At 42.5% G+C, this 288,358-nt stretch overlaps 5 protein-coding genes across 19 annotated transcripts in view; all 5 read left to right on the top strand.

The window, feature by feature from the left end:
* The window catches only part of plxnb1b (plexin b1b), a 263,290-nt gene extending 222,349 nt beyond the window's left edge, over positions 1–40,941 (top strand). Inside the window, exons 23-38 of the mRNA XM_055648119.1 lie at positions 668–816; positions 2,162–2,262; positions 2,573–2,790; positions 8,875–9,053; positions 11,245–11,311; positions 15,225–15,371; positions 16,026–16,185; positions 18,329–18,432; positions 20,162–20,246; positions 21,234–21,400; positions 22,468–22,628; positions 26,362–26,509; positions 30,796–30,860; positions 32,028–32,103; positions 32,322–32,396; positions 34,654–40,941. Coding sequence (XP_055504094.1) covers positions 668–816; positions 2,162–2,262; positions 2,573–2,790; positions 8,875–9,053; positions 11,245–11,311; positions 15,225–15,371; positions 16,026–16,185; positions 18,329–18,432; positions 20,162–20,246; positions 21,234–21,400; positions 22,468–22,628; positions 26,362–26,509; positions 30,796–30,860; positions 32,028–32,103; positions 32,322–32,396; positions 34,654–34,758 — 2,007 coding nt within the window. The 3' untranslated portion in view covers positions 34,759–40,941. The remainder of the gene's footprint in view (positions 1–667; positions 817–2,161; positions 2,263–2,572; positions 2,791–8,874; positions 9,054–11,244; positions 11,312–15,224; positions 15,372–16,025; positions 16,186–18,328; positions 18,433–20,161; positions 20,247–21,233; positions 21,401–22,467; positions 22,629–26,361; positions 26,510–30,795; positions 30,861–32,027; positions 32,104–32,321; positions 32,397–34,653) is intronic.
* An 8,746-nt stretch (positions 40,942–49,687) lies between these two features.
* Positions 49,688–67,558, top strand: LOC129704775 (poly [ADP-ribose] polymerase tankyrase-2-like). Of its 2 annotated transcripts, XM_055648117.1 has the most exons (6): positions 49,688–49,767; positions 50,798–50,902; positions 56,366–56,556; positions 58,430–58,623; positions 60,575–60,703; positions 61,934–67,558. In XM_055648117.1, exons 3-6 carry the CDS (start codon positions 56,376–56,378, stop codon positions 62,171–62,173), a joined length of 744 nt encoding a protein of 247 aa, XP_055504092.1. In that variant the 5' UTR covers positions 49,688–49,767; positions 50,798–50,902; positions 56,366–56,375; the 3' UTR covers positions 62,174–67,558. The 2 variants fall into 2 exon arrangements, with proteins under 2 accessions (XP_055504092.1, XP_055504093.1); XM_055648118.1 differs by lacking the exon at positions 49,688–49,767 and having other exon boundaries at positions 50,710–50,902.
* An 8,950-nt stretch (positions 67,559–76,508) lies between these two features.
* Positions 76,509–116,001, top strand: LOC129704774 (SRSF protein kinase 3-like). Of its 3 annotated transcripts, XM_055648114.1 has the most exons (12): positions 76,512–77,863; positions 85,287–85,501; positions 86,584–86,692; positions 87,880–87,967; positions 92,316–92,403; positions 94,641–94,747; positions 100,454–100,610; positions 102,716–102,816; positions 103,856–103,963; positions 107,327–107,396; positions 112,053–112,145; positions 115,170–116,001. In XM_055648114.1, exons 2-12 carry the CDS (start codon positions 85,447–85,449, stop codon positions 115,376–115,378), a joined length of 1,185 nt encoding a protein of 394 aa, XP_055504089.1. In that variant the 5' UTR covers positions 76,512–77,863; positions 85,287–85,446; the 3' UTR covers positions 115,379–116,001. The 3 variants fall into 3 exon arrangements, with proteins under 3 accessions (XP_055504091.1, XP_055504089.1, XP_055504090.1); XM_055648115.1 differs by lacking the exon at positions 76,512–77,863 and having other exon boundaries at positions 83,933–85,501; XM_055648116.1 differs by lacking the exons at positions 92,316–92,403; positions 94,641–94,747 and having other exon boundaries at positions 76,509–77,863.
* Positions 116,002–121,038: 5,037 nt separating this feature from the next.
* si:dkey-19e4.5 (UBA_like_SF and PTH2 domain-containing protein) lies at positions 121,039–138,246 on the top strand. The gene is made up of 7 exons (XM_055648113.1): positions 121,039–121,146; positions 126,612–126,704; positions 129,067–129,132; positions 132,504–132,596; positions 134,191–134,291; positions 136,074–136,188; positions 137,399–138,246. Exons 2-7 carry the CDS (start codon positions 126,627–126,629, stop codon positions 137,483–137,485), a joined length of 540 nt encoding a protein of 179 aa, XP_055504088.1. The 5' UTR covers positions 121,039–121,146; positions 126,612–126,626; the 3' UTR covers positions 137,486–138,246.
* A 5,170-nt stretch (positions 138,247–143,416) lies between these two features.
* On the top strand, positions 143,417–288,118 carry setd5 (SET domain containing 5). 12 transcript variants are annotated; one of them, XM_055648101.1, is made up of 25 exons: positions 143,417–143,945; positions 190,285–190,340; positions 195,098–195,276; positions 213,377–213,482; positions 221,220–221,431; positions 222,113–222,171; positions 226,090–226,277; positions 230,765–230,803; positions 232,549–232,791; positions 233,032–233,180; positions 235,379–235,496; positions 240,634–240,743; positions 242,084–242,333; positions 243,498–243,593; positions 251,377–251,631; positions 255,072–255,380; positions 257,889–258,131; positions 260,782–260,923; positions 263,337–263,587; positions 270,228–270,284; positions 275,472–276,026; positions 279,324–279,664; positions 281,277–281,452; positions 285,296–285,405; positions 286,301–288,118. In XM_055648101.1, the coding sequence occupies exons 3-25, from the start codon at positions 195,206–195,208 to the stop codon at positions 286,931–286,933; spliced, it is 4,713 nt and encodes a 1,570-aa protein (XP_055504076.1). In that variant the 5' UTR covers positions 143,417–143,945; positions 190,285–190,340; positions 195,098–195,205; the 3' UTR covers positions 286,934–288,118. The 12 variants fall into 12 exon arrangements, with proteins under 12 accessions (XP_055504076.1, XP_055504083.1, XP_055504086.1 ...); XM_055648103.1 differs by lacking the exon at positions 143,417–143,945 and adding an exon at positions 144,891–145,219; XM_055648107.1 differs by lacking the exon at positions 143,417–143,945 and adding an exon at positions 145,296–145,319.
* Positions 288,119–288,358: the final 240 nt, after the last annotated feature.

Genomic DNA, 288,358 nt, shown 5'->3' with positions numbered 1-288,358 from the left:
CTCTCAATTTTAACCTGTGACCTCTGCTTTTTGATTCCCTGACTCTGGGTAAAAGACTCTGTGCCTTCTATTCCCCTCATGATCTTATACACCTCAACCTCCTGCGCTCCAAGGAATTAAGTACTAGTCTGTCCAACCTCTCCCGATAACTCAGGCCCACAGGTCTAGCAACGTCCTTGATGTCCCTCAGTCTGGTGGGGCACACATTCAATCTTCTGTATCTTCTGTCCGATGGGAACAAGGAGAAGAAGCTATGACCAGGGTAGGGCAAGCCTTCGTTTGTGTCGGTAGCTCTTCCAAGACAAAATGAAGCGTAGATGGAGTCGATGATGAGAAGCCAGGTTAGTACGGGTGTCGGGGGTTATGGGGAGAAGGCAGGAGAATGGGGTTGGGAGGGAAAGATAGATCAACCAAGATTGAATGGGCAAGTAGATTTGATGGGCTGAATGGCCTAAATCTGCTCCGGTAACATGTGAATTTATGAACTTATGGCCGGTCTGTGTGATGGGCTGTGCTACACCCACAGCTCTATGTAGTTAGATGTCTTTCAAAACAGGAACAGAATGCATAGTTATCAGTTGACACTGAAGTCTCTCTTATGTACAGTCTTCTTTTCCTCTTTTGTCCTCGTTCCCATACCCTTCATTCCCATACCCTTGTCTCGCAGGTACATATGGGAAAACTGAGCTTCATGCTGGGAAAGATCCAGTATGATGCGGAGAGTCAGTCGAATTTTCCACTGGAAGCTCAGATTGGACTTGGAGTGGGAGCATCCATTGTTGCATTGATTGTTCTGATCATTGTCCTCATTTACAGGTAGGCTGTGGTTCACTGGTCTCCTCGCTGCAAGTTCAACCTTCCAACCCGGCTCCCATTCCGACATAATGTTATTGGAGCTCTATTTATGGTTCATACTCTTTAATTAAATCACAAAGTGCTTGATTAACCCAGCAGGTCTGACAGCATCTGTGGGGGAAATAGACAGTTGACATTTTGGGTCGGAACTCTTCTTCAGACCCTGTCTATCCATTCCATCCACAGATGCTCTCTGCCCCGTTGGATTACTCCAGCACTTGATGTGTTGCTCAAGATTCCAGCATCTGCAGTTCATTGTGACTCCATTTAAATGCTGTTTGATGATAATCTGATGATTGTTTCCTTGTCCTCGGCCTGAAAATGGTCCAGTCTGAAATAACTTGGGGGAAACTGGTGGAGAAAGGTGGCGCAGCAGTAGAGTTGCTGCCTTACAGTGCCAAAGACCCGGGTTCTGACTAGGGGTGCTGTCTCTATGCAGTTTGTATGTTCTCCCTGTGACCGTGTGGGTTTCCTCCGGGTTCTTCTCCCACATTGCAAAGACGTGCAGGTTTGTAGGTTAATTCTGTTCATTGCCCTTGGTGTGTACGGGGTGATCGATGGTCGGCGCGGGCTCGGTGGGCCGTCGGCCCCGTTTCCTTGCTGTATCTCTAAACTAAACTCCACTAAAATCCATTTTCCTTCCACGAGCCACCCCTTGTGTTTCACTGGCTCTCCAGGCTGGGAACTAAAGAGTTACCCCAAATGACACCTGAAACTGTGGAGATCAAAGCTTGGGGTTCTAACTGTTAGGGATCAACTGTAATATTATAACCTCCTGTGTTTTCTTTTAGCACTGGCATCCTTGCAGATTAGCCACTATCACAGTTAGTAAATCTAGCATCTTGACATGCCTTTTATTCATGATTGGCTCGATAGCAATGCCTGTGTTATCTCAGTTTGGCTCCTCCAGCCTGTCTCTGTGTTTAGTTTAGAGATCCAGCATAGAAACAGGCCCTTCGGCCCACCAAGTCCGCACTGACCAGCGATCCCCATACACTAATACTATCCTTCACACTCGGGACAATTTACAACTTGCTGAAGCCAAATTAATCTGCTGTGCGTCTTTGGAGTGCGGGAGGAAACTCGAGCTCCTAGGGAACACACACGCAATGACTGGGAGAACGTACAAACTCCGTATAGGCAGCACCCTTGGTCAGGATGGAACCCGGGTCTCTGGCGCTGTAAGGCAGCAACTCTACCACTGTGCCGCCCTGTGGATTGTACGTAGTGGGCCTGAGCTATAACTTGCTGGAGATGTCACAAATGTACCTGGTCAGAGTAACGTGGTCTTGTTCCTCACTGCTAGGCGGAAAAGTAAGCAGGCTCTGAGAGACTACAAGAAAGTACAAATCCAACTGGAGAATCTCGAAACCAGTGTCCGTGATCGATGCAAGAAAGAGTTCACAGGTAGCATTGCTTGTGTGCAAGTAGGTTGCATGTATCTGTTTCATGTACCTGCGTAAAACATGTCGGGGCTTAATTTCATTTGTTGTATTCCCCTGTAATGATGAATATCATTTGTGAATGTCTCTTGCTTATTATGCTTTCTACAGAGTACAATGTTTACTTATCTGTTGTGCTGCTGCAAGTAAGAATTTCCTTGTTCCGTTTTGGGACACATGACAGTAAAACTCTTTTGACTCTTCCTCTTGCTTCCAGCTCATTAACCAAATGTTTTTTGTCCTCTCCTGGGGTTCCCTTCATTAACTGTGAAAAGACCTCATGACTGAAATGATGGACCTCTCCAGTGACCTGGTGGGAACTGGAATTCCATTCCTGGATTACAAGACCTACGCCGAGCGCATCTTTTTCCCGGGACACAAGCAATCGCCTCTGCAGCGGGATCTGGACGTTCCCGAATCTCGGCGACAGACCGTGGAGCAGGGGCTCGTCCAGCTATCGAATCTGCTGAACAGCAAACTGTTCCTCACCAAGGTACAAGATAGTACTTCCCCATAGAATGTGTCTGGCAATAGTGCGATCGGCACAAAAAGCTGGAGTAACTCAGCGGGTCAGAGGAAAGGAATAGATGACGTTTCGGGTCGAGGCCCTTCTTTTGTATACATTGGGTATTCAAGCAAAGAATTTCACTGTGCCCCATCACATGTGACAATAAAGCATTCCATTCTTCAGACGAAGAGTCAAGGGAAAGGAAAGTGAGCGATATAGACGGTGATGTAGAACAAGATGTGCAAAAAAGTAACGATGATAAAGCAAACAGGCCAGAGTTAGCAGTGAGCTAGATGAAAACAAGTTATAGACAATGAAACTCACCAGGCCAACAGTGAAACATAGAAACATAGAAATTAGGTGCAGGAGTAGGCCATTCGGCCCTTCGAGCCTGCACCGCCATTCAATATGATCATGGCTGATCATCCAACTCAGTATCCCGTACCTGCCTTCTCTCCATAGCCCCTGATCCCCTTAGCCACAAGGGCCACATCTAACTCCCTCTTAAATATAGCCAATGATCTGGCCTCAACTACCCTCTGTGGCAGAGAGTTCCAGAGATTCACCACTCTCTGTGTGAAAAAAGTTCTTCTCATCTCGGTTTTAAAGGATTTCCCCCTTATCCTTAAGCTGTGACCCCTTGTCCTGGACTTCCCTAACATCGGGAACAATCTTCCTGCATCTAGCCTGTCCAACCCCTTAAGAATTTTGTAAGTTTCTATAAGATCCCCTCTCAATCTCCTAAATTCTAGAGAGTATAAACCAAGTCTATCCAGTCTTTCTTTCTTCATAAGACAGTCCTGACATCCCAGGAATCAGTCTGGTGAACCGTCTCTGCACTCCCTCTATGGCAATAATGTCCTTCCTCAGATTTGGAGACCAAAACTGCACGCAATACTCCAGGTGTGGTCTCACCAAGACCCTGTACAACTGCAGTAGAACCTCCCTGCTCCTATACTCAAATCCTTTTGCAATGAAAACTAACATACCATTCGCTTTCTTTACTGCCTGCTGCACCTGCATGCCTACCTTCAATGACTGGTGTACCATGACACCCAGGTCTCGCTGCATCTCCCCCTTTCCCAATCGGCCACCATTTAGATAATAGTCTGCTTTCCCGTTTTTGCCACCAAAATGGATAACCTCACATTTATCCACATTATACTGCATCTGCCAAACATTTGCCCACTCACCCAGCCTATCCAAGTCACCTTGCAGTCTCCTAGCATCCTCCTCACAGCTAACACTGCCCCCCAGCTTAGTGTCATCCGCAAACTTAGAGATATTGCCTTCAATTCCCTCATCCAGATCATTAATATATATTGTAAATAGCTGGGGTCCCAGCACTGAGCCTTGCGGTACCCCACTAGTCACTGCCTGCCATTGTGAAAAGGACCCGTTTACTCCTACTCTTTGCTTCCTGTTTGCTAGCCAGTTCTCTATCCACATCAATACTGAACCCCCAATGCCGTGTACTTTAAGTTTGTATACTAATCTCTTATGTGGGACCTTGTCGAAAGCCTTCTGGAAGTCCAGATACACCACATCCACTGGTTCTCCCCTATCCACGCTACTAGTTACATCCTCGAAAAATTCTATAAGATTCGTCAGACATGATTTACCTTTCGTAAATCCATGCTGACTTTGTCCAATGATTTCACCACTTTCCAAATGTGCTGCTATCCCATCTTTAATAACTGACTCTAGCAGTTTCCCCACTACCGATGTTAGACTAACTGGTCTGTAATTCCCCATTTTCTCTCCCTCCCTTCTTAAAAAGTGGGGTTACGTTTGCTACCCGCCAATCTTCAGGAACTACTCCAGAATCTAAAGAGTTTTGAAAGATTATTACTAATGCATCCACTATTTCTGGAGCTACTTCCTTAAGTACTCTGGGATGCAGCCTATCTGGCCCTGGGGATTTATCGGCCTTTAATCCATTCAATTTACCCAACACCACTTCCCGGCTAACCTGGATTTCACTCAATTCCTCCAACTCCTTTGACCCGCGGTCCCCTGCTATTTCTGGCAAATTATTTATGTCTTCCTTAGTGAAGACGGAACCAAAGTAGTTATTCAATTGGTCCGCCATATCCTTGTTCCCCATGATCAACTCACCTGTTTCTGACTGCAAGGGACCTACATTTGTTTTAACTAATCTCTTTCTTTTCACATATCTATAAAAACTTTTGCAGTCAGTTTTTATGTTCCCTGCCAGTTTTCTTTCATAATCTATTTTCCCTTTCCTAATTAAGCCCTTTGTCCTCCTCTGCTGGTCTTTGAATTTCTCCCAGTCCTCCGGTATGCTGCTTTTTCTGGCTAATTTGTACGCATCATCCTTCGCTTTGATACTATCCCTGATTTCCCTTGTTATCCATGGATGTACTACCTTCCCTGATTTATTCTTTTGCCAAACTGGGATGAACAATTTTTGTAGTTCATCCATGCAGTCTTTAAACGTCTTCCATTGCATATCCACCGTCAACCCTTTTAGAATTAATTGCCAGTCAATCTTGGCCAATTCACGTCTCATACCCTCAAAGTTACCTTTCTTTAAGTTCAGAACCATTGTTTCTGAATTAACAATGTCACTCTCCATCCTAATGAAGAACTCAACCATATTATGATCCCTCTTGCCCAAGGGGGCACGTACAACAAGATTGCTAACTAACCCTTCCTCATTACTCAATACCCAGTCTAAAATAGCCTGCTCTCTCGTTGGTTCCTCTACATGTTGATTTAGATAACTATCCCGCATACATTCCAAGAAATCCTCTTCCTCAGCACCCCTGCCAATTTGATTCACCCAATCTATATGTAGATTGAAGTCACCCATTATAACTGTTTTGCCTTTGTCGCACGCATTTCTAATTTCCTGTTTGATACCATCTCCAACTTCACTACTACTGTTAGGTGGCCTGTACACAACACCCACCAGCGTTTTCAGCCCCTTAGTGTTTTTCAGCTCTACCCATACCGATTCCACATCCTCCAAACTAATGTCCTTCCTTTCCATTGCATTAAACCCCTCCCTAATCAGTAACGCTACCCCACCTCCTTTTCCTTTCTGTCTATCCCTCCTGAATATTGAATATCCCTGGATGTTCAGCTCCCAGCCTTGGTTACCCTGGAGCCATGTCTCCGTGATCCCAACTATATCATAGTCATTAATAGCTATCTGCACATTCAACTCATCCACCTTATTACGAATGCTCCTTGCATTGAGACACAAAGCCTTCAGGCTTGTTTTTACAACACTCTTACCCCTTATACAATTATGTTGAAAAGTGGCCCTTTTTAATTTTTGCCCTGGTTTTGTCTGCCTGCCACTTTTACTTTTCACCTTGCTACCTATTTCTTCTACCCTCATTTTACACCCCTCTGTCTCTAAGCTCACACATTTAAGAAACCCTTTCCCTTTAACTCCATCCTCCACTATCCCATTCGACACCCCACCCCCCTTATTCAGTTTAAAGCCACCCGTGTAGCAGTGGCAAACCTGCCTGCCAGAATGCTGGTCCCACACCTGTTAAGATGCAATCCGTCCCTTTTGTACAGTTCCCCCTTACCCCAAAACAGATCCCAGTGATCTAAGAATCTAAATCCCTGCCCCGTGCACCAGTTCCTCAGCCACACGTTCAGGTCCCGTATCTCCCTGTTCCTGCTCTCGCCAGCACGGGGAACTGGAAGCAAACCGGAGATAACAACCCTGGAGGTCCCGCTTTTCAACATTTTTCCGAGCTCTCTAAAGTCACGCTGCAGAATATTCATCCCCTTTTTTCCGACATCGTTTGTGCCGACATGCACTACCACTTCCGGATGTTCACCTTCGACATTGAGGATTTTCTGCACTCTGTCCGTGACATCCTGGATCCTGGCACCGGGAAGGCAGCACACCATCCTCGCATCCCGTCTGATGCCGCAGAAACCCCTGTCCGTACCTCTCACGATGGAGTCTCCCACTACAATGGCCTTGCCTGCCTTAGGCCTTTTTGGTTTTGGCTCAACTAGTGTGAAACTAGTCTAATAACTCGGGCACATGCGTTTGACTGACTGCATGCAACAGGGAGACAACGCTCTAATCTTAATAGAACAATACAGCACAGGAACAGGCCCTTCGGCCCATAATGTCCGTACTAAACATGATGTCAACATATTGTAATCTCCTCTGCCTGCACATATCCATGTCTCTCCATTACCCGCATGTCCATGTGCCGATCCAAACGTCTCTTGGTTTAGGTTTAGTTTGGTTTGGAGATACAGCATGGAAACAGGGCCCCTCAGCCCAGCAAGTCCACGTTGACCACCATCTTCACAATGGATTCACTTCCACCTTCTCCAACTTCATCTACTGTACCTGTTCTTCTCGGGGTGGGCAACTAAGTTTCGACGAACCGAAGCGGAGACTGGCCGATCGTTTCGCTGAACACCTACACTCGCAGCTGCCAAACATTTTACCTCCCCTTCCCATTCCCACACTGACCTCTCTGTCCTGGGCCACCTCCACTGTCAGTGAGGCCACACACAAATTGGGGGAACAGCTCCTCATATTTTGCTTGGGCAGCTTACAGCCCAGCAGTATGAATGTTGATTTCTCTAGTTTCAAATAACTGCTGCATTCCCTCTCTCTCCCTGTCCCTCCCACACCCTGGTCATCCTGCCTGTTTTACAGTTCACATCCATATGCCCCTTTGTTATCACATCTTCCACAGCCACCTTTTTTGGTCATCGATGCCGGGTCTGATTTGTCCTGAACCTTTACATTCCTCTAGTTTCGCTCCCCACTGACTCTCACTCTGAAGAAGGGTCTCGACCCGAAACGTCACCTGTTCCTTTTCTCCTGAGACGCTGCCTGACCCGCTGAGTTACTTTTTGAGTCTATCTTTGGTGTAAACCAGCATCTGCAGTTCCTTCCTACACACTCTTGTCAGCTTCATGTTCATTTGCTTCTTGAGGGAGACCACATTTGGCCAAACTCTCTTCCAAATTGAGATAGTTCTGCAGAACTAGATAGAAAGTGACAAATGTTTCAGAAGGAACTGCAGATGCTGGAAAATCGAAGGTCGACAAAAATGCTGGAGAAACTCAGCGGGTGAGGCAGCATCTATGGAGCGAGGGAAATAGGCAACGTTTCGGGCCGAAACGTTGCCTATTTCCTTCGCTCCATAGATGCTGCCTCACCCGCTGAGTTTCTACAGCATTTTTTAAAACAAATTAATTTTAAAATGAGTGTGCATTACAATAATATATGTCAAGAATAGCATAATACATCTCTTGTACCACTTCTTATTTTAAACTTTGAAAAGAAGAAAAGTAAAGAAAATAAGATAGGATAGCAAGTGTGTGAAAGAGTGATCAAAATAAGACCCTTAAACACAAAGAGTTTGAAAAGAAGTTAGGAAGTAAGCCATAGGGAAAGAAAACGAGAAAAAGAAAACATAAGATATATTAACCATATAACCATATAACAATTACAGCACGGAAACAGGCCATCTCGGCCCTACAAGTCCATGCCGAACAAATTTTTTTTTTTTCCCCTTAGTCCCACCTGCCTGCACTCATACCATAACCCTCCATTCCCTTCTCATCCATATGCCTATCCAATTTATTTTTAAATGATACCAATGAACCTGCCTCCACCACTTCCACTGGGAGCTCATTCCACACCGCCACCACTCTCTGCGTAAAGAAGTTCCCCCTCATATTACCCCTAAACTTCTGTCCCTTAATTCTGAAGTAATGTCCTCTTGTTTGAATCTTCCCTATTCTCAAAGGGAAAAGCTTGTCCACATCAACTCTGTCTATCCCTCTATCCCTCTGTCTATCCCTCTATATATTAAAAGTAAAGAAACGAAATTAAAGGAATATACCAACTTCATATTTTTGCTCCCCCCTCACCAGGACCTGAAACCATTTACTTTCAGAATTCAGTTGCACCTTCCTCTCCAGCATTTTTGTCGACCTTAGAAAGTGACAAATGTTTGGGTGAGGGAAGAGACCCGTGGGTGGTGCATCAATTATTTTTGCCTTGGCTGGTTTAAGGATATCTTGTGTCTCTCCCTGTGTTAGTTCATTCACACACTGGAGAGCCAGCGGACATTTTCACCGCGGGACCGTGCTTACGTGGCTTCGCTCTTGACGGTTTCACTGCACGGGAAGCTGGAATATTACACCGACATCCTGAAAACGCTGCTGCACGACCTGGTGGAGCAGAATGTCGCCAAGAACCCCAAACTCATGCTACGCAGGTAAGGGCCAGCTCGGCCTCAGCATGGCTTTTACACAGAGTCACCTCTCGCAGCCTCAATGCCCAGTGATGCTGCCACATCAACAAACACAAAAGCAAATAGGAGGCAGGCACAGTCGCGCAGCTGCTACCTCACCGTGCCGCAGTGCTGGGTTCAATCCTGACCTCGGGTGCTGTCTGTGTGGAGTTTGTACTATTCGTTGGGGTCACAGTTTAAGGATAAAGGGGAAATCCTTAGGGACCGAGATGAGAAAAGCATTTTTCACACAGAGATTGGTGAATCTCTGGAACTCTCTGCCATAGAAGGTAGTTGAGGCCAGTTCATTGGCTATATTTAAGAAGGGAGTTAGATGTGGCCCTTGTGGCTTAAGGGATCAGGGGGTATGGAGAGAAGGCAGGTACAGGATACTGAGTTGGATGATCAGCCATGATCATATCGAAGGGCCGAATGGCCGACACCTGCACCTATTTTTCTATGTTTCTATGTTTTCCCACGCCTGCCACGTGGGTTTCTTCTGGGTGCTCCGGTTTCCTCCCACACTCCAAAGACGTGCAGGTTTGTAGGTTAATTGTCCTCTGTAAATTGTCCCTCGTGTGCAGGGAGTGGATGTGAGATTGGGATAAGATTGAACTCCTGTGAACGGGTGATCAGTGTTCAGCACAGCCTCGCTGGGCCAAAGAACCTGTTCCATGTTGTATCTCTAAACTCTCATTAAGCTATTGATTCCAGTTTGGAACTGAGCCATGCACAGCTGAAAGACCCAAAGCCTATGTTGATGTCAATGAGAATTACAGTCGGCTATTTAGTTTAGGTTATTGTCGCATGTAGTGAGGTACAGTAAAAAGGTTTTTGTTGCATTCTAAACAGTCAGTGGAAAGACTCTGCATGATTGCAATCGAGTCGTCCACAATGTACAGATGTATGATGAAGGGAATAATGTTTAATACAAGATAAAGTCAAGTAAAGTCCAATTAAAGGTCATTTGTTGCCCTTCTTTCAACTTTGCTTTAGACCTTAGATATACAGCATGGAAACAGGCCCTTCAGCCCAGACCAGCGATCACCTCGCACACTAATACTGTCCTACACACAGAACAATTTACAATTTTACCAAAGCCAGTTAACTTACAAATCTGCACGTGAGAGGGGAAACCGTAGCTCCCGGAGATTTAAATGACAATGATTCAAGGAATGTAAATAATTAGGTAACTTGTAGAATGAAAAGCTCATTAGCTCGTTAGGCTTTGTCAAACATCGATAGAAGCATTTTTTCTTGTGTTAATTCATATTTAATTTAGTTTAGACATGCAGCATGGAAATCGGCCCTTCAGTACAGACCCATTCACACTAGTTCTATGCTATCCCACTTTCTCATCCATTCCTTGCACACTAAGGGCAATTTTGAGGCCAATTCACCAACAAACCTGCACGTCCTTGGGATGTGGGAGAAAACCGAAGAACCTTGAGGTAACTTGGATAGCGTGCAAACTCCTCAAAGGAAGCACCCGAGGTCAGACACTGGCATTGTGAGGAAGCAGCTCTACTAGCTGCGTTACCTTGCTGCACCAATGCCACTGTGCTGCCTTTGAGTACTTGTAAGTTTTCCCACATTACCCCTGGGGTAGAGAGGTGAGGCAAGCAGAGTGCCCTGTTAGGCGTGGGTATGTGGAAGAATCAGGCCAGGTATCCAGCTCTCTCTCCCCCTCTCCGCTGAATCCACTTGCTGCGTGTGAAATCTCCTGAAGCTAATTTTGATGCAGTGGTAGAGTTGCGGCCTTACAGCGCCAGAAACCCGGGTTTGGTCCTGACCACGAGTGCTGTCTGTACGTAGTTTGTTCGTTCTCCCTGTGACCGTGTGGGGTTTCTCCGGGAGCTACGTTTTTTCTCCCACATTCCAAAGACGTACAGGTTTGTAGCTTAATTGGCTTTGCCAAATTTGTAAATTGTCCTTGGTGTGTGTAGGATAGTGCTAGTGTAAGGGGTGAGGGTTGATCGTCACGGACTCGGTGGGCCGAAGGGCCTGTTTCCGTGCTGCATCGCTGAACTAAATGTGGCGTCTCCGCCGGGCTCTCTGACGGGTTCTGTTTTAACAGCTGACCTCTTCCCGTGTTGCAACGTGACATATTCATTGGTTTAAAAAAAAAAAATCAATATTGAAGCAAAGTGCAAAAATAATTTTCCTGTGCTTTCAGGACTGAAACTGTGGTGGAAAAACTGCTGACAAATTGGATGTCGATCTGTCTGTACACGTTCCTCAGGGTAAGTCTTTAGTTAAGAGTGTGATCAATGTGTCTGACATCGGACACGGTAACCTGTGCAGTCGACACAACCAGTGGAATGCATTGGAATGCAAAGTGGATATTATTTTGTCCTCGAGTGAATACTATACTGCCCTAGCACAGTCTAGGGTCCTTCTGCTGTTGGGCATTGGGGGGCAGGGTGGGGTGGAGACACCTCTTAAATAAGGGAAGGGATATCATAGAAACATAGAAAATAGGTGCTGGAGTAGGCCATTCGGCCCTTCGAGCCTGCACTGCCATTCAATATGATGACGGCTGATCATCCAACTCAGTATCCTGTACCTGCCTTCTCTCCATACCCCCTGATCCCTCTAGCCACAAGGGCCACATCTAACTCCCTCTTAAATATAGCCAATGAACTGGCCTCAACTACCTTCTGTGGCAGAGAATTCCAGAGATTCACCACTCTCTGTGTGAAAAATGTTTTTCTTATCTCGGTCCTAAAATATTTCCCCCTTATCCTTAAACTGTGACCCCTTGTTCTGGACTTCCCCAACATATCACCCCAAGGGGCCACATGGTGGACATGGTGTCAGATAAAACTTGTAAACACTATGTTACAATGAATTTTATGTGTAGCCTCTGGGAATATATTGTGTATATTTATATATACTGTATTGTATATATAGATTTTTTGCCTTGAATAAAGTTTACATTGAATAAAACAAAATACTGCACTGCACTAAACTTGGGAAGTGGTCTGCTGAAAGATGTGTTGTTCCACGGGATTATAGCCATAACATTGGTTTTGGCTTCCTAAAGGAGAGTAATGTGCGCGCACACACACACACACACACAACACACACCAAGGCCCAACCTTCCTATTCTTGGCTGCCTCCACTGCTGAGGCACAAGGAAGCTGGTTAAAGTTACAAACGCACATGGTTCCAATCCTTAAAAGAAAAACTTCCAATAAACCCACTTGCAAAGCAAGAATTCCTCCCTGGCCTCGGATACAAGGCTCCAAGCCGTGGCGTTAAGCACTGAAACAGTGGCCAGGTGGAAATGGGAAGTGTGAATAACTGGGACTCGGCTGCCACAATAAACTGAGGAAGTTGACATTGTCTGAAATATTGTTAGCGCAAAATGAGGAGAAGGGGATCGAGACCCCGACAGTCCTTTCCGGTGAGGCAGAGGTTTATCTGCACCTCCACTAACCTCAACTACTGTATCCGATGTTCTCTGTGTAGCCCCCGAAATACGGTGAGACCAAGCATAGACTTGCCAATCGTTACGCTGAACACCTCTGCTCAGTCCACCTTGGCTACACGATCTCCTGGTTGACAAACATTTTAAATCTCCTGCCCATTCCCACACTGACCTTTCTGTCCTGGGCCACCTCCACTGTCAGAGTGAGGCCACACGCAAATTGGAGGATTTAACACCTCATATTTTGCTTGGGCAACTTACAGCCCAGCGGTATGAATATTGATTTCACCAACTTCAATTGACTCCTGCATTCCCTCTCCCCCGCCATAGTCATTCTACCTATTCCACAATTCGTATCCTGTTATCCCTCTTGTTATCACACCTTCCCCAGCCAACAATGGGCTCCACCCTTCCTGAGATCATCTGTTGCTGGCCCAGATTTGTTCCGGCTTTTCCTCACCTCCAGTTTATTCTCACCCCCCCCCCCCCCCCCCACACCCCAAATTTGAAGAAGGGTTCCAACCCGAAACGTCATCTACTCCTTTTCTCTAGTGATGCTGCCTGACCCGCTGGGTTTCTCCAGCATTTTGTATCTAAGGCGAAGAAGAAATATTGTTGTGAGTCAATGAACCTAGGTGCTTCAAGACTTGCAGATGTAAATCTGGGGAACCTGCAGTGGAATTTGTACTTGAATTCACTAGGAGTTTAATCACTGAGTCCACCTTGATAATAATAATAATAATAAATTTTATTTATGGGCGCCTTTCAAGAGTCTCAAGGACACCTTACAAAAATTTAGCAGGTAGAGGAAAAACATGTAAGGGGAATGAAATAAATAGTAGAGACATGACTAGTACACAAAGTAAAGACAGAATTCAATACAAAACACAATATGAGGCAATTAATGCACAGATGAAAAGGGAGGGGGACGTGGGGCTAAGGATAGGCAGAGGTGAAGAGATGGGTCTTGAGGCGGGACTGGAAGATGGTGAGGGACACGGAATTGCGGATCAGTTGGGGGAGGGTGTTCCAGAGCCTGGGAGCTGCCCTGGAGAAGGCTCTGGCCCCAAAACTGCGGAGGTTGGACTTGTGGATGGAGAGGAGACCGGCTGATGTGGATCTGAGGGACCGTGAGGGTTGGTAGGGGGAGAGGAGGTCAGTGAGATATGGGGGGGGCCAGATGGTGGAGGGCTTTGTAGGTGAGGATCAGGATTTTGTAGTTGATCCGGTGGGAGATGGGAAGCCAGTGAAGTTGTTTGAGGACTGGAGTGATGTGATGCCAGGATTTGGTGTAGGATGTGATGCCAGGATCTTCCGGATGTTCCCATCATGGGATATGGCATGGCATGAAAGATGCACTTTCTAAGATTTTGCCGTGCTTTCTCTATCGTAGTGTGGGTTTAGTTGCCAATCTTTGTCTACTTGGCTCTGTGAATCATAAGATGGCGTAGTCAAGCCACACTCCAGGTGATGAGCTTGCTTAGTCCGACACTCAGCAACTGCTAAAAAGCCAGAGGTTGTGTTTTATTTGAAATCCCATACATTCAAATGGACATAGAAGCACTGCCCACTTGTTTTGAAATTGGAAGGTAATGTCTTGACCAACTTTAAACCATTTGAAGAAGGGGCCTGACCTGAAGCGTCACCCATCCATGTTTTCCAGAGATGCTGCCTGACCTGCTGAGTTACTCCATCACTTTGTGTCCTTTTGTTTAAACCAGCATCTGAAGTTCCTTTTTTCTCCATTTCAACTTTTATTTAATTGCTGGCTTTCCTTGCTGCTTTTCTGCATAACAGCAAAAATTAATAATTTTTGACTGAATTGCTGTGGGGCATCTTGAGGTTGGGCGATGCACTATGTAAATTCTCGTTTATTCATATCATCTGTTTATGTTGGCAGAATGTAGTTTTTGTTGCTGATTAAGTTAATTGCAAGTTCTCTGCAGTCCAAACTAATTGCTGCTCCTTTGACAATGGTAATTTGCCTCTGGTATCTGTTGTTTATAAGGTGTGTGTTTAGAATCTGCGGTTTAACTAATTTTCCAATTAAAACCCGAAGATTTATTCCCAGCCCTGGGAGCTGGAAGGTTAAGAGTGCACAAGAAAATAGGAGTCAGCGTAAGCCACTCGACCCATCAAGCCTTCCCCGTGTGATTCAGGGTGATCACGGCTGATCTCATCCAGGCTTCGTCTCCTCAAGGCTGGTGAATTAGGCTGGGCACTGTGGAGGCACGGTGGCGCAGCGATAAAGTTGCTACCTTAACGCCTGTGATCCAGGTTCAATCCAGACTATGGGTGCTGTGCGTACGGAGTTTGTACATTCTCCCCGTGACTGTGTGGGTTATCTCTGGGTGCTCCAGTTTCCACATTTCAAAGATGTACAAAATTGTAGATTAATTGGCTTGGTAAAAATCGTAAAGTGTCGTTGATGTGTAGGATAGTGCCAGTGTACGGGGGTCGCTAGTTGGCGCGGACTCGGTATGCCAAGGGGCCGGTTTCCGTGCGGTATCTCTAAAAAAAAACCTCTAAAATTGTAATGAGCACCTCTGAAGATCCACTATTGTTAGATATAGTTCAGATGAGAGATTGCTGCAGGACAAAACTGTTTATTGTAGATCTTTTTCTGCCCTCGTGGGGAGCTCTGTGTGGTGTTTATACCTTTGTCCATTTGCCCCAGATGCCGTCCAACGTTGAAATAAAACCAAGCCTCCTCTTGCCCCTAGGACTCGGCGGGAGAATCGCTGTACATGCTGTTCCGTGCGATCAAACACCAGGTGGACAAAGGCCCAGTGGATGCCGTGTCGGGGAAGGCCAAGTACACCCTCAATGACAACAGACTGCTCCGGGAGGACGTGGAGTATCGGACACTGGTAAATCTCCTAATCACGTGGAACAGTTAACGTGGAGTCAAATGCAATACCACAGCTATTTGACTCGATGCTTGAATTTGACAGTTCCACTCTGGCATTGCCCAGATGTCAGTTTGCAAGGAGATTATTCTGTCGGCAGTTTCCACGGTGAACCGCCAGCCCCAATAATAACTGTGGTACATACCTGCATTATGCCCTTCAACCTTTTCCCTGAGGTTTGCTATGATTGACAGCTATTCAGGATGAGGCATTGGAATTCATACGTTTTTGGAGCAGAATCAAGCTATTTGGCCCATCAAATCTATTCTCCCATTCAATCATGGCCCATCTATCTTCCCCACTCAACACCATTCTCCTGCCTTCTCTCAAAAACCCCTGACACCCGAACTAATCAAGAATCTAACAAATCTCCTCCTTAAAAATATCCATTGACTTGGCCCCCACTGTGGTAATTAATTCCACAGGTTCACCACTTAAAGAAATTGCTCTTCATCTATGTAAAGGTACGTCCTTTTATTCTGAGGCTGTGGCCTCTGGTCTTCGACTCTCCCACGAGTGGAAACATCCTGTCCAGATCCACTCCATCCTGGCTGCTGATGGGCCTGTGCAATTATGTCATGCTGCTCACTAACTTGTGTTGTGCTTTCCCTGCAGGCACTCAATGTGTTGGTACAGGGCGGGGAAGATGGGCAGCCCTCACCGGTCAAAGTATTGGACTGTGACACCATCACCCAAGTCAAAGAGAAAATCATTGATCAGATCTACAAAGGCGTGACCTACTCATTTCGACCTCACGTGGAAACGCTAGACCTTGGTAAGAAAGGAGGGATAGGTTTTGTAACATGGTCAACTCTGATTTCACTTGGGGAAATATTCCACCAGAAGCAAACAATTGCCCTGAGGCCTGGAAACCCTCTACAGGAGAGCAATATAAAAAGGTCCATGAAAGGACACATTGTCTGGAAACTATTTCATGCTTTTATTTGCCATTAACACCATGTGGGTAGATCTGGAAAATCATTAATGTAGTGTAGTTTAGTTTAGAAATACAGCGCGGACACAGGCCCTTCAGCCCACCGAGTCCCAGCTGACCAGCGACACTAACACTATCCTACACACACGCTGGGGACAATTTACAATCTTTACCAAAGCCAATTAGCCTTCAAACCTGTACGTCTTGGGAATGTGGGAGCTCGCGGAGAAAACCCACACGGTTACTGGGAGAACGCACAAACTCCATATAGACAGCACCCGTAGTCAGGATTGAATCTGGCAGAGTAAGGCAGCAACTTGAGCGCTCTGGAGAGAAAAAGACTACAAAAAGTAGTAAACACTGCCCAGTTCATCATCGGCTCTGACCTTCCTTCCATCGAGGGGATTTATCGCAGTCGCTGCCTCAAAAAGGCTGGCAGTATCATCAAAGACCCACACCATCCTGGCCACACACTCATCTCCCTGCTACCTTCAGGTGGAAGGTACAGGAGCCTGAAGACTGCAACAACCAGGTACAGGAATAGCTACTTCCCCACAGCCATCAGGCTATTAAACCTGGCTCGGACAAAACTCCGAACATTAATAACCCATTATCTGTTATTTGCACTTCATCAGTTTATTTATTCATGTGTGTATATATTTATATAATGGTATATGGACACACTGATCTGTTTTGTAGTCAATGCCTACTATGTTCTGGTGTGCTGAAGCAAAGCAAAAATTTAATTGTCCTATCAGGGACACATGACAATAAACTCACTTGAACTTGATGTTAAGGCATTGGCCTCTTGAGTTTAAGCTGATGCTGCATTGTCAAATTGAAAGGCAAACTATCTGCTGGTCACTGGAAATTGGAAGGTCAGTCACTTTGAACATGAGCGAGGTAATCGGAGAGATGCTTGATGTAACATTTTTCAACAGTAGAAGTGTACTTTATTCAATGCTACTATATTTGTCACATACAGTGAAATTCATTTTGTATACAGTATGATCTAATAAGTATCACTATAAATAAGAACATCCTAGAAAAGCATCTCTGGTGCAGCACAAGTGTATAGTATTAGTACTACATTGAGACAGAGTACAGAGTCGCCAGATTTGGCGCCATTTTCAAGTCCCAGTTGTTGAAGGTTCAGAGATCTGACCATGAAGGACCGTTGTCCTGGCAGCATTGCCGGGTCGGCCTGGCCAAGCGTGGTTGTGGGTGTCCTCCACCGCTGCTACACCACACTGTGCCGCTGCAGGCCGCATCTGGTCCACGCACCAGGCCTCTTGGAGCCAGGCCTGGTCCAGCCGAGCCCCAGGCTGCTGCAGGGCCTCCCGCGGCCAACTCCACCATTGAAGTTCACTGCTCTGCCTCTCGCAGAAAATGCTGCCCAAGAGAAATATACCCCAGATTGGAATGGATTTGACCACTTCACGACTGTCACTCTTTCAGCCCATTAGCTCATCACAACATCGTTTTTCTGGAGGTACACAAAAAAGCTGGAGAAACTCAGAGGGTGCAGCAGCATCTATGGAGCGAAGGAAATAGGCAACGTTTCGGGTCGAAACGTTGCCTTTTTCCTTCGCTCCATAGATGCTGCTGCACCTGCTGAGTTTCTCCAGCTTTTTTGTGTACCTTCGATTTTCCAGCATCTGCAGTTCCTTTTTAAATAGTTTTTCTGGATGTGCAGATGCTGGTTTACACTGAAGATAGACATAAAATGCTGGGGGAACTCAGCGGGTCAGGCAGCCTCTCTGGAGAAAAGGAATAGCTGAAGAAAGGCCATGCTGAAGAATGGTCTCAACCCAAAACATCTCGACCCAAAACATCATCCATTCCTTCTCTCCAGCGATGCTGCCTGTCCCGCTGAACTACTCCAGCATTTTGTGTCTTAAAATTCATGAAATGCCTGGAATTCAAGAACGTTTGTTTATACATATTCTGATGCAAGTTTCCTGATTGCGTTACTTTAACTCAGAATGGCGATCGGGGTTGGCGGGACATCTCATCCTATCAGATGAAGATCTGACTTCTGTTCTGCAGGGCAACTGGAAACGTCTCAACACCTTGCAGCACTATAAGGTAGGCCCTCCAGTTTCATTGGAAAATGATTGAAGTGGTTTGAATTGAAGTGGTTGCAATGTTCTGGTTAAACCTGGACTCGGACAGATGCAGGAGCTGAAGCCAAGTACAGCATTCAAGTTCCGCAGTGCTACTTGACTTTGGAATAATAGGACACAGTTTGTGTCTTTTTTTTTGTAAACCAGCATCTGCAGTTCCTTATGTCTCAGCAAACAAAGAGATTGGGAAAGAACGTTTGTTGGTCATCGGGATCATGATTGAAATTCTTCATGTACAAGGTCATCATGTTGGCCAATGAAGTTACTTAAGCTAGTTCCATTACCCCAACCCTCCATCCTTGCCCTTGTCTGTGGTACATAGTTTTGTAGGTTATCGGACTTCAAGGGCGTAGTCAAGAACTTTTTGAATGGGTTTCTGTTGAAGCCTCCATGGTCCTTTGATGCAGAGGCTTCCAGGCTTTTGCACAAACAAAAAATCGATAGTTCTCAACACCTCACTAATCCTTAAATCCGTGTCCCCAACTTATTGTCTAGTTATCTATCAAAGTTACTGGATGTGGGCATCTCTGGCAAGACCGGTCCTTATTACCTGTCTCTAGCCAGTGGATACAGTATAACCCAGAGAACATTGGTTTAAGTTGAGGGGGGAAAGATTTACTAGGAACCTGAGGGGTATGGAACAAGCTAGCGGAGGAGGTAGTTTAGCCAGGTAGTATGATAACGTTGAACAGACATTTGGACAGGTATATGAATAGGATAGATTTAGAGGGTTATGGGCCATACACAGGCAGGTGGGACTAGTGCAGTGGGACATGTTGGTCGGCATAGGTAAGTTGGGCCGAAGGGCCTGTTTCCGCCCAGTATGAGTTGACTTTATAATTATCTGTCAAGAAGATGTTGTGAGTTGCCAGCTGCGTCAACCACTGCAGTCCTTTTGCTGACGATGCTCATTACTGTTGTTGGAGAGAGTGTTAGTTGTAGCTCCCACTCCCTCTTGAGGAATCCCTCGTTCGTGGTGCCTTTCTTTCCCCTCCGCACCCCCCCTGGGAAACCTTATTCGTGACGTCTCCCCTGTCCAAGGGATCCCTCGTTGATACTGAGCCACCCCTTGTTGAGGTGTCCCGCACCCTCCCCATGGTCCCTCCACTGTGGTGACCACCCTCCCCTGGAGAATCACAGGACGACACGGGCTCGGTGGACCGCAGGCCTATTTCCTCGAAACTGAACCAAAAATCAAACTAAACAATGTATAGGAAGGGATTGCAGATGCATGGTTTACACAGAAGATAGATACAAAATGCTGGAGTAACTCAGTGGGCCAGGTAGCGTCTCTGGAGAAAAGGAATGGGTGACGGTTTGGGTAGGAACTCTTCTTCGGGGGGGAGGGGAGGAGAGGGGGGACTGGAGATGACAAAGGACCAGAACAATTCAGGGCCGGCACCAGATGACCTCAGGATGGATGGAGTCCATAATGGCCCATTATTGACTGGGGAAGATGTGCTAACGAGAGGGATACAAGGATGTGAACAGTGGAACTGGTAGGACAAACATGGATGAGAACAGTGGAACTAGTTGGGCAATAACTTCCCACTTTTATTATCTGGATGACATAATAATCATTTGTTGTGTGCCTTTTGGTCACATTGTGAATGCTGCTCTGTTGCCGAGCTTTGGTTTCTGATGTGAGCGTTGACCTGATTGTCTATCGTTGTGTTTTATCACCACATTAGGTGACTGATGGAGCCACGGTTGCCCTCGTTCCACGTCTCAGCAAGCACATCCAGCATGAAAACCATGACTACATTGCAGGGGAGAGTGAGTGGTGATCTACATCTATGTTGCCCCTTTTCGTCTTGCCGCTAGAATGAAAAATTCTGAGGCACACTTCGGAGAACCGATTCGACCCAATCCCAATGTCTTTTGCAGACGTTCTCTACTGCGATTAGAATTTAATGATTAGAACTTAATAATTCAGAAGCTTTGAATTTGACATGGGAAGCTTCAATATTTCTCTATACGAACCAAACTTGATTACTAAGCAGAGAAGCACACTGGAGACATTTAAATTTAAAAGCATCTTTGAAAACGACTTAAGATATTGTATTCATTGTGGAGTCATAGAGCTGTCTCACCCAGGAACAGGCCATTCAACCCACCTTGTCCATGCTGACCAAGTTGCCATACTGGGCCAGTCCCATTTGCCTGCATTTGGCCCATAAGCCCTTCCTATCCATAACTCTGTCCAAGCGTCTTTCAAAAGTTGTCATTAAAAGTCATAATTGCATCCACTTCTATAGGTTCCCCTCCAGCTCGTTCCCCCTCGTCCCCTCTCCCATCAGACAAGAGATACAGAAGTTTGGAAACACATACCTCCAGATAATCAATGGAGCACTTTTTGAAATGTGGTTATATTCCTAAAGTAAAAACGTTATAGCCAATTAATCACTGCAGGATCTCGAGTGATAATGTCCAGAACAAAATCTGTTCCTTGAAATAGCGCTATAGAATTTCTTCCATCCACCCAAGAGGGAAGGTTAGCACTGGGTGTAATCAAACGATAGCTCTGCCAGCCTGTGGCCAGCTCCTCAAAGCCCCACAATATACCTTAACCTAAACTATCTAGGGGAGAAATCCTTATCGGGTGCACTGCTTAAATATGGTCTTGTGTGCAACACCCATGTTAGTTTTAGCTCCTTGGAAGTATGTTGTCAGAAGTATATGTGGTCATTTTATTTGTTTTTGGTGACACTTGGGGACCTATCTTCTCCTCTTCTCCTGCCCGGCCATCCTTTCCCATCCTAGAGACACCAATGCTGGAAGATGCCGATGAAGGAGGGGTCAAAGTCTGGCACCTGGTCAAAGCCAGCGAGGAGCCTGAACTGCCCAAACACAGACGAGGCAGCCTGAAGGAGCGAGAGCGAGCCAAGGCCATCCCCGAGATATACTTAACGCGCTTGCTGTCCATGAAGGTAGGAGCCAGAGTCAAAACAAGGGGATGTTTGAAACCAGAGTTGCAGAGCATGTGCCTGCTATGATTTCCATAGCTGGGTATAACAGGAGTAACTATTTATAATACTCCAGCCTCAGATTCACCCTGTGAGTTTGAACCCACCTGTAAAGGTGGTTACAGGTAACTGGGATTGAAGCATATACGCAAATATAACAGAGACGCAAGAGACTGCCGATTCTGTAATCAAAAGGAAAGAAACAAAGTGCTGGAGGACTGAAGAAGTGTCCCGATCCAAAACATCACTAATGGTGCTTATCACTTATGAGGAAGCAGCAGAGGAGTTGCGACCTTACAGCACCAGAGACCTGGATTAGATCCTGACTACGGGCGCTGTCTCTACGGAGATTGTACGTTCTCCCCATGACCTGCGTGGGTTTTCTCCGGGTGCTCCCGTTTCTTCCCACACTCCAAATACATACAGGTTTTTGTAGGCAAATTGGCTCGGTAAAATAGTGAATTGTCCCTAGTGTGTGTAGGATAGTGTTAGTGTGCGGGGATCGCTGGTCGGCACGGACTCGTGTCGAAGGGCCTGTTACCGCATTGTATCACAAAACTAAACTATTAGTCTGAAGAAGGGTTCCCACCTGAGACGTCACCCGTCCATTTTCTCCAGGGATGTTGCTTGACCCGCTGAGTGATTCCAGCACTTTGTTCAAGAAGGAATTGCAGATGCTGGAAGATCGAAGGTACACAAAATTGCTGGAGAAACTCAGCGGGTGCAGCAGCATCTATGGAGCGAAGGAAATGGGCGACGTTTGGGCGACGTTTCGGCTCGAAACGTCGCCCATTTCCTTCGCTCCATAGATGCTGCTGCACCCAGTGATTCCAGCACTTTGTTTGTTTTGCTTTGTAAACCAGTATCGGCAGTTCCCTGTTTCTCCTCCCAGAGGAACTCATTGGGTCAGGGAAAGGGACAGCTAACGTTTGTTTCAGGATACGTCCGTGAATCGGAGGTGAGAGTGCAGAGAAGATAAACCAATTGCAATGGAGACCATTTTGAGCCTTGTGCATTGCTGTGTCTTGCAGGGCACTCTGCAGAAGTTTGTGGATGACTTGTTTCAGGTGATTCTCAGCACCAGCCGGCCTGTTCCTCTTGCTGTGAAATATTTCTTTGATCTCCTGGATGAACAAGCAGTGAACCATGGGATAGCTGATGCAGAAACGATTCACATCTGGAAAACAAACAGGTAAACGCAAGTTGTTCAAACAGTTCACTCACCTGTCGTATGTATATCTTTTTGTTTATCCATGTCTCTATTGGAGTGCTGTGAACAACTTTGGGCCCTGTATCTGAGGAAGGATGGGCTGGCTCTGGAGAGGGTCTTGGAGGTTTACTAGAATGATTCCAGGAATGAATGGGTTAGCATATGATGAGCGTTTAACAGCACTGGGCCTGTGCTCACCCAGTTGGAGCGCTGGGCCTATACTCGCCCACCTAGAGTTTAGAAGGTTGAGGGGTGATCTCATTGAAACTTACAGAATAATGAAAGGCTTGGATAGAGTGGATGTGGAAAGGATGTTTCCACTGGTGGGAGAGTGAAGGACCAGAGGTCACAGCCTCAGAATTAAAGGGCGCTCTTTTAGAAAGGTGAGGAGAAACTACTTTAGTCAGAGTGTAGTTAATCAGTGGAACTCATTGCCACAAAGGGCTGTGGAGGCCAAGTTGGTGGATATTTTTAAGGCAGAGATATGCAAATTCTTGATCAGAACGGGCGTCAATGATTAAGGGGAAAAGGCAGGAAAATGGGATTTGGAGGCAGAGATCAGTGGTGGAGTAGACTCGATGGGCCGAATGGCCTAATTCTACTCCTACAACTTGTGAACTTATATGTTGCTTGTTCCAACCTGAATTTATATAGCATCCTCACGTACGCGCTTCAAAAACATATTTGGATACAAACGGACACCAAACCATTTGCTTGATCAAAGTAGAAACTTGAGGTATCGGGGAGACAAAGCAGTTTAAGGTTAGGAATTTCGGGAGATGAGTTGTGTTGATGAAAGCCCCACTAACAGTGGGGAAGATGGAAATCAGAGTTACACAAAACGGCAAAAACAATGGCGCAGCAGGTCAGCCGCAGGCCACTCCAAGTGTTGTCTGTATAGAGTTTGTATGGTCTCCCTGTGACCACGTGGGTTTTCTTTGGGTGCTCCGGTTTCCTCCCAAATTCCAAAGACGTGCAGGCTTTGTAGCTTAATTGGTTTCTGTACATTGTCCCCAGTGTGTATATAGAACTAGTGTACGGTGATTGTCGGTCAGCGTGGGCCAAAGGGCCTGTTCCCATGCTGTATCTCCAAATTAAACTATCATTGCAGCTGCTGAAATCTTGAGCAAAAAAACAAACTGCTGGAGGAACCCAGCAGGTCAGGCAGCATCTGCGGAGGGAAACACCGTCTGGTATATTACCCTTCACAGATGCTGGCTGGCCTGCGAAGTTCCTTCAACAGTTTTCTTTCTACACAATAGAAAGAGTGCTTGTAAGGTTAGATGGCCAGGGAGGGGGCAGAGGTGAGTCCATAGAGAGATATGAACACGAGGGTGCCAGTGTAAAGTACGGGTGTTGGGAGATTGAGAGCCTGTGGGTTCAATTCATTTTGTAAAAATGGGTTGTTTTTTTTTTAAAAAGTCAGCACAGTAGCACAACTGGTGGAACTGCTGCCTCTCAGCACCTGAGACACCGGTTCGATCCTGACCTTGGGTGCAGTCTGCGCGGAGTTTGCATGTTCTCCCTGTGACTGTGTGGGTTTCCTCACACATCCCAGAGACATGCGGGTTTGTAGGTTCATGGTTCCCTGCAAATTACTGCTCGTCTTTAGTCAGAGGATGGTGAATCTGTGGTATTCTTTGCCACAGAAGCCTGTGGAGGCCAAGTCAGTGGATAGATATATTTAAGGCAGAGGTAGATAGACTCTTGATTAGTACGGGTGTCAGAGGTTATGGGGAGAAGGCAGGAGAACGGGGTTAGGATGGAGAGATAGATCAGCCGTGATTGAATGGTGGAGTAGACTTGATGGTCTGAGTAATCTAATCCTGCTCCTATCACTTGATCTTATGATCTTAGTGCGGGGGGAGTGGGTGAGAAAGTGGGATTATATAGAACTCGTGTGAAGGGGTCAACATGGACTCTGTGGGCTGAAGGGCCTGTTGTCATTCTGGATCTCTAAACTACAAATGGCAGGAGACTGGGTGGCAGAGGGCTTGAACTGAAAGTAGCTGCCTCTCTGTATTGAAACAGCCACAAGTCAGCATACACCAGGTGGATGTAAATCTTATCAGGGTCACATGTTATTAACCTTTGCTGCATAAAACAGACTGCGCATGAAATGACTAGTGCTATGATTTATTTTTTCCTTCATATTTGATCTCAATCCATATTCTTTGCATATATCTTCCACATTTATACATCTGCTTTACTGCATTTTTAATCCTAATATAGCCTATAAATTATACATGCCTTTTTTTATTAAGCTAAATCATTTAGCACTAATGCAAAGAATGAAAGTCGTGTTCAAAACCAAACTAAGGTGGTTTATACCCTGAAATGTATACAAAAACGGGGCCTTTGTGATTCTGGATGGGGCCGACTGGTCATTGACAGCTAGTCCAGCAGCATTTTGAGTTGCACCCTGCACCTTAATGTTACAAATTGTTGCTATATGCCAATGGGTGCTGTATGCCAATGTCAGTCCATCTACGATAAATAAGATGGCTGAGTTTCATTACTTAGCCTAATATAATATCATTAATAGGCTGATATTAGTCTAGTTTTATAGATCCACACGTTATAAACCTTTATTAGAGAATTATGTGGAATATTATGGACATCAGGCGGGAAACAGGCCCTTCAGCCCAACTTGCCCACGCCAACCAACATGTCCCACCTGCCTGCATTTGGGCCACATCCCTCTAAACCTGTCCTATCCATGTACCTGTCTAAAGTTTCCTAAACATTGCAATAGTGCCTGCTGCAACTACCTTCTCTGGCAGCTCCTCCCATACTATTACCACCCTCTGTGTAAAAAAATGTTGCCCCTCAGGTTCTACCCGATCTATTATTCCTCTCATGATTCTGTACACCCTCTATAAGATCAGCCCTCATCCTCCTGTGCTCCAATGAATAAAGCCCCAGCCTGCTCAACCTCTCCCTTTAGCTCAATCCCTCGAGTTCTGGTAACAACCTGGTAAATCTTCTCTCAACCCTTTCCAGCTTGACAACATCTTTCCCAGAACACGGTGAGCAAAACTGAACACAATACTCTAAATGTGGCCTCAAAGAGCTTCTCCTGATAGCATTGGAGAGAATTGTGGAAAAGACAATAAAGGGCCTGTCCCACTAGCCGATTTTTTTCAGAGACTGCCGGCATCACTGACTGACGTAACACGTCACCGCAAAAGATGCGGTGTGACGCGGCGTGATGACGTTTGACATTTTTTCAAGTCTCGCGACATTTTTTTTGTCGCCGCTGTATTTTGAAATGTTCAAAATCTTTTGGCGACACTGATATGACGCCGGCAGTCGCCAAAAAATCGCCAAGTGGGACAGGCCCTTAAGATTCCAGGATGTAAATATTTAAGCTAGGAGTTAAATTTAACTATTTAAGAAGATGTTTTAAAAGAAGTCTGTGATTTGGGTCCTTGATCTCACCTGAAAGAAATGCAAAAATGAGGCCCTTGTGATTCTGGATAGAGCCTTAACCGATTATTAACAGCTGTTCCAGCCACATTTGGAGGTGCAGCCTGCACCTTAACGCTGCATGCCAATGGGTCAAACATTTCTCAGTCCAATAAGTAAGATGGCTGAGTTTCATTCCTTAGATGAATATAATCTCATTAATAGGCTGATTCAACTTGAGAGGTGTAAATATGTGTAAAGCTAACCTCATAGTTTTAACACCATAGCGTTTCCTTCTCTGTTCCAGCCTGCCTCTCCGTTTCTGGATAAACATCATAAAAAACCCGCAATTCACGTTCGACGTACAGGTGTCGGATAATGTGGACGCCATGCTATCAGTCATTGCCCAGACCTTCATGGACTCTTGTACTATAGCGGAGCACAAGCTGGGACGGGTGAGTTTCTCCATCGAGTAACGAGAGAGAGAGAGAAAGACAACTTTAGGGAAATGTCACCTCACCAAACTGCAATGCCAACGATGAAACTCGCAACAGGGAATGCATGTTATAGCAAAGCACTTCCTTTTATATAGCATCTTTACTATAGCCAAGTAACATCAAAAATCAAATTAAGTATGTAATTAAAAAGGTTTTTAATGATTGCTAGACCAAGTGCAGACCCGTTGGGTCGGTTCCCCCAACGCATGGTTCTAGGGGGGTGGGGGGTCCCACAAAAGATCCCACGCAGGTCCCACAAAAGATCATTGAGAGGATGTTTCCAATGGGAGAGTCCTGGAGCAGACGGCACAGCCTCAGAATAGAATGGTGTACCTTTGGAATGGAGATGAGGAGGAATTTCTTTAGCCAGAGCATGGTGAATCTGTAGAATTCATTGCCACAGTTAGCAGTGGAAGCCAAGCCGTTGGCTATTTTTAAAGTGGAGATTGATAGGTTCTTGATTAGTAAGAGTGCCAAAGGTTACATGGAGAAGGCAGGAGAATGGGGTTTAGAAGGAAAAACAGATCTCACATGATTGACTGGTGCAGCAGAGATTCAATGTGCCGAATAGCCTAATTCTGCTCCCATGGTCTTACGGAGGTAATAGCAAATGTTATCTTTAGTAACAGAGGCACAAGGAACTGTAGATATTGAGATCTTGAGCAAAATGCAAAGTGCTGGAGTCCGCTTCCCAACCTGAAATGTCGACTGTCCATTCCCGCCACAGATGCTGCCTGACATGCTGAGTTACTCCAACATTTTGTGTTTTGCTTATGTGTTAGTGATGTTGGAATTAGGGATAAATATTGAACAGTGCACTCCTGCTTTTCAAAAGAGTGGCATATAATGTTTGATATTAGAGTCAGACAGGGCCTGAGTTTGGAATCCCATCTGAAGGTGAACACCTCCCACTTGGACAAAACCAAAATATTAGTTTAGTCTCTACCCGACCACATGCGACTTGAACCTGAAAAGTACTGTATTTAGCAGAAGTACTTCCATCTGAACTCTATCCTCCAGAGACTTGTAGGTGCTGAATCAGTGAGCAGATTCAAGGCCAAAATTGATTTTTTTTCAACTGCAGAGGAATTTCAGGTAATTGGTCACTCAAAAGTTCTGTACAAGCCGCAGATCAAGTAAACCACTCCCACCTCCTGAATTACCTGCCTGCCCCTCCTTGCCATCTCTCCTGCTCTGACTGTGGCAAATCTGAAGTCCCATATTGACTTCTTCAGAGACAAATGCAAGCAAATGGGACTAGCTTAGATAGGGCATCTTTGTCTCCACGGATGAGTTAGGCCGAAGGGCCTGATTCTGTGCTGTTTGCCTCTGAATCGTGAAGAATAGGTACACAATAAAACAGGCACAAATGGGTTTCCTGTAATCTGATCTCTAGAGCGTTTAGATTTGTAGGAAGGAGCAAAACCAAGATACACCATGAAAGACAATAACCAAAAAAATCAAGTAAATCCAACATCTGCAGGCACTTTAGTTAAAAGGGAAAGGAGATGACATCTTATACTAAATGGCATCATATCGAGGAGAAGGAGGCCTGCATATGCTTGCGGGCAAATGTTATAAAAGCAGCAGGACAAGTTATCAAAGCGGTTAATAATACAGATGTGATCTTGGGCTTTATTTCAAGTCATATGTACTATATGACAGGAAGCCAGAACTAAATAAACAGTAATTTGGTCCCAGCTGGATTATTGGTAAATTCCAGCTGTTGTTCAGGACTGGTGTGCCACTGTGTTTGCTGTTCCCTCAGTGATTGTGCAAGTTCTGCAGTGAATCTTGTACATTTGTTTTCAAAGGAAATAATATAAAGGCTCTCAGTCAATCAATAAATTAAAGATTTACAATTCTAATTGAGATTCTACTTTTGAGATTACATATCTAAATTAAATGAGTGTCATCTTTTGTCGATTAATATGTAGTCGGGCAGCACAGTGGTGCAGCAGTAGAGCTGTTGTCTCACAGAGCCAGAGACCCGGGTTCGATCCTGACCTCAGCTGCTGTATGGGTGGAGTTTGCACGTTCTCCCTGTGACTGCGTGGGTTTTCTCCAGGTGCTCCGGTTTCCTCCCACATCACAAAGACGTGCGGGTTTCTTGGTTAATTAACTCCTGTAAATTTCCCCTTTGTGCGTGTGTGCGTGTGTGTGTGTGATAGAACTAGTGAACGAGTGATTATTGGTCAGCACGGGCTCAGTGGGCTGAAAGTCCTGCTGTTACGCTGTATCTCCAAACTAAACAACTCTAAATGTAATATTGAATCATTGTTTAAAGTTGGGAACTGTAAACTTGCAAAAGCCAATGGTGTCGGAAGGAATAGCAGATGCTGGTTCAAACTGAAGATAGACACAAAAAGCTGGAGTAACTCAGCGGGTCAGGCAGCATCTCTGGAGAAAAGGACACTTTGGGTCGAGACCCTTCTTCAGACTGAGAGGCAGGGGAAAGGGAAATGAGAGAAATAGACGGTGATTTCGAGAGATATAGAACAAATGAATGCACAGAGGGGGAGCAGCGAGAGAGACTGTTGCAGAACTTCTTCAAAGTAGACGTTCCTTGAGGCACTGGATTGCGCTCCTATGCATCCAGTGGTTGATTACAGAGCAGCAATGGTGTAAATTCAGGAGCAGGTTATCATCTTGGCTGTGAAGTAGTGTATGATGCAAGTAGCTGCAACAAAAATGCTTGAAAAAACTCTTCAAAAATAATAAGACAGAGGACTGTTCCCTGTAATAGATTTCCTGTGGGAATGGCGGCGTTTAATATTTACCCAAAGCTGTTCCTGCTTAGATAAGGCCTCAGCAATGTGTAGCATGGACCGTTCTATCTGCTTTTGAGGTCCTGGTTTAATTCTGCAAATGTGAGATAACACAGTATCCATTATAAACTCCACACTAAGTAAATTGCTGCAGAACACTTGGTGATGTTAATTTGCACATGTCATTGATCTGTTAGACGTAAATTGACATCCGAGGAATTCTGACACACAGCTATTTAATATCTATTCCTCTGAGTGTATCAATATAACATTGTTATCTTACAGGGTACTGAAAATGTGGACCGCTTAATGAAATGTGTCGCATTAGAGATGGCTATCTTTCACCTTAATTTAGTTTGACCAGATTTAGCCCAGGTTTGCTCCTCTGCAGCGGAACCATTCCATTAGTTGATTTTTAAACTTTGGAAGCGACAAACACTGCAAAATATTTTCCTTTAGTTGACAAAGTAGCGAATCTTCTCACTAAAAGAAGATAAAGTTCTGGAAGGAAGGTTTCCTACAACTCTTCTGAGTTTGTGCTACGTTAGCTGATTTTATTTAAATTATTATTATCTCTGTTTTGTGTTCCTGTGCTTGGTGGTACAAAAGTCAGCTAGACTTCTTTTTCCTGAATATCATCCCAGTCAGGTGTGTTATGTAAGATGCAGTCAACCTCTGATGGACTCCTTTGGTGAATAGCCTATTAATATGTATTTAAATAAGTAACCATGGAGAGGTGCCATTGTAATAGGTGGAGTAACCTTCAAAAGACAAACTTCCACCATTTTTGAACTTGCCCTCGCTGGGAGCTGGACAAGTAAGTTGCTCTGAAGCTGGAGTGGAGGCTCTGTGTTGTTCTGTTGTTGCATTAACTCATTGGTTCAATATTCTCACATGCGAAGTGCTAACACAGTGAAATTATTGTTCATACAAGCAGTCTAGTAGAGTATTGCCATACCGCCGATCCTCAATTCGTAAGGGTACAGAAATCTGCTCAACCCCCATGCAAAAGCCACCCTGATTCTGGCACCATTTTCAAAGTCCTCGGTCCAGTTCTTTTGAGCGGTGCCGGTTTCAGGCAAGTCCCAGGCTGTTGTGGGCCTCCAGCCATCTCCTTCCTCGGACACCACGCCCCTCTCCTCGCCTGCCCAGTCCACCCTTGTTCCTCGGGGGGTGGGAGCCTCCTGCAGCCGACCTCGAGGGTGCAGTTGGCTGGACCCCAAATTCCTCCCCTCTCCTACCGGCCTCGCCCATCGCATCCGTCGTCAGTGGATCCATCCTCCCAGCCGTTGGTCTTCAGGCTGGATAAGAACAATGGTCTATATGCTTTGCCGATTCACGCTATTTTTTTTTTTGAACCATGATCATGACCCAAAGTTTCATGGTGTTGAGAAGTTTCCAGGCAGAATTTGTTAGCATAAAATCTGTTTTCGCTCTGTGAAACTGATGTGATCCTGTTTGGTGTTCCCTTCATAGGATTCGCCAATTAACAAACTACTGTATGCCAGAGACATCCCTCGATATAAACAGTTGGTGGAGAGGTAAGACTTCCAAAACTTCCATTTAGCTCCCACTGTGTTGAGGGGCTTCCGTCCTGGTAACCAGACAGCAGCAAGAAGCTGAACACACTGCACAACATGGAATCTTTTAGGAGAAAACCCTTCTTAAAAACATAGAAAATAGGTGTAGGAGTAGGCCATTCGGCCCTTCGAGCCTGCACCGCCATTCAATATGATCATGGCTGATCATCCAACTCAGTATCCTGTACCTGCCTTCTCTCCATACCCCCTGATCCCTTTAGCCACAAGGGCCACATCTAACTCCCTCTTAAATATGGCCAATGAACTGGCCTCAACTACCTTCTGTGGCAGAGAATTCCACAGATTCACCACTCTCTGTGTAAAAAATGATTTTCTCATCTCGGTCCTAAAAGACTTGCCTCTTATCCTTAAACTGTGACCCCTTGTTCTGGACTTCCCCAACATCGGGAATAATCTTCCTGCATCTAGCCTGCCCAACCCCTTAAGAAATTTGTAAGTTTCTATGAGATCCCCCCTCAATCTTCTAAATTCCAGCGAGTACAAACCGAGTCTATCCAGTCTTTCTTCATATGAAAGTCCTGACATCCCAGGAATCAGTCTGGTGAGCCTTCTCTGTACTCCCTCTATGGCAAGAATGTCTTTCCTCAGATAAGGAGACCAAAACTGTATGCAATTCTTGAATAACTGTATTGGCTTTCTCGGCTTCCTTTCACCTCCCATTCTTGATAGATAATTACCAGTCTTCCTGGTAGCACAATTTAAGTCATGAGCACTTTTGACTGTAAACTAATGTGTCTAGTGTGAAATTTATCGGCACAGCTTACTGGGTCGAGACCCTTCTTCAGAATGAAGAAGGGTCTTGACCCAAAACGTCAACCATTCCTTCCATCCAGAGATGCTGCATGTCCCGCTGAGTTACTCCAGCATGTTGTAACTACCAATATCTAAATTCCCCCACTTTCATGGGGGTAGAGGTACATGTTTCCCCGTTTTATCTCTAAACTCGAAGTATCAACTCGGCATCAGAAAGTATTCCGACAAAGGTCTCCATTTAATAAAACCCTCCTGTCTGTGGATCTAATTGTTAATGTGTGGAACGTCACTTTTTTGGGAAGGTGTCTTGTCGTCATCAGCTGCAACTGACCCCAACTGTGTTGTGTCTGACAGGTACTACGCAGACATTCGACAAACCATCTCAGCGAGTGACCAAGAAATGAACTCTGCCTTAGCAGAGCTATCTCGGGTAAGTGCTTACGAGCAAAAAATATCCCGTCCAATACTGATATTTGGTAGCAGATGCAATCATGAATCATAATTAAATTCCTTGAGTAACTCCAGACCGTAAAGTGAATGAAGTGCGGTGTTTTGTGCACAGTGATGAGTCACAAAGCAACTTCAGAAACAGATGCCTTCTCTTTGATGATATATGTTCTGACAGCCAGTTTTCTTTTTCATTTACAGAATTACTCCAGTGATATGAACTCTCTTGTAGCTCTCCACGAGCTCTACAAATACATCAACAAGTACTATGACCAGGTATTTAAAGCAGGCGCATAGGTAGAGGCACAATTCTGTGCAGCCACTTGGGATCAGGAATGTTCCATTTTCTGTGGCACACTAAGCACTCAATTCCAATCAGTTTCTGATAAAATGTAATAACCATGAAATGAGCAGAATATTTTAAAAACTCAAGAGATGCAGGTTTGTAGGTTAAATTACTTTTGTACAATTGTCACTAGTGTGTGGGATAGAATTGGTGTATGGGTCATCGCTGGTTGGCGCAGACTTGGTGGGCCAAAGGGCCTGTTTCCTAAAGGGCTGTATCTCTTAAAAAAAAAAAACCTAAAAACCTGGTCTGCACAAACGCAACCCAAGACCCACAACAGTAGGTCGGTGAGATGTCGAAGTAAGCCACTCACTCATGGGGCTAGAAGTACCAGTCTTGCCAGCAGCATCTACAACCCATGAGCAAACTAATCAGACCTACTCAGAACAGGAAATGAACTTGGGGTGGCCCAGCTGCTAGACCTGCTGCCTCACAGCCAGAGACCCTGGTTGCGTGCTGTCTGTGTGGAGTTTGCACGCTCGCCCCGTCAGCACACTGGTTTCTACCGGGTGTTCTGATTTCCTCATGTGTCCCAAAGACTCGTAAATTTGTGGGTTAGTTGTCCACTGTAAATTACCCTTCATCTGCAGTGGGTGGATGTAAAAATGGGGTAACACAGAATGAGTGTGAATGGGTGATCGGTGGTTGGCGTGGACCAGGTGAACTGAATACGCTGTTTCCATGCTGTTTCCATGCTATATCTTTCAATCGATCAATCAAACTTCTTGTCCCAAAAGCTGCACAATATCTTAATCTGAGGAGAGAAAGCTGGTAACACTATCAAGGCTATCTTGGTGGCACAGCGGTAGAGTTGCTGCCTTACAGCGAATGCAGCGCCGGAGACCCGGGTTCGATCCTGACTACGGGTGCTGTCTATACAGAGTTTGTACATTTTCCCCATGACCTGCGTGGGTTTTCTCCGAGATCATCGGATTCCCCCCACACTCCAAAGAGGTACAGATTAGTAGGTTAATTGGTTTGGTAAATGTAAAAAATTGTCCCTAATGAATGTAGGATGGTGTTAATGTGCGGGGACTGCTGGTTGGTGTGGTCCAGGTGAGCCGGAGGGAAACTGTTTCTGCGCTGTATCTCTGAACTAAACTAATTCTGGATATTGTAAAAATCTATGTGCTGTGGAAGGATTGATTGGAGATTGTGGCTGGGTGCCAGGCTTGGTACCTTTGAAAGCTCTCTCTGGGTTGTGGAGATTCTGATTGATCAACCTGGCCCAAGTTGTTGCCATCAGGGAGAGGCAGTATTTCTCTGATGAGAGAAAAAATACTTGGATGGAACACATTAATCGCATCAGAAGGTTCACCGCTTGGAAAGTCGACCTGTCCTTGTGCTTTCTTTGTGAAGTGTCATAGGCACTGTCTGACGATATCTCGGCTCACAAGGTCTACAACATGAATCAATGGAAACATACTAATACCTGTTTTTTAAGGCATTGCCTGTCCTTTTGGCTGTGATGAGAGATGGGCCTGGGGGGGGGGGGGGGGGGGGGGGGGTCAAGATTAGCCTATGTTTAATATAGATTAATTTAGAGATACAGCATGGAAACTGCTCCTTCGGTCCAAGGAGTCCGCGCTAACTAATGTTCAGCCGTACGCTAGTTCTATCCAACACAGTGGGGACAATTTGCAGAGGCCAATTAACTTGGACGCCTTTGGAATGTGGGAGGAAACCCACGCGGTCACAGAGAGAACGTGTAAACTCAGTACAGACAGCACCCGTAGTCGGGATCGAACCTGGGTCCCTAGCGCTAAGGCAGTGCCACCCAATGTCAAAATAGACACAATAGCTGGAGTAATTCAGCAGGTCAGGCAGCATCTCTGGAGAAAAGCAGTAGGTGACGTTTCGGGTTAGAAACATAGAAACATAGAAAATAGGTGCAGGAGTAGGCCATTCGGCCCTTCGAGCCTGCACCGCCATTCAATATGATCATGGCTGATCATCCAACTCGGGTTGAGACGCATCTTTAGACCTGTTGAGTTACTCCAGCATTGTGTGTCTATCTTTGGTGTAAACCAGCATCTGCAGTTTCTTCCAAACATTTTGTTCAAGTCTGAGTAGACAAATTGTGCAAAGAATGAGCTTTGTATCACTTGCAGACACTGAAACAAAAGAGCACTGAACGACCCCAGTTTCTAAAAGACTGAATGACGGATTTCACTTCTTGCCTTGTAGATCATAACGGCACTAGAAGAGGACCCGACTGCACAGAAGATGCAGCTTGGCTACCGGTTACAGCAGATAGCCGCATCAGTGGAAAACAAGGTCACGGACTTGTGACAGGACAGACTATTGAGGATCTGCGGAGAGGAACAATAGAGGCATGAACGTAGAGAAGGCACATTGAGACACGGTGACTGATGGACAGAGCTTGCAGGGTGCCTCATGGGAAGATGCTTCATCTGTATCTCCAACGGTGGGAATGTAGGGGACCACACGGCTGTGAGGCACCAGGTTTCACATGACAGTGAAAGGAGTATCTTTCCCTCCTCCCACACCACTTCAACCTGCACAGGACTGTCTATGGAATGTGTTTATATTTTAGATTATTAAGCGACTTAGACACAGCAAAAACATAAACTAAAGAGTCAGTGCAGAGGTGGACAAATGATGTTAATATTTTTTTCCATAAGAGATTTTAAATGTTTTTTAAACTAATCCTAAAACCATGTATTGCAGTCATAAGTTGGCGCCTGCAAGATGAAATTGGAGAAGGGCAGAGATATTGAGGCAAAGACAGTCGTCGGGTAGAATGTTGTCAGGCCCAAGTTAATTCACAGTGACTGACTTCAATAAATACAGGTAGATGACAGGGAGCATTGTATGGCGATCTATTCAAGATCCAGTCAGGCACCCAGGAGGCAAGGGTCAAGTCCTTGGCTGGCCGTCTTAGTTAGTTTGAGGAGCTTTAAGAAATGAAGTTACCATTTGCCTTTCCAGCAGGGAATTCAGCCTTTGTTAAAGGGTTTATGGAACAGCCTGCCCATCAAGCTCTCAAAGCACCATGTTCTCCTGCATCATGAGAGGAAGAGAAATTTGGCCAAGTCAGCCTTCCTCCTCGGGCTCATGAATTGGTGCTTGTGTGTATCCACGGTGTGCTGTTGCCTGTTGACTGTCTAATGGTGGTGGTGCCTCCATCAAAGAGAAGAACGTACATACTGCTAATGTGACATCTCATTTTATGAAGCGTTGCCCTGCTGAGTTTTACTGGGTATTTTTCTACCTGCTGCCTTCCTTGTTTCAGCCATTGACGGAGTATCAAACCCTCTAACTTAAGATGATTGGATAAGCAAGGCTACTCAGCTGAGGTTGACAGCTTAAATGTTGAGATCACAGTGAGAGATGGTGGGGGGAATTACTGCACAGTTTTGTGGTTGGCATTTATTTCTTTTTGGAATCGCAACAAGATGGCTTGGCAATCTTTTAATTTTAAATGGAAAACTCACATCAGAAAGACTATGATAAAAAATGGTACCAACAATCATTCAAAATTTAAGCCGAGCAAAAGCTTGATTGAAATTTATCTCAAATCTCAGTTTACTAAAAGTTTCTTAAACTCCTGTTACGTTTTAGGTGTTTGCAACTTGTCACCATCCGTCGTGAAGTACTGTGTACATACTGAGATCCTAATGTATTTGTTGGAGTGCGTTACGCTAATATCATTGTTTCAAGTGACTGAGTCCACCTGAGTCACACCACCACCAGAAGTCAGACCACTTGTCATTTTATTCTCAATTCCTTATTTTAATTAAAATGTGTGATACCTTTTTTGGTCCCAAAATGCCACGGGCAGATTACCAGTGTTTGATTGGAGGTGTTTGAGGAGAAATATATCTGGGGGTAGCGATAAGGTTGTGTGTCGTGGGACATGGATTGAAGTTTTCAAAACTCTTCCATTTTCCATGACAGTGGATGTCTGTTTTGTTACTTTTGTTCAAAGTAGGTTTAATTATAGTTTTTATTTATGGTATTGTCTGAAATAGTATTCCATGCTCATCCAGTATTCTAACGGCAGTGTTCACCGCGAGGGGCAAAGAAAGAGTAAAGGGCCTGTCCCACTTTCACGACCTAATTCACAACCTTTTTTTACTCGTGGACATTTTTCATCATGCTGGAAAAAAAACGCCCCGACCTACTTGATGCCACAAGTACCTACGACTAGCATCACGGCCTGCTACGACCTACCTACGACCTCGTGACGACCATGCTGCGAGTACGAGTCAAGGGCAAACTCGGCATAGGTCGTGAAAGTGGGACAAGCCCTAAACATAGTGCGTTGCGCAGTTATTGTCCCTTGGAGTGCAGACTCCACAATTATTCCTCTACATTAGTGTGTATGGAGTCATGCCCTGTTAGTGTTGGACTTCACTTTCAACCTTGAAATTCAATCTTGAAATTCAGAATTGTATTGATATTTTTATATCATCTCAATTTATGGCAAGTACAGATGCTTTGGTTTAGATAAATGATCTTTAATAAAAAAATCTATGCAGATGTTTGTGGTAACTACTCATCAGAGTCTTTGATGTTGCCGGCACTACATTAATAAAGAAGTAACACTCTTCGTTGTGGCCACAGGGGTGGGTGTCTGCTTGGAGGATGTGTTTTTTTTAATTGGATAACATGGGGCGGATTCACAGCTTGTTTGCAGGAAACTAAATCACGCAAGTCCATCATTAGCTGAGTCACTTGGTTGACAATGAAGCAGCAATTCTATTACAAAACTTCTCCCAGTGGATCAATAGCCCACTCAAATGCAAAGTTGCATGAAGCATTCCTTCTGTGGTGGGAAAAATCATTGTCTTTGTGACTGTGTCAAGCAACTTTTCAAGGTTGTTACAGTGCTGTGTGGTAACGCTTAAGCCAGCTACCTACTGCCACCTTTAGTGGGCATGTATTGTGCAATTAAGTGACAGTGGTGAGATCATCAAATGTCTTGGTGAATTTTCCGTGCATAAGATTACAACAATTGTATCTTAACCACTAATATGTTTTTTTGTTTTTTTTTTAGCTTTTCAAAGTTGTTATAATTTTTGTTTAAATAGTGTATTAATTTATTTAGTGGGCAAGGCCTGGTTAGTTGTGAACACTGGCACGTTAGTGTATTATTTGAGTTTTAAAACATTCTTTGTTACATTGCAACGAACAAGCACTTATCTGCCTTCCACAGTATAAAAATCACACCACTGAGGGATCCATGACCACAGCAAACTGAACCTCTGCCGTTGACCTCTGCAATAGCTCAGTCAACAGCTTGGTAATCTTTCCAGTGAGGTGTTAAAATCTGTGACCCTCAGGGCAATGGCAGACCATACCTTGTAGCCCCCTAATAGGGCAGCACAGTGGCGCAGATGGTGGAGCCACTGCCTGACAAACTGGCACCGATTCCTCCGGCTGCTCCGGTTTCCTCCCACATCAGAAAGACGTGGCGGTTTGTAGGTTAATTGTCCTCTGTAAAAAGTGTGTCGTGAGTGGATGAGAACGTGTCGAAACCAAAAAAATTGTAGATGCTGGTTTATACCAAAGATAGACACAAAGTGCTGGAGTAACTCAGCGGGTCAGGCAGCATCCCTGGAGAAAAAGGATGGATGATGTTTTGGATCGGGACTCTTCTTTAGTCTAAAGGAGGGTCCCAACACAGATGATCATCCATCCTTTTTCTCCAGAGATGCTGCCTGACCCTCTGAGTTCTTCCAGCACTCTGTGTCTATCTATAATATCGAACTACTGTGAATGGGTAATCGATGATTGGTACGGACTTGATGGGCCGAAGGGCCTATTTCCATGCTGTATCTCTAAACTAAACTAATTTAGCAGTAGAAAATAGGAACTTCATATTAAATTCAAAAATGTCAAAAAGAATGATTATAATTTTTTAATTAATGACCATTCGAATATTTGATTCTCACATTGCTGCTGCTGGGTTAGTCATTTCAAAATTTACTTTGGAAGTTATTTAGTCCAGAGGTTGGCCCTCTTCAGTCTATATTGCTTCGAGATTAGAATATTTTTGTACCATCACCTATTCTGAGCATATTTATTGCAGAGTAGTTGACATTCAAGCCGGAATGCATCCTTACACCTACAAGGAGTGTAGACAATGCATAAATTTGACCATAATCGAGATTTTTGCCTCGAGTTAGCTATCATTTGCTGCGGCAGTCTTGAAATTGTGGAGAAAGAGCTTCTTTATTGTAAAGCTACAGACTATATCATGTTATGACGGCATGAATTCGGGCTTCGTCTACAGTATTGGTCGAGAGAGATGACGAATTGTGAATAAGATGTTCATGGGGACTAGACATGGTGAATGGATTTCTGTGACCTTTTTCTTCATCAACATTAGTGTGCCCTTGAGCATTGGTGCACCTAAAACTATAATTTGATAAAAATAATTAAGCAATAGTTCTCTCTGGAAGGCTGGTTCTTGTTTATATTGTCTAAATTAATGATATCCTGATTTATTCAACAAAATGGGGCTTGTTGTGGATTGTGTGTGGCATCATTTGAATGACCAGAATTTTACATGCTAGATGGCAGTTTTAAGAGTTTATTTGCATATTTGTTAGACAGTTGCTGTACGTAGATGTTAAGGAGTTATTCATAATGACAACTATGAATAATATTGCCCTAATTCTTGCCACTATTCCCTTTGGAGATTTAAAGTTCACTTCATAGGTTAATTGTATTTAATATTTGTAATAGTTCATAACTGATAGGAGCAATGGCTCATCAAGTCTACTACGCCATTCAATCATGGCTGATCTCTCTTGCCCTCTTAACCCCATTCTGCTGCCTTCTCTCCATAACCCCCGACACCTGTACTAATCAAGAATCTATCTATCTCTGCCTTAAAAATATCCATTGATGGCCTTCAGTGGCAACGAATTCCACAGATTCACCACCCTCCTATTAAAGAAATTCCTCCTCATCGCCTTCATAAAGGAACGTCCTTTAATTCTGAGGCTGTGATCTCTGGTCCTAAACTCTCCCACTAGTGGAAACATCCTCTCCACATCCACTCTCTCCAGGGCTATCATACATGCTTTTTAAGTCTTTACAGTTTACACATCATAATTAACCATTCCAGTATTCCCAATATTCCCAAACCAACCTAAAAATGGATTAACAATGTGATAGCTATGTCGAGGATGTGGGGTAAAATAATGTCTTTTAATTCTGGTTCTTCTCTCTGGGATGTAAAACAAATTGTTCTTCTGCCTGTGATGTAAAAAAAAATCTAGGATGTATCCAGTTCTCTTGCTTCATCAGAGAACCTATTTGTGCAAACAATTTGCATCACTTTGCTTTGCTGATGAAGCAGGGTTCAAACTCTAACCCCTTCAGTCTCACAACTACACACCCACGGGGAAGTTTACAGTGCTATCCATTTACATGAAACAATTTGTTCATTTTTTTTATAATTGGGATGCAATGTCCTGCTTCTTTAAATAAACTATTCTCTCCCTTAAACTTTCACAAACAATTAACTTTAAACATGTAAAAACGTTTCATTTTTAACTCTAATTCCACGAGCAAGCTTTACAAACCACGCTTCTGCCCGATAAACAGAATTCCAGTTATGAATCACGAGTACAAAGAATACTATTTTTTTTTTTTCAATTTCAAGTTCTTTATAAATCTGCAATACAAAGTTATTGTTTAAACTTTAAACAAGTTAAAATAACTTCTGATTCCTCCATTTGCTGCAGATACATTTCCCAAAACAATATCTGTTCTTCTGCCCCATATAAATATAAAGTTACTTTGCAGTTTATATCCTAAGTACATGATAAGCACACAGGCATTTTGATTACTTTTGGGGAATACAATGTTTTTTCACTGTGTATTTAAGAGGAAAACATCCAAAACCTACTAGCTATAGAAGCAAAAGAGATGTTTTGAATTATCTAGAATAAAAATTAAAATCTTTTTGAAACATCCAGTGGCTTAAAATGTGTTACTGTATTTGGCTTGTATGATTCCATAGAAACATTGGATGTAACAACAAAAGTTGATTAAAATAACTTCCTGGAAGCAATTATGAATAAGATAAAGTTTGGTGCCTTGCAGTTTTTTTTCTTGGTAATTTGTAAACTCAACAATGTTTAAAAAGTGGAATACCTTGTGTTTAATCTGAGAGAAAACATTTAATAAATGATTTGAGTGCAGCAGTTCAGGGGCTCAATGTAGGATTTGATATTACAAGGCTGACTACACGGCAATGTGGCATAGAAAACATTTTATTCCTATTAATAAAGGGAAAAATGACCCTGTCTTTGCAAATAAATGGAACAACATTCCGAACGATTGCCCCGTGACTCAAAGGTTTAAGGCCGGCACAGTGGCAGTGTGCTGCCTCACTGCGCCAACGATTTGGGTTTAATCCTGACCTGTCGTGTTGTTTGTGTGGAGTTTGCACGTTTTCCCTATGGGTTTCATGGGTTTCCTCCTGCTATTCAGGTCCATCCTGCATTCCATTCAGGTTCATCCTGCATTCCAGACATGCAGGCTATAGTTTGCATGGCCATGGTAAGTCAAGAGTGTTTTGTTGTCGTATGTCCCAGATAGAACAATGAAATTCTGACTTGCAGCACCACAATTTGCAATGATTATGTAAGTGAGCGCTACTAGAGTGTGGTGAGAATATAAAAGAGGATTTATGTAAGTTGAGCATAAAAGTGGGCTTGACTCCATAGGGCCAAAATACCTATTTCATTGCTATATCTCCCCATGAACCTGGCAGCATCTTCCCAAGTACATGCATACTCAGTTAAATGTGGAAACCCAAAAGCTGCAGTCTGTAGTTCTCTGTTACTCCAAAGGGTGCAGTTTTGCAACTTAGGCCAATGTCATTTCAGAAATCAGTGAATTGAGAATGCTGACTATTGCGAATTATATTCATTGTAAAATGTCCTAAAAATATACTTTCACATATGGGTTTGTGAATTGTCAATGCCCTGTTAAGCAACAATAGGCTTAGAAAGCACTGACCCTTAAATAATGAATTATTCCAAGATGCAATAAATATGAAAATAACTTTATTTTAATGTCAATTTATCATTCCTTCACCTTGCCCTTTAACTTGTGTGTCTGCACTGTCATGCTCTTAAAAACAAAAAGTAAATATTAGGGTGGCGCAGTGATAGAGTTGCTGCCTTACAGTGCCAGAGACCCAGTTCAATCCTGACTATGGGTGATGTCTGTACAGACTTTATACGTTTTCTCTGTGACTGCGTGGGTTTCTCTGGGTGCTCAGGTTTCCTTGCACACTGCAAAGACGTGCAGGTTTGTAGGTGAATTGGCTTCGATAAAATTAGTGTTAAGGGTAGTGTGAGTGTACGGCATGATCACTGGTCATTGTGGACTTGGTGGATCAAATGGCATGTTTCCACGCAGTATCTCTAAATTCTAAGGTCTACTAATTCTAAGTTGTGCTTTTTACCTCCTGGTTTTTCTGTCTGTGAGAATTTTCAACAGGATTGACTGCTCAACCCAGTTATGTGATGCCACTGTCGGTGGATGCCTAATAACCAATGATAATGGAAAAGGGCAAATGCATGCTGCAGAGATTACTGGATCCTTATAAATTTATTTCTTTGAGGTGAGCAATCAGCATTGTAACTGTGCCTCTGACTGCAGTATTTAACTTTACCCAAGGGAAATATACCCTAGATTGTGACTGATTTGACCATTTGAAGACTGTGACTCTTTCATCCCATTACTTGATCTCATCACCACATAGTTTTTAATGGATATGTAGGAAGGAACTACAGATGCTGGCTTACACCGAAGGTAGACACAAAATGTTGGGGTTATTCAGTGGATCAGGCAGCATCTCTGGAGAAAAGAAATAGGTGACGTTTTGGCTCATGCTGAAGAAGGGTCTCAACCCGAAATGACACCTATTCCTTTTCTCCAGAGATGTTGCCTGACCTGCTGAGTTACTCCATAGTTTTTTCTGGACACAATTAAAACTAAAAAAAGGGTCTGTTGAAGGGTCACCACCCGAAACGTCACCCATTCCTTCTATCCAAATATGCTGCCTGTTACTCCAGCATTTTGTGTCTCTCTTCAATGTAAACCTGCATCTGGAGTTCCTTCCTACACAAAAATGAATCACTGTTGTATACCACATGAAAGACAGGATGTGTGTTTTCTTATTTTTGGTGCGGAGAGCCCCACACCACTTATGCATTGTATTCTCTGGAGAATAATTAATGCATTATTAATTACATTAGAAAGCCATTTGGATAACTTCCGCAGAAACTTTCATTTACTGTATTAACGTCAGTGGATCCATTTTAACACCTGAATGTGGGCAGATTATAATGAAAGCCAGGCTTTACAGAGTAACCTTTTCCGCCAGCTCTGAATGGCCAGTAAAGAACAGGGGATGTACAACGTGAAAGATCGCACATTTGAGGGGTGCCTTCATGATTAATAAGCCAACAGCAGCAGTTTGTGTTAAGTTGTTTTAAGTTGTAATGACTGTATGGTCCTACCCAGGATATATTTTGTATTTAGTATTAGTTTGCAAACAGTAACCTCTACAACCATTACATATACTTGAGGCAAATGGACCATCAAAGTCAAATGGGCAGTATGCATGTGAATTTGGATCGCGTGCTGTAACTTGGGAGAACGTGTGCATATATACGAGGACGGTTGACATTTGGACCAAGATTTTGGGGGCTTTTTAAAAAATTAAATTAAAAAATCTACCATCACCACCACCACCATCATTAACAACAAAATCCTTGTCGATGTTTTGCTTTTCTTACTAGTGCAGTATCTGCACTGATATTTTCTTGGTATTGGCATGTCTGTCACCACTTGATCTCTGCAGGAAATATTGGTCGCTGATTCGCACTGACTTGCAGTTGTATATAGTACCAGTGATGTATTTATATACTGAAGGAGATTAAAATGTTTTACTGTCTAGTGTAAGATAATGTGTAGAGCTGGCTCTGCAATGAGCACAGATTTGTTAATTTTTAGAAAAATCATCAGCAATGTAATATCTGTAAATAACCAAATCGACTAGCTTCTTACTGTAATCTTTATTAAAGAAAAGATGACAAATTACAGATAATAAAATTTTCCAAAAAATAGTTTTGTTTCTTAAATTTCTCTCTTGGATAAACTGCTAAACTTTAAATCTTAGTTTGAATTTGTTGACATTAAGTCTTACAGCAACTTTTATATGAAATTTGTAGTGGCCCACCAAGTCTATGCCAGCTCTTAGAGCAATCTCACTCTGTCCCATTCCCCCATGGGCCCCCCCCCCCCCCCCCCCAGAACCAGCCCCGATTCTATGCCATCCATCCATAGAGATTTGCAGCCACAGAAACAGTCCATTCAGCCCAACTCATCCATGCTGACCAAGGTGCCTGACTGAACTTTTCCCATCTGCCTGTGCCTGCCCCATATCCCTTCAAACCTCTCTGTATACTTGTCCAAGTGTGTGTTACATTTACAAGACACTTGGACACGTATACTGTTTGCAAGAGTCATGTGGGGGCATTGTACCTGCTTCTACCACTTCTTGTTACTACACATTCCATATACACCTCTGTGTAGATGAAGTTGCCCCTCTCGCCCTTTTTAGGAATTTTGCTTCTCACCTTAAATCTATCCCTCCAGTTTTAAGCTGGAGAAAAGACTGTGACTATTCACTTTATCCACGGCCATCATTTCATCTGCCATTATGTACAATTTACAGGACCAAGCAGTGCAGCTTTGGGATGCTGGAGGAAACTGGATTGCTCAGGAAACTCACACAGCTTCATGGAAGTGCAAATTCCACAGAGAAAGCTCCCAGATCAAATCAAGTCAATTCAAGTCAAGTTTATTCGTCACATACACATACGAGATGTGCAGTGAAATGAAAGTGGCAATGCTCGTGGACTTTGTGCAAAAAGACAAACAAACAACCAACCAAACAAACTATAAACACAATCATAAACACACATATTATTTTACATATTAAATATTGGAAGGAAAAACGTTCAGCAAAGTTAGTCCCTGGTGAGATGGGAGTTTACAGTCCGAATGGCCTCTGGGAAGAAACTCCTTCTCAACCTCTCCGTTCTCACAGCATGGCAACAGAGGCGTTTGCCTGACCGTAGCAGCTGGAACAGTCCGTTGCATGGGTGGAAGGGGTCCCCCATGATTTTATTGGCTCTGGAGTTGCACCTCCTGATGTGTATGTCTTTATTACTAGCAGGCCAGATTATTGTAACGGTCTCCTTGCAGGTCTTCCGAAAAAAACTGTCAGGCAGCTACAGCTTGTTCAGAACGCTGTTGCTAGAGTTCTAACAAAGACCAAAAAATTTGAACACATTACACCAATTCTTAAATCCTTACATTGGCTCCCTGTATGTCAGAGAATTGATTTTAAAATCCTGCTGCTCACCTATAAATCACTACATGGTTTAGGACCAAAGTATATCACTGACATGCTTCCACTATATAAGCCTTCTAGACTGCTAAGATCTTCTGAAACCAATCTGTTAGTGATTCCCAGAGTAAATACAAAACATGGGAAAGCAGGATTTAGTTACTATGCAACAAATAGCTGGAATAAACTTCCTGAAGATTTAAGGCTTGCCTCAACTTTGACCACTTTTAAAACAAGACTGAAAACTTTTATGTTTACTTTAGCTTTCAGCTAAATCTTAACTACATTGCACTTTCAACTTTTGCACTTTTTATAATGCATTTTAAATTTTGCTTTTCTTTTCTTTTAGTTCTATTTTATTTCATTTTATTATTTCATTTTATTGTATGACATGTTTTTATGTGAAGCACTTTGAGTCTGCCTCGTGTATGAAATGTGTTATATAAATAAAGTTGCCTTCCCTTGCCTATAGTTCCTGCAGGAGGGCGAGTGAAGTTCCCATAGTGTGTTCGGCCGAACGCACTACTCTCTGCAGAGCCTTCTTGTCCTGGGCAGAGCAATTCCCAAACCAGATGGTAATGTTTCCGGACAAGATGCTTTCCACAGCCGCTGCGTAGAAGCACTGGAGGACCCTCGGAGACACTCTGAATTTCCTCAATTGCCTGAGGTGGTAAAGGCTCTGCCTTGCCTTACGAGTGCAGAGGCGTGTGATGTCCATGTCATATCCTCAGAGATGTGGACTCCCAGATATTTAAAACAGCTCACCCTATCCACAGGATCCCCATTTATCCTCAATGGAGTGTACGTCCTCAGATGATGTGCCCTCCTAAAGTCCACGATCGGCTCCTTAGTTTTTTTGATGTTCAAGAGGAGGCTGTTATCCTGGCACCAGAGTGCTAGATCAGCCACCTCCTCCCGGTAGGCCTTCTCATCGTTGTCTGAGATCAGGCCCACCACCACAGTGTAATCAGCAAACTTAATTATTGAGTTGGAGCTGAACCTAGCCACACAGTCATGTGTGTACAGGGAGTACAATAGGGGACTGAGGACGCAACCCTGGGGCGATCCTGTGCTCAGGATGAGGGACTTCGATGTATTCCCTCCCATCTTGACTACCTGGGGCCTGGCGGTGAGAAAGTCCAGGACCCAGGCACACAGGGAGGTGTTGAGCCCCAATTCCGGTCAGAATCAAATTCAGAATCAAATTGATCAGAATCAAACTCAGTCCATGCTGTGCATTTTTTAACAAATGTGGACATACAATAGGTTGGAAATGCTTCCGTGTTATGGATTTTATGAGGCTGTGTTCACCAGTCATTTATGACTATCACCAATCTTTGTCATATAATATCGCCAAAATGTAGAAATGTTAAGAGCAAAACATAAAGTGCTGGAGTAACTCAGTGGACCAGGCAGCATCTCCACAAGACATGGATAGGCACTGTCTCAGGTTGCACCCCTTCGTGAGAACATGGTCCAGTTTAGTTTATTGTCACGTGTACCGAGGTACAGTGAAAAGCTTTTGTTGCATGCTGTCCAGTCAGCAGAAAAACAATACATGACCCTTCAGAGTGAATTAGAGTCTGATGAAGGGTCCCAACACAAAGCATCACTTATTTTTGTCATGAATTATCTTGCCTGACCTTTTGTTATTCTAGCACTTTGTATTTTACTGAATATTTGTTTTGTCCATTGATTTTAAGAATTGGATTATCATTTCAGTTTCCAAAAACCTAGAACTGGAAATATTTCCACTGTTAGTTTCAGTTGCTTCTTCCATGACTTGCTGAGAGTAAAAATAATTTGATTAAAAACACAGAGATTATCGGGAAATGCCAAATGAATCTCACCGCACATCGCATATAGAGAAGCTGAAGGTCGATTATCTCTAATTACTGAATTTCAGAGAATTCATTTAATTTCCTCTGATCTGCTGTAATATCATTCATTACACTTTATATTAGGCACGAGTATGTTAAAAATAGAAAGACTGACAAGTACAGCTGTTGGCTCCTGATGGGCAAAGGCTGGAGAGTTTATAAAGGATCGAGAAATTAAACAATTACTTTGCTTCTGCCTTCACAGAAGATTTGTAAAACCTGGCAATTGAAGGAAGCAGGAATGCAGTGGCACGGTGGCACAGCGATAGAGTTGTGGCCTTACTGTGCCAGAGACCCTAGTTCGATCCTGACTACGGGTGCTGTCTGTACGGAGTTTGTACGTTCTCCCCGTGACCAGCGTAGATTTTATCCGCATGCTCTGGTTTTCTCCCAGACCCAGAGATGTACAGGTTTGTAGGTTAATTGGCTTGATAAAATTGTAAATTGTCCCTAGTCTGTTGGATAGTGTGGGGGTTGCTTGTCGGCACAGACTCTGATCTGAAGGGTCCGTTTCCATGCTTTATTTCTAAACTAAACTAAACAGTGAGAATGAGAAACTGAATTGAATGTGAAAAAATAGCATGAAACAAAGTGGCGAGATTGAAAACCAATAAATCCAAAGTAGTCCAATGAGTTGCATCCCAGAGTATTGAAAGAGTTTGGGTTAGAAATGGTGGATGCTCAGGTTTATCTTCTATGGATTTGTATGTTCTGGTGTTGATTCTGTGGATTGGAGTATAGCAAATGTGGTCCCACTACTGAAGAAAGGAGAGAGAGTTAAAATAAGGCCATTTAAAACAGGGAATTCTCTGCCTCAGAGGGCGGTGGAGGCCGGTTCTCTGGATACTTTCAAGGGAGAGCTAGATAGGGCTCTTAAAGATAGCGGAGTCCGGGGATATGGGGAGAAGGCAGGAACGGGGTACTGATTGTGGATGATCAGCCATGATCGCATTGACTGTTGCTGCTGGCTCGAAGGACCGAATGGCCTACTCCTGCACCTATTGTCTATTGTCTAAAGAAGGGTCCCAACCAAAAATATCACCCATCTCTGTTCTCAAGTGGTGCTGCCTGACCCACTGAGTTATTCCAGCACTTTCGGTCTATTATTTTATCATTTCTTAAAGATCCTTAGTTCAATATCATGTTATACATAATGCAGCAGTGAAGCTTTAGAATTGATTTCACTGATATTGAGACAAGGAGAGGAAAAATTGGCCAGAACTTCAGGAATATGAGTTGAAGCGATCTATGCTGAAAATGTGTGTGCACAAGTGTTACGTGAAGGTAGGTTTTGGCTTAGGACTGCAGCAATTGTGTCTTCTATCAAGCACCGGCTGTCCTTATACTGACTCCCTCCAGGTGACAGTCCTTTCAGGTGCCTCCCTACAACCTCTTCTACTGTATCCGCTGTTCTTGGTGTGGACTCCTATATATCGGTGGGACCAAGCACAGACGGGCCGATTGTTTTGCTGAACACCTATGCCATGGCCTATGCAATCTTGCTGTTTCCAAACATTTTAACTCCCCTTCCCATCCCCACACTGACCTTTCTATCCCGGGCCTCCTCTGAGTGAGGCCACATGCAAATTGGAGGAACAGCACCTCATATTTCACTTGGGCAGCTTACAACCCAGCGGTATGAATGTTGATTTCTCTCATTTTAAGTAACCCCTGCCTTCCCCCGTCTTCCCCACCCTAGTTGTCCTAGTTCCACTGTTCGCATCCCTGTACCCCTTTGTTATCACCACTTCCCCAGCCAACAATGGGCCAGTATGGGCTCCACCCTTATTCGCTTGTCTGTTTCTGGCCTTGCTTTGCTCTGGCCTTTCAAGACCAGACAAGAGAGAGTCAAGACAAGAGACATTTATTGTCACATGTACTGATTGGTACAGTGAAATTTGTGGTCACCATACAGCCATACGAATAAAAAAAAGCACAGAACTCGATAGTCTTTAACATAGACATCCCCACACAGCAGAATCAAAGTTTCCCACTGTGAGGGAAGGCACCAAAGTTCAGTCCTCCTCCTCTGTTGGCCTCTGTTGTTCACCCGTTCCTTACCTTCAGTTCCCTCACCTATACTTTCAGTCTAAAGAAGGGTCCCGACCCGAAATATCACCCATCCTTTCTCTCCAGAGATGCCGTCTGACCCGGCTGAGTTACTCCAGCACTTTGTCTATACCAGAATGTGCAGTTCCTTTCTACATTCAACGTTCATACCTTTGGATTGTGAGCTACCCAAGTGCAATTGGAGGTGCTGGTCCTCCAGTTTACATGTGGTCTCCCTCTGGTAATAGAGGAGGCCCAAGACAGAATGGTCACTATGGGAAGATGAGTTAAAATGGTCAGCAATCAGGAGACTCAGTTATCTGTTGTCTCTGGCCTTTGTCCCACCATCTACCCATCACCCCCTCCCTCCCCCTCACCCCTCCCTCACCTGTATTCACCTGTCGCTTTGTCCTGCCCCTTCTCACTTGCAGCTTTCTCCTCCAATCCTATAAAATCTGTCTGAAGAAGGATCCCAACCCAAAACATCACCTATCCATGTTCTCCAGAGATGCTCCCTGATCCAGTTACTCCAGCACTGTGCGTCTTTTTTCTTTGACCTCCTATGTTTTATTGCCTCCTATAGATCAGCACTGAAGCTTTAAAATTGATTTCACTGATATTGAGACAAGGAGGGGAAAAAAACCGTCTTGAGCTGCAGAAAATGGGTTTTGACCTGGGAGACTGCAGCAGTTGTGTCTTCTTTCAAGTTTCTATTTAGAGTCGGGTGCAATGTGCGGAATGTTTAAAAACAAATACAAAGTTTTGCTGTAAGGTAAGAGCAAAGATACTATCTTTGGGTAAGAGTTTGGAGCCTCGGGGACGCGCACGCATACAGCGGTGGTGGCTTTACGTGCGGGTTCAGGGCAGGGGACGTGAGCGCACCCCGGCAGCAAGGCTGAGAGACAGGACGGCGTTCAGCACCGCGGACAGCGCCGGCTGACTACTGACTACTGGCAGGTAGCACCGTGAGGGCAAGGGCTTGGGACCGGGGTGCGGGAGGGTCTGCTCGCTTCCCTCCCCGTCTCCCACCTCTGGGGGTCGAGTTAATGCACCAATTCCCGACGTGTGCACTGGGGTCGTGCTGGTTGCTGCAGAGAGAGGGGGCCGAAACCTCACCCCCCCTTCCCCCTGCTCTCTCTGCGTCTGTTCAATTTGTTGGGGGGGGTTAATGGATTCAAGTTCAGCTGTTTATTTTTAATTCCCATGTCAATGGAATTTCTGAATTTCCAAATGTAACCATAAATGTGGCATTTTGAGTCACCTCTGCTTGGAGGGCAAGTGTATGGTTACAAAGTGCAGATGGACCTCTTGGGAGGTCACTGGGGATGGAGACCCTGACAGCACAAATAGGCCACCAGAGGCCCTTAGGGTCACCTGATAACTCAGCAATTAAGCATAAACTTTTGTTAGTCAAAATTGCTTGGAGTCATTCAGTATCTACCTGCCATGGCTTGATTGCCATTGATGGGGCCATGCAGGTGAGCTTGGATCTGTGCAGCAGTGCTGGTCAATATCAGCCAGTGTGGTAGAGGAACCTCGTGAATTAGGTTCAGTCTTGTTGTATTTCAAAGAGGGGAATTATTATTCCCTGCTTATTGTTCCATGTTCCGCTGAAACCCCCAGGGTATGTTATGGCAATGCTGGGGGGTTGAGGGTGATTGTGACTCTAAAAACCAAATGCACTCTTGCCACTTGCAGCAAGTGTGAATGTAAGAGCAGCATTTTCAAATGTTCTTGATGTCATCAGAAGTAATGGCAAAAGATAAAATATGAAAATGTGTTTTCTCCTTATAAGAGGGTTATCCGTTGATTTTTTTAAAAATCTGGTGACATGAAAATATTTCAATATTCATGTTTTAATATCTAAAGTTATTGGGAAGAAGACTTCAACTGTTTTTCTTGGATGTCACAGGCATTTGGCGACTAGCTATCAAAGTAAGGAGTTTTAAGTTAAGCATTTTAAATGCATTTGTTACATTACATGCAGTGCATCCCAGTCTGGTCTTCAGGAACAACTCATCCAAGCGAGGTAAAACCTCTGTGAACCAGTAACACTACGGTCAGCTTTGAAGAAGGACATTCATGACTACTGGTAGGTATGTTTTGAAATCATTGCTGACGTGGGAATTGATACTAAATGCCTCCATCCTCTCAAATTGAAGAGTGGGGATTAGGATTAGTGGCCGTACAGTAGCAAGGCTTGCAAATACATTACTTTCTTACCATAGAAATTAATGCCTGCCTTTTAGAATTCCCAGGATTCTGGGACAAACCCACCAAATTGCTTTGTAACAAATATGGTCTCATAGTTCTTTTTCCATAAGAGAGGAAACAAAAACAATAAGAAGCCACAGACAAGTTAACCTAACAATAGTTTTCAGCAAATTGTTAGACACCAGCATAATGGACAAAGTAATAGTGTTAATAAAACAGTAGATAGGCACAAACTGCTGGAGTAACTCAGTGGGGCAGGCAGCATCTATGGAGAGAAGGAATAGGTGATGTTTCTGGTTGAGACCCTTCTTCAGACTGATGTCGGGGGAGAGGGAGATACATAAATAAAGAAGTGTAAGGTATGAAAACAGGGCAAAGGTAATGGAGTTCAAGGAAAATGTAGAATAGATCATTGTTAGCTGGGAGAAGGTAACAACTAAGTCAACAGGTAAAATGTAGTCGGAGACAGTAAGACTGGTCGGGGATCTGGGAAGGGGGAGGGGTGCAGAGAGAGGGATAACAAGGATAAGACAGGTTTACTTACAATTAGAGGTCAATGTTCATACCGCTGGGGTGTAAGCTGTTCAAGCGATACACGATGCATCAGTACTTTGATTCAGCAGAATCAATGTGATTTTATCAAGGGGAAGTCATGACAAACACATTGTTTGATAAAGATAACAGAGTTTTTGAGGGTGCAATCTGCATGGTAAGCAATGAGTAACCTATAGACGTAGCCTTTCTGGATTTTCAAAACAAAAGGTAATATTAACAGATATAAATTGCCACATAATATAAACGTTTGTGGGGATAGGAATAACATATTAGAATGGTGAGAGGGTTGGTTAGGGGACAGTAAAATGGGAGTAAATGGATATTTTTAAGATTGGCAAGTTGTGAATGGTGTGGGAACTTGCGGATCAGTACCAGACCTGATTTATATTAATGACTCGGGTGAAAATACACTGTAATGTATCCACACTTGCTGATGTTAGTTAATAAGCTATGAGGAAGATGCCAAAACATCTACAAAGGGAGATGGACAGAATAAGTGAATGGGAAAGCAAATAATAAATGTGGAAGACTGTGAAGTTGCACACTTTGACAGGAAGAATGGAAAAACTGTTTGTTTTAATGTTAAAGAGCTAGGAATTGAGGACAGAGCATGCACTTGTGTACGAGACGGAGAAAGTTTACATACAGTATGCAGTTAGCTGTGAAAAATGTATTTTGGCCTTTTACTACAATGGTACAGCACTCAAGAAATACAAAAGTAAGGAGATCTTGCTAAGATAGTGCAGACATTTGCTGTGGCCACAATTTGGTTTGTGTGTGCAGCTCTTCAGACTTCAGGAAAAACAAAACGGACATGGTACCACTGACACAGTGTAAATTCAGTTGGTTGGTTCCTAGAATTAAGAACTTCCCCTATGTTTGGTAAGGGGGTCGGGGATTATGAGGAGAAAGCAGGAGAATGGGGTTGAGAGGGTACTAAGATTGATCAGCCATGATTGAATGGTGGAGTAGACTTCATGGGCCGAATATCCTAATTCTACTCCTATAATTTATGAAGTTATAACAGAAACCAAGAAAGGTTGGTCCCACCCCGGACACTCTAGTGGAGTTGCCGTTCAGAGATCCACAAGACAAGTGATCCCTAACAGGTCATAAGAAAAGTTTGTGGCCGCCAGGAACGCTTCGACATAGTGACATGGTAACGGTGAAATCGACAGAAGGATGGAGGGTTGGGTGTGTATGCAGCCTTTTTTTATTGCTTTCCAGTTGATATTCGTCTAAAATGTGATATGTGAAACATTTTAAATTTCGTTGTACCAAATGTTATATGACAATAAGGCCATTTTCTATATTCTAAGCTGGGAAGGCAACACAGAAAGACCTTTGGTTCCACAGAAGGCTTTGGTGGCCAAGTCAATGGGTATTTTTAAGGCAAAGATAGATAGATTATGGGGAGAAGGCAGGAGAATGGAGTTAAGAGGGAAAGATCGATCAGCCATGATTGAATGACCAAGTAGAATTGAAGGTACAAATTGCCTAATACTACTCATATCATATATGAACATCACTTATGAGTGCAAATCTTTGGAAATCTCTATCTCAGAGGGCTTTGGAGGCATTGAATATATTTGGAGGGTATTGAATATATTCAATGCTGAGATCTTCAAACACCAAGAGAATCATTGTATATGAGACAAAGCAGGAAAGTTAACAAGATGCAGGATTAGTCATGAAAGTGAGGAAGATCCAGGAGGTCACATACTGCATTGCCACTTCTATCTGTTAAGTTTTCAAGTTTCTATAACATGCCATGCTCATTTCAGATCTAAATCAGTTGTGAGGCATCCAGTTCACTTCCACTCTTCCAAATGTACTCATGATTAGAGAAAAAGAAACATTGGAACCAACAAGCCTTTCAATAATCTTGAATTGATCTGAATTCTCCTCTTGGGAAGCTTCAAATGAATACACATAGGATCCAATAACTTGAACTCTTCTACTTTAACAGTAAGAACGTCCTACTTTAGAAAACTAAAAAGGGCAACAATAATATTAGCAGAAGCTCATAAACATATGTCATACTCGGTTGCATTTTCTACCAGAAAATATCTTTGTGCAACAGCATATTTCAGTTCAAATCAAGAAGGTTTTGATTTGATCGGGGATCATCAATGTTCAGGTTCATCAGTTTTAAAATGGAAGGACTCTTCTTCTGACTTCCAGACGCACCCACCATAAATCGAGATGAGGAACTTAGGATACAAATTAACTCAGAATCTTTTTGTACCACTATAATTTTCTTTGAACCTTGCTTTGCCTCAGCAACTGCTGATTACTGCATCTCTGTAGGCCAGCCTGTGATGTACTAACTAGGCAGCCTTATGTCCAGTGGAACGGAACCAAATGTCCTTTCCCCAATGCTACAACCAAATTTAACATGGCTTGAATATTTGTGAATAAAAGACTGAGTCTTACATTGGAAGCTCTTTCAGCTTGGAATGCCACCCCGTTAGCAGTCTTGAAAGCAAAATAAATAATAAGTTTTGGAAATAAATAGAAAAATATTTAAAGAAGTTTGGAGGGAGTGGGGGTCGGGGGACAGAGGATGAAAACAATAGAATTAAATTTAGTCCAGAAATACAGCACAGCTGCGACAGATCAAATGTCCTCAATCTATATTTAAAACTATTCTAAACTTGGCTTGGGTGTGATTTAGATGGTGCCTTTACTCAGTGAATGTAGCACTGATTTTGGTTGTTGGTTACAGAGCCTTGGGAATGCTCTGGATCGTCCTCGGGGAGGCTGAGATACCGGTCTCGGATGCCATCTATGGGAACAGGTCTGCCGGCTCCAGCCGAGCGGGAGTTCCGGGGCCCCGTCCACAGGGGTCAAATTCGTCCCGCTGATCGGCTGCGGAAGTCCCGATGAGGTTGAGATTGGCCGGCTTATCCAGCCAAGGTGCCATGTTTTCGGGGGGGGGGGGGGGACTTCCAGAGGGGTTTTCAAGTGCGCTCTCGTACCTATTTTGGGATTAAAGAAGGTGCCAGCCCACCAGTTGCCAGAAAATAAATGGTGGACCTGTATGTTGTATAGTTCTGGTCACTTTACTACAGGAAATATGTGGTAGCGTTCATGGATGATCATCCCCAATCAGTATCCCTGTTCCTGCCTTCTCTCCATATCCCCTGACTCCGCTATCTTTAAAAGCCCTATCTAGCTCTCTCTTGAAAGCATCCAGAGGACCTGCCTCCACCGTCCTCTGCGGCAGAGAATTCCACAAACTCACAACTCTCTGTGAGAAAAAGTGTTTCCTCGTCTCCGTACTAAATGGCTTACCCCTTTATTCTTAAACTGTGGCCCCTGGTTCTGGATTACCCCAACATCGGGAACATGTTTCCTGCCTCTAGCGTGTCCAAACCATTAACAATCTTATATGTTTCAATAAGAAACCCTCTCATCCTTCTAAACTCCAGAGTGTACAAGCCCAGCTGCTCCATTCTCTCAGCACATGACAGTCCCGCCATCCTGGGAATTAACCTTGTAAACCTACGCTTCACTCCCTCAATAGCAAGAATGTCCTTCCTCAAATTAGGGGACTAAAACTGCATACAATACTCCAGGTGTGGACTCGCTAGGGCTCTGTACAACTGCAAAAGGACCTCTTTGCTGCTATACTCAACTCTTCTTGTTATAAAGGCCAACATGCCATTCGCTTTCTTCACTGCCTGCTGTACCTGCATGCTTACTTTCATAGACTGATGAACAAGAACCCCCAGATCCTGTTGTACTTCCCCTTTTCCCAACTTTACACCATTTAGATAGTAATCTGCTTTCCTGTTTTTGAGGCCAGTGGATAACCTCACATTTATCCGCATTAAACTTCATCTGTCATGCATCTGCCCACTCCCCCAAACTGTCCAAGTCACCCTGCATTCTCATAGCATCATCCTCACAGTTCACACTGCCACCCAGTTTTGTGTCATCTGCAAATTTGCTAATGTTACTTTGAATCCCTTCATCCAAATCATTGATGTATATTGTAAATAGATGCGGTCCCAGCACCGAGCCTTACGGTACCCCACTAGTCACTGCCTGTCATTCTGAAAGGGACCCGTTAATCCCTACTCTTTGTTTCCTGTCTGCCAACCAATTTTCTATCCGTCAGCACTCTACCCCGAATACCATGTGCCCTAATTTTGCCCACTAATCTCCTATGTGGAGATTAATCTTGACTGATCAATTTTCCCCTCTCAACCCCATTCTCCTGCCATCTCCCCATACCCTTACTAATCAAGAATCTATCATTCTCTGGTTTAAAAATACCCAATGACTTAGCCACTGTTGTCTGTGAAAATGAATTCCACAGATTAACCATCTCTGGCTCATGAGGTTCCTCTTCATCTCCATTCTAAATGTACATCCTTTTATTCTGAGGCTGTGCCCTCTAGTCCTAGACTCTCACACAATTGCCCACTTGAGGGCGGCACGGTGGTGCAGAGGTAGAGCTGCTGCTTTACAGCGCCAGAGACTAGGGTTTCAGCCTGACTACAGGTGCTGTCAGTACGGAGACTGTACATTCTCCTTGTGACCGCGTGGGTTTTCTCTGGGTGCTCCGGTTTCCTCCCACATTCCAAAGACTTGCAGGTTTGCAGCTTAATTGGCTTCAGTAAAAATTGTAGATTGTCCCTAGTGTGTGTAGGATAGTGCCAGTGTGTGAGGATCGCCTGTTACTGCGCTGTATCTCTAAACTAAACTATACTACAATAAACATCCTCCACCTCCACTCGCTCTAGCCGGCCTTCACCCAGTTTCTTTTTCCCTGCAGAAGTACTACAATGGGATTTCATATTAGCTCCATGTCCGGAACGGAACTGAAAAACACCAGATTTCATCCAGGGGCAGGCGAGGAAAGACAATACCGAACAGCCCCCAATTACAACTACAAATGGACTGACCTACACTGTGAAGCAAGCCGAGGGAACTTTGAAAGGCTGCAGGCCTTGCTCCGTGTTGCAGGTACAACAGGCCGGCTCTTTCAATTTCATGAGATTTATCAGGGATAGTTACAGCACCAGTGGTAGAAACACTGTCCTGTCCCTTTAGAAGCTGCCTTGAGTCAATAGTATCGTGCATTTAGAAAGAGTCACGTTGCTTTACAACAAAGAGAAAGAATTCAAGCAATGGGGGATAGACACAAAATGCTGGAGTAACCCAGCTGATTGTCATCTTCTCCTAGCTAACAATGATCTATTCTACATTTTCCTTGATCTTTCCCCCCTTCCTTATCTCTGTGTCTCCCTCTCCCCCTGACTCTGTCTGAAGAAGGGTCTCGACCCAAAACATCACCCATTACATCTATCCAGAGATGCTGCCTGTCCCGCTGAGTTACTCCAGCTTTTTGTGTCTACTATCTTTGGTTTAAACCAGCATCTGCAGTTCCTTCCTACACAGTCCATCTGAGGTGCCTGGATTTGAGAGCAGAGTGAGCGGGGGAGGAAGCAAGATGTGCAAGGGGTATATTGAGTGCATCAAGGGCTGGAGTAGATTACAGACCTTGATCATTGCATGATTATGGAGGAATTAGTAAAGAGGGAGAGGGATTGGTAATCACTGTGTGGTCAATAGAAGTGTGATTCATCAAAGACAATGGGTGGCTGAAGGTCTAAAGCCTCATCTACAGAACCTCGGCTTAGCAGTAGAGATAGTGTTGGAGAAGTCCGTTTGAAGATTAGAAGCTATGCATGTATGTAACTTTTGTAGCATTGAGCTGAAAGACATAAGAATCTGCAATCTGGGATTTAGATTTTGTATTTTGCAGAACACATTAAAGTTCCCAAGCCGGTAGCTGGGGGAGGACGGGAGCTGTGGAACTTTTGGTGGGAATGAAGGAGAGTAACAGTGTTAATAGGAATCCTTTATGAATTATCCACATATTTCAGAGACGGCCTCCAGGGGAGCTTATACAACACAGTCCAGTGGAAATCAGTTCTTTCAACCTTGGGACTTGACCCTGATTGTTTTTGGTGTAGTTAGTATACAGTGAATGGTGTGCTTCACTTTATTGCACTTGCAGAGATTTGCAAGGATTCAAATCAAAGTTTATTAATACAGTGGTAGAGCAGCTGCCTCACAGCGCCAAAGACCCGAGATTGATCCTGACCTCAGGTGCTGTCTGTGTGGAGTTAGCATGTTCTCCCTGTAACATGTGGGTTTCTTCCGGGTGCCCCAGACTCAATAGACAATAGGTGCAGGAGTAGGCCATTCGGCCCTTCGAGCCAACACCACCATTCAATGTGATCATGGCTGATCATCCACAATCCTGCCTTCTCCCCATATCCCCTGACTCCGCTAACTTTAAGAGCCCTATCAAGCTCTCTCTTAAAAGTATCCAGAGAACCAGCCTCCACTGCCCTCTGAGACAAAGAATTCTACAGACTCACAATTCTCTGTGTGAAAAACTCCATCCACATTGCAAAGGCATGTGGGTTTGTAGGTTAATTGGTCTCAGTAAATGAATCCTCATGTGTGGGGATTGGACGCGTAAATGGGATAACATAGAACTACTGTAAATGGGTAATTGATGGAATTGACAGCATGGACATGGTGGGCTGAAGGGTCTGTTTCCATGCTGTTTCTCTAAACTAGGCTAAACTAACAAATAAATCAATATTGCATGGTTATTTCTCAGTGCTAAGCATCCGTATTATTACAGAACACAGGTACTGGTGTTTGTTACAGCAATAATCCTCCTCCTTATTTGTACATTGACAGGCAGTTGATAACAAGATCCATGTGTGTGATTATGTGAAAAGGCTTTGATGTAAAGTACTTTTGATGTGTCGGGTGTTGCACTTTGGTGTTAGTTTTTGATCTCAGCGTGTGGTTTCAGGTGAGGATCAGATCAACAAGAAGGATTACTATGGCAAGAGCCCCCTCTACTGGGCTGCCTACAAAGGGCAGCGAGCTTGCATCGAGTTACTGCTGGAATACGGTGCAGATGCCAACAGCCAGTGTAAACACGGGGCCACTCCACTCCATGCAGTGATCGGGCTATTTCCTGACTGTGCTCTGCTGCTCATACAGGTTAGTGCTGTGACACACTATCCGTTATGGCTACTTACTCATTCCATAATACCAAGGGATAATTGCCAGTGACAAATTGAATCAATAAGCATAAAGACTAGACCACTAGGATATCAGAACATAGCCTGAGGGTTATACAACACCCCCCAGATCCTTAGCATTTACTATGTAAGTCCTGCCTTGGTTTAGAGTCATAGAGTTATACAGTTTGGAAACAGACCCTTCGGCCCAACTTGCCCACACCGACCAACATATCCCATCTGCACCAGTCCAACCTGAAGAGACACAAAAATCTGGAGTAACTCAGCGGATCAGACAGCATCTCTGGAGAGAAGTAATAGGTGATATTTCGGGTCGAGACCCTTCATCATTGTCCCACCTGCCTGCCTTTGGCCCATAATCCCTCTAAACCTGTCCTATCCATGCACCTGTCTATACGCCTCTTAAACATTGTAATAGTACCTGCGTACATCTTACCAAAATGCATCGTCAGATTTATCTGCATTCCATCTGCCATTCCTTAGCTCACTATCTTAGTTGATCAGGATCACATTGTAATCTTAGATGGTTTCCACTATACCACTGATATTAATGTCATCCGCAAACCTACCAAACATGCCACCTACTCTTGTCCAAGTTGTTAATATAAGTAATGCACAACAGTGGACCGACCCTGTTGCACACCACATGTTGCAGACCTCCAGTCTGAAAGCAACTCTCCATCTCCGACCTTCAGATCAATTTTTAATCCAATTACCGAGCTCTCCCTGGATCGTTCAATCAGAAATAATTATGGTAAACAGTGGAGTATTCCGATCGACTGCAGGCTTGTTTTAATTTCCTTTAATTCGATTAAACGATATAATCTACTTTAACATTAAAATATTGCAGTCAAAAGCAATTTATTACATTTATCTTGATACAATGGAGTAATTTTAAACCACATGCCCGACACAGGCATGTGGTGGTAATGCTTAAAATTGCCTCTGCTCCATTCACTGCCCCCAATCATGGAGCCTTTGCTTTAGAAGACTTGGCTATAGGAAGAGCTTAGTTTATATATGCAAATAGAGCCCAATTATGTCCAGACCCTCATTTTGTTTCCATCGTTGACTGAATGTGGTTCCCATGGTGGCCACCCAATTGCTTCAAATCTAGTTCATGGGAAAGGGATTGTTGAACTTTATTGATCCTAGAGATTCCACCAGGAACACATTTATTACTCTTTGATGAAACATCAGCCAGAACGGATGGAGGGGAACCATGGAGCTATAGAGTTGTACTGCACGGAAACAGACCAAGATGCCCCAATTACGCTAGTCCCATCTGCCCACCTTTGGCCCATATCCCTCTAAACCTTTTCTATCCATGTACCTATCCAAGCGTCCTTTAAATGCTGCTATAGTACCTGCCTCCAATACCTCCTCTGGCAGCTCGTTCCATGTACCCTCCACCCTGTGATGGTAAACATTTGGATTTGTTTACAAGATGCCAAGTGGAAAATTATTTTGCAAAGTCAGATCTTGCAGTGTTGGAATTAATATATCAGAATGGGTAGAGGAAAAAAACACAAAGTGATGGAGTAAATTCAGCAGGGCAGGCAGCATTTCTGGAGAACATTTATCAGTGATGTTTTGGGTCGAGATGGAAGAGAAGAGGGTCGGGATAAAGCCTGGCAAGTAATAGGTGGATACAGGCGAGGAGGGGTTTTGATCGATAGATGGTTGGACACGGGTCAGAGATGAACAGACATCATATTGCATGCCCAAAGATTTGTCAAACCATCAAAGTGCAATGTGAAATATTTTGCAAAAAAAAATTAATTGTGAACAAAATATCTTTCCTTTTCTCTGAAACCCCAATCATCTTCCATCATGTAGTTCTGTTCCAGGGAAAATATGTTGCAATTACAGTTTAGAGTCAAGCATTTCCTTTTTCATTTCCATTTTAGCATGGAGCAGATGTAGACCTTCCTGACAACTGGGGCGTGACCCCCATGTACCTGGCTGCCTGCAGTGGACAACTTGATTGTTTGCGACTGCTGGTCCTCTCCGGAGCAAAAATCACATACCGGAACAAGGTACAGATGGACATAGACACACTGGAGTACAAACTGCTCCAGACACAATTGGTGATGTGTAGGAAGGAATGGCAGATGCTGGTGGGTCAGGCAGTATCTCTGGAGAAAAAGGATGGGTGGCATTTTGGGTTGAAACCCTTTAGTTGGTTATCAAGATGTGCTGGTTGGTAGGTTAATGCCGACTGTAAATTGCTGCCACTGTAGGTAAATGGCAGGAGAACAGGAGGATGGGTTGATTGGAGTGTGAGAGAAATATGTGGGATTTGTGTGATGGGGTGGGGGGGGGGGGGGCTTGATGGTTCGCGTGGATATGGAGGGGCTTATTTCTGTTCTATATGATTAGAATTCACTGCTCTATAAAGTTCTTTACAGTTCTATTTAAACAGTTAGTTTGTCGTTTCAAGCAACTAAAGATGGGCTTGCCGCTATTATTTTGCGACCTTTCCAGACATTAGGACGGAAAATAAGTTGAACTTATTTTATTATCAGACGTGAGACTCAAACCAAATGGGGTGCCTCTGATTAAGATGAGAGCTGCATGTTTGGGGAAAAAGAGATGTATCTTCAATAAGAGGATAATATTTTCGGTTGCTGTCATGGAAGTAAATGGAGCTGATTTTTAAAAAATGAAAACATATATTTTTGTTTTGATCAAACATCATCTAATTTAATTTAGGTTAATTTAGAAATACAGCGTGGAAGCTGACTTCGCACCAACCAATGAGCATCCATGCACTAGTTCTATGCTATCCTACTTTCTCATCCCACACACCAGGGGCAATTTACAGAAGCCAATTAACCTACAAACCTGTGCATCTTTGGAGTGTAGGAGGAAACCAGAGCGCCTGGAGAAAACCCACGTGGTCACAGGGAGAACTTACAAACTCCATACAGACAGCACCCGAGTTCAGGATCAAACCCGGGTCTCTGACACTGAGGCAGCAACTCTACCACTGTGCTACCCTTAACTCTTGAATGTTTAAAATTGATATTAAATTACTCTGTTTATTTTAGATTGGAGACCTCCCCCTCCCTCAGTGCAGAGTTTGATTTTTATGTTGTGAAATGGAGGGCACGGATCACATGCAGACGGAAGAGATTAGTTTAATGTAGCGGCATGTCTGGCTTGGACGCTGCAGGTCCTGTTCCTGCGCTATACAGTTGTCTGGTGTTACGTTTGAGCTGTCGTGATACTTGTTGAAGCTTTGAAGTGTGTTATTATTATTTCAGAACACTGGGGAGGCCCCCAAGCAGTTGGCTTCCATGACCAACTTCCTGTCCTGGATCGATGGATATCGGAGGAACCCGCCATCATTGAAGCAAACATGCAGGCTGAAAATCCGCGAGTTTGTCGGCTATCGGCGACTACAGGCCATCAGGACATTTCACATCCCCCAGTCTCTGAAGAAGTACCTTATGTTCAAGGACCTTGCATTGGAAGATTCTGCTTCAGCGGTTGGTTTGTTGTAACCATGTTTACACCCCATGTTTACTTTTCCATTACCTTACCATTAGGACACCCTGGCATTTGAAAGTGCCTGGACACTGCCCCTGCACCTCATCACTAGTGAGATTCCATGTTAAAGCACAACTGAGAATGCCCTGGCTCATTCACCTGATGGAATTTCAGTTTTATGAAGCAATTGTTCGTTTAAAAAATTGGCTGATTTAGGAGGATGCCAAGCACAAGTAGGGGTTCTTTGGGATGTGGAGTTTGGGAATTCTGCAATGGAAGTAAACACTGCAACTCAATATGAAGCAAAGAGTTTCAGCAACTGGAAGTGAGACTGACAGTAGTACATTGTGTTACTTCCTGTTGGTGCAGACACCTCTTTGCTTGCAACAGATAACGTCACCGCTCCCTGTTCAGAAGCAAGATATGTCACCATAGTTCCCACATGAATCTGCTTCAGCTATTATCTTCAGTACTTTATTAAAGTCCACCCTCATTATTACGGACCTCTTTATAACCGATTTTGGTTATAACGGACGGAGTGCCCCACGATAACCAGTGGTCTCTCTGAGAACACATGCTGCTAGTTACACTGCAGGAAGTCATTGAAGTGGACAAGCAATTGTTTCGATCGATCGACACCTGTGCAATGATACTCTATTAAACGATGCAACAAACAGCCTTTATAGTATTTGTAGGAAGAACCTACAGATGCTGGTTTAAACTGAAGACCGACACGGGGTAATGCTGAGGCTTTATAAGGTGCTGGTCAGGCCGCATTTAGCCATTGTGAGCCATTTTGGGCACCGTATCTGAGGAAGGATATGCTGGCCCTGGAGAGGGTCCAGATGAGGTGTACTGGAATGATCCCAGGAATGAGTGGGTCAACTAATGTTGAGCGTTTGAAGGCACTGGCCCTGTACTTGCTGAAGTTTAGAAGAATGAGGGGAGACTTCATTTGGAAACATACCGAAAAGTGAAAAGCTTGGATAGAGTGGATGTGGAGAGGATGTTTTCACTAGGACTAGAGGTCATAGCCACAGAATTAAAGGAATTTCCTTTAGGAAGGAGATGAGAAAAAACATTTTTAGTCAGAGGGTGGTGAATCTATGGAATTATTTGCCACAGGAAGCTGTGGAGGCCAAGTCAATGGATATTTTGAAAACAGAGATAGATAGATATTTGATTAGTATGGGTGTCAGGGGTTATGGGGAGATGGCAAGAGAATGGGGTTAGGAGGGAGATATAGATCAGCCATGATTGAATGACGGAGTTTGACTTGATGGGCCGAATGGCCTAATTCTGCTCCTACTATTTATGACCTTGTGTCACAAAACGCTGGAGTAACTCAGCAGGTCAGGCAGCATCTCTGGAGAAAAGGAATAGGCGATGTTTTGGGTTGAGACCCGAAATGTCACCTATTTCCTTTTCTCCAGAGATGTTGCCTGACCCCCTAAAGTTACTCCACCATTTTGTGTCTTCAGCCTTTGGTATTTATTAGTTTGCAGGAACAAAAACAAAACATTTTAGCTGTTAAGAGCTTTGCATTTTGAAAACAATTTGTTGTGTCACAAAGTGACTGCTAGGTGGTTGGAGTAAATCCCTCACTCGTTTAAAGTGGACAATCGGCAATAACAGACACCATTCCCCTCTATAGTCCCTTATCACAAGGGTTGTTTAATTTAATTTAATAATTTATCTTTACTGGCTGTTGGATTATATAAGATTATCTATTCCTCATCTTAAAGCAGATGCTCCTTTTAATCCTGCGTTAATATTCTTTTCACAATGAATATTGATGACAAAACGGCTAGATAGACTAAGTATAACACTAAGAGGGAATCAAACTGTCAATGAAGGCGAGGGTCTACATTTTACTTTGATATATTACCTTTTTGATTTACTTAGTAACGGCTTCCTTCTTCAACCTTATTTTGCACATTATTGAGTACCATTAGTTGTGATGGGCCATAAATATCCTGCTTGATAATGCTCATTAAAGGCACCCCTTATGCTGTTGCTGTTTTAGCTTTGCTCAAACTCAGCTACAACCTTGCCCTGAATTACTTTTTTGTTTAGTCAGGGTTTTGAGAATATTCGATCATTTTGCTGGAGGGTTGGATACATTCCTTCCCCTGACAGGCTTCATGCAGCTCACCCCTCCTGCTTTCAGCACGGTGGGAGAGAAATCCATCTTTGGTCAGCAGCACTTAATATGCACAAGAGCTTTATCCCTGCCCTTTCCACTGATATCAGTGGGACAGCTGGCGGCAGCGGTGAAGTTGCTGGCTGACAGCGCCAGAAACCCGCTTTACAGTTTTAGTTTATTGTCACGTGTACCGAGATACAGTGAAAAGCTCAATCCTGGGTTCGATCCTGACTACGGGTGCTGTTTGCTATGGGAGTCTGTACGTTCTCCCCGTGACTGCGTGGGTTTTCCCCGGGTGCTCTGGTTTCCTCCCACTCCAAAGAAGTACATGTTTGTAGCTTAATTTGCCTTTGGTAGAAATAGTAAATTGTCTTTAGTGCGTTGGATAGTCCTCGTGCACGGGGATTGCTGGTCGGCGTGGACTCGGTGGGCCGAAGGACCTGTATCTGCACTGTATCTCCAAACTAAACTAAACTGAATATGTCAAAGGTAAGTAAATACAGTGGCCAATGCTCTCGCATGTTCACCAGCAGCCACTGTGAAAATTTCACGACCTATATGTTTATGAAAATGTTGTGAAATAATTTAACTAGAATTAACAGAACTGAACAGGATGTGAAAAGTTAGACGGATGTTTTGATGATATGGTGGGAACAGGTGCTGAGTTGGCGCAATGCCAGCTAAGAATTACCCTGTTTAAAAATCTAAACCAACCACAAAATGTATTCCGCCCTTCCTGGAGGTGCTGACGGATACCAGCAGACTCAGTGCGGTAACAATTACAGAGAAATGTGGGCAGGTTCTGTACACTGTATAGCCAAAAGGTGGTGAATCTGTGTAATTCATTGTCGCAGGCAGTGGTGGTGGCCCAGTGGTAGAACAGCTGCTTCACAGCACCAGAGACCCGGGTTCGCTGCTGACGACGGGTACTGTCTGAACGGAGTTTGCACGTTCTCCCTGTGACCATGTGGATTTTCTCTGTGTGCTCCGGGTTCCTCCCACATTCCAAAGACGTGCATATTTGTAGGTGAATTGGCTTCTGTACAAAAAGTCCCTCGTGTGTAGGATAGAACTAGTGTACGGGTGATCTTTGGTAGGCGTGGATTTGATGGGCCGATGAGCCAGTTTTCACGCTGTATCACTATAAGCTAAACTAAAACTATAAGCTAAACTAAACTAAATTCATTAGGTGTTTTTAAAATGGAGATCAATTATTATTTATGTACAACCCCTGACAACCGAAAGATGGGCTTTTGCACAAATTGCAACTACTTGTGTCCAATGGTAAGAGGCAAAATGGCAGCCATATCTTCCTTTGAGATATGAATAACTTGCAGTGACTGCTGCAGCCTGTGCGTGTCCCTCAGTAGTGAGTCCAGGACCTATGATCGTGGTGGTTTGGAGTAATTAGCAATGGACAACACCTTGCTGTGGAAGACCAGGGAGTTTCAGGAAACTAGAGAGGGTCTTTGACTGAGTTGATGTTTTGACTGAGCTGATATTTGTCTCCGTGTGGGGCCTGGGAATAAACCATAAAACGCAGTGATGTTGTGCAACTGTCTATGACATGCAGGACAAATACCTCCCGGACTTTCCTGGCATAACCACATTCCAGAAGGGGCTGGGCCTCTAAACCAACCACAGTTCCCTCATGAAGGCAGCAAGTGTGGCCAATGTTCCAACCACATATGAAAGATCTGAGAGAAGGGCCTTGCTCACCACCAACCCAGCAGGATCTCAGTACTTGTTTGAAGCTTTGGGTAAGATGGCATTCTGCCACTTGGCTGTAATAGTCAATTCTGGGAAACCACACCACACACATCCACCGTCTCCTTTTGCTGCAGGGTTAAAGACTCATAGAGTCATACAGCATTTAACAGGCCCTTCAGCCCACTCGCCCATGCCAACCAAGATACCTACGTTAATCTCACCTGTCCAACATTTGACTAAACTTTTCCTGTCCAAGTACCTGTCCAAATGTCTTTTAAATGCTGTTATAGTACCTGCCTCAATTACGCCCTCTGGTTGCTCGTTCAATATGCCCACCACCCTCTGTGTGATAAAGTTGCCCCTCCGGTTCCCATATAATCTTTCCCCTCTCACCTTAAACCTATGTCCACTGGTTCCTGCCCTCTCTTGCTTTCTGAACATTCTTGATGATGTAAACCTTCACTCTGCCAGCCCACTGATCATGTTCATAAGTAAGTTTATGTTATGGGGGTGGAAATAGGCCATTTGGCCCATCAAGTCCACTTCGCCATTAAATCATGGCTGATCTATCTTTCCCTCTCAACCCCATTCTCCCGCCTTCTTCCCATAACCCCTGACACCCGTACTAATCAAGAATCTATCAATCACCACCTTAAAAATATCCACTGACTTGGCCTCCACAGCCTTCGGCGGCAATGAATTCCACAGATTCACCACCCTCCGACTAAAGAAATTCATCCTTTCTAGCGAGTGCTTCCTTTAATTCTGAGGCTGTGGCCTCTGGTCCTAGACTCTCCAACATACAATACAATACAATATGGTTTTATTCGTCACATTGCACATAGAGTGCAAGTGAAATGAATGTGCCAGCAGCGGTACAATGATAAAGAACTCACAATGCACAATAACATTTTCACACAAACATCCACCACAGTATTCATCACTGTGGTGGAAGGCACAGAAATTTGGCCAGTCCTCCTCCATTTCCCCCTGTGGTCGGGACCTCAACCCTCCACAGCTGTCGCTGCGGGCGTCCAGATGTGCAGGCAGGTAAACGTCCAGGTAACTCCAGAAACGGCTCTTCCATCCTCTCCACACCCACTCTATCCTGGTTCTTCTGTCAGCCAACGGGAAACAGTTGTCAGTGGAGGACGCGAGCTAAATTCCCGTGGGTTTAGTAGTGATATTTTGGATGTGAAATAGGAATGTATTCTGGACTGGATTCAAACCGGCCCATGTGGTTTCGACTGTCACAGAGTACACAGTTGCTGAACACAACACACAATCTTGCACCGTTTGCCACTCTAATCAAGATTTTGGACGTGGCATTGAGTTTGCCGAAGTCTCTTCCAGATATTCCAGCTGCGTCAATAGTGCGGTTGCAGACACGCCTTCAATGAGTGGTGCAATGGTCTCTTTATTGTCATGTGTTCCCAGGTACAGTGAAATACATAGCTCAACAAGACTATCACTGTACATAAACACAATCGCCCTGGTGAGAACAGAATGCACAGAACAGCCCACTGAGTCTATAGGTAAGTGGTGCCATCTTGGCACCATATTACAGTCCCAGCTGCAGTTGGCCACAAAGGCCCATTGCAGCCGCCGCCTCCATTGCAGTCGACCTGCGATCTGATGTCCCTCTCCACGCCTGGCCCTCTTCTGCCTTTGTTTCCCTGGGGAGGGGGGGGGCGCCTTCCGCAGCCGACCTTGAGGGCGCTGAGGTAAGAACCCACTCCCCCCCCCCCATTCATCTCACCGGGCCCCCTTGTCCAGTGTCCGCCACCATTGCCATCTCCCCCCCCCCCCCCCCCCCCACCTCCTCTCCGTTGACCGATCCACGAGGTGAGCATGGTCCGGGCTCGGTGGCCTTCCCTCACCCAGCGAGTCTGATGATGCAGCCGCTGCTCACAAGGCTGCTGGGCCAAGCATCAGCTGCTGAGATGCAGGGGGTACCACTCTGACCCGTGGTTTTCTGGGGTTGGGGAATTCCACCTTGGCCATCACTGTTTCCAGCAGTAGGGTGAGCCCTGCTCCTGGCGCTTAGCTTCCTGTTGCAACTCTGTTCGACCTGAGGCACGTTATCTAACTGGGTGGGTGCATGTCCACGGAGGATCACACCCCAAGTATTTCTATCCACAGCCCCCCTCATCCTCACACCACCCCATCCACGCAGTGGCCTCGCTAACATCCAGTTTCTCAAAGTCCGCCGGTAAGCTTTGAGAAAAGGCCAGCATCCAGCACAACCTAGTCTTAGCCTAAAATACAGCTGCTTGAAAACTTAATGGAGATGCCAAGAAAGTTATGTTATTCAGGGTCAACATTTATTCATGTCAAATTTGGAATGTCTATTATAGGCATGGTGCATACGGCACAGCGGCTCAGCCGGAGAGTGCCAGATTTGATCCTGACCTCGGGTGCTGTCTGAACAGAGTTTGTATGTTCTCCCCGTGATTGCAAGGATTTTCCACGGGTGTTCCAGTGTTCACCCACATTCCAAGGACATACAGCTTTGTAGGTTAAAAGTGCTTGGGGTAAAGATTGTAAATTGTCCCCAGTGTGTAGGATAGCATTAGTCTACAGTGTAATGGAATCGCTGGGCGGCATGGACTTTGCAGTATATTTAAACAACTAAACTAAAAGTTGAAAAAACATAAAAATAATTGATTAAAATAATTGATTAGTCACAGCAGCATAAAAAATCCCACGGAGGAAAACAAATGGACTCTTTTTTTTACTGCTGTTCTTAATGATTTCCAGTTTGCAATTCCACCCACACTGTGGTCAATTTTACAATAAATCTTTGGTGACCAAATTATTATCGCACCGAAAAGCATAAGAATCTGTCTGAAGAAGGGTCTCGACCCAAAGCGTCACCTATTCCTTTTCTCCAGAGATGCTGTCTGTTCCATTGAGTTACTCCAGCTATTTGTGTCTATCTTCAATTTAAATCAACATCTGCAGTTCCTTCCTACACATAAGATTCTATGAGCTGCTCATAGACTCCCGACCTTCCTGCCTGGAGGACATACACAATAGATTATTGGTAGACACAAAATGCTGGAGTAACTCAGCGGGACAGGCAGCTGCTCTGGGGAGAAGGAATGGGTAACGTTTCGGGTCGAGACCCTTCTTCAGTCTGTCTGTCCCACTGAGTTACTCCAGCATTTTGTGTCAACCTTCGATTTAATCCAGCATCTGCAGTTCTTTCCTACACAATAATCTATTATCATGTCCAAGGAATTTCTGCTTATTTACGTGTTTGAAACCTGCCACCATCTCCAGTATCTTGAGTATAGAAGTTGGGAGGACAGGTTGCAGTTGTATGAGATGTTGGTGAGACCGCATTTAGAGTATTGTGTTCAGTTCTGGGCACCATGTTATAGGAAAAATATTGTCAAGCTTGAAAGGGTTCAGAGAAGATTTACAAGAATGTTGCCAGGACTAGAGGGTCTGAGCTATAGGGAGAGGTTGAGTAGGCTGGGTATCTATTCCCTGGAGTGCAGGAGGATGAGGGGGTGATCTTATAGAGGTTTATAAAATCATGAGAGGAATAGATCGGGTAGATGCACAGAATCTCTTGCCCCGAGTTGGGGAATCGAGGACCAGAGGACATAGGTTTAAGGGGGGGGAAAGATTGAATAGGAATCTGAGGGGTAACTTTTTCCACACAAAGGGTGGTGGGTATATAGAACAAGCTGCCACAGGAGGTAGTTGAGGCTGGGATTCTCCCAAAATGTAAGAAACAGTTAGACAGGTACATGGATATAACAAGTTTGTAGGGATATGGACCAAACACAGGCAGGTGGGACTAGTGTAGCTGGGACATGTTGGCCGGTGTGGGCAAGTTGGGCCGAAGGGCCTGTTTCCACACTGTATCACTCTATGACTCCAATTGCTTCTTTGATTTACCTCTGTACACAAGGCTGGCTACCACCGACCAGTTGGCAAATTGGTCGTCAGACTGAGCAGATCGTGAATTGATGTTCCCAACCAACTGGAAACTGTAGGAGCAAAGAACTGCAGACGCTGGTTTACAAAAAGGGGCACCAAGTGTCAGAAAGTCAGACAGCATGGAAATAGGCCGTTCAGCCCAACTTGCCTACACCAACCAACAAGACACATCTACACTAGTTCCACCTGCCTGAGGTTGGCCCATATCCCTCCAAATCTTCCTACTAAATGGTTCCCCTCACCTTCACCTTCTGTCCCCTGGTTTAACTGGAGTCTTGAGTGCGGGAGTAATTAATTGCATCAGGCAACATCTCTGGAGAAAATGGATAGATAACGTTTCGGGTGGGGACCCTTTTTCAGAATCTGTGTGTCTACTTCAGCAACTGCACTTCCTTTATTTTTACATTAACTATTTTTGCTCGCTATATATAGATTTTCAAACAAAATTACTGGTGAACGTGCATTTCCAGCATTTTCTTTTTGTGTTTCAGAGTTTCAGCATCTCCAGGTTTTTGTTTCTATAGAGGTTAGTTTATCCGTTCCTCGGTACGAGTTGTCCCCAGGTTGTGGCAGGGTTCCATCCCCGTAGACTGTTCGTAACCTGAACTGGTCTCAAGTCTGAAATGTGGCCGCAAACTGAGTTCCCTCATGACTGAAGATGCCAGCACTCCCACAGCAGCTGCCAAACCCTTCCCACCCGTCTCCAAAATGCCTGTTCATAAGATCATAAGTGATAGGAGCAGAATGGGCAGCATTGCCACGACGGTTAGCAAGGTAACAAGTTCATAAGCGATAGGAGCGGCATTCGGCCCATCGAGTCTACTCCATCATTCAATCATGGCTGATCTTTCACTCCCTCCTAACCCCATCTTCCTACCTTCTCCCCATAACCTCTGACACCCGTACTAATCAGGAATCTATCTATCTCAGCCTTAAATAAAGTATATACACTGACTTGGCCTCCGCAGCCTTCTGTGGCAAAATAATTCCCTTAATTAACCACCCTCTGAATAAAGAAATTCCCTCTCATCTCTTTCCTAAAAGAACATCCTTTAATTCTGTTCATATGTATGGGCTGTACATAACTCAGGCGCCCATAAGCTGGGGAGCACCTGTACTCTCTTTACTCGTGTCATTAGTTGTCCACCTGGATTATATAAGCTCTGATTTGACCTTATCATTTTGATTAAAAAATAAGAGAATTTGAGAGCTTGAGCAATAAATAAAATGTAAGGTCAGAATGTGTAATCCGGTTACATTCTATTGTACATAGTGACATGTACATGTACGTAATGAAATTCCTTTTTTTGCATACACTTCAGTAAATATTTCAGTAAACCTTCTATAGAACTTCTAATGGCACTAATGAAGTTAATATACTGATCTACTTGCCTGCTGTTACTTTGCATGTAAGCCAGCACTCAGCAAAGATGCATGCTATTGATTTATGCAAACAATGTCACTTTGCTTACGACGAGGCCATAGAATGATTAGTTCTGAATGGAATTTAATTGATGTTCCTAACTCTTCCATTCTAACACATTAAACTAGCTCCCCGCTCTGATTTTTGTCATCTTTTCTATTTTTGTCCATTTAAGGTGATACAGTTGCCTTGTTACACTCTCTGTTATCCTGGCCAGGAGAGATACCATCTGTTCAAGTTGCAACCAGATAAAAATATCACAGGGGAGTGTAATTATCGCTGTCTGTATTCACCTTACAACAGCCTCGTCCTGTGATCCACTCTGCACTTTATGCAGCCGACTGACTGCTGTCTGTGGACTCGTTTTTTCACACAGCAGTTGGTGCAGAATGTGAATGTGAGTTCAGCCAAGTGCTTGCTATCAATGTGGTTCCATTCGTGTTACAATTCTGGGATTATGTAGAACGGTGGCACAGCGGTAAAGATGCTGCCTTACAGCGCCTGAGACCCGCGTTCGATCGTGACTACGAGTGCTGTCTGTGTGGAGTTTGCATGGTCTCCCTGTGATCACGTGGGTTTTCTCTGGGTGCTCCGGTTTCCTCCCACATTCCAAAAACCTACAGGTTTGTGGGTTAACTGGCTTTGGTAAGTTAGGAAACTGTCCCTCGTGTCTGTAGGTTGGTGCACGGGGTGACTACTAGTCGGTGCGGACTCGGTGGGCCGAATGGCATGTTTCCGCACTGTATCTGTAAAGTCTAAAACCCAAAACCTAGATACTTGCATGTATGAAAATAAAGTTGCAGTAAAATCATTTTGATTAAAAAATGCAATTGTTGACAGAATAAAAAACTTGCACTGTTTTTGCAATGTTTGCACTGACAGGACGTTGTTCTGCATTAGGTCACTTTAGTTACTTTAGTTTAGAGATGCAGCATGGTGAAGGCCCTTCGGCCCACCGAGTCCATGCCAACCAGCGATCACCCACACACTAGTCCTATCCTACACACTAGGGACAATTTATAGAAGCCAATTAACCTACAAAGCTGCGCATCTTTGGAGTGTGGGAGGAAACCAGGGCACCCGGAGAAAACCCACGTGGTCACAGGGTGAACGTACCAAACTCCGTACAGTCAGCATCCGTAGTCAGGATTGAACCCGGATCTCTGGTGCTGTAAGCCAGCAACTCTACCGCAGCACCACAGAGATGAATACATCGTCATTTTAGGGAGCTTCTTTGTTCTTAATATGATTACAGTGGTGGTATGTAGAGGCGCGATCTAAACAGATGGTAATTGCACAAAGTCGGGATCAATTCTATTTAGGGGATTGAGTTAATAAGCCAACATCATTATATTGATACTTTGAATGTTATGTAAAATATTAAAAAAACTAAACAACATGCTAGAAATACTCTGCAGGTTGCATTTATGGATGGAGAAACTGAGTTGAAGGTTAACATTTTAAGTTGATTTGTCATCACTCATCAGACACCCTTGTGGGCGAATGTTTTGGAGAACCTTTGAAAAGGGAAAGCGGTGTTGTGCATTGATGAATAATCCTTTGCAGCATCAAGCTGTGCCAAAGGGAAGCTCCTGGCAGGCACCAGGACAGAGCCATGCTAGAGCAGATCAGCGGCCAGCTGAGAACAAGGACGGGCATCACAGCAGTGTTTGGGAACAGCTACATCCAAGACCGCAAGAAATCGCAGCGAATTGTGGACGCAGCCCAGAACATTTACACAAACCAACCTCCCTTCCATTGACTCCATTTATACCTTATGCTGCCTCGGCAAGGCCAGCAGCATCATCAAAGACCAGTCACACCCTGGCCACTCCCTATTCTCCCCTCTCCCATTGGGCAAAAGGTATAGAAGTGTTAAAACGCACACCTCCAGATTCAGGGACAGTTTCTTCCCAGCTATAATCAGGTAACTGAACCATCCTACCACAACCAGAGAGCAATGCTGAACTACTACCTACCTCTCTGATGACCCTCAGACTATCCTTGATCGGACTTTGCTGGCTTTACCTTGCAATAAATGTTATTCCCCTATCATGTGGCTTTACACTGTAAATGGATCGATTGTAATCATGTATTGTCTTTCTCATGACTGGTTAGCACGCAACAAAAAGCTTTTCACTGTACCTCAGCACACGTGACAATAAACTAAACTGAACCCGGCAGCTGATGAGAACAAAGACCTGGTGGGCCGCTGCCTGCGGGGGGAAGCTCAGACGTCAATGAAGACCTGGTGACTACAAACCCGAGGAGTGGGCGGATGGGAGAGGGACCAGGGTATTGCCTCCAGTGCCTTCATGATCGGCTGCAGGAGGCATCCCCGGGACACAGAGGTGGCCGGGCGAGGAGGGGGACATTGGTTTGCGGGCCTACAGCAGCCTGTGGCTTACCTGGACTCATCTGGTTCGGGGGCACTCCAGCACATCCAGCATGTGGGCTAGACTTTGGACTTTTTCTTTGTAAATGGCACTAAAAATTGATAACTGTGCATTTGTGGGTTGGATAAAGAACCGTTGAACCATTAGGACATCACTGCCAGGCGATCACGTCTGAAGTATGGGCATGCTTGCGCTGGAAAGAAATGGAAGAGTCAGGCTCCTGACAGCAAGCACCCACAAACAACGACAAGGTTAATTATCACTGTCTGGGATTTGTTTCAAACCGACCTAGAGCTTTCGTTCACCTGAGTTAAGTAATCAGCTCTCTGAAGTGGGCCCATGAACTCATAATCTACTGATGGAAGGTGATGAGTGTTATCATTGCGCCAAGCCTTGTACTTAGCAGGCAGAAATAGACGGACAACATTCAGCACGGCAGCATATGCGACACATGTTGTACATGGATTTTCAACGTTAATCTGTATATTAAAACTGAGCTCACTTATTCCACATTTTCCTTTCCCAGTTCCCCAACTCACACCTAAAGGGCCTGTCCCACTTTCACGACCTAATTCACAACCTTTTTTACTCGTGGACATTTTTCATCAGGCTAGAAAAACGCCCCGACCTACTAGATGCCACGAGTACCTACGACTAGCCACACGACTTACCTACGACCTCGTGACGACCATGCTGCGAGTATGAGTCAAGGGCAAACTCGGCAGAGGTCATGAATTAGGTCATGAAAGTGGGACAGGCCCTTAATTTGTACTAAATTCCCCCAAAATATTTACTTATGACATATGGCTTACTGTGTAACTTCAATATTTACTTATTACTAGGCCTGGATAGAGTGGGTGTGGTGAGGATGTTTCCACCATTGTGGGAGAGACCAGGACTTCAGACTTCAAGGACGTTTCTTTAGGAGGAGGATGAGGAGGAATTTATTTCGTCAGACGGTGGTGAATCTGTGGAATTCATTGCCACAGATGGTTGTAGAGGCCAAGTCAGTGGATATTTTTCAGGCAGAGATAGATAGATTCTTGATTAGTATGGGCATCAGAGGTTAAGAGGAGAAGGCAGGCGAATGGGGTTGGGAGGGAGAGATGGATCAGCCATAATTGAATGGCGTAGTAGACTTAATGGACCGAATAGCCTAATTCTGCTCCGATCACTTATGAATTGTGAAGCTGCAATAAGCAGTTAGCTAAATGCTTGTATAAGTGATGCCTTTGTAATTCAACTTGTCCAGTATTGATGTCGATCGAGAGCAGAATGTTCTAAAGAAGAGTCCCAAAGGGAAATCTTGCCTATCCATTCCCTCCACAGATGCTGCCTGACCCACTGAGTTACTCCAGCACTATATCCGCTGGATATCAAGATTCCAGCATCTGCAGGTCCTGTTTATACAGTATATTGTTGCTTTGAACGTGGCGTTTTATTCACTCTGTGCCTGTACTTGGCAATGAAACAGAGATTAAGAAGTCAGGCTTATAATAACCTGTTGCAGTCACACCACTGTTCTGCTCCACCCTCTGTATTTATCGCCTTGCACCGTCTCTTGTTACTGGGACATGTGGCCACAGATGTGGCTCTAACTCGTATTTTCTACCAATTGATCACTGTCTGGTCCCTTCAACCTGAACACTTAATATGGGCCTTAAGATTTGGTGCTTACGTTGAGCTATTTTTAACTAATTTTCTGGCAATATTTTAAACTGTTTTATAATTGTTCAAGTCATTGTTTGCTGCATAGTGCCATCAACATGAGCTATTGTGAGGTCTTGCCATCTCCTGTTTTATAGAATTGCAATGTTTAAGTATCACCAACTCTAAACAAGGGTCAGAAATCTTTTAAACCTTTCTGTTCCCTGACAACATGGGAAGCCTTTATTATAGGGTGGCACAAAGTAGAGTTGCTGCCTTACAGCTCCAGAGTGCTGGGTTCGATCCTGACTACTGGTGCTGTCTGTACAGAGTTAGTACTTTCTCCCTATGACCATGTGGGTTTTCTCTGGGTGTTCCCTCGCACTCCAAAGGCTTACAGATTTGTAGGTTAATTGGCTTCTGTAAATTGTAAATTGTCTCTAGTGTGTAAGATAGTGCCAGTGTATAGGGCAGACTCAGTGGGCCGAAGGGCCAGTTTTCACGCTGTGTCACTGAAGTCGGAAGTATAATGTCTCAGACGCCATCCTCGGTACTATATTTACCTATCTTGTTACAGATAGATCTGCAGAATAGTAATACAAAAGATAGACACAAAAAGCTGGAGTAACTCAGCGGATCAGACAGCATCTTTGGAGAAAAGGATAGGTGGCCTGTCGGGTCGAGACCCTTCTTCAGACTCTTTATTAGACATCAGTCGATAGTCTATCACATGTGATTGAGATGGTGAGATCAAGAATGGGGAGGGAGGTGTCGGAGATGGTCCAAGTGAATTTGAGTGCAGGATGGAAATTGGTGGTGAAGTTAACGAAGTCCATGAGTTCTGCATGGGTGCAGGAAGTGGCACCGATGCATTTGTCAATGTAGCAAAGATAGAGTTTGGGGATAGGGCCAGTGTACGCCTGGAACAGGGATTGATCAACGTACCCTAAGAAGAGGCAGGCATAGCTGAGGCCCATGCGGGTGCCCATAGCTACGCCTTGGATTTCGAGGAAATGGGGGAAGTCGAGGGAGAACTTGTTAATAAGGGTGAGGACCAGCTCCGGTGGGCAGAGTAGAGGGAAATTGGCTGGTTCTGCGGTCGAGGAAGAAATGGAGGCCTTTAAGGCCTTTCTGGTGGGGGATAGAGGTGTAGAGATCTCCAGAGATGCTGTTTGATCCACTGAGTTACTCCATGCTTTTAGTGTCGATCTTCGGTTTAAACCAGTATCTGCAGTTCCTTCCTACACGAATAGTGATACAGATTGCACCAAGGACTTCAAGCTTTTCTGCAGTAGTACTGAGGGTATTAACTTGTTGAACTTTGGTTTATTATATTTTATCTATGTGAATTGTGTTTACAGACCTGTTCGGCTGCCACAAGTAAGAATTTAATTGTTCCATTGTCAGAACATTAGGCAATGGAACAAACGAGCTTGGCTTGATTCTTGAGAAGAGTTGTCATCTGGGAGATGGAAATGTCAGCTGGAGGGACCTCAGTTTGATCTGAGGTTGGCCCTCATGTTAATGCAACTTCCCATCTATGTATAAGCTCTGTGTCTCAGATTCCAGGTGACGACCAGCGATGCGAGATCATTGATGAGCAGTTCCCATCAAAATAACAACAATAGGGTGGCACGGTGGTGCAGCGCCAAAGACCCAGGTTCGATCCTGACTGCAGGTGCTCTCTGTGCGGCGTTTGTACCTTCTCCCCGTGACCGTGTGAGTTTTCTCTGGGTGCCTTGGTTTATCCCCACACCCCAAAGACGTGCAGGTTTGTAGGTTAAATGGCTTCTGTAGATTGTCCCCGGTGTATAGTGTACGGGTGATAGCAGGGTGGACACAGTGGATTGAAGGGCCTGTTTCCACGCTGTATCTCTGATCTAAACCACAAAATTCCTCAGCCATGCCTCTTCAGCCATGTTTTAAATCTGCCTTTGCAAGGGCCAAGGCCAATCAGAAATTCTGCTTTCCTCTCTCTCCCCTCCACTCACACGACCCAACCAGTTGTCATGTATAATATCTATATCTGTTAGTGCTGTGTCTGTGGCCTTACTGAGGTAACGACAGCTCCTCCCCCTTCGTTGAGCTATTTATTCTCTCCCAGCGCTTTGCCCTGCAGCATGGAATAGGCAGCTGCTGCCACGGACTGAGTCACCTCAACAATTTAAAACATACATTTGTACTCGGTCTAAATAGGGGTTCCCTGTTGACGTTTGTTTGTTTTCTTTGCAACATAATCTATAAAACTAGAATAGGGGGTTTGTAAGTGGATACTCCTGTAAATCGATCACAGTGGGACTTTATCTGTGGGGTTGTAGCCCTGGAATCCCTGGCTCCCAGAACCGGATTGTAACGGCCACTGACAGAAGTTCGCCAGTGGATGTTGGTTGCAGATGATTTATATATCCACACACACACCTGAAAAACCGTGAGTACAATGGGACAAGGATGTTGCTGGAAGTCTCCTGTAACTGCTAGCTTGGGATGAGGTGCCCCTTGTATGTCCTTGTCAGGTCAGTCTCTGACCTTCACTGTGTCACCACTGCTTGTTGCGCTCGGCATTGCCCTGCACTCATTTCAACCCTGGTTTCCACTTGTCACTTGTCACGTTGGCAGCAAAGAAGCCAAGCAGGTGATCCTGCCCTCGCTCTGGTCACCGACTGCTAGTGGGGATCAGGTCACCTCTAGGTGACTCTTGACAGGAATTTCCCGACCAATGTGTGTTCCACTCCTCAACATGATGTGACCAAAATTGGCAACTCATCCATGGGCCAACGGACTATTACCATTCCATGCTCTATGCTTTATTCTCAGCGGACTCTGCAGCACAGAGTATTGTTGTTGCCATATTTATCATTATATTTATAACTGCTGCCCCATTGCTTCCAAGTTCATTATTGTAATTAGACCGTTGTTCCCCAAACTACTGGTGCACTCACTCTCTACCCCTGCTTGAACATCCTCAAGAACTCGAGGATGAATGACTGGTCCAGATGGACATCACCGAGCCTTTACCAGGACAACATTGTACTGATGAAGAATGAGGGCTTCACACTGCAGTTAAGAGGATTTCAAGGGAGAAAAGCCAAGTGGTATTTGAGTGTGCAAAAATGTCACACAGTCTTGTGTTGGTGCAGTGGGAATTGGGGGATCTTTCACACCAGGTTAAATTCCTAAATTAAAAAATCCTTCCTTCCACTGATTCGACCATTCTGCGGTACCCAAATGTAATCTACACTACTTCCAGAGGGAGATATTTCCTCTCTTCCCCTCTTCCAAACCATCTCTTTTCCGACATTCATTCCAATGGTGTAGGTCAGATTACTTCCCAGACCCTCCATTTAGCTTCACCCAATGACTGAAAGACAGGCACGCTATGCAGGAGTAACTCAGCGGGTCAGGCAGCATCTCTGGAGATAAGGAATAGGTGATGTTTGGGGTCTAGACCCTTCTTCACACTGAGAATCAGGGGAGAGGTAACCGAGAGATTTGAGAAAGGTAAATAGAACAAATAGAATGAAAAGATATGCAAAAGGGGAAATCAAAACCAGCAATGCTGATCAAGGAAAGGTGGAGCCCACAATGGTCCATTGTTGGTTGTGGGCAAGGTGATAACGAGTGATACAAACAGTGAAACTCAGCAGGGCGACAATGTGGACGTTTTGCTGTTTAGCTCGACCTTCACTGGTCTAACCTTGTTGGCTTCACTGACCAGTCGCAGACTGTCCTAGACCCACTCTTGGGTCAATGTCCAAACATGCATCATTAACATGCAACCCGTCATCTCTACCGAGGGCATGTCACAGGGGCGTTATAAAAGACCTTGATAATGAGCTGCATAAGAAGGTGTTGGCCAAGAGCTGGGAAATGGAAGTGGTTTGGTTTGTTATTTCACGTGTTCCAAGACACAGTGAAGAGCTTTTGTTTGCGTGCTATCCAGTAAAATATCATAATAATAATATATTTTATTGTCATTGCACATATGTGCAACGAGATTTTGGTATGCAGCTTCCATCCAATGTCATAACTTAAATAACTAATAAAATTTAGGTTTAGATACCCCGAGAACATGGTTTGTAAAAAGAACATTAAAACAGTAAAACATTCAAAACAGACTAAAGTGCAGATGTGTGTGTGCGACGTGACCATCCGATGGAGACAGTCCATGGGGGTGGGGGCACTCAGCAGGGCCGGTTCAGAGCCGCTATAGCTCTGGGAATGAAGCTGTTCCTGAGTCTGGAGGTGCGGGCGTAGAGGGCCTCGTAACGTCTGCTGGAAGGAAGTCGTTCGAACAGTCCATTACAAGGGTGTGAGGAGACTTTGTGAATGCTGACGGCTTTCCTGAGGCACCGTGTGTGGTAGATGCCCTCCAAGGCTGGTGGCGGTGTCCCAATAATCTTCTGCGCTCTGTGTACGATGCGCTGAAGAGCTCTCCTCTCCACCTCCGTGCAGCTGAGATACCACACAGAGATGCCATACGTTAGTATGCTCTCTGTGGTGCAGCGGTAGAAGGTTGTCTGCAGATGTTGGGGCAGACTATACATGAACACCACCAGGCTATCCACAGTGCAAAGATGAAGGAGTGAGGGTACAACATTTAGGTGAAAGATATAACGTTGTAGTCCGATAAAGTCCAGCAGAAGAGGTTTTATGACCTTTGAAGATATCTTTTACCTTCCCGTATCTACCAGTGAGAAACATGCATTTGATTGTTTTGCATACCCAGCAGCTTGAAGTGCATCTGAAAAATTAATAAAGCAATTATTTCCATGGAAGGTGAGGTATGCTGACGGTACTATGGTACCTGGGATCCAATGGGCCCAATGCTCTTGTCCTGTACTGTAACTTTCATTCATTCTATGGGATTGGATTATCGTAACTTGATCCCCGCTCCGCTGCCCAGCTGGTGCACTCTGTGGACCCCGAGAAGGTGAGAGGACAACTGGTATGTGCTGGCTATCTTTTTCCTGTGGAGAGCCAGCCATGTAAAACGTAGAATCCATTAAAAGGAAAGAAGAGCTGCAGTGCAAGCTGTTCCTCGATCCCTTGTTGATCCTAAAATATTCAGACAGAGCACAAACCATGAAACTAGACACCTGGTATATCCACCTCTGGCCTTCGTTCTGTTGCTATCTTTGTCCATGAGATGACCAGTGTCCGGTGCAGGCTGGAGAACCCGCCACCCGATACGTGATCCAACACTCCTCCAGTCCCAAGAGTTTGACTAAGCACACAATTCGTGCAGTCACTCGGAGAGAGCAGGAGAACGTTTCTCTGGGTTTTCCTTGTACTTCATGCCTGTTCACAGCCACACAGAAGAGTAGAACAGGTGCATCTCTGTGTCCCCACCTGCTAGTGACTGGAGCCGCAGGTAGAGCTGCTGCCTCACAGCGCCAGAGACCCATGTTTGATCCTGACCCCGGGTACTGTTTGCACAGTGTGCAGTTTGCACGTTCCGCCTGTGACCAACCTACGTGTCCTCCGAGTGCTCCGGTTTCCTCCCACATCCCAAAGACGTACGGATTTGTAGGTTAATTGGCCTCCGTATATTATCCCTAGTGTGAAGGGAGTGGATGGGAAGGTGAAATAACATAGAACTAGTGTGAACAGGTGATTGATGGTTGGCATGGACTTGTTGGCTGGATGGGCATTTTCTATGCTGTATCTCGAAACTTAACTTAATTAAATAGCCCCATTGCAATCTCATTCAACTGTGATTTTGAAGTTTACTATTCTGCTAATGTTTACCCATTCGTTTTCTACTTTGAAGGCTTTGTTGCATTTATTTATTATCTGTGTCCTGCCTCTTGAAGCATTTTCGAGTGTAAAACCAAGAAAGGCATCCAGCTTTGCTGGAGGCAAGCCTCGGGCAAAAGGGAACAAAAAATATCTTCAAAGATCACAAATTCTCTCCAGCTCTCTTCTCGTATAATTTCTGCTCTTTAAGGTTATTCTTACCTACTTCCAAGTCCTTGTATGTGGCTCAGTGTCAAATCCTTTTGTAATGCCCCTGTGACATGTATTTAAGGTGCAATAGAAAGGTAAGTTGTCATTATTAGTTAGTCTGATACTACTTGCCTTGGTCTGTTTCTGTTTTCCCCTGCTGTTTCTGTAGCTGATATTTTAATCTAAAAAACATCCTTCCATCTTTTCTCGTGCACTGTAACTTTAGAATTTATACTTTAGAGATACAGCGTGGAAACAGGTCCTTCAGCTCACCAAGTCCATGCCGACCAGCAATCACTCCATACACTACACACTGGGGACAATTTACAATTCATGAAAGTCAATTAACCTACAAACCTGAGAGAGACATAAAATGCTGGAGTAACTCAGCATCTGCAGTTCCTTCCTACTGAGCTACTCCAACATTTTGTGTCTATCTTCGGTTTAATCCAGCATCTGCAGTTCTTTCCCACACATAACCAACCAAACCTGTACGTCTTTGGAGTGTGGGTGGAAACCTGAACACCCAAAGAAAACCCACATGGTCCTAGGGTCAAACTCCGTACAAACAGCACCTGCAGTCAGGATCGAACTTGGGTCTCTGGCACTGTAAGGCAACAACTGTACTGATGCGCCACTCTGCCACCCCACAGTGGTCAACATTAACGAAAAGGGTCAAATGAATGTGGGGAGATTGGCTGATCGCTTACCACTGGCCTGTGGGTTCTTACATGCAGTTCTGGTCACCCCATTACAGGGAAGATCTGGTAGCTTTGGAGAGGGTGCAGAGGAGATGTATCGGAATGCTGAATTAGAGAGTTTCAGCTACAGGAAGACTTTGGATAGACTTTGATTGTATCTCTGTTTTGTTGGAGGTTGAGGGAGACTTGATAGGTATATAAAATTAGGAGAGGCATAGACAGGATAAGGAGTCAGAACTTTTTTCCCAGGGTGGAAATGTCCAACACTAGTGGGCTGAGAGGGGGACAATTTAACAGAGGTGTGCGGGGCCAGCATTTTCTACACTGAGTAGTGGGGTCCTGGAACGCATTGCCTGGGGTGATAGTGGAGGCAGATACAACAGTGGTGTTTGAGAGGCTCTAAGATAGGCACATGCAATTGCAGGGAATAGCAGGATGTGGATCATGTAATGCAGGGGTGGAGATAGGAAGACGGATGGAGGGATCATGTTGGAGGTGACGAAAATAGCAGAGGATGATGTGCTGGATGCGGAGGCTGGTGGGGTGAAGGACCAGGGGAATTCTATCCTTGCTCCATCTGGAGGGAGCGAGAGCAGAAGTATTAGACACGAGGAGATATCAATGAGGGATCCATCTATGACAGCACGGGAGAGCCCAAGTCTAGTAAAGAGAGCGGACATCTCAGATGTCCTAGAATAGAAAGCCTCATCCTGGGTGCAGATGCGATAGAGACAGAGGAGGTGAGAGTTGGGAATAGCATCTTTGTAGGAGACAAAGGTGGGAGGAAGTGTAGTCGGAGAACAGTGGGAGTTGGTAGGTTTGTAGTAAACGCCAGTCAATAGTTTGTCTCCTGTGATGGAGGCAGGGAGATCAAGAGAGGTGTCGGAGATAGTCTAGGTGAATTGGAGGGCAGGATGGACATTAGCGGCGAAGTTGATGAAATCAATGAGTCCTGCACGTGCGGGAGGCAGCCCCAATGCAGTTGGCGGTGCAGCGGAGAAAGAGTTGGTGGACAAAATGGTAAGTATGGCTGGGGCCCACGTTTGTGCCCATGGCTACAACTGTAACTTGGGAAAAGTGGGAGGAGTCAAAAGAGAAGTTGTAGAGGGTGAGGACAAGTTCTGCCGGAGGGAGGAGAATGTTAGAAGAGGGAGATTAATTGGGTCTCTGAGGAAGAACTGGAGAGCAGTGAGACCTTCTGATGGGGGATGGAGGTATAACGGTTCTGGACTTCCATGGTAAAGATGAGGCAATGGGGGACTAGAAATTGAAAGTTATTGAAGACTGGAAGGATGTGTGAGGTGTCTCGGATGCAGGTGGGAAGGCGTTTCTTAATAATTCACCTACCAGCCACTTGAATCAAATTCCATAAATTGAGTTCTGCTACTACACTAACATATTAGAACCAGGTCTCAAAGATAAGATTACAAATATTGCTAAAACCACTGGGACCCAAATTTAAATGATGACTGGCTATTTGTTCAAAAATTCTATCTTAAGTTAACCTCGATAATTAAAACTTAATTTCTATATTCTTCCTTTCACAACACGCAATGACCCCTAATTATCCACAAGATGGCGATCCCACTCGGAGGCCATCTTGATGATGTTTTCAGTTTTCAACTGAAAATTGAATTTAATGAAATTGCCAAAAGAAATAACAGAAGTGCTTGAATCGGTTTCATTTATCAGCCATTTACATAAAAAATCAAAGCAAAAGTAAAAGGAACTAAGCCTGACTCTCAGTCTGAAGAAGGGTCTCAACCCGAAACGTCACCCATTCCCACTGAGTTACTCCAGCATTTGGTGTCTACCTTCTACCTAATCATATTCGATATGAAGACCCAGTTAAGTTGAGTTTGTGTTCAATTGAATTGAATTGAGTTTAGTTTATTGTCATGTGTACCAAGGTACAGTGAAAAGCTTTTTGACCAAAGGATTTTGTCATATATCAGAATCGAAACCTCACCTCTGATTATTACTGTATATTACATTCATTGTGACAGTAATTCAAAGAGCCCAGCTTCATTCAATTCCATTTCCAAGGCACTCCTTCAAAGATTCCATAGAATAAGCAAGTCCTTTAAAAGCTTTGCCATCACTGAAGAAAGGAAGGTTACCATGGAGACTGAACCATGATTTTGTTTCCAGTCACCAAGATAAAATTTGTTTCTGTAGCAACACGTTACTCGAGGGAAGAAAATACGACTGGTGCACTGAGTAATGTACTGTTGTGATAGTGCAGGGTTATTACAGAGTTCTTTGTACTGAATCTTAAGCTGTTTACTTTATTTCAATTTTGTTCTCAAACTTTCTCAATGAGCTTCTTTGCGCTGTGCATTCTCCTACTGTTGCTAAGAGAAATAATCATTTGAGCACCAGTTACAGGCAGAACATAAGTGTCAGAGCTTCACTACACTACACGCATAGGCATTGACATCCAGTGTATCTTGTGCCTTAGAACAGGGTTGTACTGGGATCCTTATCTCGGACGATCTTCTGCAGCAGATTAATCAAATGCATTCCTTTCATATGATCATAAGAGATAGGAACAGAATTAAGCCATTCAGCCCATCGAGGCTGCCTGCCATTCGATCATGGCTGATCTATTTTTCCCTCTCAACCTTGTTCTCCTGCCTTCTCCCTGTAACGCTTGATGCCATTACCAATCAAGAACCTATCAATATGTAGGAAAGAATTGGAGGTGCTGGTTTACACCGACGATTGACACAAAATGCTGGTGTAACTCAGGCAGCGACTCTTGTAGATCCCCTTGATGGTGGGAAGGTCTGTACCCGTGATGGACTGGGCAGTGGTCACCAGTTTTATGTATCTGTACACTGTGGATGTTTCAATTGTAATCATGTATTGTCTTTCCGCTGACTGTTTAGCAAGCAAATAAAGCTTTTTACTGTCCCACGGTACATGTGGCAACTAACTTGGCCAGTGAAGGAGGTGATGCTGGTGATCTGCTGGTAAGTGTGAGGATGACATGATGTCTTCCTGACAGGAATGGAATGGCTTAGGATATCTTATCATCTCAGGTTGTTACCCAGTGAATTAAGCATCCTTGGTGGAAGTAATAAATTGTTTGTTAATCCTGCACACTTATAAACCGTATAAGACCTGACTCTCACAATATTGTATTGTGTACACATTCAGCTAAAGATAAAGAACTGAATTTCTGTTCTGCTATGCTTGCAGCATCAATCATCAAGAATTCTGCACAGATATCACTGCCAGAATCCTGAACTAATTGCAGTGCAAGTTTCACCTCATGTGATCACTGAAGCATTTTCATTTGGAATTCCAAGAAAAGGAACAGGCGTTTCGTGACAAAGATTGCACCGGTCACATCCTGAAGATGTCAAGGCAGCTCATCGAGGAGGGGCAGGAGGACCCAGCGGAATACTGCAGCGGTGAGTCCCTTGTTACAGGTTGCAGACTTGAGTAACATTGACATCATCTTCACTTCATGTTGCCTGGGAAAAGCAGCCAACATAATCAGAGACTCGTCCCACCCTGATCATTCATTCTTCTCCCTGCTCCCGTCCAGAAGAAGGTACAAAAACCCAGTATGCACTCCAGACTTGTATAGCTCTGTTATCAGGCTTCTGAATCATCCTTCCATATGCTACAGTACTGTATGATTCACCTCTACCCCATTGTGGACATTGGCCTACGGAACTGGTTCACTACAATGCTGAGAACTATATCCTGCACACTGTATCTTTCACTTTACCTATTGTACTTGGGTTTGACTTGATTGTATTCATGTATGGTATATCTGATCTGTTTGGATAGAATGCAAACCAAAGCTTTTCTCTGTATCTCAATACACATGACAATGACAAACCTAAACATAACCCCCATTCTTTCAAAGATCACTTGTGGAAGAATTAAACCAATGGTAAACCAAATGTAAATCCAGCAGGACCTTCAGTATATCAAGTTATATTATATCATATTATATTTTATACTTTTGGCCCCCATGTATATGACAAAACTGCTTCCCAAAGTGGCATTTGAATGTCGCAGATTGGAGACTGCGTTCAGACATTTCAAAGATAGGGAGAGGGAAACCCATGGGGAAATTGGAAAATAAATGCAAGGATTTTTAAACTGGTGACGTGTTTAAATGGGAGCGTGTACAGGTCAGTAAATGCTGGAAGGGTTGGGAAACGGGTTAGTAAGTGTTCGGACATGAGCAGCAGAGCTTCTGAATGAGCTCAAATTTATAATGAGTAGAAGAACAAGGATTTCATCTGCCATTAAAGGACAAGGAAGATAGACACAAAATGCTGGAGTAACTCAGCATGATAGGCAGCATCTCTGGAGAGAAGGAACGGGTGATGTTTTGGGCCAATATGTTTCGAGGGATATGGGCCAAATGCAGGCAGGTGGGACTAGTGTAAATGGGACATGTTGGTCGGCGTGGGCAAGGGCCTGTTTCTATGCTGTATATGATTCCATGACTCTAATAAATAATTTGTCTTCACAGGAGGTTACCATCCAGTGAAATTAGGGGACATTTTTAACGGAAGATACCAAGTAATGAGGAAGTTGGGATGGGGCTTTTACTCCACGGTGTGGCTTTGTTGGGATCTGCTGTAAGTAACCAACCATGTTCATACTGGCTGTAATCATGCAGTCTCTACCCCAGATTCTTTTTCCAGATTAGAAAAAACAGATAAATAGTTAAGGCCCATTGTATAAGATGCTATGAAGGATCAAAATAATTACTAAATTGGATGCTGCCAAACATGGGCTTTAAACCTCTGTAGGTTCAAGAAGGGATGTAGGAAAGACTGAGGGGTTGGTCTTGATAGTGTTTAACAGTGTGACATTGCTTGGCTAGTTCCAGTAGATTACTGATCACACAGAATCTTTTGAAATTGATGGTTTCAGCCACTTGAGTATTACACTGATAAAACCGCCCAGCAAGGGAATCCCAGACTGTGACCAGCTCTGCTTCAATGGTTCGATGATACATTATTGTCACATGTACCTAGGTGCAGTGTAATTCTTTGTTTTTAAACACAGTCATACAGTAGACCTCACCTAGGCAGTACACGAAGAGTCCTCGCATTTCTGGTGGTGACAAAGTTATAAAAGTGCATTGAACAAATCTTCACTTCTCTCAGTGGTGATCCAGACCTTGGTCGCAGGCAGCCCGCCGGGTCCCTCTTCATTCTCGGCTGCTCTTGATCCCGATTTTCCTGGATATTGGTAATGTTAAGAGGGAGATATGACACAATACTCTGGCCCCAAAAGCAGAACAAAAATGTGGGGATCCTGCAATAAATTGACTCCAACCCCCACCCGAACCCCCACACCACCACCGAACAACACACCAACACCTTCCCACAATGCACAAGTCTGGTGCCAAATGGCCAACACCAAAGGACATGTGCCATCTACACTAGTCCCACCTGCCTGCGTTTGGCCCATATCCCTCTAAACCTGCCCTATCCATGTACCTATTTTAAATGCTTCTTAAACCTTGTGATAGTACTTGCCTCAACTACCTCTTCTGGCAGCTTGCTCCATACACCCACCACACTTTGTGTGGAAAAAGTTACCCCTCAGGTTCCTATTAAATCTTCCTCGCCTCACTTTAAACCTATGTCCTCTGGTCTTCGATTCCCCTACTCATGGCAAGAGACTCTGTGCATATAGAATGGACTGTATCATTGCACATGGAATGGCCTAAGCATACAACAAATAATTTTTGACATATTTTCTTGACATTGAAGACTCAAGATGAATGCAAATTATTTTGTGTTACATGTAACAGAAAAGATAAATATGTGGCAGTGAAGGTGGCGAAGAGTGGAAGAGGGTTCACCGAGGCTGCCCATGATGAGATCAGGCTTCTCAGATGTGTGAGTAACCTCCTGCAAAAGCACTAAACAGTGGACAATCATAGGTTCAAGTCCAACTCCAAAGACGTCAACACAGAATCAAACACTCTGCTACTGGAGTGGTGTCTTTATGATGTAGCATTAATCAGAAGCACCACCTTTCCTCTCGGATTGGTGTAAAAGATCCCAAACGTACTATTGGAAGTAGGGCACCCAAATCACATCTGGATCTAGGCCCAACAGGTTGTCTCATTTCAATTTGTAGGCTCTTGAAATGGACACATTGCTTATTTCTTACATTACAGTGATGTCTGTGCTGAATACATTTCATGGGCTGCATCTGACTTGACGATGTCCTGAAGTTATGATTGGTGCTGTTTAAGTGCAAGGTGTTCCATTTTTAAGATTGAAGCACTTAACAATTGAATGCCTCAGTGTGGTTTGTTGGATGGCAAACAAATCAAATGCCCTCCTTAACCTTACTACAGATCTCTGAGCCTGTGGGTCAGAGGTCTTGACAGTGTTGGGGGGGGGGGGGGGGGGGGGTAAATCGTTGTGGAAATGGTTCAATGGTGCCATTATTATCACATGTGTGAAGTGCAAATGCACAGTGAACAGTTCAGTAGAATGTTGCCATATCATCCGCGATTAGCAATTGTACAGAAAGGGTCTACTGAGCCCGTATGCAAGAGGTGCCATGTTTTGGCACCATTTTCCAAGTCCAGTGCATGTTCCAGTTCTTGTGAGTGGTGCCCGATCTAGGCGAGCCCCAGGCTGCTGCGGGCCTCCAGCTGTCGCCTTCTTTGCTCGATCAGCAACTGACGTCCCTCTCTTCACCCGTCTACTTTTGTGCCCTGGGGTCACCTCCTGCAGCTGACTGTGAGGGTGTGGTGGCCAGACCACTGACCAGTAGGCAAATGGAGTGTGTTGGAAACCCAGGAGGAATGCTACATCTCTTCCCAACCTCACCAAAATAAACACTAATGTGCCCAATTTTCCTTTGTACCCTCGTCTACACTGTTGGTCCCACCAATCATTGCCTGACGGTACAGATGGATAATACATCAATCTTTAGTTGTCCCCTAAAGCAGCAATGTCCCCCCGACTGCCTACAATGTCTGAATTTTCCCATTTACACATTTTAAACTGGAAAATGAAGCCAGGTAGCATTGACCCATTTCAATGGCACCTGCTAAGTCCTGGCGGAGGGAGGAGGTCACTTTCCAACTTTCACCTTTCCCAATGTTCTGCCACGAGAGAGGCAAGCGGCAGAGGGACATTCCACCTTGCCCATGGAGCCCCATGCATGGCAATGTAGACAGGGTGCTGGGTGGTGGATGGCACCTAATCCAGCAGCCAACTAGTTCACCAACAAGGCAGAAACTAAAGAGAGAAGAAGCAACTTGGTTATAGCATGTTTATATATTTCCATAAAGCATCTTTACAGTCCACATTTGCTTGGTAAGATGGGCTTTTTAAAATCTCAGAAAGGAAATCCCAACTCACTTGCTCTTTCATCAAGAGAAGAGTTTCAGTGATGTAAATCAGGAAGTTTAGAGTGCCTGGATGACGTATGATATTAATCTCCTCGGCCCCTTTCCAAGAGATAGCATCAGGGCATTATATAACAATTCATGTAACAATTGTGGTGGCACCGTGGTGGAGAGGTAGAGTTGCTAATTTACAGTGCCAGAGACCCAGGTTTGATCCTGCCTATGGGTGCTATCTGTAAGGAGTCTATACATTCCCATTTTGACACAGTGGGTTTTCTCCAGGTGCTCTGGTTTCCTTTCACGTTCCAAATACATGCAGTAAGCTAATTTGCTTCTGAAAAGTTGTCCTTGGAGTATAGGATAGAACTGGTATATGGGCAATTGTTAGTTGACATGGACTTGGTGAGCCACACTATCTCTAAACTACACTAAACTACATTGTCTTTTGCAGCACTTCATTGCAGCACAGCACTCCTTCTTTCAGTGCATAATTCCTTAAACCTTCATACGTTAACATGTGAAAAGCCTCCTCCAAAGCTGGCAGGAGATTCTTTCCAATGAGTTTATGAGTAAGCAAGGTGACATTCCCTTGAGATGGTGTTTTAGAGTTTTGGTTTTACATTGAGCAGCCACTCACTTTCCCAGAGAAGGAACAGAAACGGATGCATCCCCTATTGTGACACCATGCATCATAGAGTCCACACATCTCAAAGGGACCGCGGGAAGTCTATGGCCAGTTGCCAGAAAATGTTTATACCTGTTCACATTTATGATTCTGTGCAGTCAGGAGACAGCCTGAAATCATGTCTTTCACATCACCTGCTCCTCTAAATAAACTGTCTCGATATCTGAGCTAGCAAGAATTACAAGCAGCCCAATCAGCCCAATTCTCTTTCCTGTTATCTGTACCCAGCATATTGAACATAGAACCGTACAGCATAGAAATAGGCTTTACGATCCACAATGTCTGTGCCAGGCATAATGCCAAGACCAACTCTTATCTGCTTGCACATAATTCATATCCATCAATTCCCTGTATTTCCATGTGCCTTTCCACCAACTTAAAAACTTTTTTATAAAACTTCAATATAGACTTTATTCGAGAAATAAATATATATAATACATGATCCTTTCAAAACTCAATCTGACATTCTGCCACCACCACCAACAGCACGTCCCAAGCGCTCATCACTGTAAAAAAAACTTTCCCGGACATCTCCTTTAAACTTTGCCTCTCTCACCTTAAAGCTATTTTTAAAAACTTACTTACTGCCTATTATGCCTCCTGGCATGTAGGGCATCAACAAAGGTCCTCCAAAGGTTCTGGGTTCATCACGCCCAGCAGTGATGATTTCTTCAGTTGCTGTTTCCGTAACATATTTGTTTTATGAGACAGGGTTGTTAGCCCTGTGCTCAACCTCCAACCTGGAGGACCAGTGGATCGCTCTTCGTCTGGCCTCTACCCTTCGACCTGTCCAGCATGGGAGACCCTAAGAGGAGACAAATCTCCTGCTGGCATAACTCTAGGGGTCACTGAGACACACAAGCTCCCCGACCACGACAAGGTTGCAATCCAAATGTCCAAAGCTATGTCCTTTAGTATTTGACTGCAATGGAATTAATTCACCTCTTCCCGTTCAACAGGCTGGGTATAGATGGGTCAATTGTATCGGGATATCCAGCCAGCATCTGCTACAAAGATCAGTCCAATCTCAGCGCACTGGGAGCCAGTGAATAAAGTCCCGAATATTCCCTAATGCCTTTCCAAGTGCCTTTATTCCTTATTTCCTAGTGCCTTTACTCTTTTCTTCCATTCATTCCTGTCAACAATTCTGAGGAAACAAGTCTATTTCAATACCTAAGATAGATAGATACAAAAATGCCAGAGTAACTCAGCGGGACAGGCAGCATCACTGGAGAGAAAGAATGGATGACTTTTCAGGTAGATCCTTTCTTCAGACCCGACCCAAAACATCTAGACTCGAAACGTCACCCATTCCCTCTCCAGAAATTCTGCCAGTCCCGCTGAGTTACTCCAGCATTTTGTGTCTATCTTCGGTTTAAACCAGCATCTGCAGTTCCTTCCTACACTATTTCATGCCTTCCTGGTTTAGGATGCTTGAATGTCAGGCAGTATAGTAAGCATTAGAACATATTGATCATCAGCAAGATGTTTATGACTTTACACTTTAGAGACACAGCCTGGAAACAGGCCTTTCGGCCCATCGTGTACACTCTGACCAGTGATCACCCCCATACACTAGCACTATCCTACACACTAGGGATAATTTACAATTTACAGAATCCTATTAATCTACAAACCTGTACGTCTTTGGAGTATGGGAGGAAACCAGAGCACCTGGAGAAAACCCACGAGGTCACAGGGAGAACGTACAAACTGTGTACAGACAGCACCCGTAGTCAAGATCAAACCAGGGTCACTGACGTTGTAAGGCAGCAACTCTACCACAGCGGTACGTACAAACCATTTATATACCATTACATTCTGGGTTGCTTCGTGGTGCAGCAGTTAGTATCACTATTTCACCGCTACAGCAACCTGGGTTTAATCCTGACCCTGAGTGCTTGTCTGTGTGGACACATTATCCCTTTGACTTTGAGGATTTCCTTCAGGTGCTCTGGTTTCCACCCACATGCCAAAGGCATTCGGGTTGCTGTAGCGGTAACTTGCTCCTAGGATGTAGGTGAGTGGTAGAATCAGGATGAGAATGAGAGGAGAACACAAGGGAATAATGTAGGATTAGTGTAAATGGGTGGTTGATGTCAGTGTGGGCTCAATGGTCTGAAGGGATCGGTTTCCTTGCTGTATGGTGCCATAACTCACTATATTATTAACAAAAGATCTATTTTCTCAGGTGAGTTGGAAGAGCTCAAAGGATCCAGACAAGGAGCGAATTGTCCAGCTATTAGATGACTTTATGATAGTTGGTCTGAATGGTGTTCGTATCCTTTAAGACTATTTCACCACTGAGGTTTTTTTTACAAAACGGCATAATGTAAGACGATTTTGACTTATGTACCAGGAGTAACTATTATTGTGTAACTGGAACGGTGGTGCAGCAGTAGAGTTGCTGCCTTACAGGCCCAGAGACCTGGATTAGATTCTGACCATGTGTTCTGTCCATGTGGAGTTTGCACGTTCTCCCCGTGACCGTGTGGGTTTTCTCCGGGTGCTCCGCTCCGCTTTTCTCCCACACTCCAAAGGCGTGCAGTTTTGTAGGTTAATTGGCCAGTAATATTGTAAATTGTCCCTGGGGTGCAAGATAGTGCTAGTGTATGAAGATCATTGACCGGCACGAACTTGGTGGGCCGAAGGGCATGTTTCCATGCTGTGTCTCCAAACTAAACCAAACTAAAAAAGGAGAAAAGGAAAGTGCAGATGCTGGAGTTTTGAGGAAAACACAAACTGCTGGAGTAATGCGGTGGGTCAGGCAGCGTCTGTGGAGGGAATGGATAGGCCGACATTTCCGGACGGGACCCTTCTGCAGACTGATTGTGGTAAGGAGGGGAAAGCTGGACAAGCGGTGGGGGCGGGACAATCCGGGCAAGTGATAGGTGGATACGGGTGAGAGGGGTTTGTTTGGGAGATAGGTGGACAAAGGCTAGAGATAAAGAAGGAGACAATAGAATGTGAAAGTGGAGTGAAATGTGAAGCTGGAGGAATGAACATAGGTGTAAGGGAATGGGGGGGGAGGGAAAGGGGGAAGTGGGAGAAATGGAAGTGTGGCTGGGTGGGGCATAGGGAAGAGAAGGGTCAAAAAAGGGGGAGGGGTGTGGGTAACTGTACGGTGTATATATTTGATGACAGCAGCACAATGCCTGTATAAAGAATATGTTAGTCATCTATTTGGTGACCTCCTGGTCTCAGTTATGATACAGGTTTCCAAGCACAGTCCAGATATGTTTTCACGTGGAATGAAATAGGATAGGATAATCCAGGCAGCTCCAGTGACCTTTGCTGCAATTTTATTAAATGGCAGGATCCGGAAACAGCCACTTGTTGACTCTGGTAACACAGGATACATGATATCCAGATTTTTATGAATAAAAGTCTGTACACTACTTCTAATGTGATTACCTTAATAAGTGATTTGAGAATGATGTTATTTGAGATCAGGGGGTTTATGAATAAGATAAATGTCGAGGGCATTTGACAATGTTGAATTGTTTATGAGTTGGCTTGAGGATGACGACTTTGAGGATATAAATATTTCTTTATTCTACAAGACGTAGATTCAGATCAGATCAGTAAAGAATCTGGTAATCTATAGTTTTAAATAGGATTAAATAGATTCAGATTGGAATTAGCATTCTTGCTTACAGACTTTAAAGTTTGCAACGAAGATAGACGCAAAATGCTGGAGTAACTCAATGGGTCAGGCGGCATCTCTGGAGAAAAGGAATAGGTGATGTTTCTGGCCGCGGGACAATTGTTATCGCCCGCCGGGGGCTCTGACTTTGACTCTGACATCGGAGGGAGAGGGAAGTGCAGGGGAGAGATACGTTTTTTTTGCCTTCCATCACAGCGAGGTGGAGATGCGCTGTGAAATCCTTACAACTTTGCAGTTTTAGTCTCATGTATGTAGACTAATTTCATAAACAGATTCAAGTGTAAATTGATGGTGTACTGAATATTGTGGTCGAAATGAGCTGGCACGGACAGGGAAATGAGGTATGAATGGGTTCAGAACTCCTACAACCTCAGTTTTACCGTGCCTTTAAACAGATTCTCTGTGAACTGAATAAATTGCTCGAAATGAGCTGGCACGGACAGTGGGCTGAATGGCCTTATGACTCTACCGTGCCTTTATGATTCTCTTGAAGAAGTGTTGCATGTTTAAAGATATTATCCCGTAGATAACTGTTAAAACTGAAGTTCTGGCTGTTCAGATAATTGCAAACATAATGCAAGGAGGTGTAGCAGGTTTTGTGTCTCTTCCTTAATATTGCAAACACATTTTAATTTATTTGCTATTCAGCTCATTGGGGTTTATTGAATTTTACAGAGCACAACATATCTGCTGGCTATGACGCAGTGGTAGTCACTGCAATTCACAATGTACTTAAAGTAATCTGAGATGTTTTGAGGAGATGACATAAAAGCGTTCTGCATCTTTATAACTTCACTCATAATTGATCAGGTCCAGGCTTTCTGTAGCAACCCTTAACTCCCTCGCCAGATGTGTGCCTGGTCATTGAACTGCTGGGTAACCACCTTTATCACTGGATTATTAAATCCAATTGGCAAGGACTGCCCATGCCTTGTGTCAAAAGGATCATTCGACAGGTGAGATTACAGAGAGGTCAAGAACAACATTGAGCCAGTTTATTGGCACTGCTTTACTATTCACTAATCAAGAGGTGTGACGCTTGCTTGAAATTTGGGGATGGCACAGTGGCGCAGTGGTAGAGTTGCTGCCATACAGTGCCAGAAACCCCGGGTTCATTCCTGACTAAGGGTATTGTCTGCATGGAGTTTGTGACCGTGTGGGTTTTCTCCGGGTGCTCCAGTTTCCTCCCACATTCCAAAGACGTGCGGGTTTGTAGGTTAATCGGCTTCTGTAAATTGTCCCTGGAGCATGGGATAGAACATGTGTATGGGTGATCGCTAGTCAGTATGGACACGGTGAGCCGAAGGGCTTGTTTCCACTTTGTATCTCCACACGAAAGTAAACTTGGTTTTAAACGTGATATATATTTTCACTCTACTGGTGTGATTCAGAGTTCTGTGGAAAATCAACTTCTCCTGGCTCCACAAGAATGGATTTTGGAAAAGCCTCCCACTGTTGGCGTGGCAGCCAGCGACCGGTCCGTTCATTATTATCCACTGAAGTGTCAGCATAAATGTTATTGTGCTGGAGATGGTGCATAGGGTTCACCAGGATACTGCCTGGATTGGAAGACTTTAGTTATGGGGAGAGAAAATAGCCTGAGCTTGTTTTCCCTAGAGCAAAGGAGGATGAGGGGTGATCTGATAGGGGTCAAGAAAGTTTTGAAGGACATAGATATGGTAGGTCAACAAAATCTTTTTTTCCCATGGCAACTTTGCCAAAAATGAGAAGGCATTACTTTAAGGAGGGAGAGGGGAGATTTAAAGGGGATCTGAGGGAAGCATTTGATTTAACACAGAGAGTAGTTAATACATGTGGAACATACATCCAGAGGAAGTGGCACAGTTCTGTACACTCACCACCTTCAAGAAGCATTTTGCCAGGCACTTGAATAGTTATGGCCACTGAGGGATACAGACCTACTCTGGGTAAATGGGATTATTATCGATGGTTAAAATGTTGACATGGACATGTTGGGCTGAAGGGTCCATTTTTGCGTTGGCCAACTCTTTGACTACAAATTCTGGACGGGCTTGAAAGCAACAGGTACCAAAGGGCTTTTGCTGCTGTCAGGATATGAATAATGAAATGCTTATTGTTCATCCCTAGCTGTCTTTGTTTACCTTGATAAAAAAAGGTTTGCACCAACTCATTACATTTAAGAAGGAACTGCAGATGCTGGAAAATTGAAGGTACACAAAAAAGCTGGAGAAACTCAGCGGGTGCAGCAGCATCCATGGAGCAAAGGAAATAGGCAACGTTTTGTGCCGAACTGTTGCCTATTTCCTTCGCTCCATAGATGCTGCTGCACCCGCTGAGTTTCTCCAGCTTTTTTGTGTACCTGCACCAACTCATTATTTTTTTAGTTTTGTTCTGCTTATCTTTAGTTTAGTTTATTATGGTCACATGTACCGATGTACAGCGAAAAGCTTTTTTTATTGTGCGCTATCCAGTTAGCGGAAAGACTATAAGTGATTACAATCAAGCTGTACATAGTGTACAGATAGGATAGAAGAAATAACATTTGAGCAAAGTCCATTTAACGATAGTTCAAGGGTCTCTAATTATGTAGATGACAGGTCAGGACTGCTCTCTAGTTGGTGATAGGATGGGTTGGTTGCCTGATAACAACTGGAAAGAAACTGTCCTTGAATCTGGAGGTGTGTGCGTTTTCACACTTCTGTACCTCGTGCTGATGGGAGAGGAGAGAAGGGGAAGTGACTTGGGGTGAGGCTCATCCTTGACTATATGGAGTCAGTAGAAGGGAGGTTGGTTTGCATGATGGTCTGGGCTGCGTCCATAATTCTCTTTAAACAACTTATGAGGCACCATTGACCGGGATGGTGACTCAATCCCTGCCGACACTCCCTGGTGACAGTTTGTAAAGATTTCTTGGCCACACACGGAGGAAGAATCAACGTTGTGATTCTGAGGTTCAGTCTGTTCAAAGGGTCTTCCGTGACAGAAGAGGAAACAAATTATCAGCTGCATCAAACTCCTGACTTAGTCTGAGCTATCAAATCTTTTAGAAATATTCCTCAGCTATACAAACAAATTTTTTTTAAACTTACAAAGCTCCAAAAGTCTTTTCAAGGTTCTTACAAACCTTTGGACATTGAAATTTTTTGAAAACAAACCTAAACATTCAAAACATTTAAATTAACAAGTAAGTGAATCATTTCTTAGAAGGTCCTTGAATAGATTTAGTTACCTCTCCGAAAGTCCATTTAAATTTACAGTCTTGCCAGAGGCTCTCAGAGCTGTTATCTGCCATTCAAGTCGTGCAAAGATATCCTTCACACCTCCTCAGACCTGGCGTTGAACTCTTAGATAACATAAGGGCAAGCTATTAAGCCCAAATTCCTTCCACCATATGAACTCCTTGAAGTCCAGTGTCAGATCTCAATCTAAGCTGGAGCCTGGCCAATAATAAATCCTTTTCTCAAAACTACCGTTTTCCTGGCATCATGGCACAAAATCCGGAGTGAACTTTCATCTGGTGCCGTACATTATCAGGTTTAGTTTACGGATACAGCACAAAAACAGGCCCTTCGGCCCACCGAGTCCATGCCGACCAGCGATCTCCATGCACCATCCTACACACCAGGGCCAAACTTGTACGTCTTTGGAGTGTGGGAGGAGACTGAAGCACCCAGAGAAAACCCACGCGGTCATGTGGAGAATGTAAATACTCCATACACACAGCAGCCGTAGTCAGGATCGAACCCGGGTCTCTGTCGCTGTACGGCAGCAATTCTACCGCTGCGCCATTGTGGCATAGATATATTGAATTCAGTGTCACCTATCATGGCTGGAGTGAATCTCTTGAATTTTATTTGCCAGTCCAGTGCTATCTAGCCACCATCTAATAGTACTGCTTCACATTCAGCGGAAGCAAACAAAAGCATTTTCCCCGGTATTGTGACAAGGTTCTTCCCCCAATGCAGACCTTGTAGGGAGCGTATATTCTGCCGTGTTTCCCTTTAAAACAACAGAGACTACACTTCAAAAGTTATTCCTTGGATGTGGGGAGTTTTGGGACAATCTGATGATTTGGGAAGCAGATGCTTCCTCTTCTTTAACAGAGTTGTGTCTATATTTGCTGCCTCCTTCTCTTAGCCACAGTACAAGGAACAGAAGTCCGGCCCTCAAGATTGCTCCACCATTCAGGAGTATCATGGTTATCACAGTTTCACAGAACCACTACCCTGTCTGAAAGTACCAGGACTGCTTGCATCATGGCCTGGTCCAAGGGGCTGCAGGGTGTGGTGGACTCAGCCCGGTACATCGCAGGCACAGCCCGCTAATCCATCGATAGCATCGACGTGAGGCACTGCCTGAAGAAGGAGGCATCCATCATCAAGGATCCCCACCATCCACCCATGCCCTCTTCTCACTGCTACCATTGGGCAGGAGGCACAGAAGCATGCAGGTTCAGGAATAGCTACATTCCTACAATGACCAGGTTCCTGAACCAACCTGCACAGCCTTGATCCTACCTCAACAACAGAACACTACAGTCCATCTCTTGCACCTACTATCATGCACTCGATTTTTTTTTAATCGTGTCTTTGCACTAATGTCCTTTTGTTTTGAATACTCTTCTTCCTTTTAGAAATGTTATGTGTCATTTATGTACAATATGTTTTTGTGTGTTGTCTGAGTCCATGTGCCTGTGACGTTGCTGCAAGTAAGATTTACCATTCTACCTTTACTGCACAGTACTTGTGCAGATGACAATAAACTCAACTTGACTTGATTTCCATTTGCCCTTGAATCCTTCAATGTCCAAAAAACAATAGCTAACCATCAGCAGCTCTCCAAGGTAAAGAATTACAAAGGGTTGCGATTCTGAATGGAAACAATACTCTACTCAGTGCTAAATAGAACATAGAACAGTACAGCACATAAACAGGTCCTTCAGCCCACAATATTTGTTCTGAGCCTGATGCCAAGACCAACTCTTATCTTCCTGCATGTGATCCATATCTGTCTATTCCTGGCATATCGATGTGCCTATCCAAAAGTTTCCAAATGCCACTATTGTATCTGCCTCCGCTACTACAGCCGGTAGTGCGTTCCAGGGACTCACCACCCTCTGTGTAAAAAAAACTTGTCCTACACATCTCCTTTAAACTTTGTCTCTCTCATCTTAAAGCTATTCCTCTAGTATTTGATATTTAAATCCTGTGAAAATGTTCTGACAGGTCTCCCCTCAACCTCTGGCATTGTAGAGAAAACAATCCAAAACCGTCCAACATCAAGGTCTGACCGTCCAAGACCTTGCTGTAAATACCCCCCCTAGTCCAGGCATCACCGTGCTAATTCTCCTGTGTATCTTTTCCCAAAGCCTCCACATCCATCCTGTACTGGGGCGACCAGAACTGCGCACAATACTCCAAATGCTGCACGCACGCAACACTCCAAACACTGCACGCAACACTCCAAACACGCAACACTCCAAACACTGCACGCAACACTCCAAACACTGCACGCAACACTCCAAACACTGCACCGCACGCAACACTCCAAATACTGCACGCAACACTCCAAATACTGCATGCAACACTCCAAATACTGCACGCAACACTACTGCACGCCAAAACTACCGCACGCAACACTGCAAACTCCAAATACCGCACGCACGCAACACTCCAAACACTGCACGCACGCAACACTCCAAACACTGCACGCAAACTACATCTCCAAACACTGCACAGCAGTCATAAAACAGTTGTATCTGACCAAATACTACACGCAAAAGGCACACGGTCCAAATACCGCACGCAACACTCCAAACACTGCACGCAACACTCCAAACACTGCACGCAACACTCCAAATACCGCACGCAACACTCCAAATACCGCACGCAACACTCCAAATACCGCACGCAACACTCCAAATACCGCACGCAACACTCCAAATACCGCACGCAACACTCCAAATACTGCATGCAACACTCCAAATACTGCATGCAACACTCCAAATACTGCATGCAACACTCCAAATACAGCACGCAACATTCCAAATACTGCACGCAACACTCCAAATGCCTGACCTTTTACTTTGAGACCAGCCTCTCCTTAAACAATCCTTTGCATGATTCAGTGAACTACATCTATTTCTTCTAAACTCCAACTGCTGGAGATCAGTCCTCCCCAGTTTTACCATAAGACAGTTGTATCTGACAGAGGAAATCCAAAGATGAAGAATCTAACAACGGTGTTGTTAAATTTGATGACTGTAATCTTTGGAAAGACGGATCGGGTGGCACGGTGGCACAGCGGTAGAATTGCTGCCTTACAGCGCCAGAGACCCCGGTTAGATTCTGATGATGGGCGCTGTCTGTATGGAATTTGTCTGTTCTCTCAGTGACCGAGTGGGTTTTCTCCAGGTGCTCCGGTTTTCTCCCACATTCCAAAAACGCGCAGTTTTGGAGATGAATTGTCCCTGGAGTGTAGGACAGAACTAGTGTAGGGATGGTCAACATGGACTCGGTGGGCCATAGGGCTTGTTTCCACACACTATCTTTAAATTAAAATAAACTAAAACCAAGTGCCTCACATCTGGTCATAATTTGTTTGGCTGACCAACGTGTTCTAATTTTTGGATTGGTGTAAGTATCCTGTCTGATCAGCTGCTTTCTGTCCTCATGTAACAGGTTCTCCAAGGGCTGAACTATCTGCATACAAAGTGCAAGATTCTGCACATGGATATCAAGCCAGATAACATTCTACTATGTGTCAACCAGCAATATCTCAATCGATTAGCTGTTTCCATGCAGCAGGGACCAGGAGATGGAACACCAAGTCCAACAGGTAGTGAAAGGCATGGCAGAACATTACAATATTAAAATATTCTGGAGGCAATCTTCAGGCATTAGACCACAAAATGCTTCCTCAATATCCTTCACAGAGAGACTTGTAGTTATCCTTCCCTTGACTAAGATGACCTACAGGTTGGTCACTATCACATTGCTGTTGTAGGTGCTTACTGCATGCAATTCCCTGTCAGCCTGAAGAAGGGTCATGACCTGAAACATCGCCTATCCATGTTCTTCAGAGATGCTGGTTGACCTGCTGAGCTACTCCAGCACTTTGTGTTCGTAAGTAATAGGAGCAGAATTAGGCCATTCAGCCCATCAAGTCTACTCCGCCATTCAATCATGGCTGATCTATACTTCCCACTCAACCCCATTCTCTTGCCTTCTCCCCATAACCCCTGACACCCGTACTAATCAAGAATCTGTCAATCTCCACCTTAAAAAGAATATCCATTGACTTGGCCTCCACAGCCATCTCTGCCAATTAATTCTACAGATTCGCCGCCCTCTGACAAAATAAATTCCTCCCCATCTCCTTTCTAAAGATACATCCTTTTATTCTGAGGCTATGGCCTCTGGTGCTGGACTCTCCCACCAGTGGAAACACGTGTCTTTTTTTTATAAACCTCGAGAATCAGAGGACATAAGTTTAAGGTGAAGGGAGGTTGGGGGGGGGGGGGGAGAAGAGTTAATAGGAACCTGAGGAGCAACTTTTATTACACAAAGAGTGGTGGGTTATGGAATGAGCTGCCGGAGGAGCTAGTTGAGGCAGGTACTATCGCAGCGTTTAGGAAACATTTAGACAGGTACATGCATAGAATAGATTTAGAGAAATATAGGCCAAAAGCAGGCTGGTGGGACTGGTGTAGATGGGGCATGTTGGTTGGTTTGGGCAAGTTGGGCAGAAGGGCCCGTCTGCATGCTGTATGGCTATGAATCTAAATCAGCATCCTTGTTTCTCCCTATCATTCTTCCCTTCATTAAAGCAGACAGTACACATCAATAAAACACAACCGGTAACATCTGTAGTGGGGGGAAAGGCTGGAAGAAAGGTGGGTGCGGGACAAGGCCTCGCAAGTGATGGGTGGATACAGGTGAGGGAGGACTTGACTGGCAGATGGGTGGAGTACATAAGAGAGGCTAGAGATTGAAAGGACACAAGAGTGTCAGTCAAATGGGAAGAGGAGTGAAATTTAAAGCCAGAGAGAGGGATGTAGGTGCAGGAAGACAGGATGAGAAGAGCGACAGGATAGTTGGAGAAATTTGTGCACATCGGGGGTCGGGGGGGGGGGGGGGGGGGGGGGGGGGGGGGGGGGGGGCACAGGAAAGAGAGCAGGAAGGGGGTGTAACTTAAATTTGTCAATTTAATGTTCAAGGAGGAGCCGATCCTCCAGTTTGCACGTGGCTTCACTCTGGCAATAGATGAGGTCTAGGATAGAAAGGTTGGCATGAGCATGTGAAGGGGAGTTAAAATGGTCAGCAACTGCGAGATCCAGCAGGCCCAGCTGGACCGAGCGCAGGTGTTCAGTGGAACAGTTGCCGAGTCTACAGTTCATCTCGCCGATGTAAAGACGGCCTTATTGGGAGCACCCCTTGCAGCAGACAAGGCTTGAAATGGTGTATGTGAACCCCTGTCTGGGGTCCCTGCATGAGGATTGGGGAGGGGGAGTCGGGGCTGGTGTCACTTCTCCTGCGGTCATAGTGGAAAGTACCTCGGGAGGGGAAAGAACACTTCAGTGTATGTTTGTGGTTGTAAAGTGTTTTGGATGTCCTAGTGCCATTCAAGGGGGCACAAATTAGTCTTCTTTCCCCTCCCCCCCCCCCCCCCCCCCTCCCCCCCCCTCCATCCTTCCTTTGACCTCTGGCGTTCCTCAAATAAAGAATTTACAGCTTTTTTTCCCTACAATTGTTTATTTTTCTCAATACTGGCTCATTGGCCAAAATCCCAACTCCCCGATCTCACCATTCTCAAAACTCTTATTCCTAATTCTTCCCGGAGCCCAAGGGCATCATCACAATACTGGTAAGAAATGTGCTGAGCGTGAGCAGAGATTTTCTTTTCCTTATCTCCTTTGAGCTGATTTTTGTTATTATTCGCAGGGGAAATGAACACTGAACAATCACTCCCGAACCCTTTGGATCCTAAATATGCTGAAGAAATAAGCGTAAAGATCGCAGACCTAGGAAGTGGCTGCTGGACGGTGAGTGCCATTGAGTCATGGAAGGATGGCTGAGATGCTTTTCACGAGGATCCCTAGAATAATGGGTTTTGTAATTGAATGGGTACAAGTCTCAGCAAATAAATTCCTCTCCATCTGTTGTCTAAAATCACATTCTCCCCCTCACATCCAGCTCCCTGGAGGTTCATCCCCTTATTCCTACAATAAGTAATGTTTCTCTCCTCCATCGCTGATGGAGCGATCTGTACATCCCATTACAAAGTGGCTGAAAACCATTCAGTAATTTAGTGCGTCCCAAATGACATTACTGCGAGATGACTATTCGCGGGTCCAGGCAGCGGGCAGTCGAGGTTTCTGCCTGAGTCGACCGCCTGCCCCTCTTCCAGGCCTGCGTCCGTGCCCGTGTGTCCCTGGAGAGGGAGCACGCGGTGTCCACGGGGACTCTGGAGGCTTTCCGTGAACGCTGGTTGCCGCGGGGGGTGGGTCGAGTGTATTGTAGATAAAGTTAACTATTTTAATCTGATAACTGTTTAATTGTAAACTGCCAATGGCAGTCTTGATTTTGTTACTACTCTGCATTTGTGTATAATTGAATAGAAGCATTTTGGATTATTTAAAAAAAAAGACATTACTGGGGTCAAAGGTACACAAAATTGCTGGAGAAACTCAGCGGGTTCAGCAGCATCTATGGAGCGAAGGAAATAGGCAACGCCTATTTCCTTCGCTCCGTAGATGCTGCTGCACCCGCTGAGTTTCTCCAGCAATTTTGTGTACCTTCGATCTTCCAGCATCTGCAGTTCCTTCTTGAACATTACTGGGGTCAAAGTGAGTTTGGGGGAAGTTATCTTGTGGCTTCATATTAAGTGTCCATGCGATGTCTTTCCATTTGACCTACACATGTATGATGAAGCATAATCGTAGTCAGATATGTGTTAAGCTGCAAATCATGGCATTCATCATTCTGCGATGAATCTTCGCAATGATTTAGCACTTCACTGAAAACTTTGTTTAGAACTTGTCTCTCTGCTTATACACCCTTCCTCTCTGCCCTTGGCTCCAGTTCAAGCACGTCACTGAAGAGATCCAGACGAGACCATACCGAGCACTGGAGACCATCCTTGGAGCTGGTTATGGGCCTCCGGCGGACATATGGAGCACAGCCTGTATGGTAACAGATATAGGAAAGCTACGGATTGTACATTTCCCCATTGTTTATCTGATGTGGCAAGGTGGCGCAGCCTTACAGCGCCAGAGACCCTTGTTCCATCCTGACTACGGGTGCTGTCCGGGCACAGTTTGTATGTTCTCCCTGTGACCACGTGGGTTTTCTCCGGGTGTTTTGGTTTCGTCCCACATTCCAAACATGTGCAGGCTTGTAGGTTAATTGGCTTCTGTAAATTTTCCCTCGTGTGTGGGATAGAGCTAGTGCGTACGGGTGATCGCTGGTCGGCGCGGACTTGGTGGCTGAAGGGCCATTTCCACGCTATATCTCTAAACTAAACTAAATTACTTTGCAATTTAAATTAGATTATTGCAGTATGAATCATATGGATTGGCGATCTAATGTTGCCTGAGATTCTTCTCTGCGCTGATGTGTTCAATGAACCCACGGAGCAGCAGGTCAGCCTTGAGCAGCGCGACAGCCTGTGCAGAGAATGTGTGCAATGCTCATTAAAGCCTCATTGTTTATTTAAGTCGGGATGCTCCCGACAGCAACTGGTTTGCGAAATGCAATATCCCATTTGGAATGTGCACTGTGAGGTGCCACATCAATGCAAGGATGTAATGTCCTCGCATTCGGATGTGGACTGAAAGAGAGCCACTGAACGGTGGCAAAGCAGTTTCCCACAGGGCCCTTTGGAGTAACGTCTAGGGTGCAGGTCAAGTCACGCTGATTGCTTTCACCAAAAGCATCACGATGATTTCAGTGTCTTATCATGAGATTAGTGAGAGGAGGTTTCTCTTCGTGCCTTGGGGTGGAAAGGGACGTAATCAGTGCTAAGATTTAAAGTGAAGGGAGAATTAATGAAGAACGTTAGGCAAAGGGAAATAACACTGAAAAATATTGGAATGTTTACACTTAGTTTGCATGTGTAATATTTGGCGATAACTTTATTCAATTCATCATGTTTCTACAACCTGCAATGTAATAGTGGGCCGAATGCCACACAATGCCATGGAAAGCACGCGATTGGTATCCAGAGGTCGAGGCTATTGATCTAGAGATGTGAGGTTAAATCTCATTGTAGCAGCTGAGAGATTAAATAAATCTCACCATAAAACAACAGGATTTTAAACTGGAATTTGATTCACTTACATCTTTTAGGGGAAAAAATATGTCCTGGCAACCATGTCATAGTGATTCATAGTGAGATTCTGGCTACGAGTAGGTGGCCCCTCTCGGTCATGACTGACCATGGGTGATGCATCCTGGTCGGATGCAAGCCTGGGCGATGTCATATGGGGGACAGGCTGTTGCCCATGTAGCACGTCCCCCCTCTCCACGTCACTGATCGATCCAAAGGAACAGCAGGGCAGTTACAGTTTGGCACCAGCGCCGTCGCAGGAGCTGCCAGAGCGAGGTTCTAGACAACGACGAACTGCCTTAGGGGCTCCGACTCTGGATTTTCTTGAGGTTTACTCCTGGAGCCTTTTCCATGACTGGATATGGCCACAAGGCAGTGGAGGTTTTAAATCAGAGTTTCCCCTCTCCTAGATGGATTTGAGTATAAGAGCAGGGAGGTTCTACTGCTGTTGTACAGGGTCTTGGTGAGACCACACCTGCAGTATTACGTACAGTTTTAATCTCCTAATCTGAGGAAGGACATTCTTGCCTTAGAGGGAGTACAGAGAAGGTTCACCAGACTGATTCCTGGGAATGCAAAACTTTCATATGAAGAAAGACTGGATAGACTCGGTTTGTACACGCTAGAATTTAGAATATTGAGGGGCGATCTTATAGAAACTTACAAAATTCTTAAGGGGTTGGACAGGCTAGATGCAGGAAGATTATTCCCGATGTTGGGGAAGTCCAGAACAAGGGGTCACAGTTTAAGGATAAGAGGGAAGTCTTTTATGACCGAGATGAGAAAATATTTTTTTACACAGAGAGTGGTGAATCTGTGGAATTCTCTGCCACAGAAGGTAGTTGAGGCCAGTTCATTGGCTATATTTAAGAGGGAGTTAGATGTGGCCCTTGTGGCTAAAGGGATCAGGGGGTATGGAGAGAAGGCAGGTAATAATAATAATAATAATAATAATAATACATTTTATTTTTGGGCGCCTTTCAAGAGTCTCAAGGACACCTTACAAAAATTTAGCAGGTAGAGGAAAAATATGTAAGGGGAATTAAATAAATAGTAGAGACATGACTAGTACACAAAAGTAAATACAGAATTCAATACAAAACACAGTATGAGGCAATTAATGCACAGACGAAAAGGGACGGCACGTGGGGCTAAGGATAGGCAGAGGTACAGGATACTGAGTTGGATGATCAGCCATGATGATATTGAATGGCGGTGCAGGCTGGAAGGGCTGAAAGGCCTACACCTGCACCTATTTTCTATGTTTCTATGACTGCCTGCCCAGGCTGATGAGCCCCATCTGCCCAGCTATTAAGCCCACCAACTCCACACATACCATCAAGCACTCAATTTAACCCCAATCCTACCTTCATTCATTCTATTTTGCCAACTTCTCCAAAGTTTACCATTCATCAACACCCTGAGGGCAATTTACAGTGTCCAATTTACCAAACAATTTTTAGACCGTGACAGGGAGAAGCTGCTACCTCCATCATGGACAAGACCAGATATCGCAGAAGCTATGAGGCACCAGCACAACTGCTGTCTCCTCTTGTCCTTTAAATTATTCCATTGCTACTGAAACGTGGTTGATATTTAACTATCTAAAGTCAATTCATAAACATCAGGGACAATTAAAGATGAGAGGCAAGTGCTACCCTTATCTGCAACATCCAGATTCCGTGAACGAATATTTAGCTAAGTTTAGTTTAGTTTAGATTCATTTATGAACACCAGTACTGAGATAGAGTGAAAACCTGTTTTTGTCGCGTGCTATCCAGTCAGCGGAAAGACTATGCATGATTACAAGCTATGCATTAGTGATAAATGGACCCCTCTCAAACCAAGGCCATTCCTTAACTTTGCAATGCACTGTCCGTCTCAATTGCAGGTGAAAACAAGAAAATGTAAAGGGGAGCCACAGTTCCCCACGGTTATCTCCTCTCTTTGCAGTCTTCTGAACAAGCCCATGCCCAATGAGTACAGAACCATGCAGCGAGAATCACTCCACGATCAATAAGTCTCTGAAGTAGAATCCTCCAAAATTCATGAAAGATGAGAGATTCACTGACTTTGATCCTGCCAGCATTATGCTGTTGATATTTGTGTGCTGTGCTAGATACTGCAGACTTTAATTACCTTCAAAGTTTCACAGAATGTGATTGTTTCGTGTGCATTTCATGTTCTGTACTTCACAAGGTGCCTGCCTCTCTTTCCATACACAGGCACTTGAGTTGGCGACAGGTGAATACCTGTTTGACCCTCGACCCGGAAAGACCTTCTCCCAAGATGAGGGTAAGGGAGCATCTTTTAATCAAGATTAGATGGGAACATTGACCCAGTTAAGTATATTCTCTAATATATTCCCTTCCGCTAGGTCAATCGGCAAATGTTTATCCAATCATAAGGACAAAAGAATATCAGTAGACACGGAGCAATAAGGAACAGCATTGTTGCTTCCAGCCCGTTTCATCATTCCCTGTCCAAACCCTATATCCTCTGATTCCATGGTGTTTCAGACTAGGCCTCTAACGTGATTAGTGTTTAAGAATCCATGACCCTACTGGGATATAGAATTCAAAAGATTTGTAATTCCATAGGTATGGAACGTCCTTCTCATCCCAGTTCTCAATGCTGACCCCTTTTCCCCGGACTGTGCCCCACCCGTCCGTTTCCAGTCTCTCCATCTGGGGGGGATCAGGCTCTCTGTATAGAACAGTACAGCACAGGAACAGGCCGTTCAGCCCACGTGTCTGTGCCGAACATGATGCCATAACCAATCCATCCATTGCCTGCATATTATTTTAGTTTAGTTTGGTTTATTGTCACATGTACAGGGGTACAGTGAAAAAAACTGGCCTACCGCTCTTCACTGGAACCAGCTACTCACAACTGCCAGATTTTTCCCAGGTGATGGTATAGGTTCAGGATACCTGAGTGAAGTTAAGAGTCTGGAACTGCGCACATTTGATCAACCTTGACGCAACTGCACGCTTCCATCAGTGTACACCTAGGGCAGGGGAAGGATAAGTGGAATTCACTTGCGTTTGACCCAGATATCCCAGCATTTAGTTTTGGAGATCTCCCTGCAAAAACTACACCAAATATAGTCATTGACTTCAACAGAAAAATTAGCTAGAAAATGAGCCGTAGAAGCTGGGTTTTTTTAATTTGCCCCTTTTTTCTTTAATTGAGTTGATTTTAATGGATTATATGTGGATTTAATTGTTTCAAAGTGTTTTTTTCTTGAATATATTTTAAATTGTTCAGAATTGGTATAATTTTTTTATGGTATTTTAAATTATTTCTTTCTTTTCAAATTTTGGTCAATGTCAAAAGTACGCACAGAATTTCTATATTTTTTGACAGCAGGATGGGGCTTAGCTGTTTAACAGAGAAAGTAGATAAGTGTAGCATTGTAACAGGCCTTCAGCCTACATTGTTTATGCTGGACATAATACCAAGATAATTAAGCTCACCTGCCGACATGTGATCCATACTGCTCCATTCATAGCTTATCTAAAAACATCTTAAATGCCACTATCATGTCTGCCTGCTCTACCACCCCTGGAAGTGTGTTCCAGGTACCTACTACCCTCTTTGTTAAAAAACAACTTGCACTGCACATCTTTAAACACTTTCCCAAAGCAACTCTCGGGGTAGGTTCTGTCAGCTTCACACATTCATTAGTCAGAGGAGCAAAATTAGGCCATTCGGCCCATTGAGTCTGCTCCACCATCAATCATGGACCTTTCCCTCTCAACCCCTTGTCCTACCTTCTCTTAAGGGACATATAACTCACCTGTATAACTCATTATTACCTACCCCACAGCCAACAACGGACCATTGTGGGCTCCACCTTTCCTTGATTATCGTTGCTTTTTGCATATCTTTCATTCATTTGTTCCATGTACTGTCTGTATCTCTCATTTCCCTTTCCCCTGACTCTCAGTCTGAAGAAGGATCCGGACCCAAAACATCACTTATTCCTTTTCTCCAGAGATGCCGCCTGTCCAGCTGAGTTACTCCAGCTTTTTGTGTCTATCTTTAGTTTAAACCAGCATCTGCAGTTCCTTCCTACACATTGTAAATTGTCTTTGGTGTGTGTACGATTGTTTTAGTGTGCCGGGGATCACTGGTCGGCACAGACTCGGTGGGCCGAAGGGCCTGTTTCAACGCTGTATATCTAAACTAAACTAAATTTCCAGTTCATTCCAGATTGACATGAACTAAGCAGAAATATTAAGCCCTAGTCTCTGCCTGTCGATAGTTTGATGCTCCTTCACACGTCAAAGTGCCCTCCATAATGTTTGGGACAACGACCCATCATTTATTTATTTGCCTTTGAACTCTGCAAATTGAGATTTGTAATTGAAAAAAATCACATGTGGTTAAAGTGCACGTTGTCAGATTTTATTAAAGGATGTTTTTATACATTTTGGTTTCACCATGTAGAAATTACAGCCGTGTTTATACATAGTCCCCCCATTTCAGTCCCTCCCCCCCACCATAATGTTTGGGACACATGGCTTCACAGGCGTTTGTATTTTCTCAGGTGTGTTTAATTGCCTCCTTAATGCAGGTATAAGAGAGCTCTCAGCACCTAGTCTTTCCTCCAGTCTTTCCATCACCTTTGGAAACTTTTATTGCTGTTTATAGACATAGAAACATAGAAACATAGAAATTAGGTGCAGGAGTAGGCCATTCGGCCCTTCGAGCCTGCGCCGCTATTCAATATGATCATGGCTGATCATCCAACTCAGTATCCCGTACCTGCCTTCTCTCCATACCCCCTGATCCCCTTAGCCACAAGGGCCACATCTAACACCCTCTTAAATATAGCCAATGAACTGGCCTCAACTACCCTCTGCGGCAGAGAGTTCCAGAGATTCACCACTCTCTGTGTGAAAAAAGTTCTTCTCATCTCGGTTTTAAAGGATTTCCCCCTTATCCTTAAGCTGTGACCCCTTGTCCTGGACTTCCCCAACATCGGGAGCAATCTTCCTGCATCTAGCCTGTCCAACCCCTTAAGAATTTTGTAAGTTTCTATAAGATCCCCTCTCAATCTCCTAAATTCTAGAGAGTATAAACCAAGTCTATCCAGTCTTTCTTCATAAGACAGTCCTGACATCCCAGGAATCAGTCTGGTGAACCTTCTCTGCACTCCCTCTATGGCAATAATCTCCTTCCTCAGATTTGGAGACCAAAACTGTACGCAATACTCCAGGTGTGGTCTCACCAAGACCCTGTACAACTGCAGTAGAACCTCCCTGCTCCTATACTCAAATCCTTTTGCTATGAAAGCTAACATACCATTCGCTTTCTTCACTGCCTGCTGCACCTGCATGCCTACTTTCAATGACTGGTGTACCATGACACCCAGGTCTCGCTGCATCTCCCCTTTTCCTAGTCGGCCACCATGAACATTATCAACAGGAAGACCAAAGTTGTGCCAATGAAAGTCAAGGAAGCCATTATGAGGCTGAGAAATACGAATAAAACTGTTAGAGACATCAGCCAATCCCTAGGCTAACCGAAATCAACTGTTTGGAACATCATTAAGAAGAAAGAGAGCACTGGTGAGCTTACTAATCGCAAAGGGTCTGGCAGGCCAAGGAAGACCTCCACAGCTGATGACAGAAGAATTCTCTCTATAATAAACAAAAATAACCAAACATCTGTCTGACAGATCAGAAACACTCTTCGGGAGTCAGGTGTGGACTAGTCAATGACCACTGTCTGCAGAAGACTTCATGAACAGAAATACAGAGGCTACACTGCAAGATGCAAACCACAGGTTAGCCGCAAAAATAGGATAGCCAGGTTACAGTTTGCCAAGAAGTACTGAAAAGAGCAACCACGCTTCTAGAAAAAGTTCTTGTGGACAGATGAGACGAAGATTAACTTTTATCAGAGTGATGGCAAGAGCAAAGTATGGAGGAGAGAAGTAACTGCCCAAGATCCAAAGCTTACCACCTCATCTGTGAAACACGGTGGTGGGGGTGTTATGGCCTGGGCATGTATGGCGGCTGAAGGTACTGGCTCACTTATCTTCATTGATGATACAACTGCTGATGGTAGTAGCATAATGAATTCTGAAGTGTATAGACACATCCTCCCTGCTCAAGTTCAAACAAATGCCACAAAACTCATTGGCCGGCGGTTCATTCTACAGCAAAACAATGATCCCAAACATACTGCTGAAGCAACAAAGGAATTTTTCAAAGCTAAAAAAAGGTAAATTCTTGAGTGGCCAAGTCAATCAACCAATCTGAACCCAATTGAGCATGCATTTTATATGGTGAAGAGCAAACTGAAGGGGACTAGCCCCCAAAACATGCATATGCTAAAGATGGCTGCAATACAGGCCTGGCAGAGCAGCACCTGAGAAGTCACTCAGCAACTGGTGATGTCCATGAATCGCAGACTTCAAACAGTCATTGCATGCAAAGTATATGCAACAAAATACTAAACATGACTACTTTCATTTACATGACGTTTCAACACTGCTGTAATTTCAACATGGTGAAACCAAAATGTGTAAATTGGCCTTTATTAAAATCTGACAATGTGCACTTTAACTACATGTGATTTTTTTTCTATTACAAATCTCAAATTGTGGAGCACAGAGGCAAATAAATAAATAGATGAAGGGTCTTTGTCCCAAACATTATGGAGGGCACAGTATGTATCCCTAACACACATGGACACTCTTTGACATTCACACTCTATTTTCTGCTTGCGTTCAGGGTCAAGGCCCAGTACCATGATATGAGTCAAAGTAACTCTGGCAACATGGACTGGATTTTATTACATTGTGTCGCTCCAGGGGATCTAGTTGTGTTGGACTTATATAGAGAAGTTATCATTGGTTTCAGATTTGCAGTGATGGCAAAACAAGATGTCTTATCATTCTTTACTTATCCTTCCTCCTGCTCTTCTCCATAACAGACCACATTGCACATATTATTGAACTGCTCGGGAGAATCCCTTTGAAGTGTGCACTATCTGGAAAGAATTCCAAAGATTTCTTCAACCCACAAGGTAGGGTTAAAAATGGATATAAATCCTACACTATATCAATTGTGAATTGTTCTCAGCAGAGCCTGCACCGCAAGCCTTCAAAGTTGTCTTCAGTTAAAGCTTAATAGATAAGGGCAGCACTGTGGCGCACAGCTCTTGCAGTGCCAGAGACCCGCGTTCAATCCCGACCAAGGGTGCTGTCTATTCGGAGTTTGTACATTCTCCCTGTGACTGCATGTTTTTTCTCTGAGATTGAATTCTATATTGAATTCTACAGTATCAGATTAACTTACTTTCTCAGTCTGTAACAGGACTGCTCTCTCAATCATCTGTGATGGCGGCTTGGTTATTTTTCTCTCTATTGCACTGCCTGACCTGATGGTCCTGTCCCACAGACTGCATTTTGCAACATTTACATTCCTTTCCTAATACTCTCTATTTGACCTCATGAAAAAGCTTTAATAAGCAGACTATGATCTCCTTTCCTTACAATCCCCATTAACCCATCATCCAGGTGTGGGCACACCCTGTCAGAGATAATTCCTTTGTCTAATTCATCCCTTCCCACCCTTCCTTAAAAAATACAGGCCCACCACCGATTTACTGGCATCCTTGGTTCCAGAGCCTTTCTGGATTATCTGTTTTGCTGGACCAACAGAGGTCACGGCCTTGGGGGGGCCGAGATACTGGCCCGCAAAGTCAGCCTCAGATGTCTGCTATGGGAATGGATCTAACGGCTCCGGCTGTGCTGGAGTTCCAGAGCCCCGGCCGCAGGTGGCAAATTCGACCTGGCGATCGGCCGTGGAAGTCCCGATGAGGTAGAGATCGGTCGCCTCACCCGGCCTGGGTGCCACATTTTCTGGGGGATTGGATTATGTCCGGAATAAAGGGGGAGCCGGACCACCAGTTGCTGGAAAATCGTGGTGGACCTGTACTCATTTTCTTTCTTCCCAATCTAACAAAGGTTATTTAAGCTGTAATCCTCAAACATCTATATATTACTAAAAGTAAGATCCTGACTGCTTTTGATTCACTGCGATGTGGTTTCCGAGAGAACGCCATCATTTTTGGCCACCTTGCTCAGAGCCCCCCTCCGCCGGACTGGACCGGAGGATTTTTCCCATCAATGAAAAATCAGAGAGATATTAATGTTTTAAAAAATGTTGCCATTCTCTCTGCTCCCCCCGCTGGCGGCAGGGGGGAGGGACTATAAAACCCGGAAGTGTAGTGGCTCACTCAGAGGGTGACGTCAAGATGGCGCCGTTGAATAATTCAGGAGGGCTGCTCTGTCTATGGTGAGTGTGTTTGTTGGATGTTATTTAAAACATGTTTTTGCTTCAGCACCAGCAGCCTTAACAGGAGGCTTTAAACATTTGTTTTACACACTGTATATTCAACACGTTCTGAAGTTACTTGGCATTTTAGCATTGGGTGAGTGAATGAGTGTGTGTGTGTGTGTGAATGAGTCTGTGTGTGTGTGTGAATGAGTCTGTGTGTGTGTGTGTGTGTGTGTGTGTGTGTGTGTGTGTGTGTGTGTGTGTGTGTGTGTGTGTGTGTGTGTGTGAATGAGTGTGTGTGTGAATGTGTCTGTGTGTGTGTGTGTGTGTGTGTGTGTGTGTGTGTGTGTGTGTGTGTGAGTGTGTGTGTGTGTGTGTGTGTGTGTGTGAGTGAGTCTGTGTGTGTGTGTGTGTGTGTGTGTGTGTGTGTGTGAATGAGTCTGTGTGTGTGTGTGTGAATGAGTGTGTGTGTGTGTGTGTGTGTGTGTGTGTGTGTGTGTGTGTGTGAATGAGTCTGTGTGTGTGTGTGTGTGTGTGTGTGTGTGTGTGTGTGTGTGTGTATGAGTGTGTGTGTGTGTGTGTGTGTGTGTGTGTGTGTGTGTGAATGTGTGTGTGTGTGTGTGTGAATGACAAGGAGAATTGTCAGTGTACCAGTGCATGCCAGCGTACCAGGTGAGTGACTGCCAGCCTGCCAGCCCACGAGCCGTAAGTGACTGAACTGCCTGCCCAATAATCCATTCAGTCCACCCTCTCCCCCTTCTCTCTGACAGTCTGCCACCTGTTTTGGGCAGAGTTTCTGGCAGTTTCTCAGCTGCCAGCCTGCCAGGTCCGAGTGACTGTACTGCCAGGCCTCAGTGACTGAGCTGCCAGCCCAAGAATCCATTCGGCCCACAATGTCTATACTAGCCCTCTGGAAACCAGTACCTTTGGCCCACACTAGCGCAACAGAAAGCCCCCCCCCCCCCCCCCCCCCCCCCCCCCATTGGCGAGCAATATTGGAATTGGTGGAGAGGTGGAATATTGCACTGGGTGACCAGCCGTCCCGTGTGATGCTGGGACCCAACGGGTCCCACTTAGTCTAGTTAAATCTGTATTTCTCTTTCCACAGAGGCTGCATGTGTGTTTCTATCGAGTTCATTTTTATTTGGGAAGGAGATGTAGCGACTGAAGGGTTCATTTACACGAGCAATGCATGCTGGGGACAACTGTGCAAAATTAATTGAATTTGTTGATTGAAACCCAGGCAACCCGGTTTTCAGAGACACTTGAAGAGTTGGCAGATCATGGAGGGAATGCAATTCGGACACAATGGTTTTCAGAGGGAGCTGCAACTCTTCAACCAGAACATCTTTTCTTTCTGTGTAGAAAAGAACTGCAGATGCTGGTTAAAACCAGACACAGACACAAAATGCTGGAGTAACTCAGCAGGTCAGCAGGCAGCATCTCTTGAGAAAAGGAATATGTGACATTTTGGGTCAGAACCCTTCTTCAGACTGTTCTGACCCGAAACATCTCCAATTCCTTTTCTCCAGAGATGCTGCTGATCTCTGCGATGCTGCCAATCTCCTGAGTTACTCCGGCACTTACGTCCAACTTTTCGTTCCCCTCCCCCACAATCAGCCTGAAAGAGGGGACTGAGCCAAAGCATCATCTACCCATGTTCTCCAGAGATGCAGCCTGACCCGCTGTTACTCCAGCATTGTGTCTTTTTATTTTGTAAACCAGTTCAGTGTTCCTTCATTGAATTTGTTTCTGTCTCTACCTTCAGGTGAACTACGTCACATCAAGACACTACGACCTTGGGGTCTTTATGATGTTCTCATTGAGAAATATGACTTCCCGTTGAATGAAGCAGCTATTTTTTCAGACTTCCTTCAACAAATGCTTAGCTTTGCGCCAGAGAAACGAGCAACTGCCGAACAGTGTCTCCAACACCCTTGGCTGAACAATGAGATCTACAACGACTGCTTCAGTTAGATTTCTATTATCCATTACAATACATGGTAGTGGATAATGGTGATTGCAAGAGTCCCGGAATTTGGCTTGATGTGTTCTGTTCCGAAATATTTAAGGCAATGAAATAAAATCAAATACGAGAAATGCAAAATCAAAATCAAATATACATGTGAAATTTTTGCAAAAGATATACAAGGCAAATGTGATCATGCTGTGGAATAATTGGATTGTAGCTCAAACTGTTCCCCTTGAGCAGGAGTACAACTTTCATTCCTTACACCTGCTCCACCATTTTATAAGATCATGGCTATCTTTTATCTCACTTATGCCACTTTCCTGCACTTCAAGTGATTCCCTTGAAATCCAAAAATCGATCAACTTATATCTTGAACGTACTCAGCAATTCAGCAGGTGAACCCTCTTGGGCTGGGAAAGTCAAGGGTTGATTATCATCTGGATAAACTAAATCTAATCTAAACTAAACTAAATCCCATTCCCCCATTTACTTCCCTGTATTCTATTCTCTCCCTTGTACCCAATAACATTTCCTGATTCTCCTGTCAACCACCTGCTGGGGCAATTTACAATGGCCACTTAACCTATCCACCAATATGCCTTTGTAGTGTTGAAGAAACCAGGATCATCTCAATTTAATATATGTAGGAAAGAACTGCAGATGCTTGTTTAAATTGAAGATAGACACAAAATGCTGGAGTAACTCAGTGGGACAGTCAGCATCTCTGGAGAGAAGGAATGGGTGACGTTACAGATCGAGACCCTTCTTCAGACTTCCTTCTCTCCAGAGATGCTGCCTGTCCCGCTAAGTTACTCCAGTATTTTGTGTCTATCTTCAATTTACTATATGTTCTATGCCTTTCCAGATCAGGAGGATGAGAAAACGATGTATAGCTTCCCCTGTGAAGATAATGACCAGAACTGTGCAAGTACGAAGAAACCTGGGATAAATAGTTGGCATGACAGAATAAATTAGCAATCTGCTTGTCAAGGACATGAAATCTTTATTGGATAGTGTTAGTGGCAAGTAGAACAGGAAGGATCATGTGTGCCTTGGCAACACCTTAAATTATCCAGAGGACCTTTGCCAGTATTAATTAGCACGAGAGGTATCCAATGTCGTGATGTAGCATCCAGTACAGGCCCACCACCGATGTTCCGTCACCCTTGGTTCCAGAGCCTTTCTGGATTATCCGTTTTGCTGGAGCAACGGTCATGGTTTGCCGAGAGTTGTCAAATGGCATTGTGAACGGTCCATTCAAGCCCCCGAGGGATCGAAATACCAGCTCACAAAGTTGGCCTCGGAAGTTAGCTATGGGAACGGATCTACTGGCTGCGGCCGGGCCGGTGTTCCAGAGCCCCGGCCAAAGGAGACAAATTCAATCTGCCCATCATCCATGGAAGTCCTGATGAGGTCAAGATTGAATGTCTCCCCGGCATTTTTGTGGGGACTTCCGGGGGCAATTTGAAGTGCGCTCTTGTAATTTTAATCCAGGTTAAAAAAGGTGCTGGACCATCAGAAAATCGGTGGTGGACCTGTATTACAAATTACATTATTTTGGAAGAAAAAAAATGAAGATGGTGAAGATTCTGCTGATAAAATGACAGAGATTGCTACTTTTGTATTTGAATTGTCATCCAATAGTGACGTGTGGGGCAATAAAGCGATAGCAGGGTACAAGAACTATTGTCATACTTCCATCCAGGACCAGCATAGTGTATAGCTATTTTCTGCTCAACATTCTCCTTGTGAGTTTTTGACCCAGAATAATGCTCGCAGAATGTGTGAACATCGTGCAAGATAAGACAACATCAAAATCTCATCCAAATGGTTGGTAATTCAAAAACACCCCATGAGAGGAATTTCTTGCAATACAAGTACTTCCCTCTAAATGTACCTTCTTCTTTGACATGTGCTATGAAAAGCAGCTCTATTTATCTCTATGCAATTGCAACTCCGAGTTCAATAGACACAGCTTCACTCAGCTCACTGGGATTGTACGCACTCGCTTAAACACAGGTTTATTATTTTCACTGGAATTACAAAAACAGCTTCATTCACACTGATGCGTTTTCCCTCACTGTAATAGACAAAGCTCCATTCACTCCATTGGATTTGCCATCTGCGTGATTAATTTGTCTGTTAAAAAAAATATAACCATTGGCAATGGTTTGATCTTGGTTTGATCACCCCTTTGGCATGTTCTCAGCTCGACAGTGTTGGCCCATTCAAAGTTGTTGGACAATTGGTGGCAGCTGAGTAAATGAGAGGTGCAAAGGTCGCTCTATTACACAGAAAGAAAATGCCAACACAAACAGCAGATTCGGCAGTGGGGGACTGAAAAAGCCTAAGGTCTTACTTGTTGTGTCCCTTTGCCAGAAATTAGATGACGGAAGTCTGCAAAGTTTTTTTATTCTTTCACAGGATGCAGACATTGCCAAAGGTGGGCATTTGTTGCCCATCTCTGACTGCCACTGAACCGAGTGGCTTGACAGATCATTTTGGTGCCAACAATATCTCCACGGGTAGCAACAAGGTACTGCAGATGCTGGTTTACCAAGGAAAGTCAAAAAATGCTGGAGTAGCTTAGCAGGTCAGGCAGCATCTCTGGAGAACATGGATTGATGATGTTTCAGACCGGGACCCTTCTTCAAACTGAAATGTCACATATCCATGTCCTCCAGGGATGGTGCCAGACCAACTGAGTTACTCCAGCGTTTTGTGCCTTTCATTCTCTAATATTTCCATGGATATGAACCAACATATTGGCCAAAGTGGAGAGGGATGTCATATTTTCTACTTTAGCTGCCAGTAAGAGTCTGAAGAAGGTCTGAAGAAGGTTCCTGACTTGAAACATCGCCTGCCCATTTTCTCCAGAGATGCTGCCTGAACCACTGAGTTACTCCAGCACTTTCTGTTTAGCTGCAGCAATTGGCTATATTATGAGAGGTTTAGACTGATTTTCCAGAGACAAGATCAGCTTCTACCTTGGCAGTTCTGATTTTACTATTCCGTTAATTAAACAAATTAGGAGAAAAAATTAAGTATCTGATCTGAAGATGGTAAAAACTTATCCACTTCCCCCTGGTAATGGAGGGTGAGTAGTAAGCCAGTGCTTCCAGAAATGCGGAGGTATTATAGGTATGTTGCAAAGCCTACCTGAAGCGTCGCTGAAAATCTGTCGCTGCGGGTGTGCGCGATTTTGGCGCCGTTTAGAGGGGGCGGGTTTAAAACGCGATTTCCCCTAGGCTGTTCCAATCGAGGATGTTCAGCCTAGTTAATTATTTACGGAAAATCGCTTGAATATTACGTCGCTTTAGCTATTATTAGTTTTAAAGGCTTTATATAATTGTTGTAGTAGTTTAAAAATTAACCTCTAAACCCGCGACCACCAGCAACCGGCAGGGTCTCATACAGCAGACAACAGAAGGTAGGCTGTTTATTTTTACATTAAAAAGGGCTTCTTAAGATCCCTTTATACAAAGTTTAATGTTGCGAGTAGCTCATTTTGGCCCCATTATATCCCGCAGTATTTTTCTGGGCATTTGAGGGCACAAATCTACCGCAATGTGAACGTTCTAAACCAGCGCGTTCACAGGATCCCACTAGAAAGCTGATTTAAATGGACTTTAATTTACAGCAATTGAACACTAAATTCCTTCCATTTGGCCTATAAATTAATGTAAATGAGATTTAAAAATCATGTTTTATTGTGAATTATTTGTGAATATTATTTGGACACTTAGGCTATTTAAAAATGTTAATCATTTATTAAGAAATAGATAGATGTTTAGATCCAGTAATTGAAGTTTGAAATTAGCTCCAATTGGGTAACTAACTAATTATATGCTTTAATTTCAGGTCATCCAAGTAAGATTGATTTATATTTGTTTCAGAATGCTTCAATCTATGATAACTGAAAATTTCATTCAGTTCTCTTAATTTTTAAGAAAGTTATGGGCTTTTGACTGTCCATGATCACAGCTTTTTTTGTCATGTCCATAGAAAATCAAACAAGATGCTAATTTCCGAGTATGAAAATGGCCATAACTCTTTAAATACTTGAGATATGAAAGTGAATTAGGTGTCAAATTAAACTTCTTTTTATGCTTTATCTGATGGGATAAATTGCAGACTTGATTTTTAAAATCTCAAAATTTTGTAACATTGCTAGGTATTACAGTTTGGACCTGCATACAACAATTTTTTTTATAAACCAAGGATGAGGATAAGGGCGTCAAAGGATGAGAATACAGTAATACAATCCCAAGTGGAATATCTAGATTGTCTTACGGTGTAACATGCCAAAATTTATTAGGAGCCTTTATTATAACTGGTGCTTGTACTATAGATATGTATCTAACTGGAATCACCAACAAACCACAACCAAACATTTATACATAAAACACTCTCTCTTGATGTATTCAAGTGAGAGTTTGAATTGACTCTTAGGGTTAACGGAATCAAGGGATATGGGGAGAAAGCAGGAACGGGGTACTGATTCTGGATGATCAGTCATGATCATATTGAATGGCTCGAGGGGCCGAATGGCCTACTCCTGCACCTATTTTCTATGTTTCTAAGCACCATAGTAATGGGCACTGCGCTGATGAATTACAAGAGATGGGCACTCATTGGGTGCTGTATGTGCACTTTCTAAATTGTGGGCAAATATGTTGGTTGTAGTCTTTTGGCTCCTTTTCCAACTTTAAATATTCAGAAGAAACCCACTTGTTCACAGGAAGAGTTCCTCCAGTATTTTATGTTCTGCTCAATATTCCAGCATCTGCAGTGCATAAGTTATAGGAGCAGAATTAGGCCATTTGGCCCATCAAGTCTACTCTACCATTTCAACCCCATTCTCCTGCCTTCTCCCCATAACCCCTGACCAGTTTCTTGTGTCAATGTGTCTTTGGGACGTAGGAAGCAATCCATGTAGTCACAGGGAGAACAGACAAACTCCAGAAAGACAGAGTTGAAGATCATGTTGGATGTTGGAGTACAGCTGAGAAGCTGAGCACTAACCACTACAACACTGTGCTACTCTTTATCTGACACTTTACAAATTATTATCCATTATTAATCTTCCTCCAGGCCAAAACTATTACAAAATTTCAATTTCATATTGAATGATGCTCAATTAATTATCATGAAATATAACATACATTTTATTTTCTTGCGGTTAGATTTTCCCACCCCTTTACTCTATTTCTCTCCATAAGATATTCCGGTTTATGTAACAGTTTCTATTTCTTATAGCTTATAATTTTTTTTTGATTAATTTCAATATCTGTTCCAGATTCTCGGCATTTTGTATTGTCGTTTTAGTGACAGTTATCTATGAAAAGCTCAATATCAGAAGAATGAAAACATATTATGCAATGAAATCGGTGTCAAGTAATTATTTTACAAATTATATAACCTTTTGCCAATTGTTTGAATAATGAAAACAAGTAAAGTCGTGTATAAAACAATCAGTATGCAGGGTAGAGGAAACATACAGCGCGATGGAGAGACTCAGAGGGTGAAGCAGCATCTGTGGTGGGGATAGACACAAGATGCTGGAGTAACTCAGGCGGGACAGGCAGCATCTCTGGAGAGAAGGAATTGGGGACATTTCGGGTCGAGACCCTTCTTCAGACTGGAGGGGAGACGATGGGCAGGGAACGGGCGAAGGGAGGAACCAAGTGCACGGGTTGTGTTGCACCGCCGGACGGATTGGAGAGTCGGACAGGAAGCGGAGGTTGTCGTGGAGGCGCGTCCCCATTGTTAGGTGATGTACTGCCGGCGGCCGGGCCCGGGGACCGGGAATGTGTGGAACCGGGAATGTGTGGAACCGGGAATGTGTGGAGCCGGGGACCGGGAATGTGTGGAACCGGGACCGGGAATGTGTGGGGCCGGGGACCGGGAATGTGTGGGACCGGGAGTGTGTAGAACCGGGAATGTGTGGGACCGGGGACCGGGAATGTGTGGAACCGGGAGTGTGTGGGACCGGGAATGTGGGGAACCGGGAATGTGTGGAGCCGGGAATGTGTGGAGCCGGGAATGGGTGGGAGCCGGGAACCGGGAATGTGTGGGACCGGGGACCGGGAATGTGTGGAACCGGGAATGTGTGGGACCGGGAATGTGTGGGACCGGGGACCGGGAATGTGGGGACCGGGAATGTGTGGGACCGGGGGGGTGTGGGACCGGGGGCCGGGAATGTGTGGAACCGGGAATGTGTGTGTGGGACCGGGGGCCGGGAATGTGTGGAACCGGGAATGTGTGGAGCCGTAGGGGAGGGGAGGGGAGGGACCGGGAGTGTGTGGATAACACAATAGTGTTATCATTTCTTGGGCTGTCCCTTGGGATTAATAACAAATTACTTGCAGACCATTTTGGAGGAATGGAAGAAACTATTGCTTTACTGTGGGTGCCTAGTATGAACCAACAATTGTACTGTTTTGAAGAGTGAGGTTTTGCTCCGAAGCCAAGGATGTACTATGACTGTGCAGATCAATCCTTGCTGCATAGATTAAGCATATACATACACAGGACTGATGGCTAGGCACAGATATGGTATTGAACCATCACAGACACAAGTGTAAGGCACAAGAGGGAATGCACTTGTTCCATTATTTAAAGGTGCCTTCCGCATCATCCACTGATGTTTTATAGCCAATCTGCTGTGCTATTATCTGTGCTGTCACATGGAAAATACCTTCGGCAGTTTGCACGCAACCAGTTTCCACTAACAGCATTATGCCAATAATTAGATGAAGCTATTCTGTTGCTCATTAAGAGGGGAGGGGAGGGGGGAATCACACCCAGACCCTGACCCCTCCCCTCTGCTCTGCTGTTGTTTTGTTAAATGCAATGGGATATTATCTTTTCACCTGAAAAGGCAAGTGATACAAGATACAAGATACATTTAATTGTCATTTGGACCCCTTGAGGTCCAAACGAAATGCCGTTTCTGCAGCCATACATTACAAACAAATAGACCCAAGACACAACATAATTTACATAAACATCCATCACATTGCTGTGATGGAAGGCCAAATAAACTTATCTCTCCACTGCACTCTCCCCGCCCCCCCCCCCCCCCCCCGATGTCAGAGTCAAAGTCAAAGCCCCCGGCTGGCGATGGCAATTGTCCCGCGGCCATTAAAGCCATGCCGGGTGGTGCGAGGTCGCACACCGGGTCTTGGTGTTAGAGCCCCCGGCGTGCGCTCGCAGAGTCCCGCGGCCATTCCAAGCCGCGCGGGGCGGTGATGTCAGGCCCCGCTCCAGGAGCTCTTCGACCCCGCAACTCGGGCGGGAGAAGTCGCCGTTGCGAGAGCCCTGAAAAGCGGTCTCCCTCCAGGGACCCGCGGGCTCCCGGTGCCGCCGTCCGCAGACCCGCAGTAGCAGCCTCCGACTCTCCGGTCGGGCCGCAGCAGCAGCAGCGCTCCTCCACCGCTCCACCCGCTCCGGACTCGGCCAGCTCCGCGACGGTGACGGTGAGTCGTCGGCACCAGAGTCCCCGGTCTCTTCCTGTTGGAGGCCGCTCCTCATTGCAGCCCCAACGATAACGGAGACCCGACGAGAAAAGGTCGGGTCTCCCGTGCAGGGAGAGATTTAAAAGTTTCCCCCTCCCTCCCCCCCCCCCCCACACACACACCCCAACAAAAAATAACAAAAACTACATAAAAACATAGACAGAAAATAATAAAACGCGGACGGGCTGCAGAGGCCGCTGCTGACGAGAGTCGCGCCGCCCACAAGTGGTGTCACGATTTAATGTTTTGTTTGAAAGTCTGCATCTCCTGGCCTGAAACATCACGTATTCAATTTCTCCAGAGGCTGCTAACCCTCTGATTTGCTGCAGCACTTTGTCTCTTTTGTAAATCAGTATCTGCAGTTCCTTGTTTCTACTAGAATGTTAAGCTGGATTTTTGTGATCAAAACTCTTGTGTGGTGCCTTATGGTCTGAAACTATCAACTGAATCACAGTTTATTTTTTCTATTTTTAATATTTGATTACGGCTGTAACCCCAACAACAAATTATTGTGAGCAAAAAAAACAACCAACGAAAGGAGATCATAATACTCTGTAGATCAGGCATCTGTGAAGGAAAATGGATAGATGGTGTTTTGCGTTGGGACCTTTCCTCAGTCTGAAGATGAGCCCTGACCTGAAATGTCACCTGTTCATTTCCCTCCACTGATTCTGCCTGACCAGCTGAGTTCCTCTGGCAGTTTTTATTTGCTCAAGATTCCAGCATCTCCGTAAATTTATGTGGTGATCATAATGTTAACTTTTCAATACAGTGACTGCCTCAAAGCTCCTTAGTTATATTGTATCTTAATAAAATAAATTATAACAGCCCCCCAGGATATGATTATCAATATATCAGGCCCTGCTTCACCTTGATGCAGAGTTTCAAGCCAAAACATCAACTTGCATCCTATGCATCTATAAGTGCTGCTTAACCTGCTGAATTCTTTCAGCATCCTGTTTTCCAGATTCCAGCATCAGTACTCCTGTCTTTATGATTGAGAGAACATTGATACTATGAATGTAATCACACAATCACAATCGCAATAATACTTTATTAGCCAAGTATGTTTTGCAACATACGAGGAATTTCATTTCATACGGAATACACAAAATACATTTTAACATAAACATCCACCACAGTGACTCTTCCACATTCCTCGCTGTGATGAAAGACGAAAAAAAGTTCAAATATCTTCCCTTCTATGCTCTCCCTCGAGCCCTCCCTTGACGGGACGATCTTGACTCCCGTAGCCAGCGATCAGTTCCTGCATCGGGGGGATGTCATCTCCTCCGCGCCGGCGATCGGACGCCGGGTCGGGGCTGGTCGAGCCTCTGCATCGTTGGAGCTCCCGACTAGCCTCTCCGGAGACTGCGAGCTCTTGATGGTAAGTCCGCAGGCAGCGGTTGGAGCGATCCCAGGCAAGGGATTGGCTCCGATGTTAAGTCCATGCTACACGGTGGGGCACAAAGTAAGTCCGAGGAGGCTCCAGCTGCATCGATGGTAGGCTGCAGATTGGCCGGAGATGCGACCCAGAAAAACAATCGCATCTCCGGCAATGGCCGTAGGTACATAGAACATAGACCAGTAAAGCACAAGAACAAGCTCTTTGGCCCACAATATCTGTGCCAAACATGATGCCAAGACCATCATACCTGCACGTAACCCATATCCATAAACGGTATGTTTTAACCTCCTATATTGTGGAAGGTAAGATGGAGATACTGGACCTCCCACAGGCTGTAAGTTTGAATTAAGGAGTTGGTGACTGATTGCATTACATGTCCTCTTTTCTACAGCAACCTGCTTTACCTGCCGAGCCATTGTGTCAGTGTTTAAACTGTTATTTACCAGCATGGTATCCTGCCAAGGATATTCTGGCCACTGGTTGTCTACGAAGTCCCAATATCCACCGTAGAGAGATTGGAGAGGAAAGTCAGCAGCTTTCTCAGAAGGTGGCTGGGACTGCCCAGGAGCCTTAGCAGCATCGCCCTATACGAAATAACGCCAAGCTCCAGCTGCCCCTGAAGTCCCTGGAGGAGGAGTTCAAGGTGACTCGGGCCAGAGAGGTGATGCTGTACAGGGACTCCAGCGACCCCAAGGTGGCTCAAGCAGGTGTGGAGGTGAAAACTGGGAGGAAGTGGAGAGCCGGCGAAGCCGTGCTGCAAGCAGAGTCCCGGATATGCCACAGAGTCCTGGTGGGAGCAGTGACTCGGGGAAGAGCAGGCCTGGGAATCTTCCCATCTCCCCAGTTTGACAAGGCCAAGGGGAAGGAGAGGCGCAGGCTGGTCCAGGAGGAAGTGAGGGCAGTGGTGGAGGAGGAGAGGTGTACCAGAGCAGTTAGATTGAGGCAGCAGGGAGCCTGGACAAGGTGGGAGCAGGCCATGGACCGAAAAGTCACATGGACTGAGCTCTGGCAGGCTGAACCACAGCGCATCAAGTTCCTGGTCCAGGCAGTGTATGATGTCCTGCCCAGCCCATCGAACCTCTTCATCTGGGGCAAAGCGGAATCTCCAGATTGCCTGCAATGCTCAGGCAAGGGGACGTTGGAGCACATCCTGAGCTGTTGCCCAAAGGCTCTTGGGCATGGCCGGTACACATGGCATCACAACCAGGTTCTTAAACCCATTGCAGAAGCCATCAGCATGGGAATCAGCAGCTGCAGACGAGAACGCCCCACCAGCCAGATGATCACCTTCGTGAAGGCCGGAGTGCAGCTGCCAAGAACCACAGCAGCCAGGAATCCATCAGGAATCCTGGCGACTGCGCAGGACTGGCAGCTTTCCGTAGACCTGGTGAAACAGCTGAAGTTCCCACAGCACATTGCCACGACCACCCTGAGGCCAGATATCCTCCTGGTCTCAGAGGCGACCAAAAACATCGTCTTGTTGGAACTGTCAGTGCCGTGGGAGGACCGTCTGGAGGAGGCCCACGAGAGGAAGATGGTCAAATATGAAGAGCTGGTCATAGACTGCTGCAAGCAGGGCTGGAAGGCAAGGTGTATGCCCATCGAGGTTGGCTGCAGAGGTTTTGCAGGGCAATCGCTCTACAAAGCCTTGAGTGCACTGGGCATAAACGGAGTGGCGAGGAGAAAGGCCATCAAGAACACCACAGAGGCAGCGAAGAAGGCCTCGAGATGGCTCTGGATCAGGAGAGGAGGTCCATGGGGAGGAGCGAATGCCACCTGAACACAAGTCGTGGTCTGATCAACCATGGCTGGGTCGCCTGGGTGAGGGTGTCTGATGTTGAAAGACCCGAAAAACCCAATGACCCCAGTGATGTGTTCAGGACCATCTATCGATGTATTTGTATCAATAACCTCCTATATTGTGGAAGGTAAGATGGAGATACTGGACCTCCCACAGGCTGTAAGTTTAAGGATTAAGGAGTTGGTGACTGATTGCATTATTGTGTTCTTTTCTACAGCAACCTGCTTTACCTGCCAAGCCATTGCGTCAGTGTTTAAACTGTATGTTATCTCCTCAGTAAGCTGAATCCTCAAAACTGTCACTAATGCTCTGAGACTCATTTCCTGTACAATTTCTGCCTCCTTCTTGGTTTATGGATTATGTTGCAGGGGAACTGCTAATTTTAATTATGAAACGTGTTAATTTTGAAACAATGTACTGTAGTTTATAATCTGAGGAGGTTGGGATCGGTAGCAACACGTGATCTCTTTGCAAAGTATTTCATACGGTCTTTTTTTTTCTTTTTGAAGTTTCATGATTTAAAAATGGCAGAGACAGAAGTCAACACAGTGTTTCTGCAGCAACTGATGGAGTTGGGTATTTCTGAAGATAAAGCCAAGGAGGTTGGTGAAAGATTAATTGTATTCGCAGCAGAGAAAATTATAATTTGTTATCTTTTGTCTGTAGCTTCAAGATCTTCAATTTGATGTGTCCACTCTAATACTATTCTGCACTCCTTTTAATTTCTTCCTTTTCAATTACTTATTTGCTTCCAATTATCTTTTGTGGTTCTGCCTCACCGTTGCATTGTGTAGACAAAGTAAAAGTATTTTCAAGCGTGACCTTCATTCATGTTGTATCAATTGTGCGTCTATCTCATTTGGGCAGAAATCCATGCCTGCTTGCTTGTACTAATTACAAAGTACAAAAGCAGCAGTGGATTGTACTTGGCTTCTCATATTTGCTTCCATTTGGCATGTGACCAAGGGTGATTTTCTAAACTAAATCCAACTGTTCCTGATCCCTTACTTTTCTGGTTCCACTTGTCACCTACCAGCCTCTGGTCATGCTGCAGTTGTATAGGACATTGGTGAGGCCACATTTAGAGTTCAGTTTTGATCACCATGTTATAGGAAATATGTTGTGAAGCTTAAAAGGGTTCAGATAAAATTTAACAGGATATTGCCAGGACTTAAAGGACTGAGCTCTAGGTCGAGCTGGCTAGAGCTTTATTCCTTGGAGTGCAGGAGGATGCGGGGTGATCTTATAGAGGTGGACAAAATCATGAGAGGAAGAAATCGGGTAAACACACAGATTGTTTTGCCCAGAGGAGGGGAAAAGAACTAAGGACAGAAGGACAAAGAACAGAGGACAAAGGTTTATGGTGAGGGGAGAAAGATTTAATGGGAACCTGAGGGGTAAGTTTTTTACCCAAAGGGTGGTGGGTGTATGGAACAATATGCCTGAGGAGGTAGTTGAGGCAGGTACTATTGCAACTTTTAAGAGACCTTTAGACAGGTACATGGATAGGGTAGGTTTAGAGGGATATGGACCGAAAGCAGGTAGGTGGGACTAACATTGATGGGGCATGTTGGTAAGCATGGGCAAGTTGGGCCAAAGGGCCTGTTTCTACACTGTATGACATGATGACTATCTCTTCTCTCCACCTCCTTCCCCACCTGGTTTCATGTGTCTAATCTCCCTTCATGTCTTTTTTTACATGTTTGGTGTGCATTTCTTTTGGGGTGATCTTATTATCATGACTTCCAACATTTATAATAATGGTGGTTAGCATGGCTCCAAATGTATTTAACAAAGCCCTTTATTAATCATTCTTTCCTATTTAAAATTCAGTACTGAACGTGTAAATATATTTTAATTGCACACCAATGAGGAGATTTTCCGTTTATTCTTGACTGGCTTTTCCTTTCATTAAAATAAAGGAAAGGCTGTACTTGGATGAATGAAAATACTTAAACTGTATTAATCTTCGCTTTTGTTATACCAGTCAATTCGAATTATATTAACAATGTTTATTAACTTTTTATTCAAAATGCAGTAGCTAGTTGTAGTATAGAAATAGACCATTTGGCCTATTATGTGCATCGTGACCAAAAATTGATTGTTTAAATTAAGCTCAGTTTCCGATTCTTGGTCTTTGGTCTTTAAGCTATGGTTTTATAATCTTCTTTATGATTATGTCTACATTATTTTAATGTTTGGATTATTGTGTTGTCATAACTTAAACATTCAGGGGGAAAAAATCTTGCCTCTTCTTGGTCTGAATAGGTGTGATGACATGAGATCCAGGTTGGTTCTGTTCTGCTTTCTTGCATTATGAATTGGTGCACCTCCTGACTGAAGCATTATCCACACTGATGTTTCAGTGAAGCACCAAGGAAGGTTTGCCAAGTTGGAGTTCTGTTTCACATGCAAAGCATTAAGTTGAGGTCCATGATATTTGATTAAGTTGGGTATAAAAATCTAGTGGCTTTATTCATAGAAAACAATGGATGTTTTGCCACATCTTGGTCACATAATTCTGTAGTCAATGCCACAGTATAAATGGTTCTTCACTTTCAATTACTCTTTGAGAAATATACAGTGCAATTAGGTTGCCATTGATGATATTGACTGAGATTTAAAGATAATTCATTGGTTGGGATGTTCTTTGATTTGCTCTGTGATATAATAATGTACAACATAAATAACAGTTTCTTCCTTTAAAAGAAAATTGATCTCCCTGCTGCGCTTCCTTCCTGATCTGAGGTCATGTGTCTTTCTTTAGTGCCTCACCTAATTGTCTGAGTACATGTTTTAATAGTTTTAGAGGAAACTCTGACAGAGTGTTCCTGGTATTTCAAAAGTTTAAGTGTTTACTGCTGATCAAAGTGATTCTTTCTATGATCTCTCCCTACCATATATCATTGTATCATTTATGATGAGTCTTCAATTAACTAATCAATATATTTTGTCTGGTCACAGGCTCTGGTTAAAACTGGAAATCAATCCAGTGATTGTGCTGCTATGTTTTACTTCAGTGAGCTTGAAGTAAGTGTAATGTCTATGATGTCTCTCACAAGAAGTAGTGATTTCTTGATATATCTCTGCAATAACAGTGAATGTGATCTATTTTTTTTTTAAACGTACCGGTATGTGTTTTAATGTTTTACTGTCCAGCCAAGGCTTGGACAAAACGTGGTGGGTTTTGGCTTATTTTATTAACATGAACCATTTTCAGCAAGGGAGATGCATCTTGCAATCAAGTTTATACATTATCTAATTTGTCTGAGTTTCAGAGAAGCATTAACTCACAATTAGATTATAAAATAAATGCTTTATTGACATGCAAACTACACATTTTCATTTCTGTAAATTGGACAGAGCACTTTTAGTCATGATTTCCACAAGTAATGACAACAATGTGCCTGGTGCATCTTTCCTAATTGCTGACAAAAAAACTGCATCTAAAGGTTGTGACCTATTACCATTGTTGGTCACTCATAATTAAACAAGGAGCAGGTTGCACGGCATCAGAATCATTTATGATTTAGCAGTGCCTCCATTAGAATATCAGCTTTTATCTTTAGTTGTCCATATTGATTTTCATTTACTGCCCTATTGCACACAGCCAGCATCGAGAAGCTGCCGACTGAAAATGTGGTTCATGTCCTGGTGCTTGTAAAAGGGAGAAAAGCACAAGTGATTTCTTTAAATGAAATTGTTCTAGTTAGGCTGCTTTTTTTTTTTGTTTGTTTTCCTGGCCAATTTTGGGGGGTTTGTGCAAAATGTAACCCCCATTTATTGCACAGAAATCAGTGAAATATAATTTCAAGGCTATTGTTGCATTAACTCAGCTTTGAGAATTATTTGTGAAAATAGAGCAAAGGGGAAGCTATTGCACCAGCTTTCAGGATGTGTGAAAGTGTTCCTGCCACTAAATTGCAGGCAAGTCCAGAGGCAACGACGGATACAAAGTAGACATGTGCATATGCAATCTATAATGATCCTGAAATGAGGTTTAAATTAGTGCCCCAATCTGGAATGTAATGCACACCTTAGGACTGAAAACTATAGGGACGATCCCAATTAAAAACTTAATATTTTTAACAACTTTATGTGTTTTAGATTTTAAATAAAAATAAAATAATCCTTTAGAAATCCTCCATTTGCTCCTTGAACTGAAGATCCATTAAATATACTTTTCCTTGACACCATAATACTGCAGCATAACGCATGCAATTTATCATGTCATTGTTTATCTCATCGTGCCATGGCAGAAAATTAACTTGTGGTTTTTCGGTTGGCATTACTTAAGCATTATGAGCATACTTAAGCATTCTGAGACTGTTCATCCTGCTTGTATAAGCATGGGATGTACAGCATCTGCATCCCCTCTGATTGGCACTATTTTATCTTTGCATTTTGGATTTTGTTTCCTGTGTGTCACAGCTCTCTGGCATGTTCGAAATGCTATCTTTCCACACCTTAAAATTCCCATGGGATGAGTTTTGAGGGTTTATTTGCAGTACAGAATTGATCTTTTTATTCAGTTTTTTATTTTTAACTCAATTTTGTTATTGTTTCCTGTACCACACAATTGTGATAAACAATATTGGGCTTTGTAAGACAGGCACATCTTACGTTCAGAATCGATATCCAAGCTTTAGATATTCAGTAACCTTTGTCTTTGCTTTAAGTAAATCCCTACTGCGCAACACCCACACTTCGAAATATTCATAAGTTATTGTGAGTCATGTTCACATGTTCTATTTTGAGCCCAGGATGTTCCATCAAGTGTACCTTTGTTGCCTTATTTTTTAATTAAAATTAATTTAGCACTGTTGAGATGAGACCTGACGTGAATCATTCAGTTGCTCCACTTTCAGAACTGGCTTACCCACAGAAGACATGTGGTGGAAGGATGTTATTCTAGCTGGAAGTCTGTGACCAGTGGTATTCTGCAGCGATACATGTGGGAGGTTTTTTTACATCTATGTATATATATATATATATATATATATATATATGACGTGAACGCAAATTTAGATGGGTTAGTTAATGCGTTTGCACACTCCACAACAGTTGGAGTTGCAGACAGAAAAGAAAGCTGTCAAAAGATGCTGCAGATAGATCAGCAATGGATACGGGCAGAGAAATGGCAGATAGTTTAAACCGGGCAAGTAAGAGGTGTTGCTGTTTGAGAATTTGAATGTATGAGCAAAGTATAGAGTCAATGAGAGGATCCTTAAGAGCATTGTTGTACAAAAGAATCATGGGTCCAAGGTCATTGCTTCCTGAAATGGAAACACAAGTAGATGGAGTGATAAAGAAGTTGTATGGTATGCTTGGCTTCATCAGTTGGGGCATTGAATATGAGTCAGAAAGTCGTGTTGCAACTTTATAGGACTTTGGTTAGGCTGCATTGAGAGTATCGTGTGCAGTTCCAGATGCCCTGTTCGAGGAAGAATGTGCAGGTTTTGTAGAGGGTGCAGATGAGATTTACCAGGACGCTGGATGGATTAGATGTGAAGGGAGGTTGGACAAACAATTTGATCTCTTCAGAGTACTGGAGGCTGAGGGGAGACCTGTTGGAAGATCATATGCAGGCTGAAGATATTCGTTTAAATTGGCACCATGTTTGAGACTAGCATTCTGGGCTGAAGGGTCTATTCCTGTGCTGGACTGTTCCGTTGGCAGTCTACAAGTGAATGCACAAAGAAGCCCTTAGCTTTTATTAATAACAGTAATTGCTGCCAACTTTTAGTAAGTGACATATTATTCTTGCAGAGAAAACAGTTAATGTTTCAAGACTGTGATCTTTCTTATTTTTTTAGAATTTGTCTTTCCTAGCCTCAAAAGATATGCCATGCACTCATTAACAGTAAATGCTTTGCATCCTAGTAATCACTTTGACCAAAATTTGTATTTTTGAAATCACTATGCATTTTTCTTTAGCTTGTTGGTTATTAAATGTCCAAGAGAGGGCTTTTGAGATCTCCGGAGTGGACAGCCAGCTGTGAATCATCTTCCTGCTGGACTCCTGGTGATCTAGCTAGACCCCACCATGCTGTGAATCCTTCTCAGCACCTGATGTGTAAATACCTATCAGAAATGTGATAATTATACAACTTTTGTACCACATCGTTAAGGATTATAGCCCCAATAACTACCTCATTTTCTTTGAGACAGCTGATCCCCATCTCAAATAGCTCCAGCTGCTATTGGTTCTGTACCCATCCTGGTTTGTTGTTAAATCCCGAAAGATAACTGTTAACGTTTAGTGTTCAAACCAAATATACGTTCGTTCAGTGTCAAAAATCTTTAATTGCAATACTTCAATTGATTAATTGAATTCAAATGAAAAAATTAATTGCCAGAGTTAGAAATTAATCTGTTTTTTCCTATATTTTAATCTTTAGATGTTTCCTGGGCTTGAAGCTAATGAGTCCTTGAATGATGAGTACAAGATGGTACTTGTTGTGAACATGGAATTGACCATGGGAATCGGAAAGGTATTGTATTTATGACAGCTTTGTCACAGAGGAACAGCATGGACCAGATTAAAATAAACTTGCAATTAATTGAAATCATACTTGAGAATCTTAATTGTATATAGTAAACAATTTCAATTAAAATTGTGCATGGACCCTGAGATGGGATCTGGGGAATAAATACTGCGTTTGGTTCCTTGGAGTCTGTAATAGAAGTGGTGATGAATTCAGTAGGCTGGTCACAAGGTTGCCTTAGGAATAAGGGTTTAGATGCAAAATAAATTGAACCCTTATACTTTTCTCCTCCTCGTACAAAATAGTGGCTATTGTTGGTTAGAAGCATTACAGATTGGTTGAAATAATACATTTTATTTGCGATTATTAAACATGAAACATAGATTATCATAACACCAGTCTAATTTATTGTGTTACATTGTTTTTATTGCAACTATGATACAGAATTTCTTAACCTGAATATAAAAGTGATATATCCCATTAAAAAATGTGATGTTTACAGCCTTTAAAAAAAACACATGTAGATTTATTTTTCATTTATTTTATTCACCCATCGAAAATGATAAAAATACTTTGTGTGGAAATATAGAAACATTCAGAGAGATGATATGTTAATGATGATTACACAATGTTTAATTTCAACTTCTCAGCAAAAAAAAAGCAGCCCACATTTGCATGCAGCAAGACCAGACGATATTCAAGCATGGGCTGATAACATAGCAGATAAAATGTGTGCCAATAAAGTACCAGACAATGACTGTCTCCAATAACAGAGAATGTAACTCCTTGATGTTATGACATCTTCATTTGCAAGTCATTCACCAACAATATGCTAGGAGTCACATTGGGGTGCATCGTATTCAAATTAAGTACTGTACAGAATTAACGGTATTACACCTGCCTTTGCTCCCCCAACATTACAACACCCATTAGAAGACTGCTGTAATTTCATGAATGCAATCACCTTGTTTGGCTGCTTAGTTGCAGTGTTTTTGAGAAATACCTGGACCAAACTGCTTCAGTGCTGAAATTCAGAACTTTCCCGTTAAGATCTGTAATCTTGAAGATTGTTTGTAGGTTAATTGGCCTCTGTAAATTACTCCTAGTGTGGAGAGTGGGATAACATAGAACTAGTGTGAACGGCTGATCAGTGGTCAGCAAGGACTTGACTGGCTGAAGGGCCTGTTTCCATGCTGTATTTCTAAAATGGACAGGTGGAGTCTGTGACACGGTCACTTATCAAATAGCAGGGTTGTGAGGAAATTGAGAAAGGGGTCGTGAAAAGTACAACCTTGCATGCTTTATGTTGCATATTTACTTGACGTATTAGAATATCTTTGAATAGATAGTCATAGAGTCTTACCACGTGGCAACAGGCCCTTCGGCCGAACATATCCCATCTAAACTCATCCCACCTGCCTGCATTTAGCCCAGATCTCTCTAAACCTGTCCTAGCCATGAAACTGTCTAAATGTTTCTTTACATTTTCTTATGGTATTTAGAATGGTGTTGGATGTTTAAATATGAGCTGTACTGTGACACTGTTTACCAAAGATCCTAGAGGAGCTCTTTATAATCTTTGCTGTTTACAATGTTGCAGGTTGCAGCACAGGTGGCGCACGCTGCTTTGGGCTTGTATCAGATGATGATGGAGGAATCAGACAAATGGCAGACGACGCTGAGAATATGGGACGACGATGGGTGAGTTTTGCTGGGAAAGGCTGCATCATATGTACACTTGTATAGAAACAATTGTGCATAATACCGAGATGGGAAGACTGGAGATTGTTTCAATAAATGACCAATTAGGAATGTACTGTCAAATTGCTCAAGATTTGAATTGGGTCGTGACAAATAATATCTGTAAAATTAAATATATGCCAGGAGCTTGGGATGCACAAAATACTATTTAAATTATATTGCCTGGTTCACGATAAATCCAAATTGAGCACTCTTCCATTATTAATGCAGGCTTCCGCATCTGTCACTAGAGGGCTTTTTGAAATAATTGAAGCCAATAAAAGGAGAGGCAAATGGCAGGCATCAGTCTCAAATGTTGATGGGTTCCTGACTAAACTGTCAGACTTCCCATTTATTTTCTGCAAATTAGATTCATGTGACAATTCTATTTTTGGTATTGTTGCAGTTTGACTAAACTCTGCTACTTGTACATGATTGATTCCAAGGGACAATAAGCTGCTAACAACTACTGTATGTTGCATAACTCCACAGCTGCTGTGCCATATTCAAGTTGGAGAATTGTAGTTTCTCCCTTTCTAACTTATTACTCGAGTATGAACCCACTTGTATTCGGTGATCAGTTATTAACTCAAACTCATGGTGTCTTCATTTCCTTTCTGGAAAGGAATCTCTCGTGACAGGAGATGAGAGATGAACATGAGTTGCTTTGTAACAAGGTGATTGATGCTCGAAGGTCAAGGAAGAGAAATCGGGGACGCCGGCTATTTTCTATAGCTAATGACCATAATAAAAAATCTATTCCTTAACAGTATATATACCACAGCTTTGTATTCTGAAATGTTTACTTGCTGTTCACAAGAGAATTGACAGATTTCAGTTTTTAATTTGAGAGAAATTTGATCCCTCGTATTATTATAAATGCAGCTATCTGCTTCCACCACAGCACGGGCAGGTGTTCCAGGTACCCACCACTATGTTAAAAAAAAAACAAAAAACTTGCTACAAGTCTCCTTTAAATGTCCCCCCTCTCGTCTTAACCCGTGCCCTCTATTTGACATTTCCATCTGGGAAATAGATGCCGATTATCGACTCCATTGATATCTCGCAATTTAATATACTCCTGTCAGGTCTTCCCTCAACCTCCGACATGCCAGAGAAAACAATCTAGAGACTCGGACCCAGATATTCCTTTTGTACATCAATGCTGTTAAGGGCCTTGCCATTAATTCCTATACATCTCGTTCCTTATACATTCCTTTTGCATTTTACCCCCCAAAGTGCAATACATCACAGTTGCCATGGACAAAGTCAAGCTGGTCCCAAATTATCCTATCCTCTTGCAAATACAAGTAAATCTTGCACCGAAAAATCCTCTCCAGTAGCTTCTCTACCATTGTGGTGAGGCTCACTGGATAATAATTCCCTGGATTGGCATTCCTTAAACAAAGGAACACCATTGGCTACTCTCCCATCCTCCGGAACCTCTCCTGTGGCTAAAGATACAAAGATATTTGTCTTGGCCCTTATAATCTCTCTTGGATTTCTCAATAACCCAGAATATTTCAATCAGGCTCCGGGAATTTATCCACCTCAATCATTTTCAAGAGACTGAACGCAATCACCATCTTTATCTCACTGTCCAAGCAAATTAGTATTCCCTATACTGATCTTGCTGTCCACCATATCTTCCTTCTAGGTGAATGATGATACAAAGTGCTCATGTATACCTCGCCTACATCCCACTAACTTATAAATAAATTAGCTGAATATCTTTTGTTTTAGAGGCAAGAAGATTGTATTGAAGGGAATGAACACTGGGCATCTCCTGGAGTTACAAGATCTGGCATGTCGACAGAAGCTACCAAATTACTTGGTACAAGATGCAGGAAGGACACAGGTAAACTTTTGAGTATAAAATTAATGTTCGGCTATAAAAATTAAACGTTAGATTGAACACGCGCTTTTTAACGTGGCTATTGGTTGAAAACTGGATTGGTTCCACATTTGTGAATAACTCGTCTTGATGTATGAGATTCAATAGTGAGTGATAGATATTTGTGTCGCCAAACAATTCCTCGCAAGTCAGCCCTTGCCTAAAAAGTTGCATCCACCAGACAACACTGAACGAAAGGTTGTGGGTCGATGACACCTTGGATCCTCTAAAATGTAAAGACACTGAAAAATAATATAGTGCCATCTTGGCTAAAACCAACAATTTAATCTTTATAAATCAGGCATTGAAGTGCTAAACCTGCACTGTTACAAATTTTCACTCACTGTGATTGGCCTATGTTGGACGCGTTTTTCTAATTAGCAGAAATGACCGACACAAAACGGACACAAAAATCTAGAGTAACAGGCAGCATCTCTGGAGAGAAGGAATGGATGATGGTTTGGGTTGAGACGCTTTAATGAGTGAGGAATAATTCCTGTCAATTGTCTAGGTATGGAAGCAAGGAAGCAAAAGTTATACAATTGTACAAATATTAGTTGACATGGCTAGATAAATGTATGAAATCCTGGTTCCATTACAGGAAGGATGTGACAGCATCAGGAAGGGTTCAGAGAAAAATTGAAGATGTTGTCAGGGATTTGGAAATTTAAAAAATTGATACTAATAGTAGACCCGTGAGGCTTGAGATGTTCTATATACAATATGGGGACATTTATGCAGAGATATAAAGGTGGAGTGAATGGCAAAGAACATTTTCTTCACCAGCAAGGCCTGCAATTACAGAGCATTGATTAAGTTAATTGGAGGAACTTGGGGAAAATTTTCATCATCCATGGAAAGGTGGGGATTTGCGATGTTTTGCCAGAAAGGGTGATAGCAGCATGGATCTTCACATTTTAAATGTACCTGAAACTGCTGTCACCTGTAAGAACATAGAAAGCTGAAATGTTATCTTGCAACTAGATTAGACAAGGGCCAAATAGTTATTATCTATGCTTTAAACCTTTTTGTGTTTCTATATCCAAGGGTGATAAGGAACAATGTAATCTTACTCCAGTATTGCAATGGCTGTTTAAAAGGGAGAGGCATTTCTTAATCCAAATTGTTGTGGGTATGCTTTTATCGTGAATATTCCTTTTTTTTTTAACTTTAGATTGCAGCTGGATCCCGCACAGTCTTGGCAATCATGGGCGAGGAGAAGTTGGTCAATCAGATAACAGGGAGTCTCCCATTGTTGTGACATTAACAACTAACACTGGCTTCTACAGAAATGGTGACTGGAGGAATAAAGAAAAAGACATTGAATGATAATAGCTGGAAACCCTGCATGATGAACAGATACATTCTTGCTGCCATATAATTTGAATCTTAAATTTTAAGTATTATTGCTGTTGTGCTGATGTTTGAAGGTTAGTATTCGTCCTTCCAAACAAAATATCACCTTTTGGTTCAACGGTATTATGTTTGAAATACTGTCAATTTTCAAAATCATTTGGACTGAATGCTACATAGGACAAAGGACATTTGTGAAGGAAAAGAAACTGATATTCGGCAAGCAGCTGGAGTTGTCTTTCATTGATGCGGGCAATAATAGCAGATTAATGGTTAAGCTTCCGGATAGATGGTGATCAGTAATCCTGATCTTTTCATGCTGAATCAGAATGTTTCTGCTTAATGGTTCAGGATGTACGAAATTATGAATAACAAAATAATTCAAATGAATGTGAAGGAAATGTGCCGCCTGCAAAATTTGGGCATTGAACAAGCATTTATTGAATGGTCATGTACTAACTATGGTCCAGTTATACCACAACTTAGCTGGTACCTGTGATATTCTAGTTAAGTGTTTTTTTATAAATTATTCTGGTCCTGCTATGAGATTTCCAGCTGTCAGTGAGGTTGGTCAATCTCAGTGCACCAGGAATCATTACCATGTTAAGTGTGTTTTGGATTTTGTCATTTAAAATGTATTAATTATTTCAAATTAAAGTTTTTAAGTTATGTTCTTCTGATGGATATATTTTAACGCAATGTTGGTTCAGTTATTATCTCTCACCATACACACAACTCTTCACTGATTCCTCACTTCAAAAAATAGTATTTCTTTCTTGAAAGTTGATTTGGCCTTCTGTGGATGACATTGGCTCTACATTAGCTTAACCAAGGAATTGCTGAGTTACCAGTACCAATGGGCACACACAATAATTGTTATGGGCACTTGTGTAGTCAGCAACTGGTAATAAAGCTAATGTCATTTTCTGCCTTCTCTAAATATATACATGGTTCAGCACTAATTTGAACGACGAATAATAGCTTTCGCTTGGCTAGGTGTGCGCTTCTTCCAAAAGTGTCATTGAGAATATGCACCATTTGTGATGGTCTGTATTCCAGGCAAATGCTCCACTTACTTTGCTCCAGATGGCAATGTTACAGTGCACTTGGAATAGATTGCAACTTTGGGAAGAAGTACAGGTCCGTCTCTCGGCTAACTTGGTAACATAAAAAGCATTAGTTCTGAAAATAGCATTCAGAATTCCAACAGTCATATCGAACTAAGATGAAATGATCTTGTGTGGTCAAGTACTATGAAGCTGTGCATTTTAAAACTATGAATTGTATACATTATGGTTGCATGTATGACCCTTCCTGGAATGTTTAGCAGAGGCCTGCTTTATATCCAGCCTCATTTTTCAGAAAATGAATTAAATCTTCATTTGACATTTTACCACTTCCAAATGATTAGGCGTGCCCCATTTATTTAAATTGTGATATAGGAAATGTATCAATGAATTTGTAAAGCTCTACAATGTTCAATGAGATAAAATTATTATTTAATAAACAATGGCAAGTCATGCAAGTGTTTATGCCCATTTATGAAGGGACAAATATAATCCTGTCCAGACAACTTTGCGAATTTGTAGAAAGGCTTGAGCACACACCTTACTGATGCATGCGAGTGCCATCATTGAACCGACATTAAGAGCAAACCAAAACATTAATATCAGTTAACCAGCTTGCACTGTTTCCAGTTCATTATTGCTAAAATTAATTGTCTTGGTTAACCTGCTCAGCATTACTCGCAACTGTGCAATTAGTAGTGGAATACATTTCATATTTAGACACAACCAAAACACACTGTCATTGGGGATCTTGTACACTGCCACAGAATACTTTTCTGTCACATAGCCATGCAACTAAATGGCTAACTCCATTTCAATTGAGTGGCTCCTTATGCTGGCCCATGTTGTTACATCACTCATTTGCATCCTCTGGAATATGCAACATAATCATAAGCAACAGTAAATATATCCCATTGGGTGTTTAACATTAAACCAGCCTTTCTGCTGGGCAAAAAAAAGCCATTGTCTGTGCTGTGGATATGAATCTATGAACCATTTGGAAAAACTGGGCTGTTTCTAATGTAGGGAATAAATATTTCAGTATTGACTTAATTATCCCTGGTTTTAACTTCCATCTGTGCCAATGGACACCTCAACAGGTTGAATACCACGACTGTTCTGCTCCACAAATGAAATGTGCTTGGTGATACAAACTACAATTCTGGTCATAACTGTAGAGTCATGAAACATTATTAACTTGCTCATTGACTTCTGAGGCCAGGAGATACCCAAGTCTTTTCACTTGGCATTTCGAGAATTCTTGAATTAATCGACAGACTGCGCAGCAGTTTGTGAGTTTTTAATATAATGTGAAGTTACATCATAAACTGAATTAAGATATTTTATTAACTCGGCAGTCTCACAATGTAAAATATCAAGTTAATCCAATGAGTAAAGTGGTGACACTAATCAAACTGTTGTCAGCAGTGTGATGGTGGCATTTTAGCAGTTCCATGATCAAAATGTACTGTTTGGGCCAAATAAATTGTGCAGATTACATAAATCAGGCAAGGCAAACAAAAGAAAACGGGACAAGGGTAAAGATTGTGGTAAAACAATATTAATTAAATATGCAATAAGCACAAATGCTGTGGCCAATCAGAAAAACAGAATGATGAACAGTAATTCCTCATTCCCACAACTGTTTCTGCTTTTGTTCAAGGACATGTACTAACAAGAAATTAAAACCAGGACTAGCTGGTGTAAACTGGTTTTGCATCTAGAAGTCTCAACGTGTTTACTTCTATAGCAGAACACAGTATATTTCTGTTATTTATCTTGCTTTTTGTTTGTCATAAAAGGCAATAATTTTACTACATAACATCTGGAATAGAAACCTTAGTGTATGTATCTTCATGGAATGTCTGTTCATATTTGGGTGGCCAAGTGTGACTCACCCACAACTATGTAGCCTAGTTGCCATGACAGTATTGTGTTCAATCGCCTGGCTATTGTGCTTCACTATTATGCAAAGTGAAATAATGTAAAGCTGGAACAACTGCATCTGCAGTCAAAGAATATAATGCATTGTTGAACCATGTTTTTGAATTGCAATCATATATGGAGAGGCTAAGCAAGGAACCATTTGATTTTCCATCAATGCGATTGTTGTGGGAGTGATTGGACACAAATGCAGGCAACTATGTATTTCCAGAATCCTTGAGAGTAGATTCAAATATTTAAGGGAAACAGGGATTTATTATAATTTTTTAAATGAATAGAACTCAGTTACTATAGTTTTTCCAACTGGAAGACTACATTCCAATTGTGCCTTTCAGTTTAATTTTCAGACATACAATTTCAAAGAGAAATGAAATGACGGGCAAAATTCCAAGCAAATAGCATTGTTTAAAAAGCATTATCAAAAACTACCAAGTAAACAGTAAACAGAAAATGGGTAATTGTCACTATAGATTTAGGTTTTAATATATTTAAATCTGTATCCAATCCTTAAACTAATGGCTCGAAAATTACACAATGCTTCCATTAGAAAAAAAATGCCTAGTACATTACAAAACACTCACATCATCAGGGAGTGCCCAGCATCTAAGATTATAATTTTTCCAAACAACATTCATGTTTCAAAGGGCTCAATCAGATGGGTATGACACAGGGGTACACACAAGATGTAGACTGGTGTAAGATGTGTTGGACAAAGATTAGTTCATCATTTGTGGATGTTTAACATCAGCTGGGATTTTAAAAGGCCCTAGAATACAACAAAACATTTGACTTTAAGATGTTCACACTTGAATCAGCTCCCTTATACAAGCTTGCTGTAATATAAAATAAAATATGTTAAAGTCTTTATGATGCATCCCCTGCACCTAATATTTTATTATTACTGGAAATGGAATTTAACATTGGAATATTCCTCCTGTTGTGAAATACATCAGTGGAGATAACGAGCCTTTCTGATCATGGGCAAGACCAATTTTCTTCAAAACAAATAATTCCTCGTGAAAACCGGGCCAACTCATGGGAAATTCGACGTATCAACTAAATATACTGGTTCAAAAGCAAAATCGTTTGCACTTTGGCACTGCAGCTGGTGTACAGGAAGCCATTTCGCAGGCCTGCAATATGCACAAATGATTTAAATAAATTAATGTTCACGTTTGATCGGCCTGTTGGAACAAATTCGACGCAAAGGCAAATACATAATCCATTCTGCAACGGGCCATCTTCTTAAAGTGATCTATTCACAGAAAGGTAAACGTAAAACACTCAAGACTAGAGGCGACTGATAATTATCAATGCTCCAAGCTTTGAAAAAGGTTTGCCAAAAATAACTAATCCTAATCAACTGTACCTTAAACCACAGCAGAAAACCAGATCTCTCTCCCATTATTTTGTTCACAGACCCATTTTATAAATATCAATTTACCAATTCACCATGAATATAACAACGAGTGCTCTGCCAAGCCTATGGGGGGGCTGAGTAATCCTGTTGCTTATTCTACTTGGTGGGAGAAACTGAGTGGTATTCAGATACTGCTGATTCTCTCGTTCACACATCACCATCCCACATTTTTACTTTGGTGCATTGTGTCAAACATGAGACAATCGCGTCCCGGTCCGATTTCTATCTAGAGGGTTAATTGGGGGAGGGGAGTAGAGAGAAGGGAAGGGTGAAGGGGAGCAGGAGGCCGTGCCTGTGGGGTGGCCGACAACCCGAGTGGGTGTTGTCCGCCCATGAGATGACTCGTGTAACGAAGGGCGCCGGGGCAAGCGGACATGACGAGGCAGCTCCCGCATCCGTCCCGGACATCGGCAAACAAAACCTCAACACTTTTAAGTAGAAAGGAACAAAAACAAAAGGAAAGGGGTGAAATTAAGTCTTGGGACCAAAAGAATCCACCGTGAAAAACCGAAGAGATAACTTACATACCGGACAAAAGAACCGCGAGTGGTTGAACAGCGAGCAGCACCCGGGCTCCACCTTAGGTGGGGCGGGCTCCCGCCGGCGCCATTTTGTCCTGTAAATAAAGCCAACATTTCGCCTCGCAATGTTTTAAGTTTTATTGTTTTCGACGCCAAATCCAACACACTTTTAAACTGCAAGATTAACCGTACATTTTCTGTTTCTTAAAAAAATATGTACACAGAAATCCAACGAGCGCCTGGCTATCTGCGCTCCGCATTACCGAACCGGTCAGGCTTTTATTTTATTTTTCATTGGAAAAAAAAGGTGTTTGTTTTTTTTATAATCCACACCGGCAATGAACAATCCGTGAATAGCTGAGCAATAAAAAAAAAAAATAGGCGTCTTTTGATCCCGGTGTTTTTGTGGGTACTGAGAATCCACTGGACGTGTCTTTAACCATGTCCTCCCCGCACACTGCCTTGTGCCGTCTCACTCCCTCTCGCCTTCCACGCGAATCCGCCGATCAAACAAGCCCCGCCCATGCAGAGGAGGGTGGGGCGTGTGTGGACTGGCAGCCCCCTCGTCCGCTTGATTGGCATTTCCATCAGCCAGTCAGAGGCGGGGGAAGTTGAGACCGTGGTGGCGTTGCTTTGAGATTGTCCAATAGGCGAGTGGGGCGGGAGTTGGACTCGGCTGACCCGCGCGAAGCCTCCACTCGTCTCCCCGCCCCGGCTGGGTGAGGAGACGGTGGAGGAGGATCTTGTGGCCGTCTTCCCGGCCAGCCCCTGCACCTGGGCTCGGGGAAACCCCGTGTCTTTTGTCAGGGCGGCCCGCCATTTCCGAGCGAGTGGTGGGGGCGGGGGGGGGAGGAAGGGATGGGGAATGGATGGATGGGGGAGGGGCTGCGGAAGCAACGGCGGCTGCAGCTGCATCGGCTCACAGACCGAGGCCGGTGTCTGCAAAGCAAGAGTCGGCCCCCAGCTGCAAATAGACTGAATAGTCTCGTGATACGAATGGTTACCTGACGGGGGGAGGAGGAGGGGGGGGGGAAAGAAAGTCCCAAAAATAACAACAAACCCTATCCCGCCTGGACCAAGTTTTTATTTTCGTTTTAAGAAAAAAGCCTGTTTGAAAATTGAGAACTTTATCAACAACCTGCAAATTCCGCCCCCTCTTCCTCAGCAACCCCCATGTTCTTTTTTCCCCACCCCTAGAAACGTCAGAGAGAAGCTGTAAAAAGGTTCGGTCGGTGACCTCAGGAAAGCCCGAGGCTTGGCTTAAGGCCTGGTTGGATGAATCCTGAGCTTTTTTAACAATAACACAAAAAATAAACACACAAGGAAGGAAAGAGAGTGTGAGAGAGAGGAAAAACAGAACATTAGAAGAGGGGAGAAGGCAGTCCTATTCAGAAACGATTATTGAGAGAGAAATCGGTGAGTTTTCCTGTTTATAATTAGGTTGCCAAGAAATTTGATGGGTTTTATTGGTGTGGGTGTTGGTGCTTACACGATGAACACTGCGCACTTTGAAATATATATATATATGAAATCATTTTAAACCGATTTTCAAACTCCTTTTCCATTTTAGTCTTCGATAATTACGTTTAGAAGGATGAATGAGTAAGCAAATGTGTATTTTGGTGTATTTATTCCACCTCGTGCAACTTAATCTCTAGTATTTATTTCATTAGAAAACAAAATGAAAAGCCTCAGGGTAGCACTCAGTTAGGAGACATCCGATTCTGAGATCTGTTCAGGTATCTCTACCCCTCAATACATCATCTGCATTCAACCTGTTCAAGTATCATAATGATAAAAACGTTTAAGACGTTATCAAAATTATGGAAATATTAGAAGTAACTTGACGTTTTGAATACTTTGTATCATGAAACGTATTTGCAAGTTACATCAGAAAATAAAATAGATTTATTTGGTTTATTGTTATGTCAAATTCGATTGTGGCATCCAATTTTTCATCAATAGTATCCCAGTAAGAAACAATATCAGAATGGTAGGTAGGATTTCTGTTCCTTTTTTTCGTTGAACAACTATAAATAAATAGTTAGATTATTAGTAGCAGAAAAAGGAAACGCACTTTTTCTTGCATTATTATAGAGCATGGCTTCTTCGACCCACATGGTCTAGAAAGGTGTTCTGGCTGAAGATGACACAGATGTTTGTTTTAGTTTTGCCTGCCTTTAGATGGGTTTTATTGCAGACTTTCTAATAAATTTCAAAGTTCGTTTTCACCGGTGATGTTGAAATGAAGTGCAACTTTTGAAATTATTACCGTGCAGCAAGTGTAGATGCTTTTAGCTGTCTAGGTGAAAAGATGGTTCCTGTATCATAAATCCAAACCTTGTTATAAAATGTGTTAATACTGGCCATCAGTACATTTTTGTCACTGTTGTTTCTGAGACGCACGACGTTAATTTCTCAGTTGAACCTTTACCTTTTTAAATCGGGGTGGGGGGACTGGGTTGCAAGTCATAACAAACTATACAGTTTGTTGTAAAGCATAGTCAATTATGTTGTGGAGATTCTGCTCTCCTTTCGATGTTTCTCAGAGGCCTAACAATATATCGCTGTAAACGTTACCCCGCGTCACCAGGAAGCCAAATCCTATGTCTTAAAAAAAAGGTCTCCAGACCAAGAATGCCAACTTTGTATCTACGATATTCCTTTCAACGCAGATCCTCTTTTCGATAGTAAGCCGCATAACAACTTACATTTTCTTGGCGTGTAAAATCATCGTGATTATCCATAACCTAAACTCTGACCTAGTTATTTATCCTTAAATCTTCAGAGGTAACTTGTGCCGTGTGTGTATGTATGTATGGGTTTGTGTGTGTGTGTGTGTGTGTGTGTGAGGAGAGGGGGGGGGGGGGGGGGGGGTTGGGGAAGGGTTGGGTAGTCTGCTCTTACTGTGTGTTGGTTTTGTCTGAAGGTTTTTTTAAGGTTGGTCTTCGAGTGGTGATTTGAAAGTTATTTGGTTTTAATATCGAATTTCTTGGAAATTGCTTCTGTTGGTATTTAAAGGTAAGAATGGGCATTCACTTGAAGAGGTTAAATGTAGAACGATGGCTTATTATTTCACTGAAATTATTAAGATCTACAGAAGATATAGATTAATTGCAATGATGATATTTTTCGGTGTATTAACTTCCAAAGCTTAGATCTGATTTACTTTATTTAAAGTAATTTAATTCATATTAGTGGTCGAGAAAGCATAAAATCGATTATCAGGACCCCGCGTTGTAATTACAGAATTCAAAAAGAGAGAAATCACGTTGGTATTGTGTTCTATTAGTAGAACTGGTTATTGTGTGGACAGAGAATTCGGCTTTATGCTGTGCGAAGCTTGCTATATGCGGCGTTAGCTGAAATTGAGTCTGAGGCTTTGAAGTTAAGGCAAGGCCCGATATGTCTGGGAAGCAGGATTGCACTTCAGGAGCCTGACACAAATGTTTAGCGCTGAACAGTCGATGCAACACCTGTACAGGTCTTCAGCTTCCTTGGATACGGATGGTAAAAGTGGATTTGTTACGTTTATTTTGTTGTTTGTGGTCAGTAGTGAATTCTCCCATATTGTATTTTTAATAAAAAGGGGGAGGGGTAGTGCAACCACGTACTGGATACTGAAATAGAAATGTTATATATATTAACAGAATCATATATTGCCTGATTTCCTTCTGATAACTGCCTTATTAGTAAGTTTTGAGATTGCTATTTTGAAACTAATGATTAATTTTCTTCAGGAGAATGGAAGCATTTCTGTACAAGAATCAGAGTGGGGGAGGGGATTGATTTTAAATCTACTTCCATCAGTTCCAGCACTTCGACAGATCCAAGATGTAAAAATGAGTGTTCTTAAAAACATTTTTATTCGCTGATTTCAAAGTCTGTATAAGGGAAAAGTTAAAAACCATTACTCATATTTTGGGGTGTTTAGGATTTGTAGGTTGCACACTTGCAGCTTTTCAAATCTGTTTGTGAGAAGCTTGATATCGGAGCAAGAGTATGGGAATTACCAGGAAGATACTATTTGTTGCTAGCAAAAGTACATATTGTTCAGGAGTCCATATTTTTGTCACGTTCGATACCAGTCTTTGATCCAGGCGTTCCATTTTGTGTTTTAATGATCTCGCATCTTACTCAATGTCTTGTGTAGCTGGGAGATTTTAGACTGTTATGACCCTGTCCCAAGAAAAAATGAAGTTCGAAATCAAATGGGGTCTGTGTGACTCGTACATTCCATTAACCATACGTGTGTTCCAAAGCAATGGGTTACAAATGTTAAGATTGTTGCAGACAAACGAGCGTTCGTTTATTATTCATTGCCTTCATTTTTATTACCTTGATCAGTAAATACAAAAGAGAACGAAGTTGGTGGATTTGTGACTACGGAACAATCTTAACAGTTTAAAGATTGTGTTGCAGTTGAGGGTGTGGGGGAGGGGAAGGAGCGCCTGTGTAGAATGCCACTTCATTGATACACCAGTGAACGTTGTGATGCATTTCTTCAAGTCACGAGCCGAAATTGCTCCCGGGACTAAAATATATTTTGGATATTGGTTGAAGTTGTGCATTATTTTATGGTGTTAGGAAATCGATTTTCAAATACCTTTTTTGTCATTCTCAATGCTTCTGTTTACATTGCTTTTGTGGGTTGTTAAAGCTTACCCCGAACGATGACCTGTCAATGTACATGAAATAACGTTTAATATGTTCCGTTGAAAAGTCGCACACTATATGTGGCGTCGTGGAAGAAACTGGCTTTGGTGAAATTTGATATTGGATGAAGTTCTCCCGCATACTAATTAACAGGCAAATGGTCGTGGTGCGTTCGTCTTGAGTGGAGACTGTTTAAATTTTGGTCACGCTGATAAATTGTCAATCTCTCCGACAATCTTACCGAAGATAAACACATTCTTCACATTTTGCATTATCCCTGTTTCAATGTAGAACAATACGGTAAAATCTTTAAAGCAACTTGGCTTTTTGTGTTTTAGTAAGGAAACTGACTGATAGGAAGTGGATTCGTCGATTGTAGAGGATACGAGTGGATTAGCAAATTGATAAATAAAAGCATTGTTCAATAAATAAATATTATTCAGACTGCAACGTCCATATAATTAAGGCACAATGAACATAGAAGATTATAATTGATATTTTTTTTAAATAGGCAGTAACATTCAAACCTATGTTGGGCAATAAATGCCTATTGGTAGCGGCCCACATCAAGCCTGGAGCTGGAGTACTTGGTTATCCAGTTAGCGCACCGAAGACCTGGGCGGAAGGTGTTTCTATGATTGGCGCCAATGTTTACGGGACATAATTTATTCTATGTAGGGTTTTTAAGGATATAATTAAATTTAGAATACCGTCTTGGAAAACCCGTGAAAAGGGTTTTTATGTAGGCGTTTGAGTAATAGAATAACATGCATATTCAATCCTTGTGTTTTAAGCTCGAATAGGCCTTTCATGAAAATGGCTGCAGTTGCGTCTGAACTGGCTGCTTGGGTGGTTTCTGTCTTGTAGCCTTCGTTTCCATCTGTAGATTCCCGCGAAGAATGTTTAAGTTTTCTGCTATATTTACCAAATTTGAATGGTATTGACCAATTTTTGAAAAGAAGTGGGCAGATATCTCCGAGGAAAAAACTCACGACTGCAAACCTACTTTTTGTAGTACTCCAATGCCCCAACTACATTAGTTAATTGTGTTTTATTGGAAACTGAATGGGAGTTGAGGAATTAGGTTACAGGTGCGAAATCATTAATGTACCTCGTTACGAATATAATATGCAAATCCAAACAGTAGATGTTTGAGTTTGTTATTGAGAATCCTTTAGTATCCACGATTTATGTATACCATGCGCGAGGGGGAGAGAGGGGGGGGAGATGTAAAATTACATGCTATTTTTTGAAATATACTACGTTGTTGGCCTCCACGGCTGGCACGTGATTAATTGTACGTGAAAGGCTAACTAGATTTATTGCAAAAAGAATAATTACCATTGTGGATCTTTTCCTGTGTGCAGCATTTCCGATTGACTGATAATTTAATGTATAATGTCTGGGAAACATGGCTGCATTTTTAAAGATTAAAGCAATGTTTTTGAAGACATCGTCAGCACCTTGGTCACATTTTCCCAATTCTAATTCCCCCTCCACCATCCCCGATCTATTTGCCAAGTTTTATGGATGAGTTTATAAACATCGAGCAAATAATTCAAATTATAACTTTAAAGACAAGTAAGTCAAATCAGTCCACCCAGCGAGATAAATTATTTGTCGTTGTACGCAAGCTCCTTTAGAAATTAGTTTGCAATGGATTGTTTCCTATGAGTTTTGTATCATGGCGTGTTGACAGAACGCAGTTGATCTAAAGTTAGGTAATTGGTTCAAGTTGCGTTTCCCTTATCCTGCATTAGGATTTCTAGTGAGATATGCAAATTAAGTACATCGGCCCCATTTTCTTCAGGTGTTTGGAATGATTCCAAGAGGAATTTCACCGTATCAAGTGTTTGGTTTGTGATTGGCTGATTATTTTCTAATACAATTGTTACATTTAAAAAAAAAAATGTCTCGCGTGCAGATATTGTAGAATTACGCTTGTTTTGTAACTTATAAATTCTGGTGATATCAAAGATCGTGTTTTATTAAACACGGTTTCTACTTATCCTCAACCGGAAATCATTTTGGAATGGTGCGAGCCTTACTCCACGTATTCAAATAAGATCAGCAAACATCTCCTTTTTTGGAGAACGCTGCAGCCAAACGTTTGTTTCGACCCGACGTTTAATGTGTTACAAAGCGTAAGGCGAGCATCTTTAAAACTTTTTTTCTAACATTCTGCGACTGGTGTTTTCTATTTGGCTGGGTCATATTTTAACTTTTGTCGCTAGTGCTGTTGCCAATGGCGGACATCCCGCCTCCCACCTCTGACCATTCATAGGTGCAACTCCTTGCTCTAAAAGTATTTGACAGAATTTCCTTACCAAAGCTGGATTTGAATAGTCGGGAGGAGGGAAGGAAAGGAGAACGCGATGTTGCCGGTTCTATTTTGAGGGCTTACTGAATTTCTGTGTGATTTCTGAATTAAGGTGATCATTCGGACCAGTAACGCTCTCATATCTGACTAGGCAAGGGAGTACCGGGGGGGGGGGGGGGACGATAGATGGGAACTGCTGGGCAGCCATGAATTAGGGACGCCATTTTTTACAGGGCTATGAGCACGTAGATAATCCTTTAAATTTATTTTGCGAAATCGATTTGTTTTTAAACGAAAATAGACGTTGAGTGGGAAATGGCTACCCTCACTTTGGATTTTCCTGTGCAATTGTGAGTGTAATGTCACAACGAAACAGAGGAGAGGAATGCGAGGCGTGCGATTGCAGAAACAGCCGGTGCCTGGAGGTGGATTAATGTTCTCAGAGAGATTGCATCATCCTCGCTCCCACTGGGCCTCTAAAACCCTTCCAGCTGTAAAGTAGCCAAAAATAAACCAATTATGAAAGAGCACAAACATAGGCGGCTGATTTTTGCAGCATATGTATAAAGGAACTGCACTGAGGTGTGCCCTTATTCTCTCGATCCTAGCTCTTCGCAGAAAATGGATTACTTTATTTTTCTTGTTTTTAAAACGACCACGATACCCATCCACGCAAATAATAAGGAATGCATGAGAAATACTGCTTCCTGACATTTGTAATTCACCATGCAATTACTCCGACGACCCATTCAAGGGTTTTTTTCGAAAATGAAGGGAATGGCTCCAGTTTGCTTTGGGTTAATAGGGACATATTGGACCTATATTTCCCGAACGATTGATGGAAAGAAAGCGATTCGTTAATTTTGAGCCAGATTGTCTTTGCGTGCTGACGTTTAGAAGCATGCGCACAGACTCTAATTGTGTTGCCATTCTTATATCCTTCCTGCGAGGGGCAATCCTAGACGTAAAAAAAACGTTTATGGTTTCTTATCTACGTTTCCCATAGTTAGTTGTGGAGATTCATACAACCATGAATCCTCTTTAGACCTCTTTAGCACGGAAAACAACAAACTAGGAAACAGCCAGCCAGCAAAATTAACGGCTTTTATAGGGGGGGAGGGAGGAGAATATAAATTGGAACTCCGGAGACGATTGTGAATGCAACCCGACAATGCAATAAATCCAGAGCAGCGCCATAGAAATGAAGTTTTAAAACAAAATCTTATTGAAAGAAACAAAGACATATGGAGCAGGAGTAGTCCAATCAGCTTGATCCTTTGACATTTCTTGTGATCATGGCTGATTCTGTATTGGTACCACCATTTTCCTTCTCTCCACTTCCACTGCAGGCCTAACAGGGGATCTCTTGTCTTGTCATGAATATGTAGGAACAGCCTATGTTGACTGTGCTATACTTAAAAAAACAAACTTGCGTGCTGTATTCTCTTTTGATACTTCGTGATTTCAACAGTTGCTGCTGCTATGATTTGAAACGTTATATATTTGTACCTATGCAAGTACTCTTGCATTTTTATTCTTTATATTGAAAAAAAATGGACAAAGGTGACCACGGAGAAAATGGGCAAGAAAACATGAATCGTTTTGCAACATTGAACTTGTTTTGTGGAAGCTTGCAGGCTATTCTAATCAAAGCAAAATAATGGATTGTTTTAAGATAGGAGGATAGGATGTGAGAATTCAAAATTATGTTGGGTTGCATCTTGTTTGAAATGTGTTTGATGCAGGGAAGAAAAAGGAAAATTTGGCTTATTTGAAATTATCTCTCAAGGGAGAATGGTCATAGGAGATTTTATTAAAATGGATTATCACAGAAGGAGAAGGACGTTGGAGGCTGTAGGAATCTGCTTGTTTTCCCCATTTTCCTTTCTATGAGCACAAAATGAATGTTGGCATAGCTTCTCCCAGAAGTAGGTGCATGGGCTGTTGTATACTGAACATTTTCAGCCTGAAGGTATATCTGATTTTATTAAAGCTAGACATTTGGAAGAGATTATGTTGTATCCTCAAGGATCTTTTAATCTCAGTATATTGCAACTGGCTGCATGAGACATTTTTTTTAATCAATAATGGTTGTCTCACACAATTTAAAAGCAACTTCAGATTTTAGTCTATAGACTTAATGAAAAGACCTGCCTTTCAGAAGAATATTTTCCACTTGCAAAATTTAGTGAATTTGGCATTCTTCTTGTTGCTATCTGTGTTGAGGTCGGCTCATTAGGGACAAATCCTTCTGATGAACAGAGCAACGGGGTGTCAGGTTTTGCTGAATGTGTTACCACATGGACTTTCCATTCACATCACCACTGGTCTAAATTGAATTTTGCTGGGACCACTCAGTTCCACACTTCATCATAGCCTTGGCCCAAATGTAGCTCAATTTTAGAGTGAAATGAGTGGTATAACTGGAGTCAATGCACTTTAGGTGTAACCTCTCAATTGGTTGCAATCATAATTTGCAGAATGATTTGATGATTGTGGTTATTGAAGGTTGGTTTAGTTTAGAGATACAGCTGTGAAACAGGCCCACCAGGTACCTGCCGAATAGCGATCAACACTCCTACACACTAGGGACAACTTAAATTATACCAAGCCAATTAATCTACAAACCTGTATGTCTTTGGAATCTAGTCGGTTATCTCAGCCACGGGACCTATCTTTGAGAGTTCCTGAGAAATGTCAAGCAATATTCACAGCGCATAAGCACGAGGCAATCCATCCAAGCTCATCTCCAAACTTGGAGTCAGCACTCACCTCTGCAACTGGATACTTGACTTTCTGACCAACAAACTACAATCAGAGAGGATAGGTCAACCTCTACAATAATCCCCAACAATGGTTCCCTGCAAGGATGCATTCTAAGCCCCCTTTTGTACTCTTTATACACCCATGCTGCAGTCAAATGCAAATCCAACCCAATTTACAAAGTCGCAGATGACCCCACCAAACTGGGCTGGGTAGTAAATAATGACAAGACGGGAATGGGATTAAGAATCTCATAACCTGATGCCAAGATACCAACCTTTCCCTCAATGTTGGCAATACAAAGGAGATTGTGATCGACTTCAGAAAGCGAAGCAGCACATACACAGTGCCCTCCATAATGTTTGGGACAAAGACCCATCATTTATTTATTTGCCTCTGAACTCCATAATTTGAGATTTGTAATAGCACAATCACATGTGGTTAAAGTGCACATTGTCAGATTAAAGAAAAGGCCATTTTTATGCATTTTGGTTTCACTATGTAGAAATCACAGCTGTGTTTATACATCGTCCTTCCCCCCCCCCCCCCATTTCAGGGCACTGTAATGTTTGGGACACATGGCTTCACCAGCGTTTGTAATTGCGCAGGTGTGTTTAATTGCCTCCTTAATGCAGGTATAACAGAGCTCTCAGTACCTAGTCTTTCCTCCAGTGTTTCCATCACCTTTGGAAACATTTATTGCTGTTTATCATATCGGACTTCGGACACTGTTCTCCCCTCTCCCATTAAATAAGAGGTACAGAATTTGGAAAGTGCATGCCTCCAGATTCATCCCAGCTAGTATCGGGCAACTGAACCATCCTATCACCAATTGGAGAGGAGTTCTGACCTACCTTCTACGTCATTGGTGACCCTTGGGCTATCTTTAATCAGATTTTGCTGGACTTTATAATGCACTAAACATTTCCTTTATCATATATCTGTACACGGTGAATGGGTTGACTGTAATCGTGTATAGCCACTCCGCTGACTGGATAGCATGTAACAAAAACAAAAATGCTTTTCATTGTACCTCAGTACACGTGACAAACAAATCAACATATCCTTTTCCATGAAGAGAGTTTAATCACATAATCATGACATCGAATGGCAACACTGTCACTGAGTCTGTTACCATCAACACCCACAGGTTCATCATTAACTTGAAACTCAACTGGGCAGCCAAATAGATACTGTGACCAGACGTAATGGGTCAGAGGCTGGGTATTTAGCAAATCGGTCATCTTTTCTGCCATCATCAAAGCACAGTTCAGGACTGTGGTAGAATATTTTCCACTGCCGTAGAAGAGTGCTCTCCCAACAAATATAAGAAGAGTCTCGACCCGAACCGTCACCCATTCCTTCTCTCCAGAGATGCTGCCTATTCTGCTGAGTTACTCCAGCTTTTTGTCTATCTTCATATTAAACTTGATACTATCCACGATAAATAAGCCCACATGATTACAATCTTCAACATGAGTAAAGTGTGGAGATGCAAGGACTGCAGATGCTGGAATCTTGAACAAAGCGCAAAGTGCTGGAGGAACTCAGCCAGTCAGGCAGCATTTCAAAGCTTCTGACTCGTGTCTGAAGAAGGGCCTTGATTCGAAACTTGATTTAACCATTCCATCCAGAGATGCTGCCTGGCCCGTAAAGTTCCTTCATTACTTTTGTTTTACCAGTAAATTGGACAAAGATATTGCAATTACTTATCTGAGATACTCTAACAGCAACCCCTAAACCTGTAGGCACTTGCATCACAAACTAATAGGCACCTGTGAGCATTATCACTTAACGGCTCCTTTCCATGTCACATTACATCCTGACTTGGAAATATATTGCCATTCCTTTATCGCTGCATGGGTCAAAGCCTAAATTCCACACATAACAACATTGTAGGTGTACTCATAGTTATTCAACAAGGTGGCTCATCGCTGCTTTCTAATGAGAAATAAAGGCAGGCCTTGTCAGTGATGTCTGTGGTTGCAAATTTGATTCTAGGAGTTTTAGATAACAGGAAAACTGGAGAAATTATACAATGCAAATATTGTGTTGTCAATTTTCAGCAATTATTGAATCAGTAAATTGCCTGATCCATCAAAATGATCCATAATATGAACATTTTGAGATGGAAGATAGAATTTGGACAATACTAGTTCAAATAATTCAAATAGTTCAAAGTACAAAGTACACTGCTTCTAACATTTGAGTATAGGAGCAGGGAGGTTCTACTGCAGTTGTACAGGGTCTTGGTGAGACCACACCTGGAGTATTGCGTACAGTTTTGGTCTCCTAATCTGAGGAAAGACATTCTTGCCATAGAGGGAGTACAGAGAAGGTTCACCAGTCTGATTCCTGGGATGTCAGGACTTTCATATGAAGAAAGACTGGATAGACTTGGTTTGTACTCGCTAGAATTTAGAAGATTGAGGGGGGATCTTATAGAAACTTACAACATTCTTAAGGGGTTGGACAGGCTAGATGCAGGAAGATTGTTCCCGATGTTGGGGAAGTCCAGAACGAGGGGTCATAGTTTAAGAATAAGGGGGAAATCTTTTAGGACCAAGATGAGGAAAACTTTTTTTCACACAGAGAGCGGTGAATCTCTGGAATTCTCTGCCGCAGAAGGTAGTTGAGGCCAGTTCATTGGCTATATTTAAGAGGGAGTTAAATGTGGCCCTTGTGGCTAAAGGGATCGGGGGGTATGGAGAGAAGGCAGGAACAGGATACTGAGTTGGATGATCAGCCATGATCTTATTGAATGGTGGTGCAGGCTCGAAGGGCCGAATGGCCTACTCCTGCACCTATTTTCTATGTTTCTATAGGAATAGACCCTTCAGCCCACAATGTCAGTACTGACCATGATCCCAAACTAAATTATTCCCAAACTAAATTAATCCCACCTGCCTGCACAAAATCCATATAGATCTATTCCCTGCATGTTCATTTGTCTAACTGCTTTTTAAATGTGGTATCATATCTGCTTCTAACATTTGCCCTGCCTGCACCTATTGTCCACGTGTCGTGTGGTAGTAATAAAAGCATATTTTGTATATTCCCTTTAAACATTCCTCATCTTATTTGCCCACTCTCTAATACTTTGGTACTGGGAAAATAGGCTATGACCTTTATTTATGCCTCTATATACTTCTATCAGGTTGCTCCGCGACTTCCTACACTCTAGCGCAAATAATTCAAAGTTCTCCATCTTCTCTATAGCTGATTCTCTTCTGCACCCACTCCAACACCTTTACATCCTTCCTATAATGTGGTGACTAGAACTGCGAACAACACTCCAACTGTGGCCTAATCAGTTTTATAAATTTGCAAATGACTTGATAACCTTTGCACTCAATATCCTGACTGACATGTCAAGCATCTGTGCACCTTCTTTATCACTTATTCACTTGTGTTGTCCACTTTCAGGAAACTTCTTCCTTAAACATAATCCTCTATATCTCTCGTTTCCCTTATCTCTAACCAGTCTGAAGAAGGGTCTTGACCTGAAACGTCACCCATTCCCTCTCTCCAGATTCAATTTAATTGTCATTGTCAGTGTACAGTACAGAGACAACGAAATGCTGCTTGCCACACTTACTCCAGCTTTTTGTGTATTATCTTTGGTTTAAATCAGCATCTGCAGTTCCTTCCTTAAGATCCTTCTGTATATCATTGGTTCTAAGGGTCCTTTTAAATATTCTTTTTCTGATCCCCCCCTAAACCTTTATCTCTCACCTTAAACCAATATCCTTTATGAGGAAAGTAGACAAATCTACCCTATTTATCTCCGCCTCATAACTTTGTCACCCCTCAGCCTCCTCTGTTTGAGGGGGAACTAACCCAACCAATCCAACTCTAACCACAATGCAACAATCCAGGCAACACCCTGCTGAATCTCCTCTGTATGCTCCTGTAATGTAATCAGGTCTGCATACAATAATCCATATCTTCCGAACCAATTTTTTATAAAGTTGTAAAATGATGTCCCAGCTCCTATGTAGTACAGAACATGGAATTTGCTGACCGTGATAACATTTTATTTAGTTTAGGTTTGTCTGCCACATTTGCCACTATTCTTTTATCGTTTACTAAGCCAAGGAGATGCAGTAACCAGAAGTAACTTGTTGCCATTTTTTAAAAGGAGTGGATAACACATTGAAAAGTGAACAAATAAACTGAAGGTTAACAGCCAGCTCAATCTTGCCTACCTGGTAGCATTTGAAAGGAGCCGAATATTTTATGGATTTTGGGTCAGTACTTCTCTCAAAAAATCAAGCTTTCGTTCAATGGTAAATGTGAAAGTGCTTAGCCCAAATCAAAATAGCATTAAGGTGTGTGTGTGTGTATGTAAAATGCAAATGACTTAAGAGCTATAAAGCTTTTCAGTGCTTCAGGTATACCTTATTTTCCCTTTTGGAGACCTGACCCAGTAGTATGTACTCCCTTGAAAGGAGTATGTGAGCATTTCACAGAAGCCCTTATCTAAATGTCACCAGAATTTACTTTGCCAAACTCTCTCATTAGACCGGCTGTTGAATTGCTGCTGCAATGATAACTTCTAAAAATAGGGGCATATAAGTGGGAGAATGTTTTTGATTTCTTTTTTATTTTGCTATTAAATAGAAGCACTATTTGTGAAAATAAACTCCTCAGAATAAAATGTGAACAGATTGTGCACTGCATATAATCAAGAAGAAATCTTTAAATTATCTTATTTTTCTTTAAATAGTTAGAATTTAATGTGCTTTAAAGTCTACGGGGCGTCAGTATTGAAAATATGGTAAATGTTACACAATTAACACCTCCCACACACTGGAAAGTGCCCTAAAAATTTGCAGTGAGTTAGGGAAGCGGGTCACGGTGACCTCAGCACACGGAAGTGGAGGGACTGCTGTGGGAGATTCGTTGCAGTAGTCACAGGTTGTGGTGTTGGTGGAGATGGCCACTGGAGACCAAACAGCAGCTGTTGGGTGAGCAGATTGAGCACAGCTGCAAAGAGCGGCAGTGAAAGGAATCAATAGCATTGCGCGGGGCCAGACCGACCTGCACATCATTGATCCAGTGCCGCCAGGAAACGGGGCCTGAAAGTGAAAAATAAGATTGCTTATCTACTTAGGCCAAGATTAGACTTTTCAGAGACTTGAGAATTAGAAGTTGCATGATGGTGCTGGAATGAAGCGATTCTTTTGTGTGTTGTCCCAGAAGAGGATCTACTTACAATAATTTAGCTCTCTTACTTGTGAGTGATAGTACACATGATTAGGATGATTTGACTGGATAGCACACAGGGCAGCTTTTCATTGTATCTTGGTACACATGACAATAATAAACAAAACTAAACTAATCGCCTTTAGGGTGTAAACTAGAGAAAATGTATCATTTCCTAATTTCTCTCCACTCCTAGCATATATCATTTTCCAGAACCATTTTTCTCTGCAACAAAGTTTGTGGTCTGGAAAAAATGTGATTTATGCACAACTCCCTCCCTACTTTGACCCACCCTCTTGCATGACTAATCATTTTCCTCTTAAAAACTTTAATGTGGGATATATATTAATTTATATATTGGTTTATGATTGTTATGTGTACCGGCAAACAGTGAAAAACTTCTATTTTGCATGTGCAGTGGGTGCAAAAGAGAAAGTAAACAGAGTTCAGAATGTAGTATGACAGAGAGAGAAAGTGTGGATAAAAAAAAAGCACGTGTCAGAATGAGAAAGATTGGAAGGTCGAGAAATTCAACCCTAGCATACGAGAGGCCTGTTCAACTGTCTTAACAGTGGGGTAGAAGCTGAGTTTGTACTTGAGCTGATGCTCTGTACTTCCATGCTTTTGTTCCTTCTGTCCAACTGGAGTGGGGAGAAGAGAGAATGACTGAGGTGCATGGAACTTGATATGTCAGCTGCCTTCCTGAGGCAGTGTGGTGTAGGGAAGGGGGGGGGGCTGGTTTGTGCAATGGACTGGGCTGCATTTACAACACTGATTTCCTGCCGTCTTGGACCGAATAATTGCCACACCAAATGTGATGCATTGGGTTTGGATGCTTTCAGTGGCGCATCTGTAGAAATTGGTAAGAGTCAATGGAGACGTGCTGAATTTCCTTAACCTTCATAGGACATATGTGGCATTAGTGTGCTTTCTCGGCTGTGGCGTTGATGTTGTTGGACAAGGACAAATTATTGTTGATATTTACAGCAGGGAATTTGAAGCTCTCGATCATCTCCAGTTCAGTACCATTGATGCAGACTAGGATGTGTAACTCACCTTGCTTCCTGAAGACAATGACCAAGTCCTTTATTTCGCTGATATTGAGGGACAACCTCCCTCAGCTTCCATGTTCAGCTTTCCAATCTCACCACAGAATTGCTGGCTTGACACCATGCTATTAAACTCTCTGTATTCTTCCTGTACTCCTCATCATTGTTTGAAATTGGAACCACTGCAGTGGTGTCATCTGCAAACTTGCAAATGGATTTGGAGCAGAATTTTGGACGCTCAATTGTGAATATGTAGGGAATGTAGTATGGGGCTGAGAACACAGGCGTATGGGGTACTGATGTTGAGTATTATTGTGCAGGCTGTTTTGTTGCCGATCCTTACTGATTGCAGCCTATGGGTCAGGAAGTCACGGATCCCATTGCAGAGGGCAGAGAAGGAGGAGAGCTCATAGGGGGGAAAGGTGATGAAACTTAGTTCTAGGAGCCTGGGGATGAGTTTGGTTAGAATTATGGTGTTGAAGGCTGTGTCATAGTCAATAAATAGGAGTCAGACTTGGGTGTCCAGATGATCCAGGGTTGAGTATAGGGCTAGGGAGATGGCATCTACAATGAACCTGTTGTGATGGTAGACAAATTGCAGTGGATCAAGGCTGTCTGGGAGGCTGGAGTTGATGTGCACCATGGCCAGCCTCTCACAGCTCTTCACGATAAAGGATGTCAGAGTCACTGATTGGTAGTCACTAAAGCATGCTAGCTTGTCATTCTTTGGCATTGGGACAATTGCAGTCTTAAAGCAGGCGGGAACCTCAGAATAGAGTAGGGAGAGGGTAAAGATGCCTGCAAATAATTCTGCCAGCTGGTCCGCACACGTTCTAAGAGCACAGCTGGGGATTCCATCTGGTCCAGTTGTTTTCTATGGATTTGATCTTTGGTAGACTGATCTGACATCAGTTTGGTGGCTGTGGATGCAGGTGCTCTTAACGCTGTCAGACCAAAGGATGTCATTCCTTTAACATTATGAAAGCGAGCATAGAATGCATTGAGCTCTTTGGCAAAGGGTCCATTTCTGCTATTGATTCTGTCTGACTTTGCTTTGTAGCCTGTTATAGCATGCACTTATGTCTGTAGTTAGTTTGGAACTCTAGCTTGATCTGCAATTGTCTCTTGGCATCACTGATGACTTTGCAAAGATCATGCTGAGATTTCTAGTACAGATTGGGATCACCTGACAAGAACACCTCAGACTTGGTCATTACTAGGGAATGGATTTCATGGTTCGGTTGGGGAACGCTCAGATTTACACTTTGGCATGGAATCCTCTACACTTACTGTTGAAGTCTGTGATGACAGTGGTGGCCTCATTTAGTTAGTCAATTGAGTCCTTGAATATGGACCAGTCTGCTGACTCAAAGCAGCCATGTAGGAGTTTGCCTATTTCCTCAGACCAGCACTGTACAACTTGCTGTATCGGATCCTCATTAGCACCGGAATCTAAAAGGCTGAGATACAACTTCAATCAACTCACCTGGATCAGGAAAACGGCAGAAAACTGTTCCGTTTCAGACAAGCTGCTTGAGCACCTCAAGGCTCTCGTAATTACGCGATCTCCCGCAGTTGCGGGAGCCCCGGGCTGTAAAACTCCCGACCCGACTGAGGATCACAGGTACTGTACCGACTTTGAAGGAGCTGGAGCTGCCATCTGTGAAGGAATCCCCGTTCCAGCGCAGGTCCGCAGAAACAGCAGGTACAGTAAACTCAGTACCTGGAAACAAAGGGGAAGCCTCCATTGTGTCTGGAAACTTGGCCGACGGGCAGGACTTCAGGTCAGAATGAAGCGCATGGGTTTCGGCCCCCTCTCCCTACTATCCTACTGGCCAATGTACAGTCCCTTGAAAATGAAGTGGAGGACTTAAGGTCAAGGCTGCTTTATCAAAGGGAGCTGAGGGAATGCTCTGTGTTCTGTTTCACAGAGACATGGCTCACCCCCAGCTCCCCAGACTCGGCGATCCAGCCTGAAGGGTTCTCCATCCACCATATGGACCGTACACTGGCATCTGGGAAAGGGAGAGGAGGGGGCGTCTGCCTCATGGTCAACTCTGCGTGGTGCTCAGACGTGGAAGCCCTGTCCAACTCCTGCTCTCCACACCTCGAACATCTGGCGGTAAAGTGCCGTCCCTTCTACCTTCTGAGGGAATTCACCTCCATCCTGACCGCGGTCTACATCCCACCCCAGGCAGACGTCCGTCTGGCACTGGAGGAGCTGCACGGCGTGGTCAACAAACACCAGACGTCTTACCCCGAGGCATTTACCACCATTGCTGGGGACTTCAATAAGGCAAACCTAAAGAAATCGCTCCCTAACTTCCTCCAACATGTCTCCCGCTGCACCAGAGAACCAAACACCCTCGACCACTGCTACACCACCATCAAGGATGCCTATCGCTCTATCCCTCGCCCTCACTTCGGTAAATCCGACCATACCGCGCGGTGCTGCTTCTTCCTTTGAGATCCGCACTCTTCTGAAGACCAGACACCGGGCATTCATGTCAGATGATACAGTGGTCTACAAGAAGTCCAGATACGACCTTGGTAAGGCCATCAAAAAGGCCAAAAGGGACTTCTGCTCCAAGCTGGAGGATGAGAGATGTTCGGCAGCTGTGGCGGGGCCTGAATGCAATCACCCCCTACAAGGCGAAATCAGGAGGCAGCTCGAATGTCGGTGAAACATCACTCCCTGATGAGCTAAATGCGTTTTACGCACGCTTTGATAGGGAGAATAATGATGTGCCTTCCCGAGCCCCCATTCGCTGTGATGGTATTTCAGTCTCAGTCACAGAGGCTGACGTCAGGAAATCCTTCAGAGGGGTAAACCCTCGAAAAGCGCCTGGACCTGATGGTATACCCGGTCGTGTTCTAATATCCTGTGCGGACCAACTAGCTGGAGTTTTTACGGACATTTTCAACCTTTCACTACCGAGGCCTGAGGCTCCCACCTGCTTCAAAAGGGCATCAATTAGACCAGTGCCCAAGAAGAGTAAGGTGACGTGCCTCAATGACTATCGACCTGTGGCACTAACGCCTGTGGTGATGAAGTGCTTCGAGAGGTTGATCATGGCGCAAATCAACTCCTACCTCGACACAACAGATCAACGGTGGATGTGATCTCGCTGGCCCTCCACTCCGCTCTGGACCACATGGACAAGAAAAACGCATATGTCAGGCTGTTATTCATTGATTACAGCTCGGCATTTAATACTATCATCCCCTCCAAGCTGGTTATCAAACTCGCAGAACTGGGTCTCTGCGCATCCCTCTGCAATTGGATCCTCGACTTCCTCATCCACAGACCACAGTCTGTTCGTATTGGTGGAAATGTGTCAGACTCGATAACAACCAGCACAGGAGCACCTCAAGGCTGCGTGCTCAGCCCCTGCTGTACTCACTCTATACTCATGACTGCGTAGCCGGTCATAGTGCAACTCCATCATCAAGTTTGCTGACGACACCACTGTAATGGGACATATCACTGATGGAGATGATTCAGAGTAAAGAAGAGACATCGAGGAACTGTCCATATGGTGCTTACACAATAACCTGGCCCTCAACACCAGCAAAACCAAGGAACTGATTGTGGACTTTGGAAGGAGTAGGATGGGGACCCACAGTCCCATTTATATCAATGGGTCGATGGTTGAAAGGGTCAAGAGCTTCAAATTCCTGGGCGTGCACATCTCTGAAGATCTTTCCTGGTCCGAGAACACTGATGCAATTATCAAGAAAGCACATGAGCGCCTCTACTTCCTGAGACGATTACGGAGCGTCGGTTTGTCAAGGAGGACTCTCTCTAACTTCTACAGGTTCACAGTAGAGAGCATGCTGACCGGTTGCATCGTGGCTTGGTTCGGCAACTCGAGCGCCCTGGAGAGGAAGAGACTACAAAAAGTAGTAAACACTGCCCAGTCCATCATCAGCTCTGGCCTTCCTTCCATCGAGGGGATTTATCGCAGTCGCTGCCTCAAAAAGGCTGGCAGTATCATCGAAGACCCACACCATCCTGGCCACACACTCATCTCCCTGCTACCTTCAGGTAGAAGGTATAGGAGCCTGAAGACTGCAACGACCAGGTTCAGGAATAGCTACTTCCCCACAGCCATCAGGCTATTAAACCTGACTTGGACAAAACTCTGAACATTAATAACCCATTATCTGTTATTTGCACTTGATCAGTTTATTTATTCATGCGTTTTGTAGTCAATGCCCACTATGTTCTGTTGTGCTGAAGCAAAGCAAGAATGTCATTGTCCTATCAGGGACACATGACAATAAACTCACTTGAACTTGAGTTTCTGCTATTAAGTAAAGAGAAGTAGCTCAGGCTTCCAAAATGCAGGTGGGGGAATGTAGTAGTAGGTGCCTTTAACAGTTGCATAGCAGTGGTTGAGGGCCCCTGGTGGGAAAGAGACATATTGATAGTATTGTGGTAGCGCATTCTTGAGGTTGACCTGGTTAAAGTAACTGGCTATGATAAATAAGGCCTTGGAGTACTTGTTTCAAAGCTATTGTGAGTGGTGAAGAATATGCTTCACGTCCACATGGGGTGAGATATAAACTAAAGTCAGGATAGCTGAAGTCAATTCTCGCAGCAGGTAGTAGGGACAATATTTTACCTTTGGAGATGCCAGGTCTGGGGAGCAGGAGCTCACAGGACTGCTATGCCCGAGCACCACAAAGTGTTGATTAGGAAGTGGATCCCTCCGTCTCTTACCTTGCTCGAGTCATTATTTTAATTAGCATTGTCTGCTCTTTAGGATTAAATGTAAAATGTGACAAGGTGCCATATTGTCATATAGAGAAAATAGAATGTTTTTATTCAGCGGGTTGTTTTTACTCCAGCATTTTGTGTCTATCTTTGGTATAAACCAACATCTGCAGTTCCTTCCCACAAATGATGTTTTTATTGTTAGTACCAGGCTATTTTGGTGGAAATTTATCCGGAATGCTGCTGGAGAAATATTCTCAGTTCAGTGGAACATTTTGCCACCATACTTTATAAACACCCTTCTTCTAAAATGTATTATTCTATCCACACTGCAACAGAATATGTGGCAACAGGATTGGGTGTGCCTTTTGGTATTTTGATAATTCTGTATCTCTGCCACAGAAAGCAGTGGCCAATTCACTAAATGTTTTCAAGGGAGAGTTAGATTTAGCTCTTTGGGCTAAAGGAATCAAGGGATATGGGGGAAAAAGCAGGAACAGGGTGCTGATTTTAGATGATCAACCATGTTCATATTGAATGGCTCGAAGGGCAGAATGGCCTACTCCTGCACCTAATTTTCAGTTTCTATGACTAATAACAGCAGGAGTAGGTTTGGTAGAAAGTGACAAATTTAAGCATTGGCCTGGCATTTTGCTTTGTAGAACAATGATTAACCTCAGTTTAATCTCTTTATCAGGGATTGAAACATTCTAAGCAAAAAATTAACCATGAACATTATTTTCCAGTGCCTAATAATGTTGCTTTAAGCATTAAATACAGTGATAGCAATCTCCAGCTACTTGTGGCATGATTGGAATTTGTTGTAATGAATATGATTGGGCTTCTTTCATTGTCAATCCAGCATCACACACTTCCCATTCAAATGTTGTAATAAAAAGGTAGTGAATATCAACTTTATTCTTACCATTGCATTCAATAGACAGTTTTTAAATTGCACAAAAGTTTTTATGAAATTTGCATTTGGCCATTTATTGAACCAAATTCTGTGTTGTCAGAGATTTTACTTTGTTTTTTAGGTTATAATCTAGTTTTCACTTAATTGAATACCTACACTAGATTGAGAAGATGGAGAGGTGGACTGGAGCAAAACTCTGGTGCGCATTGGGGGGAGGGGTCACTGGCAGGTAGGGGAGCTGCCAAAGATAGCTGTAGAGTCGGGTACAATTACAACATTTAAAACATTTTGACAGGAACACAACCAATTACAATTTAGAAGGTTATGGGCCAAACACAGACTGATTGGACCAGCTCAGATTGGCATCTTGGTCAGCATTGACCCAGTTTGCTGAAGGGCATGTTTCCACGCTGTATAATGCTGATTAATTAAGGGCAAGGTGTTATTAAACTAGGGCTTTTAACTCAACTATTCAGAGATTTTCATGAACCAAGTTCGCACAATGCAGTGGATGCCTACTGCCACACAACAGCTGGTAAATCCATCCCGCCGGTCTCTTAAATGCATGTTTGTATATACGGGCTGTACGTAAGTCAGGCTTCCATAACCTGGGCAGGACCTGTATTCTAAATTCATCTACGTTTTTGTAGTTAGTAAATGAACTGTGATGGTTAATGTTTGTGCATAATTTCTTCTATATTTGAGATAAATCCCTGCCCTTGGAAGCAATTACGAAGCTGGTCGTTTGTCTACAACTTTTTAGTTGGTTTAATATGGGTGTGCCAAGGTAGTGTTGCGATACCTCTTAATTTGCTCAAAGTACGTCATCAAAGCTTTCATAAAATCAGTGTTAAGGCTTAGTTCTTCATTCTGCTCTTTCAGTATTAGATTTTGTAATCAAAGTTAATAATGGTTACATTTCCTTTTTGGTTGAAGTGAAAGTTCTGGCCTATTTAATCATTAATATGATACCAGATCATAAAATGTTCGACACACTAGTACCTCACTTGGCACAAAGAAACGTCTCCAGGAAAGAGAGTGTTAATGGAATCACCACTAAAAGGTATTATAGCACCGCACACAGAGAAAGGCAGACAGTGTTCCCGTGGTTGCTGGTTGTTGAGCTTGTTCCATAAAGAAATCTTGGCTAAGAAAAGCAATGCAGCCAAAAGTAGAGAAGAGAGAACGCAATTTCCATCATTATTTTTAACAGAAAGATTTCAGGATCCAGACGCAGCACACAGGGCAGCCACTGCTTGTCCCCAACAATGAGATGGACCTGCTGTGGCAGGTCAATGTTTAGTTCATCGTTTTATGTTTTATGTATCGAGGAAAAAATATTGACCACAAAAGCAGAAACTTCACATTTTTGCAATACTAATTAAACTTGAGCATCTACCCATGTACATCCTCTGTATGATGCCTTATCTGGAGTTTAGATCCCAAATACTACATTCTATCAAAACTGTGCTGAAAGATCAGGCTAGATAATGTGACCAAATTAAATAGGGAGAGAAAGAACAAAAATACAGCACCCCAGCTGTTACCTGTACGAGATAAACAAACTGACCACAATATAACCACAGGAATTTGAGGAAAGTGATACCGAGATTAAAAAATCAACCACAGTTTTACTGAATAGCAGCGTAGCAGGACCGAGTGAATGGTCTACACATGCTTCTATTTTTTTAAAATGTATTAGCAATCATCCATTAGTACAGGCGTCAGAGGTTATGGGGAGAAAGCAGGAGAATGGGGTTAGGAGGGAGAGATAGATGATTGAATGGTGGAGTAGACTTGATGGGATGAATGGACAAATTCCACTCCTATTCCTTATGCCCTTATAAGCAGATGTGCAATTATTCTGTTATGTTTCATGTAGTTGCTTATTTTCTGAACTAGCAGGTCAAATGTTAAAGATTGAAGCAAGCTGTCAGGGAGGGAAATGAATTTAAAAAGTACCCACCCCCTGCACAAGTCTTTCCAACTTCTGCCATCAGGCCGCCGATATAAAGTCCCCCTATCCAAGAAAAACATCCACAAAAACTCATTCATACCCATTGCCATAAACAACTTAAATAAAAAATGAACAATGGACAAATTAACCCTGACGCATTGTCACTTTACACGTATCCACAACTTTTATCTTGTCTATTTTTACAGTTTTTAATCTTAATATTTGCTTTTAAGGTCGATACACACTGTGTGTGCCCGCAGAAATCTGTGTTGTATGACTGCTTATCAGTACATTGTCCTGTCTGTATGTTGAGCCACGTCAAAGAAGATTTTCTGTTACGACAGACAATAAAGTTTTCTGAATCTGAATCTGAAAACGCCAATAATCCAGCACCTGCTGGACTTTAATTGTGTTGGAGTAGCATGTTCTCTTGACTGTTGGATATTGCTCCTATTAATACACCAAATGTTCCACAATGGTACAATAATTTTCCCAGTGAGCGAGGTGACTTTAAAGGGGGCAAGTAGCATAGCCCCCCCCCCCCCAGTGAGTTTAAAAGGAGCATGGGGATAAAGCCTCTTGAGTTTAAAAGGAGTGTGGGAAAAGGTCTCCAGTGATTGTAACGGGTGCTTGGGAATACAGATCCCAGTGTATTTAAAGGGATCCTTGGTAAACCAAATGTCAAACAGCAGATTTCCACACAGGATAGGTGTTATTGGAGTTTTGCTGTGGGATACATATTGTTGTTGTTTTGCTATAGGATAGGTATTGTTGGTGTTTTGCTGTAGGATAAGTATTGTTGGAGTTTTGTTGTGGTTGGGCATGATTAGAAATTAATCAAATCTCTCAATGTTGGACTCAAAACGGTCATCATACATAGGACTATTTTCTGGTGCTGAAGTATTCATTGAGAAGCTCTGTGTGTTTAGTCTCACCCATAATACAGTGGGAGAGTTTCACTTTCTGAATGAACTTAAATCACATTCTGCACTTATCAAATAGTAGACACAGACATAATGATCAATATGCATAATAACTATTCTTAAAGTTGATATATCACAGCTAAGAAGGCCAGCTGTATAAATTGAAGCTAACTTTCCAATGAGTTGCCATAGTATTCCTTGCATGATTCCGATGCAGCACCTTCTTATGCACTTTAGTTCAGAGATAGCGTGGAAACAGGCCCTTCAGCCCACTGAGTCCGCGCCAACCAGCGATCACTGTATATTAATATTAACCTACGCACACTAGGGACAATGTACATTTATATGAAGACAAATAACCTACAAACCTGTACATCTTTGGAGTGGTAAGAAACCAGAGCACCCAAAGAAAACCCATACAGGTCATGGGGAGAATGTACAAACTCCATACAGACAGCTCCCGTAGTCAGGATTGAACCCGGGTCTCTGACGCTGGGTTCTTGTATTGCAAAGTCAATTCCAAAGACTTGAACCTCAGAGGGAAAAAATGGTTTATTCTATATTATGCGTGGGTATTGTGTTTTTACAGGCCTGTGATTATTAATTTATTGATTTATTTATGAGTGTTTAATGGACGTATGTACTGACAACAAAACAATGACATTTTTACTTAGAGCAACATAACAGGCCTGAAAAACACAATACCCACACATAGAATAAACCAATAAAAAATCTATAAATTAATAATCACAATACTAATGCAAAATACTCATAGTCCTAAGTACAACAAAGGCAGTCCATAGAAATTCATAGTTGGGGTTGGTGCTGTATAGTATTCACGAGCCGGATCGGTGTTGGGAAGAAGCTATTCTTGAACCTGCTGGTAATGTTTATAGATTCCCATACCTTCTTTCCAATGGTAGGAGTGGCACGAGAGCATGGCCAGAGTGATGTGGGTCCTTGATTATATTGGTTAGCCTTTTGAACCAGCTCCTCCTATAGATAGCCTGGAAATCCTCTAAGTGCATATTGTGCAGGAGTCAAAGGTCTTTAGGCAGGGTGCTTCTTACAAGAAAATAGCAAAAAGCCAGTCATTTCTGTAATCGCATCAGAGAAATTCAAGCTCTAAGTGCATAGAAACAACATGGGAGGGCTTACTGGCAGTCAAAATGCTGGAGGTCTTTAGAGAGAAGGGGGTGCTTCCCCCCGTTCCCTGCAGAAGGTGGAGAGGTTGTTACCTGTGATGGACTGGGCAGTGTCTTCTGCAATTCTGCAACCAATATTCTTAACTCCAATATTCAACAGCAATTGTCTAGCAGCATTTGTAGAAAAATAAACTTGGTTGGCAGAAACCTTTGTGAACTTTTATCAGCACCTATCTATCAGAATTTTTTAAAGGAAAATATTATTCTCAGTTGCAAGATAGCTCCTATATTAAATTGTCTTCTTGTGGGAGAATCTCCATCTTCAGATCACTATTTAAAAAAGGAGGTAACAGATGAGTCTTTTTCCTCTGAGGTTCAAGTCTTTGGAATTGACTTCCTCAAAGAGTGATGAAATCAGTGTAAATATTTTTAAAGCAGAGATAGATGTTTGATAGGTGGATATAGGCGGAAAGGAATGTTGGAGTTACAATCAGATCAGTCTCGAAAAGTTTGTGAAGTAGAATGCCATCGCCTGATAATTTTATAAAGTTGGCAACTCTTCCAATCAGGAAACAGACCCTTCAGATCTCCAACCCTGTGTCAATCATAAAGCATCTGTAAATTGTGAATAAACTAATCCCAATTATTCCTGCAATCCTCCAATAAACACCCCAACTATTCCATCCTCCACCTAAACTCTAGGGCATTTTGCTGCAGCTTTTTGGGATCTGGAAGGAAAACCATGTGGTCACAAGGAGAATGCTCACGTATAGGACAGACAGCACCAGAGGTCAGGATTGAATATGTGAGGCAAAGGCTCAATTGGCTGTGCCATTGTGACATCCCATGATATAATATAAGAAAGTTATCATTGAGTTTTATAAGGTCAAGCAAGTTCTCAAAACAAATATCCTTGTTAGGAAGTTCAATGACAGTTTTATAGTTGAATTAGAGAAAATGATATTTTAATAATTCAAATGGAGGTAGGCAGGAGTGAGTGAGCACATAGTTGTGTGAAGTCATACTTTTTGTATTTATTTGGCTAATCTGCATGAATTTCCAGCCAATGGTGCTTCTCATGATATTGATGGTGAGGGGTTTAGTGATGGCAATGCCATTTAATCAAAATTAGGTGGTTAGCATTTATCTTGTGGGAAGTGGTAATTTCTGCCGCCATTTGGTCTGTTAATGTTATTTATCACTTATCAGCAGATGGTTAAATTTTGTCTTGCTCTTGCTGCATCCAGGCATTGACAGTTCCATTTGCTGAGTTGTTATGAATGGAATTGAACATTATGCAATCAATAGATATAACCATTTGTATGATGGAAGGAAGCAGCAGAAAATAGGTACCATAACTTGCTTCCGAAGTAATCTCCTGGATGAATGTGGAGTTATGCATTTTGGTAGTAAGAATTAAGGCATAGACTATTTTCAAATTGAGAGGAGAGAGTTCAGAAATCGGAGGTGCAAAAGGACTTTGGAGTGCTGGTGTAGGATTCCCCAAAAGTTAATTTGCAAGTTGAATTTGTAGTAAGGAAGGCAAATGTAATTATTTATTTCGGGAGGAATAGAATATAAAGAACAGGGATGTAAGGCTGAGGCTTTATAAGGCACTAGTCAGACTGCATTTGGAGTATTGTGAGCAGTTTTGGGCCCCATCTCTAGGGAAGTATGTACTGACATTGGAGATAGTTTATGAGGAGGTTTACAAGAATGATCCCAGGAATGATTGGGTTAACATATGATGAGTGTTTGACGACACTGGGCCTGTACCCACTGGAGTTTAGAAGGATGAAGGGGTACCTCATTGAAACTTACTGAATAGTAAAAGGCCTGGATAGAGTGGATGTGGAGAGGATGTTTCCACTAGTGGGAGAGTTTTGGCCCAGAGACCAGAGCCTAAGAATAAAAGGATGTACCTTTCGAAAAGGCTATGAGGAGACATTTTTTTTCTCAGAGGATGGTGAATCTGGAATTCATTGCCACTGTCGGCTGTGGAGGCCAAGTCAATGGATATTTTTAAGGTGCAGATTGACAGATTCTTGATTAGTAATTGTGTCGGGTGTTATGGGGAGAAGACAGTAGAATGGGGTTGAGATATCAGCCATGATTGAATGGTGAAGTAGACTTGATGGACCGAATATCCTAATTCTGCTCCTATAACATATGAGCTTATGATTGACTTCTGACAACCCCAACCATCTTAACATTTGTGAAAGTTGTGACTCCAACCCTTTTAGTACTTTATCTTTGGTGACCATTGATATTAGTTTTATCAGGGCTCCTTAATGTTGCATGGTCAGGTGATTATATTGATGGTTGACATGTCATTCTCAACTCCCTCTGGAATTCAGCTTATTGGTCCATGTTTGAATCATGGCTGTGATGCAGTCTATAACTAGGTAATCCTGCAAATCCTAAACTAGACAGTGGTAATCAGTTTAAGGTGAATGAATGTCGTCTGATTGCAACATTTATGACACCTATTACTTTTCTGATAATAGTAGACTAATTGGGTGGTAATTGATTGGATTGGATTTGTCTTGCATTTTACTTGGTAGGATATTTCTTACAATTTTCCACATTGTTGGGTAATTGCCAATAATGTAACTTGACAGAAATAGCTTTGTGGGAGGTGCAGCTTGTTTTGGAGTGCATATCTTCAGTACAGTATTGGGAATGTTTTCTGGGCACGTAGCCTTTGCTTTTTCCAAACTCAGTTTAGTTTATTTTAGATAGAGATACAGCGCGGAAACAAGCCCTGTGGCCCACCAAGTCCGCACCAACCAGCAATACCCGTACATTAACACTCTTCTGCACACACTGGGACAGTTTACACTTATACCAAGCCGTCTTTGGTGCGTGGGAGGAAACTGAAGATCCCGGAGAACACACATGCGGCTATGGGGAGAACGTACATACTCCGCACAGACAGCACCCTTAGTCGGGATCGACCTCGGGTCTCCGGCGCTGCAAGCGTTGTAAGGCATCAACTCTACCATTGTGCTACTGTGCTGCCCTAATATCCTTATAATATTAATATCCTGTGAAGTGATTTACATTAAGAACAGAAAATACTGGGAAAACTCATCAGTTTAGACAGCATCTGTGTAAAGAGAACCAGAGTAATATTTCAGGGCAAAGACTGTCAAAATTGGTAAGAAGAGAATGGAGGTTAATATTAACAAATAAAGGGGGATGGATAGGACAAATGGAATATCTCTGGAAAGGTGAGGCCATAGTCACCATGGGGATAGGTTCTAGAGGTCGTCCAGTTGATGGATAAATGTGATGCCTTTGGAAATAAAATGACTAAAAACTAAGAAACAAGGTCCTATTGCAAAGTGAGAATGCTTTTTTGTTTTATAGTTTTCCATCATCTTCAGTTTTTATTCGTTTTCATTTATGGCTGGATCAAGTTAAATGCAGATTGATTTTTGAAGTTATGTGGATCATCTGTACATAGGAAAACTCATAGACTAAGTCAGTGTAGAATAAGCTTGAAGAGTTAAGATTGAAATTCATTATAATCATGTTGTTGCCTTAGCTGATGACTTATTGATCTGCCATGAAAGAACAGCAAAAGATGTGATTGGAAGAGATGTATGGGTCAGAAAGTGAAAGGGGAAAAGTATTAAGAGTGTCGTCAGAATTCAAGTTGTCAAAGCATATGATTCTTAAGTAAACACAAGGTACTGGAAACAATCACCAGATCAGGCAGCATCTGTGGAAAGAAATACAGAATTAATTCCTGATTCTGAACATTCTTTTGGCTCCTCTCGCTTTTAACAGAGGACCACTAAAACAGCCTTGATTGCCATGGTGACTGAAAAGAGAAAGTTTTGCCCAAGTAAGATCATGGAAAGATTTAAATATTTTATAATTTGACTTTTATTGGAGTCATAGAGAGTATTAGAGTGATTCAGTGTAGAAACCGCCCCTTCGGCCCAACTTGTCCACACCGGCCAACATCTCCCAGCTACACTAGTTACACCTGCCTGCGCTTGATCCATCTCCCTCCAAACTTGTCCTGTCCATGTACCTGTCTAACTGTTTCTTAAACGTTAGTTTAGTCCCATCCTCAACTACCTCCTCTGGCAGCTTGTACCATACACCCACCACCCTTGGTATTACCCCTCAGATTCCTATTAAATCTTTTTCCCTTCACCTTGAACCTCTGGTCCTCGATTCCCCTACTCTGGGCAAGAGATTCTGCGCATCTACCTGATCTATTCCTCTCATAATTTGATACACTATTGTATTTACTAGGTGTTAATCTTGTATTTGTTTTTAAATGTTGAGTAATAATCAACACAAGATAATTAGTGTTTGTGTTTCTGAATGCCATGGGCCATTAACAGGAGCAGATGCTAGTGCAATAGAGGCAGTCAATTGAGGAATGCTAGTTTATATTGACTCTGGTTCTTAAAGGTCCATGAGGGAAAGTTGACAGCATCTAGGCTGATGCTCTGGTGCATTAGTGAGGAATGGCTACATTTACTCTAATGTGACTTGAAAAAAAAGTCCTATAATGTTTTGTTATCTCATTACGATTTGTGAGAACAACTTAGCGAATTGTTGATTTTCTGCATTACAATTACTGAGGTACTTCTGTACCAATATTGTAATGTAGTTTGGATCATGCAGGTTTTCTGAGTTTTGACAAAGCACGTGCAAAATCAAGTCATTAGCAGTTCATTGGACAATAATGTTTTTGAATTACTTGGTAACTCGAGAGATTTGGAGGAATGGTTGTTAATGAGAAGACTTTCAGATGCTATTACTGAAGAAGGCATCATAAGTGGCCTACATATTGGAATGATGTCGAACATACTTTGGGTGTATTCTACTTAATAGATAAACAACATATTTCAGATTAGCCCAAAGATCTGAACAGATTTTTAACCTTGATTCGATGAACAAAAGTTAAGTTTAGGGATTGATTTCTGACTGACTTAGGTGTGATTGTTTTTGGTTTCAGAAAGGACAGCTGAACCAAGTTTCTTAATTTCAGAAGTAGGCACTCACTGACATTCAGTACACTTTCACTCTTACCACTCTTACGTTTTAACAATTTGATTTATTTGTTTTAGACATAAAAATTGCTTCTTTAAATGGCACAATTTTATCATTCTTTCAGATGAGATAATATAATTAAAAATGTTTGGTTTGAAGAATTTGATAAATAATTGGTAAATGTTCTATGAGGGAATTGTTATAATTGATACGTTATGATCTGTACGTTGATTAAAGTTTATATGGTCAACATAATAGCAAATTCCCATCTGGGATTTGAACAGTTCGGATCAAGATAGACAGAAAAAGCTCAGAGGGACAGGCAGCTTCTCTGGAGGGAAGAAATGACATACACCCACTCCTTGTGCCGCTGAGTTACTCCAGCTTTATGTCCATCTTCGGTTTAAACCAGCATCTGCAGTTCCTTCATACACATAGTTCTGATCAAGGTAATGTTTAAATGATTTGATCATGTGTTTCCCAACATTCAAACAAATTACTTTGTTGCAGCTTATTTCAACAATAAAAATAGTGAACTTCATTGCTACCTTATTTATCTGGTTTAGCTTATTTAGCCTGTGTGTTGCTTTAGTCGTTAAAGAGTTAATTCATCACAGGAATTAACAACACTCAGCCTGACTTTGTTCTTTGGCAATCGGGTCTCTCAAAATGTTTTAAATTAAGCCACGAGGTTTGACGAGGTTGGGGTGGTGGACGTTCGTTATGTAGACTTTAATAAGATATTTGACAAAGTCCTACAAGGGAGGCTGGTCCAGAAGGTGAGAATACATGTGTTCCAGGGTGAGATAGAGAATTGGATACAAAAGTGGCTTGGTGGTAGGAAGCATTGAATGGTAGTTGAAAATTAATTTTCAGGTTGAAGATCTGTAACTGGTCGTCTTCCACAGGGATCAATACTGGAGGCTGAAGGGGCGATCTTATAGATGTTTATCAAAATATGAGGGGGGCATAGATAAGACATAGTCAGTTTCTTTGCGCAAGGGAGTCTCAAACTAAAACCCATAGCTGAGAGGGAAAGATGTAAAGGAGATTTGATGGAGTTTTTTCACACAGAGGGTGTCGGGTATTTGGAATTAACTGCCAGATGAGGTGGTGGAATAGGTGCTACAACATTGATTAACTTGGCATCATTTTCTGCACAAACATTGTGGGCCAAAGGGCCTGTTGGTGTACTGCACTGTTTTATGTTCTATATATTTACCATGGGGAAGGTCATGGAAGCTCAGAAATTCAAGGAAGATTTGTCGTGAAACATATCCATATTACAAAAGAGGAGATGTTGGCGGTGGATCAAGGTGGATAAATCCTTGTGAACTGACCGTCTATATCCTAGGACATTGTGGCAAGCTAGGGAAGAAATTGCTGGGGTCTTGACAGAGAAATGTGTATCATGGTTAGCCTCGGGTGAGATATCAGAAGGCTGAAGGGTAGCTAATGTTGTACCTTTATTTAAGAAGGGCTGCAAAGATAAACCAGGGAACTATAGGCCAATGAACCAGACATCAATGGTAGGAAAGTTTCTGGAGGGGATTCTGAGAGACAGAATCTACCAACATTTGGAAAGACGTGGAATGATTAGGGATAGCCATCAAAGCTTTGTGTCTCATGAATTTGAGTTTTTTGGAAGAAGTTCCAAAAGGATTGATGAAAACAGAGTGTAATGTTGTCAACGTGGACTTTGACAATGTCCTGCACGGTAGGCTGGTATAGGCGGTGAGATCACGTGGGGTCCAGGGTGGGCTAGCCATTTGAACACAGAATTGGCTTGGTTGTAGGAGTCAGCGGGCACTGGTAAATGGTTATTTGTCAAATTGAAGGGTTGTGACCAATAGTGTGCCGCAGCAATTGATTATTATTTGTCATCATTTCCATTAACTATTTGTTTGAGAATGTATTTGTTGGTAGGTTTGCATTTGACACCAACATTGGTGGTATAGCGGACTATGAGGAAGGTTATTCAAGATTACAACAGGATCTAGAACTGGAAAAGTGAGACAAAGATTGACACATGGAATTTAACTCACAAAAGTGTAAAGTCTTACACTTTGACAGGTTAAGCCAGGGCATGACTTGCACAGTAAATTGCAAGGCCCTGGAGAGTTGTATAGAACAGAGAGACCTCAGAGTACAAGTGCATAGGTCTCTGAAAATAGCAGCATAGGCTGACAGGGTGGTGAAGAACGGATGCTTTCATCAGTACAGTACTGAGTGTAAGAGTTGTGATGTCATATGGTAACTACAACACATTGGTAGACTGTACTGTATCAGATGTCGTCAGTGTTTGCAGATTTAGTTACCTAGCTGTCGGGATGCAGTCACTAAACTGGAGAGGGTGCAAAAAACATTCACAAGGATGTTACTGGGACTGGAGTGTTTGAGTTGTAAAGAGATACTGGATAGGCTGGGACTTTTTTCCTACAGCATTAGTGGCTGATGTCTGCCATTGTTGAGCATATAAAATCATAAGGGGCATAGATACGGTGAATCTTTTTCCCAGGGTGGGGGAGTCTAAATCGAGAAGGCCTAGTTTTAATGTAAAAAGATTAAGATTTGAAGGGGCTGCATTTTCACACAGAGGATGGTTGGTATGCGGACAAGCTTCCAGAGGAGTGGGAGATCCAGATACAATGGTAATGTTTAAAAGACATTTGGATAGATACATGGAGAGAAAATGTTTGGAGGGATATTTGCCTAATGCGGCCAAATTGGAAAAGCTGAGGTAGGCATCTTGGTTGGCATGGACAGGTTGGGCTGAAGGGCCATATTCTGTGCTGGATATTTTTGTCTCTACAGTTAAATCTGCTACTAAATCCCTGGCATGATGTTATGAACAGTATGGTGGCTGGAATATCAAAATCTGATCTCTGCAAAGCCTTCTAACACCCTGGAGATAGACAGCTGACCTAAATGTTGGTGTGGAAATTCTGAGTCTTCAGACTACTAGAAAGCATTAGTTTGGGACTGGGCAACGGACTACAAACCTGTATATCCAAGGTTGGATATACTACAATCCTGTATATTCCTGCCACGTTAGGGTTCAGGAGAGGATACCTTTTGATATCGGAACTCAGCTAATGTTGCAGAGATTGTCTTTTATAGTTTATACCAGTTCTTTGATCACAGTGATTAATTCATAAATTGTAAGTTAACCCACTGCTTACGAAAAGGTCTCAAATGCATACTTAATTGTAAAATGTCTGATTAGTAAATTAAGTATCTTTGGAGTGACCCACACTATACAAATGAATGCTTCTTCCCTGATAAGCTGCCAACTGACATTCAGCAAGCTCTGACAGGTTGGCCTGATGGATAACTGGCAAGCAAGAACTGAGACACAACATTGTAGAAACATCAGGTCCCTAAAAAATGAATAAATCCCAATGCCCAGTTTGTTTGATAATGGCATGAACAAATTTCTCAACAATTTTGACTGCAGGAGAATGTTAATATACCTAGTCCAGTTGTTGATTAGGGACTGATCTGTCTGACATTATCGGGACTTGCTATGCAAAATGAAGATTGTTTCTAATAGTTTAACCTAATAGGTATCGTAAACCAACTTAGATTAAGGGAGATTACTTGTATCTATGCAAGATCGATGACTGTGCACCTCTCCAAACATGATCATCCCTTGGCTGGGAATTTGGCAACCTCTGAACTTTCAGAGTGAGATATGTATCTAAAGGTACAGAATGTTCCCAAACTCTGTGTCATGAAAAAATAAATTGTACTTAGTGAGATTTGCACAAACTTGGTGTGAAAGTTAAGGATGTTCCCTGACTATCTATGTTGATAGAAAACGGATCCAAATAAGCAATGGAACTGTAGCAGATCCACAGTGATTGTATCCCTGCCAGAAGCAAGTTAATTCATTTAGTGTCTTAATTTAATTGGCTTGCTCAACTGTACTTGCACAAACTTGGTGGATCTGAAAGTTACACAAACAATCTTCCTGGATGTTCCCTGACTATCTGATGTTGATTAGAAGGAAATGGTGTTGGATCCACTGATGGGACTAAGCATAAATGGAACTGATTCCCAGGATACAGATCCTAGAAATTGTGATTGGTGAAAATCCCTGTTCTATATACTCAGATCATTCCTGTGGATTTAGTGTAGCTAATGTCAACTTTTTAATTGGCTTGCTGAATCGATGTGGGGAAGATGAAGTCAATTATAAAAGATGAGATAGCTATGGATAGCTGTCTTCACATGGATTTAGGGAGAAATCACACTTGGAATTTTTTGAAAAATTAGGAAAATGGACAAGGGATCATGGATGTTGAAGGACTGGAAAGCACTGTCCTTTCAAAGGGCACATGGTCTTGGGGGTAGATTTTATTGGATAGAGTAGTGTAGACAGCTATTTTTTTTCAGAATCAAACTTTGGGGTGATTCCTTTCTATACATCAATGATTTGGAACTTTCAAAGTACTTAGCCAGCCAAAGCTTTTGAACTTAGGAGGATGCTATGAGAATGCCAGGACAAGTTGGGGGAGCTGCAGCTGAAGCAGAGAGTTTATTGTAGTTCTATCCACTTTGGTAGGGGCGGATTACTATCTACAAAAAGTTGGTTATTTTTCCAATCTGCGATGAGGAACTATCTAAGGTTAAAACCAGGAGAAAAATAAGAAGCATTGTTGAGGTTTGGATACATTGGTTTTAAAAAGTGATCATTTTGAAGCTGGAAGACTGTCCTTTCAAAGTTCTTCTGCATTTTATTCAGTACAGCTATTTTTTTAGGTCAAACTTTTGATTCCTTTCTCAACTTTTATATTTTTGATTAAAGACGAGCTGTGCAGTCTTGTGCAATGGGGGGATTAACTTTTGTCCAAGACCTAAGGTACTCAAATCTTATTGGTAAATGTAGACATGGTTACCATACAAACACAAATTCCACACTTTTTGATCTTCTTTAAGCTAGCAGCAGTGAGGCTACTCCAAAGGCATGGTTCCCAAATTTCCCACTTTAAAAAGCTAGCAGCAGTGAGATATCATGGTCAGGACTTCCCCTTTAAATGCCAGATATCATGGTCAGACTAAGATGCCAATATTTCTGAAGAATTGAATTGGTATTTTATTGCTCAGTACCATGAGAGAATAGCTGCAACACAAAACATAAGTGTCATCACAATATGTTTTGCACACAATATAGTTAATGTAAACAAGCAAAAGGCGAATCAGATAACCAGACATCATAATACCTGAGCTTTTCTGATTGACTGTTCTATTTTATCTCCCTGCTCAGTGTGTCAGAAGCAGAATCAGAACAAGACCAGGCAATGCAAACCTCAAGTCTTGCCAGTGGTCACGAAGAGAATAGTTGATCTGAACTTGGCCTCAAGTTCACTTTAATGCCTATATACTTTCACCCTTTTCTCATCTATAATCCACAAGTCTGTCCATCTCAACACTGAATATATTTAATGACTATGTTCACATGTGTGGAAAGGAACTGCAGATGCAGGTTGATACCGAAGATAGACACAAAGTTGCTGGAGCAGCTCAGCTGGTCAGGCAGCATTTCCCCGGGGTGACGTTTCGGGTTGGAACCCTTCCTCCAGCACTGTGTGTCTATCTTCTGACTAGGTTTCATAGTTCTCCAGGGTGGTGAATTTGAAAGACATGAGACTCTTGATTTTAAGTTCTGTTTTTATTTGTTAAATGTTAGTACCCAGTAAGGGGAAACAACCTCCAAGCATCCATGCTATCAAATGCCATTACACATCTCTTTCTTCTAAACTCCAATGAGTACAGGCAACATGCTCAGTCATTTTCTTATTGGACAGCTCTTCATCCCTGGAATCAACGCAGCGAACCATCATTGAACTACATCTGTTGCTTGTGTTTTGCTCCTTAATAAATGAGCAAAGTAGCACATTGTACGGGTAATGTTAAACAATAATCTGGAAAGTTGGAAGGAGACTTATTTACTTTTATATTTTATCCCCCTTGGAATAAAGTCCAGTACTCCATTTGCATCTTCATGGTGTCCAGAATTCAGTCAATTGCATCATGCTGCACATGTAAATCCTGTTTACTCAAATTCATCAAATTTAAATTCCTGATTCCTAGATTTGTTTATGGTCTTGGCCTATCCCATCTTACATCCTCCCACAGGATAAGTGCTTTTCCCATTCAGCACTCTTATGAACATTTTCTCATCTCTACGCCATTTGTTTACACACTACCAATAGTAAAACTCTGGCCACCTGGATTTTGTGACACCTTACAAACCCCTCTGCATATTCACTGCACTTCTTATACCTAAAAAACCTTGTAAACTACAGTGCCCTCCATAATGTTTAGGACAAAGACCCATCATTTATTTATTTGCCTCTGTACTCCACAATTTGAGATTTGTAATAGGAAACAAATCACATGTGGTTAAAGTGCACATTGTCAGATTTTAATAAAGGCAATTTTGATACATTTTGGTTTCACCATGTTGAAATTACAACAGTGTTTATACATAGTCCCCCATTTCAGGGCACCATAATGTTTGGGACACCGCATTGAAAGTAGTCATGTTTAGTATTTTGTGGCATATCCTTTGCATGTAATGATTGCTTGAAATCTGTGATTCATGGACATCACCAGTTGCTGGGTGTCTTCTCTGGTGATGCTCTGCCAGGCCTGTATTGCAGCCATCTTTAGCGTATGCTTGTTTTGGGGGCTAGTCCCCTTCAGTTTTCACTTCAGCATATAAAATGCATGCTCAATTGGGTTCAGATCGGGTGATTGACTTGGCCACTCAAGAATTTACCTTTTTTTAGCTTTAAAAAACTCCTTTGTTGCTTTAGCAGTATGTTTGGGATCATTGTCTTGCTGTAGATTGAACCGCCGGCCAATGAGTTTTGAGGCATTTGTTTGAACTTGAGCAGATAGGATGTGTGTATACACTTCAGAATTCATTATGCTACTACCATCAGCAGTTGTATCATCAATGAAGATAAGTGAGCCAGTACCTTCAGCAGCCATACATGCCCAGGCCATAAGAATAGAATAGTTTCTTTATTGTCATTGTAACATGAACCATGTACAACGAAATTTAAAATGTCAGCCAGTCAGTGCAGCATAACACCCCCACCACTGGATTTCACAGATGAAGTGGTATGCTTTGGATCTTGGGCAGTTCCTTCTCTCCTCCACACTTTGCTCTCGCCATCATTCTGATATGTTAATCTTCATCTCATCTGTCCACAAGACCTTTTTCCAGAACTGTGGTTGCTCTTTTAAGTACTTCTTGACAAACTGTAACCTGGCCATTCTATTTTTGCGGCTAACCAGTGGTTTGCATCTTGCAGTGTAACCTCGGTATTATCCCATCAAAAATACCTAAGATCCTGAGCCATTCACAGATATTGATCAATTGTCATGCACTGTTCTTGACAAATTAATTATTACAATTTTTTATTGTCCTGCATCAGACTGTTTGCATCCTTTGCGTCATATTTAACTGAGATGTTTTCTAGATCCACCTCAAAATAACTTTGAACTCCTGGCTGAACTCATTTATCCATTCTTTTGTTACATGTAGACACAAATGTTCCCGTGGCAAATTTCCACCCTTGCACCTTTCACAGACTTGAGCTCCTCTAAACCTCTGCTGCCTCTAACCTAACACGCATCACATCACACCTGTGTTTGCTGACCTACATTGTATCTAGGTAAGATATTTGCTTAGTTTTAAAATTCAATTTTTTTTAATTTTCAAATACTTCCATAGTCTCAGCCAATCGATTTCTGCTGCTTCCTTCAACCCCACACTACTCTAATTCTAGGATCTAACACCTCCCTCAGGTCTTGGAATAATCGAGTTTGGTATTTCGATAAATGCAAGGAATCATGGGATTTGTCACAAGTCATTCGGGATTTAACAAAATGAACGCAACGCGGTATAAACTGTATAAATTGTTAAAATTGTTAACTAGATCTAGGAATTAATCTAGAAATCTGTTAACTCAATAGCTTCCTTTCTTGTTCTGCTGTTCACACACGACTTACACAGTACCAGTTCTTGTTCGGTTCATTAATCTGCAATTATGAGATATTCAAATAGTTAAAGAATTTATTATTTTAATTTAATCCTTAATGCATGTGCTGCTGGAATAAGAAAATATTATGTGTTTCAAACATTTTCTTATCTTTATTCAATCTGAGGCAAGCAGCGACTGTATCAGTGTGATGTAGGTTGATGCTTTACCTACAGGCGGTGTGAATGTACCGTTGAGGCAAAGCTTCATCTACGAGGAAAACTGTGTACAGGGTTGGCCCTGTGAAGGAACCGCCATTCCGATATAAGACAATTAATTGCGAAATGCCTGCCCTTTAATATTGGATAGATTGAGTGGAGGGTCTGTGCTGTTCCAAGTTGGTTACGGTGCGTTTCCCCCAGCCAACTCGCCCAGTGTACGTTGACCAGCATAGTTCGCCAGCCCTTGTAGCAGAGGCTCTTTGTGCAGGTGTTACCCGAAGCCCAAAAGTTTTGTGGAGGTTCTGCGTTAGGATCGGGTACGCAGCGAGCTAACGAGAGGGCTGTCAGATCAGATCAGCCCAGGTTGCCGAGTGGCCGAAGGGCGGATTTTCGTGGGTCGTTGTTAAACTGTTCTGTCTGTGCGGCATCACCAGCTCTCTCTCTCGCCCAGATCCCCCACCCCAACTGTCGACAATGCTCTCACTCGTATTACGGGTTGTCTCTGCTTTTGCCCACTCACTGGGGCAGGCGGCGCCTCCTTCAAAGAGAGCGAGAACAGATCCTGTCAGCTGGGGAGCTGTGACCTACACCTGAGTGAAGCCTCTAGTTTGGCTGCTGTTCAAATGGCTGCAAATTCTCATAATTAGCACAAGGACCCGGCTCACAACTTTGTGCCCTGACAAACTGGAACCAACCCCAGAGGAATAAAGCGACAGCATCTTTAGTTAAGCCACCCCACCTCAAAAGTTTAACCAGCTTGTTTGAATCCAATCTGAACTTTCCAACTTACCTCCCACAGAGCACATTCTCCTCGTTTCCTTCAATCCAGGAAGGTTGTTTAGATAGGAATGTAAGGACTGTCTCAAATTGGTTGACCACACAACTTGTAATTCGTGTAAATTAATATCGAGTTTGAATGGCTGTGACTCGGGCTAATGCCAGGGATTTGATAATTGAAAGGTTCGTTCCAGGCATTCTTGTGTTATCTAGGCTGGTGCTGAGTCAATAATTTAAATAGATACAATTGTGGATTTGTGCAGCCTGCAGTATGCTGTGGACAACTGCTGACATGTTTCACGGATACATTTATTTATAAATCTTATTGAAATTAATACACAGGTCCGTACACACACAGTAGCTCAGCTGGAGAGAATGTTTATCCCGAATGACCTATGACCTGTGCATGCGCAGTTGAAATACCGAACTCGCTTATTCTCGCCCCAAATCTCTTCTTTTTTTCATCTTTGCAATCCCCCTTTCCCCTCCAAGATGCTTCTTGGATCAAACCTTTGGCCTAGTATTTTGTTTTGTGGTTTGGTATTACATTTTATTTGATCAATTTCCTATCAAACTGTGTGGTCCATTGAACTATTATAAAGGAACTATATTTAAATGCAAATTGTTTGTGTTGATGTTTTGGTGGTGAGGTTGTGAGAAAAGGAGAAAATTAATGATGCTTCTGTCCCAGTGGAAGAAGAAAATGATGAGTTTTCATGGTTATAAATGTTCAAAATACCACATTAACAATCATAGGTTATAAGGATAGTTGAATCCACAAAGTTACTGCTAATTTATGCAATTGCGCCAAATAGTAAAATCAAGTTGCTTGGATAGTCCCTTTACTTACTCCGGTTGCATTCACGTTGTACTGTTACATTTACATTTCAAATGTATCTTTGTTTAGGATTTCTTCCTACTTGGACCATTAGTGGGTTTTCCCAGTCGGTATTATCCATTTTTTAACATCCTGACATTGCCCAAGATCATATTTTCCCATGCCAATACTTTTAAAGTGACTGAAAGGAAATTCAGCTCAATTCCAGCAGTTCATTTATCCGTATTACAGTTTGGGGCAGTTCAGCTTGAAGAAGCTGTATGCTAAAGTGGCATTTTGCTTATGTATTGCTGCTTGTATTAATTGGTTTAATTGCTGAGTGGCGACTATTTGTCTGTTTTGTCATATCTACAGCAATTCTAAATTTTGAATATTACATGTGGAGTTAGCTTGGAAACATTATTCCTACATATGTGATGCAGAACAACATTTAGATGCTGATTGATCAGGGTCTTGGTTTTTAAGATCAGTAAACACAGTACCATATTAGTCGTCGGAACATGAAGTTGCTGTCGTATTGTCACAAAGAGATATGATAAGCATAAAGCTTGTCAAGTTTATGATAAAAAATTGTCTATGTGTGGGCCAAAGAGATTTGCCTCAGGATAAGTTAGTGCTGGTTCAACGTATGCACATACTGTAATATCTAAATGTATGCGCATGTATTGAGAAACGTTGTGAAGTTGTGGGAAAACAGTAGGTGATGTCCTGATTAAGGGTCTTTGACATGAACCAATTGTTCTGTTTTCCCCCAAATTTGTTGCCTGAGCTGCTGAATGTATCCAGCATTTTCTGTTTATGTTTACGATTTCCAGTATCTATAGTTTTGATTTTCATTCACACGTGACACATGTTTATAATATAGATTCTAGCTTTTAACAGGCTGGAACGATAGCTCCAAATCATCTTTCTTTTGCAGTTTTGAAAAAAGCTGTGGGGATTCCTCTGCTTTTACACCCTCCTCTTTAAGTCGATCAGAACCATACTTGAAGCGTGACAGCAAAGATTTTTGCTGAAGCCTATTACTCGTGAAATTTCTGTCTGTCATCTGTTCAGTTAGTAATGCTCCACCTAGTGACATTTCCTGTTATGGTTTACACTTCCTGTGTCATATTTTGTCACTTAGTTCTTAATTTTTTTTTAAATCATAATGTTGCAGCCTTGATTCTTTAGTGCGATTTTAATTTACCGTTTAAATTAAATTTATACATGATATTTTGAGGAGTTAAACAAATGAAATAGTGAATCAAATTAATGTGTGTAAAAAAATATATATATGTTTTCCACCTTATTTGCAATAGAAGATCAAATTACACCTTCAATTCTTTATAATTTCCCTTCTTTTGAACTGCGTTTTTCCTATTACAGTTTCCCCAGTGGAAAAACTTAGGGCATTCAGTAGTTTGCTCTGTAGCTCAGGGGTGTGAATAAAAAGAATAAGATTAGGACATACCAAAGTGACTCATAACATTTGTGCATTGTACAAAATCCAGTAGCTGTTTTGTGCTTAGTAAACACCTACAAATAGCATTACAAATGTTAAAGACAGAATGCTCTGGTGATGATGATTGAAAAATGATTATCAATCAGAATATCAAGGTCTTATAATAGTGCAGTAAGATCCTTCATGTCCTTCTGAGAAAGGGTGAGATGTTGAACCAATACAGCAGCTTTGACAATGTACCACTTCTTCACTATATTGAGATGTCAGTCTAGTTTTTTATGTCTCTTGACCTCACTTGATGCATTTAATACTAAGATGCAGACTCTTAAGCTTCTGTACCTTTAAAATGCTACACTTATCTAGAATTTAAGTTAGGATCTTCCTGATGTCAACCGAAGTTGACGACAGAATTCCTCTCAACTATTTTTGAAAAATTGATCATCTTGCGACCAGTACGACCTGAAGTCCATTCTAGAGCGCTTTGTGTTGTCAGTGCATAAGAGGGTAATTTTAAGGACTGATTATATGCAAAATCTAGCCTGTGTGGTGCTCTTGAAAGCTTTTTATTAACACGTTATGATTTAGAAGGAAAATCTATGATATCCTCATCAGTTGAACAGAAGGATGAATAAAGGGGGCATTTAAGAACATGTTTGTAATATCCTTGCATATATTTAATTTACATCTTGTGGGTGCAGGGTATTGATATCCAGATACCAGGTCTCCCTAAAGTGCCACGTGGCATAAGTTATTGGTTATATTTGTTCAAAAAATGCTGCTTTGTGTATATGTCTTAAATTATCTGTAATAAATTTCTGAAACTATACAATGCCACAGATTAGAAATCTGAGATAAAAGACAAATCTGGAAACACTCAGAATGCCGGGCAACTTCTAAGGAACGAGAACCAAGAATTAATGTTTCAGGTCTAATTAGCTCATCAGAATCTGGAAAGTAAGAAATATGTTGTCATACGTGATAGGAGTAAAATTAGACCATTCGGCCCATCAAGTCTACTCTGCCATTCAATCATGGCTGATCTAACTCCTTCCTAACCCCATTCTCTTACCTTCTCCCCATAACCTCTGACACCTAATCAAAAATCTATCTATCTCTGCCTTTAAAAATATCCACTGACTTTACCTTTACAGCCTTTTGTAGCAAAGAATTCCACAGATTCACCACCTGTGAAACTTATCCTTCCTCTGGCATAGAAGAGATGGAGTGAGAGCAAAGACATAGGAAATAAATGAGATGTGATCAAGGACTCTTTCAACTTTGCCAGAGTTAAAGATAAAGAAAGACATCTTAATTTTTGTCATTGGACCAGATATGATGCAATGGAGGAACTGGAAGAAGAAATTGGTTCCTTATGTAAAGCAAAGTGGGAGGAAGTATCTTCAAGATAGGTGTGAGAGTCAGATCTTTTAACTGATGTTAAACTATCCTCACAAATGGAGACAGAAATCCAGAAAGAAAGGGGAGTTTGATGGACTTTGTGAAAATAATAGCAGGGTGGAAGTTAGTAGCAAAAATAACACAATTTTCAAGTTCTGTATGAGTGCAGCTAGAAAAATAATAGAGTGAGGACTAACACCAGGACTATTCAACATATCACAAAGAGTTAGGTTAAGCATGGACCCATCCGAGTTACACATTTCATTTGGAGAAAGTGAATGGAGTTGGAGAAGTTGATCAATATGAGACTTAGTTCAGCCAGACTAATAGGTGTGTTGATGATGAAATGGGTTGGGCCTCTATTCAAGCAAGAAGGGGCATCCTGATGTGCAAACTGCTTAAAATGGTGAAGATTATCAGAGGTGTTAGAGATTCCTGTGGGAAGGAAATGGACTAGGATGGGAAGGGGGGGTAGTAGGATGAAGTTAACATAGGAAGAAGGTATAACATAGATCAGTACTGCACAGGAACATATTAACCTTGCTGAGTACGATGCCAAGTTAAACTAATTTCTGCCTGCACATGATCCATGTTCCTCTATTCCCTGCAAAACTATGTTCTAACTAAAAGCCTTCTAAATGTCCCTGTCATATCAGCCTTCACCACCATTCCTGGCAGTGAGTTCTAGGCACTCACCACTCTCCATGTTTAAATAAAAAAATGTCCTGCATATCTATATTACTAAAACTCTGTTCTTGACCGGTTTTGGCGATCTGTGCTGCGATTTCCGAGAGAACGCCGCCACCTACGGCCGTCATTTTTGGCCACCTCGCTCAGAGCCCCCCTCCGCCATATGTGTGCCGAGGATTTTTCCCGTCGATGAAATATGACAGAGATATTAATGATTTTACAAAATTCTCCATTCTCTCTGCTGCCCCCGCTGGCAGCAGGGGGGAGGGACTATAAAACCAGGAAGTGGTGTGCCTCAATCAGTCTCTGCAAGTGGTGCCTCAATCAGTCTCTGCAAGTGGTGTGCCTCAATCAGAGCTTTGAATGACACTGACAAATGTCTGCAGCACTGTGAGTACCCTTAATTTGGTTTGAAAATGAAAATATGGTTAGAGGTAAAAAAAGCACTGCCTGCAAATGGTGGTTTGGGTTGAAGTAAAAAGACACTTGGTCTAGTCTTCTTTAAACTTGCCCCCTCTCATCTTCAAACTATGGTTTATAGAAGTAAGTTTGGTAGGGCTCAAGCATGCTGAAACAATATGTGTGCTGTTGCAATCCTGCCTGTGGATCTCTTGGAGTAAATAGAAGTGGGCTAATGACTGCCTGGGAGATGGTGGCCAGATATTCACTATTTCAGAGGGTGGTCTGTGTCTGTGAATGGACATTTAGCCTCTACAAGATAGTGGTGAGTTTGCTAAACCACAACAGCTCCACCATTGTAATCTGGTTTGATGATGATCTTGACGTTTTGCTCTTTGTGAGCAGAAAGATGCATGTTCAATTGGACGTAGGCTGAAGTAGGTAAGTGGGAGTGGAAACATTTAAATGGGCATAGATACATCAGCAATTCGTGATTACATTTCTGCCATTTTACAATATATGGAGACACAAAATCTGGAGTTTGTCGTAGACTTGTTTGACATAGCAGGTTTAGGTGAATAGTGTAATGAAAGAGACAATATCGAGACTTTTCAGAAATGTAATGTTATTAGAAATGGCTATTTTAAGAAGAACCACTGTGATAATGATTTTTTTCACCATGGTAGGATTGTAAATTATAATTTTTTGATTCTGCTTTTACTGGCTGTAGATATTCAAATGTATTGTGTTTCTTGTTTTTAAAACAACTATATATGAATTTTCTGAATGAAAAACTATTGAGTTTCCGTTCATGTATCTATAATAAGCTACCTGCAGCATGTGAAAGTAATACAGTCTGGATCATTTAGATGAGTTTCCTGAAATCAAGGAATAGTTTTATTAAGAATTATGGATGTGAATCTATATTTTGCCACTTGACAGTACTTAATGCATTGGTAAATAAAAACGTGTTCATAGAATATGTGTTCATTAATGCTTGTAACTTTGTGGTGACCAATCTTTTGGTTTAGATGCTTCCAATAAAAAGGATTGTGAGTTGATCCTTTGAAAGCACTTTCCAATCAGTCCTACTTCTGTTCGATCGGATATGCATTCTTGAATTGTCTTGTTTTAAACCTGTGTTACAATTTGAATCCACACAAAAAAAATTACTTGAGGATCAGGCATTGTCAGTGTTAATTTGAAACTTAGGACACATCCCAATTAATGACAAATGAGAGAAAAACATTACAGAATCATGATCATATTTCAGTTACTTGTGGGCTTGTTCTGCTCACCACGCCATGTTAATTTTAGAGGAGGTACATAATGGATTCAACTGCACTATCTGAATTCCAAAAGTTAAAGTGCAAGGAAAGATTACACAAATGAAGATTGCGTGGCCTCGAATTTAGATCTGGGGATGATTTATTTTGAAGTTTTCATCAGGCCAAGGGGAAGTGAGAGGGTAGATGGCAAATTTGATTTCACTACAATATTTACATATTCCAAATAAGGTGAAATCGCCTAAAAGTTCAAGCTTTCAGGAATGAAGGTAGAAAACACTTGTTCATGTAGAAGGTAGAAGAAATTTGGAATACTTTAAAAGAGGTCAATTTTTTTAAATTTTGAAATTGGTATATAACAGGAATATAAAATGAGGGAAATAATGTGCAAATGAAGTCAGGTCACAGATAAGCCATTTTCTTACAGGCTTGCAGAACGAAATGGCCTATTTTCTTTTATGTTTTTAGTTTATGCTTTAAATGTGTTTAAGGGGGGTGGGGTGTGACAGCAGGTGGAGAGATGGTGGGGAAAAACGGGAGCACACCGGGACAAGTTGAATCAGTTGTGATCTTAATGACAGTACTAGTTCAAGGGACCAATTGAGGTTACTCGCGCTGACACAGGAGTAAGCTTCACCGCCCGCTATCCTGTTATCCATCGGCCGCTGACCCGCTCCGCTCTATGATCTTTGCTCTTGAAGGACACGGGCAGTGAATGCCATGCAGTGTCACCCAGCGCAGCAAGTGAGGCCGTGTCCTGCTCCTGGCAGCAGTCGGAATTTAAGTATTTGCGGGAAGCGGCTGACATAGGCGAGGCCGGCGAGTGGCAGGAGAAAGGTGTTCAGATAGAGAGCACTGCCAGAGGTGAACGAGCCGGCAGAAGGCACTGAGGTGGTAGCCGGTTCCTCTGTCCGGTCCCGGCGGCCGCTCGCAGCAACCCGAGCTACTTCCCTCCCCGGCCACAATGCGGTGGCTCTGTGTCTGGAGCGCCGCGGCAGTGGTGAGTGAGTGAATTGCTGGCATGATCGCCGACCCCCTCCTTCTCAACGCTCCTGCCCATGCTGACCCGGGCGAGACTACCCACATGCTGTAAAAGGAACTCTCAGCTGCCAGTAATGAGGGATGGACTTGGCTATCCCTCAGTACAGCAACATCGTTCTTGGTAAATGTTTGTGCCTTATTTTTGGTTAAAAAATAGCGTCTTCATTGCCGGGAAATACAGTACTTTCCTCATTCCTTAGTTCCTCGTTGTCTTCGATTTCAGCTTGGTGCTGAATCCAGTGAGTTATTTCAATCCCAATAGCAACGTGAGGAGTCATTTTTCTGAACTTATTTGGAGAAAAGCTGTGGATAATTAAATTTTCTGGGTAATTGAGCAGAAGTTGGATAATGAATGCATCTGTGCATCCACAAAGGTGAAAAAGAAGCCTGCTGCTTACCAGTTTATGGCAAGAAGAGAAATTAAAAATAGAACTCATTTTAGATCTGATGGAGTGACACCTAACACTATAAAATAAATAGTATTTTGGCTCACAGCTGTTTAATGATAAGAGGCACCTATATTTGCAAAACGGAAACTTTCTACATAATGTTTTTTGACTAATCCTTTCATGGGCAGCATAATAGCACAGCTGTTGTGCTGCCCATGATTTCCTCAGAGTGCTCTGGTTTCCCCCCCACATCCCAAAGAGGTACGGGTTTGTAAGTCACTTGGCTCTGTAAATTGCCCCTTGTGTGTTGGGAATGAATGTGAAAATAGGATAACATGGAACAAGTGAACGAGTGATCGATTGTCGACGTGGACAGTGTACCAATGGGCCTGTTTCCATGTTGTATCTCCAAATTAAACCAATTAAAATAGAACTGTTTATAAAAGTGTGTGATATGTTTTGCCATTTTGCATTACAGAAGTTGTGGAAAAGCGACCTCATTTTGATTGAATTGCATCCTATTCTTTTTGAAGAGGATAAATTTACTTTGTTTATTTTGCCGTTTATAAGTGATTAGGTTAATGTCCTTTCTCAACTAGGCTGGTCTCGTTGGTCTCCATCCTTCCCCAGGACAGATACAGTGACAGATGTGCTGGTGAGTTGGTTGTGTTGGTTCCTAATTGTGTCGCCAAAGAGATTGGGTGTATGGGTGGAGTCTTTATACTAAACTGTTATAAACTAAAGTAAAATGGTAGATCTGGACTGGACTACAACTCGCATTGTAAGCATTTTGGTAACTCTTGAGCTCCATCCTTTACATTTTGATTCCTTGTAGGTTATATAAATCATTTCATAATCTGTTGTTGTTTAGATCTTCTAATGTTAAACTAGGGCTTTTGATATCTAAAATGGTGTTTGGTCAAACTGAATAAATGCTTCGCATAGTTGGTGTATTTTTATGCACTAAAACTTTGCTACTTGTATATTAGAAAGCAAAGAGGCTCTGCTCTATAATCTTTGTTAGAAAGGGTTGTTTCCATCCTATTTAACCTAGATGCTCCACTGCACCCTCCATCTATTCACACACACACACACACGCACACACACACACACACACACACACACACACACACACACACACACACACACACACACACACACACACACACACACACACACACACACACACACACACACACACACACACACACACACACACACACCCCCAATTGATATTACAACCTCCTCATGGCAGAAATATGTAACATCATATTTTACTTTGATTTACTCTGTTTTCTTCATATTTTTTTGGTTTATAAAGAACCTTGGCATATAAACCTTGGATGGTGAAATCTCAAATTCACAGTTTATGTATTTTTGTTATGTCTTCAAGCCTGTGCATATTCTTTTCAAAATAATAATAACTACATTTCAAAATACCTTGCTTATTGCAAAGCCCTTTGCAATGTTGGGAGGATGTGAGAGTAGTATAGTGTTAATGTGCAATCCTTAGACTGAAACCCCTCATGGAATCATCTTCACTCCTCTCCTGTTTTCCGTCTTGGCAAATTTATGTCCATACGTTATAGGAGCAGAATTAGGCCATTCGGCTCATAAAGTCTACTCCGTTATTCAATCATGGGTGATCTATCTTTCCCTCTCAAACCCATTCTCCTGCCTTCTTCCCATAATGCTTGGCACCCGTGCTAATCGATAATCTATCAATGTCCACCTTAAAAATATCCATGGCCTTCTGTGGCAATTAAATCCACTGTCACTAAAGAAATTCCACTACACCTCCTTTCTAAAGATGCAACCTTTTATTCTGGGGATGCGGCCTCTGGTCCCAGACACTCCCACTAGTGGAAACATCCTCTCCACTGCCACTCTGTGGATTTGTGAAATAATTTATATAAGCATAATCTCTAAGTTATGGGGTGGAAAATGCATGAATTAAGAGGAAAATAAATAATTTGCCTTTTATGGGTCATATTATCATATTTTCAGGACCTCAAGGGTTTAATGTCTAATTATTACTGAAATATTGCAACAGCAAGTGTGTTGACGGTAAACACACACATATGAAAATTGTCATTTTAAACTTTTTAAAAAATGGTATTGATGGAGGAAGATGTGCTATTCTGGATGTTCGGAGAATGTCTGATGTCTGTAATACCAAATGATATTTCAATGTAATCTATAAAGGGATATATAATTCTAAATTTTAAAATAGTTGAGAAATAAAACCTCTAATGTGTCTAAGAGTATCCATTTAGACATATATCGGGTCTGCATGTACTTGCAATGCCCTGTGACAGCAGGAGCTATCAAAACTCTATTGAATTATAGCGTCATACAGTATGGAATTAAATGCTTCTGCCCAGCTTGCCCATGCCGACCAACGTGCCCCATCTACACTAGTCCCACCTGCCCGTGTTTGGCCAATATCCCTCTAAACCGTTCCTATCCATGTATGTGGAGATATATTCCTAAAATAAATATTCAAAACATGAAATAAATTTCACATTATGCTGTTGGGATTAGAACATGGATATTGTTCTGATAGGATGATGGAGGCATGAGACAGACCCCTAAAATTAGAAAATTTAGATATTAGGGCATGGTGTTGACCACTGGTGACTTGAGAAAGGACAAATTACTTCAAAGATAAATGGAGGTGCAAATCAGTAGTCGTCAAACATAGCATTTATAGCATAAACTTAATAACTCTAAGTGTGGTTAACACATTCCCAGTTAGAGCCATGGAGAAAAGTATGTTTGAAGTTGTTAAACAATTGAATGTCAAGGAATCGAGCACACATTGAGTGGACCAAACGTTAGTAATTGGGGCTTAATTTGTCTTCAGGAGAAACATTGGAAAACTTTACATTCCGACAGATCACCATTGATCAATTGTATTCGGTCACCATCATTGCTTCCGATGCTTTTTAGAACAATTACTAAAACTCCATAATGCCTGGGACAAAGACCCATCATTTATTTATTTGCCTCTGTATTCCACAATTTGAGATTTGTAATAGAAAAAAAATCACATGTGATTAAAGTGCACATTGTCAGATTTTAATAAAGGCCAGTTTTATACATTTTGGTTTCACCATGTAGAAATTACAGCAGTGTTTATACATAGCCCCCCTATTTCAGGGCACCATAATGTTTGGGACACAGCAATGTCATGTAAATGAAAGTAGTCATGTTTACTGTTTTGTTGCGTATCGTTTGCATGGAATGACTGCTTGAAGTCTGCGATTCATGGACATCACCAGTTGCTGGGTGTCTTCTCTGGTGATACTCTGCCAGGCCTGTATTGCAGCCATCTTTAGCTTATGCTTGTTTTGGGGGCTAGTCCCCTTCAGTTTTCTCTTCAGCATATAAAATGCATGCTCAATTGGGTTCCGATAAGGTGATTGACTTGGCCATTCAAGAATTTACCATTTTTTAGCTTTGAAAAACTCCTTTGGTGCTTTAGCAGCGTGTTTGGGATCATTGTCTTGCTGTAGAATGAACCACCGGCCACTGAGTTGTGAGGCATGTGTTTGAACCCGAGCAGATAGGATGTGTCTATACACTTCAGAATTCATTATGCTACCACCATCAGCAATTGTATCATCAATGAAGGTAAGTGAGCCAGTACCTTCAGCAGCCATACATGCCCAGGCCATAACACCCCCACCACCGTGTTTCACAGATGAGGTGGCATGCTTTGGATCTTGGGCAGTTCCTTTTCTCCTCCATACTTTGCTCTTGCCGTCACTCTCATATAATCTTCCTCCAGAACTGTGGTTATTCTTTTCAGTACTTCTTGGCAAACTGTAACTTGACCATCCTATTTTTACGGCTAACCAGTGGTTTGCATCTTGCAGCGTAGCCTCTGTATTTCTGTTCATGAAGTCTTCTGCGGAGAGTGGTCATTGACAAATCCACACCTGACTCCTGAAGAGCGCTTATGATCTGTCGGACAGGTGTTTGGGGATTTTTCTTTATAATAGAGAGAATTCTTCTGTCATCAGCTGTGGAGATCTTCCTTGGCCTGCCAGTCCCTTTGCGATTAGGAAGCTCACCAGTGTTCTCTTTCTTAATGAAGTTCCAAACAGTGGATTTTGGTAAGCCTAGGGTTTGGCTGTTGTCTTGTTTCTCAGTCTCATAATGGCTTCTTTGACTTTCATTGGCACAACTTTGGTCTTCATGTTGATAAACAGCAATAAAAGTTTCTAAAGGTAATGGAAAGACGGTGCTGAGAACTCTGTTATACCTGCATTAAGGAGGCAATTTAACACACCTGAGCAATTACAAATGCCCATGAACCCATTTGTCCCAAACATTATGGTGCCCTGAAATGGGGGGGGGGCGACGACTATGTATAAACACAGTTGTAATTTCTGCATGATGAAACCAAAATGTATAAAAATACCCTTTAATAAAATCTGACAATGTGCACTTTAACCCCAAGTGATTTTTTTTCTATTACATATCTCAAATTGTGGAGTACAGAGGCAAATAAATAAATGAAGATCTTTGTCGCAAACATAATGGAGGGCACTGTTGGTAAAGCTTAAGAAATGCTACAGTGGTATCCTGAAGAAGTGGTCAGAAAAGAACTGTTTTGCAAAACTTGCATTAGATTATTCTTTGACTAAAAGTGGAATATCATAACTAATCTAAACACTTTTTTTCCCTTACATTTCATATAGTATAACACATTGTTTAGCATCACACGAAAAAATAAATGTTGTATGAAACACATCATAACCAACCCCACATGAAAAATGTAATTGATATGTATTGTTGTTGCTCTCCTTTTCTAATAGACACGGTATTGTAACATTGTTGTTCCCTTTGTTTGATGTGCTTTGATTGTGCAAGTTACAGCACAGTACACCTACTGTGTTGTCAACAAATGAAAAACTGGACAAATTGTCCTTAATGGTTCTTTACATGAGCAAGGATTTTCAAAAGGGTCTTTAATAATTTGGTAATAAGCTTCTCAGATGCCTGCTAAAAATGCAAATTTTTAATTGCTGTAACTCTTGGAGGACACAAAAAAAGCTATTGGTGGAACCTCAGCAGGTCAAGCAGCATCTGCAGAGGCAAAGAAAGGCATGGTTGGCATTTCATGTGTGGACCTTCCATAGATGCCACTTGACCTACTGAGTTCTTCCAGCAGTTTGTTTTTTGCTCCAGATTCCAGCATGTGATGTATTTTGTGGCTCTTGGAGAACATACTAGGCACAAACATTGAAGTAAGCGGTGTGACAATGTTATTGATTTTATTTTGCCTTGGAGTATTCACATTTTACTCCACGTTGCAAAGCCAGAGTAATATGGCTGAGAATAAGATCTGTGTAAAATGCTCAAGTTATTGATGTTTATTTTTTGATTTCCTCCTTTTTGCAGTTTCCCTCATGTCCATGATCTGCACACGACACTGCGGCTGTTCGGCCTCGGTGTGGTCAGGCATATTGCTTCGGACCCCGTGATAAACACAACTTGGTGTTGGACGTCATGAGCATAGTAATTCCACTTGGAGTTACCACACCGGATACTTCATACTCTGATATGGCTGCTGGTTCAGAGTGAGTACAATTCAGATCCTGGGGGAAGTGGGTGGAGAGGATGCAGAGATAAATCATTTAAAGTGGATGACTGAAGTGTTGGGTGATTATGGGGTGTTGTGTAAAGCAATGATTTATGGTGAGCTCTACAACAATGGTGTATTTTTAATATTTAAAATGTTTATCGTGGGATGCAATACTACCACCAATAATCCTGCTGTATCTCTATCTTAATTACATTCATTAATTTATCATCAAACATCGCTTCCCTTCTCCAAACAAACTATTTCCTTTTTCCAGAGAGCATCAATAGGTGATAGAAGAAGGGCCCCAAACCAAAACATCACCATTAAATGCTCACCAGAGATGCAGCCTGACTCGCTGAGTTACTTCAGAACTTTTTATTTTGTAAACCCGCATCTGCAGTTTCTTGTATCTATTTCCTTTTTCACCTTTCTCCCACTGCCAAATATTTAACCTCTGATTGCTAAAGTGTTTGTAATATTTATCTGAATGTACCTTTTTGGCTGCGTTAGTAGCTAAACTCTACAAGCATGCTCCATGGCTCTGACTTCTTGTAAACTAACACAACTAATTAGCTAGTATACAGGAAGTAATAATAGTGGAAACCGGCAAAAATATTATTGAACTCGCCTCATCAGCTTTCAGTCATGATCTCACTTCCCGGAGCTGTTTTGCTTGCTTCAGATGCAGGACTTGGCAGCTCCCCAGTCGTAGGAAGTTAAACTGTTCCATTCTTGCTTCAACCAGGCCATTTGCTTCCACTCAATCTCCAATATCATCCACGTGCTCTTTTCTATTCCTTGGCTGTATGCTTCAGTTAATTATATAAATCCTTTCCTCCTGCTCCATTCATCACCCACCAAATTTACATGATGGCCAATGTCATCAAAGCTTCTGAATCATTAACAACTAAGATCGATAGTATGTATTTCTTCAAAGCCAATTTAAGTGCAGCTCGATTTATTTTGCGGGCGTTTTCTTCCCAAAGGTTGTAGTTGGCATAAAGAATCAGCATGCTGTTCTCTTACAAACGTAGTTTGTTTCTGAACATCAGAAATTATATGAATGGTCAGTTCCTCATCTTGAGAGAGCACATAGCAAATTTAAAATTCCCATTTTTAATTGGTTAATCATTTTGAACCTCTGAAGGTGGAAAGTTAATAATCCCATATTAAAATAATTCATTATTCATAGCGGATTAAGGATTTAGTAGGAGGGAGGAACTGAAGGGAATCCACATTAGTTAGGAAATGGTGTTAGATAAACTGTTGAGATTGATGGCCAATAAATCCCCAGGGCCTGATGGTCTGCATACCAGAGTACTCAAGGAGGTGGCCCGTGGATGCATTTGTGATCATTTTTCAATGTTCTACAGACTTTGGATCAGTTTCTGTGGACTGGAGGGTAGTTAATGTAATTCCACTTTTTAAGAAAGGAGGAAGAAAGAAAACTGGGAATTATAGACCAATTTCCTGCCTTACATCGGTAGTGGGGAAAATGCTTAAGTTGATTATTAAAGATTTAATAGCAGCGCATTTGGAAAGCAGTGACAGGATCGGTCAAAGTCAGCATGGGTTTATGATGGGGGAAATCATGATTGACTAATCTTATCGAATTTTCTGAGAATGCTACCAGTAGAATGGATAAAGGAGGGTCAGTGGATATGGTGTATCTGGAGTTTCAAAAAGCCTTCGACAAGGTCCCACACAAGAGAAGTGTGCAAAATTAGAGCACATGGTATTGGGGGTAGGATATTGACATGGATAGAGAACTGTTTGGTAGACAGGAAGCATGGAGTAAGAATTAACGGGTCCTTTTCAGAATGGCTGGCAGTGACTAGTGGGGTGCTGCAAGGCTCAATGCTGGGACCCCAGTTATTGCAATATATATAAATGATTTAGACGAGGGAATTAAATGTAACATCTCCAAGTTTGCGGATAACACAAAACTAGGTGGCAATGTGAGCTGCGAGGATGATGCTATGAGGCTACATAGGTTGGATAGGTTGGGCGAGTTGGCAGATGCAGTATAATGTGGATAAATGTGGGTTTATTCACTTTGGTGGCAAGAACAGGAAGGCAGATTATTATCTGAATGGAAGGTAGACAAAAATGCTGGAGAAACTCAGCGGGTGAGGCAGCATCTATGGAGCGAAGAAATAGGTGACGTTTCCGGTCGATGCCCTTCTTCAGACTGATGTGGGGCTGGGTGGTGGGGGGGGGGTGGGAAGAAGAAAAGAAGAGGCGGAGACAGTGGGCTGCGGGAGAGCTGGGGATGGCAAGGTGGTAGAAAGCGAGGACTACCTGAAATTGGAGAAGTCAATGATTAGGAAAAGGGGCGGTGCAATGAGACCTGGGTGTGCTTGGTTGTCACTGAAAATAAACATGCAGGTACAACAGGCAGTGAAGAAAGTGAATGGCATGTTGGCCTTTATTGTAAGAGAATTTGAGTTTAGGAGCAAGGAGGTCCTACTGCAGTTGTACAGGGCCCCGGTGAGACCGCACCTGGAGTATTGTGTGCAGATTTGGTCTCCTAATTTGAGGAAGGACATGATTGCTTTTGAGGGAGTGCAGCATAGGTTCACCAGGTTAATTCCCAGGATGGTGGGATTGACATATGATGAAAGAATGGGTTGACTGGGTTTGTAATCACTGGAATTTAGATGGAGGAGTGGGGATCTTATAGAAACATATACAATTCTTAAGGGATTTGACAGGCTAGATGCAGGAAAAATGTTCCCAATGTTGGGGGGGTCGAGAACAAGGAGTAAGAGTTTAAGAATAAGGGGTAAGCCATTCAGGAATGAGATGAAGAAAAACGTTTTTACCCAGAGAGTTGTGAATCTGGAATTCTCTGCCACAGATAGCAGTGGAGGCCAATTCACTGGATGTGTTCAAGAGAGAGTTTGATTTGGCTCTTAGGGTTAAAGGAATCAAGGGATGTGGGGGAAAAGCAAGAATGAGGTACTGATTTTAGATGATCAGCCATGATCACATTGAATGGCGTTGTTGGCTCAAAGGGCCAAATGGCCTACTCCTGCACCTATTTTCTGTGTTTCTATGCTGCTTGAGATGGAAGAAGTCACGTGTGCTACAGTTAACCCTATGGTCGGTACTTTCCGCTGTATTCATGGTGGTGCACCCTGTACCTACAACATGGTAATTTTATCCCCTGTTATTAATAGTCCTATTCAAATGTATAATCTTGCTGCCTACTCTTAACCTCTAAAGAAGGGAATGAGTGTTCCAATTGCAGGATCATGTTTCAACTGGGGGGTGTACTGTAAACAGGAATTAGTACTAAATTTAGATTAGTTACTGTAAGGTATGGGCTCAGACCAGATTGGCACAGGCTATACAATTACAGTATTCAGTAGTATGTGTTGAGTTCATATTGTGAAAGGATTATCTGCATAAAATGTGTATGTGTCAAATAAGAAAAGAATGCATATTTATATTAATTAATCTTATAATTGCACTGTTCAGTGAAATGCACCAAATAAACTCACATTATTGTTTGAAATTTTAAATTTGGGGTATAAAGCAAACCAAAACAGTAACGGGCACAGTGGTGGAATACCTGAACGTGTCAAGGAGGCATCTCTGGAGAACATGGCTAGGTGATGTTTTGGGTTGGGACCCTTCTTCTGACTGATTGTGTGGGGGAAGGAGGGAGGGAGAAAAGTAGAGAGGCAAGGCAGGACAAAGTGAGGCAGGTGATAGCAAGACACAGGCTAGGAGGAGGGGGGGGGGTTTATCTGCAGGTGGTTGGAACAAAGGCCAGAGATTAAAACAGGAGGTGTGTGATGTAAGCGACTCATTGCAGTAACCACCAATTGTTAACCAACAATTTGGTGCAAATAAAAACCATTGGCAAAACCTCTGAGTATAAACAGGTGCCCTTTTATTTGGAGAGGAGAACTCAGAACATTAAAAGTGCAGCACAGCAACAGGCTCGTCAACCCACTTTGTCTACGCCGATTATAATTCCAGGTTAAACTAATCTCCTCTACCTGCACATCATCCATATCCCTCCATGCCCTGCATGCCCATGTTTCTGTCCAAAAGTCTCTTAAATCCCACCATTGGGTATGCCTTTGACTTAGTAGGTAGACAAAAGTGATGGAGAAACTCAGCGGGTGCAGCAGCATCTATGGAGAGATGGAAATAGGCAACGTTTCGAGCTGAAACCCTTCTTCAGACTGACCCTTTGACTTAGTATTTGGCTTCAATGTTTATGCAACCTCACAGGAAAATATTCTCTCATATTTGAAAAAACCTCACTTTGCTTCCTCCCCTTTCCCCACCACTTTTACAAGTTCAGTTTGAGAGAGATACATGTCTATGTGGTCAGTTGGCTGTGATCGTAAGCAGAATGCAGGGAAAAAATGGCATGATTGCGGACAATGTGAGGGAAAACGTGGACCTAAAATTAGATTTTGAATCTTTAGCTATAGCAAGGTTATGAAATTAATGAAAAATGAATGCAGACTCTTGACATAAAACAAATTAAGGAAACACCTGAAATAAAATTTCATGCCTATTGACAAAAATTAGATTCTTACATTTTGTGGATTACGCTGAGTTATTCAGAATGCATAACAATTTGGAGCAACATTTGGTACACAGTGCAGACTTTTAATGATGGTTTGTCAAATTTGAAAATGGTTATGAACAAATTTACTCCAGTGGTCTGGAGTGACTTATCATTTAAAATCTTCAACTTCAGTGGGATGCCACATACAGTACTTTTCTTTACCGTGCTTCCCACGAGTCATTCCTTCCCCTTGTGTTCCTTGCTCTAAAGGGCACGTCCAGTTGCTCTGCCCACTTCACACCCTTGTTACTGTACCTGCATATTAACTTGCTGCATATCATGAACCTGGACACTGAAGTTTATTAGTTTCCCACGATTTAAAAGATAAAATGTTTCTATCCTTATCAGCAAAGTGAATAATGTTTTACCGATGCTGTATTATTCATTCACCCACTCTCCAATTTTGGATTCTGCAGTCAAGGGGCTGTCCCACTGCAGCGACCTGACCTGTGAGTTTAGAAGAGTTTGCTGTCGACTCAAACTCGCAGCATGGTCGACACGTGGTCCTAGGAGGTCCTATGAGGTCACTGGAACTCTCCTTCATGCTCGAGGGAAGTTCCTGCATACTCGCGGCCTCAGTTTGGCCGAGGGAACATTTTCAGCATGGTTGGAATGGTTCTTTTGAACTCGTAGTGGAGTGGGGTCGCTATGTAGTTATAGGCAGTCGAGGTAGCCGTAGGAAATCTCCTTTGCTGACCAGGCATTTTAATTGGCTCATTGGAGTTTTCAGGACCTAGGAAAACCGACCGGTAAGTTAAATGGCCTCTAAACTTTATTAAAAGTTGTCTGACTTCTTAAAAGTGTCTCCCCCCCCCTTTCTCCCCCCCCTTCCCCCCCCCCCCTTTCTTTCCCCTCCCCCCCCTTTCTCCCTCCTCCCCCCCTTTCCCCCTCCCCCCCCTCCCTCCCCCCCCCCCCTCCTCTCCCCCCTCCTCCCTCCCCCCCTTCTCCCTCTCCCCTCCTCCCCCCTCCCTCCTCCCCCCTCCCCCTCCCCCCCCTTCTCCCTCCCCCCCCCCTCCCCCCCCCCCCCTTCTCCCTCCCCCCCCCCCCCCCCCCCCCCCCCCCCCCCCCCCCCCCCCCCCCTCTCCCCCTCCCCCCCCCCCCCCCCCCCCCCCCCCCCCCTCTTCCCTCCCCCCCCCCTCTCCCTCCCCCCCCCCCTTTCCCCCCCCCCCCCCCCCCCCCCCCCCTCCCCCCCCCCCCTCCCCCCCCCCCCCCCCCTCCCCTCCTCCCCCCCCCCCCCCCCCCCCTCCCCCCCCCCCCCCCCCCCCCCCCCCCCCCCCCCCCCTCCCCTCCCCCCCCCCTTCTCCCTCCCCCCCCCTTCTCCCTCCCCCCCCCCCCTTCTCTTCCCCTCCCCCCCCCTTCTCCCTCCCCCCCCCTTCTCCCCCCCCCTTCTCTCTCCCTCCTCCCCCCCCCCCCCTCTCTACCTCCCCCCCTTCTCTTCCCCCCCCTTCTCCCTCCCCCCCCTTCTCTCCCCCCTTCTCCTCCCCCCCCCCTTCTCCCTCCCCCCCTTCCCCCCCCCCCCCTCTCCTCCCCCCCCCCTCCCTCCCCCCCTCCCCCCCCCCCCCCCTCCCCCCCCCCCCTTCCCCCCCCCCCCCCCCCCCCCCCCCCCCCCCCTCTCCCCCTCCCCCTCCCCCCCCTTCTCCCCCCCCCCCCCCCTCCCCTCCCCCCCTCCCCCTCCCCCCCCCCCCCCCCTCCCCCCTCTCTTCCCCCCCCCCCCTACCCCCCCCGTCCCCTCTCCCTCCCTTCTCCCTCCCCCCCCCCCCCCCCCCCCCTTCCCCCCCCCCCCCCCTCCCTCCCCCCCCTTCTCCCTCCCCCCCCCCCTTTCCCTCCCCCCCCCCTTCTCCCTCCCCCGTCCCTCCCTCCCCCCCCCTTTCTCCCTCCCCCCCCCCTTCCCCCCTCCCCTTCTCCCCTTCCCCCCCTTCTCCCTCCCTTCTCCCCCCCCTTCTCCCTCCCCCCCTTCTCCCTCCCCCCCCTTCCCTCTTCCCCTCCCCCCCTTCTCCCCCCTTCTCTCCCCCCCTCTCTCCCCCCCCTTCTCTGTTTCCCCCCCCTTCTCTGTTCCCCCCCCCCCTCTCTGTTCCCCCCCCTTCTCTGTTCCCCCCCCTTCTCTGTTCCCCCCCCCCTTCCTGTTTCCCCCCCCCCCCCCCTTCTCTTTCCCCCCCCTTCTCTGTCCCTCTCCTCCCCCCTTCTCTTTTCCTCCCCTTCCCCCCCTTCTCTTCTCCCCCCCCCCCCTTCTCCCCCCCCCCTTCTCTGTTCCCCCCCCCCCCTTCTCTGTTCCCCCCCCCCTCCTGTCCCCCCCCCCTTCTCTGTTCCCCCCCCCCTTCTCTGTCCCCCCCCCTTCTCTGCTCCCCCCCCCCTTCTCTCCTGTTCCCCCCCCCTTCTCTGTCTCCTCTCTCCCCTTCTCTGTTCCCCCCCCCCTTCCTCTGTTCTCCCCCCCCCTCCCTTTCTCCTGTTCCCCCCCCCTTCTCTCCCCCCCCTTCTCTGTTCCCCCCCCTTCTCTGTTCCCCCCCCCTTCTCCCTCCCCCCCCCCTTCTCTGTCCCCCCCCTTCTCTGTTCCCCCCCCCTTCCCCCCCCCCCCCCTTCTTCTGTGTCCCCCCCCCCTTCTCTGTTCCCCCCCCCCTTCTCCCCCCCCCCCCCCCTTCTCTGTTCCCCCCCCCCCCCCCCCCCCCCTTCTCTCCCCCCCTCCCCCCCCCCCCCTTCTCTGTCCCCCCCCCCTTCTCCCCTCCCCCCCCCCTTCTCTGTCCCCCCCCCCCTTCTCTCTGTTCCCCCCCCCTCTCTGTTCCCCCCCCCCTTCTCTGTCCCCCCCCCCTTCTCCTTTCCTCCCCCCCCTTCCCCCCCCCCCCTTTCCTTCTCTGTCCCCCCCCCCTTCCTTCTGTTCCCCCCCCCTTCTCTGTCCCCCCCCCCTTCCCCCCCTTCTCTGTTCTCCCCCCTTCTCCTGTCCCCCCCCCCTTCTCTGTTCCCCCCCCCCCCCCCCTTCTCTGTCCCCCCCCCTTCCTGTCTCTTGGTCCCCCCCCCCCCCCCTCCTTCTCTGTCCCCCCCCCCCCTTCTCTCCCCCCCCCCTCCCCCCTTCTCTGTCCCCCCCCTTCTCTGTTTCCCCCCCCTTCCTGTTTCCCCCCCCCTTCTCCTCCCCCCCCCCCTCTGTCTCTGTTCCCCCCCCTTCTCTGTTTCCCCCCCCCTTCTTCTCTTCTCTGTTCCCCCCCCCCCCCCCTTCTCTGTTCCCCCCCCCCCCTTCCTTCCCTCTGCCCCCCCCCCCCCCTCTGTTCCCCCCCCCCTCCTCTGCCCCCCCCCCCTCCTCTGCCCCCCCCCCCTCCTCTGCCCCCCCCCCTCCTCTCTGCCTCTGCCCCCCCCCTCCTCTGCCCCCCCCCTCCTCTGTCCCCCCCTCCTCCCTCCTCTCCCCCCCCCCTCCTCTGTCCCCCCCCCTCTGTCCCTGTCTGTCCCCCCCCCCCTTCTCTGTCCCCCCCTTCTCTGTCCCCCCCTTCTCTGTTCCCCCCCTTCTCTGCTTCCCTCCCTTCTCTGCTTCCCTCCCTTCTCTGTTCCCCCCCCTTCTCTGTTCCCCCCCCCTTCTCGCCATCCCCATTCCCCTCCCCCCCCCTTCTCCTTCCCTCCCCCCCCCTTCTCCTTCCCCCCCCCCCCCCCTCTCCTTCCTCCCCCCCCCCTCTGCTTCCTCCCCCCCCCTCTGCTTCCTCCCCCTCTCCACAGTCTCTAAAGGACTCACCTTCTCTGTGCAGCCATCTTTTACCTTCCTCTTCATTACGGCTGTGAATTTCCCCCGCTTTCCCAGGCCCCCCGCCTTTGTGAAGTGTGTGTGCGTGTGCAGCCGGTCGATCCAGCTCGCGGTTTCATTGCTGGCGGTCAATCCAGCTCGAGGTTTTCCAGGCGAGTGCCCTCGAGCTTGAAGGTCGAAGGCACTTGCTGTAAAGTCTCGTCAGTGGGACAGGCCCTTTATGGAGAAAAAAATAATCGTGCAGTTAGGCAAAGACTCGGGGGAATTACTGACTCATAAAAGCAAACATGCACGCAAGTCTGAGAGTGCTTGGTGGCCCATAGTTTACTAATAGTTCCAGCATTCAATTTATATTATAAACTGGTTAGGTTATAGAGATTAGAAAACTGAAATGGAGCATTCGGCCTAATTACTGTTTGTTGTATTTATGCAGCAGATAAACCTCCTTCCACTGATTGCTTAATTCATTTCTAATCTTTTCTCTTGCTTATTTTATCAGCATGCTTTAAGCAAGGCCTTTTTTTTTTAATTTTTTATTTTTTTTAAATTATAAACAAGTTTCCCATTCTGATCTCTCTTGGGATAAGGAGTTTTTCTTGGGTGTCTGTTTTGATGTTATCAATGACCAATCTAGATTGATCTATTTATTTATTTCGAGCAGAATAAAATAATAAAAAGCAAGTGTGAAACAGCATACAAAAAACAAAACAAGAATATTTATAAAGTATCATAAACAATATCTATAAATAAATGAAATTGTATGTGTCCGAAAAGGAGCAGGAAGAAGCCAAAGCTTATTAATTCCCACCCCTTATTCAACTGCTTGTAATTATCTTATACAAATTTAGCAGCTATATGTACACCATATGTACACCAGCCACTATATGTACACCAAATTATTTACATTTATACACTAATCAAATATTTACAAAGCCATACAAAAAAGAAAAAAAGAAAAAGAAAAGAAAAAACCCTTATAGTATACAGTATCTTAGTCATATATACAACCCATCACTCTAAATCAACCTTCCCAATACAATCAGTATAACAAATATCCCTCTCACAATAACCTATCCTCATCCCAATATCCTTTTAAACAAGTGTTTTTGTACATCTTTTTAAACTGAATTATGCTTGTGCTAAGTTTTATCTCCTGTTCCAGACCATTCCACAAATTCACACCACAAATTGTTATGCACATACTTTTAAGAGTTGTTCTGACATTGAGTTTTTTTAAATTATGTTCCCCTCTCAAATTATACCCACCCTGTCTTTCCATAAACAGTTTTTGTATATTTCTTGGAAGTAAATTATTCCTTGCTCTGTACATGATTTGAGCAGTCTTAAATTTAACCAGATTGGTGAACTTCAGTGGATGTGACTTTAAGAATAATAAATTGGTATGTTCAAGATATCCAACGTTATTGATAATTCTTATTGCTCTTTTTTGTAAGCCCTAGTTTTGTTTTCCTCCACAAGTTAAAATATCTTCCATGTGTCAATACTATAAAATCCCTTTAGCAGCATAAAAATGGTAGGATACAAGATACAAGATAGATTTATTCATCACATGTGCCAGATGGCACAGTGAAATGAAATTCCCATACAGCCATACAATAAGAAAAGGGACACAACACACTATAGGGTTTGACATAAAACATCCCCACACAGCAGAATCAAAGTTTCCCACTGTGTGGGAAGGCACCAAAGTCAGTCTCTTCCTCCATTGTTCCCCGTGGTCAGGGTCCCCCCGTGCCCTCCGCAGTTGCCGCTACGGGCGGCCCGATGTCCAGGACGGGCGGCCCGATGTCCAGGACGGGCGGCCTGATGTCCAGGATTAGGGAAAAAGGGAAGCGTTTGTCAGACTCTGAAAGAATACCCCAGGAAGCTTGGAACAGTATTGAAAGTGTTGGAGTGCAATTGAAAGGAAAGCAAAGAAAGGGTAGGGGAGCTGCCTTGGGAAGATTAGGGTGATTGATGGGCTGCCAATTAAGCAAAGGCAGCTTTGTACTGGATGGTGTGAGCTTCTTGAGAGTTGTTGGTGCTGCACCTGTCCTGGCAAGTAGAGAAGTGGAGCATTTAACAGGTCACTGATAGTAGGCGAGTAGCAAAGTGTACAATTATGAGATTCCCCTTGAGAAAGGAATTACTGCAAGAAACATGTTTTTTTCACTGAAGCTGTTTAGGCTAAAGTTAAAGGCAATCTCAAAGAAATGTAATTACATCATTCATTCGCCATTGCACGCATGCACCTCTATGCTGCCTGGTTTACCTAGCAGCATTGAGATAACTTGAATTGCATGACAATGTTCTCCTCAATGCACATCCCTCAAAGCGATGTTACAAGCTGAAAAAGTTGAATTGTACAAACCTTTTATCATTTCTTCCTCTTGCCACCCGACCTGAAAATGAATTTTATGCCTGAAAGAAAGGTTTTCATGTGTTGCTTTGATGTTGACCTCTATTCTTCATTTGTCCCGCAATACCTTAGGGTTGTATTTTGGATTTTGAGAGTGAATGTTTTGCATCCCATTCACTTTACTTGAGCAGTAATGTGCTTAAAAATGATTGAAGCATAATCAGGCATGTTTCCATCACATATGTGTGTTATAGCGTTTTCATCTTTTGTCATCCTCGCATTTTGTGGCTGTATTTAAGGAGATCCACCTTGGGTATGTGCTGGATTATTATGCCAAAGAAAGAGTCTCAATTATATTCTCATTGCTCTGTCGATATCTGAAGTTCTATTTATTTCTTCACGTCACACTCCTCTTGCATCAGCACAGGAGCTTCAGTTAACTCCAGCTTGTGGTAAACCTTATGGAAGGAATTTAGGTTGAACCCGAAAATGAAGTTTTTTAAAGAACACCAGGTTTCTTTTTGAAACTCTCCAATAAAACGATACTTTCATCAATCTTAGAACAGCACAGGAACAGGCCTTTTGGCCAGCAATCAAAGCCAACCATGGTAAATGTACAAAAATAGACAATAGGTGCAGGAGTAGGCCATTCAACCCTTCGAGCCAGCACCGACCGCCATTCAATGTGATCATGGCGGATCATCCCCAATCAGTACCCCGTTCCTGCCTTCTCCCCATATTTCCTGACTTTAAGAGCTCTATCTAGCTCTCTCTTGAAAGTATCCAGAGAACTGGCCTCCACCGCCCTCTGAGGCAGAGAATTCCACAGACACAACTCTCTGTGAGGAAAAAGTGTTTCCTCGTCTCCGTTCTAAGTGGCTTACCCCTTATTCTTAAACTGTAGCCTCTGATTCTGGACTCTCCCAACATCGGGAACATGTTTCCTGCCTCCAGCGTGTCCAAACCCTTAACTATCTTATGTTTCAATAAGATTCCCTCTCATCCTTCTAAAATCCTGAGTGTACAAGCCCAGCCGCTCCATTCACTCAGCATATGACAGTCCAGCCATCCAGGGAATTAACCTTGTGAACCTACGCTGCACTCCCTCAATAGCAAAAATGGTTCTATTCGTATTGTGTGGAGGTGAATGACAGAACAAATGAGAATTCTGTAGTGATCATCCTGTGTAAGCAAGGGCTTGAATTTGTCAGCAAGTATCCTTTTGCAAATTATTTGAAACATGGGCTGATTTTGCTATTTAATCAAATGATGATTTTCTATGTCCACCATATGTTCTTGTATTTTTCTGAAAAGGTATAAATCTCTCCGAAAGAGTTCTTCTGTTCATTTTTCATTCTCCGGATATTCATTCCAAAACACAAACGCCATGTGCCGATGCCTCATTGAAGTCGATCGTATAGCCAAAACAACTTCTAACTGCTGCGATGAAGAAGAAATGATACCAATGGGCCTTAGAATATAAAGATTGGAACGTGAGGACAGGAGAAAGGTGTAATTCAGTGATGAGAGCCATTCCCTGGTTCAGGACCAACGTAGCCATGTTTGGCGAGCCGGTGAGAGATGCCATATCGACCAGTTTGTCAAACCGCCTGAAAAGATGACAGCTGGATTTACTCAACGGGTCAGGCAGCATCTCTGCAGAACGTGGACTGGTGACCTTTGGGGGTCAGGACCCTTCAAATTCCTGAAAAGAAGATATTCTGGGGTTGTTTCAGCGACTGTTGTGTTGTTTTGCTGCTCCCAATTGATGGACGATGACATTGCCGCAATATATCAAAGTGTTGCAGAGACGAGTAGTGCCAGAGATAGCGAAGACTTTTCCAGATCTGGGATATACCAACAAAACCTTGCATCAGCGGTGCATCAGTATTGGTGACCCAATTTTTCCAGCAAGGGGATACGTGTCTTGGACTGGACTGATAACTTGCCTGATCAAAATCGGATTGCAAATTTGTAGTCATTTATCAAGGAGAGACTGCAAGGAAAGGACTGTTCCATGAGGCAGAAGTTCATTGAGGCCATAATTTAGCTTTGGTATTGAGATGAAAAAATTCCTGCGGAATTGCAAACTCTCAGAATTTGGTCGATTCCATGCCAAATCGTGTCTAAGTTTTGATAAAAAACCGTGATGGACATATGATGTACTAAAGATATAATGGTGCGGTGATAATGAATAAACGGTAGCAATGCAACGTGTATTTTGGTGTGTTATTCTTCATTCAATTAATTTGCACAAATATATATATGAAGCCGAAATCTTTAGCAAGCTGAAAATTGATTAATCTTTAGCTGGAATTTGTTTCTGTGGATTATGTAGTGTTTTGCAGAAGAAATTATCTTTGCATTTGGCATGTGTGATGATGAAGTTTGTTATATCTCAACTGGTGTCTATCTGTTTCTGTGGTGAGCATTTATCCTTTGACAAATCCATTGTGCAGACAACCTGAAAGTTGTTACAAAACAATTTGGCTGGATAAAACCTAGATATCCCCGCTTACACTGTTCATACAAACAAGTCTTTTGGTGTCTATAATTACCTATGAGGTTTTTAAAGTGATTGGATATCTTGTAACTGGAACAACTTACTTTCCATCTTCTCACCATTACAAAAAATGGCTGCATTTAACATTTTGTGGTGACGTTATGGTACTTGCGACCTTTTTTACATAGCTGAACCAAATACTGCATTATTCTATCCATGCAGGGCATGTTAACAACTAAACCCATTAGATTATTTTGTTAATGGAATCAGAATTTCAAAGGATGTTGGTAATAGTAATGGATAACGCTCCTTGTGAATTTCATTAAATATTAACCGTTCATTGAATTGGTAAAGGTTGAGAGGCAGCTTGAAAGATTTGAGGGAGATAAGGCATGTTCCTAACTGATAATTTAAGGCATTAGTGCTTAAGTTATTTTTGTGACTGGTTGAGGAATTACTATCGTCCAAGACATGACTGCTCTGCTTTTCCTCTGCTTTTCGGAAGAGCCTTCCCATCTTTCATGCCAGCCTGAGAAAAAACCTTTCCACATCATTCTCATCTGAAATACTGCTTGCTCCTTTTATTTTAAATATGTACTTTGGAAGGTGTGTGTACATGATGGGCTTATGGGGTAAGTGGGAGGGGGAAAGAAACGGGTTATTGAAAAGAAGGGTGTGTGAGAGCAAGTGGGTGGATCAGAAGAGAGAGAAAGGATCAACAAAAGTAGGTTAGCTGAAATCAGAGGTGATATTCATGCCATTGGTTTGTAGACTACTCGGGCAGAATATGAGGTGTTGTTCCTCCAGTTTCCTCCAGTTTGCTTAGAATTAATTATTTTAATTGAACACACATGGAAATAAATTCATTTCACCTGGAAGAATGTGTTGATAACTGTATGCCTCTCTCATTCATGATTTATTAGATGTTTTCACTCATCAAGCTCCCCTGCCTTATAAAGTGCAGGTTACCAGATTACTTGCTGCCATCTACTGGTGGTTCATAATAAATCATGCAATTGAATGACCCAGAGGAAACAAGGAAAGGTTGGTTTACACAAAAAAGGACACAAAGTGTTGGTGTAGCTCAGAAGGGTGGGTGGAAGGAAGTTTAATAGTCACTTGTCAAAAGGGAATTGGATATATTTAAAAAGGGGAAAAAACACAAATTTATCAGGAACAAGGAAAGGGCTAGATTCTGAGATGAATACCTATGTCAGAAAGTCAACATGGTGGGTCAAACAGTGCACCTTTGATGACTTTACCATTACATAGGAATTGATAATACCCAGTTAGTAATATAATAGCACTTGTTATCTTGGGGAGTGATTGAAGTAAATAATAAAGATGCATCTAAGGCGAGGCTGGACAAGATACAGGAAAAAATGAAATAAAGGGTTTACGTTGGGTGAAAGGAAAGACTTTGCTCTGCAGAACTTAAACTAAGTGAGGCAGTACGTAGGTTTAATGCGATCAAGGCAGCTTGAAGACTTTTCAAGCAAAAGGAAATATTTTTTAAAAAAAGCATTTTTCTCAATTTTGAATTGTTTCCTGTGGAATTGCAAGCTTGGCATCGAGACAATCACTGCCAAATGGAGAAGTAAGGAGTGGGATGGGGGGTGGTAGGAGGGTCTGGCTCACAACAGTGGCATTTTAGACTGTGCTTGTGGGAAGTAAATTGTCCTTGGTGTGTCAGACAGTGCCAGTGTACGGGGGTCGGTGCAGACTCGGTGGGCCGAAGGGCCTGTTTCTGTGCTGTATCTCTAAAGTAAACTAAGCCTCCCTTTGCCAGAGAATCCCATAAAGGCATTAATTAAACTGTTGCATTGGCCTGAACTTGGAAAGTAGTGGTTCTGTAATGTTGTATACTTCCTTGCTTTGTATATATATTTATTCATTATGCTCGCAGATATTTTCCACATAGATAATGTCTTGATTCTGTAGCAGTAAGGCTATGAACACTTCAATACTGTGCATATTGCACAAGCAGGACTGCAAACAGTGGATGAAATTCCAATGAGTAATAGAATGGAAATGGTATGAAGCAATTTCAGTGATGGAAAAGATATTGTCTCCAAACTTCAGTTTAAATTTCTTGTGTAAATGTCGGAGAGCAGTTGGGTTTAGAATTAGACATTGATCATAAGATCACAAGACAGATACAAAATGTGGGAGTAACTCAGCGGGTCAGGCAGCATCTCTGGCGAGAAGGAATGGGTGTCGTTTCGGGTTGAGACCCTTCTTCAGACTGTTCCCTGAGTCACTCCAGCATTTTGTGTCTATCTTCATTTTAAACCAGAATCTGCAGTTCCTTTCTACACATAAGATCACAAGCCATTACGGCAGAATTAGGCCATTCGGCCCATCAAGTCTGCTCCGTAATTAGATTGTGGCTAATCTATTTTTCCCGCTCAACCCATTTCTGCTTTCTCCCTGTAACATTTGACACCCTTACTAATCAAGAAGCTATAATTTTCCAATAGTATTTGATAAAGAGTTTGGAACTGGTTGGTAAGATTTGGAAGATTTGATGTTTCTTGTGGAGGTTGAATAAATGGCTTCAGCTTTAACCGGTCTCCCTCCTCTCGGACTCTCCCTGGATGGCTCTCTACCCTCTTTGCACCTTTTTATTTCCAACTGTTGGCGGGACATCAACCGCCTTAAAAAAAAGAAGGGTCTCGATCCGAAACGTCACCCATTCCTTCTCTCCAGAGATGCTGCCTGTCCAGCTGAGTTACTACAGCATTTTGTGTCTACCTTCAATTTAAACCAGCATCTGCAGTTCTTTCCGACATGGCTTCAGCTTTAAGTTGAGTGGAAAAATGTCTTGCTCTCCCAGTAATGTGTTAGATTCAGATTCAAACTTTATTGTCATTGTGCAGTGTACAGTACAGAGACAACGAAATGCAGTTAGCATTTCCCTAGAAGAGCGACAGTCATTGTGACAGATTAGTGGCAGTGGAGTAATTGGCAGATGCGATGGTCAGGTGGAATTGGATATTCGTGTGGAATCTAACTGTCCAGACTATGCTGGTAAGTGCTTGAGTCCCGAACATTTACCTATTTAGACATCAGCAGTCTGGTGTCTTTAATGCACATCAATTCATTGCACCAGTCCCTTCTGCTGCTTGTTTTGATGTGGTACTAAGTCATGTAGATTAATCTTGCTGAGATTCCCCCAGCTTTTACTCTGAAGAATTGAACAGTTGGAATGCAAATAAGAAATAATGTTAAATTATTTATAAGCCATTAGGTGCTTTTAATTTTTTTTAAATATTGTAAAGCCATGCATATCATTTTTTAATATTTCTGAATGCCAGAAACATTGACCTTTGCAGAACCTGTTAGCTTTTACTGCCAGCAGTATTTTAAGGGGCACTTTGAGGCGCTGCCTCAGTGCACTGCTGAAGGTCCTACTGCTACTTAGGCCACAACCATGGATTCTAAGACACTCTGAGCCTGCCACATTTGGACTGGGTTGGGGCTCTGTGTGTGGGGGATGGTGGTGATGTTAGGGCAGCAGCAGAATGCAGGAAACATGACGATGATCACAGGGTATTCATCTATGAGGTCCTGAAATGGCAGCTTCTGAGAATTGCAGATCTGTACAGCCTAATCTTAAAATAGACCTCTACCCCTGCATGTATTGACACAAATGTGTTGTTGGTGGGTGACAGGCTGCAAGGTGAAGAAACCATTGAAATGGGATATTATGGCCAGTACGGAAAAGGGGGCATTTCTTTGTAACGTTATTGCCCTCTGGTGGTGTGATATAGAAATTGTTTTGGAAAGCAATGAAACGTTTCCTATTTTATCACTCTGTTCTTGCTGTACAGTATGCAGCAGAGGAAAATAATGTGTTATTTTGTATACCTTTTAATAATTGACCATTGTCATTCTGTGCTCTATAATCAATGCAATTCTGTGCCCTTTCATAATTTTATGTAATTCCACAAACAAATACTTTAAAATGTAGGCCCCATTGTAATATTCTCAAGCTCTTATCTCCAATGTGTGTGCAGTCAAGTCCAGATCATTTTTTATGGTTCCAATACATTGATAAATATTGGCCTGGACTAGTTTGAGTGGTTACATGGCTTTTGCCAAACTAAACTGATATATTACCCCCAAAGATAGACACAAAGTGCTGGAGTAACTCAGCTGGTCAGGCAACATCTCTGGAGAAAAAGGATCGGTGACGTTTCGGGTCAGGACCCTTCTTCAGACTGAAGCCAGAAATGTCACCCATCTTTTTTCCCCAGAGATGGTGTATGTTAATCAGTCGTTGTGACAGATTGGTGGCAGAGGAGTAATTGATAGATGTAATGGTCAGGTAGAGTTGGAAATCTTTGATATATGTGTGGAATCTAGTTGCCCAGACCATGTAGGCAAGTACTCGATTCCCAAACATTTGCCTGTTTGAACATCACCAGCCTGGGGTCTTTCACGCACATCAAATCATTATACCCGTCCCTTCTGCTGCTCGTTTTGATGGCACCAATTCATGTAGATGAATCTTGCTGAGATTTCCCCAGCATTTACTTCATTTTATATTATCCCATTTTTTTGTGTCAGTTCAAAGAGGATATTGTGATATGCTGCTAAAGTGCATGGATGTCTGATATTTAAACTGGAAACAAGGTACTAATACTGAATAAAGGCAAAAAAAATGCACATTAGTGTGACTTTGCAGGAAGATAGACACAAAATGCTGGAGTAACTCAGCAGGTCAGGCAGCATCTCTGGAGAAAAGGAATAGGTGATGTTTCGGATCGAGACCCTTGGTACAGTTTGATACTAAAAGGAAGAAGAGAACATTTGATTTGTAAAAGATCCACGAATCAGTAAACAAAACAGAACTTTAAAGCTACATCAGTAAAATGAGAGAACTAATTTTGTTTTGGCTTTGGCTTCATTTTTTTAGCCCAGAGTCAGTGGAAGCTAGTCCTGCGGTTGCTGAGAAGAACAGCTACGCAAATCACAACTATGGAAGTGCACAACATCATGGATACCGAGGTCTGCCATATGCAGTGAGTAATCAAGCCCTGTTTTACCAGCAACTATGCTATGTGTACATTCTGTTCTGACAGGTTTAAATCAAAATGGCATGCACCTGAAAGAGTAATTTCCTCCAAATAGCCATATTGGTCCTTGAGCCTACAACTATGATATAGTTAACCTTGTGTGAGATTACTGGAACGATTTACGGGTATGAACCAGCCATGTGAATTTAAGGCCAGCTTGTGGGCAGCAATATTTGGTAAGATACTATTTTAGTATCTTTGTCTGTTTCTGGTTTGCTATGTACTTTAACAATCTGAGAAGAGGCTTAAAAAGAATGCAAATTAAATTAGCTGATTCAGCTTAAATGGTAGACGTACCAAATAATTCTGAGATCATTAAGACATCAGATCAGAAATGGACAAAAATGTGGTGAAGCAATTTAATATCAGTTAATCACATTTGAAGGAATAAACAAAATGTGTAGGAAGGTCAATGGTTAATTTTATTTGTCATATACACCCGAAAGTGCAGTGAAATGAATTTGTCAGCAGCTGTACAATTAAAAAAGAACACACAATACACAATAAGATTTAACACAAACTTCCACCACAGCATTCTTCACTGTGGTGGAAGGCACAATGTTCAGTCAGTCCTCCCCCATTGTTCACCCGTGGTCGGGGCCATAAACCTCCGCAGTCGCCCCTATGGACGGCCGGATGTACAGGCCCTCTCATCGGGACGATGGAACACACTCCACGGCCTGGAGGTCCCGAATCGGCGCTTTCTTACCGGACACTGCGGCTTCAGGATGTTGTAGGCCGGCAGTCGGAGCTCTTCTCTGGCTATACCCGGCGAGGGATCCCGCTTCGGATGGCAAGTCCACGCAGCACCAGCGTCTAGGAGCTCTGCAGACCGCGGCTTCAGGATGTAACAGTCCGCGATAGGGGCATTCCCTTCTGGCGACCCCCCCAGCAAGGGCTCGCCTGCTCCGCAATGAAAAGTCCACGCTGCGCCCGCTGCTGAAACTCTGGGCCCGACTCCGGGAAAGACTGCTCCAATCCATGGTGTTAGGCCGCGAGGGAGGCGACATGGAAAAAATCGCCTCTCGGTGGAGGAGGCGACCAAAAGCGGTTCCCCCCTTCCCCCCCCTCACCACCCCCCACACAAGACACACCGAGAGACACTAAAACAAACATTTGGACACATTAAAAAAAAAAGTAGAAATAACGAACACGCTACTGGCAGGGCAACCGTCTCGCTGACCAAAGACTGCTGATGCTAGTTTAAATCGAAGGTAGACACAAATTGCTGGAGTAACTCAGCGGGACAGGCAGCATCTCTGGAGAAGGAGTGGGTGACGTTTCGTGTCGAGAACCTTCTGAGGAAGGGTCTCGACCAGAAACGTCACCCACTCCTCTCCAGAGATGCTGCCTGTCCCGCTGAGTTACTCCAGCAATTTGTGTCTACCTTTGGAGGAATAAAGCTAGCTAAATAGCTTGGAAACGTGGAGGAATTTGTAAATTCATATTCACAAGACATTAAAAATAATGCCTCAGTGTGGATTTTGTCGCAGATGAAAGCTGAAGGAATATTGTGATTTATGGTAAGTTATTTAATATTAAAGTTGATTTGTAACTATGTCAGTGTCAGTGTAAAACATAAATAAAACGTATAGTGAGTATTTTGTGCGACTTTGGGATATGAGCATATTGTACCTTTGTGGCGTCAGTTGAACCCTCGTCAGTGGTTACGAGAGCTGTCACGTGACGTCATGGGTTAAAGGGAGTGTCCTGCTACATAAGCAGATCTCACCTTGAGATCGGGAGTCGACAGGTAGCTGAGCTCGAGACAACACCCTCGCTCAGCAGCAGACCTGATGACTGCAGCCGACAGCCCAGCCCTGCTGAACGACGCTGCCGCCAACCCGGCCCTACCATAAGGTATGCCGCAGGCCGCCCGGATCTATAGGTGCGGTCCGGGCCTTGTTTGACAACCGCCAATCTTCCCTGCCCGGAGCCGACCACCAGAGCTGAAAGGCCGTGGCTGCCGTCGCTCCCCCACCAGCCACTGTTCCCCCACCAACTGCTGCAGGAGCTGCGAGTTTAGGAGCCCCCCACCCCCAGCATCAACGCCGCCCACCCCGGGAGCGGGGAGAGAGCGGGCCCGCCCATTACCCCGCCAGCTGTTGCTAGCCTCTAGATCGAGTGGGCCTACCTGCCCGAAGACTGCCTTCTGCTCCTCACCGGCACGGATTTCGAACATCCCCTGGCCGCCCATCCGGTCGGGCTGTGGTCGGCCCAGCATCGGGGTGGAGCCTCGGGCGGGTGTGAGCCGGCGCACCCGCGACGGATTCCCCTGCAGCTTCCAGTCTCCGCCGAGGGCGGGCGGCAGCGCAGCCGGTCTCCGGCGACACGGTAACGGTGGGTGGAGTCCCTATCTGCAGCGGTGGGTTTAGGCGCTTCGATGCCGGCCGCCTCAGCCTGCCGCCAAAATGGCCGCCACGGCCTACTACCACGTGGCCGCCGTAGTGAATGCAAAAGGCCGCCGTGGCCAGCCGGAAGCGACGCTAGATCTGCAGTCTGACCACCGTCAACGGCGCCACCTCGGATCGGATGGTGTCTCTACATCCTGACCGCTGGTAACAGTGCCACTTTAGGTCGGATGGTGTCACTGCAACCTCCTGTTTTCCAGCACAGCTTCTCATCGGACATTGGATTCCCGAGCCATCCTGCACCATGGACATTGGCCAATTTGCACTTTTAGTTTCCTACCACTATTGGACTTGTTTGCTCACTATAGTTTTTTTTCCTCTCTTCACTTTTTTTTACATAGTAATGACCTTGCCAGGTTTAGCTTTTAGTTTATTCTTATTTCCTGGTTGTATTTTATTTGGTTTGCTTTGTTGCCGACGTCTCCCAGCCATTGTTGAGTGCTGTATTTTTCGGGTCACTATCCACTGCTGGTCGATGAGATGCGACTGTGTCTCGTCCATCCTGCGGCTTTTGCATTGGTCTCCTCGCACCCCTCAGCATACGGCCGGGATGGCCCACAGCCGAAGAGTCGACTGCACCCGTGGGCCCCACCGTCCCGACCCACGGCCAGGGTGCCCCGACCCACAGCAGGAGCCGCCCTCGACCATGCTTTCACACCTTCTTGTAGAAGGTTAGCACGTTCTATTCATTTTCGCCTGTGCATTTACGAGTTTTGGCTACTGCGTTTTGTTGGCCTGCTCGTTTTCCTTCCTCCGGTTCTGGGGGGGGGGGGGGGGGGGGGGTCCTGTGGCGTCACCTGATGGTCAGACCACTTGTGGTCGAACTCTTGTCAGTGGTTATGAGGGCTGTCATGTGACGTCATGGGTTAAGGGGAGTGTCCTGCTACATAAGCAGATCTCACCTTGAGATCGCGAGTCGCCAGGTAGCTGAGCTCGAGACAACACCCTCGCTCAGCAGCAGCAACAATAACTGATATGTTAGAGGACCAAACTTGCATGTACACCAACCATGTAACGTCTAAATTACTCTGTTTGTTACTGCTACACCTTCAATGTAAAAGTGCAAAGGCATGTTGGTTAACTGATATTAAATCAGAAAATACTGCAGACACTCAGCAGGCCAGGCAGCATCTGTGAGAAAAGAGAGAGAGCTAATGTTTCAAGTCAAAGATTTTTTCCAGAGCTTAGAACGAGAAAATATATTGATTTTTGTATGGGGCTTGATTGAAAATGTTAACTACATTTTTACTTTCATAGATGCTGCCTGACTGGCTAAGTGTTTTATTTCAGACTTTATCTTGTTCAACTGAGGTTTCCATTCAAATTGTGGAGAAATATTTGGTATAAATGTTTAAAACAAAGGCATAGGAGAATTGATAGTTTCAAAATTTGTAAAGTTTAAGATGAATAGGAACGTGAAAGACTAAATGTGAAATCTTGAGAATGGGGAACTGGACAATTTTATTTGAACACAATGACACATGAAATAAACTTGCACCACCAATAAGTACCAATGCACATTGGATAGTTAAATGTTACAAGTTCTACGGATGCCTTCTGTTCGATGCGATTTCTAGATATTTTCTTGTATAACCAAACAAAACAATAACAGGAGCTCAAATGGATTTTTTTTTTAAGAGTAGGAGGAATTCCTTATCAAATATATTCATCATCCAGTATTCTGAATAATCTGGATCTATATCCCTAATTTTCTTCTGTTATTCAAATGTTATTTAGCAATACCATGCACATTTCCACTATTAGATGTACAAATCTGTTATTAGAATAAAAACATTCTATCCTTTATATTTTAAATGCACTAATAATTAAAATATCACTGAAGAGTTAAATTAATTAGCAATGGCATTTGAGTGAGTAGTTGAATGTTTTGGACCTCCGGAGTATGAGGTGGGGCTTTAATGTGTTGATACTGGTGCTGATCGGACAATATAAATCTGTAATTTGAGGACTGAAATCAATTTTTAAATAAATCTGGAAATAAAAAGCACTGTTTCTGTCCTGCATGTTACTGGGGTTCCTGTTTTATAACGGTTTTTGGAGAACAAAAATGAGGAGCAAAAGGAGATGTGTGGGGCAACTTTTTTTTGCACAGGGTGGCGAGTGACTGGAACACATTGCTGGAGTTTGTTGTTGAGGCAGATACAATAGTGGTATTTAAGAGGCTTTTGGATACGTATATGGTATATCCAAATGGATATATGGCAGGGAAAGGAGGGAAATGGATTATGCACAGATGATGGTTTTGGCATCATGTTTGGCACAGACATTGTGGACGAAGGTCGTGTTCTTTTGCTGCACTGTTCTTGTGCTGCATTGTTCTATGTTCAATAGCAGGACTCTTGCATTAAAAAGTGCAGTTTGGTTGTTGGGAAACTATACGAGCAAGAGAAGGTAATTGCCATAAGCAAATTAGTTAGTAAGGCATTCATTCACTGTCACAAATAAAATAACTATGTAAGCCATACAGACTAAAAGTAGAGTCTTAATTTAGACACCTTTCATTTTTATAAAATTTTATAAATTTTTACCGAAGCAAATTATTCTACAAACTGGTAAGTCTTTAGAATGTGGGAGGAAACCGGAGCACCCAGGGAAACCCCACGTGGTCACGGGGAGAATGTACAAACTCCGTACGGACAGCACCCGTAGTTAGGATTGAACCCGGGTCTCTGGTGCTGTAAGGCAACAACTTTAGTTTAGAGATACAACGTGGAAACGGGCCCTTCGGCCCACCTAGTCAGCGCCAACCGGCACTGTAATTCAGCAAATCTACCTCTGGGTCACCGTGCCGCCCTGTAAGCGTTTTTTTTGTATGTAACCTAATTAAAACTTGTTGAAACTTCATCAGATATAAATTATGTTTTCCACTGGAGATTTGCATTTACAAAAAGTTGTTTTGCAAAGATTTCTGCTCTGTACACAGATTTAGTTAGAATTGATCCTATGGGTTTTAGCAACTCACTACACCATAGCCTTTTGCAGTAAATAATTCACCCTGATTAAATTGGTGTACCATGCTCAAGTATACATTTTCCTTTCTCTTCCAATTTCCCTGTATCATAACCATCAATAATATTGTTAAAAACAATATTTTTTGTGCTAATTCAAAGCAATCAGTTATGTTACATTGGATTTAAGTGTGACTATGCCCAAAACATGCTTATTGTTCTTGGTAAATGCAGTTAAAATCCTTATGTAATGGTAGATATATACCACCACCACTGCAGGGGGGTAGTAATTTTTCTTCAAAAGGTTTTCTCTGCGCATGTTCAAACCGGAACAAAATTCATTTAATTTTCATCATATGTTTTGCATTCCTTTAAGTACTTACTGCCTGGTGAAAAATGCAGCCTTATTTGAACTTTTCTCTATTTTCTTTGCATTCTGGTTTGTTCTCTTATTCAGAAATGCATAGGATTTTCTGCACAGAAGGTTTGTCATGCTTATGACCATGCAGGGATTTCATCTCAACTTTCTTGTCGTAACTCCATATCTCTCGTCTTTCTGTTTTTTTTTGCCTTTTTACTCACTGATATTTGTGAAACACTATTCTCCAGATAATGTAATTAAGTTGACTTGGAGCTTTCTATTTGACTAAAAACACCATATTTAGCTTTTATGACGAATCGTCTGATAAACAAATGGTGTGTTATCTTTCTCCTGCTTTATTTCCATTTGTTAGGGGTTCTCAGTGCTTTGTGAGCTGAGATCTGCCATATTGTAATCACAAACATTTCAGTAGAAATTGAATAGTCATTAAATCCTTTTCTAAAATCCTTTTAACTGCTTGTGTCAGTGGCTTCTATTGTTGGTGCAGCAGCTCCATAATTCCATAACTAGCTGAGAGGATTCCTATACCTTTTGCCTTGTATCTTTTGGATCTATCCCCACGGGTAGTTTCCATAAGTACTAAATTAAGAGAATTGTTTGCTGGTGGAAAAAGACCCTACCCTGCAGGGTTTTAAAGAGCTGATTTCCTCAAAATTGTTTATACTTTTTAACCTGCATCTTACAATTAAGGTCAGATTTCTGAATTCTTGCACCTCTCTACAGTTTACGTATGTTTGGTCCGAGAGGTACTGTTGGCTATTAATTCTCTTCATTATGAGAAAAAAAAGCACGATTAAAATGAGATATTTTCTGGAAGGAAAATCCTCTTCTTGGGATATCATTTCAGTGCTGCATTCAAAGCACGGTTTAATAAGAAAACCTGGGTGGTTTCTTAGGTTTTGTAACCAGCCTTAATTTTAGTTAACAAATATGCTTAAAACTCTTGCCTCAGAATATAGTGTTCTCTTCATGGCGAGTTTGTGTCTTGGCTCCAATATTTCCTCATGTTTCTTGGCCCCCAATTGCATATAGTCTCTACCCTGGGAACATTGTCTACATTTAGGAAATGATGAGCAGTTATTGGCTATAAAACACTTTAAAAGGGAATTCCAAAGAAATTGGATCAAACTAAAATTAATGCATAAGTTAGATCAAAAGAAACATCTTGAGATAAAAGCATATTCAAATCTTGTAAATCTTAAAATTAATTTGCTCTAACTTCAAAATTTGCTGCAAAAAAACTTAGTTTATTACATTTAAGGTGTCTCCCTGGCCAACTCTTCTGATCACCAAGAAACTATACTCTTGTTATGTGTATTGGAACTATTATCTAAATTGATTGAATTGAAGGGAAAAAAATCAATCAAGTACATTTTTTCTTACAATTCTGTTCCTTTGTTTTGGCTTGCATAAAACCCATTTTCTTGATGAGATGGCTGATATTAGGAATGGTCCATGTGGGGAACCCATGCACCATACTTATTTCTGAAATAAGGAAGTGGGAAAACCTTTTTTTCTACCAATAATAAATGTTTGGAATATTTTGAAAGGAAATTGGTAACAATCATATATTGACTGTTACATGCAAATAAGGAGTTTGTTTGTACTGTTGTTGAAATTAGAATTTTTTATCGCTGGATTGAAAAGCCAAATGCTAACTCATTGATACTTTATTTTGTTGTTTTTTTAAACTTATTTCATTTCCTAAAGATTTTAATTGTTTATTCATTTGTGTGTGTGTGTGTGTGTGTGTGTGTGTATATGTGTATGTGTGTGTGTGTGTATGTATGTGTATGTGTGTGTGTATGTACGTGTGTGTGTGTGTGTGTATGTATGTACATGTGTGTGTGTATCTATCTATATATATATTTATTTATAATATTTGTTTAAAAGGGCCATAATGTTGTTGTTTTGTTTAAAGGACCATAACTATGGTGCTCCTCCTCCTCCAACACCCCCAGCTTCACCACCTGCACAGACAATAATCGCCCGAGTTGAGTTGAATCGATTGCGTTGCCCACGATATGATGACAATTCCGAGGATAGCGACAGTTCATCTGAGGACGAGAACCTTCCCTGGTGTCATTGCAGCTTAACCCAGGATGGTTTTATTATCACATGCGAGAACTGCAGGTACGAAATAAACTGAATGAACAGAATCATGTTTGTTGGCGCACCAATTTAGTAGCATTAAATGCCAAGGTCAGCAACAGTTTGGAAGTGGAATTCAGCATAATCCACAAGATGTGTTCATGATAACATTGAAAACAATTTCAAAATAATTCCTTTAATTTTATTATTTCCTCATGACGCAGAAGGAGGCTATTCAGCCCATTATCTATGCCAACTCTCAGACCTATTGTTTTTCACTAATTTTCCTTTTAACTTACCCCCAAATTCCCATCAACTGTACTCTCCTCCATAGGCCAATTAGACTCTTGGCTCACACGTCTTTGGGGTGTGGGAGGAAACCGGAGCACCCAGAGGAAAGTCCTGTGGTTACATTGCATGCGTTCAAATGTATCGCTGACAGCACAGGATGTTTGGATCGAACCCAGCTGCTTAAGCTGTGAGACGGCCGCTCTATTACACGCACTTATCGTATTATTCTATATTTCCCAATGAAGATTTTAGCAATATTTAACAATCCCATTTTATGCCTGATTTAGATTTTCAGAGTAACGCCTTAAAAATGTTTAAATGGTCTCTCATGATCCTTTCGCAGATGCTATATTTATGCTGGTTTTAAGATACTCTGTCACAACTTTGGTTGTCAGTTACTCATTGTGTTGCTGTCTGCATTGACAATCACAGGGGCCTAGACAGGCGAAAGGTTATCAGACTCCAGCGCAGGAAGCAGGAGAATGTGTCTGGTAAGTAGAAAAAAAGGTCATTTAGAAATTTCCTTTGGTTTTTATTTTATTGATACTAACTGACATCAAGGAAAATAATTATTTGACATAACTATTATTATGTTTTTCTGTTCCATTTGTATTTTGTACTTCATTCTGATTTATTTGAATTTTGTATTTTAAAGAACTATTAATCATTTCACTGACCAGCTTGGAGTTTTTCCCTGTATATCATTGTGAAAGTCAAACACATATTATGAATCGGTTAACATTCAGCTGAAGTGCATTTAAATTTCCCTGCACTATTGATGATTCCATTCTTTCATGATTGTACATGTATTTCTTATATTTTTAAAAAAGCACGACATTTCACAGAAATTTGAATCATTGACATTGTGATGCATTGTATAAATCAGCTGTTGAATATTTTAAAAGCTTGCAGTGCTGTTACAGTTTTTACAATTGTTTTATTGTTCTCAAACACAAGCTATTTAAAAAAAAATGTACTTATCCACTACCACACTGTGGCACCTTTTGCAGGTGAAAGTTGGACAAGCCTAGTGTTTAAAGGTTTGCTTGGTTCTGTGTTGTAGGTCCCATTTCGTTTAAGTTCATTATTATTGTCCTGTGGACCAAGGAAGAGTGAAAAAAGCCTCGTCTGACATGCTGTCTAAGCAAATTAGATAATAGTTAACATAAATCCAATCGAGCCAAACTCAAGTACAATAGGTAGAGTGAAAAATACAGAGTGTAGAATGTAGTTATCAACATTGTAGTGCAACAGTTCCTGAGACGGGTCTAATGTCCTCTCTGAGGCAGATGAGAATCAGACTGTGCCCTAGCCTATGGAAGGATGGTTCAGAGGCTTGATAATAGAGGAGAAGAACCTGTTCCTGAGTCTGGTGGTACGCGCTTTCAAGCTTCTGTATCTTCTGTCCGATGATTTTCCTGTGTTAAGAAAGCTAAGCACAATAATCAGTAATGTATTTTGTGCATAGGCTCTAATTTTTAAGTCCAACATAGATATTTGACGTTGGAAGTATAAAACTTCAGGAAAAAATCTAAATAGTATATCTCGCAACTTGATAGCATTCAGAGGCACTATGTACAGCACCAAAATATTGAAGTCTTACAATGTATACATTTTTGTACTGATACATTTTTGTTCGAGCAAATGGATTAAAAAAAAATTAAAAGTGGAAATAAAGTCAATTTTTTTGTAATACATCTAACGGAGCAGAAAAGGAAGTTGAAAGGTGTACTAGTGGCCAGAGGACATAGGGTTATGGAGGAACTGAAGGAAATTAACATTAAGCAGGGAATGGAGTTGGGTAGACTGATGTGACTGGAGGCTGATAAATCCCCAGGGCCTGATGGTCTGCATCCCAGGGTACTTAAGGAAGTGGCTCTAGTAATTGTGGACGCATTGGTGACCATTTTCCAATGTTCTTTAAATTCAGGATCAGTTCCTGTGGATTGGAGGGTAGCTAATGTTATCTCACTTTTTAAGAAAGGTGGCAGAGAGAAAACACGGAATTATAGAGCAGTTAGCCTGACATCAATGGTAGGGAAGATGCTGGAGTCAATAGTAAAACATGAAATAGTGGCACATTTGGATAGCAGTAGCAGGATCGGTCCGAGTCAGCATGGATTCACGAAGGGGAAATGCTTGACTAATCTTCTGGAATTTTTTGAGGATGTAACCAGGATAATGGACAAGGGAGAGCCAGTGGTTGCAGTGTACCTGGACTTTCGGAAAGCATTTGATAATGTCTAGCATAAGAGATTTGTGGGAAGAATTAGAGCACATGGTATTGGGGGTAGAGTGCTGACATGGATAGAAAATTGGTTGGCAGACAGGAAACAAAGGGTGGGAATTAACGGGTCCCTTTCAGAATAGCAGGCAGTGACTAGTGGGGTACCGCAAGGCACGGTGCTGGGACCACAGGTATTTACAATATCTATTAATGATTTGGATGAAGGGATTAAAAGTAACATTAGCAAATTTGTAGATGACACAAAGCTGGGTGGCAGTGTGAACTGTGAGGAGGATGCTATGAGGATTCAGGGTGACTTGGACAGGTTGGGTGAGTGGGCAGATGCAGTTTAATGTGGATAAATGTGAGGTTATTCACTTTGGAGTCTGGTGGGCAAAAAGCTTCTGTATCTTCTGAAGGCAGATTATTATCTAGGCTCTATTTTGGTGATCAAAACTTCAGGAAAAAATCTAAAAAGGGAAAGCATTCAGAGGCACTATGTACAACACCAAAATATGGATCTTACAATGTATACATTTTGGGGGTTTTGTTCAAGCTAATTCAAAAAATTTTTTTAAAGTGGAAATAAAGTCTTTTTTTTTTGTAGTAGAAAGGATGCAGGTTACAGCAGGCAGTGAAGAAAAGCGAGGGAATGGTGGCATGGGACTGGAGGGCTGATAAATCCCCAGGGCCTCATAAGGGTAGGAGTGTGGACGCATTGAGTGTAGGTTCAGGATCAAAGAGGTCCTTCTGCATTTGTAAAGGTGGCAGGGCCCCATCGATGGTAGGGAAGATGAGTGACATTTGGATAGCAGTAGCAGGATCGGTCCACAGCATGGATTCACGAAGGGGAAATGCTGCTAATCTTCTGGAATTTTTTGGTCCCAGGATAAGGGACAACAGTTGCAGTGTACCTGGAGGCATTTGACATTCTTGCTATGGTATGAGGGATAGAAAATTGGTTGGCAGCGGAAACAAAGGGTAATTTACGGGTCCCTTTCAGAATAGCAGGCAGTGACTAGTGGGGTACCGCAAGGCTCGGTGCTGGGACCGCAGGTATTTACCAGGTTTATTTGGATGACCGGGATTAAAAGTAACATTAGCAATTTGTAGACACAAAGCTTCATATGTTGATAGATTGGAGTGGCTGGGCTTGATACTCTGGAATTTAGAAGGATGAGAGGCAATCTTATTGAAACATAAGATTATTAAGGGTTTGAATATGCTTATTTTACCGGGATGGCGGGACTTTCATATGTTGATAGATTGGAGTGGCATGTTCCCAATGTTAGGGGAGTCCAGAACCAGGGGCAATAGTTTAAGAATAAGTGGTAAGCCATTTCAAATGGAGATGAGAAAAAACGTTTTCACACATAGTTGTGAGTGTGTGGAATTCTCTGTCTCAGGGCAGTGGAGGCTGGTTCTCTGGATGCTTTCAAGAGAGAGTTAGATAGAGCTCTTAGGGATAGCAGAGTTAAGGTATATGGAGAGAAGGCAGGAACGGGGTACTGATTGTGGATGATCAGTCATGATCACATTGAATGGCAGTGGTGGCTTGAAGGCTGAATGGCCTACTCCTGCACCTATTGTCTATTGAAATATATGTAATCCTATTGTATTCCTTAGCTCCAAAGAAAAAGAAGTGAAGTTTAAAATAGAGCGAGGAGCAAATTTGTTTTTTTCAGCCCTTGCTCATGAGGGGATGAATTTCGAAAAAGCAGAACATTGGATTAAATAGTTACAATGAAGAAACATAATCGGCTATTAACGTAAGGGACTAATGTCAGTCAGGGAAGTCAGGCGAAGTAATTTTGTTTGTGAACAAATGCTGCGCATTGGACATGCTGGCAATTTATTTCCTTGCATTTAGTTATTTTGGGTTCTAAATCCATGAACTACACGTTTAACCTATTTTAGGAAAAGTAATCTTTGTTATCAGAGGGAAAGTAAGTAATATAATGTATGTTTGGTGTTAAAATCTAAGTGGCAGGTACTCTTGCAATTAGATGATGCAACTAATTGATGCAACTTGTGGCTCTATTGCATGATTGAGTGCTGGTAAATTGTATTGACCTTCTGTCTCCAGCACTGTAGCACACCAAGTTTAAGGTAATTCTGCAGGCCAATCTAAGGAAATTAACTACTTTTTAAAAAAATATCATGTGATTCCTTTACCTTATAGTTGGAGATAGCAGTGCAACTGAGAGTGGGGATGAGGAGGTGTCACCATCAACTGTGTCATACACAGCAACGCAACACACACCGACTAGCATCACACTCACAGTCAACCGTGTGAAGAGAACCAAGGCAAAGAAGAGGAAGAGAAGTACAGAAAAATCAAAAAATGCCCCCAAAGCCAAAAAAATAAAGGTGGGTATTTCAAAAAAGCACGTGCACTTTTGTCAGTACCTATTATTTTTTTCCGGGATTGCACCCAGAATATCTGAAAAGTGGTGATTTATGAAGAAAATATCAAACATCTAATTTAATCAAATGAGCAGAGCCTGTATTGTCAGCAAGTAGTCAAATAAATAACCAATGCAAGGCTTGCCATCATGAGTTGTTTTTATATTTACTAGAGAGAAGGAGATAGTGCTTTTGGAAGACTTGCTCTATAATATGCAGTTATTGAAACAGTTGATGGAACAATCATATATGTGTAGAATACATAAGTTTCAGAAGCATAGTAGAAATAAAACTAAGATATATATCAGTGAATGGCAGTGCTGGCTCGAAGGGCCGAATGGCCTACTCCTGCACCTATTGTCTATTTGTCTGTAAAATGGAATTCAACTCAGACAAGTTCAAGATGTTGCATTTTGTTAAGTTATTGTGTCTCAAGAGTTTGAATACGTTTTTTGAAGAAGTGACGAAGAAGATTGAGGGCTATGCGGACTTTAGCAAGGACTTTAGCAAGGCCTTGTAACTGGTTTGGAAAGTTGTATCTCATGGGATTTGGGATAAGCTAGTCAATCGAATACAAAATTGGCTAGGTTGTAATCAGAGGGTGGAATTGAATATAGCAGTATGAACATTGACTTCTCTAACTTCAAGTAATCCTTGCTTTCCCTCTCTCTTTAGCCCTCCCCCTTCCCAGTTCTCTGACTGTCTCCAACTTTTTATCTGTTTGCTGTGATGTTACCTTCTCCCAGCTAACAATGATCCATTCTACATTTTCCTCGATCTCCATTTCCTTTGACCTGTTTTCGCACCATCACATTTCCTTATTCCCCCCCCCCCCCCCCCCCGTCAGTCTGAGTAAAGCGTCTCGACCCCAAACATCAACCATTCCTTCTCACTGCCTGTCCCACTGAGTTACTCCATCATTTTGTGCCTATATTTGGTGGCAGTGAATAGTTGTTTTTCAGATTAGTTGCTGTGACCAGTGGTATGCCGCAGGGATTGTTGCTGGATCCACTCTTGTTTGTCATTATGTTAATCATTTGGATGAGACTATAGACGGCATGCTTTCTCAGCATGCAGATGACACCGAAACTGGTATATTGGACAGAGAAAAATTTACAATAAGATCTAGAGCAGGGGTCAGCAACCTTGTTGTACATAGGGGCCGGATCCCATGTCTGTGAGCGGTTGGAGGGCCGCATCAAATAAAGTTTATTTAATAAATCTTGGCATTTATATATTTATTAATACAATGCGCTGTGAGGTTCAGGTCTGAGGGACGGGGACTTCCTGGCTCAGGGAGATCACATAACGGGGGGGAGAGAGAGAGAGCGCCTGGGACGGAGCAGTCTGTATTCTGCCCAGTAGCTACCCGCCAACCACATCCTCCACTGGAGGAACTCTTCACCCCCCCCCCAGCGGCACAGTCCTTTCACAGCCGCTTCCCATCTCACACAGTTGCAGGGTTGAAGGTGTGCCAGGTTCCGTGGAGCAGTCGCTACGAGAGTGGCATTGCTCGGCCAACTCCACTCCAGTGGACGGCCACTGTCCGTGCTGCCCCGGCGGAAAGCTGCTCCGTCTTCCCGCCCCGGGAACCGGACCTGAGTCCTGGTAGAATGTCGCCATCAGCAAACTGGACCTAGCCACCCAGCCAGAGAATGTAAATCATCTACCAGCAATTACGGATAGACTTGGCTATCCCTCAGTACAGCAACATCTTTCTTGATGTTACTGTACTGCGGGATAGCCAAGTCTATCTTTCTTGGCTAACAATCTAACCTTTGGCCTCCAAGACACTGATAAATAGGCACCAGACAGCCACACTAAGTGCAAAAACACCGATTTAATTTTGTACATCCTATTAATACAATTTAACATAAGCATCCACTACAGTGGAATCAACATGGCTCACTGACGACGGTCCGATGTTCAGGCTAAATGTAGTTTTGACGCACTCACAGTCTGCGCTTGTTCAAGGTCTGCCTTTTGCTGATACAAAAAAAATAGTGGAACCGCGCCCACCAAAGTAGGTGCGGGAGGAAAATACTCCTGCTGGCCGGAATGGTTCCGGGGCGCGCTAAACAGCAGGCACCGCAGCCGCTGCAAATGCAACTTCACTTTTAGATCATAGGTGCGGGGAAAAAAGTGTACGACCACGATGGCTGCCAAAAAAAAACCAACGCCTGCGGGCCGGATGATTTCCAGTTACGGGAAACATTTGGTCCGGAGGCCGTAGGTTGCCAACCCCTGATCTGGAGCAACTGTGAAATTGGGCCAAGGAATAGCAGATGGAATTTAACTCCAGCAAGTGCAAACTGTTGCATTTTAGTAAGATAAACCAGAGTAGGATTTGCACAATAAATGCAGTGCTCTGGGGAGCTTGTTCTAGTACATATAAGTATGTAGACCTCTGCAAGGGGCAACAAAGCCAAATGGTGGTGAAGATGGCATTTGACATGTTTGTCTTCATTGGTCAGGGCATTATGTATAAAAGTTGGGACGTCATGTTACAACTGAATATGTCATAGGTGAAAACAAACGTAGAATATCTTGTGCAGTACTGGTCACTGTTGGGAGGACGTCATTGAATTGGAAAGGTTGTAGGAAAGATTCACAAGGATGTTACTGGGACTAGAAGGCTTGGATTACTAGGATAGACAGGATATGAGGGGTATCGATAAATTGAATGGCCAGAGTCCCATTCCCAGTGTAGGGAAGACTAAAACGAGAGCCCATGAAGTTATGGTGAGAGGGGAAAATTTTAAAAGGAACGTGAGGAACTAATTTTTTTCACAAAGTGGGTGTGGGTATGAGGAACAAGCTGCCAGAGGAAGTCGTAGAGGCATTTCAGCAGGTACACAAGAAGGAAAGGGATATGGGCTAAGCACAGACAATGGAACGGTCAGGTAAGCATCTTTGTTCGCATGGATGAGTTTTTCATGCCATGTAGCACTTAACCAGTTCTTGCTTCAGCAGGATTACAGGTCCACTACTGTTCACATATTTAGCATGCCATTTTATACATCCCACTCAGATACCTATTTTACAGTGGATTGTAAACATTGGTTTGGAATATAAAGTTATTATGCTACTGAATACTGCCACAGCTACAGTGCCCACCATAATGTTTGGGACAAAGACCCATCATTTATTTATTACAAATCTCAATTGTGGAGTACAGAGGCAAATATATAAACAATGGGTATTTGTCCCAAACATTATGGAGGGCACTGTAATTCTCAATGGCAATCCTTTATATAAATGTTATACTCCCATCTCAGATGTAGTAGGCATCTATGCTTGTTGTTGCAGCAATACATTAAGCAATACATAGACTCTATTAAATTCCACCTGAATGTTTTAATGGTGCCCTGATAGGTGCTACAATTGCTAACATAAACAATAGTTTAGCAGAATATTAATTAAACTTTACACAGATACTGCCTGATCTGAATGTTTCCAATATTTTTTGCTTTTATTTCAATTGAAAGTAAATAATTATTGTGAAAGATTGAGATTGCCTATGGGACATAAACGCTTAGATAAGATAGGAATTGAGGCATAATTGTAGTCATGCAGCACGGAGACTCGTCCCAACTTGTCCATGTCAACAAAGATGCCCCATCTAAACGAGTCACATTTGAACGCATTTGGCTCTTAACCTTTCCTGTCCATGTTGCTATCCAACCACCTCCTCTAGCAGCTCGTACCTTATACCCGCCACCCTCTGCGTGAAACAGTTTCCCAATTCCGGTTCCTATTAAATCTTGCCCTTCTCACCTTAATCCTACGTCCTCTGGTAAGGCGACAGATAGCACAATGGGCTAAGAGTTCGGCTGGCGACCGGAAGGTAGCCGGTTCAAATCCCGCTTGGAGTGCATACTGTCGTTGTGTCCTTGGGCAAGACACTTCACCCACCTTTGCCTGTAATGGAATGTAATTACGGCGGCAGGCGCGGGCACACCGCGACGCCCTGTGTCTCCCTTTCAAGGGAGATGCTAAAAATGCATTTCGTTGTCTCTGTACTGTACACTGACAATGACAATAAATTGAATCATTTCATTTCATTTCATTTCATTTCTTGAATCCCGTACCATGTGCAAAAGAGTCTCTGCATTCATTCTATCTATTCCCCTCATGATTTTACACACATCTAGAAGATCACCCCTCAGTCTCTTGCGCTCCAAGGAGTAAAGTCCTAGCCTGCTCAACCTTTCCTGAAACCTCAGGCCCTCGAGTCTTGGCAACATCCTCGTAAATATTTTTACTCCAAAAGTGGCCTCACCAACATCTACAAGAAAACGCAATGAAGCCACAGTTTGTATTGTTAAAAGGTTTTTCAGCATTTCCAAAATTCCTGTGTGTGAGTAGATTAGATAGATAATTAATGAAGGATGATTGATTAATAAATCCACATTTCCACAATAACTACACTATGATTTTGTTGTTCATAGGCCTTTCGAGAAGGGTCCAGAAGATCTATGAGGATGAAGGTATGGCACGAGAGGTTTATAATGTTAATGTTAGTGAGCAATTTTAGCTAATTCCCAGATTTAGTTCTTGTTTCAGCAGGATTGCTGGTCCACTACTGTTCACATATTTAGCATGCCATTTTATACATCCCACTCAGATACCTATTTTACAGTGGATTTTAAACACTGGTTTGGAATATAAAGTTATTATGCCACTGAATACTGCCACAGCCACAGTGCCCTCCATAATGTTTGGGACAAAGACACGTCATTTATTTATTACAAATCTCAATTGTGGAGTACAGAGGCAAATATATAAACGATGGGTATTTGTCCCAAACATTATGGAGGGCACTGTAATTCTCAATGGCAATCCTTTATATAAATGCTATACTCCCATCTCAGATGTAGTAGGCATCTATGCTTGTTGTTGCAGCAATACATTAAGGAGAAGAAAGGCTAAGGAAATTAATTTGGCCTTTAAAGAATGGATAGCTTAATTACAAAGAATGATTTGAAGCCCAGAATTTTACATTTTATTTCAATGAATAAACATAGAAACATAGAAATTAGGTGTAGGAGTAGGCCATTCGGCCCTTCGAGCCTGCACCGCCATTCAGTATGATCATGGCTGATCATCCAACTCAGTATCCCGTACCTGCCTTCTCTCCATACCCCCTGATCCCCTTAGCCACAAGGGCCACATCTAACTCCCTCTTAAATATAGCCAATGAACTGGCCTCAACTAGCCTCTGTGGCAGAGAGTTCCAGAGATTCACCACTCTCTGTGTGAAAAAGTTCTTCTCATCTCGGTTTTAAAGGATTTCCCCCTTATCCTTAAGCTGTGACCCCTTGTCCTGGACTTCCCTAACATCGGGAACAATCTTCCTGCATCTAGCCTGTCCAACCCCTTAAGAATTTTGTAAGTTTCTATAAGATCCCCTCTCAATCTTCTAACTTCTAAACATTTAAAGAAGAGGAACATGCAAGTCCACTGAGAGGGATTTGGGCAGTTGCTTTAGTTAATGATGATCCGGCAAAGATAAAAGAGCCAAGTGTGTAGGTAGGAACTGCAGATGCTGGTTGAAGATAAAATGCTGGAGTAACTCAGTGGGTTGCTGAGTAGGACCTGTCTGAAGAAGGGTCTCGACCCGAAATATCACCTATTCCCTTTCTCCAGAAATGCTGTCTGACCCGCTGAGCTACGCCAGCATTCTGTGCCTATCTAAAAGAGTCAAGTGATCTTTCTATAATAATGCCCCTGTCCCACTTAGGAAACCTGAATGGAAACCTCTGGAGACTTTGCGCCCCACCCAAGGTTTCCGTGCAGTTCCCAGATGTTGCAGGTGGTTGCCGGAGGTTGCAGGTAGTGGAAGCAGGTAGGGAGACTGACAAAACCCTCCGGGAACCTCCAGGAACCGCACGGAAACCTTGGGTGGGGCACAAATTCTCCAGAGGTTTCCGTTCAGGTTTCCTAAGTGGGACAGGGATGCTCTGAACTATTTTGATTTGTTCCAACTCTTTCAATGAGCAAGAAGATTTAGTTGAAGCTTGTCAGCCTTTCAATAATGGAAGTCCTCAAATAATACCTTGTGCTCCATCGTATAATGAAAATAACTTTTGGTGGGGAAAATGTAAAGCATGATTTTACTGAGAAACTGCCACAATTCTGCAGATTAAAAGGACATATTCCAAAAGCAGCTATAAGATATTGGAAGAGTTTTAAAGCAGGTGATTGAGTTTAATCAATTTTCTTTTTAAATTAGAACTCACTGTCAGAAGCTCATGCATTGGATGAAAATACTGCAGAAGGTTGGGAGAACAGGATTCGACTCTGGACAGATCAATTTGAAGAATCTTTTGCAAATCAATACAGTGCAGATGTACAGAACCTCCTAGAACTGCATCGGTTAACCATGAAAGACTCTGTGGGTAAAAACGTTGTGTTGGACACTATTAATAAAACGGAACTAGCCTGTAACAACACAGTTCTTGGCTCTCAGATGCAGGTAAGAACAGAGAACTGACAAAGTTCATCAAGCAACTGCAACTAGTATATAATTCTGAGAGTATGTTTTCAATTTTAACATGTATTACTGCCTTGTATGCACTTTTTAAAAACTAAATGTAATTTACTTTAATTTATTTTCGTTCACATGCGTTTTGTGCTATTAAGCCATCAGACCTCCCAGTATAAACCGGAAAATAATAATGATGTGGCTTCAATGTTATGTTCCTCCTGTTGACAGCTACAACTTGGTAAAGTCACAAGAGTTCAGCGGCATCGCAAAATTTTGCGAGCAGCCAGAGACCTAACACCAGACATACTCATTATTGAATACCGCGGGAAGGTGATGCTGCGGCAACAGTTTGAAGTCAATGGCCATTTCTTTAAAAGGTAGGAGAGTGTTGAGTGTGAGTAACACGCTGCTAACATAATGGTAACTGTGGAGGCTTGACCTTCCTGACTTAGTCAGTTTGGAAGAAGGCTACATTAATTTATGCTAACTACTAAGTGTATTTCCAAGATCTAAATAGCTATATCCCCTCAATTTGCCAGTCAAATGATTACATTGTTGGGTTCGCGCATTGGCTGATATGATTTACTATCTGCTCTATGTCAAGTTAGTTTCTCAGTTTCAAATTTCCATCAAACAAAGAATAAAATTGATTCTACATCTTCGGTAGACAAAAATGCTGGAGAAACTCAGCGGGTGAGGCAGCATCTATGGAGAGAAGGAATAAGCGACGTTTCAAGTCGAGACCCTTCTCAAGACTGATGTGGGCGGGGAGGGGTGGAAAGAAAGGAAGAGGCGGAGACAGTAGGCTTGTGGGAGAGCTGGGGAGGGGAAGGAGGGAGAAAGCAAGGTCTACCTGAAATTGGAGAAGTCAATGTTCATGCCGCTGGGGTATAAACTACCCAAGCAAAATATTAGGCGCTGTTCCTCCAATTTGCACTGGGCCTCACTCTGGCAATGGCGAAAGTCCAGGACAGAAAGGTCGGATCGGAATGGGAGGAGGAGTTGAAGTGTTGAGCCACCGGGAAATTAGGTTGGTTATTGCGAACTGAGCGGAGATATTGGGCGAAGCGATTGCCAAGCCTGCGCCTGGTCTCGCCGATGTAGAGAAGTTGACACCTGGTACAGCGGATGCAGTAGATGAGGTTGGAGGAGGTGCAGGTGAACCTCTGCCTCACCTGGAAAGACTGCTTGGGTCCTTAGATGGAGTCGAGGAGGGAGGTAAAGTGACAAGTGTAGCATTTGCTGTGGTTACAAGGGAAAGTGCCAGGGTAGGGGGTGGTTTGGGTGGGAAGGGACGAATTGACCAGGGAGTTACGGAAGGAATGGTCTCTGCGGAAAGCAGAAAGGGGAGAAGATGGGAAGATGTGGCCAGTGGTGGAATCCCGTTGGAGGTGGCAAAAATGGCGGAGGATAATATGTTGTGGGGTGGAAGGTGAGGACAAGGGGGACTCTGTCCTTGTTATGAGTAGGGGGATGGGGAGTAAGAGCGGAGCTGCGGGATATAGAGGAGACCCTGGTGAGAGCCTCATCTATAATAGAAGAGGGGAACCCCCGTTCTCTTTGGAATGAGGACATCTCTGATGCCCTGGTCTGGAACACCTCATTCTGGGTGCAGATGCAGCGTGGACGGAGGAATTGGGAGTAGGGGATAGAGCCCTTACAGGAAGCAGGGTGGGAAGAAGTGTAGTCCAGATAGCCATGGGAGTCGGTAGGTTTGTAGTCTCCAATTTCAGATAGTCCTTGCTTTCTCCCTCCTTCCCCTCCCCTTTCCAGCTCTCCCATAAGCCTACTTTCTCTGCCTCTTCATTTCTCCTTCCCGCCCCTCCCCCCCCCGACATCAGTCTGAAGAAGAGTCTCGACCCGAAATATCGCCTATTCCTTCTTTCCAATGATGCTGCCTCACCCGCTGAGTATCTCCAACATTTTTACCTTAGATTTTTCCAGCATCTGCAGTTCTTTCTTAAACACTACATCTTACATAGTTTGGTTTAGTATCAGTTTCAGTTTAATTTATTGTCACATGTACCTCGATACAGTGAAAAGCTTTTGTTGCACCTATCCAGTCAGCAGAAAGACAATACATGATTACAATCGATCCATTTACAGTATAGATACATGTGAAGGGCACTGTTAAAGCATGATAGAGATTTGAGAGAACAGGCCCTTCGGCCCACCATGTCTGTGCCGACCAGCGATCCCTGTACACTAGCACTATCCTACACTGGGGACAAACCTGTACGTCTTTAGACTGTGGGAGGAAACCTGAGCACCCGAGGAAAACCCATGGAGAGAACGAACAAACTCTGTACAGACTGCACCCATAGTCGGGATCGAACCCGGGTCTCTGGCGCTGTAAGACAACCACCACTGTGCCACTTGTTCGGATCAATAACCAGGCCATATGTGATATTGGATGCTGGATCGGATTTGGATGTTTTAACTATTCCCTTCCCCTCTGATTGAATATACTATCGATATTCATTATGTGGTCTTGCATATAAAAAACAGTCTCTTAGATAAGTAGAGCTCTTATTGAGAGAATTAAGGGGATTGCATTTGTCACTTTGGTTTACAGACCCTATCCCTTTGTGCTCTTCTACTCAAAATTCAATGAGGTGGAGATGTGTGTTGATGCCCGGACGTTCGGGAATGATGCTCGGTTCATTAGAAGGTCGTGTGCCCCCAATGCAGAGGTTAGTCTTTTCTATTTATGTGTACATTTATTTACTTTAACTTTATACTTGTATGATTGGCAAAAAATCATTTTTGTGTAGTTAAAAATTATCCTTGGCCATTATCCATAATATATGGATCGCACTTCTATTCACGCATTGTATTAAATTTACAATGCATGAGATCTATTGCTGCTACTTCACATAAATCTTGTATTAATGTCGGGGTTTGACCCAAACAGTGATTCAGTCAATTAGTATTTATGATGGTACACAAAAAAGCTGGAGAAACTCAGCGGGTGCAGCAGCATCTATGGAGCGAAGGAAATAGGCAACGTTTCGGGCCGAAACCCTTCTTCAGACTATTTATGATGAGTTTACATAATTAAATTATGCACAACACAACCATTCTGTGGCAAAATTAAAATTATTCGCAAGTAATAATTTTAACAGTTAATGAATGTAGGTTCTGTTTACAATGAGCAAGCAGGAGGACTACCTCGAGTCTTAGGGTTTTGGCCCGAAACATTGCCTATTTCCTTCGCTCCATAGATGCTGCCTCACCCGCTGAGTTTCTCCAGCATTTTTGTCTACCGTCTTATTTATCAAGTTCAGAGACAGGTAGCAGCAACGTTTTGATAAGGGAACAGGATGAATTGACAAGAAACAAGGAACTGCAGATGCTGGTTTTCCAAAAATTAGACACAAAGTGTTGGAGTAACTCAGCAGGTCAGGTGGCATCTCTGGAGAACACGGATAGGTGATGTTTTCAGGTCGGGTCCTTATTCAGACTGATTGTAAGAAAGCTGCAAGAAAGTAGGGGCAGGACAAAGCCTGGCAAGTAATGTGGATACAGGTAAGGGGGTGTTATGATAGACAAATGGTTGGGCAAAGACCAGAGATGAAAAGACAGAAAGTGTGAGACGAAAGGTTTGAAGAGTTGCAAAATATGAATAGGAGTGGAAGGGGAGGGGGGAAATGGGTGTGTGTCCAGGTGGGGTTAGGGGGGTGGGAAGAATGGTGTTTTTTGTTGTTACCTAAAATGGGAGATTTCAATGTTCATACTGTTGGGGTGTAAGCTACCCAAGCAGAATATGAGGTGCATGTCCTCCAGTTTGCCTGTGGCCTCACTCTGGCAATGGAGGAGGCCCAGGAAAGAAAGGTCCGTATGAGAATTGGAGGAGCAGTTAACATTGTTAGCAACCGGGAGATCCCGTAGACCTTGGCGGGCCGTAGGCATGCGTTCAGTGAAACTGTCACTAAGTCTGCGCTTGGTCTCACTAATGTACAGGAGGCCACAACAGGAACTACATATGCAATAAATGAGGTTAAAGGAGGTGCTTGTGAATGTCTGTCTCATCTGTAAGGATTGCTATGGTCCCTGGATGGAGATGAGGGAGGAGGTACAGGGACAAGTGTTACATCTCCTGAAGTTGCAGTGGAATGTAGCTGAGGAGATGGTGGTTTGGGTGGGAAGGGGTGAGTGAACCAAGGAGTTGTAGAGGGAGCGGTCTCTGTGGAAGGTAGGGAGGGGTGTGACAGGAAGATATGGCTGGTGGTGGGATCACATTGGAGGTGACAGAAATGTTAGAGGATGATGTGTTGGATGCAGAGGCTGGTGAGGTAAAAGGTATATATCAGGGGAAATCTATCCTTGTTCCGTCTAGGAGGACGGGGAACAAGAGCAGAACTATGGGACACAGATAAAACACAGGTGAGAGATTCATCTACAAAGCAAGGGGAAGCCATGTTTACTAAAGAAAGACGACTTTGGATGTCCTAGAATGAAAGCCTCATCTTGAGAGCTGAAGTGATGGGAAAATTGAGAGTAGGGAATAGTATCTTTGTAAGAGGCAGAGTGGGAGGAGGTGTAGTTCAGGTAATTGTGGGAGTCGGTAGTAGATGTAATTCATTAGTCTGTCTCTTCTGATGGAGACAGAGAGATCAAGAAAGGGGAGAGAGGTGTCAAGAGATAGTCCACGTGATATTGCCGGCAGGATGGAAGTAAGTTGTAAAGTTAATTAAATCAATTACTTCTGCATGGGTGTTGAGAGTTGGGGGATGGTGCCAGTATACGTTTGGACAAGGACATTTCGACATAACCAACAAAAAGGCAGTCATCTGGGCCCCATGAGAGTGCCCATTGCTGCACTTTAGCTTGAAGAAAGTGAGAGGAGTCAAAAGATAAGTTGTTGAGGGTGAGGACAAGTTCCGCAAGGCGGAGAAAAGTGTTAGTAGACAGAAATTAATTGGGTCTCTGTTCTTAGAATGCATATAAAATGCTGCCAGTTTGCAGCCTAAGGTCTTTGTCGAAGATCACAATTGTAAATGAACTCTACAGGATCAGTCCACTGATTTCCACTGTTGAAAATCCATGCGCAAGGTTATTAGTAACAGCTCCTTATTTGCAGTGTTTTATAGTGTTTGCATGTTCACATGATCAATTATAGAGGCTAAGTACTATAAATAGACAACTTTGATAGTTACATAAAATTGGCACACTTAAATTTTTTTTTTTTGTGTTGTGGAGTGCATTTCCATTCTGAACTAAGTATTGTATTCTCTAGTTCAAAAATGAGAAAATATGAGACAATAGGCGCAGGAGTAGGCCATTCGGCCCTTCGAGCCAGCACCGCCATTCAATGTGATCATGACTGATCATCCACAATCAGTACCCCTCATCCACCATCAATATGGCAATGCCTTGCAGCTAAAAAAAAAATCCTCTTCCACCTGTTTCATTTTATTTCTTTGCTTAAGCAGTCCTTAAGCAACACCAATTTAATTGCTCAGAGATCCATAAGTATGTGTATAAACTTTGTCTTGATTTTAGTCTTCCTGAAGAGTTTAATTATTTTGGGCAGTTTGGCACAACCAGTTCTGTTTTCCAACTGCAGCCTCAGAAATGTAATGTAAATAAGTAAAACTATGCCTTTCAAGAGATTTAATTCAATTAGTCTTTTAAACGTCACGGACTCGAGGTTTAAAATTTGGCCTGCCTTAGGACAAGTTTCCTCCCCTACCTTGCCAGACAGCCAGCTGGCTGGCCGACTGACTTGCTCCAATCTTAAGTGTTCACAGGAAATGGAATGCAGCACCTATGATTGTTTTTTTGCCATGCGGCAGGCCAAACAATTACCCTGTCTTCCAAGAGTTGATTCTTGGCAAGGCACCACGTGTTGGGTTCATATCAATGCTTCTCTGCAGTTTTCTGGAGTCTCCACACTAAAATTCATCATGTAAAGAAGTCTGATTTCAACTCCTCATTTGGACTCCTGGATGTACTGAAGTTACGTATGTGGGGAAGAAGATGGAGCATAATTCAAGGAAATATGAGCTTCAATTTGCTTCAAATATTAGTTTCAATATTTTAGTTATAGCTGGTGGGCGGTAAACGTGTATGTGTAGAAGGCTCTTAGTCCATTGGTTCACGAAATACAAGTAAACGTATAGGAATATCAAGAAATTAGGATGTTAAATTGGTTTGTTTGCCTTAATTCCAGGAACAAATGTATAGAAAGACTCGCTGTAGTTATAAAGAAGTTTGCTGACAACAAAGGTTTTGTGTGCAGTTTTGGTCTTCATGTTTATATAATAATGTTTGGCTTGGAAGTGTTAATTGTTGGAATCACTGGATTGTGTCTTGACATGAGCTAGTTGAGTTGTTGAATAAGTTCGACCTATGCAAGGTATAATTTAGAAGAACGTGAGGTGACCGAGTTCCGACACAGTGGGATTTGAGAAAAGTTGGCAGGATGGATGCTGAGAGACAAGAGAGACTGCAGGTGCTGGAGCTTGGAGCAAAAAACAAATTACTGGAGGAACTCAATCAGCAGATTGAGGAAAATGGACAGTCAACGTTTCGGGATGTGGCCTGTAATTTGGACTTGGTCCATTTTCCTCCACAGATGCTGCCTGAACCCCCCCCCCCCCCCCCCCCCCCCCCCCCCCCCCCCCCCCCCCCCCCCCCCCCCCCCCCCCCCCCCCTTCCAGCAGTGTGCTAGATGCTCAGAAACTGTTTCCTGCAGCGAGATGTCATAACCTAGTTACTGGATTCAAAGTTTGAATTGAGAGATCTGAAATTAGGACTTTCTTTACTCGGTGTGTTGTGAGGCTTGGCATTCTCTACCCCGGAGAGTTGTTATGTTTAGTCTGAAGAAGGGTTTCGGCCCGAAACGTTGCCTATTTCCTTCTCTCCATAGATGCTGCTGCACCCGCTGAGTTTCTCCAGCTTTTTTGTGTAACCTGTTATGTTTAGTTGTTGAGTATATGCAAGTGTTCGATAGACTTTTAGACACTAATGCAATCTACTAATGTGGGATTCAGTAACAAATAAACAGGATTAATCAAAATCTTCTTGAAAAACAAAGGTAGATTGAGCAGTGACATGGCTTTCACCTTATTTGATTCTTACATTCTTATCTGAAACCTATGCTATATTTCATGCCCGCTGTTCTGTGAACTTAAACCTAGGAGATCCACATTGTTTTTAGTACGAAATATATTAAAGATCGTGTAGGTTAAAAGCCAAAAATCCACTTCCTCTCGGAAGAAGTATCTCTCATTAGTGTACAAACCAACCCGTGCTAACATTAAATTTTATCCTTAGTAAAAAGAAGACTGAGTGCCTTTCTGACTCTTTCCCAATGAGAAATAAGTTTAGTTGCGTGAGATCTCTCTTGATATTTAAGAAGCTGTAAGTTTTGAATTACTTTTATTCCTCTTTAGCTGTCAACTAATGTATTAGGGAAACATTCATACCAGCTTGTAAACCTTTTATGTTGAGTCATAGACATTAATTTCTTCAGTGGAATAAGAATTTTGGAATAAATAGTCTCTTCAGAAGTGACATTTCTCATTTGGGCTCATCTGCCCTTTAGTTTAGTTTCAAGCATGGAAACTGGCCTAGTTTAAATATAATTTAATCAAGTACTTTGTATGTTCCTTTGCTTTTACGTGCTGTTGTTAACAAGAATATGCATAGGTAATGTAGTCAGTTATGGTGCAGCCGCATACGTTTGATCACTGAAACCAAAAATTGCAGTGTGTTAGCACATAGTGTGGCTGAAACATCTGAACGGACGTGTAAAATACTTAAAATGCGTTTAACCTATTTAAGAATCTGAAAAGATAAAAGCTTACGTACTATATCCCCCAGGTACGGCACATGATTGCTGATGGAATGATTCACCTTTGTATATATGCCATCACAAACATCCCAAAGGACAATGAGGTGACGATTGGCTTTGACTATGAATACAGTAGCTGGTAAGTGTGATGAGGATATATAGGTTTATTAAAATGTTTAACAAAAAATTAGAAACAATATTATAGCAAAAAATATTATTGCAAGGACTGACACAAAATGCTGGAGATACTCATCAGGACAGGCAGCATCTCTGGAGAGAAAAAATGGGTGACGTTTCGGGTCGAGACCCTTCTTCAGACCTGAATCTTCAGATTCAGTCCCACTGAGTTAGTTATTGTAGCATTTTGTGTCTACCTTCGATTTAAACTACCATCTGCAGTTCTTTCCTACACATTATTGCAAGGACTTGCAGCCCAGAGACTGCAATGAGTATTTAATTCCCTCATCGCCACTCGCTCATAAACGGTGCAAATATAGAGTTAATGACAATATTTAAATCAAACGATGTTTGTGTGCAGAAGAGGTAGTGGACTGGGTGTGGGATGGAGTCGGGTGTCAGAGGCAAGGAAGATCAGAGGGAGGAACAAATCACATCCTGCATGTCCAAGGAAGAATAGTTTGCCTGCTGGAGAAGGAGGATAATGAGGAAACTGCAGATGCTGGTTTTCCCAAGTGAAAACAGAAAATGCTGGAGTAACTCAGCGGGTCAGGCAGTATCTCTGGAGAATATGGATAGGCCATGTTTTGCATCGGGACCGTTCTTCAAATTGAAGTCCATCAGTCTGAAGAAGGGTCCCGACCTGAAACGTCGCCTATCCATGTTCTCCAGGGATGCTGCCTGACCTGCTGAGTTAATCCAGCATTTAGTGCCTTTGTTGAGGATAATGAGGAATTACTTTTAAGCAACATATCTGACAAAAGGGCAACATTTCTAAATAGGTAGTAGAAGAAAATTTTGCAACTAGAATTCCAATAATCCAGCATCCATTTATCTGGAATTCTGATGGTTCCACATCTGGCTCACACTAAATCCCAGAATGCGAGCCAGAGGTCAACAGTGTAAGTTGGGTGTGTATCTAGAGCCAGGATCCAGCAAGGACCAGTGCAGAGATTTATGTGCCTTTGAAGTTCAGCCATGTTCTTATCAAATGGTGGAGCTGGCTAGAGGAGGCATGTGACCTACTCCAGCTACGTAGATGTGTAACTACTTGGCTGCTGGAATTCCTCAAACCTTTCTGTGGCTGTGAAGTCTTCCTGTTTTTGTGACACCTCTCTCAAACTTGTAACTTACTTAACATCCCTGATTAGTACAGAGAACTTATGCATCTTCATTGTAGTATAACTTTTATGTGAGATATGTGCAGGAAAAAATAGTTAAATATATTCAATTGTCAATGATTTGCACCTCAAAATGATAGATACATTTAATCATTTTTTAAATTCTTTTACTTCATAATAGTAAATATAAGGTTGACTGTGCCTGTCACAAGGGGAACCAGAATTGTCCTGTACAGAAACATAACCAAGGATCGATGGAGCCCCCATTAGGCGCAGAGACACGGCGGAGAAAAGCCAGGCGGAAAGAATGGGAGATGGAGTCTGAGCTCAATCAGGGCTCTGATGAAAATAGCAGTCAGCAACAGGAGGAAGCGGCAGAACCTAAAGACCAACAGGAGTTACCTGCACAAAATCCAGCAAGTGACAGTGAGGTATGGACACACATGCTAAGGAAAGTAACTGGTGCAGTAGAGTTTGTCCAGATATATGTGAAGTACATAAAACAGTGACAAACTACTTTTGTTTTTCTTTACTAATTTTGTGTAACAATTGAAAATGAAAAGTAAGATACCAACATAATTCCAGACTAAAAGAGGGGATAAGTATATCAAGGCAAAACATTTTTGAAGTATATTTGTGCAAAATTAGTCTAATGTAAAAACCACCGACTAATTTCTGTTGATTCAATTGCTGATCATCAAGTTAGACTTTTTAACTTTGTAAAATAGTTTGATTGTACAACCATTTTTTTCTCCCCTTTCCCCTGATGCACATGTCATAGGCAATGCTAGCATTATTGCCCATTCCTAATTGGACCTTAACTAAGGAAACTGTTATGAATCAGAATATTTGTCTTCTTTGCATGCAATCATCCAGCAATACAGATTCTGGCCGCTTGGTAAGGTTGAGTTATTAGCTCAGGGTCCATGACCTTAAAGTATAGGAGAGTAATAGTTAGTGGAGTTACACCCAGTATCCATGCCGATATTTATTCCTCGGTAAGTATTGGAAGTAAACGTGCTGATTTCTGTAATAACTTGATGTTTCTTGCTGCTACACCTTAAAAATCCTTAATAATTAGCATTTAGAGCAAGTTTTTTGTGACAAATATGATGTGTGTAGTTACACTACATTAACTTTATTAAGATTCCTCTAGATGAATAATAAAATTCTTCTGATTTCATGAATTAAATCGGTCGAATCAATAATTAATATCTATACTGTGCGTAAGATGCAGAAAGAGATAACTACGGTTGTATAGGTTTAACTAAATGGTTATAAAACAGTGACAACTTCAACTCAAGATGACTTCAACTCAAAACTAACAGGTTTATGAGTTGCTGCTTGTTTTTTAAAAAAATGTGAGGAGGAGAAAAAGGTAAATAATTCAAGCAAAAGCTAACAATTTAGTGGTTGGGTTCTTTTATGATGTCACAAGGCAAGGCTGTGACATAAGTAATATCATTATGGGAGTAAAATATTAGTTTATATTTTACTGATAGCGTTGAGAAACATCGCATTAGTTTTGCAATTGTGTTGCTGGCAGTTTTTAAGTGCAGCACAACTCACTGTGTCACCTAATCCTCTGTAAATAGGAAGGTCCTGGAGAAGGAGATCAAATAAAAGTTGAAGAAGAAAACGAAGAGTCAGAAATGGATGAACAACTCCGTGCCTTAGCACAGAATAAACTGGTAAGGGACATTCAGAGAAAAATAAATTTGAGATGAAGAATTTCTCAGCAACTGGAACTCTTGCAACCATATGATACATCTAGCAAGCAGTGCAATGGCACCTACAGGTGTAGGGAAAATAATTTGTTCATTTAGAAGGAATAATGTTTTCAAAAAACATAATGGTCATTTGATATGGAGAAAGAAAGATCACCTATGCAGGCTACTTACTGTATTTGGGAAAGTGAAAAGTATAAAAACAAGATGCTTTTGCATCGGACAAAATGTGTGACCGGAAAATAATAGCTTGTAAAATCATATACAGGTCCACCACCGATTTTCCGGCACCCTTTGTTCCAGAGCCTTTCTGGATTATCCATTTTGATGGACCAACAGAGGTTATGGCCTCCGTGAGGAGACCAACAATACTGGAACGGTCCTCCTAGGCTGCCGTGGGGCCAAGATACTGGCCCGCAAATTCTGCCTCGGGAAGTCAACTTTGGGAACAATCCGCTGGCTTCATCGGGCTGGAGTTCCAGAGCCCTGGCCACGGGGCAAATCGCCGATCGGCGTGGAAGTCCCAATGAGATTGAGATCGGCCGCCTTACCTGGCCAACGCGATAGATTTACAGGGGTCATCTGGGGGGAGGGGGGGGGGTTTCAATTGTGCTCTCATGATTTGTTGTGGACTAAAGGAGATTTTTGCACAGTTGCTGGTGAATCGGTGGTGGACCGGCTGTATAATGACTCCTAACATTACTGAAAACAGTCACTGCTGGCTGCACTGCTGTAGATGATGGGAGTGTTTTAACTCGGCCAAAACTATTTCAGTGACAAGGAAACTTGCACAGTGTTCTACAAATTAGGTGCTCATACATTTGAAGTACAGAGTGCTGACTATAACTTGAAGGTAGACAAAAATGCTGGAGAAAGTCAGTGGGTGAGGCAGCATCTGTGGAGCGAAGGAAATAGGGAATGTTTCGGATCGAGGCCCTTCAGACTCAAGGCTGACTATAACTTAATGTTTTCCTGTTTATATGTTAATATGGCATTACCAATCTGACTGCTGTTATAAATCAGGTTTCTTTGCTAGAAATGAGCAGTGATGTACAGTCCTCATGATACATTGATTTGCTATTTATAGATCAGTGTACGTGAATTTGGCCAAGTCTTTTGTCTCAAATCTTTTCATCAAAATATCTTTTATACAAATACAAATTGAGGAACCAATCAATGCCTGTATAAATATGATGATCAGTTTCTCAACTTTAGTGTCATTTGGTCTCCTGTTGAGTACACTTCTCTAACACCGCTCCACTTCTATGTTTCAAATGTTTACGCTACTTTTAGATTTCAATACAAATCAATTTTTCTATTGCTAGATATCTTTTCCATTTAGGTAGTTCCATACTTTAATGTTTAGTAATGCATTCTGATGATTTTAGGACATATTTATGTTTATATGCGGGAGTATATTACAGGGTACGGAGGAGAGGATCATAGTGACATGATCTTTCAGCAAGCTCTTTCTAATCCAGACCTACCTTCTACTTTTTGCAATAAAGGGAGCTGTTGCTATGGTCAGACTACATCAGTTGTATGTAACATTATCCAAACGCTTCTTGTGTTGGAATCCGTCTACATTGTATTCAGCCCATCTAGACCCTGGCAACAGAACCTTGCTGCACAGGTGTCAGCATGTGATGGCATTTCTTTCTGCTGATGAATACAAAAAAAAGTGCTGAAATTGTGATTGTACAAAACGAGGTACATCCTCACTTGTGTTGACATATCATTTCATTGCAATTATTGTGCATAGTGTGCTGTTATTAAACTTTCCAAGAGCTCATTCCAAATTAGTTTTAGCAGAATTAAACTGATTTGCAGGAAGGTAAAATGCCGTATATACTGAAAATATTTGAGGAAAAATAGCTATCTACATGAGTGACAACATCCATCACAAGACCACAGATTCCTATAGCTACCCTGACTATATCTCTTCCCACTCTTCCTACCACATGGACTCTATTCCATTTGCTCAATTCCCCTGTCTCTGTCATATCTGCTCCAATGATGAGTTTTGCCGCACAAATGCTTCTGCAGTGTTTTTCTTTGTCTTAATACATTGCTTCCATTCTGCCATAGTTGACTATGCCCTTGATCACATCTCTTCCATTTCCTGCACCTTGTCTTTCAAGGAGCAAAGAAACAATTCTCCTGGCCTTCAACCTCACCAGCTTCTGCATTTAACAAATCATGAAGTGTAATTTATACTGCCTTCAACAAGATTCTAGTACCAAATACACATTTTCTGTCCCACTCCGTTCCACATGCAGAAAGGATTTTTCTCTTTGCAACTCCCTGGTCTGCTCTTCCTTTTCCTCAAACCAGTCTCATCTCGCCTCACTTTTCCATACAACCATAGGAGATGGAATACCTGCCCTTTTACTTCTTCTCTTCCTATTGTCCAAGGACCCAAATACCCTTTCCAGGTGAGGCAACGATTTGTTTACACTTCCAGACTAGTGCATTGTATTTGATGTTCACTGAGTAGCCTTCTTTACATTAGAGAATCAAGCATAGTTTGGGTGACCACGATTTGGCGCACCTGCCTTCAATCTGCAGTGACAAACCAAGATCATATTCTCTGCCACTTTAAATCTATGAACTGATATATCAAGGTGCAATGTAAACTTGTGAAATAGCACATTATCTTCTGTCTGGCCACACTGCAGCCTTCCAGACTTAAAATTGAATTCTACTACTTCTAGGCTGTGGGCCGAGGAGCTTTATTCTGCAGTTTTGTGACCCAAGTCACCAAACTACACGAAATTTTCACATATTGTGTACATTTTTTTATATAAATCACCCCTGAAACTCGATATGAAGAAGACTTGCACATTTTTATTAAATTAGAGAAAAACAGGAAAATTTTCGGGTCATTTTTAGTGCAATCAAAGCACGTTTAACATTGATTTGTCTGCCAGTTGGCCAATCACACGCTTTGCTTCAGGCTAGCACACAAAATGGCTAAGGGGGCTTCACAGATGCCTGTTTTACTGGAGATTCAGATTTGTTGTTCTGTGGAATATATGTCGTGGAAACTTGCAGCAGGTTAATTGTATTTAGTGGGAAAAGCATTAAAAAGGCTGAAGAAAGTGCTGCAAAGTGGATTAAAGTGCAAGAAAGCCTTGAAAGCAAAGTCCCTGCTGAGGTCCTGGAACACAAAGATTTAGACAGCCAGGGACCAACTCTAACTAAAAAGGTAAGATCTAAAGTCTGAATTTATGAAAATCTATCTGTATGGAGTTTAATTAATTTAATTGCACCATTTTATAATGTGAATAAATTCATTCATTCATTCATTCATTCATGAAATTGAGGGCCTAAACTATATGTATCCATAAGACAGTCAATTAAACATTGTCACTAATGCCAGCCTGTTGTAGAGAAATAAGTCTTTAACAGCTAATCTCGGAGCTGCCTGCGAAAACTTACCTGGAAAAAGTGCTCGGACCGCGGGACATAGGTACTCGCGGTAAAGTGAAGCCGCGGTCTCGATTAATAAGCGGCCCTCAATTTCATGAATGAATGAAGTAAGTGAATGAATGAATGAATGAATGCTTCGCAATTAAATTAATTAAACTCCATACAGATAGATTTTCATAAATTCAGACTTTAAATCTTACCTTTTAGTTAGAGTTGGTCCCTGGCTGTCTAAATCTTTGTGTTCCAGGACCTCAGCAGGAACTTTGCTTTCAAGGCTTTCTTGCACTTTAATCCACCGCAGCACTTTCTTCAGCCTTTTATAATGCTTTTCCCACTAAATACAATTACCTGCTGCAAGTTTCCACGGCATTTATTTCACGGAACAACAAATCGGAATCTCCAGTAAAACAGGCATCTGTGAAGCCCTCTTAGCCATTTTGTGTGCTAGCCTGAAGCAATTCAATTCAATTCAACTTTAATGTCATCGCACAAATACAAGTATGAGTACAACGAAATGCAGTTTTGCGTGATTGGCCAACTGGCAGACAAATCAATGTTAAACGTGCTTTGATTGGACTAAAAAGTACCCGAAAAGTTTCAGGTTTTTCTCTAATTTAATAAAAATGTGCAAGTCTTCTTCATATGGAGTTTCAGGGGTGATTTATATAATTTTTTTTTACACAATATGTGAAAATTTCATGTAGTTTGGTGACTTGGGTCACGAAATCCCATTTCTAGACACATTTTTGATGCTCGGCCCACAGCCTATTCAGATAACTTCCACTATCTGTATTCTGTCTCTAAATTTCCCTCATCAACCTGTCAACCAGAAGACGCATAAACAGGGAAGCAGTGAAGCAGTGGACCTTCATTTCTTCTGTTTTTTCAATCTTTGAATCTTCTAGGTAAGAAACAATTGCTTTCAAACTATGAAATTATTTTTATTGTTCCTTTGTTAAAAGCTAAGATTATTTTGTTGTTTTTATTGCTTTATTATGCTTTGGTGAGTGGGACCGCTGGTGTCGTTGGTCCGGGGCTGTCGATTAGCCCAGCAGGAGTTGAGCTGGAGTTGGTGCTTCTTCTCCGCTCTGGCTGTGAGCCTGGGGCCGCTGGTGTCGTCGGTCACAACCAGCGCGGGGAAGAAGTGCCAACCTCAGCTCAACTCCCACCGAGCCAACCAACAGCCCCGGACCGACGACACCAGCGGCCCCAGGCCCACAGTCAGTGTAGAGAAGAAGCACCAACACCAGCCCAACCCCGCTCCCCGACAGGCCGGGGACCACCAGCGGTCAAACCCCCCCTCCCCCGGCGCCGGTGAAAGCCGAGCACCAGCCATACACACAAAACACTGCAGTAACTCAGCCTCCGCCCCGTGACGGCTGCAAGCCCGGCCCGGCACCTCCGGCCGCCCCCAGACAGGGACGAGACACCCGGGAGGGGGCGGAGACGGGACGGCCCAGCAGCAACTCAACAGTCCCGAGGCCGACACCGACCACGGACGAGCACGATCTCGCTCACTCACCAAAGCATAATAAAGCAATAAAAACGACAAAATAATCTTAGCTTTTAACAAAAGAACAATAAATATAACCATTTCATAGTTTGAAAGCAGTATTTTCTTACCTAGAAGAATCAAGGTTGGAAAAAACAGAAGAAATGAAGGTCCACTGCTTCACTGCTTTCCAGGAGGTGTTTATGCAGTGACCTTTGACCTGGGCACGCGCAGTCGGAATACCGAACTTGCTTATTGATTAATGAATTCCCATTCAAAACAGTAATTCTGTTTCTCTATCCACAATGCTACCTGAACTGCTGAATGTTTTGTTTTCTGATTTTACACCAGACTTCCAGAAATGCAGGTTTCTGATTTTCAGAACTTTTAGATTAGAAAGCTCTTTCCTTTGAAGAACACAAACCTAATAAATGATGTGGTACTGTGCAGGGCAGATAAAGCGACACCATTTCTCTTGATGTGACCAGAGGTCCGAAACAAAGATAATTGTCCACTTGCTATGTGAGATTTCAAACTTATTTTGCATTCCTTACAAATATGTTTATCCCTAGAATGAAGAAGTGGCTGAGTAAACTAATCTAAATTGTTTACTGATTACCTGCCCTTTAGTAAAGCATGGTTAAGATGTTCTTACTTGTGAGGGATTACTTCCATGCATTACTACTTCAAATGTTTGTGTTACAATGGTGATTTGCCTTGGGCAAGATGAATCTGCTGGATATTGCATATATTCAGTTATGTTGCACCTTTACTGCACTGTATTATTGCATAAATTATACAGGATGATATTACTTAAATTGAGTTTGACATGTACTCCTCCAACTAGTAATGTAGTAAATGTGTAAAATACTAATGGTTCTGTAAAACTCAAATTATTTCCTCATATTCTTGCAATTCGATACCAGCTCAGTTACGCCCCTGTCCCACTTAGGAAACCTGAACGGAAACCACTGGAGACTTTGCGCCCCACTCAAGGTTTCCGTGCGGTTCCCGGAGGTTTTTGTCAGTCTCCCTAATGGTCGAAAGTGGTTTCCGCTTCTTCTGTGTTCCGGCGATTATTTCAAAAAATTCAAAACCGGCCGCAACTAAAAATAGGTTGCCGTTTTAAAAAACGGTAATTTTTTAGTCGAAGCCGATTGCGATGCTAGTTGAAGGTGGTTGAGACCTTCCACTAGTTGCAACCTCCGGCAACCACCTGCAACCTCCGGCAACCAGTAAGACAGTGGTCTTACCTTCCACTACCTGCAACCACCTCAACCTCCGGCAACCACCTTCAACTAGCATCGCAACTGGCTTCGACTAAAAAATTACCGATTTTTAAAACGGCAACCTATTTTTATTCGTGGCCGGCTTTGAATTTTTTGAAATAATCGCCGGAACATAGAAGAAGCGGAAACCACTTTTGACCATTAGGTAGACTGACAAAAACCTCCGGGAACCGCACGCAAACCTTGGGTGGGGCGCAAAGTCTCTAGCGGTTTCCGTTCAGGTTTCCTAAGTGGGACAGGGGCATTAGGCAACTTGGTTGGTATGGACAATTTGGGATGGCTGGGGTCTTTCTGCGCCCCATAGCTCAGAGGAATCATGATGCAAAATGCCACTTCAAAATATGTATTTATGATATAGCACATTATATAGAAGAGATTGCAATTCTAATATAACTTGAAAATGCGCTGAAGGGTTTGGCCTCTTTGTAAAGTTTGGTCGTATCAACTTTATGAGAATTTAGGAGGACTTACAAGACTTTATAAGGACTTTCAAAAGTTTGTTCTGAGGTATAAATTTTAGCAAGGTTTATTTGAAACCTGTATACATTGCAGCTTTTTAACATCTCAACAATCACCTTTATATATGTAAAATACTTTAGATCAGGACCTTTGGGTAGGATCATTATATATGCCTACGAAGATTGTCCCATGTCTTTCCACACTTATTTTCCAAGCTCCCTCCATCCCGTCAACTCCAATAAAATCAATTCCAAGAGCACTGTTATTATATTACCTTTAGTCCACATATCAAATGGGAAACATTTCATTATTTGATCATTTATAATGTGCTACTAGACTCTTACGTACCTGTAATGAAAAATAATAGGGAGTGCCTTTGAATGCCTGGAATCCAGTGTTCAGTATACCCTTGAGGGATTGGGTGTTTCTCAATTTTAGTGTTAAAGTATTGGTGTGGAAAGATCAATTTACCAACTGCAAATGTCAACATGGACAAACACAGCGTGCTTGCAGCTTGGGAGCGCTGGTGTAGAGGGATCACAGTGTGTCTTCTTGGGAATGCCAGTGTGGACAGATATTGCTGTTAGTTATTTGTAGTGGAGAGACGCTAGAGCTTTCACTGTTTGGAGAGTTTGTTATACATCAATATTACCACAACTCGACTTATTGATGTCTAAAATGTGCTATTTTTCAGATAGCTGAACCATAATGACTGTGCAATGGATGGGCATGTTGCGTGTTAAGGGTTGCAATGTTTTTTTTAATCAGCTGTGAGCATATTTTGTTTTTGTTGCCGCCATGATAATTTGGTATTCATGTAGTGATTTATAAAAGCATAAGATAGAGAGTAACAACAAAAAAGAAATAGAAAGAACACTAAGAATTATAGTATTAATCCGACTTGCGTACAGTAGTTCTATCAAAACTAGTGACCCAGAAAAGCCACTCGCCCTTTAGGAAATGAGCAGTACGTTTGCACACCTTGAGCCATGAAAGAAAGTTGTTGAGGATAAGATTTTGATCCTGTAAGTGGATTGTTTATTGTTTTGTTTTCTTTGACGCTCATTGTTCACAGTCACGAGAGCAGCGGAAGATGGAAGCCATCATGCAGGTTTTTGAGAACTTAGAGAAGAGAAAGAAAAGGCGTGAACACGTGGTTGAGCGCAGTACTAGTCACCCAGGCGACGATGGCGATCCGGAGACTCCGACCACAGATGTGGAGGAGGTGAAACTGGAACCTGCAGCAGAAGAAGAACCACTGCCCAGTGAGGCAAGAACACCACAGCCTGTGCTTGCTGGCGTAAGCACACGGCAAACTTCACAGCTAGGGGTAAGCAGAGCATTTAATTGGCAAATGGGCCGGTGCAGCATGATAACAGATATTGGTGTCGGTGGCATAATTTGAGTAGTGAAGGTTTGGATTTTCCTGCTTATAGTCTTCTGTGCTTCATTGGGCTTGGATACTTTCAATTATCGGGCTGAGCAGGCCAACTTTTGTTCTGTAGTTTGTTGTTTGGGGTGTAAACAGTTCAAAAGCAAGATGGCATGTAAGATGATCAGAGGACCTCAAACCTCATCTCTTTACAAAATGTAAGACTAATTCCATCAATCTGTCCAACACTAAGAGGGAAAGAAACTCACAGTCGGGCTCTTGTGATTGGACATATTTTTGGCTCCATTGTTTGCTGGACAACCATAAAGGTAATGTGATTTGTGGGCAAAAGTTAAACTTGAGATTATGAAGCCCTGATGTCTTATATGTACTACTTATATGACTGGACATGGCTGAGAAGGTGTTCCATTTTCCCAGTTGAGAAATATCATCTCACACCCTCGACTGAACTAGCATTGGGTTGAAAAGCAACCTAGTGTCAGTACACTTTACACCTTGTGATCGGTGGATGTATGTTTGAAAAATTGCTGGTGAATCCAGAAGGCATGGTTATCTTTTGTATAAAACAAGTGCACAAAATTAGGAAAGACAATGCAGAACATAACGGTTATTTAGGGACATCCTTTTTCTCATACTTATGGTTCAGTTTTATCATTTTTCATAATAAATGATGTGTCTGCCTGCACTTGCCAAAAATATTCACAACGGTAAATCTGGGGGACCAATAACTTGGGCGTTGTGAAGCATCAAAATATATAACTAACTTGTGATAAATACATGGGAAACAAATCTGCTAGCACATCTTTTACCAACTCTCAAATCTATAGAATAAAAATAGAAAATGCTGGTAATTCTTCCCAACCTGAAATGTTAAGTATGATTTTCTTTCTCCACAAGTGTATTCTGATCTGTTGAGTATTTCCAGGGATTATTGATTTTATTTCAGATTTCTAACCTATGCCGTTTTCTTTTTTCCTTTTCATACAAATAAATATATGGGGTATTTCTAAGTGTATCTATTAAACATGTAACTTATTTTCTATGCTTTATATAGAATATTAAGATTTATTCCTCAAATAATTTCCAAGTAGTAAAAAGTTTGTACACTGCCTAACCAAATAACTAGTTAAATCTTTGTCTTAATTGTATTTGACACGATCTGGCATCCTTCAGATTTCAACCAAAAGTGAGAATAAACTAACCAACAGAAAAAAACAGCCTACAGTTTGTAATTGTTTAACAGATGACATTAAAAAATTCCATCCAACATAATGTCTTGTACAAACTAGGCATAACATTTATAAAACTTTCATCTAACTGTTGAATCACATACGCTTCTATTTTTTGATAACAATTGTATTTTTATTAGCTTTTATTCAGTACAATAATACTGTGATATTTAAATGGCAACTTTTTTTAAATTCTCCCTTCCACCCACTTTAGCTCCCCCTGCAGGCTTCAAAATCATTATTTTTGTTTAATTTCTCTCACTATTATGTGAATTTTCAAATGTACATGCAATTAGGAAGCTGAGTTGTCACTTGGCAGTCATAGGATTAGAGAATTTTACAGTATTAGGATTTCAACAATGTGATGGTGCTGCACAGTCATTAGTCCCAAGGAACAATTATTCTCCCTCAAAGGAAAATATCGAACGGTGCATTTTATTTGTGTATAAGAAAACCTCTTATTTTCAAGCCTCAAAGAAGCATAAATTGTAAGTGAATGCTGTGAGAAACTTGGCTATGTAAAATCATGTCTTGCCATCTTACAACATGCGGACAATTTCTTGTGATCTTCACAAGCATGCACCGTGCTTTTTTAGTGGAAGGAAAGTAAGATTGGTTGAGTGCTGGCAAAGGATAGTAATACCTGTATATACATCTGCTGGTAGACGGTTGCAGAATGGGATGTGTTACATGCCTTTTTTCATTTGAGTATATTTGTACTTTTGGAGAAGCAAAAACTTCACCTAATATTTACCATAAGAACTTGCTAGAACAACTAAAGTTAATTTTGAAATGAGCTAACTAGATAGTGTGTGAGGGTAAGGAAAAAAGATCCAGAATTACTTTCTTAAAGCAAAGTAATCATAAGGAGCCATGTGAATGTGATTTTTGTTTCAATCTGCAAAACAAACCACTGTTGAAGTGATTGTCAATGGCAATTTTCAACTAAAAATGTTCAGAATGTAATCTCCCTTCATGAATTATATGGAAAGCTTATGCAATATCGACTAACGAGCATTGGTTGTTGCTTCTTCGTGTTCCTAAAGAAAATATTAAGATAACTCTGATGGTCAAAGTACACAAAATAACCTCCAGAAATATGCTTAATTTCCAATACTGGCATAAACCAGAAAGGATAATTGGAGAGCATGGGTGAGATATAAATCATGCCATTTAGAATCAAATGACTGAGAATTTTAACTGAGGGTGTTCTCATCAGGTTTTATAGGTATGCTTGTGTATATAATGCCAAGTGACTGGTTCAGTTAAACACTTTGAGATTATCTGGCAAACAGGTCAACGGGAACGGACTGATCTTAAATTTGTATTTGTGTACCAATGAAGACCAGAAATGTAGGAAGACATTCTTGACAGTTTGTCTCCAGTTCAGTATTTTTATACACTAAATATGATTGGGGAGAATTATCTTGATTTTTTACAAAAGGATGATCAAAGGATCAATCCCAGTGATTCATTTGTTACTTAAGCGTTAAAAGAGGTTTAAAATAATTGAAGATTGCATCCTCATATTCTTCCGAACGAGAGATATATGTGCAGATGTAACCGATCGTGTCCATCTCTTATTATCTGATCCGAGATATTTCTTCCCATTATGCATCTGTTGCCTTTTGAACATGATAGTGCTTTAAAATAATAGGATTTGTGCATGCATGCAGGTGAAGTTCAGATATGCATATTTCTTTCTTAACCAAATTTAACTGTGCGGTGCGGAAATCTAAATTCCAGAAGTTACTATTTTCTGGTGGACGTACAAGACACTATTCTTTCAGCAGTATAGCAAAGTGCATTGAAACTTCTGGGACAACAACAATTTCCTATATCTTTCTGTGTTTCTCACTTGACGCACTGAAGAAAGAAATCAGGTAACTTTACAACAGTGCCCTTCATTAAAGAATGTGCGTAATATAAGGAAAAGCAATCAAAGGAAGAAAACAGAGAGGCCAATTTTCATTTCTTAGTTTTTGTTTAGTCTGATTATCACTGGGCCATAATCTCACATTTTTCAATGTGCCTTCTCTGTCTGTCTTTGACAAAGCATATACTGTATATGTTAAGTTTTTTAACTTTTGGAATGCATTTACTTGAAGATAATTTATTGTGGTTAATTATCTTACATCTTTAAAATAGGAGCAAGTTCAAGAGAAGCCTGCTAAGCCTCCTGCATCAAAACCAACCAAGCCCCGACCCAAAAATCGTTTCTCACGCTATCGCTCCAGTTCAGCTCAGCGGCTACGTAGACAGCGACAAGCCAGCTGTCAGTCAGAGCCAGCACCGGTGGTAGCAGTGGAAGAGGGAGCAACAGGGACTGTGGTGACAGAATCCATATCTACAGAAGGTGTACCCAGTGTAGGAGCCCCAGGAGTGGAGACCATATCAGAAACTACAATTGTCTCCCAACCAAACCGAACCAATGTCAAATATCCTAAAACCAAAAGAGTAAGTGGATGTGTGAATGTATCTGTCTCATTTGTCGATTGAGGAACTTCTTAATTATCGGACTGTTCACTAAATTTTGTACAAATTGATTAATTTAATATACATTTATATAAATACATTTATAAAACCTGGTGTATGATCTTGGCTGATCTATGTTGGCCTCAATAACTCTTCTGTGCCATTTTTCCATACCCCTCTATTCTTCAATATCTATCCCCTCCACTTGAATGATCTAGCTTTCACCACCTGCCAGGGCAAAGAATTCTAATGAATCACCATCCTCTGAGAAGAAGTTTCTATGCACTTCAGTTGCCCCATATTTTGTAGTTCTGTTGCCTTGTTTGAGACTCTCCCACTGTCCCTACCATCTACCCTGTAAAGCCCCCTTCAGGTCTTGTTTGTTTGAATGAGGTTACGTCTCTTTAAACTCTAAATTAAAAGTTTTTTTATTTGATCTTCCCTTGGATTATTGATGGACTCCTTCGAATACCAGATAATTCAAATACCAGAACTCCGGCAAAGGCGTTTGTGCAGAGCTCTCTGACATAGCACTGCAGCCAGCCAGCTTTATTACAATGATACAAAATTCATTGCTGGGTGGTCCTAGGCCTCTTGTTGATCTTTGCTTCCTCGTTCAAAAAGAACATTGATGTCACATATTTTTGTCTTTAAATGGAGTGGCTTTCAACTTGGGCCTTCATATTTGTAAGTTTCAACAGCCATTGCAGAGCCCTGCCAATTTAGTCACTTGGATATTTTACTGTTTCTCTTAGAAGGAAGGAAACAGAAAGAGTAAAAATAGTGATAGGATTCATTCCCGTTTGGAAAATCTTGTGCTTATTAGGGATAGTCAGCGTCACTTTATTCAAGGGAATGTTATTGAGTATGTTGAGGAGGTGACAAAGATCCCTCATGGTAGCCTGAACCACAGGATAAAGACACATGGATCCATGGGGACTTGGTAGATTGAATTTAAAATTGGCTTAGCCATAGATGACAAAGGGTAGTGCTAGAGGGATGTTATTCTGACTAAGTCTGTGACCAATGGTCTGCAGGGATCAGTGGTGGGACCTCTGTTGTTTGCAATATTTATAATTAATTTGGACAAAAATGTTGTCCGTTTATTAAATTGGCAGCTGACAGAAGTGGAGTGTTTGTATAGTGAAGAAGGTCATCAAACAATACAAATAGATAATCAAATGATGCAAATAGATCTGTTGGAAACATGGGCAGAGAAACGACAGCTGGAGTTTAATCCAGTCAAGCGCGAGCTTTGCACTTTAGGAGGTCAAATGTAAGAGGAAAGTATGCAGTAAATGGGTCTTAGGATTATTTGTGTACAGATGGATCTTGGAGTGCAAGCCCATAGATTCCCGAAAGTAGCATTGGAAATGGATAGTGGTAAAGGCGGCATTTGGCATGTCTGCCTTCATCGGCAGATGTATTGAATATAAAAGTTGGCAAGTCACTTTGCATCTTATGAAGCTTTGGTTAGGCTACATTTTGAGTACTGTGTACAGTTTTGGTTTCTGCATTACAGGAAGTTTGTGGAGATATTGGAGAGGGCGCATATGATGTTCACCAGGATATTGCCCGGAATAGAGAGTATTAGCTAGAAAGAGAGGTTGGACAAACCTGAATAGTTTTGGCTGGAGCATCGCAGATATTGAAATTAATGCATAGCTTTAAGGTGAAAGGTAATGGCGATTTACAAGCCATGGTTTTTTTTAATACGGAAAGTGGTTGGTGCCTGGGACATGTTGCCATGGGAGGAGATGGAAGCAGATGCAATAGTAATGTTTCAGAGGCATTTAGAGTAGTCCCAAGCAGGGTTAAAGACCATTTGCAGGCAGATGGGTTTAGTGTAATTTAGCATTATGGTTGCCACAGACATGGTAGGACGAAGGACCTGTTCCTACATCTTCTAAGTTTTCTGTGGATGTAACAAATAGCGTAGTTAAAGGGGGCACTAATGGATGAGGTGTCTTTGAATTTCCAAAAGTGCCACACATAGGATTGTTGCACAAAATAAGTGGGTTGTGGGTTATAATAATAACATGGATGTGAGATTAGCTAAGTAATAGAAAACAGCAATGAGGTAAATGTGTCATTTTCATATTGGCAGTCATTCACTCGTAGGATGCCAAAGGGTTCATTGCTTCAAAGAGGTCTCAATTGGTGGGCCGATGGGCTGGTGATGAGGACTTTTGTTTTATTTCACTGAGTTGCAAAAGTTTGGAATTCTGTAGCCCAGAGAGCTGTGGAGGCAATCATTGCCTATTTTCAAGAGACTGACTGCCAGCTACAAAGATCAATGGGCGTGGGAGTGAATAGGAAAGTGACGTTGAGGCCAAGATTGATTGGCAGAGCAGTCACAGGGAGCTGATGACCTACAAGTGTTTCTTCTTAAAATCCTAGATTCTTATTTTGTGATAGCTCACTGAATCAATTGGGAGCGGGGCTTTTAGTTATACCGAATGACTATATCATTTTTTCTTTTTGTTTTAGTATTTGGTTACGGAATGGTTGAATGACAAGGTAGAGCGATCTGACTGCCCATATGACCGTCCATTACGCATCACAACGGATCCTACGGTATTGGCAACAACACTGAACATGCTGCCAGGTCTGAGCCATAGTCCTCATATTTGCACAACCCCTAAACACTACATCCGCTTTGGCTCCCCCTTCACTCCTGAAAGAAGGAGGCAGAGAGTTGTGTGTGATGGCAGTTACGGATCCTGCAAGAAGGTAAGCATGTACTTTATCTCTTACAACAATTTGTGTTGCATAATATAGCCTCATGAATTTGGATTTAAGTTCAAATAGCAGATAAAAGATCTTTGAAAGCGATGATTTACAGCCAGTGTTATCTGCTATATTCAAGGATGTTCGTCAAACCCTCTTGGCAGAGAATACTCAATATGATATGGCTGCAAATATGATATTGATGTATGATATGGCTGCAAATATATCTGTGTCAGTTTTCGTAACATTCTTCAAACTGAGATGAAATTAAACCATGACTAAATTTAATTACCGTATTTCCCAGCAATGAAGATGCTACTTTTTACCCAAAAATGAGGCACGAAAATTTACCTGCGTCTTGTAGGCTGAAGATTAGGTTGTTATCAAAGAAAGATAGACTTGGCTATCCCTCAGTACAACAACATCAAGAATGACTTTCTTCCGTGCATGTGGGGAGCCTGGCCCGGGTCAGCACGGCCTGGGCTGCACAGATTGACTGGGCCGCCAGGGGTAAAGTTGCGGGGAGGGCAGGAGTGTTGTGAAGGAGGGGGTTGGGAATCATGCCAGCAGCTCACTCACTGCTGCCGCGGCGCATTGTGGCCGGGGAGGAAACCGTGCGGAACCGGCCGCCACCTCAGCTCTTTCTGCCAGCCCGTGCCAGCCACAGGCACAGGCGCAACCGGTGGAGCGCACTCTCTCTTTTTTTTCTCTATCTCTCTCTCTCTCTCTCTCTCTCTCCCCCCCCCCCCCCCCCCCCCCCCCCACCCTGGACTAAACCAAACCCTTGATCTTGTCCCGCCATCTTTTGTCAAAATTTGGCGACTTAAAGTGGGGGTGCGTCATCATTGCCGGGAAATACGGTAATCAAGTTGGACAAAATATGTAGTGCTTTTGTCAGTATCTGCTTGTACAGTAATTGAGTTTAGTGATCTCGCTTCAGACTCCTTTGCTTTAAAATGGCTTAACTCCTTCCAGCAGACAGTTGATAGGAATGTGGTCTACAGTAATTCTAAGGTGTTGGTATCTCCAGTGGCCATTTTTGATTGTTATCACTAGGTAAGATTTGTGCATTGACCCACTATCATCATCACCTTCATTTTTCCATGGTGCTCTTTTCAACAGGTCTTTAGGCTGATCCAATTTAATCAAAAGAGCTTGTACGTTATTTTATTGTTAACAGTTTGGATTTGCAAAGAATTAGGCAGTTTCATTACATATTTGTGCCTTTTTTGGGAAAATTGTATTTTGGTTCTGTCTGCCTAGACTGAGAATAGACAGGAAAAAAAATAGAGTAACTCAGTGGATCAGACAGCATCTCTATGTAAAAGAATAGGTGGCGATTCAGGTCGAGACCCTTCTTCAGAAGCAGGGTCACGACCTGAAACTTCGCCTATGGTATTACTTTTTTCTTCTTCTGAAGGGTCTCGACTTGAAACATCACCTACTTCTTTTCTCCAGAGATACCCGGTGAGGTATCTATCTTCGGTGTAAACCAGCATCTGCAGTTCCTTCCTACACACCTAGACTGAGAATATTTTGTTTGAAAGGGAAGGCTTGATAAACAACTAAACCCAATTTCAAGAAGAGTATTGTTTTTTTCCCCCCTGCTGCACCAGATGCTTCACATTTAATAGTAGGTTACTTTTAATATGCTCCTCTATTTCTCGGATAAATCAGTTGACAGTACCCTTGGTTCTTTTTTTTCCCCATGGATTCCACAAGTTTAATTACTTTACAGCAACAAAATCAAACGTTGAATAAATTAGTTTTTTCCCCTTTGTACTCAAACGCGCATCAGTGTAAATGATATTTTGAAAGAATGCATTTCTTGTTTCAAGCAGCTTCATAATCTAATTTGTTTGTTTGGTTACTAAGTCAACATGGGAGTTACTTCTCTTGAGTTTTATGTTATTGAACAATCCTTTGTGTGTTTAATCAAGTGTTACAATTAATTATTTTAAGGAATTAATTTAGTCATAATATAATGTATATGATGAGGTGAATGAGATTCCATAATTCTGTCTACAATCTTGAAGAAATTGTATTTTGTTCCATGATAGAGTTGCAAAATGCACTGTGTTGTTCAGTTTTGAATTAACATGGCTTGGGTGTTGGCTACAATGAATAAAAATCAACTGGAGCTTGAGAACTTCATAGATTTTTCTACCATCTGGTATTAAGTATGTCAGACTGTTATTGTTAATTCGACTTGAATTCTTATCACACAGGCATTCCATCTGGAACATCTTAGTGAAAATTACGTATTTGAATCTGGCTCGATATTTAAATGGGAACATTTCCTAGGATGCTGTTACAAATTAGATACAAATTCATGAGGCTGTGGAGTTAATGGAAATATCAAGATTCATGGTTCGTAGTAGACATTCTTGGTCTAGTTTAAATCCAAATTTGGCTCTATATCTTGCTTCAAAAGAAAACTTAACATTATCAAATTTTAAAATACGAGACTCGTGCATTTGTCACATAACATCTTTGATAGTCATTGCTTTTATAGTCAAATGTTTCACATTTATTTATAGTTCTGTGTACTGCATTTTCCTCAATGATGCCACTTTCACACAGATGTTAGACTGGTAGAAGTCTGCAGAATTGTGCTTAAACCATTTTGGATAATTAACCTGGTACTTTTCAGCGATGGATGAAACAGGCAATGGATGAGGCCATGGTGCAACTTCCGCTTACACCAGATATAGGACAAGAAACACCACCTATATACCACAGCAATGACAGCAGCAATGTGCCTGATGAATTGGATGACACCAATACCTCAACAGGTAAGTTTAAAAAGTAACATTTTTCATTATAATATGCAGTCAGCCTATCACTGCAGGCCGAGCTTCTGGGAGCCATTCGGCAAAATAAACAGCAATCTGAGGCAGACCGTTTAATGGTTGTTCCCTCAGCAAGTGGGTGAGATTAAGAAATGAATACAAGTGAAAGGTGTCATTGCATAGCCTTCCCACAACCAGCCAAGGAGTCATTCTTCATAAGCGAGCAAAATCATTAATATTTTCAAGGCCAATTGACCATAAGATGCAACAAAGCAAAGATGTTCTCATTACACATTAATCATAACAGTATTTCAATTATAGTAGTCCATTTCTGCTCATTGCAACAGCATCAAACAAGACTTTTGCAATGTATATTGGAAGCAGCTGCTACTGGATAAGTCTGCATTTAAAGTGGGAGTTGTTTGAAGGCCAGCTGGTCAAAATTCAAGACTGATGGTCGTCCTGTCAGGAAGGAAGACTGGTTCAGAATCCTTGATTGATGATATATGTTGGAATTGTAGTCAAAAAGAGAAAGGAAGCACATGCAAGGTTTAGGAAATTGGACCAGACCCTATAGGAAGCAGGAAAGAACTGAAGCAGGGAATCAGGAGAACTAAATGGGACCACAAAATATCCTTGAGTAGGATTAAGGAAAATTCCAAGGCAATTTGTGCATACATTAAAGTAAGAGGGTTGTTAGGGAAAGGATAGCTAGCTAAAGCGCAATGGAGGGAATTTATGCCTGGAAATATAGGAATTGGCGGAGGTACTAAATAAGTACATTGTGTTGGTATTTGCCAAGGAGAAAGACAAGGAGAATATTTAAATTAGGATGGGGGTACGTTGATGTTCTAAGGCATGCTGATATTATAAAGGAAGGGCTAGACACAAAAGGCTGGAGTAACTGAGAAGGACCCATTCTTTCCTTCCAGAGATGCTGCCTGTCCCGCTGAATTACTCCAGCTTTTAGTGTCTATCTGCGGTTTAAACCTACATCTGCAGTTCCTTCCAACACAATATAAAGGAGGGTGTTGGGTCTCTTGAACTTCTCAAGAGAGGAGTTTGCTAGAGCCGCCATTGAGATATCTCTATCCTCTCGAGACACAGGTAATGATCCAGGGATCTGAAAGATAGCCAGTGCAATTTTTTTTTTTTTAAGAAGGGCACTTAGGATAATACAACAAATTATAGGCCACTGAGCCTTCCATCAGTGGGAGAGAAATTATTGATGATTCTTAGGAATAGGATTTACTCAAGTTTGGAAAAGCATGGGAATATCAATGTGGCTGTGCGGGTGAGGTCAAGTCTTCAGAACATGATTGTTCAAGGAGGTGTCAGAGATGATTGATAAGAGTAGGATCGTGGATGCTGTCCACATTATCCATAAAACCTCTAAATGATTTGGACAAAAATGTTGGTGGGCTGATTGATAACTTTGCAGATGATGCATAGCTCCCTGAAAGTGGCAGCATGAGTGCATAGGGTGGCAAGTAAGGCATATGGCATGTTTGTCTTCATCGGTCAAGGAATTGAGTATAAAAGTTGGTATGTTGCTGCTGTATAAAACTTGGCTTAGGCCACATCTGGAGTTCTGTCTACAGTTCTGCTTTCGAGAAGATGCAAGGGAAATTCTCCGGGATTAGAGTATTTTTGATATAAGAAAAAGTTAGGCAAACTTGGATTGTTTTTTCTGGGCAACCGAACGGATGTGTATAAAATGATGTAGATTGTGTAGTAGGTTTATTGATAGGGTAGATAGTCAGCGACTATTTCCCAGGTGGAAATGTCTGCTGCCTCATAGTGCCAGAAACCCAGGTTCGACTCTGACCGTGGGACTTTCTGTGTGGAACGTTCTCCAGCATCCCAAAGATGTGTGTTTTTAGGTTAATGGGTCTCTGTAAATTGCCCCTAGTGTGTCTGGAGTGGATGAAAAAGTGGGATAGCATAGAATGGTTGGCATGGACTTGGTGGGCCAAAGCACCTGTTTCCATGCTGTATCTCTAAAACTAAAAAACTTGGCATCATAGTTGGCAGAGATGCCAAAGGGCCTGTTCTGTGCTGCACTGATCTGCGTGTATGTTCTATAAGGCATATTTATTTGTAGTGGGAATTACAACGCGGATCAGGATAAGGGATCCAGATGATTTTCTTTCATTAGTATTTCATTGCAACTATTGGCTGTTGTGTTCTTTTTACTTTTGAGTGTTTACAGGTTGTTTAGCAGATCACCATGATCCACCAGGGATCCGAGATACTGACCTGCAAAGTTGGTCTTGGAAGTCGGGCAAATGGGAGCATCTTGGTTGGCATGGTCAAGTTGAGCTGATAGGTCAATTTCTGTGCTAAGTTACTCTGTTTCTAAAATGTACCTGTGTTCATTCAGTAATGGATGTTTGATAATTTCTCTATTTTCTAGAGTTGATTGCACCTCTGAAGAAACGAAAGGCACGGTATCTGTCAGACGTGAGTTTGACCGATTTGCCAGGACCTTGTAGTCCTCTGTCAGCACCAGCATCTGTCACGGATACGGCCATGTCCAGCCCAACAATAATGACGCCTTGCACCTTGTTTCCAGGAGAAGAGGACAAGAAAAATGGCTATAATACAGTTTACTCACCCCTTCATTCCCTTGCTGCTAGCCGATGTAATACTCCACTACAGTTTGAGGTAAATATATCTCCAGCAGCAGGAATGCCAATTTCATTCATGAGCAACGTTAATCTTTTGTTCTCTCTCAGTAAATATAACTCTTCTAATAGTGTTTGTGAGACAAAATTCGCTTTCTTTTTAATTTAAATGTGATCAAATGAATGAAATATTTATGCTAGCTGATTTAAAGTGCACTGCAATTACTCTTTTTGATATCAGCAGTGTTTACCTCTTGGCTATCTAAATGTATGTGGCATTAAGGGTTTTTGTTTTTACTGATTGCTTTGGTCAGTGGGTTTCAAGCTTGCCTGTTGGTTTCTTGATACCCAAAATATCAAATATGTTTACCTCTGTTTCCATAAGTTGTTTATTTTCTCCTTTAAATATAGGCTAAAAATGCAGATCCGAGAATGATCTTCTTGAAGTTGCACCGCACTTTATAAATCATTTTGTAATACTAACAAATTCATTTTGAAAGGTGCAACTTTCAGAATTCAGGTACCCCGTAATCTAGTTTGACAGGTAATACTTAACAAAGACTAGAATATTTCGAGAATATTTAAACTTATTTAAAAAAAGATAAAGTTTGATAAGACTGATGAAATATAACAGGATAAAAAATATCTTATTTTGCATACAATTAGAATAGTTCTTCCCAGTGCATGTTCATTAATGATAGAAACTAAAATTATTGTATATAACAGAATTTAACTGCATTCTCACTTTTAAAAACAAAAATAGAAATAGCTGCTGTTGTTGCTACTGAGAGTAAAGTCTGGATAATTCTGATCATTTCATTTTCCTGCATATTTGTTTAAAATTATATTTAGCTCAGTTTATTTTTTTTCTCCTCCTGACCAGTACTTTCACAAAAGTTTTTTTTTTAAAGAGGTGAGACCACACTTGGAGTTTTTGTGCAGGTTTGGTCACCCTGCTGCAGGAGGATGTTATTAAGCTAGAATGAGTATGGAAAAGATTCAGAAGGGTGTTTCCAGGACTGGAATGCTTGTTGTATAAGGAGAAACTGGATATGCATAGAAGGCTGAGGTGACCTTATAGAAGTATACAAAATCATGAAGGTCAAGATGATCAGTCATCTTCCCAGCATGGGTGAGTCTACAATATGAGGGCATAGATTTTGACAGAGGGAAAAAAATTAAAGAAGATCTCAGGGGCATCTCTTTCACCCAGCGGGTATTTGGAATGAGTTGCCTATGGAAGTTGTGGAGGAGGGTACAATTAAGAGTATTTAAAATGCATTAAGACAGATGCGTAGATAGGAAATGGTTAGAAGGATATGGGCCAATTGGGTAAAAAGGACAAGCTCAGGTGGGCAACTTGATTGCCTTTGATGAGATTGTCCAATGGTCCTGATACAATGATGTGTAACTCTAATGTGTGGAGGTTTGAGGAGACTTAGGCAGAGTTGGAACAGAATTAGTTGATTGCATTGTGCAAATTACCAACAGTATTAAAACAATAATTAAAATAAGGGAAATGGAGAAAATCAACAATATTTTCCTGCATGTCTGTCCCTTATTGTTTAATGCAGGTAAACCTATCAACATGTCACAATCGGACAAGTTTTGTAAAAAAAAACTATAAGATGAACAAGCAGTATTTGAAATACAAGGCTGTATAAAGTGTACTTTCAAAGCTTTAAAATACATCGGGGGGGAAAGCTTTTAATTGTTTTTACACAAGTTTGCAGTGTTGTGACAAACATAAATCATTTACCTGTTAACTTGGTGAATACGGTGGTTGGCCTAGACTTACCCACTTCCAAACAATCATTTTGTCTGAAAATGTGTGGAGGTAAAAAAAAGCCAGTGTCTAAAGCATTCCATATTTTCTGTAGCATGTTTCAAAGATCTTTTTTTTAATACTATAGCTTCCGATCCAATAGAATCACCTATCCAATGGTTTTGTCCATGTGGCTTCCTTTACCACTTCCTTACATCAATGGAAGGTAATAATTTGTTGCTCAGCCAAGTGTAAAGCTTTCTTTTTTTTATCTAGTAGGACTTTAGAGGAAAGATTTATGTGGTTTGGATTCTAAATGGCATCAGAACAGAAGATGTGGCACTTTTAAAACCTCCTTGCACTTCAATAGCAAAAACTATATACTGTGAGCATTGGCATTAATCTCTCGCATTTGGATATTGATACCTGTGTAATATTTTAATTACTTTCTAGTGTGTTTATTATGCTTGTGCTTCACACATCCTGATTTTTTTTAGTCATACAAGAAATGAGGATTGAAGATACTTTGAAGTCACTTGACAAAACCGTGTTTGTCTGCAATGTTTCATTTAAGTTTAACTAATGTTTCAACATTTTCTTCTCCCCAGTCTGAGTCCTGGCGACATAGTTTCTAACATTGTTTTCATCCCAACTTGCCTTTAAATCAATTCTAATTTTAGGAGGTGGACAAGGGTATATGATTGATTTATTTGATTAATTTGCTTCAGTGTTTCCAAGTGAGAGGGATCTAAGAACCTTATTTGATTCCTTCCTGGTTGATTGGTGAAGATCTAGAATGTGTGCACAGTCTTAGAGGTGTGAGTCCATGTTATCACTTTTGGAGTTGCTTCAAATCACTTGACCACCAGAAGTACTGAATGTCTTTTGATCTGACGTAAGATTTTGACTTGAAGGCAAGAATGCTACTACTGTCATTTGGGCTGAAGGTTATCTCAAAGTTTGTGAATTATGTTTTTTCTTTCGTTACCTTTAAGTCCTTTGTGGCACACTACAAAATATTTTTTCCCACCAAAATGTTTGCGGCATTGTTTGTAAAGCAGGCCTAAAAGAAATATATACAAAATGAATTGGAAATTATTTGGATATATTCCAAAATCTGGTTCAGAGTCTTAGTTTGCAAAACGGACAAAAAAATTGGCGTCAAATGTTCTCAAAGACTAGGAACTGTGACCAAATCAGTCCTATTGTGATCCCAACTTAACCTAGAATTAAGCGGAGATTCAATTTTCTCCTTTTCATCTCATGAAGTTGTAGATCTCTTGCTAAAATATTTTTTTGCGTGTGGCAGGAGTTCATTATTCATATTCACATGTTGATGACAATTTGACAGTAGGTCTAGCAGCAAAGTTTCTTATTTTAGCACAGGCAATACACAAAGCACTTCCTTAAATAGTCACTTGTTAATGATCACAAGAGGGTAGCCGACTATCCCATCAGATAAGGCTCATGGTAACCAAATCAGCCAAGTGAAAGCTATAGCTATAAGCTATAGATGAACACTATTGATGTACAAGTTTCTATAATTAAACTGGTCCAAGTTTATGATGATTTCAGTAACAATTAAAGGGTGTAAAATCTATGACAGAAAGAGAAAAATGCAATGGAATTCTTCATTTGTAACTATTTGATGAGCCAATAAGTCAGCTAACACCACACGGTTTCACAAAGAAGTAACATACACTGGTTTGAAAAGATAGACACATTATGCTGGAGTAACTCTCCAGCAAGTCAGGCAGCATCTCTGGAGAAAAAAATAGGCGATGTTGTGGGTTGGATCCCTTCTTTACTCTGAAGAAGGCTTCCGATCCAAAACCTTACCTATTCCTTTTCTCTAAAGATGCTGCCCAATCTGCTGTTACTCCAGTATTTTGTGTCTTTCTTCAGTATAAACTAGCATCTGCAGTTCCTTCCTGCACATTTTAACTATTAGTTTGACAAGAAATGTACTACACAATGCATTGTACTGGTAACATTTAATTTACTTTAAAATCTAAAGCAAACTTTTACAGATACTTGAAATCTGAGCCGAAGTAGAAAATATGGAAATTCTCAGTAGGTTGGGCAGTATCTGTGGAACACAAAAAAAAATGTTGTGAGACACTAAAATGTTAACTCTGTGTCTCTACCCAGTGATTGTACCCATTGTACTGAGTATTTTTGTTCTATTATTAACTTATTGTGGTAAGATTTTTTTAATTTGTATAGTACAAGTATTAGATCCAATTCATTGTTCAATTTCAATAGATGTGACTGAGAACAGTCATGTCTCCATCCATCGACTCATGAAAAACAAAATTATTTCGAATGTAATCCCAATAGAGAGAAAGTTATTTAACAAGATATTCCCAATAATAAATGTAATTTTAACAAGGAATACCATTTATAATTTTAAGGAAGTTAAAATTGCAGTCTTGTTGACACTAACCTTAATTGTTAATGTCCTAGTTTTTTAAACCGTTTATAATTAAGAAAGGAAGAACAGCAAGTGGGTGTATTCCCTCCTTCCTTAGGAGTAATTCTCCATTCTAAATTTGAAAGCAAAACTAATGTGTTCATTTCTCCACAAATGTATTTTTATTTCTAGTCGGTCAAATCAGAAGTAATTTCTGACAAGAAGCAACTGGAATAATTTTTCTTCAGCTTCCTTCTAAAGTTTATGCAGAATAGTTCAATGTTTGCATTAACCTGTATAATTTTTTAATGAGAAACATACAAATGTATGATTGCTATACATGCATACACTTAATAAATACCTTTTTGATGTTTTGCAGAGTAAGGTCTTAGATCATATTTGCCACAATTGCCTCCCAGAAAATTCAAATATATCTGGATCAGCTAAAACTCTTGCAGGTTTTGCATTACAGCTGATGCACAATGAGTTCACATCGGAGACTTTTGTTTCAATCTGGCCGTGACAAATTATTTTCTATGACATAAATTCTTAACCCTGGTGTTTGGTTTTTTTAAATGATCCCTTGTGAAGTGTGTTCTTAATTTCTTTCCTGAACGGGGCAAAATGTATTTAGCTAACCTTATATTCTTCCAACATGTGGGTTCATGGCCCAATTCGGTTTATTGTGTCAGAAAATTATTATATTATAAATCCAAATTTCTTTCAAGATACCCTTTTTGTATAAGTCTTACAAGTTCTAATAAAATAAATAGGACCTAAATAAATCTGTTGACCAATGTTATTGTTTGATTTGTATATATTAGTGTTCAAGGAGAATTATCACATCACCACCTTTGTTCTGCAAGTTATGTGTGAGAAAGTTGAAGGGGTGTGTTCGGATCTAAGAAATGCTGACAGGATAGAGTTCAATTTATGCCTGAAGTATAGAGTGGGCAATATTTTAGTATACTAGTAAAGCTCATTGAGAAAATATAATAATCTCTTTTATCTGAAACCATTCCAAGTTTACCAGGGGAAAATGCCAAAGGAAAGATGTTTCTCTGAGCTGTGTCTCCTTAATTGTGTTGTCTTAAAGATGATCTCAATGTCAATATGTTGCACCCCTTGTCTTTACAATATTGCTCTTTGAATTTTATTTGTTACTGTTTTGTTTCATTGCAAATATTATGATTATCAATATGAACTAGTTATGGATGGGCAAAGAGTATATTAATAAGGCTGGATAATTTTAACAGCTATTTTGTAATTGCATTCCACAGTCAATCAACCCATGCATATTGCTGATAATATAAAGGACTGTATCACTGATAACCTAACCAGTCATATTTCACAGAATAATTTTTAACTGCCTCAACCAGCTTTAAGACCGAGGGGCATTGTGGATGGAGCCTGTTTCCTGAGAGAGATTTTTGACATTGGCTTTCAAAGTCCCAGTGAGCCTGGAACATATGACTTTAATCTGGCAATTGTGCACATCCAGCTTCTGACATGCTTGCCACAGCAGACTCCCAAGCAGTCTGAACTTTGACACATTGCCCTTTTTAATCTTCTAATGCTTCTTCATAGATCAAGAAACACTTCCGATTAGTTTTGCATTGTCATTTTATTTTAATAAAGCCTAACATTAAGCCACAGGTTATTGTTTTATTCTCGTTGTGCTTTGGTTTACAAACAAACACTGCAAAAGGGGATTTTGAATTGGCATCTACCTCGTCTAATTCAACGAACAAGGTGGACATGGCAGAGTTAAACTTTACAGTGACAGTTTCGTTATCCATGTTGCCACATTGGCTAATTGCCCATTTTATTGGTGGGTTCTCTTTCTCCATGCTTCAAATTTTATCTTTAAATACCATTGTTTTTGTGTTTAGTACTTCTTTGGCCAACTCTCACCACCTTTTTAGCTCCTCCATTGTAGCAAGATGCTGCTTTTAAACCATATCTAACAGTCCCTGGATCTGTCAGCTGTTGTTGTATAGGGCAGAGGGTGCAGAACAAAACCCTTCGTTTGGTAACACCAGTTCAACCAGTTTCATGAGACATAACCTTTGAACATTTATTTTATTTTCCGTTTTGGTCCTCAACCAAATTGAGGTCCAACTAAGTAACACTGATTACATTTCCCTTCTTTGCAAGGGTTGGGATTTAAAAAAATTCATTTATACCAATGTTATTAAAAAAAGGCACTGAAATTTAAGCAAGCATTCCTAATAATAAAAATGGAAATGGTTTTATTTCCATAAACAAATCCCTTTTTAGAACAATGTCATGTTGCACAATGGCAAGTTGTGTAATTACAGCCATTCTTATTTGGGCATGTAAGTTCCTAGATGATTGTCTTTGTGTTAAAGAAAATACATTTTCACCCTTGAGTTTGTTTGTAACTAAATCAGTTTACAATAAATGACTGTGGCTTTCTCTTGCTTTTGCTTACTCAACTTGTGAGTAGAGTTCTAATAACATGCTTTTCCCTTCTCTTAGAACATTTCCTCTCCTGAGAGTTCCCCAGTGCATAGGCCTGAGCCGATTTCACCAGAGGTAGTTATCCCAGTATCTCATTTAAACTCGCAAGGCTGAAATAGGTTCTTGCGGCATCTCTCCCTCTCTCTCTTGCTCTGTGATTCCAACACAATCTTTTTACAACACGATTCTTATATTTTCATCTGGTTGAATTTGTGCATGTCTGACTCAAGTCATTAATTTTTGCCAAACTGTGATTTAGGGTTGGAAACAAAATAGTAATAATAACCTGGAGGAAGGAGAGAGAGAGAGAGCGAAAGGCAGGGGATAGGACCGAGGATCTGTCTGTGTATCTGATGAGATAACAAAGCAATAAATGGCATACAAGTCTAGTGGAACTTAAATTATAACTCCAGAGCATTAAATGATAACTGGCACAATTACTATTATCCTCATTGTCATGTTTGCTAGGAGCCTACTATTGTATCAGTTCACTAATTTGGTCGATCCTTTGTTTAAATCTGGATCATGTCAACCCATCCAATTCATTGGGAGTTGCTTATAAAAATATCCCAATTTATACCAATAGTGCAGAACTCGACCATTTTATTGTCCCAGCTGCTTTTACTCCACAGTAGGTTTCCTGGTGGAAATTGCTGTGGTACAGTTTTCCTTTTGTCATGGTTGTTTGCCAGCTCAGCATACATGGCTCTTGTGAATTATGCTTGTTGCTGTCATTCTGCAGGCAGTAACAAGTGAAAGCAGCTATATGTGCCGCAGCTGATTCTGATGCAGCTTGCATGCATGTAGAAGGAGGTGATTGGGCCCATCAAGTCCACGCTGCTTCCAATCTTGTCTTCATTCCATCTTGTCTTAGACACAAGGGAGGAAACTATGAACCCAGAGGAAAGCACTTGAGGTCAGGATTGAGCTTTGCTCAGTGCTGCTGTCCTCACTATTTGTAGAAAGATATACCAGTTCCAAACAACAAGCCTTCAATCACAGTGACATGAAACATATCGTTGAATCCAGTAATTTTTCTTATAGCTGATCAATATGAACCAATTTAAATGAACAAATTTAAATTTCTACAGAATGGATGTATTTTAAGGATTTAAAGTGGCATTTTAAGGATTTAGTAGCAATCTCACTAAGCATAGAAGCAGGTTAACTAAATATCACCTTCCCTCCCAAAGAAATGGATGGTTGTATTAAAATGTTCCACTTTAGAAGATGAATTTATTTTTTAAAGGAAGATTTCCACAGTCTGTTCAGACTAAAAGCCTGCTGGTCTTGTGTGGTAAATGTGGTAGTTAATCTTTGTTGATTCGCAGACAGATCTTCTGACGTTGAGATAGATTTAGTTAATTAACATGTTGCTTTGTGAAGAATTGGACTCCAATTCACAACTGTCACCTACATGAATTGATCTTTTTGTGAGTGTGTGAGATGCAACCGTTCTGATTGTGCAGCCAATCCAACTGCCTGCCTAACATTCAAAACGTTAACCTTCACCTTGAGGATGCAGTGCATACTGTAGACCATTCACCTTCACAGATGAGGCATAAGGAGTTTGTTGTAGAGACAACATTGCTTCAACTATAGGTTTTTGCAAGCGGATGAATTTAAGCTACTGTTAATAAAGTTTTTGCAATTCAGAATAGAAAATCTGAATTAAAATATTTTGTCTGGAGGTGAAGACTTGATTTAGAAACTTTCATTTGCAGTCACTTTCCGACTCTGCAATTGGCTTTTGCAGTATAATTTCTTTATCAAGCCAATTTGATTTTGTTTAGGCACCTTCAGATTTATCACCTGTATAATTTCGCCTTTATTTGGCTCAACTTTAACTCTTTCACAGGAGGCAGTTTTGCTGGCTGTGTTCTTGGATAAAAAAAATATAAATTGATGTGGTAAAGATGAGTAACCAACTGAAATAGTTTGTAGCCAGCTTCAGTCATCAGATGCTTAAAGAATTTCTGTGACATTTATATAACAAGTCTTCTGTTCCCTTGGACTTCACAAAGGTGTGATAATGGATATTCCTAATACCTAAATTCCTTCATTAAAGCATGTTATAAAGTGTTTTGAAATTTTTCCAAAAGTATTTTGATAGTGTCCTCCAATAACATTACTCAATAAGCCCAAGTTTTTCATCAAAAATAGATTTATATTTGCCCTTTTATAATATGCCCTTTTCAAAAATATTTAAGCAATTTCCTTGCTCTCTCAAGCCCATAACAGTAAAATATATTGTAGGTGTACAGTTGGCTGATCTTCCTTTCTTTGGCTTTTCACTTCAAGAATGTGAAGCAGTCTATATTAAATACTAATAATTTGACCATGGCTATACTTAGCTTGAGACCAGACAACCAAATAAAACCCTGTAAAGCAGGCAGTTAGAAACCCTGCATCCTGGTTGGGAGAGTCAGAGCTGCCAAGTCCTCAAATTACCCATGCATACTCTGGAGTTAGCTTTGGCAACTGTGGTGAACTGGACAGATGAAGACTTAGATATTTCAAAGTTTTTGTAGTTGGCTCGCCTTTGTTTGTATGGGAAGATGATTATGTTAAAAGTATAAAAATGAGGTCTCCAGAGGAAAAGTAAAGAATTTTTGTCCTTTTGAGTCCATATGTTTTGGCACATATTAAATACAGGTGTTGGTAGTTTTAATTATAAATGTATTTCTTTCCAATGAACTGAGGTAACTAGTTAAGTCAAAAGGAATTCACCTTGATGGGAAAATTAACTTTCAGCAGTTTTGACTATTTAAGGAATAATTTAAATCTTAATCTTATATTTGGTTTATTGCATAGACAATGATTTTAAAATAATGTCTGTTAAATTCATTGGTGGAAAGGCATGGATTTTCTAAAACAAAATTAAAATAATTGTTTGGGTGTTTTGTAATCTAATGCCCTTAACAGTGATTTAAGGAAAATGCCAAAGATAAATGACAGGCTTAAAAGATCCACTGCAGTAGACGTACAATGTTTATTTTGATCGGATTACTTCTCAACAACATCTAGAAACTCCTTGTGCCTGAATCTGTGAAAGGACATCTATTAAAACTGCCATTACACTAACCTAATGGAGGTGACTAGCAAAGCATCAAGTTACTTATTGTGTGAATAAGGAATGTATTGAAGCATTTGTATAATTGTAGTGTGATGCTCTTTATCAATAAAGCACTGACACCTGTAAGATATATTGTACACCTACAGTTTTTAATCAAATACTCCAGGTTTTGGGAAGATGAGGTAAAGATCCGAGCCTGACGACGGGAGGAGTTGACTGATTTGTTGATAAATATGCTTCTGTTAGACTCCAGACATCTAAATTTATTGTTTCTAGATTTATTTCAGTGCAGATCCAGCACCAGACTACAACCCATGTATCTTGAGGAAAATAGCTGGAACAGGCCATTCAACTCCTTGTACCCGCTCCATCATTCAAAAAGATTATAGCTGATCTGATATCAACTCCACTGTCCTCCTATTTACCAATAGCATGCAGTCCAAACATCTGTCAATCTCAACTTGATTCATTCACATCTTTCCAGAGTTCCAAAGATTCATGAGCGACTGTGGAAATAATGTCAACCCTTTATTCTGAAACGTTGCAATGTAATTCCATATTCCACAAAGGAAAACATTCTCTCAGCACCCACCAAGCCCCTCAGTGTATATCATTGGGAATGTTGAAGATTTGGGATTCGAATGCTGTAATTAGTGCACAAAATTGTAAAATTTATGGGGGGGTTAGCTGGAAGTCATGGCATTTCTTTGATTAAAATAGACCAGTGGAAACCTTTAAACATCTTTTATATTTTATGTATTTGCCATTTGGGGATAGCTTTTTTTTGCAGATTTGCACTGCCATTCAAATGACAAATGTCACCTTTGTTAGCCAAGTATAATTAAAATAGGTATTAGTTTAGATTCCCAGACTGGAGGTCCACTGGAGGTGACAGTCTCATAAGGAAAAAATCTACACCCCAAAGGTACTTAGAGTTTTTTATTATCTCATTGCGCTACCAGGTTATCGCAGCAAAACGAGGGCCTGGTAGCAAGTTTTTTTTAATTTATTCACAGAATGTGGACATCGCTGTGTAGGACAGAATTAATTGTCCCTTCCCAATTGCTAGGCCATTTCATAGATAGTCGAAAATCAACTACTTCCACTGCGGCCAAAGCAGCCATGGAAGATGTATTTCTGACAAACAAAACAGTATATTACAAAAATTCTGCTAATTTCAATAGTTAATTAAATTCTTTTTTTTTAATCGCCACGATGGGATTTGAACTCGTGCCTCTAGATTGTTAGTCCAAGCTCTTAATGGCAATGCTCGAATTTTAACCTGCCTTGCATCAATTCTTTTTTTTTTAAATGTCTACATTTGAGTAGGCTACAATTTCAAAGGGCAGCAGTTTTGATTAGTCTACCTTTGATCCACAAAAGCAGGTCTGACGTTGTCAAATATCTCGCATACACATTAGCGGCAAGGATCCTAGGGACATAACGGCTTTTTCCTTAATGTGCTCAGAGGGTGTGACTGACAGTAGTACTGGAAAATGGGTGCACTTGGGAGAGCTTGTGGACTTTCTTTAGGGAGCTAAATGAGGATATCTCCTGCTGAATGCTTCCAGTGCCAGCATTGGAGACCTAAGAGCTATCATCCCAGCACCCAGTGCACTGCTGAGCTGCTATTTGCAACTTCAACTGAAAACTAAATTTCAGTCTCCTTAGAGGAGAATCTTTAATTCACTTTTTATGCTATCCGTGCATCTGACTGGATGTTAAACATAATGGATGCTGAGCAGATTTTTTAATATAGGATGCACATGGAGAAAGGGTTAGCTGAAAGTAGAAACCTGGTTCCCCGAGCTGAAGTTACCAGAACATTGTGGAGGCATTTTGTAGAACGCTCTTAAAATTATGGATCGGCCTGTGCATACGTTTGCATCAAAAATACCAGTGTTGGTGAAAGGAGTCATCATAAATGCACCATAAATCTTATCAGAAATATTCTTTGGGAAATGTTCTCAAGATTGTGGGTTAAATACATATGTTAAAGATTTGATATGTATTTAAGGCATTTATAATTTAATGATCAGAAAAGTTTTAAATTACTGTGCTGGTGTTTAAACAGAAGCAGAGTTCAGTCAACCGCCTCACTTGAAATAGTTTCTTTTGATTCCCCTCGTCAGGCTCATTTATTTTAATTTATCACTAACAAATAGTTCCTCCTTCTGTCATTTCAGCCGCCCCTGAGAGCGGATAATGACCAGTCCCGGACTGGTTTTTCAGATCTTTCTCTTCAAGCTGACCCAGATGCCACTACTCTTCGGGTCACCGTGGTAACCGAGGTGCCACTGTCAGACTGTGCTGCTCAACTTCCATGTCCTACATTAACATTCCCCAGTGAATCTGAAACTGGGTTTACAGGAAGGAACAGCGATGGTCCCTTGTCCCTGAAAAATGCAGAACAAGCATTCAGGACAGAGTTTAACTTAATCTATGCCTGTTCGCCTTTGAACTCCAACCTCCGAGACCTCACTCCGACACACAGGCTGGAGGGCCCTTACAGAGGACTCGAGAACAGAACCAATTACACCAGTGACAGGAAATCTTCACAATCGGAGCGAGGGTTTGGTGACGCTGTGTACATGAGTCCTTCTGGAGACTCCAGCTTTAGTAGACAAGGCCAAGGATTCTTGCCTGAGACTCTGCCAGGATCCATGTCTCCTCAAGCAGATCGGCAACCGTTTTCTGAAGGAAATACAACACCTCAGCAAAATCCACCACAGAAGAAAAAGGCAAGTAACCAAATTTATGATAGCTCTGGGTATTATGCAGAAATACAACAATTTATGAGTAGTAGCTCGCCTTAAGATACTTAATTTTTCCAAAGGTTAAATGAGGATGCTACATACATAGAAAAGTAATTATATGATAAAACATAATGTTTTCACTTTAAAAGCTAAATACTTTTTAGGGAAAGAAGATCCAACTCTTGAGGTCATGACCAAATCTAATAAAGTAACTTTTCACATGTTTACCAACTTTCACTTTATCTACCATGATATTTGTTTCTTTTTATGCCGAATAGGAGATTATAGGTTGACAAGCACAGGAGCTGCAAACAGAGCCTAATCTTTTAATGTTAAGAAGAAAATATTTGCCTTTTTAAATCAAAAACTAAAGTTCAAAACAACATATTAATACATCATTTTATAAAGAACCTAAAGGAGTTCATTACTGCTAATTTAAAAATTGTTTGGAAACTGATACTTTCAATCATTTCAAGTCAAAGCCTTCCAAGTCCTGTATTTTTCTTATTTTACATCAGAGCAACTGACAGTTTTACCAAACAATGTAACCAACATCACTTTAATTGCTTAACCTTTGGTGATTACGATTTTATGGATTACGTTGGAAACTTTTGAATTCCCTTCCTAATATTATCCACTTCTTCAATTTGGAGCTCCTTAAGATCCACACTTCAAACAAGATTTGACTACGGAAGCAGAAAATCGCAATGAAACCAGTGCTGCTTTCAGCCTACAGGGATCATGGCTGATCCTTGAACACAACACCCCAATCCCTCTCTCTCCCCCTACCACTTGATACCTTTAGTGCATGGAAATCCATCCATCTGCTTCTTAAATATGTGCAGTGAGGGCTCTGAAAGGATGTGAAGGCTTTGAAGAGGATATAGAAGTGCTTTGCCTGGATTAGAGGCCATATGGCAACAAGAAGAAGTTGGACAAACTTGGATTGTTTTCTCTGGAGCTTCGGAGGCTGAGGGGAGACCTGGTGGGTTCATAACATTATGAGGGGCACAGATAGTGCACACAGTCAGAATCTTTTTTCCAGGGTATCAAAGACTAGAGGGGATAGCTTTAAGCTTGTAGGGAGGAAATGTAAATAAAATGAGTGGAGCAAGTTTTTTTTGTACAGAGAGAGTGTTAGGTGCCTGGGATATGCTGCTAGGGGTGGTAGTGGAAGCAGATTGGATAGTGGCTTTTAGATGGTTAGTTAAATATGCAGGGAATGGGGGGGGGGGCTATATAATATAGCTATATAATATAGCTATAATGTGCAGGCAGAGAGAAGGCATCATGTTCGGCACAGACATTATGGGCTGAGAGTCTGTTCCTGTGTGGTACTGCACCATGTTCTATATTGCCCATGCTGAAACTGACTATGTGCCCCGCTATCTGCTCTTTACATGGTTTGGTGCTGATTTTTTAAAAATTATACTTCTATGAGGCACACTTGAGATTAGAGGCAGTATATGTCATTGTCAGGTGATATAAGATGGCCTTCTGCTGCAATTATGCCCAATAATTGTTCTTAAGTGTTGGTTTAGGTTTATTGATGTCACACGTACTGAGGTACAATGGAAAGTTTTGGTCTGCATGCTATCCAATCAGAACAGATAATACTATACACTTAAGCCAAACTGAAGTAAATAGGTAGAGCAAAGGAGAAGATACAGAGTGAAGAATACAGTTCTCAGCATTGTAGCAAATCATTTCCACAGATAAAGTCCAATATCCGCAATGGGGTAGAAGTGTATTAGACTATACCCTAGCTTATGGAAGGACTGTTCAGAAGCCTGATAACAAAGGAAGAAGCTGTTTCTGAGTCTGCTGGTGCGCACTTTCAACCTTCTGCAAGCCATGATTTTCTTCCCTTTCTACTATTTAGTAGTGAATCATAGTTGGCGAGCAGAAAACCTAATCTTGAGTTTTAATATTAGAAACAATTTGCTTGCAGTTGAAGAAGAAAAGGAAAGTAAAGGCCAATGTTAATCTAATTCTAATTCTAATCTAATCTAATGTTGCCTGGTTAATGCACAGTTTTAGCAGAGGGAGAAGGACAGGACATGCTCAAGATGCAAGAACACAAATCATGCTAATCGCAACATAGTCCACGGACGATTTGTAAAAGTAGTAACGATTTGGTAATGGTGTAGTGCACATTCCCACAAAGGGGAGGTACACTTAGTATTTTTGTAGCATTGAGTATTTTGTGTGGGAATGTTAGTGAATGTTGTGTCTCTAAAAACATGAAGTTGCTAGTTATCCATTTATCTATCAGGAACTGCTCACCATTCCAGTGGCTGAGCTACTATTTGCAAATGTACCCAGTAAAGTAGCAGGGGAAAATGTGGAATGCTTCTGGAACTAAATCCTTCCCAGGCCTTCTGAGATGAATATGTTGTCTGTACTGGTTTTGGCTCTTTCTAGGAGAGGAAATTGTCAGGCTGTATGATGTATGAAATGCCTTCCTATCCACACAGTCCAAACAGTAATGTAAATTCCCATTGGAAATATCTCGAATTCTCCTTACATTTTTTTGTAACTGTCTAGGTATGCTTGTGTATGCTGGACCTCATACACATACCTTCTCCAGCAAATGTTGGCATGAGCAGAAAAAAATGCAGACACACCAACAAACCATAAGCCAAACTTAAAAGGGATTTACTAAGTGGAAACATCAGCCGAGTTTGAGTTTGACAGGAATGTCTTGGAGTGGGGGGTGTGGAGGGGGTGGAAGAGGAAGAGGTGGAGGTGATGCAGGGAGGATGGGGGCTGGCGATTGCCAAATCTATGCTCCAAGTTGGCCTCCAACCCAGCAGATCGACCATTCCTTTGCCATTCAAGCATGTTGATTTTGCTTTAGTACCCTCACAGCCAAGTCTCCCTCTTCCCCCTTTTGCGTCTGGTCTGATATTTTTCCGCCCTGTCCAAGTGACAACGTAATAAGGAGGCAGCGAATGTATAACTGAAGGTGTGGGTTGAAGGACAATGAGAACTCTTTGACATCTACCTGAAGCACCAACAAGGACAGTTGAGACCAAAACATTGGATTTCAGTATCAGACTGTCCCTCTTTCAATACAACAATGAACTGTTAGTTTGCACTATGGGCTCAGTTCCTGAGTATTATCTAGCAAATACGGTGTTAGTTCCCTGATGTTTGAGAATATCTGCTTGGTTGCCCAAGTAAATTATTTGTACTTCCCTGAAAATGTTCACACCATTGAAATGTCATGGAAGTAGTAACAGATATTCTTACACGACTCATGTTGTGCTCGTTTTCAAGGTATCTTTGCTGGAATATAGAAAACGTCAACAAGAAGCGAGAGGAAGTAATTCCAAATCAGACTGCCTCAGCTCAGATCTTTCCAAAACACCCAGCAACATGGGCACTCCAACCAGACGAAATAGCGACGGCACTTGTGCACAGTCAGCAACAAATGGTGATTCCACCGCCATATCTAGGTCACGTAGATCATCGTCACCCCCAAGTGGTTTTTCATCACCAGTGCACGCTTCAGTGCCTCAGGTTGAGGAGGTCAGTCCATCGGATCCGGCCAGCAGCAGGAATGCAACTCTCTCTGCAGCAGCCAGCATTAAAAGTCGGAACAGCATGAGTACGAGGTGGTGAGTATACTATCCAATTCAAGGCAACATTTTTATCTGAGAGTAGAATTGGGGATTACATTTTTGCTCAATTGAAGTCCAAGCTGCTGCCTCACAGTGTCAGAGACCCAAATGCGATCCTGACCTCGAGTGTTGTCTATGAAATTCCCTATGACCCTATGGGTTTCTTCCCACATCCCAAAGACGTCCAGGTTTATATGTTAATTGACCTCTATAATTTAACTTTAGTGTGTAGGGAGTAGATGTGAAAGTGGGATAAGGTAGACATAGACATAGAAAATAGGTGCAGGAGTAGGCCATTCGGCCCTTCGAGTCTGCACTGCCATTCAATATGGCTGATCATCCAACTCGGTATCCTATACCTGCCTTCTCTCCATACCCCCTGATTCCTTTAGCCACAAGGGCCACATCTAACTCCCTCTTAAATATAGCCAATGAACTGGCCTCAACTACCTTCTGTGGCAGAGAGTTCCAGAGATTCACCAGGTAGGACTAGTGTAATAGCGGATTGGTGGACTCTATACACTATTTCCATACATTTTTTTCAATCAATCAATGCTAGTTTAGGGCTTGTGTTGTAGTAACTACTGGTGTTGTAGTAGTTACTCGGTTGAGGTTCTGTTTCATGATCGTGAGCCTCTAGTTATGGAAACTGATTTCATTCATTTTTGAGCTTCACTAAATTACTATTCTAACTCCATTGTTAAATTCTTTCCTGAAGGCAATGAGCCAGCATAGTTTAATTGTCCCTTTCTTAGCCAAGCACTGTGGGGCCAGTTAATGATTTCCCCAAAATGTAATACTGCTCCGTCTGAGAAAACTAGTTCAGCACAATCTTGGAACCTTTTGGCTTTTGGCTAAAATACATTGTACAATATCTGGCTGTTTTTCTAGTAGTGGTTGCTTGTCCAGGGTGTAGAAATTAAGGATGAACCATACCCTGGGGAACAGATGTCATGTATAATCATTAACCAAGTGTTTCTTAGAGCAGTGAACCACCCACCTCTGCAGATGATGTACCTGCAGACTGTGCTCTCAAAGTAAGGCCCATTGTGACCCCACACCTTCCACCATGCAAGGACATTGCTATTAGAGGGCAGAGCAAGCCTTGCCCAATAAAGAACTGGAAAAATGTTCACCGTTGGCTAAAATATGTGTAAGCTTTACAGGTGGTCAAGTTTTTCAAATTTGTATATACTAATAAAAACCATTTGAACATTTTTTAAACAATTATTAAAAATGTTAGAGGATGTACATTTTTTAAGCAGTTATGACATTAAAAAATCTATGACATATAAATTATTTTAGCTTTTTTATTTTAATATATCTCCAATTACCAATGACATTACAAAGTAGTGTTCTTTGATAACAACAGAATGTAAAAGGATCACCTGGGCAGTCTTAGAGTGAGGCTTCAGGTCCCAATTGTAGATAGCTTTTGGATTGCTATGGATTGGCTCAGGCATTTGCTAGGCCTTTTCCAGATAAAGAATTGGCATGAGTAGAGAACCAAGTTCATATCCATAGCAAGCCCCACAAGAATGGAGAGATAAACAAAGAGAAGAAAGCTATTTGGGGGATAAAAATTGGTGTGGTTGTATTTTTATTTTAGGATGGTCCCTACATCAGTAGAACGATTGCGAGAAGATCGGGGAACGTTGGAACGTGTTCTTAGGAGGGTGGAAATTGGAAGTATGAAGCGAACAGGAGAAGAGCGAAGCACATTGGACCGTGTTCTGAGGAGAATAGAAACCAGTGCAGTGGACTCTGCGAGGGAGAAGGACACAGGTAATGAACATTATTAACATATTTGGAGTTTTTTTGTGAAGTTTGCAAATGTATTTTGTATGGTCTAAATCTTCTGTGTTCTTTTGAGCCTTTTTCCACTGCAAAGTTATGGCTGTTGGTTTCTTTTAAATAAAGTACTTAATACAGCTTCAATATAATGCACCCGTTATCACACCACTAGTCATGTCGACTAAGATGGAAATGAAGTGAATATTAATTTCATTTATACTGTAGGTGTTAAAACCTGTGTTGTATCTAGGTGTGCTGATTTTTACATATTTGGCACCAAATGTTATTTTGACAGATTGTTGGTGTCGATCAGATGCTGAATACACTAGTACTGCACATGGCATTAATCCACAATGCTGATTCACTATTGTGCTCTTGGCCTTCCAGTCTAACCACTCACCAGCATGCACTCCTTCCACATCGTCTTCCCTTCGCCCCTCCTCATCCCATCGCACCTCAACTAAGACATCCCCTGGTGCTGCACATTTCTGTGCCAAAAACCCAACCTGGCCCAGCAATAAATCACCCACCGTCAGTGTGAAGAGTTTACCTATGAGAGCAAGTGTGAGACAGGCCAGGACAAGTGGTGTAAACACTCAGTGGTGAGACGAGGGGCACAGGCTGCATCCAGACCAGCACGGTAAATGTAGACCATTACTGGGATTTGGCTGCAGTAGCTACACTGGTTGACAGATCATCTAGATCCGGTGGTCTCTCTCATCACCTTTAGCTGAATATGATGGATACTGCTGTCCTGTCCTCTTGGTCGAACCTGTTCCCACAGAGCAATCTCCAGTCTTTTGCAACCAAAAACTGAGGGAGGCGCTTACTTGCATCTCAATCCCATAGGAGGTGATGTGAGAGAGATAGCAGACCATGGGTAGTGTATATGGAGCACGTGCTGCCAGTCCCTGGCAATGGACGTATGCTCACAAGGTGATTGTGATGCACCTTTGGCTCGCACATCCTACAGCAGGCACTCGAATCAGCTGGGCAACTGGGCTAAGGAATTGCTAATGGAGTTTAATGCAGATAAGTGTGAGGTGTTGCGTTGTGAGAAGTAAAACCAGGGCAGACCCTTGGCAGTGAATAGCAAGGCCCTGGGGAAAGCTGTTGAGCAGAGGGATCTTGGAGTACAGGTACACAGTTCCCTGAAAGTGCCATCACAGGTAGATTGGAAGGTGAAGAAGGCTTTTGGTACATTGTCCTTCATTAGAAACATAGAAAATAGGTGCAGGAGTAGGCCATTCGGCCCTTCGAGCCTGCACCGCCATTCAATATGATCATGGCTGATCATCCAACACAGTATCCTGTACCTGCCTTCTCTCCATACCCCCTGATCCCTTTAGCCACAAGGGCCACATCTAACTCCCTCTCAAATATAGCCAATGAACTGGCCTCAACTACATTCTGTGGCAGAGAATTCCAGAGATTCACCACTCTCTGTGTAAAAAATGTTTTTCTCATCTCAGTCCTAAAAGATTTCCCCTTTATCCTTAAACTGTGACCCCTTGTTCTGGACTTCCCCAACATGGGGAACAATCTTCCTTAATCTAGCCTGTCCAGTCCCTTACGAATTTTGTAAATTTCTATAAGATCCCCCCTCAATCTTCTAAATTCTTTCGAGTACACGCCGAGTCTATCCAATTCTTCATATGAAAGTCCTGACATCCCAGGAATCAGTCTGGTGAACCTTCTCTGTACTCCCTCTATGGCAAGAATGTCCTTCCTCAGATTAGGAGACTAAAACTGTATGCAATACTCCAGATGTTGTCTCACCAAGACCCTGTACAACTGCAGTAGATTAGTCAGGGTATTGAATAGAGAAGTTGGGATGTTAGGTTCCTGTTGAACAAGACGTAGGTGAGGCCAAATTTGGAGTACCGTATAATAACAAGGAACTGCAGATGCTGGTTTGTACCAAAGATACGCACAAAATTCTGGAGTAACTCAGCGGGTCAGGTAGCATCTCTGGAGAACGTGGATAGGTGACATTTCAGACAGACGGGTTCCAGCCCGAAACATTGCCTATCCATGTTCTTCAGGGATGTTGCCTGACCTGCTGAGTTACTTCAATGTTTTGGGACTATCTTTGGAGTACTGCTGCTATAGGAAGGATGTCATTAAGCTGGAAAGAGTGAAGAGTATATTTACAAGGATGGGGCCAGGACCTGTGAGGCTGAACTGTAGAGGGGAAGGGCAGGCTAGGACTTTATTCCTTGGAGCGCAGGAGGCTGAGGGATGAGGGGTATATAAAATCATGATAATGCACAGAATCTTTTGCCTAGGGCAGGGAAATCAAAATAAAAAGGACATGTGTTTAGGTTGACATGGGCAAAATGTAATACGATCCTGAGGGTCAACTTTTTCATTGAGCATCTGGAATGAACTGCCAGAGGAGGTAGTTGAGGCAGGTACTACAACAGCATTTAAAAGGCACTTGGACACGTACATGGATTGGAAAGATCTAAAAAGATATGGGTAAATGGGGAATCCTGGTCGGCATGGAGAAGTTTGGCTGAAGGACAAATTTCTGTGCCGTATGACGACTGGTATCTGTAGTCCCACAGTCCAGCCAACAACAGTCCTCAAAGGCAGTCACCACACTGATGCGTGGGACAATTCATCACTCGATTCATGACATATTCCTTGCTTTGTTGGGAAAGCTAATAACACATCTTTCATTATATAATGTTATAATGATCCCATGTAGCGATTTTGTGTTTTCATGTCAAAGCATCCTCAGCATTAAGTGAGGTATCACAGCTACCACTACTCTACAATGTTATTCATATCAATTACCCTCAATATCAGATAGCACAGAAGGCAAAGGCAAAGGCAAAAGCAATGGAAGTGTTTCTTTCCAAAGAGCTAGAGTACAAAAACAGAGATGTAATGCGGAGGCTCTAAGGCCCTGGATTTGGAGTATTGGGCAATTTTTCCTCTAGTGGGCGAGTCTCGGACTAGAGGTCATAGCCTCAGAATTAAAGGACGACCTTAAGGTAGGAGATGAGAAGGAATTGATTTAGTCAGAGGGTGATGAATCTGTGGAATTCTTTGCCATCGAAGGCTGTGGAGGCCGTCAATGGATATTTTTAAGGCAGAGATAGATAGATTCTTGATTAGAATGGGTGTCAGGGGTTATGGGGAGAAGGCAGGAGAATGGGGTTAGGAGGGAGAGAAAGATCAGCCATGATTAAATGGCAGAGTAGACTTGATGGGCCGAATGGGCTGATTTTACTTCTATTATGACATGACATCCTCCCATGCATACTTTCCAATTAATCGTCCTTGTTGATAAAATCCATAAGCAATTATAATAATTTTGATTTATCCTGTAGTATTTGCATTCTAAATCAGCAACCCCAGTAGTTCAGGGTAAATGAAACCTACATTTAAAGCAATCCGATGTTTTTTACTCCACTTTTATGGTTTAACTGCAGACCAGACTGTACGATGCTGTGCACAGCCTTGATGAATGAAAGTTGGAAAGCAGCTGTGGAGAGATGGTGCAAAGAAAAGATTAATATTAAATACAGCTTCATTAGAGGTAGCATTAGAATTTATAGGTTGCGTTTATTTAAACCAGCGGCTGAAATACAGTGCATTCAAAGGCCTTAATCTGAAGGTAATCTCTCCTCCACCACCTCCCCAACCCACCATCTCCTCAGTAGCATAATATTCAAAGTGCTGAAAAGAAAACAATAATTGCTTTGATATTGGAATAGTTAAACTTTGGTTGCAGTCTATATTTAATCCTTGTAGTCTCTGTTGGGACGGGTGTTATTTTGTTTCTTGCTGCCAGTGACATCGCTCTTACTGCTGCGTTTTCAGATTCCACAGACGGTGAAGGATCAGAGACGCATGGCCTTGCACGCATCAAGAGTTCCCCAATTCAGAGTCCGCAGAGATATAGCCACAGTCCTTCCAGATATAATCACCAGGTAAAGATGCATTCCCTCACCAAGACAATTCTTCCAGTTTGTTAAGCAAAAAAATTATAAAACAATAGAGACTTTTCTTCTGTGCTGGCTTGGTCTTAATCACACTCCTCTTCATTCCGTATCTCTTTATCACCTATTTAAGACATTGGGATCCTAGATTGGTAAAATTTACCAAGAAACCATTTGTTGATCTGAGTGAAATTCCCATTATTTATTTCTCCGTGTGGAGTTCCTCTGTCTCTTAAGCCCTGATGATTTCTTGTTTCACAACATAGGTCTTGATCAATTTCCACAGGTGTCCAATGTATGTACAAAGGTGCAAGGAAGTTCTTAATACTGTTATTAAGTCATTTGGAGCTTGCTGCACCTATAACTAGCATTTTCTGTGGACCTTACAGACAGTCATCTACTCCTCCCTCAACAGGATTATTGGCCGATCAGGTTCACAAGACTATCCAGATACTTTGTTTCATACTACTGAGACTGTGATCAGTTGCTTTCAAGCTTACATTTTTGTTGTTAACTTAGCTTCCTCGTACTTGTACCAGAATGCCTTTGATATGATCTGCGATTGACCACGTAAATGAATTTGAACACATTACAGCAATCCCCTTTGTAACTAACTGAGTAAGATTGTGGATGATCTCCCATTTGCTGCAAATGAGTGCAAGATTCATGCTCTATTATTTTGCAAAATTGGGATGTTACATAGTTGTGCTTGTACTATTTGTACCTCAATTTTCTGTTTTTACATTAGTGTAAACAAAGGGCAAGGGATTTCACTTTAATGTTTCACCTGGAAATACGAGTTATACATGGTGTTTTATTATATTTTTAATAGATGCATTATATGTGTACTTTTGTTACATTAATTAACTTTAATCAACTTCTGCAGGCACAATCTGACGGAGTCGTCCCTGAATCTCACGTACTTCCACAACAAAGTATGTCTCCCTACAGAACGCACAGCTCCTCGAGTGTTCCCTCGGCTCACACTCAAGGACATGTCTACAGATCTTCATCCCATTCGATGGGGCAGAGTGGATCCCAACATCCGATAGACTCCAGCTTAACAACAACTCCTGTCTCTACTCTCTACTTGAGCCCAGTTCATTCAACGTCTGTTGATACCTCTGTGGTCCAGTACGTTGGGAATTCTGGATACTACAGTGGTCAGCAGCATTCTGGGAGTGTCTTGCATACACTGAGTAGCGCTCAACAAAAGACTAATTCTGGATCTACTCCTTCTATTGCTGCTAGCCCACTACAGAGCACCACAAAAAACTTAACTGACTCAACGTCGACCCCAACTCCAAGCACCATAAACTCTACAGTTTCACAGACTGCAAAGCCATCACAATCAGGCTCATGGACCTCAAGCCCGGCAGGTTCAGGGCAAGCGCTTCACTCTGGAGCTAAGATTGGCACAGCATCAAGTTCTCAGCACTACCGAAGAACTGGGGTAACCCAGTACCAACCTCCACAGGTCCAAGGTGCAAATGTAAGAACGCAATCAAGCACATATTAGAAGATGGACACAGCTATGACCATGTTGGAGATGTTTGCCTGGGTATATAACTCTTATGTGTCCGTCTATGCCACGGGCATATGGATCTAGTGTGGCGTAAACAACTTTATGGACCTCGAGTTCTGGTTATTGTTGGGCCTATATCAGCATTTACTAGAACATCTTCATACTGTACAAATTCCTGTACAAAAACAAAAGTAAGAGTTAAGAATTGTGTACCTATTGGTAAGGTACATTTTAAGCTTATAATTCAGATAAATATTGTTTAGGCTTTTTCCCTCCAGTTTATTTTAAATAAACTAGTCATGTGCAGTAAGACTTTTTTTTAAAAAAGCAAAACGAATGCGTTTGTAGCGTCAAAAAATAAAGACACGGAGGAAGGGGTGTTGATAGGGTGGGGAGAATTTGTTCAGGCACACGTTCCACGTGCCCGCTTCTCACATGTATACTGTAATATCCTGGAGTAGAAAATTTTATTTATCTAATTTTATATATAACCATTCTAGGCTAGCTATTATCTTACCCACACAGCGGAGTTTAATCCACGGTGCTGCAAAGAGTTTTTATTTTACACTTGATGCTGTGAGTTCCCCAACGTTGAGGCACAAGAGTGGAAGAGAAGTGTATTTCAGTGACTGTTACAATCTCAAGTTTTTTTTTAATTTGAAATCTTAAATTCAGGTCTGTGTTCAACTGAAGGGAGACGGTGATCTCCATTTTGAAAGATGTAACATGTGACAAATACAAGTTTTAAAAAAAAAGGTGATGCAGCCTTGCTGCATATTGTATAATGAGAGTTTAATACTGTTCTTTTATTCAGAACACTGTATATACCACAGCTACTTGTTATCCTCAGAGGATTTAGTTGCCTGACTTTGCATAATGTACATTGGTAATTTTTTTTTGTGTATAATTTCCCTCGTGCACCTTTTTTCCTCTATTTTCTTTTTGACAACAGCTTTCAATCTACCATTGGGCGTCTCCATGTGCAGTCTTTTTTTCCGATGTGCGATGTGCATGAGGCGAGTTTGTTCCTGAATGTAGCTGTTGACTGAGTTGCACATCATTTACAATCAAGGAGAATTTAAAAAAAAATAAAAAATGGAACGGTAGCCTTGCTTTCTAAACATGTACAGTCAACCCCTCCTGTGGAGTGTACAAAAATAAAACAGTTCATTTCTGCAACCTTCTTTCTCCATATTTTCATTTTTTGTATTTTAAGATTGCAATGTAAAATGTACACTTTAAATTTGAATGTTTGCTATCCCAGTGATATTTATCTTTTGTTGCAAGCAGTATTGTACTTCGTCTCTTACCGTCTTCAGTTTTGTTATGCCGGGTCAGGTGTGCAGGCTCGGGATACAGAGAAATAACCTGCTACCTGCACTCTCACAATTCCTCAGTCTGTTTTACTCTGTAATTATT

The sequence above is a fragment of the Leucoraja erinacea genome, chromosome 16 (genome assembly GCF_028641065.1).
Source record: "Leucoraja erinacea ecotype New England chromosome 16, Leri_hhj_1, whole genome shotgun sequence".
NCBI classification, from domain to species: Eukaryota; Metazoa; Chordata; class Chondrichthyes; order Rajiformes; family Rajidae; genus Leucoraja; species Leucoraja erinaceus.
Note: the sequence above shows the minus strand (reverse complement) of the source record. Positions and strands in the feature narration are given on the sequence as shown.

Bases quoted from the DNA above. Each gene is read 5' to 3' on its own strand.
- LOC129704774 (XM_055648114.1), top strand. From the start codon at position 85,447: ATGTCAAGGCAGCTCATCGAGGAGGGGCAGGAGGACCCAGCGGAATAC. The intron at 86,693-87,879 runs GTAAGTAACCAA...TACATGTAACAG, and splicing joins TGGCTTTGTTGGGATCTGCT to AAAAGATAAATATGTGGCAG. The intron at 92,404-94,640 runs GTATCCTTTAAG...CTCCCTCGCCAG, and splicing joins AGTTGGTCTGAATGGTGTTC to ATGTGTGCCTGGTCATTGAA.
- setd5 (XM_055648108.1), top strand. From the start codon at position 195,206: ATGAGCATAGTAATTCCACTTGGAGTTACCACACCGGATACTTCATAC. The intron at 242,334-243,497 runs GTATGGACACAC...CTCTGTAAATAG, and splicing joins ATCCAGCAAGTGACAGTGAG to GAAGGTCCTGGAGAAGGAGA. The intron at 243,594-251,376 runs GTAAGGGACATT...CATTGTTCACAG, and splicing joins CCTTAGCACAGAATAAACTG to TCACGAGAGCAGCGGAAGAT.
- si:dkey-19e4.5 (XM_055648113.1), top strand. From the start codon at position 126,627: ATGGCAGAGACAGAAGTCAACACAGTGTTTCTGCAGCAACTGATGGAG. The intron at 126,705-129,066 runs GTTGGTGAAAGA...GTCTGGTCACAG, and splicing joins CTGAAGATAAAGCCAAGGAG to GCTCTGGTTAAAACTGGAAA. The intron at 134,292-136,073 runs GTGAGTTTTGCT...CTTTTGTTTTAG, and splicing joins AGAATATGGGACGACGATGG to AGGCAAGAAGATTGTATTGA.
- LOC129704775 (XM_055648117.1), top strand. From the start codon at position 56,376: ATGGGATTTCATATTAGCTCCATGTCCGGAACGGAACTGAAAAACACC. The intron at 56,557-58,429 runs GTACAACAGGCC...GTGTGGTTTCAG, and splicing joins GGCCTTGCTCCGTGTTGCAG to GTGAGGATCAGATCAACAAG. The intron at 60,704-61,933 runs GTACAGATGGAC...TTATTATTTCAG, and splicing joins AAATCACATACCGGAACAAG to AACACTGGGGAGGCCCCCAA.